Here is a 288,358-nt window from a genome sequence, read left to right as displayed (position 1 = left end):
TCTCACAGAGTTACAGCTTTCCCCTCAAGAAGCCTTTCGCTAAGACAGTTCTTGTGGAATTGGCAAAGTGATATTTGGAAGCCCATAGAGGGCTATGGTGAAAGAGGAAATATCCTCAGAGGAAATCTGGAAAGAAGCTTTCTGAGAAACTGCTTAGGGTTCTGTTAATTCATCTCACAGAGTTACATCTGTATTTCGTGGATCTCTTTGCTAGCCTCATTTCTGTGGAATCTCAGAACAGATATTTCGGATCCCTTTGGAGACTGTAGGGCCAAAGGAAATATCCTCCGTTAACAAAGAGAAAGAAGCTTTTTGAGAAACTTCTTTGTGTTCTGTGAAATCATCTCACAGAGTTACAGCTTTCCCCTCAAGAAGCCTTTCGCTAAGACAGTTCTTGTGGAAATGGCAAAGTGATATTTGGAAGCCCATAGAGGGCTATGGTGAAAAAGGAAATATCCTCAGATGAAATCTGGAAAGAAGCTTTCTGAGAAACTGCTTAGTGTTCTGTTAATTCATCTCACAGAGTTACATCTGTATTTCGTGGATCTCTTTGCTAGCCTTATTTCTGTGGAATCTGAGAACAGATATTTCGGATCCCTTTGAAGACTATGGGGCCAAAGGAAATATCCTCCGATAACAAAGAGAAAGAAGCTTTCTGAGAAACTTCTTTGTGTTCTGTGAAATCATCTCACAGAGTTACAGCATTCCCCTCAAGAAGCCTTTCGCTAAGACAGTTCTTGTGGAATTGGAAAAATGATATTTGGAAGCCCATAGAGGGCTATGTTGAAAAAGGAAATATCCTCAGATGAAATCTGAAAAGAAGCTTTCTGAGAAAATGGTTAGTGTTCTGTTAATTCATCTCACAGAGTTACATCTGTATTTCGTGGATCTCTTTGCTAGCCTTATTTCTGTGGAATCTGAGAACAGATATTTCGGATCCCTTTGAAGACTATAGGGCCAAAGGAAATATCCTCCGATAACAAAGAGAAAGAAGCTTTCTGAGAAACTTCTTTGTGTTCTGTGAAATAATCTCACAGGGTTACAGCTTTCCCCTGAAGAAGCCTTTCGCTAAGACAGTTCTTGTGGAATTGGCAAAGTGATATTTGGACGCCCATAGACGGCGACGGTGAAAAAGGAAATATCCTCAGATGAAATCTGGAAAGAAGCTTTCTGAGAAACTGCTCAGTGTTCTGTTAATTCATCTCACAGAGTTACATCTGTATTTCGTGGATCTCTTTGCTAGACTTATTTCTGTGGAATCTCAGAAAAGATATTTCGGATCCCTTTGAAGACTATAGGGCCAAAGGAAATATCCTCCGATAACAAGAGAAAGAAGCTTTCTCAGAAATTTCTTTGTGTTCTGTGAAATCATCTCACAGAGTTACAGTTTTCCCCTCTAGAAGCCTCTCGCTAAGACAGTTCTTGTGGAATTGGCAAAGTGATATTTGGAAGCCCATAGGGGGCGATGGTGAAAAAGGAAATATCCTCAGATGAAATCTGGAAAGAAGCTTTCTGAGAAACTGCTTAGTGTTCTGTTAATTCATCCCACAGATATACATCTGTATTTCGTGGATCTCTTTGCTACCCTTATTTCTGTGGAATCTGAGAGCAGATATTTCGGAAACCTTAGAAGACTATAGGGACAAAGGAAATATCCTCCGATAACAAAGAGAAAGAAGCTTTCTGAGAAACTTCTTTGTGTTCTGTGAAATCATTTCACAGAGTTACAGCTTTCCCCTCAAGAAGCCTTTCGCTAAGGCAGTTCTTGTGGAATTGGCAAAGTGATATTTGGAAGCCCATAGACGGCTATGGTGAAAAAGGAAATATCCTCAGTGGATATCTGAAAAGAAGCTTTCTGAGAAACTGCTTAGTGTTCTGTTAATTCATCTCACAGAGTTACATCTGTATTTCATGGATCTCTTTGCTAGCCTTATTTCTGTGGAATCTGAGAACAGATATTTCGGATGCCGTTGAAGACTAAAGGGCCAAAGGAAATATCCTCCGATAAAAAAGAGAAAGGAGCTTTCTGAGAAACTTCTTTGTGTTCTGTGAAATCATCCCACAGAGTTAAAGCTTTCCCCTCTAGAAGCCTTTCGCTAAGACAGTTCTTGTGGAATTGGCAAAGTGATATTTGTACGCCCATAGACGGCGACGGTGAAAAAGGAAATATCCTCAGATGAAATCTGGAAAGAAGCTTTCTGAGAAACTGCTTAGTGTTCTGTTAATTCATCTCACAGAGTTACATCTGTATTTCGTGGATCTCTTTGCTAGCCTTATTTCTGTGGAATCTGAGAACAGATATTTCGGATCCCTTTGAAGACTATAGGGCCAAAGGAAATATCCTCCGATAACAAAGAGAAAGAAGCTTTCTGAGAAACTTCTTTGTGTTCTGTGAAATCATCTCACATAGTTGCAGCTTTCCCCTTAAGAAGCCTTTCGCTAAGACAGTTCTTGTGGAATTTGCAAAGTGAGATTTGGAAGCCCATAGAGGGCTATGGTGAAAAAGGAAATATCCTCAGATGAAATCTGGAAAGAAGCTTTCTGAGAAACTGCTTAGTTTTCTGTTAATTCATCTCACAGAGTTACATCTGTATTTCGTGGATCTCTTTGCTAGCCTTATTTCTGTGGAATCTCAGAGCAGATATTTCGGATCCCTTTGAAGACTATATGGCCAAAGGAAATATCCTCCGATAACAAAGAGAAAGAAGCTTTCTGAGAAACTTCTTTGTGTTCTGTGAAATCATCTCACTGAGTTACAGCTTTCCCCTCAAGAAGACTTTCGCTAAGACAGTTCTTGTGGAATTGGCAAAGTGATACTTGGACGCCTATAGAGGGCGATGGTGAAAAAGGAAATATCCTCAGATGAAATCTGGATAGAAGCTTTCTGAGAAACTACTCAGTGTTCTGTTAATTCATCTCACAGAGTTACATCTGTATTTCGTGGATCTCTTTGCTAGCCTTATTTCTGTTTAATCTGAGAACAGATGTTTCGGATCCCTTTGAAGACTATAGGGCCAAAGGAAATATCCTCCGATAACAAAGAGAAAGAAGCTTTCTGAGAAACTTCTTTGTGTTCTGTGAAATCATCTCACAGAGTTACAGCATTCCCCTGAAAAAGCCTTTCGCTAAGACAGTTCTTGTGGAATTGTCAAAGTGATATTTGGAAGCCGATAGAGAGCGATGGTGAAAAAGGAAATATCCTCAGAGGAAATCTGGAAAGAAGCTTTCTGAGAAACTGCTTAGTGTTCTGTTAATTCATCTCACAGAGTTACATCTGTATTTCGTGGATCTCTTTGCTAGCCTTATTTCTGTGGAACCTGAGAACAGATATTTCTGATCCCTTTGGAGACTATAGGGCCAAAGGAAATATCCTCGGATAACAAAGAAAAGAAGCTTTTTGAGAAACTTCTTTGTGTTCTGTGAAATCATCTCACAGAGTTACAGCTTTCCCCTCAAGAAGCCTTTCGCTAAGACAGTTCTTGTGGAATTGGCAAAGTGATATTTGGAAGCCCATAGACGGTTATGGTGAAAAAGGAAATATCCTCAGAGGAAATCTGGAAAGAAGCTTTCTGAGAAACTGCTTAGTGTTCTGTTAATTCATCTCACAGAGTTACATCTGTATTTCGTGGATCTCTTTGCTAGCCTTATTTCTGTGGAATCTGAGAACAGATATTTCGGATCCCTTTGAAGACAATAGGGCCAAAGGAAATATCCTCCGATAACAAAGAGAAAGAAGCTTTCTGAGAAACTTCTTCGTGTTCTGTGAAATCATCTCACAGAGTTACAGCAATCCTCTCAAGAAGCCTTTCGCTAAGACAGTTCTTCTGGAATTGGCAAAGTGATATTTGGAAGCCCATAGAGGGCGATGGTGAAAAAGGAAATATCCTCAGAGGAAATCTGGAAAGAAACTTTCTGAGAAACTGCTTAGTGTTCTGTTAATTCATCTCACAGAGTTACATCTGTATTTCGTGGATCCCTTTGCTAGCCTTATTTCTGTGGAATCTGAGAACAGATATTTCGGATCCCTTTGAAGACTATAGGGCCAAAGGAAATATCCTCCGATAACAAAGAGAAATTAGCTTTCTGAGAAACTTCTTTGTGTTCTGTGAAATCATCTCACAGAGTTACAGCTTTCCTCTCAAGAAGCCTTTCGCTAAGACAGTTCTTGTGGAATTGTCAAAGTGATATTTGGAAGCCCATAGAGGGCGATGGTGAAAAAGGAAATATCCTCAGAGGAAATCTGGAAAGAAGCTTTCTGAGAAACTGCTTAGAGTTCTGTTAATTCATCTCACAGAGTTACATCTGTATTTCGTGGATCTCTTTGCTAGCCTTATTTCTGTGGAATCTGAGAACAGATATTTCAGATCCCTTTGGAGACTATAGGGCCAAAGGAAATATCCTCGGATAACAAAGAAAAGAAGCTTTTTGAGAAACTTCTTTGTGTTCTGTGAAATCATCTCACAGAGTTAAAGCTTTCCCCTCAAGAAGCGTTTCGCTAAGACAGTTCTTGTGGAATTGGCAAAGTGATATTGGGAAGCCCATAGAGGGCTAAGGAGAAAAAGGAAATATCCTCAGATGAAATCTGGAAAGAAGCTTTCTGAGAAACTGCTTAGTGTTCTGTTAATTCATCTCACAGAGTTACATCTGTATTTCGTGGATCTCTTTGCTAACCTTATTTCTGATGAATCTGAGAACAGATATTTCGGCTCCCTGTGAAGACTATAGGGCCAAAGGAAATATCCTCCGATAACAAAGAGAAAGAAGCTTTCTGAGAAACTTCTTTGTGTTCTGTGAAATCATCTCACAGAGTTTCAGCTTTCCCCTGAAGAAGCCTTTCGCTAAGACAGTTCTTGTGGAATTGGCAAAGTGATATTTGGAAGCCCGTAGAGGGCGATGGTGAAAAAGGAAATATCCTCAGAAGAAATCTGAAAAGAAGCTTTCTGAGAAACTGCTTAGTGTTCTGTTAATTCATCTCACAGAGTTACATCTGTATTTCGTGGATCTCTTTGCTAGCCTTATTTCTGTTTAATCTCAGAGCAGATATTTCGGATCCCTTTGAAGACTATAGGGCCAAAGGAAGTATCCTCCGATAACAAAGAGAAAGAAGCTTTCTGAGAAACTTCTTTGTGTTCTGTGAAATCATCTCACAGAGTTACAGCTTTCCCCTAAAGAAGCCTTTCGCTAAGACAGTTCTTGTGGAATTGGCAAAGTGATATTTGGAAGCCCATAGACGGCGATGGTGAAAAAGGAAATATCCTCAGATGAAATCTGGAAAGAAGCTTTCTGAGAAACGCTTAGTGTTCTGTTAATTCATCTCACAGAGTTACATCTGTATTTCGTGGATCTCTTTGCTAGCCTCATTTCTGTGGAATCTGAGAACAGATATTTCGGATCCCTTTGAAGACTATAGGGCCAAAGGAAATATCCTCCGATAACAAAGAGAAAGAAGCTTTCTGAGAAACTTCTTTGTGTTCTGTGAAATCATCTCACAGAGTTACAGCTTTCCCCTCAAGAAGCCTTTCGCTAAGACAGTTCTTGTGGAATTGGCAAAGTGATATTTGGAAGCCAATAGAGGGCTATGGTGAAAAAGGAAATATCCTCAGATGAAATCTGGAAGGAAGCTTTCTGAGAAACTGCTTAGTGTTCTGTTAATTCATCTCCCAGAGTTACATCTGTATTTCGTGGATCTCTTTGCTAGCCTTATTTCTGTGGAATCTGAGAACAGATATTTCGGATCCCTTTGAAGACTATAGGGCCAAAGGAAATATCCTCCGATAACAAAGAGAAAGAAGCTTTCTGAGAAACTTCTTTGAGTTCTGTGAAATCATCTCACAGAGTTACAGCTTTCCCCTCAAGAAGCCTTTCGCTAAGACAGTTCTTGTGGAATTGGCAAAGTGATATTTGGAAGCCCATAGAGGGCGATGGTGAAAAAGGAAATATCCTCAGAGGAAATCTGGAAAGAAGCTTTCTGAGAAACTGCTTAGTGTTCTGTTAATTCATCTCACAGAGTTACATCTGTATTTCGTGGATCTCTTTGCTAGCCTTATTTCTGTGGAATCTGATAACAGATATTTCGGATCCCTTTCGAGACTATAGGGCCAAAGGAAATATCCTCCGATAACAAAGAGAAAGAAGCTTTCTGAGAAACTTCTTTGTGTTCTGTGAAATCATCTCACAGAGTTACAGCTTTCCCTTCAAGAAGCCTTTCGCTAAGACAGTTCTGGTGGAATTGGCAAAGTGATATTTGGACGCCCATAGACGGCGATGGTGAAAAAGGAAATATCCTCAGATGAAATCTGGAAAGAAGCTTTCTGAGAAACTGCTTAGTGTTCTGTTAATTTATCTCCCAGAGTTACATCTGTATTTCGTGGATCTCTTTGCTAGACTGATATCTGTGGAATCTCAGAAGAGATATTTCGGATCCCTTTGAAGACTATAGGGCGAAAGGAAATATCCTCCGATAACAAAGAGAAAGAAGCTTTCTGAGAAACTTCTTTATGTTCTGTGAAATCATCTCACAGAGTTACAGCTTTCCCCTCAAGAAGCCTCTCGCTAAGACAGTTCTTGTGGAATTGGCAAAGTGATATTTGGAAGCCCGTAGAGGGCGATGGTGAAAAAGGAAATATCCTCAGATGAAATCTGGAAGGAAGCTTTCTGAGAAAGTGCTTAGTGTTCTGTTATTTCATCTCACAGAGTTACATCTGTATTTCGTGGTTCTCTTTGCTAGCCTTATTTATGTGGAATCTGAGAACAGATATTTCGGATCCCTTTGAAGACTATAGGGCCAAAGGAAATATCCTCCGATAACAAAGAGAAAGAATCTTTCTGAGAAACTTCTTTGTGTTCTGTGAAATCATCTCACAGAGTTACAGCTTTCCCCTCAAGAAGCCTTTCGCTAAGACAGTTCTTGTGGAATTGGCAAAGTGATATTTGGAAGCCCATAGAGGGCTATGGTGAAAGAGGAAATATCCTCAGAGGAAATCTGGAAAGAAGCTTTCTGAGAAACTGCTTAGGGTTCTGTTAATTCATCTCACAGAGTTACATCTGTATTTCGTGGATCTCTTTGCTAGCCTCATTTCTGTGGAATCTCAGAACAGATATTTCGGATCCCTTTGGAGACTGTAGGGCCAAAGGAAATATCCTCCGTTAACAAAGAGAAAGAAGCTTTTTGAGAAACTTCTTTGTGTTCTGTGAAATCATCTCACAGAGTTACAGCTTTCCCCTCAAGAAGCCTTTCGCTAAGACAGTTCTTGTGGAAATGGCAAAGTGATATTTGGAAGCCCATAGAGGGCTATGGTGAAAAAGGAAATATCCTCAGATGAAATCTGGAAAGAAGCTTTCTGAGAAACTGCTTAGTGTTCTGTTAATTCATCTCACAGAGTTACATCTGTATTTCGTGGATCTCTTTGCTAGCCTTATTTCTGTGGAATCTGAGAACAGATATTTCGGATCCCTTTGAAGACTATGGGGCCAAAGGAAATATCCTCCGATAACAAAGAGAAAGAAGCTTTCTGAGAAACTTCTTTGTGTTCTGTGAAATCATCTCACAGAGTTACAGCATTCCCCTCAAGAAGCCTTTCGCTAAGACAGTTCTTGTGGAATTGGAAAAATGATATTTGGAAGCCCATAGAGGGCTAAGTTGAAAAAGGAAATATCCTCAGATGAAATCTGAAAAGAAGCTTTCTGAGAAAATGGTTAGTGTTCTGTTAATTCATCTCACAGAGTTACATCTGTATTTCGTGGATCTCTTTGCTAGCCTTATTTCTGTGGAATCTGAGAACAGATATTTCGGATCCCTTTGAAGACTATAGGGCCAAAGGAAATATCCTCCGATAACAAAGAGAAAGAAGCTTTCTGAGAAACTTCTTTGTGTTCTGTGAAATAATCTCACAGGGTTACAGCTTTCCCCTGAAGAAGCCTTTCGCTAAGACAGTTCTTGTGGAATTGGCAAAGTGATATTTGGACGCCCATAGACGGCGACGGTGAAAAAGGAAATATCCTCAGATGAAATCTGGAAAGAAGCTTTCTGAGAAACTGCTCAGTGTTCTGTTAATTCATCTCACAGAGTTACATCTGTATTTCGTGGATCTCTTTGCTAGACTTATTTCTGTGGAATCTCAGAAGAGATATTTCGGATCCCTTTGAAGACTATAGGGCCAAAGGAAATATCCTCCGATAACAAGAGAAAGAAGCTTTCTCAGAAATTTCTTTGTGTTCTGTGAAATCATCTCACAGAGTTACAGTTTTCCCCTCTAGAAGCCTCTCGCTAAGACAGTTCTTGTGGAATTGGCAAAGTGATATTTGGAAGCCCATAGGGGGCGATGGTGAAAAAGGAAATATCCTCAGATGAAATCTGGAAAGAAGCTTTCTGAGAAACTGCTTAGTGTTCTGTTAATTCATCCCACAGATATACATCTGTATTTCGTGGATCTCTTTGCTACCCTTATTTCTGTGGAATCTGAGAGCAGATATTTCGGAAACCTTAGAAGACTATAGGGACAAAGGAAATATCCTCCGATAACAAAGAGAAAGAAGCTTTCTGAGAAACTTCTTTGTGTTCTGTGAAATCATTTCACAGAGTTACAGCTTTCCCCTCAAGAAGCCTTTCGCTAAGGCAGTTCTTGTGGAATTGGCAAAGTGATATTTGGAAGCCCATAGACGGCTATGGTGAAAAAGGAAATATCCTCAGTGGATATCTGAAAAGAAGCTTTCTGAGAAACTGCTTAGTGTTCTGTTAATTCATCTCACAGAGTTACATCTGTATTTCATGGATCTCTTTGCTAGCCTTATTTCTGTGGAATCTGAGAACAGATATTTCGGATGCCGTTGAAGACTAAAGGGCCAAAGGAAATATCCTCCGATAAAAAAGAGAAAGGAGCTTTCTGAGAAACTTCTTTGTGTTCTGTGAAATCATCCCACAGAGTTAAAGCTTTCCCCTCTAGAAGCCTTTCGCTAAGACAGTTCTTGTGGAATTGGCAAAGTGATATTTGTACGCCCATAGACGGCGACGGTGAAAAAGGAAATATCCTCAGATGAAATCTGGAAAGAAGCTTTCTGAGAAACTGCTTAGTGTTCTGTTAATTCATCTCACAGAGTTACATCTGTATTTCGTGGATCTCTTTGCTAGCCTTATTTCTGTGGAATCTGAGAACAGATATTTCGGATCCCTTTGAAGACTATAGGGCCAAAGGAAATATCCTCCGATAACAAAGAGAAAGAAGCTTTCTGAGAAACTTCTTTGTGTTCTGTGAAATCATCTCACATAGTTGCAGCTTTCCCCTTAAGAAGCCTTTCGCTAAGACAGTTCTTGTGGAATTTGCAAAGTGAGATTTGGAAGCCCATAGAGGGCTATGGTGAAAAAGGAAATATCCTCAGATGAAATCTGGAAAGAAGCTTTCTGAGAAACTGCTTAGTTTTCTGTTAATTCATCTCACAGAGTTACATCTGTATTTCGTGGATCTCTTTGCTAGCCTTATTTCTGTGGAATCTCAGAGCAGATATTTCGGATCCCTTTGAAGACTATATGGCCAAAGGAAATATCCTCCGATAACAAAGAGAAAGAAGCTTTCTGAGAAACTTCTTTGGGTTCTGTGAAATCATCTCACTGAGTTACAGCTTTCCCCTCAAGAAGACTTTCGCTAAGACAGTTCTTGTGGAATTGGCAAAGTGATACTTGGACGCCTATAGAGGGCGATGGTGAAAAAGGAAATATCCTCAGATGAAATCTGGATAGAAGCTTTCTGAGAAACTACTCAGTGTTCTGTTAATTCATCTCACAGAGTTACATCTGTATTTCGTGGATCTCTTTGCTAGCCTTATTTCTGTTTAATCTGAGAACAGATGTTTCGGATCCCTTTGAAGACTATAGGGCCAAAGGAAATATCCTCCGATAACAAAGAGAAAGAAGCTTTCTGAGAAACTTCTTTGTGTTCTGTGAAATCATCTCACAGAGTTACAGCATTCCCCTGAAAAAGCCTTTCGCTAAGACAGTTCTTGTGGAATTGTCAAAGTGATATTTGGAAGCCGATAGAGAGCGATGGTGAAAAAGGAAATATCCTCAGAGGAAATCTGGAAAGAAGCTTTCTGAGAAACTGCTTAGTGTTCTGTTAATTCATCTCACAGAGTTACATCTGTATTTCGTGGATCTCTTTGCTAGCCTTATTTCTGTGGAACCTGAGAACAGATATTTCTGATCCCTTTGGAGACTATAGGGCCAAAGGAAATATCCTCGGATAACAAAGAAAAGAAGCTTTTTGAGAAACTTCTTTGTGTTCTGTGAAATCATCTCACAGAGTTACAGCTTTCCCCTCAAGAAGCCTTTCGCTAAGACAGTTCTTGTGGAATTGGCAAAGTGATATTTGGAAGCCCATAGAGGGCTATGGTGAAAAAGGAAATATCCTCAGAGGAAATCTGGAAAGAAGCTTTCTGAGAAACTGCTTAGTGTTCTGTTAATTCATCTCACAGAGTTACATCTGTATTTCGTGGATCTCTTTGCTAGCCTTATTTCTGTGGAATCTGAGAACAGATATTTCGGATCCCTTTGAAGACAATAGGGCCAAAGGAAATATCCTCCGATAACAAAGAGAAAGAAGCTTTCTGAGAAACTTCTTTGTGTTCTGTGAAATCATCTCACAGAGTTACAGCAATCCTCTCAAGAAGCCTTTCGCTAAGACAGTTCTTCTGGAATTGGCAAAGTGATATTTGGAAGCCCATAGAGGGCGATGGTGAAAAAGGAAATATCCTCAGAGGAAATCTGGAAAGAAACTTTCTGAGAAACTGCTTAGTGTTCTGTTAATTCATCTCACAGAGTTACATCTGTATTTCGTGGATCTCTTTGCTTGCCTTATTTCTGTGGAATCTGAGAACAGATATTTCGGATCCCTTTGAAGACTATAGGGCCGAAGGAAATATCCTACGATAACAAAGAGAAAGAAGCTTTCTGAGAAACTTCTTTGTGTTCTGTGAAATCATCTCACAGAGTTACAGCTTTCCCCTCAAGAAGCCTTTCGTTAAGACAGTTCTTGTGGAATTGGCAAAGAGATATTTGGAAGCACATAGAGGGCTATGTTCAAAAAGGAAATATCCTCAGAGGAAATCTGGAAAGAAGCTTTCTGAGAAACTGCTTAGTGTTCTGTTAATTCATCTCAAAGAGTTTTATCTGTATTTCGTGGATCTCTTTGCTAGCCTTATTTCTGTGGAATCTGAGAACAGATATTTCGGATCCCTTTGGAGACTATAGGGCCAAAGGAAATATCCTCCGATAAAAAAGAGAAAGAGGCTTTCTGAGAAACTTCTTTGTGTTCTGTGAAATCATCTCACAGAGTTACAGCTTTCCCCTCAAGAAGCCTTTCGCTAAGACAGTTCTTGTGGAATTGGCAAAGTGATATTTGGAAGCCCATAGAGGGCTATGGAGAAAAAGGAAATATCCTCAGATGAAATCTGGAAAGAAGCTTTCTGAGAAACAGCTTAGTGTTCTGTTAATTCATCTCACAGAGTTACAACTGTATTTCGTGGATCTCTTTGCTAGCCTTATTTCTGTGGAATCTGAGAACAGATATTTCGGATCCCTTTGGAGACTATAGGGCCAAAGGAAATATCCTCCGATAACAAAGAGAAAGAAGCTTTCTGAGAATCTTCTTTGTGTTCTGTGAAATCATCTCACAGAGTTACAGCTATCCTCTCAAGAAGCCTTTCGCTAAGACAGTTCTTGTGGAATTGGCAAAGTGATATTTGGAAGCCCATAGAGGGCGATGGTGAAAAAGGAAATATCGTCAGAGGAAATCTGGAAAGAAGCTTTCTGAGAAACTGCCTAGTGTTCTGTTAATTAATCTCAGAGTTTTATCTGTATTTCGTGGATCTCTTTGCTAGCCTTATTTGTGTGGAATCTGAGAACAGATATTTCGGATCCCTTTGGAGACTATATAGCCAAAGGAAATATCCTCCGATAACAAAGAGAAAGAAGCTTTCTGAGAAACTTCTTTGTGTTCTGTGAAATCATCTCACAGAGTTACAGCTTTCCCCTCAAGAAGCCTTTCGCTAAAACAGTTCTTGTGGAATTGGCAAAGTGATATTTGAAGCAAATACAGGGCTATGTTGAAAAAGGAAATATCCTCAGATGAAATCTGAAAAGAAGCTTTCTGAGAAACTGCTTAGTGTTCTGTTAATTCATCTCACAGAGTTACATCTGTATTTCGTGGATCTCTGTGCTAGCCTTATTTCTGTGGAATCTGAGAACAGATATTTCTGATCCCTTTGGAGACTATAGGGCCAAAGGAAATATCCTCCGATAACAAAGAGAAAGAAGCTTTTTGAGAAACTTCTTTATGTTCTGTGAAATCATCTCACAGAGTTACATCTTTCCCCTCAAGAAGCCTTTCGTTAAGACCGTTCTTGGGGAATTGGCCAAGTGATATTTGGAAGCCCATAGAGGGAGATGGTGAAAAAGGAAATATCCTCAGATGAAATCTGGAAAGTAGCTTTCTGAGAAACTGCTTAGTGTTCTGTTAATTCATCTCACAGAGTTACATCTGTATTTCGTGGATCTCTTTGCTAGCCTTATTTCTGTGGAATCTGAGAACAGATATTTCGGATCCCTTTGGAGACTATAGGGCCAAAGGAAATATCCTCCGATAACAAAGAGAAAGAAGCTTTTTGAGAAACTTCTTTGTGTTCTGTGAAATCATCTCACAGAGTTACAGCTTTCCCCTCAAGAAACCTTTCGTTAAGACCGTTCTTGCGGAATTGGCAAAGTGATATTTGGAAGCCCATAGAGGGCTATGGTGAAAAAGGAAATATCCCCAGATGAAATCTGGAAAGTAGCTTTCTGAGAAACTGCTTAGTGTTCCGTTAATTCATCTCACAGAGTTACTTCTGTATTTCGTGGATCTCTTTGCTAACCTTATTTCTGTGGAATCTGAGAACAGATATTTCGGATCCCTTTGAAGACTATAGGGCCAAAGGAAATATCCTCCGATAACAAAGAGAAAGAAGCTTTCTGAGAAACTTCTTTGTGTTCTGTGAAATCATCTCACAGAGTTACAGCAATACTCTAAAGAAGCCTTTCGCTAAGACAGTTCTTGTGGAATTGGCAAAGTGATATTTGGAAGCCCATAGAGGGCGATGGTGAAAAAGGAAATATCCTCAGAGGATATCTGGAAAGAAGCTTTCTGAGAAACTGCTTAGTGTTCTGTTAATTCATCTCACAGAGTTTTATCTGTATTTCGTGGATCTCTTTGCTAGCCTTATTTCTGTGGAATCTGAGAACAGATATTTCTGATCCCTTTGGAGACTATATTGCTAAAGGAAATATTCTCCGGTAAAAAAGAGAAAGAAGCTTTCTGAGAAACTTCTTTGTGTTCTGTGAAATCATCTCACAGAGTTACAGATTTCCCCTCAAGAAGCCTTTCGTTAAGACCGTTCTTGTGGAATTGGCAAAGTGATATTTTGAAGCCCATAGAGTGCTATGGTGAAAAAGGAAATATCCTCAGATGAAATCTGGAAAGTAGCTTTCTGAGAAACTGCGTAGTGTTCTGTTAATTCATCTCACAGAGTTACATCTGTATTTCGTGGATCTCTTTGCTAGCCTTATTTCTGTGGAATCTGAGAACAGATATTTCGGATCCCTTTGAAGACTATAGGGCCAAAGGAAATATCCTCCGATAACAAAGAGAAAGAAGCTATCTGAGAAACTTCTTTGTGTTCTGTGAAATCATCTCACAGAGTTACAGCTTTCCCCTCAAGAAGCCTTTCGCTAAGACAGTTCTTGTGGAATTGTCAAAGTGATATTTGGAAGCCCTTAGAGGGCTATGGTGAGAAAGGAAATATCCTCAGATGAAATCTGGAAAGAAGCTTTCTAAGAAACTGCTTCGTGTTCTCTTAATTCATCTCACAGAGTTACATCTGTATTTCGTGGATCTCTTTGCTAGCCTTATTTCTGTGGAATCTGAGAACAGATATTTCGGATCCCTTTGAAGACTATAGGGCCAAAGGAAATATCCTCCGATAAGAAAGAGAAAGAAGCTTTCTGAGAAACTACTTTGTGTTCTGTGAAATCATCTCACAGAGTTACAGCTTTCCCCTCAAGAAGCCTTTCACTAGGACAGTTCTGCTGGAATTGGCAAAGTGATATTTGGAAGCCCATAGAGGGCTATGGTGAAAAAGGAAATATCCTCAGAGGATGTCTGGAAAGAAGCTTTCTGAGAAACTGCTTAGTGTTCTGTTAATTCATCTCACCGAGTTACATCTGTATTTCGTGGATCTCTTTGCTAGCCTTATTTCTGTGGAATCTGAGAACAGATATTTCGGATCCCTTTGAAGACTATAGGGCCAAAGGAAATATCCTCCGATAACAAAGAGAAAGAAGCTTTCTGAGAAACTTTTTTGTGTTCTGTGAAATAATCTCACAGAGTTACAGCTTTCCCCTCAAGAAGCCTTTCGCTAAGACAGTTCTTGTGGAATTGGCAAAGTTATATTTGGAAGCCCATAGAGGGCGAAGTTGAAAAAGGAAATATCCTCAGAGGAAATCTGAAAAGAAGCTTTCTGAGAAACTGCTTAGTGTTCTGTTAATTCATCGCACAGAGTTACATCTGTATTTCGTGGATCTCTTTGCTAGCCTTATTTCTGTGGAATCTGAGAACAGATATTTCGGATCCCTTTGAAGACTATAGGGCCAAAGGAAATATCCTCCGATAACAAAGAGAAAGAAGCTTTCTGAGAAACTTCTTTGTGTTCTGTGAAATCATCTCACAGAGTTACAGCTCTCCCCTCAAGAAGCCTTTCGCTAAGACAGTTCTTGTGGAATTGGCAAAGAGATATTTGGAAGCACCTAGAGGGCTATGGTGAAAAAGGAAATATCCTCAGAGGAAATCTGGAAAGAAGCTTTCTGAGAAACTGCTTAGTGTTCGGTTAATTCATCTCAAAGAGTTATATCTGTATTTCGTGGATCTCTTTGCTAGCCTTATTTCTGTGAAATCTGAGAACAGATATTTCGGATCCCTTTGGAGACTATAGGGCCAAAGGAAATATCCTCCGATAAAAAAGAGAAAGAAGCTTTCTGAGAAACTTCTTTGTGTTCTGTGAAATCATCTCACAGAGTTACAGCTTTCCCCTCAAGAGGCCTTTCGCTAAAACAGTTCTTGTGGAATTGGCAAAGTGATATTTGGAAGCCCATAGAGGGCTATGGAGAAAAAGGAAATATCCTCAGATGAAATCTGGAAAGAAGCTTTCTGAGAAACTGCTTAGTGTTCTGTTAATTCATCTCACAGAGTTTTACCTGTATTTCGTGGTTCTCTTTGCTAGCCTTATTTCTGTGGAATCTGAGAACAGATATTTCGGATCCCTTTGGAGACTATATTGCCAAAGGAAATATCCTCCGATAAAAAAGAGAAAGAAGCTTTCTGAGAAACTTCTTTGTCTTCTGTGAAATCATCTCACAGAGTTACAGCTTTCCCCTCAAGAAGCCTTTCGCTAAAACAGTTCTTGTGGAATTGGCAATGTGATATTTGGAAGCAAATACAGGGATATGTTGAAAAAGGAAATATCCTCAGATGAAATCTGAAAAGAAGCTTTCTGAGAAACTGCTTAGTGTTCTGTTAATTCATCTCACAGAGTTACATCTGTATTTCGTGGATCTCTTTGCTAGCCTTATTTCTGTGGAATCTGAGAACAGATATTTCGGATCCCTTTGGAGACTATAGGGCCAAAGGAAATATCCTCCGATAACAAAGAGAAAGAAGCTTTTTAGAAAATTCTTCATGTTCTGTGAAATCATCTCACAGAGTTACATCTTTCCCCACAAGAAGCCTTTCGTTAAGACCGTTCTTGTGGAATTGGCAATGTGATATTTGGAAGGCCTTAGAGGGCTATGGTGAAAAAGGAAATATCCTCAGATGAAATCTGGAAAGTAGCTTTCTGAGAAACTGCTTAGTGTTCTGTTAATTCATCTCACAGAGTTACATCTGTATTTCGTGGATCTCTTTCCTAGCCTTATTTTTGTGGAATCTGAGAACAGATATTTCGGATCCCTTTGAAGACTATAGGGCCAAAGGAAATATCCTCCGATAACAAAGAGAAAGAAGCTTTCTGAGAAACTTCTTTGTGTTCTGTGAAATCATCTCACAGAGTTACAGCTTTCCCCTCAAGAAACCTTTCGTGAAGACCGTTCTTGCGGAATTGGCAAAGTGATATTTGGAAGCCCATAGAGGGCTATGGTGAAAAAGGAAATATCCTCAGATGAAATCTGGAAAGTAGCTTTCTGGGAAACTGCTTAGTGTTCTGTTAATTCATCTCACAGAGTTACATCTGTATTTCGTGGATCTCTTTGCTAGCCGTATTTCTGTGGAATCTGAGAACAGATATTTCGGATCCCTTTGAAGACTATAGGGCCAAAGGAAATATCCTGCGATAACAAAGAGAAAGAAGCTTTCTGAGAAACTTCTTTGTGTTCTGTGAAATCATCTCACAGAGTTACAGCTTTCCCCTCAAGAAGCCTTTCGCTAAGACAGTTCTTGTGGAATTGGCAAAGTGATATTTGGACGCCCATAGAGGGCGATGGTGAAAAAGGAAAAATCCTCAGATGAAATCTGGAAGGAAGCTTTCTGAGAAACTGCTTAGTGTTCTGTTAATTCATCTCACAGAGTTACATCTGTATTTCGTGGATCTCTTTGCTAGCCTTATTTCTGTGGAATCTGAGAACAGATATTTCTGATCCTTTGAAGACTGTAGGGCCAAAGGAAATATCCTCCGATAACAAAGAGAAAGAAGCTTTTTGAGAAACTTCTTTATGTTCTGTGAAATCATCTCACTGAGTTACATCTTTCCCCTCAAGAAGCCTTTCGTTAAGACCGTTCTTGTGGAATTGGCAAAGTGATATTTGGAAGCCCTTAGAGGGCTATGGTGAAAAAGGGAATATCCTCAGATGAAATCTGGAAAGTAGCTTTCTGAGAAACTGCTTAGTGTTCCGTTATTTCATCTCACAGAGTTACATCTGTATTTCGTGGATCTCTTTGCTAGCCTTATTTCTGTGGAATCTGAGAACAGATATTTCGGATCCCTTTGAAGACTATGGGGCCAAAGGAAATATCCTCCGATAACAAAGAGAAAGAAGCTTTCTGAGAAACTTCTTTGTGTTCTGTGAAATCATCTCACAGAGTTACAGCATTCCCCTCAAGAAGCCTTTCGCTAAGACAGTTCTTGTGGAATTGGAAAAATGATATTTGGAAGCCCATAGAGGGCTATGTTGAAAAAGGAAATATCCTCAGATGAAATCTGAAAAGAAGCTTTCTGAGAAAATGGTTAGTGTTCTGTTAATTCATCTCACAGAGTTACATCTGTATTTCGTGGATCTCTTTGCTAGCCTTATTTCTGTGGAATCTGAGAACAGATATTTCGGATCCCTTTGAAGACTATAGGGCCAAAGGAAATATCCTCCGATAACAAAGAGAAAGAAGCTTTCTGAGAAACTTCTTTGTGTTCTGTGAAATAATCTCACAGGGTTACAGCTTTCCCCTGAAGAAGCCTTTCGCTAAGACAGTTCTTGTGGAATTGGCAAAGTGATATTTGGACGCCCATAGACGGCGACGGTGAAAAAGGAAATATCCTCAGATGAAATCTGGAAAGAAGCTTTCTGAGAAACTGCTCAGTGTTCTGTTAATTCATCTCACAGAGTTACATCTGTATTTCGTGGATCTCTTTGCTAGACTTATTTCTGTGGAATCTCAGAAGAGATATTTCGGATCCCTTTGAAGACTATAGGGCCAAAGGAAATATCCTCCGATAACAAGAGAAAGAAGCTTTCTCAGAAATTTCTTTGTGTTCTGTGAAATCATCTCACAGAGTTACAGTTTTCCCCTCTAGAAGCCTCTCGCTAAGACAGTTCTTGTGGAATTGGCAAAGTGATATTTGGAAGCCCATAGGGGGCGATGGTGAAAAAGGAAATATCCTCAGATGAAATCTGGAAAGAAGCTTTCTGAGAAACTGCTTAGTGTTCTGTTAATTCATCCCACAGATATACATCTGTATTTCGTGGATCTCTTTGCTACCCTTATTTCTGTGGAATCTGAGAGCAGATATTTCGGAAACCTTAGAAGACTATAGGGACAAAGGAAATATCCTCCGATAACAAAGAGAAAGAAGCTTTCTGAGAAACTTCTTTGTGTTCTGTGAAATCATTTCACAGAGTTACAGCTTTCCCCTCAAGAAGCCTTTCGCTAAGGCAGTTCTTGTGGAATTGGCAAAGTGATATTTGGAAGCCCATAGACGGCTATGGTGAAAAAGGAAATATCCTCAGTGGATATCTGAAAAGAAGCTTTCTGAGAAACTGCTTAGTGTTCTGTTAATTCATCTCACAGAGTTACATCTGTATTTCATGGATCTCTTTGCTAGCCTTATTTCTGTGGAATCTGAGAACAGATATTTCGGATGCCGTTGAAGACTAAAGGGCCAAAGGAAATATCCTCCGATAAAAAAGAGAAAGGAGCTTTCTGAGAAACTTCTTTGTGTTCTGTGAAATCATCCCACAGAGTTAAAGCTTTCCCCTCTAGAAGCCTTTCGCTAAGACAGTTCTTGTGGAATTGGCAAAGTGATATTTGTACGCCCATAGACGGCGACGGTGAAAAAGGAAATATCCTCAGATGAAATCTGGAAAGAAGCTTTCTGAGAAACTGCTTAGTGTTCTGTTAATTCATCTCACAGAGTTACATCTGTATTTCGTGGATCTCTTTGCTAGCCTTATTTCTGTGGAATCTGAGAACAGATATTTCGGATCCCTTTGAAGACTATAGGGCCAAAGGAAATATCCTCCGATAACAAAGAGAAAGAAGCTTTCTGAGAAACTTCTTTGTGTTCTGTGAAATCATCTCACATAGTTGCAGCTTTCCCCTTAAGAAGCCTTTCGCTAAGACAGTTCTTGTGGAATTTGCAAAGTGAGATTTGGAAGCCCATAGAGGGCTATGGTGAAAAAGGAAATATCCTCAGATGAAATCTGGAAAGAAGCTTTCTGAGAAACTGCTTAGTTTTCTGTTAATTCATCTCACAGAGTTACATCTGTATTTCGTGGATCTCTTTGCTAGCCTTATTTCTGTGGAATCTCAGAGCAGATATTTCGGATCCCTTTGAAGACTATATGGCCAAAGGAAATATCCTCCGATAACAAAGAGAAAGAAGCTTTCTGAGAAACTTCTTTGTGTTCTGTGAAATCATCTCACTGAGTTACAGCTTTCCCCTCAAGAAGACTTTCGCTAAGACAGTTCTTGTGGAATTGGCAAAGTGATACTTGGACGCCTATAGAGGGCGATGGTGAAAAAGGAAATATCCTCAGATGAAATCTGGATAGAAGCTTTCTGAGAAACTACTCAGTGTTCTGTTAATTCATCTCACAGAGTTACATCTGTATTTCGTGGATCTCTTTGCTAGCCTTATTTCTGTTTAATCTGAGAACAGATGTTTCGGATCCCTTTGAAGACTATAGGGCCAAAGGAAATATCCTCCGATAACAAAGAGAAAGAAGCTTTCTGAGAAACTTCTTTGTGTTCTGTGAAATCATCTCACAGAGTTACAGCATTCCCCTGAAAAAGCCTTTCGCTAAGACAGTTCTTGTGGAATTGTCAAAGTGATATTTGGAAGCCGATAGAGAGCGATGGTGAAAAAGGAAATATCCTCAGAGGAAATCTGGAAAGAAGCTTTCTGAGAAACTGCTTAGTGTTCTGTTAATTCATCTCACAGAGTTACATCTGTATTTCGTGGATCTCTTTGCTAGCCTTATTTCTGTGGAACCTGAGAACAGATATTTCTGATCCCTTTGGAGACTATAGGGCCAAAGGAAATATCCTCGGATAACAAAGAAAAGAAGCTTTTTGAGAAACTTCTTTGTGTTCTGTGAAATCATCTCACAGAGTTACAGCTTTCCCCTCAAGAAGCCTTTCGCTAAGACAGTTCTTGTGGAATTGGCAAAGTGATATTTGGAAGCCCATAGAGGGCTATGGTGAAAAAGGAAATATCCTCAGAGGAAATCTGGAAAGAAGCTTTCTGAGAAACTGCTTAGTGTTCTGTTAATTCATCTCACAGAGTTACATCTGTATTTCGTGGATCTCTTTGCTAGCCTTATTTCTGTGGAATCTGAGAACAGATATTTCGGATCCCTTTGAAGACAATAGGGCCAAAGGAAATATCCTCCGATAACAAAGAGAAAGAAGCTTTCTGAGAAACTTCTTTGTGTTCTGTGAAATCATCTCACAGAGTTACAGCAATCCTCTCAAGAAGCCTTTCGCTAAGACAGTTCTTCTGGAATTGGCAAAGTGATATTTGGAAGCCCATAGAGGGCGATGGTGAAAAAGGAAATATCCTCAGAGGAAATCTGGAAAGAAACTTTCTGAGAAACTGCTTAGTGTTCTGTTAATTCATCTCACAGAGTTACATCTGTATTTCGTGGATCTCTTTGCTTGCCTTATTTCTGTGGAATCTGAGAACAGATATTTCGGATCCCTTTGAAGACTATAGGGCCGAAGGAAATATCCTACGATAACAAAGAGAAAGAAGCTTTCTGAGAAACTTCTTTGTGTTCTGTGAAATCATCTCACAGAGTTACAGCTTTCCCCTCAAGAAGCCTTTCGCTAAGACAGTTCTTGTGGAATTGGCAAAGAGATATTTGGAAGCACATAGAGGGCTATGTTCAAAAAGGAAATATCCTCAGAGGAAATCTGGAAAGAAGCTTTCTGAGAAACTGCTTAGTGTTCTGTTAATTCATCTCAAAGAGTTTTATCTGTATTTCGTGGATCTCTTTGCTAGCCTTATTTCTGTGGAATCTGAGAACAGATATTTCGGATCCCTTTGGAGACTATAGGGCCAAAGGAAATATCCTCCGATAAAAAAGAGAAAGAGGCTTTCTGAGAAACTTCTTTGTGTTCTGTGAAATCATCTCACAGAGTTACAGCTTTCCCCTCAAGAAGCCTTTCGCTAAGACAGTTCTTGTGGAATTGGCAAAGTGATATTTGGAAGCCCATAGAGGGCTATGGAGAAAAAGGAAATATCCTCAGATGAAATCTGGAAAGAAGCTTTCTGAGAAACAGCTTAGTGTTCTGTTAATTCATCTCACAGAGTTACAACTGTATTTCGTGGATCTCTTTGCTAGCCTTATTTCTGTGGAATCTGAGAACAGATATTTCGGATCCCTTTGGAGACTATAGGGCCAAAGGAAATATCCTCCGATAACAAAGAGAAAGAAGCTTTCTGAGAATCTTCTTTGTGTTCTGTGAAATCATCTCACAGAGTTACAGCTATCCTCTCAAGAAGCCTTTCGCTATGACAGTTCTTGTGGAATTGGCAAAGTGATATTTGGAAGCCCATAGAGGGCGATGGTGAAAAAGGAAATATCGTCAGAGGAAATCTGGAAAGAAGCTTTCTGAGAAACTGCCTAGTGTTCTGTTAATTAATCTCAGAGTTTTATCTGTATTTCGTGGATCTCTTTGCTAGCCTTATTTGTGTGGAATCTGAGAACAGATATTTCGGATCCCTTTGGAGACTATATAGCCAAAGGAAATATCCTCCGATAACAAAGAGAAAGAAGCTTTCTGAGAAACTTCTTTGTGTTCTGTGAAATCATCTCACAGAGTTACAGCTTTCCCCTCAAGAAGCCTTTCGCTAAAACAGTTCTTGTGGAATTGGCAAAGTGATATTTGAAGCAAATACAGGGCTATGTTGAAAAAGGAAATATCCTCAGATGAAATCTGAAAAGAAGCTTTCTGAGAAACTGCTTAGTGTTCTGTTAATTCATCTCACAGAGTTACATCTGTATTTCGTGGATCTCTGTGCTAGCCTTATTTCTGTGGAATCTGAGAACAGATATTTCTGATCCCTTTGGAGACTATAGGGCCAAAGGAAATATCCTCCGATAACAAAGAGAAAGAAGCTTTTTGAGAAACTTCTTTATGTTCTGTGAAATCATCTCACAGAGTTACATCTTTCCCCTCAAGAAGCCTTTCGTTAAGACCGTTCTTGGGGAATTGGCCAAGTGATATTTGGAAGCCCATAGAGGGAGATGGTGAAAAAGGAAATATCCTCAGATGAAATCTGGAAAGTAGCTTTCTGAGAAACTGCTTAGTGTTCTGTTAATTCATCTCACAGAGTTACATCTGTATTTCGTGGATCTCTTTGCTAGCCTTATTTCTGTGGAATCTGAGAACAGATATTTCGGATCCCTTTGGAGACTATAGGGCCAAAGGAAATATCCTCCGATAACAAAGAGAAAGAAGCTTTTTGAGAAACTTCTTTGTGTTCTGTGAAATCATCTCACAGAGTTACAGCTTTCCCCTCAAGAAACCTTTCGTTAAGACCGTTCTTGCGGAATTGGCAAAGTGATATTTGGAAGCCCATAGAGGGCTATGGTGAAAAAGGAAATATCCCCAGATGAAATCTGGAAAGTAGCTTTCTGAGAAACTGCTTAGTGTTCCGTTAATTCATCTCACAGAGTTACTTCTGTATTTCGTGGATCTCTTTGCTAACCTTATTTCTGTGGAATCTGAGAACAGATATTTCGGATCCCTTTGAAGACTATAGGGCCAAAGGAAATATCCTCCGATAACAAAGAGAAAGAAGCTTTCTGAGAAACTTCTTTGTGTTCTGTGAAATCATCTCACAGAGTTACAGCAATACTCTAAAGAAGCCTTTCGCTAAGACAGTTCTTGTGGAATTGGCAAAGTGATATTTGGAAGCCCATAGAGGGCGATGGTGAAAAAGGAAATATCCTCAGAGGATATCTGGAAAGAAGCTTTCTGAGAAACTGCTTAGTGTTCTGTTAATTCATCTCACAGAGTTTTATCTGTATTTCGTGGATCTCTTTGCTAGCCTTATTTCTGTGGAATCTGAGAACAGATATTTCTGATCCCTTTGGAGACTATATTGCTAAAGGAAATATTCTCCGGTAAAAAAGAGAAAGAAGCTTTCTGAGAAACTTCTTTGTGTTCTGTGAAATCATCTCACAGAGTTACAGATTTCCCCTCAAGAAGCCTTTCGTTAAGACCGTTCTTGTGGAATTGGCAAAGTGATATTTTGAAGCCCATAGAGTGCTATGGTGAAAAAGGAAATATCCTCAGATGAAATCTGGAAAGTAGCTTTCTGAGAAACTGCGTAGTGTTCTGTTAATTCATCTCACAGAGTTACATCTGTATTTCGTGGATCTCTTTGCTAGCCTTATTTCTGTGGAATCTGAGAACAGATATTTCGGATCCCTTTGAAGACTATAGGGCCAAAGGAAATATCCTCCGATAACAAAGAGAAAGAAGCTATCTGAGAAACTTCTTTGTGTTCTGTGAAATCATCTCACAGAGTTACAGCTTTCCCCTCAAGAAGCCTTTCGCTAAGACAGTTCTTGTGGAATTGTCAAAGTGATATTTGGAAGCCCTTAGAGGGCTGTGGTGAGAAAGGAAATATCCTCAGATGAAATCTGGAAAGAAGCTTTCTAAGAAACTGCTTCGTGTTCTCTTAATTCATCTCACAGAGTTACATCTGTATTTCGTGGATCTCTTTGCTAGCCTTATTTCTGTGGAATCTGAGAACAGATATTTCGGATCCCTTTGAAGACTATAGGGCCAAAGGAAATATCCTCCGATAAGAAAGAGAAAGAAGCTTTCTGAGAAACTACTTTGTGTTCTGTGAAATCATCTCACAGAGTTACAGCTTTCCCCTCAAGAAGCCTTTCACTAGGACAGTTCTGGTGGAATTGGCAAAGTGATATTTGGAAGCCCATAGAGGGCTATGGTGAAAAAGGAAATATCCTCAGAGGAAATCTGAAAAGAAGCTTTCTGAGAAACTGCTTAGTGTTCTGTTAATTCATCGCACAGAGTTACATCTGTATTTCGTGGATCTCTTTGCTAGCCTTATTTCTGTGGAATCTGAGAACAGATATTTCGGATCCCTTTGAAGACTATAGGGCCAAAGGAAATATCCTCCGATAACAAAGAGAAAGAAGCTTTCTGAGAAACTTCTTTGTGTTCTGTGAAATCATCTCACAGAGTTACAGCTCTCCCCTCAAGAAGCCTTTCGCTAAGACAGTTCTTGTGGAATTGGCAAAGAGATATTTGGAAGCACCTAGAGGGCTATGGTGAAAAAGGAAATATCCTCAGAGGAAATCTGGAAAGAAGCTTTCTGAGAAACTGCTTAGTGTTCGGTTAATTCATCTCAAAGAGTTATATCTGTATTTCGTGGATCTCTTTGCTAGCCTTATTTCTGTGAAATCTGAGAACAGATATTTCGGATCCCTTTGGAGACTATAGGGCCAAAGGAAATATCCTCCGATAAAAAAGAGAAAGAAGCTTTCTGAGAAACTTCTTTGTGTTCTGTGAAATCATCTCACAGAGTTACAGCTTTCCCCTCAAGAGGCCTTTCGCTAAAACAGTTCTTGTGGAATTGGCAAAGTGATATTTGGAAGCCCATAGAGGGCTATGGAGAAAAAGGAAATATCCTCAGATGAAATCTGGAAAGAAGCTTTCTGAGAAACTGCTTAGTGTTCTGTTAATTCATCTCACAGAGTTTTACCTGTATTTCGTGGTTCTCTTTGCTAGCCTTATTTCTGTGGAATCTGAGAACAGATATTTCGGATCCCTTTGGAGACTATATTGCCAAAGGAAATATCCTCCGATAAAAAAGAGAAAGAAGCTTTCTGAGAAACTTCTTTGTCTTCTGTGAAATCATCTCACAGAGTTACAGCTTTCCCCTCAAGAAGCCTTTCGCTAAAACAGTTCTTGTGGAATTGGCAATGTGATATTTGGAAGCAAATACAGGGATATGTTGAAAAAGGAAATATCCTCAGATGAAATCTGAAAAGAAGCTTTCTGAGAAACTGCTTAGTGTTCTGTTAATTCATCTCACAGAGTTACATCTGTATTTCGTGGATCTCTTTGCTAGCCTTATTTCTGTGGAATCTGAGAACAGATATTTCGGATCCCTTTGGAGACTATAGGGCCAAAGGAAATATCCTCCGATAACAAAGAGAAAGAAGCTTTTTAGAAAATTCTTCATGTTCTGTGAAATCATCTCACAGAGTTACATCTTTCCCCACAAGAAGCCTTTCGTTAAGACCGTTCTTGTGGAATTGGCAATGTGATATTTGGAAGGCCTTAGAGGGCTATGGTGAAAAAGGAAATATCCTCAGATGAAATCTGGAAAGTAGCTTTCTGAGAAACTGCTTAGTGTTCTGTTAATTCATCTCACAGAGTTACATCTGTATTTCGTGGATCTCTTTCCTAGCCTTATTTTTGTGGAATCTGAGAACAGATATTTCGGATCCCTTTGAAGACTATAGGGCCAAAGGAAATATCCTCCGATAACAAAGAGAAAGAAGCTTTCTGAGAAACTTCTTTGTGTTCTGTGAAATCATCTCACAGAGTTACAGCTTTCCCCTCAAGAAACCTTTCGTGAAGACCGTTCTTGCGGAATTGGCAAAGTGATATTTGGAAGCCCATAGAGGGCTATGGTGAAAAAGGAAATATCCTCAGATGAAATCTGGAAAGTAGCTTTCTGGGAAACTGCTTAGTGTTCTGTTAATTCATCTCACAGAGTTACATCTGTATTTCGTGGATCTCTTTGCTAGCCTTATTTCTGTGGAATCTGAGAACAGATATTTCGGATCCCTTTGAAGACTATAGGGGCAAAGGAAATATCCTGCGATAACAAAGAGAAAGAAGCTTTCTGAGAAACTTCTTTGTGTTCTGTGAAATCATCTCACAGAGTTACAGCTTTCCCCTCAAGAAGCCTTTCGCTAAGACAGTTCTTGTGGAATTGGCAAAGTGATATTTGGACGCCCATAGAGGGCGATGGTGAAAAAGGAAAAATCCTCAGATGAAATCTGGAAGGAAGCTTTCTGAGAAACTGCTTAGTGTTCTGTTAATTCATCTCACAGAGTTACATCTGTATTTCGTGGATCTCTTTGCTAGCCTTATTTCTGTGGAATCTGAGAACAGATATTTCTGATCCTTTGAAGACTGTAGGGCCAAAGGAAATATCCTCCGATAACAAAGAGAAAGAAGCTTTTTGAGAAACTTCTTTATGTTCTGTGAAATCATCTCACTGAGTTACATCTTTCCCCTCAAGAAGCCTTTCGTTAAGACCGTTCTTGTGGAATTGGCAAAGTGATATTTGGAAGCCCTTAGAGGGCTATGGTGAAAAAGGGAATATCCTCAGATGAAATCTGGAAAGTAGCTTTCTGAGAAACTGCTTAGTGTTCCGTTAATTCATCTCACAGAGTTACATCTGTATTTCGTGGATCTCTTTGCTAGCCTTATTTATGTGGAATCTGAGAACAGATATTTCTGATCCCTTTGGAGACTATAGGGCCAAAGGAAATATCCTCCGATAACAAAGATAAAGAAGCTTTCTGAGAAACTTCTTTATGTTCTGTGAAATCATCTCACAGAGTTACATCGTTCCCCTCAAGAAGCCTTTCGTTAAGACCGTTCTTGTGGAATTGGCAAAGTGATATTTGGAAGCCCATAGAGGGCTATGGTGAAAAAGGAAATATCCTCAGATGAAATCTGGAAAGTAGCTTTCTTAGAATCTGCTTAGTGTTCTGTTAATTCCTCTCACAGAGTTACATCTGTATTTCGTGGATCTCTTTCCTAGCCTTATTTCTGTGGAATCTGAGAACAGATATTTCGGATCCCTTTGAAGACTATAGGGCCAAAGGAAATATCCTCCGGTAACAAAGAGAAAGAAGCTTTTTGAGAAACTTCTTTGTGTTCTGTGAAATCATCTCACAGAGTTACAGCTTCCCCTCAAGAAGCCTTTCGTTAAGACCGTTCTTGCGGAATTGGCAAAGTGATATTTGGAAGCCCATAGAGGGCTAGGGTGAAAAAGGAAATATCCTCAGAAGAAATCTGGAAAGTAGCTTTCTGAGAAACTGCTTAGTGTTCTGTTAATTCATCTCATAGAGTTACATCTGTATTTCGTGGATCTCTTTGCTAGCCTTATTTCTGTGGAATCTGAGAACAGATATTTCGGATCCCTTTGAAGACTATAGGGCCAAAGGAAATATCCTGCGATAACAAGGAGAAAGAAGCTTTCTGAGAAACTTCTCTGTGTTCTGTGAAATCATCTCACAGAGTTACAGCTTTCCCTTCAAGAAGCCTTTCGCTAAGACAGTTCTTGTGGAATTGGCAAAGTGATATTTGGACGCCCATAGAGGGCGATGGTGAAAAAGGAAATATCCTCAGATGAAATCTGGAAAGAAGCTTTCTGAGAAACTGCTTAGTGTTCTGTTAATTCATCTCACAGAGTTACATCTGTATTTCGTGGATCTCTTTGCTAGCCTTATTTCTGTGGAATCTCAGAACAGATATTTCGGATCCCTTTGAAGACTATAGGGCCAAAGGAAATATCCTCCGATAACAAAGAGAAAGAAGCTTTCTGAGAAACTTCTTTGTGTTCTGTGAAATCATCTCACAGAGTTACAGCTATCCTCTCAAGAAGCCTTTCGCTAAGACAGTTCTTGTGGAATTGGCAAAGTGATATTTGGAAGCCCAAAGAGGGCTATGGTGAAAAAGGAAATATCCTCAGAGGAAATCTGAAAAGAAGCTTTCTGAGAAACTGCTTAGTGTTCTGTTAATTCATCTCATAGAGTTACATCTGTATTTCGTGGATCTCTTTGCTAGCCTTATTTCTGTGGAATCTGAGAACAGATATTTCGGATCCCTTTGGAGACTATAGGGCCAAAGGAAATATCCTCCGATAACAAAGAGAAAGAAGCTTTTTGAGAAACTTCTTTGTGTTCTGTGAAATCATCTCACAGAGTTACAGCTTTCCCCTCAAGAAGCCTTTCACTAGGACAGTTCTGGTGGAATTGGCAAAGTGATATTTGGAAGCCCATAGAGGGCTATGGTGAAAAAGGAAATATCCTCAGAGGATATGTGGAAAGAAGCTTTCTGAGAAACTGCTTAGTGTTCTGTTAATTCATCTCACAGAGTTACATCTGTATTTCCTGGTTCTCTTTGCTAGCATTATTTCTGTGGAATCTGAGAACAGATATTTCGTATCCCTTTGAAGACTATAGGGCCAAAGGAAATATCCTCCGATAACAAAGAGAAAGAAGCTTTTTGAGAAACTTCTTTGTGTTCTGTTAAATCATCTCACAGAGTTACAGCTTTCCCCTCAAGAAGCCTTTCCCTAAGACAGTTCTTGTGGAATTGGCAAAGTGATATTTGGACGCCCATAGAGGGCGATGGTGAAAAAGGAAATATCCTCAGATGAAATCTGGAAAGAAGCTTTCTCAGAAACTGCTTAGTGTTCTGTTAATTCATCCCACAGAGTTACATCTGTATTTCGTGGATCTCTTTGCTAGCCTTATTTCTGTGGAATCTGAGAGCAGATATTTCGGAAACCTTTGAAGACTATAGGGCCAAAGGAAATATCCTCCGATAACAAAGAGAAAGAAGCTTTCTGAGAAACTTCTTTGTGTTCTGTGAAATCATTTCACAGAGTTACAGCTTTCCCCTCAAGAAGCCTTTCGCTAAGACAGTTCTTGTGGAATTGGCAAAGTGATATTTGGAAGCCCATAGAGGGCTATTGTGAAAAAGGAAATATCCCCAGAGGAAATCTGGAAAGAAGCTTTCTGAGAAACTGCTTAGTGTTCTGTTAATTCATCTCACAGAGTTACATCTGTATTTCGTGGATCTCTTTGCTAGCCTTATTTCTGTGGAATCTGAGAACAGATATTTCGGATGCCGCTGAAGACTAAAGGGCCAAAGGAAATATCCTCCGATAAAAAAGAGAAAGAAGCTTTCTGAGAAACTTCTTTGTGTTCTGTGAAATCATCTCACAGAATTAAAGCTTTCCCCTCTAGAAGCCTTTCGCTAAGACAGTTCTTGTGGAATTGGCAAAGTGATATTTGTACGCCCATAGACGGCGATGCTGAAAAAGGAAATATCCTCAGATGAAATCTGGATAGAAGCTTTCTGAGAAACTGCTTAGTGTTCTGTTAATTCATCTCACAGAGTTACATCTGTATTTCGTGGATCTCTTTGCTAGCCTTATTTCTGTGGAATCTGAGAACAGATATTTCGGATCCCTTTGGAGACTATAGGGCCAAAGGATATATCCTCAGATAACAAAGAGAAATAAGCTTTTTGAGAAACTTCTTTGTGTTCTGTGAAATTATCTCACAGAGTTACAGCTTTCCCCTCAAGAAACCTTTCGTTAAGACCGTTCTTGCGGAATTGGCAAAGTGATATTTGGAAGCCCATAGAGGGCTATGGTGAAAAAGGAAATATCCCCAGATGAAATCTGGAAAGTAGCTTTCTGAGAAACTGCTTAGTGTTCCGTTAATTCATCTCACAGAGTTACTTCTGTATTTCGTGGATCTCTTTGCTAGCCTTATTTCTGTGGAATCTGAGAACAGATATTTCGGATCCCTTTGAAGACTATAGGGCCAAAGGAAATATCCTCCGATAACAAAGAGAAAGAAGCTTTCTGAGAAACTTCTTTGTGTTCTGTGAAATCATCTCACAGAGTTACAGCTATACTCTCAAGAAGCCTTTCGCTAAGACAGTTCTTGTGGAATTGGCAAAGTGATATTTGGAAGCCCATAGAGGGCGATGGTGAAAAAGGAAATATCCTCAGAGGATATCTGGAAAGAAGCTTTCTGAGAAACTGCTTAGTGTTCTGTTAATTCATCTCACAGAGTTTTATCTGTATTTCGTGGATCTCTTTGCTAGCCTTCTTTCTGTGGAATCTGAGAACAGATATTTCTGATCCCTTTGGAGACTATATTGCTAAAGGAAATATTCTCCGGTAAAAAAGAGAAAGAAGCTTTCTGAGAAACTTCTTTGTGTTCTGTGAAATCATCTCACAGAGTTACAGATTTCCCCTCAAGAAGCCTTTCGTTAAGACCGTTCTTGTGGAATTGGCAAAGTGATATTTTGAAGCCCATAGAGTGCTATGGTGAAAAAGGAAATATCCTCAGATGAAATCTGGAAAGTAGCTTTCTGAGAAACTGCGTAGTGTTCAGTTAATTCATCTCACAGAGTTACATCTGTATTTCGTGGATCTCTTTGCTAGCCTTATTTCTGTGGAATCTGAGAACAGATATTTCGGATCCCTTTGAAGACTATAGGGCCAAAGGAAATATCCTCCGATAACAAAGAGAAAGAAGCTATCTGAGAAACTTCTTTGTGTTCTGTGAAATCATCTCACAGAGTTACAGCTTTCCCCTCAAGAAGCCTTTCGCTAAGACAGTTCTTGTGGAATTGTCAAAGTGATATTTGGAAGCCCTTAGAGGGCTATGGTGAGAAAGGAAATATCCTCAGATGAAATCTGGAAAGAAGCTTTCTAAGAAACTGCTTCGTGTTCTCTTAATTCATCTCACAGAGTTACATCTGTATTTCGTGGATCTCTTTGCTAGCCTTATTTCTGTGGAATCTGAGAACAGATATTTCGGATCCCTTTGAAGACTATAGGGCCAAAGGAAATATCCTCCGATAACAAAGAGAAAGAAGCTTTCTGAGAAACTACTTTGTGTTCTGTGAAATCATCTCACAGAGTTACAGCTTTCCCCTCAAGAAGCCTTTCACTAGGACAGTTCTGGTGGAATTGGCAAAGTGATATTTGGAAGCCCATAGAGGGCTATGGTGAAAAAGGAAATATCCTCAGAGGATGTCTGGAAAGAAGCTTTCTGAGAAACTGCTTAGTGTTCTGTTAATTCATCTCACCGAGTTACATCTGTATTTCGTGGATCTCTTTGCTAGCCTTATTTCTGTGGAATCTGAGAACAGATATTTCGGATCCCTTTGAAGACTATAGGGCCAAAGGAAATATCCTCCGATAACAAAGAGAAAGAAGCTTTCTGAGAAACTTTTTTGTGTTCTGTGAAATAATCTCACAGAGTTACAGCTTTCCCCTCAAGAAGCCTTTCGCTAAGACAGTTCTTGTGGAATTGGCAAAGTTATATTTGGAAGCCCATAGAGGGCGAAGTTGAAAAAGGAAATATCCTCAGAGGAAATCTGAAAAGAAGCTTTCTGAGAAACTGCTTAGTGTTCTGTTAATTCATCGCACAGAGTTACATGTGTATTTCGTGGATCTCTTTGCTAGCCTTATTTCTGTGGAATCTGAGAACAGATATTTCGGATCCCTTTGAAGACTATAGGGCCAAAGGAAATATCCTCCGATAACAAAGAGAAAGAAGCTTTCTGAGAAACTTTTTTGTGTTCTGTGAAATAATCTCACAGAGTTACAGCTTTCCCCTCAAGAAGCCTTTCGCTAAGACAGTTCTTGTGGAATTGGCAAAGTTATATTTGGAAGCCCATAGAGGGCGAAGTTGAAAAAGGAAATATCCTCAGAGGAAATCTGAAAAGAAGCTTTCTGAGAAACTGCTTAGTGTTCTGTTAATTCATCGCACAGAGTTACATCTGTATTTCGTGGATCTCTTTGCTAGCCTTATTTCTGTGGAATCTGAGAACAGATATTTCGGATCCCTTTGAAGACTATAGGGCCAAAGGAAATATCCTCCGATAACAAAGAGAAAGAAGCTTTCTGAGAAACTTCTTTGTGTTCTGTGAAATCATCTCACAGAGTTACAGCTCTCCCCTGAAGAAGCCTTTCGCTAAGACAGTTCTTGTGGAATTGGCAAAGAGATATTTGGAAGCACCTAGAGGGCTATGGTGAAAAAGGAAATATCCTCAGAGGAAATCTGGAAAGAAGCTTTCTGAGAAACTGCTTAGTGTTCTGTTAATTCATCTCAAAGAGTTATATCTGTATTTCGTGGATCTCTTTGCTAGCCTTATTTCTGTGAAATCTGAGAACAGATATTTCGGATCCCTTTGGAGACTATAGGGCCAAAGGAAATATCCTCCGATAAAAAAGAGAAAGAAGCTTTCTGAGAAACTTCTTTGTGTTCTGTGAAATCATCTCACAGAGTTACAGCTTTCCCCTCAAGAGGCCTTTCGCTAAAACAGTTCTTGTGGAATTGGCAAAGTGATATTTGGAAGCCCATAGAGGGCTAGGGAGAAAAAGGAAATATCCTCAGATGAAATCTGGAAAGAAGCTTTCTGAGAAACTGCTTAGTGTTCTGTTAATTCATCTCACAGAGTTTTACCTGTATTTCGTGGTTCTCTTTGCTAGCCTTATTTCTGTGGAATCTGAGAACAGATATTTCGGATCCCTTTGGAGACTATATTGCCAAAGGAAATATCCTCCGATAAAAAAGAGAAAGAAGCTTTCTGAGAAACTTCTTTGTCTTCTGTGAAATCATCTCACAGAGTTACAGCTTTCCCCTCAAGAAGCCTTTCGCTAAAACAGTTCTTGTGGAATTGGCAATGTGATATTTGGAAGCAAATACAGGGATATGTTGAAAAAGGAAATATCCTCAGATGAAATCTGAAAAGAAGCTTTCTGAGAAACTGCTTAGTGTTCTGTTAATTCATCTCACAGAGTTACATCTGTATTTCGTGGATCTCTTTGCTAGCCTTATTTCTGTGGAATCTGAGAACAGATATTTCGGATCCCTTTGGAGACTATAGGGCCAAAGGAAATATCCTCCGATAACAAAGAGAAAGAAGATTTTAGAAAATTCTTCATGTTCTGTGAAATCATCTCACAGAGTTACATCTTTCCCCACAAGAAGCCTTTCGTTAAGACCGTTCTTGTGGAATTGGCAATGTGATATTTGGAAGGCCTTAGAGGGCTATGGTGAAAAAGGAAATATCCTCAGATGAAATCTGGAAAGTAGCTTTCTGAGAAACTGCTTAGTGTTCTGTTAATTCATCTCACAGAGTTACATCTGTATTTCGTGGATCTCTTTCCTAGCCTTATTTTTGTGGAATCTGAGAACAGATATTTCGGATCCCTTTGAAGACTATAGGGCCAAAGGAAATATCCTCCGATAACAAAGAGAAAGAAGCTTTCTGAGAAACTTCTTTGGGTTCTGTGAAATCATCTCACAGAGTTACAGCTTTCCCCTCAAGAAACCTTTCGTGAAGACCGTTCTTGCGGAATTGGCAAAGTGATATTTGGAAGCCCATAGAGGGCTATGGTGAAAAAGGAAATATCCTCAGATGAAATCTGGAAAGTAGCTTTCTGGGAAACTGCTTAGTGTTCTGTTAATTCATCTCACAGAGTTACATCTGTATTTCGTGGATCTCTTTGCTAGCCTTATTTCTGTGGAATCTGAGAACAGATATTTCGGATCCCTTTGAAGACTATAGGGACAAAGGAAATATCCTGCGATAACAAAGAGAAAGAAGCTTTCTGAGAAACTTCTTTGTGTTCTGTGAAATCATCTCACAGAGTTACAGCTTTCCCCTCAAGAAGCCTTTCGCTAAGACAGTTCTTGTGGAATTGGCAAAGTGATATTTGGACGCCCATAGAGGGCGATGGTGAAAAAGGAAAAATCCTCAGATGAAATCTGGAAGGAAGCTTTCTGAGAAACTGCTTAGTGTTCTGTTAATTCATCTCACAGAGTTACATCTGTATTTCGTGGATCTCTTTGCTAGCCTTATTTCTGTGGAATCTGAGAACAGATATTTCTGATCCTTTGAAGACTATAGGGCCAAAGGAAATATCCTCCGATAACAAAGAGAAAGAAGCTTTTTGAGAAACTTCTTTATGTTCTGTGAAATCATCTCACTGAGTTACATCTTTCCCCTCAAGAAGCCTTTCGTTAAGACCGTTCTTGTGGAATTGGCAAAGTGATATTTGGAAGCCCTTAGAGGGCTATGGTGAAAAAGGGAATATCCTCAGATGAAATCTGGAAAGTAGCTTTCTGAGAAACTGCTTAGTGTTCCGTTAATTCATCTCACAGAGTTACATCTGTATTTCGTGGATCTCTTTGCTAGCCTTATTTCTGTGGAATCTGAGAACAGATATATCAGATCCCTTTGAAGACTATAGGGCCAAAGGAAATATCCTCCGATAACAAAGAGAAAGAAGCTTTCTGAGAAACTTCTTTGTGTTCTGTGAAATCATCTCACAGAGTTACAGCTTTCCCCTCAAGAAGCCTTTCGCTAAGACAGTTCTTGTGGAATTGGCAAAGTGATATTTGGAAGCAAATACAGGGCTATGTTGAAAAAGGAAATATCCTCAGATGAAATCTGAAAAGAAGCTTTCTGAGAAACTGCTTAGTGTTCTGTTAATTCATCTCACAGAGTTACATCTGTATTTCGTGGATCTCTTTGCTAGCCTTATTTATGTGGAATCTGAGAACAGATATTTCTGATCCCTTTGGAGACTATAGGGCCAAAGGAAATATCCTCCGATAACAAAGATAAAGAAGCTTTCTGAGAAACTTCTTTATGTTCTGTGAAATCATCTCACAGAGTTACATCGTTCCCCTCAAGAAGCCTTTCGTTAAGACCGTTCTTGTGGAATTGGCAAAGTGATATTTGGAAGCCCATAGAGGGCTATGGTGAAAAAGGAAATATCCTCAGATGAAATCTGGAAAGTAGCTTTCTTAGAATCTGCTTAGTGTTCTGTTAATTCCTCTCACAGAGTTACATCTGTATTTCGTGGATCTCTTTCCTAGCCTTATTTCTGTGGAATCTGAGAACAGATATTTCGGATCCCTTTGAAGACTATAGGGCCAAAGGAAATATCTTCCGGTAACAAAGAGAAAGAAGCTTTTTGAGAAACTTCTTTGTGTTCTGTGAAATCATCTCACAGAGTTACAGCTTCCCCTCAAGAAGCCTTTCGTTAAGACCATTCTTGCGGAATTGGCAAAGTGATATTTGGAAGCCCATAGAGGGCTAGGGTGAAAAAGGAAATATCCTCAGAAGAAATCTGGAAAGTAGCTTTCTGAGAAACTGCTTAGTGTTCTGTTAATTCATCTCATAGAGTTACATCTGTATTTCGTGGATCTCTTTGCTAGCCTTATTTCTGTGGAATCTGAGAACAGATATTTCGGATCCCTTTGAAGACTATAGGGCCAAAGGAAATATCCTGCGATAACAAGGAGAAAGAAGCTTTCTGAGAAACTTCTCTGTGTTCTGTGAAATCATCTCACAGAGTTACAGCTTTCCCCTCAAGAAGCCTTTCGCTAAGACAGTTCTTGTGGAATTGGCAAAGTGATATTTGGACGCCCATAGAGGGCGATGGTGAAAAAGGAAATATCCTCAGATGAAATCTGGAAAGAAGCTTTCTGAGAAACTGCTTAGTGTTCTGTTAATTCATCTCACAGAGTTACATCTGTATTTCGTGGATCTCTTTGCTAGCCTTATTTCTGTGGAATCTCAGAACAGATATTTCGGATCCCTTTGAAGACTATAGGGCCAAAGGAAATATCCTCCGATAACAAAGAGAAAGAAGCTTTCTGAGAAACTTCTTTGTGTTCTGTGAAATCATCTCACAGAGTTACAGCTATCCTCTCAAGAAGCCTTTCGCTAAGACAGTTCTTGTGGAATTGGCAAAGTGATATTTGGAAGCCCAAAGAGGGCTATGGTGAAAAAGGAAATATCCTCAGAGGAAATCTGAAAAGAAGCTTTCTGAGAAACTGCTTAGTGTTCTGTTAATTCATCTCATAGAGTTACATCTGTATTTCGTGGATCTCTTTGCTAGCCTTATTTCTGTGGAATCTGAGAACAGATATTTCGGATCCCTTTGGAGACTATAGGGCCAAAGGAAATATCCTCCGATAACAAAGAGAAAGAAGCTTTCTGAGAAACTTCTTTGTGTTCTGTGAAATCATTTCACAGAGTTACAGCATTCCCCTCAAGAAGCCTTTCGCTAAGACAGTTCTTGTGGAATTGGCAAAGTGATATTTGGAAGCCCATAGAGGGCTATTGTGAAAAAGGAAATATCCCAAGAGGAAATCTGGAAAGAAGCTTTCTGAGAAACTGCTTAGTGTTCTGTTAATTCATCTCACAGAGTTACATCTGTATTTCGTGGATCTCTTTGCTAGCCTTATTTCTGTGGAACCTGAGAACAGATATTTCGGATGCCGTTGAAGACTAAAGGGCCAAAGGAAATATCCTCCGATAAAAAAGAGAAAGAAGCTTTCTGAGAAACTTCTTTGTGTTCTGTGAAATCATCTCACAGAATTAAAGCTTTCCCCTCTAGAAGCCTTTCGCTAAGACAGTTCTTGTGGAATTGGCAAAGTGATATTTGTACGCCCATAGACGGCGATGCTGAAAAAGGAAATATCCTCAGATGAAATCTGGATAGAAGCTTTCTGAGAAACTGCTTAGTGTTCTGTTAATTCATCTCACAGAGTTACATCTGTATTTCGTGGATCTCTTTGCTAGCCTTATTTCTGTGGAATCTCAGAACAGATATTTCGGATCCCTTTGAAGACTATAGGGCCAAAGGAAATATCCTCCGATAACAAAGAGAAAGAAGCTTTCTGAGAAACTTCTTTGTGTTCTGTGAAATCATCTCACATAGTTGCAGCTTTCCCCTCAAGAAGCCTTTCGCTAAGACAGTTCTTGTGGAATTGGCAAAGAGATATTTGGAAGCACATAGAGGGCTATGGTGAAAAAGGAAATATCCTCAGAGGAAATCTGGAAAGAAGCTTTCTGAGAAACTGCTTAGTGTTCTGTTAATTCATCTCATAGAGTTACATCTGTATTTCGTGGATCTCTTTGCTAGCCTTATTTCTGTGGAATCTGAGAACAGATATTTCGGATCCCTTTGGAGACTATAGGGCCAAAGGAAATATCCTCCGATGACAAAGAGAAAGAAGCTTTTTGAGAAACTTCTTTGTGTTCTGTGAAATAATCTCACAGGGTTACAGCTTTCCCCTCAAGAAGCCCTTCGCTAAGATAGTTCTTGTGGAATTGGCAAAGTGATATTTGGACGCACATAGAGGGCTATGGTGAAAGAGGAAATATCCTCAGAGGAAATCTGGAAAGAAGCTTTCTGAGAAACTGCTTAGGGTTCTGTTAATTCATCTCACAGAGTTACATCTGTGTTTCGTGGATCTGTTTGCTAGCCTTATTTCTGTGGAATCTCAGAACAGATATTTCGGATCCCTTTGGAGACTGTAGGGCCAAAGTAAATATCCTCCGTTAACAAAGAGAAAGAAGCTTTTTGAGAAACTTCTTTGTGTTCTGTGAAATCACCTCACAGAGTTACAGCTTTCCCCTCAAGAAGCCTTTCGCTAAGACAGTTCTTGTGGAAATGGCAAAGTGATATTTGGAAGCCCATAGAGGGCTATGGTGAAAAAGGAAATATCCTCAGATGAAATCTGGAAAGAAGCTTTCTGAGAAACTGCTTAGTGTTCTGTTAATTCATCTCACAGAGTTACATCTGTATTTCGTGGATCTCTTTGCTAGCCTTATTTCTGTGGAATCTGAGAACAGATATTTCGGATCCCTTTGAAGACTATGGGGCCAAAGGAAATATCCTCCGATAACAAAGAGAAAGAAGCTTTCTGAGAAACTTCTTTGTGTTCTGTGAAATCATCTCACAGAGTTACAGCATTTCCCTCAAGAAGCCTTTCGCTAAGACAGTTCTTGTGGAATTGGAAAAGTGATATTTGGAAGCCCATAGAGGGCTATGTTGAAAAAGGAAATATCCTCAGATGAAATCTGAAAAGAAGCTTTCTGAGAAAATGGTTAGTGTTCTGTTAATTCATCTCACAGAGTTACATCTGTATTTCGTGGATCTCTTTGCTAGCCTTATTTCTGTGGAATCTGAGAACAGATATTTCGGATCCCTTTGAAGACTATAGGGCCAAAGGAAATATCCTCCGATAACAAAAAGAAAGAAGCTTTCTGAGAAACTTCTTTGTGTTCTGTGAAATAATCTCACAGGGTTACAGCTTTCCCCTCAAGAAGCCTTTCGCTAAGACAGTTCTTGTGGAATTGGCAAAGTGATATTTGGACGCCCATAGAAGGCGACGGTGAAAAAGGAAATATCCTCAGATGAAATCTGGAAAGAAGCTTTCTGAGAAACTGCTTATTGTTCTGTTAATTCATCTCACAGAGTTACATCTGTATTTCGTGGATCTCTTTGCTAGCCTTATTTCTGTGGAATCTCAGAACAGATATTTCGGATCCCTTTGAAGACTATAGGGCCAAAGGAAATATCCTCCGATAAAAAAGAGAAAGAAGCTTTCTGAGAAACTTCTTTGTGTTCTTTGAAATCATCTCACAGAGTTACAGTTTTCCCCTCAAGAAGCCTCTCGCAAAGACAGTTCTTGTGGAATTGGGAAAGTGATATTTGGAAGCCCATAGGGGGGCGATGGTGAAAAAGGAAATATCCTCAGCTGAAATCTGGAAAGAAGCTTTCTGAGAAACTGCTTAGTGTTCTGTTAATTCATCCCACAGAGTTACATCTGTATTTCGTGGATCTCTTTGCTACCCTTATTTCTGTGGAATCGGAGAGCAGATATTTCGGAAACCTTTGAAGACTATAGGGCCAAAGGAAATATCCTCCGATAACAAAGAGAAAGAAGCTTTCTGAGAAACTTCTTTGTGTTCTGTGAAATCATTTCACAGAGTTACAGCTTTCCCCTCAAGAAGCCTTTCGCTAAGACAGTTCTTGTGGAATTGGCAAAGTGATATTTGGAAGCCCATAGAGGGCTATGGTGGAAAAGGAAATATCCACAGAGGAAATCTGGAAAGAAGCTTTCTGAGAAACTGCTTAGTGTTCTGTTAATTCATCTCACAGAGTTACATCTGTATTTCGTGGATCTCTTTGCTAGCCTTATTTCTGTGGAATCTGAGAACAGATATTTCGGATGCCGTTGAAGACTAAAGGGCCAAAGGAAATATCCTCCGATAAAAAAGAGAAAGAAGCTTTCTGAGAAACTTCTTTGTGTTCTGTGAAATCATCTCACAGAGTTAAAGCTTTCCCCTCTAGAAGCCTTTCGCTAAGACAGTTCTTGTGGAATTGGCAAAGTGATATTTGTACGCCCATAGACGGCGATGCTGAAAAAGGAAATATCGTCAGATGAAATCTGGAAAGAAGCTTTCTGAGAAACTGCTTAGTGTTCTGTTAATTCATCTCACAGAGTTACATCTGTATTTCGTGGATCTCTTTGCTAGCCTTATTTCTGTGGAATCTCAGAACAGATATTTCGGATCCCTTTGAAGACTATAGGGCCAAAGGAAATATCCTCCGATAACAAAGAGAAAGAAGCTTTCTGAGAAACTTCTTTGTGTTCTGTGAAATCATCTCACATAGTTGCAGCTTTCCCCTCAAGAAGCCTTTCGCTAAGACAGTTCTTGTGGAATTTGCAAAGTGATATTTGGAAGCCCATAGAGGGCTATGGTGAAAAAGGAAATATCCTCAGAGGAAATCTGGAAAGAAGCTTTCTGAGAAACTGCTTAGTGTTCTGTTAATTCATCTCACAGAGTTACATCTGTATTTCGTGGATCTCTTTGCTAGCCTTATTTCTGTGGACTCTGAGAACAGATATTTCGGATGCCGTTGAAGACTAAAGGGCCAAAGGAAATATCCTCCGATAAAAAAGAGAAAGAAGCTTTCTGAGAAACTTCTTTGTGTTCTGTGAAATCATCTCACAGAGTTAAAGCTTTCCCCTTAAGAAGCCTTTCGCTAAGACAGTTCTTGTGGAATTGGCAAAGTGATATTTGTACGCCCATAGACGGCGATGCTGAAAAAGGAAATATCCTCAGATGTAATCTGGAAAGAAGCTTTCTGAGAAACTGCTTAGTGTTCTGTTAATTCATCTCACAGAGTTACAACTGTATTTCGTGGATCTCTTTGCTAGCCTTATTTCTGTGGAATCTCAGAACAGATATTTCGGATCCCTTTGAAGACTATAGGGCCAAAGGAAATATCCTCCGATAACAAAGAGAAAGAAGCTTTCTGAGAAACTTCTTTGTGTTCTGTGAAATCATCTCACATAGTTGCAGCTTTCCCCTCAAGAAGCCTTTCGCTAAGACAGTTCTTGTGGAATTTGCAAAGTGATATTTGGAAGCCCATAGAGGGCTATGGTGAAAAAAGAAATATCTTCAGAGGAAATCTGGAAAGAAGCTTTCTGAGAAACTGCTTAGTGTTCTGTTAATTCATCTCACAGAGTTACATCTGTATTTCGTGGATCTCTTTGCTAGCCTTATTTCTGTGGAATCTGAGAACAGATATTTCGGATCCCTTTGAAGACTATGGGGCCAAAGGAAATATCCTCCGATAACAAAGAGAAAGAAGCTTTCTGAGAAACTTCTTTGTGTTCTGTGAAATCATCTCACAGAGTTACAGCATTCCCCTCAAGAAGCCTTTCGCTAAGACAGTTCTTGTGGAATTGGAAAAGTGATATTTGGAAGCCCATAGAGGGCTATGTTGAAAAAGGAAATATCCTCAGATGAAATCTGAAAAGAAGCTTTCTGAGAAAATGGTTAGTGTTCTGTTAATTCATCTCACAGAGTTACATCTGTATTTCGTGGATCTCTTTGCTAGCCTTATTTCTGTGGAATCTGAGAACAGATATTTCGGACCCCTTTGAAGACTATAGGGCCAAAGGAAATATCCTCCGATAACAAAAAGAAAGAAGCTTTCTGAGAAACTTCTTTGTGTTCTGTGAAATAATCTCACAGGGTTACAGCTTTCCCCTCAAGAAGCCTTTCGCTAAGACAGTTCTTGTGGAATTGGCAAAGTGATATTTGGACGCCCATAGACGGCGACGGTGAAAAAGGAAATATCCTCAGATGAAATCTGGAAAGAAGCTTTCTGAGAAACTGCTTATTGTTCTGTTAATTCATCTCACAGAGTTACATCTGTATTTCGTGGATCTCTTTGCTAGCCTTATTTCTGTGGAATCTCAGAACAGATATTTCGGATCCCTTTGAAGACTATAGGGCCAAAGGAAATATCCTCCGATAAAAAAGAGAAAGAAGCTTTCTGAGAAACTTCTTTGTGTTCTGTGAAATCATCTCACAGAGTTACAGTTTTCCACTCAAGAAGCCTCTCGCTAAGACAGTTCTTGTGGAATTGGCAAAGTGATATTTGGAAGCCCATAAGGGGGCGATGGTGAAAAAGGAAATATCCTCAGCTGAAATTTGGAAAGAAGCTTTCTGAGAAACTGCTTAGTGTTCTGTTAATTCATCCCCCAGAGTTACATCTGTATTTCGTGGATCTCTTTGCTACCCTTATTTCTGTGGAATCTGAGAGCAGATATTTCGGAAACCTTTGAAGACTATAGGGCCAAAGGAAATATCCTCCGATAACAAAGAGAAAGAAGCTTTCTGAGAAACTTCTTTGTGTTCTGTGAAATCATTTCACAGAATTACAGCTTTCCCCTCAAGAAGCCTTTCGCTAAGACAGTTCTTGTGGAATTGGCAAAGTGATATTTGGAAGCCCATAGAGGGCTATGGTGAAAAAGGAAATATCCACAGAGGAAATCTGGAAAGAAGCTTTCTGAGAAACTGCTTAGTGTTCTGTTAATTCATCTCACAGAGTTACATCTGTATTTCGTGCATCTCTTTGCTAGCCTTATTTCTGTGGAATCTGAGAACAGATATTTCGGATGCCGTTGAAGACTAAAGGGCCAAAGGAAATATCCTCCGATAAAAAAGAGAAAGAAGCTTTCTGAGAAACTTCTTTGTGTTCTGTGAAATCATCTCACAGAGTTAAAGCTTTCCCCTCTAGAAGCCTTTCGCTAAGACAGTTCTTGTGGAATTGGCAAAGTGATATTTGTACGCCCATAAACGGCGATGCTGAAAAAGGAAATATCCTCAGATGAAATCTGGAAAGAAGCTTTCTGAGAAACTGCTTAGTGTTCTGTTAATTCATCTCACAGAGTTACATCTGTATTTCGTGGATCTCTTTGCTAGCCTTATTTCTGTGGAATCTGAGAACAGATATTTCGGATCCCTTTGAAGACTATAGGGCCAAAGGAAATATCCTCCGATAACAAAGAGAAAGAAGCTTTCTGAGAAACTTCTTTGTGTTCTGTGAAATCATCTCACATAGTTGCAGCTTTCCCCTCAAGAAGCCTTTCGCTAAGACAGTTCTTGTGGAATTTGCAAAGTGATATTTGGAAGCCCATAGAGGGCTATGGTGAAAAAGGAAATATCCTCAGAGGAAATCTGGAAAGAAGCTTTCTGAGAAACTGCTTAGTGTTCTGTTAATTCATCTCACAGAGTTACATCTGTATTTCGTGGATCTCTTTGCTAGCCTTATTTCTGTGGAATCTGAGAACAGATATTTCGGATCCCTTTGAAGACTATGGGGCCAAAGGAAATATCCTCCGATAACAAAGAGAAAGAAGCTTTCTGAGAAACTTCTTTGTGTTCTGTGAAATCATCTCACAGAGTTACAGCATTCCCCTCAAGAAGCCTTTCGCTAAGACAGTTCTTGTGGAATTGGAAAAGTGATATTTGGAAGCCCATAGAGGGCTATGTTGAAAAAGGAAATATCCTCAGATGAAATCTGAAAAGAAGCTTTCTGAGAAAATGGTTAGTGTTCTGTTAATTCATCTCACAGAGTTACATCTGTATTTCGTGGATCTCTTTGCTAGCCTTATTTCTGTGGAATCTGAGAACAGATATTTCGGATCCCTTTGAAGACTATAGGGCCAAAGGAAATATCCTCCGATAACAAAAAGAAAGAAGCTTTCTGAGAAACTTCTTTGTGTTCTGTGAAATAATCTCACAGGGTTACAGCTTTCCCCTCAAGAAGCCTTTCGCTAAGACAGTTCTTGTGGAATTGGCAAAGTGATATTTGGACGCCCATAGACGGCGACGGTGAAAAAGGAAATATCCTCAGATGAAATCTGGAAAGAAGCTTTCTGAGAAACTGCTTATTGTTCTGTTAATTCATCTCACAGAGTTACATCTGTATTTCGTGGATCTCTTTGCTAGCCTTATTTCTGTGGAATCTCAGAAGAGATATTTCGGATCCCTTTGAAGACTATAGGGCCAAAGGAAATATCCTCCGATAACAAAGAGAAAGAAGCTTTCTGAGAAACTTCTTTGTGTTCTGTGAAATCATCTCACAGAGTTACAGTTTTCACCTCAAGAAGCCTCTCGCTAAGACAGTTCTTGTGGAATTGGCAAAGTGATATTTGGAAGCCCATAGGGGGCGATGGTGAAAAAGGAAATATCCTCAGATGAAATCTGGAAAGAAGCTTTCTGAGAAACTGCTTAGTGTTCTGTTAATTCATCTCACAGAGTTACATCTGTATTTCGTGGATCTCTTTGCTACCCTTATTTCTGTGGAATCTGAGAGCAGATATTTCGGAAACCTTTGAAGACTATAGGGCCAAAGGAAATATCCTCCGATAACAAAGAGAAAGAAGCTTTCTGAGAAACTTCTTTGTGTTCTGTGAAATCATTTCACAGAGTTATAGATTTCCCCTCAAGAAGCCTTTCGCTAAGGCAGTTCTTGTGGAATTTGCAAAGTGATATTTGGAAGCCCATAGAGGGCTATGGTGAAAAAGGAAATATCCTCAGATGAAATCTGGAAAGAAGCTTTCTGAGAAACTGCTTAGTTTTCTGTTAATTCATCTCACAGAGTTACATCTGTATTTCGTGGATCTCTTTGCTAGCCTTATTTCCGTGGAATCTCAGAGCAGATATTTCGGATCCCTTTGAAGACTATAGGGCCAAAGGAAATATCCTCCGATAACAAAGAGAAAGAAGCTTTCTGAGAAACTTCTTTGTGTTCTGTGAAATCATCTCACTGAGTTACAGCTTTCCCCTCAAGAAGACTTTCGCTAAGACAGTTCTTGTGGAATTGGCAAAGTGATACTTGGACGCCTATAGAGGGCGATGGTGAAAAAGGAAATATCCTCAGATGAAATCTGGATAGAAGCTTTCTGAGAAACTACTCAGTGTTCTGTTAATTCATCTCACAGAGTTACATCTGTATTTCGTGGATCTCTTTGCTAGCCTTATTTCTGTTTAATCTGAGAACAGATGTTTCGGATCCCTTTGAAAACTATAGGGCCAAAGGAAATATCCTCGGATAACAAAGAAAAGAAACTTTTTGAGAAACTTCTTTGTGTTCTGTGAAATCATCTCACAGAGTTACAGCTTTCCCCTCAAGAAGCCTATCGCTAAGACAGTTCTTGTGGAATTGGCAAAGTGATATTTGGAAGCCCATAGAGGGCTATGGTGAAAAAGGAAATATCCTCAGAGGAAATCTGGAAAGAAGCTTTCTGAGAAACTGCTTAGTGTTCTGTTAATTCATCTCACAGAGTTACATCTGTATTTCGTGGATCTCTTTGCTAGCCTTATTTCTGTGGAATCTGAGAACAGATATTTCGGATCCCTTTGAAGACAATAGGGCCAAAGGAAATATCCTCCGATAACAAAGAGAAAGAAGCTTTCTGAGAAACTTCTTTGTGTTCTGTGAAATCATCTCACAGAGTTACAGCAATCCTCTCAAGAAGCGTTTCGCTAAGACAGTTCTTGTGGAATTGGCAAGGTGATATTTGGATGCCCATAGAGGGCGATGGTGAAAAAGGAAATATCCTCAGAGGAAATCTGGAAAGAAACTTTCTGAGAAACTGCTTAGTGTTCTGTTAATTCATCTCACAGAGTTACATCTGTATTTCGTGGATCTCTTTGCTTGCCTTATTTCTGTGGAATCTGATAACAGATATTTCGGATCCCTTTGAAGACTATAGGGCCGAAGGAAATATCCTCCGATAACAAAGAGAAAGAAGCTTTCTGAGAAACTTCTTTGTGTTCTGTGAAATCATCTCACAGAGTTACAGCTTCCCCCTCAAGAAGCCTTTCGCTAAGACAGTTCTTGTGGAATTGGCAAAGAGATATTTGGAAGCACATAGAGGGCTATGTTGAAAAAGGAAATATCCTCAGAGGAAATCTGGAAAGAAGCTTTCTGAGAAACTGCTTAGTGTTCTGTTAATTCATCTCAAAGAGTTTTATCTGTATTTCGTGGATCTCTTTGCTAGCCTTATTTCTGTGGAATCTGAGAACAGATATTTCGGATCCATTTGGAGACTATAGGGCCACAGGAAATATCCTCCGATAAAAAAGAGAAAGAGGCTTTCTGAGAATCTTCTTTGTGTTCTGTGAAATCATCTCACAGAGTTACAGCTTTCCCCTCAAGAAGCCTTTCGTTAAAACAGTTCTTGTGGAATTGGCAAAGTGATATTTGGAAGCCCATAGGGGGCTACGGAGAAAAAGGAAATATCCTCAGATGAAATCTGGAAAGAAGCTTTCTGAGAAACAGCTTAGTGTTCTGTTAATTCATCTCACAGAGTTACAACTGTATTTCGTGGATCTCTCTGCTAGCCTTATTTCTGTGGAATCTGAGAACAGATATTTCTGATCCCTTTGGAGACTATAGGGCCAAAGGAAATATCCTCCGATAACAAAGAGAAAGAAGCTTTCTGAGAAACTTCTTTGTGTTCTGTGAAATCATCTCACAGAGTTACAGCTATCCTCTCAAGAAGCCTTTCGCTAAGACAGTTCTTGTGGAATTGGCAAAGTGATATTTGGAAGCCCATAGAGGGCGATGGTGAAAAAGGAAATATCGTCAGAGGAAATCTGGAAAGAAGCTTTCTGAGAAACTGCCTAGTGTTCTGTTAATTCATCTCACAGCTTTTTATCTGTATTTCGTGGATCTCTTTGCTAGCCTTATTTGTGTGGAATCTGAGAACAGATATTTCGGAACCCTTTGGAGACTATATAGCCAAAGGAAATGTCCTCCGATAACAAAGAGAAAGAAGCTTTCTGAGAAACTTCTTTGTGTTCTGTGAAATCATCTCACAGAGTTATAGCTTTAACCTCAAGAAGCCTTTCGGTAAGACAGTTCTTGTGGAATTGGCAAAGTGATATTTGAAGCAAATACAGGGCTATGTTGAAAAAGGAAATATCCTCAGATGAAATCTGAAAAGAAGGTTTCTGAGAAACTGCTTAGTGTTCTGTTAATTCATGTCACAGAGTTACATCTGTATTTCGTGGATCTCTTTGCTAGCCTTATTTCTGTGGAATCTGAGAACAGATATTTCGGATCCCTTTGAAGACTATAGGGCCAAAGGAAATATCCTCCGATAACAAAGAGAAAGAAGCTTTTTGAGAAACTTCTTTGTGTTCTGTGAAATCATCTCACAGAGTTACAGCTTTCCCCTCAAGAAACCTTTCTTTAAGACCGTTCTTGCGGAATTGGCAAAGTGATATTTGGAAGCCCATAGAGGGCTATGGTGAAAAAGGAAATATCCCCAGATGAAATCTGGAAAGTAGCTTTCTGAGAAACTGCTTAGTGTTCCGTTAATTCATCTCACAGAGTTACTTCTGTATTTCGTGGATCTCTTTGCTAGCCTTATTTCTGTGGAATCTGAGAACAGATATTTCGGATCCCTTTGAAGACTATAGGGCCAAAGGAAATATCCTCCTATAACAAAGAGAAAGAAGCTTTCTGAGAAACTTCTTTGTGTTCTGAGAAATCATCTCACAGAGTTACAGCTATACTCTCAAGAAGCCTTTCGCTAAGACAGTTCTTGTGGAATTGGCAAAGTGATATTTGGAAGTCCATAGAGGGCGATGGTGAAAAAGGAAATATCCTCAGAGGATATCTGGAAAGAAGCTTTCTGAGAAACTGCTTAGTGTTCTGTTAATTCATCTCACAGAGTTTTATCTGTATTTCGTGGATCTCTTTGCTAGCCTTATTTCTGTGGAATCTGAGAACAGATATTTCGGATCCCTTTGGAGACTATATTGCTAAAGGAAATATTCTCCGGTAAAAAAGAGAAAGAAGCTTTCTGAGAAACTTCTTTGTGTTCTGTGAAATCATCTCACAGAGTTACAGATTTCCCCTCAGGAAGCCTTTCGTTAAGACCGTTCTTGTGGAATTGGCAAAGTGATATTTTGAAGCCCGTAGAGGGCTATGGTGAAAAAGGAAATATCCTCAGATGAAATCTGGAAAGTAGCTTTCTGAGAAACTGCGTAGTGTTCTGTTAATTCATCTCATAGAGTTACATCTGTATTTCGTGGATCTCTTTGCTAGCCTTATTTCTGTGGAATCTGAGAACAGATATTTCGGATCCCTTTGGAGACTATAGGGCCAAAGGAAATATCCTCCGATAACAAAGAGAAAGAAGCTTTTTCAGAAACTTCTTCATGTTCTGTGAAATCATCTCACAGAGTTACATCTTTCCCCACAAGTAGCATTTCGTTAAGACCGTTCTTGTGGAATTGGCAAAGTGATATTTGGAAGGCCTTAGAGGGCTATGGTGAAAAAGGAAATATCCTCAGATGAAATCTGGAAAGTAGCTTTCTGAGAAACTGCTTAGTGTTCTGTTAATTCATCTCACAGAGTTACATCTGTATTTCGTGGATCTCTTTCCTAGCCTTATTTCTGTGGAATCTGAGAACAGATATTTCGGATCCCTTTGAAGACTATAGGGCCAAAGGAAATATCCTCCGATAACAAAGAGAAAGAAGCTTTTTGAGAAACTTTTTTGTGTTCTGTGAAATCATCTCACAGAGTTACAGCTTTCCCCTCAAGAAACCTTTCGTTAAGACCGTTCTTGCGGAATTGGCAAAGTGATATTTGGAAGCCCACAGAGGGCTATGGTGAAAGAGGAAATATCCTCAGATGAAATCTGGAAAGTAGCTTTCTGAGAAACTGCTTAGTGTTCTGTTAATTCATCTCACAGAGTTACATCTGTATTTCGTGGATCTCTTTGCTAGCCTTATTTCTGTGGAATCTGAGAACAGATATTTCGGATCCCTTTGAACACTATAGGGCCAAAGGAAATATCCTCCGATAACAAAGAGAAAGAAGCTTTCTGAGAAACTTCTTTGTGTTCTGTGAAATCATCTCACAGAGTTACAGCTTTCCCCTCAAGAAGCCTTTCGCTAAGACAGTTCTTGTGGAATTGGCAAAGTGATATTTGGACGCCCATTGAGGGCGATGGTGAAAAAGGAAATATCCTCGGATGAAATCTGGAAGGAAGCTTTCTGAGAAACTGCTTAGTGTTCTGTTAATTCATCTCACAGAGTTACATCTGTATTTCGTGGATCTCTTTGCTAGCCTTATTTCTGTGGAATCTGAGAACAGATATATCGGATCCCTTTGAAGACTATAGGGCCAAAGGAAATATCCTCCGATAACAAAGAGAAAGAAGCTTTCTGAGAAACTTCTTTGTGTTCTGTGAAATCCTCTCACAGAGTTACAGCTATCCTCTCAAGAAGCCTTTCGCTAAGACAGTTCTTGTGGAATTGGCAAAGTGATATTTGGAAGCCCATAGAGGGCGATGGTGAAAAAGGAAATATAGTCAGAGGAAATCTGGAAAGAAGCTTTCTGAGAAACTGATTAGTGTTCTGTTAATTCATCTCACAGAGTTTTATCTGTATTTCGTGGATCTCTTTGCTAGCCTTATTTCTGTGGAATCTGAGAACAGATATTTCGGATCCCTTTGGAGAATATATTGCCAAAGGAAATATCCTCCGATAAAAAAGAGAAAGAAGCTTTCTGAGAAACTTCTTTGTGTTCTGTGAAATCATCTCACAGAGTTACAGCTTTCCCCTCAAGAAGCCTTTCGCTAAGACAGTTCTTGTGGAATTGGCAAAGTGATATTTGGAAGCAAATACAGGGCTATGTTGAAAAAGGAAATTTCCTCAGATGAAATCTGAAAAGAAGCTTTCTGAGAAACTGCTTAGTGTTCTGTTAATTCATCTCACAGAGTTACATCTGTATTTCGTGGATCTCTTTGCTAGCCTTATTTCTGTGGAATCTGAGAACAGATATTTCTGATCCCTTTGGAGACTATAGGGCCAAAGGAAATATCCTCCGATAACAAAGATAAAGAAGCTTTCTGAGAAACTTCTTTATGTTCTGTGAAATCATCTCACAGAGTTACATCGTTCCCCTCAAGAAGCCTTTCGTTAAGACCGTTCTTGTGGAATTGGCAAAGTGATATTTGGAAGCCCATAGAGGGCGATGGTGAAAAAGGAAATATCCTCAGATGAAATCTGGAAAGTAGCTTTCTTAGAAACTGCTTAGTGTTCTGTTAATTCCTCTCACAGAGTTACATCTGTATTTCGTGGATCTCTTTCCTAGCCTTATTTCTGTGGAATCTGAGAACAGATATTTCGGATCCCTTTGAAGACTATAGGGCCAAAGGAAATATCCTCCGGTAACAAAGAGAAAGAAGCTTTTTGAGAAACTTCTTTGTGTTCTGTGAAATCATCTCACAGAGTTACAGCTTCCCCTCAAGGAGCCTTTCGTTAAGACCGTTCTTGCGGAATTGGCAAAGTGATATTTGGAAGCCCATAGAGGGCTACGGTGAAAAAGGAAATATCCTCAGATGAAATCTGGAAAGTAGCTTTCTGAGAAACTGCTTAGTGTTCTGTTAATTCATCTCACAGAGTTACATCTGTATTTCGTGGATCTCTTTGCTAGCCTTATTTCTGTGGAATCTGAGAACAGATATTTCGGATCGCTTTGAAGACTATAGGGCCAAAGGAAATATCCTGCGATAACAAAGAGAAAGAAGCTTTCTGAGAAACTTCTCTGTGTTCTGTGAAATCATCTCACAGAGTTACAGCTTTCCCCTCAAGAAGCCTTTCGCTAAGACAGTTCTTGAGGAATTGGCAAAGTGATATTTGGACGCCCATAGAGGGCGATGGTGAAAAAGGAAATATCCTCAGATGAAATCTGGAAAGAAGCTTTCTGAGAAACTGCTTAGTGTTCTGTTAATTCATCTCACAGAGTTACATCTGTATTTCGTGGATCTCTTTGCTAGCCTTATTTCTGTGGAATCTGAGAACAGATATTTCGGATCCCTTTGAACACTATAGGGCCAAAGGAAATATCCTCCGATAACAAAGAGAAAGAAGCTTTCTGAGAAACTTCTTTGTGTTCTGTGAAATCATCTCACAGAGTTACAGCTTTCCCCTCAAGAAGCCTTTCGCTAAGACAGTTCTTCTGGAATTGGCAAAGTGATATTTGGAAGCCCATAGAGGGCGATGGTGAAAAAGGAAATATCGTCAGATGAAATCTGGAAAGAAGCTTTCTGAGAAACTGCTTAGTGTTCTGTTAATTCATCCCACAGAGTTACATCTGCATTTCGTGGATCTCTTTGCTAGCCTTATTTCTGTGAAATCTCAGAGCAGATATTTCGGATCCCTTTGAAGACTATAGGGCCAAAGGAAATATCCTCCGATAACAAAGAGAAAGAAGCTTTCTGAGAAACTTCTTTGTGTTCTGTGAAATCATCTCACAGAGTTACAGCTTTCCCCTCAAGAAGCCTTTCACTAAGACAGTTCTTGTGGAATTGGCAAAGTGATATTTGGAAGCCCATAGAGGGCGATGGTGAAAAAGGAAATATCCTCAGAGGAAATCTGGAAAGAAGCTTTCTGAGAAACTGCCTAGTGTTCTGTTAATTCATCTCACAGAGTTAAATCTGTATTTCGTGGATCTCTTTGCTAGCCTTATTTCTGTGGAATCTGAGAACATATATTTCTGATCCCTTTGGAGACTATGGGGCCAAAGGAAATATCCTCTGATAACAAAGAAAAGAAGCTTTTTGAGAAACTTCTTTGTGTTCTGTGAAATCATCTCACAGAGTTACAGCTTTCCCCTCAAGAAGCCTTTCGCTAAGACAGTTCTACTGGAATTGGCAAAGTGATATTTGGAAGCCCATAGAGGGCTATGGTGAAAAAGGAAATATCCTCAGATGAAATCTGGAAAGAAGCATTCTGAGAAACTGAGTAGTGTTCTGTTCATTCATCTCACAGAGTTACATCTGTATTTCTTGGATCTCTTTGCTTGCCTTATTTCTGTGGAATCTGAGAACAGAGATTTCGGATCCCTTTGAAGACTATAGGGCCAAAGGAAATATGCTCCGATAACAAAGAGAAAGAAGCTTTCTGAGAAACTTCTTTCTGTTCTGTGAAATCATCTCACAGAGTTACAGCTTTCCCCTCAAGAAGCCTTTCGCTAAGACAGTTCTTCTGGAATTGGCAAAGTGATATTTGGAAGCCCATAGAGGGCTAGGGTGAAAAAGGAAATATCCTCAGATGAAATCTGGAAAGAAGCATTCTGAGAAACTGAGTAGTGTTCTGTTAATTCATCTCACAGAGTTACATCTGTATTTCGTGGATCTCTTTGCTAGCCTTATTTCTGTGGAATCTGAGAACAGATATTTCGGATCCCTTTGAAGGCTATAGGGCCAAAGGAAATATCCTGCGATAACAAAGAGAAAGAAGCTTTCTGAGAAACTTCTCTGTGTTCTGTGAAATCATCTCACAGAGTTACAGCTTTCCCCTCAAGAAGCCTTTCGCTAAGACAGTTCTTGTGGAATTGGCAAAGTGATATTTGGACGCCCATAGAGGGCGATGGTGAAAAAGGAAATATCCTCAGATGAAATCTGGAAAGAAGCTTTCTGAGAAACTGCTTAGTGTTCTGTTAATTCATCTCACAGAGTTACATCTGTATTTCGTGGATCTCTTTGCTAGCCTTATTTCTGTGGAATCTGAGAACAGATATTTCGGATCCCTTTGAACACTATAGGGCCAAAGGAAATATCCTCCGATAACAAAGAGAAAGAAGCTTTCTGAGAAACTTCTTTGTGTTCTGTGAAATCATCTCACAGAGTTACAGCTATCCTCTCAAGAAGCCTTTCGCTAAGACAGTTCTTGTGGAATTGGCAAAGTGATATTTGGAAGCCCAAAGAGGGCTATGGTGAAAAAGGAAATATCCTCAGAGGAAATCTGAAAAGAAGCTTTCTGAGAAACTGCTTAGTGTTCTGTTAATTCATCTCACAGAGTTACATCTGTATTTCGTGGATCTCTTTGCTAGCCTTATTTCTGTGGAATCTGAGAACAGATATTTCGGATCCCTTTGGAGACTATAGGGCCAAAGGAAATATCCTCCGATAACAAAGAGAAAGAAGCTTTTTGAGAAACTTCTTTGTGTTCTGTGAAATCATCTCACAGAGTTACAGCTTTCCCCTCAAGAAGCCTTTCACTAAGACAGTTCTGGTGGAATTGGCAAAGTGATATTTGGAAGCCCATAGAGGGCTATGGTGAAAAAGGAAATATCCTCGGAGGATATGTGGAAAGAAGCTTTCTGAGAAACTGCTTAGTGTTCTGTTAATTCATCTCACAGAGTTACATCTGTATTTCGTGGTTCTCTTTGCTAGCATTATTTCTGTGGAATCTGAGAACAGATATTTCGGATCCCTTTGAAGACTATAGGGCCAAAGGAAATATCCTCCGATAACAAAGAGAAAGAAGCTTTTTGAGAAACTTCTTTGTGTTCTGTTAAATCATCTCACAGAGTTACAGCTTTCCCCTCAAGAAGCCTTTCCCTAAGACAGTTCTTGTGGAATTGGCAAAGTGATATTTGGACGCCCATAGAGGGCGATGGTGAAAAAGGAAATATCCTCAGATGAAATCTGGAAAGAAGCATTCTGAGAAACTGAGTAGTGTTCTGTTCATTCATCTCACAGAGTTACATCTGTATTTCGTGGATCTCTTTGCTTGCCTTATTTCTGTGGAATCTGAGAACAGAGATTTCGGATCCCTTTGAAGACTATAGGGCCAAAGGAAATATTCTCCGATAACAAAGAGAAAGAAGCTTTCTGAGAAACTTCTTTGTGTTCTGTGAAATCATCTCACAGAGTTACAGCTTTCCCCTCAAGAAGCCTTTCGCTAAGACAGTTCTTCTGGAATTGGCAAGGTGATATTTGGAAGCCCATAGAGGGCGATGGTGAAAAAGGAATTATCGTCAGATGAAATCTGGAAAGAAGCTTTCTGAGAAACTGCTTAGTGTTCTGTTAATTCATCCCACAGAGTTACATCTGCATTTCGTGGATCTCTTTGCTAGCCTTATTTCTGTGAAATCTCAGAGCAGATATTTCGGATCCCTTTGAAGACTATAGGGCCAAAGGAAATATCCTCCGATAACAAAGAGAAAGAAGCTTTCTGAGAAACTTCTTTGTGTTCTGTGAAATCATCTCACAGAGTTACAGCTTTCCCCTCAAGAAGCCTTTCACTAAGACAGTTCTTGTGGAATTGGCAAAGTGATATTTGGAAGCCCATAGAGGGCGATGGTGAAAAAGGAAATATCCTCAGAGGAAATCTGGAAAGAAGCTTTCTGAGAAACTGCTTAGTGTTCTGTTAATTCATCTCACAGAGTTACATCTGTATTTCGTGGATCTCTTTGCTAGCCTTATTTCTGTGGAATCTGAGAACATATATTTCTGATCCCTTTGGAGACTATGGGGCCAAAGGAAATATCCTCTGATAACAAAGAAAAGAAGCTTTTTGAGAAACTTCTTTGTGTTCTGTGAAATCATCTCACAGAGTTACAGCTTTCCCCTCAAGAAGCCTTTCGCTAAGACAGTTCTTCTGGAATTGGCAAAGTGATATTTGGAAGCCCATAGAGGGCTATGGTGAAAAAGGAATTATCTTCAGAGGAAATCTGGAAAGAAGCTTTCTGAGAAACTGCTTAGTGTTCTGTTAATTCATCTCACAGAGTTACATCTGTATTTCGTGGATCTCTTTTCTAGCCTTATTTCTGTGGAATCTGAGAACAGATATTTCGGATCCCTTTGAAGACTATAGGGCCAAAGGAAATATCCTCCGATAACAAAGAGAAAGAAGCTTTCTGAGAAACTTCTTTGTGTTCTGTGAAATCATCTCACAGAGTTACAGCTTTCCCCTCAAGAAGCCTTTCGGTAAGACAGTTCTTGTGGAATTGGCGAAGTGATATTTGGAAGCCCATAGAGGGCGATGGTGAAAAAGAAAATATCCTCAGAGGAAATCTGGAAAGAAGCTTTCTGAGAAACTGCTTAGTGTTCTGTTAATTCATCTCACAGAGTTACATCTCTATTTCGTGGATCTCTTTGCTAGCCTTATTTCTGTGGAATCTGAGAACAGATATTTCGGATCCCTTTGAAGACTATAGGGCCAAAGGAAATATCCTCCGATAACAAAGAGAAAGAAGCTTTCTGAGAAACTTCTTTGTGTTCTGTGAAATCATCTCACAGAGTTACAGCTTTCCCCTCAAGAAGTCTTTCGCTAAGACAGTTCTTGTGGAATTGGCTAAGTGATATTTGGAAGCCCACAGAGGGCGATGGTGAAAAAGGAAATATCCTCAGAGGAAATCTGGAAAGAAGCTTTCTGAGAAACTGCTTAGTGTTCTGTTAATTCATCTCACAGAGTTACATCGGTATTTCGTGGATCTCTTTGCTAGCCTTATTTCTGTGGAATCTGAGAACAGATATTTCGGATTCCTTTGGAGACTATAGGGCCAAAGGAAATATCCTCCGATAACAAAGAGAAAGAAGCATTTTGAGAAACTACTTTGTGTTCTGTGAAATCATCTCACAGAGTTACAGCTTTCCCCTCAAGAAGCCTTTCGTTAATACCGTTCTTGTGGAATTGGCAAAGTGATATTTGGAAGCCCATAGAGGGCTAAGGTGAAAAAGGAAATATCCTCAGAGGAAATCTGGAAAGAAGATTTCTGAGAAACTGCTTAGTGTTTTGTTAATTCATCTCACAGAGTTACATCTGTATTTCGTGGATCTCTTTGCTAGCCTTATTTCTGTGGAATCTCAGAACAGATATTTCGGATCCCTTTGGAGACTATAGGGCCAAAGGAAATATCCTCCAATAACAAAGAGAAAGAAGCTTTCTGAGAAACTTCTTTGTGTTCTGTGAAATCATCTCACAGAGTTACAGCTTTCCGCTCAAGAAGCCTTTCGCTAAGACAGTTCTTGTGGAATTGGCAAAGTGATATTTGGACGCCCATAGAGGGCGATGGTGAAAAAGGAAATATCCTCAGAGGAAATCTAGAAAGAAGGTTTCTGAGAAACTGCTTAGTGTTCTGTTAATTCATCTCACAGAGTTACATCTGTATTTCGTGGATCTCTTTGCTAGCCTTATTTCTGTGGAATCTGAGAACATATATTTCTGATCCCTTTGGAGACTATAGGGCCAAAAAATATCGTCTGAAAACAAAGAAAAGAAGCTTTTTGAGAAACTTCTTTGTGCTCTGTGAAATCATCTCACAGAGTTACAGCTTTCCCCTCAAGAAGCCTTTCGCTAAGACAGTTCTTCTGGAATTGGCAAAGTGATATTTGGAAGCCCATAGAGGGCTATGGTGAAAAAGGAAATATCCTCAGATGAAATCTGGAAAGAAGCATTCTGAGAAACTGCTTAGTGTTCTGTTAATTCATCTCACAGAGTTACATCTGTATTTCGTGGATCTCTTTGCTTGCCTTATTTCTGTGGAATCTGAGAACAGATATTTCGGATCCCTTTGAAGACTATAGGTCCAAAGGAAATATCCTCCGATAACAAAGAGAAAGAAGCTTTCTGAGAAACTTCTTTGTGTTCTGTGAAATCATCTAACAGAGTTACAGCTTTCCCCTCAAGAAGCCTTTCGCTAAGACAGTTCTTGTGGAATTGGCAAAGTGATATTTGGAAGCCCATAGAGGGCTATGGTGAAAAAGGAAATATCCTCAGAGGAAATCTGGAAAGAAGCTTTCTGAGAAACTGCTTAGTGTTCTGTTAATTCATCTCACAGAGTTACATCTGTACTTCGTGGATCTCTTTGCCAGCCTTATTTCTGTGGAATCTGAGAACAGATATTTCGGATCCCTTTGAAGACTATAGGGCCAAAGGAAATATCCTCCGATAACAAAGAGAAAGAAGCTTTCTGAGAAACTTCTTTGTGTTCTGTGAAATCATCTCACAGAGTTACAGCTTTCCCCTCAAGAAGCCTTTCGGTAAGACAGTTCTTGTGGAATTGGCAAAGTGATATTTGGAAGCCCATAGAGGGCGATGGTGAAAAAGAAAATATCCTCAGAGGAAATCTGGAAAGAAGCTTTCTGAGAAACTGCTTAGTGTTCTGTTAATTCATCTCACAGAGTTACATCTGTATTTCGTGGATCTCTTTGCTAGCCTTATTTCTGTGGAATCTGAGAACAGATATTTCTGATCCCTTTGGAGACTATAGGGCCAAAGGAAATATCCTCCGATAACAAAGAGAAAGAAGCTTTTTGAGAAACTTCTTTGTGTTCTGTGAAAACATCTCACAGAGTTACATCTTTCCCCTCAAGAAGCCTTTCGCTAAGACAGTTCTTGTGGAATCGGGAAAGTGATATTTGGAAGCCCATAGAGGGCTATGGTGAAAAAGGTAATATTCTCAGATGAAATCTGGAAAGAAGCTTTCTGAGAAACTGCTTAGTGTTCTGTTAATTCATCTCACAGAGTTACATCTGTATTTCGTGGATCTCTTTGCTAGCCTTATTTCTGTGGAATCTGAGAACCGATATTTCGGATCCCTTTGAAGACTATAGGTCCAAAGGAAATATCCTCCGATAACAAAGAGAAAGAAGCTTTCTGAGAAACTTCTTTGTGTTCTGTGAAATCATCTCACAGAGTTACAGCATTCCCCTCAAGAAGCCTTTCGCTATGACAGTTCTTGTGGAATTGGCAAAGTGATATTTGGAAGCCCATAGAGGGCTGTGGTGAAAAAGGAAATATCCTCAGATGAAATCTGGAAAGAAGCTTTCTGAGAAACTGCTTAGTGTTCTGTTAATTCATCTCACAGAGTTACATCTGTATTTCGTGGATCTCTTTGCTATCCTTATTTCTGTGGAATCTGAGAACAGATATTTCGGATCCCTTTGAAGACTATAGGGCCAAAGGAAATATGCTCCGATAACAAAGAGGAAGAAGCTTTCTGAGAAACTTCTTAGTGTTCTGTGAAATCATCTCACAGAGTTACAGCTTTCCCCTCAAGAAGCCTTTCGCTAATACAGTTCTTGTGGAATTGGCAAAGTGATATATGGAAGCCCATAGAGGGCTATGATGAAAAAGGAAATATCCTCAGAGGAAATCTGGAAAGAAGCTTTCTGAGAAATTGCTTAGTGTTCTGTTAATTCATCTCACAGAGTTACATCTGTATTTCGTGGATCTCTTTGCTAGCCTTATTTCTGTGGAATCTGAGAACAGATATTTCGGATCCCTTTGAAGACTATAGGGCCAAAGAAAATATCCTCCGATACAAAGAGAAAGACACTTTTTGAGAAACTTCTTTGTGTTCTGTGAAATCATCTCACAGAGTTACAGCTTTCCCCTCAAGAAGTCTTTCGTTAAGAAAGTTCTTGTGGAATTGGCAAAGTGATATTTGGAAGCCCATAGAGGGCGATGGTGAAAAACTAAATATCCTCAGATGAAATCTGGAAAGAAGCTTTCTGAGAACCTGCTTAGTGTTCTGTTAATTCATCTCACAGAGTTACATCTGTATTTCGTGGATCTCTTTGCTAGCCTTATTTCTGTGGAATCCGAGAACAGATATTTCGGATCTCTGTGGAGACTATAGGGCCAAAGGAAATATCCTCCGATAACAAAGAGAAAGAAGCTTTTTGAGAAACTTCTTTGTGTTCTGTGAAATCATCTCACAGAGTTACAGCTTTCCCCTCAAGAAGCCTTTCGCTAAGACAGTTCTTGTGGAATTGGCAAAGTGATATTTGGAAGCCCATAGAGGGCTACGGTGAAAAAGGAAATATCCTCAGAAGAAACCTGGAAAGAAGCTTTCTGAGAAACTGCTTAGTGTGCTGTTAATTCATCTGACAGAGTTACATCTGTATTTCGTGGATCTCTTTGCTAGCCTTATTTCTGTGGAATCTGAGAACAGATATTTCGGATCCCTTTGAAGACTATAGGGCCAAAGGAAATATCCACCGATAACATAGACAAAGAAGCTTTCTGAGAAACATCTTTGTGTTCTGTGATATCAACTCACAGAGTTACAGCTTTCCCCTCAAGAAGCCTTTCGCTAAGACAGTTCTTGTGGAATTGGCAAAGTGATATTTGGAAGCCCATAGAGGGCTATGGTGAACAAGGAAATATCCTCAGATGAAATATGGAAAGAAGCTTTTTGAGAAACTGCTTAGTGTTCTGTTAATTCATCTCACAGAGTTACATCTGTATTTCGTGGATCTCTTTGCTAGCCTTATTTCTGTGGAATCTGAGAACAGATATATCGGATCCCTTTGAAGATTTTAGGGCCAAAGGAAATATCCTCCGATAACAAAGAGAAAGAAGCATTCTGAGAAACTTCTTTGTGTTCTTTGAAATCATCTCACAGAGTTACAGCTTTCCCCTCAAGAAGCCTTTCGCTAAGACATTTCTTGTGGAATTGGCAAAGTGATATTTGGAAACCCATAGAGGGCTATGGTGAAAAACGAAATATCCTAAGATGAAATCTGGAAAGAAGCTTTTTGAAAAAATTGGTTAGTGTTCTGTTAATTCCTCCAACAGAGTTACATCTGTATTTCGTGGATCTCTTTGCTTGCCTTATTTCTGTGGTATCTGAGAACAGATATTTCGGATCCCTTTGAAGACTATAGGGCCAAAGGAAATATACTCCGATAACAAAGAGAAAGAAGCTTTCTGAGAAACTTCTTTGTGTTCTGTGAAATAAACTCACAGAGTTACAGCTTTCCCCTCAAGAAGCCTTTCGCTAAGACAGTTCTTGTGGAATTGGAAAAGTGATATTTGGAAGCCCATAGAGGGCTATGGTGAAAAAGGAAATAGCCTCAGAGGAAATCTGGAAAGAAGCTTTCTGAGAAACTGCTTATTGTTCTGTTAATTCATCTTACAGAGTTACATCTGTATTTCGTGGACCTCTTTGCTAGCCTTATTTCTGTGAAATCTGAGAACAGATATTTCGGATCCCTTTGGAGACTATAGTGCCAAAGGAAATATCCTCCGATAACAAAGAGAAAGAAGCTTTTTGAGAAACTTCTTTGTGTTCTTTGAAATCATCTCACAGAGTTACAGCTTTCCCCTCAAGAAGCCTTTCGCTAAGACAGTTCTTATGGAATTGGCAAAGTGATATTTGGACGCCCATAGAGGGCTATGGTGAAAAAGGAAATATCCTCAGATGAAATCTGGATAGAAGCTTTCTGAGAAACTGCTTAGTGTTCTGTTAATTCATCTCACAGAGTTATATCTGTATTTCGTGGATCTCTTTGCTAGCCTTATTTCTGTGGAATCTGAGAACAGATATTTCGGATCCCTTTGGAGACTATAGGGCCAAAGGAAATATCCTCCGATAACAAAGAGAAAGAAGCTTTTTGAGAAACTTCTTTGTGTTCTGTGAAATCATCTCACAGAGTTACAGCTTTCCCCTCAAGAAGCCTTTCGCTAAGACAGTTCTTGTGTAATTGGCAAAGTGATATTTGGAAGCCCAGAGAGGGCTATGGTGAAAGAGGAAATATCCTCAGAGGACATCTGGAAAGAAGCTTTCTGAGAAACTGCTTAGTGTTCTGTTAATTCATCTCACAGAGTTACATCGGTATTTCGTGGACCTCTTTGCTAGCCTTATTTCTGAGGAATCTGAGAACAGATATTTCGGATCCCTTTGGAGACTATAGGGCCAAAGGAAATATCCTCCGATAACAAAGAGAAAGAACCTTTTGAGAAACTTCTTTGTGTTCTTTGAAATCATCTCACAAAGTTACAGCTTTCCCCTCAAGAAGCCTTTCGCTAAGACAGTTCTTGTGGAATTGGCAAAGTGATATTTGGAAGCCCATAGAGGGCGATGGTGAAAAAGGAAATATCCTCAGAGGAAATCTGGAGACAAGCTTTCGAGAAACTGCTTAGTGTTCTGTTAATTCATCTCACAGAGTTACATCTGTATTTCGTAGATTTCTTTGCTAGCCTTATTTCTGTGGAATCTGAGAACAGATAATTCGGATCCCTTTGGAGACTAAAAGGCCAAAGGAAATATCCTCCGATAACAAAGAGAAAGAAGCTTTTTGAGAAACTTCTTTGTGTTCTGTGAAATCATCTCACAGAGTTACAGCTTTCCCCTCAAGAAGCCTTTCGCTAAGACAGTTCTTGTGGAATTAGCAAAGTGATATTTGGAAACCCATAGAGGGCTATGGTGAAAAACGAAATATCCTAAGATGAAATCTGGAAAGAAGCTTTCTGAAAAAATTGGTTAGTGTTCTGTTAATTCCTCCAACAGAGTTACATCTGTATTTCGTGGATCTCTTTGCTTGCCTTATTTCTGTGGTATCTGAGAACAGATATTTCGGATCCCTTTGAAGACTATAGGGCCAAAGGAAATATACTCCGATAACAAAGAGAAAGAAGCTTTCTGAGAAACTTCTTTGTGTTCTGTGAAATAAACTCACAGAGTTACAGCTTTCCCCTCAAGAAGCCTTTCGCTAAGACAGTTCTTGTGGAATTGGAAAAGTGATATTTGGAAGCCCATAGAGGGCTATGGTGAAAAAGGAAATAGCCTCAGAGGAAATCTGGAAAGAAGCTTTCTGAGAAACTGCTTATTGTTCTGTTAATTCATCTTACAGAGTTACATCTGTATTTCGTGGACCTCTTTGCTAGCCTTATTTCTGTGAAATCTGAGAACAGATATTTCGGATCCCTTTGGAGACTATAGTGCCAAAGGAAATATCCTCCGATAACAAAGAGAAAGAAGCTTTTTGAGAAACTTCTTTGTGTTCTTTGAAATCATCTCACAGAGTTACAGCTTTCCCCTCAAGAAGCCTTTCGCTAAGACAGTTCTTATGGAATTGGCAAAGTGATATTTGGACGCCCATAGAGGGCTATGGTGAAAAAGGAAATATCCTCAGATAAAATCTGGATAGAAGCTTTCTGAGAAACTGCTTAGTGTTCTGTTAATTCATCTCACAGAGTTATATCTGTATTTCGTGGATCTCTTTGCTAGCCTTATTTCTGTGGAATCTGAGAACAGATATTTCGGATCCCTTTGGAGACTATAGGGCCAAAGGAAATATCCTCCGATAACAAAGAGAAAGAAGCTTTTTGAGAAACTTCTTTGTGTTCTGTGAAATCATCTCACAGAGTTACAGCTTTCCCCTCAAGAAGCCTTTCGCTAAGACAGTTCTTGTGTAATTGGCAAAGTGATATTTGGAAGCCCAGAGAGGGCTATGGTGAAAAAGGAAATATCCTCAGAGGACATCTGGAAAGAAGCTTTCTGAGAAACTGCTTAGGGTTCTGTTAATTCATCTCACAGAGTTACATCTGTATTTCGTGGATCTCTTTGCTAGCCTTATTTCTGTGGAATCTGAGAACAGATATTTCGGATCCCTTTGGAGACTATAGGGCCAAAGGAAATATCCTCCGATAACAAAGAGAAAGAACCTTTTGAGAAACTTCTTTGTGTTCTTTCAAATCATCTCACAGAGTTACAGCTTTCCCCTCAAGAAGCCTTTCGCTAAGACAGTTCTTGTGGAATTGGCGAAGTGATATTTGGAAGCCCATAGAGGGCTATGGTGAAAAAGGAAATATCCTCAGAGGAAATCTGGAGAGAAGCTTTCTGAGAAACTGCTTAGTGTTCTGTTAATTCATCTCACAGAGTTACATCTGTATTTCGTCGATCTCTTTGCTAGCCTTATTTCTGTGGAATCTGAGAACAGGTATTTCCTATCCCTTTGGAGACTATAGGGCCAAAGGAAATATCCTCCGATAACAAAGAGAAAGAAGCTTTCTGAGAAACTTCTTTGTGTTCTGTGAAATCATCTCACAGAGTTACAGCTTTCCCCTCAAGAAGCCTTTCGCTAAGACAGTTCTTGTGGAATTGGCAAAGTGATATTTGGAAGCCCATAGAGGGCGATGGTGAAAAAGGAAATATCATCAGAGGAAATCTGGAAAGAAGGTTTCTGAGAAACTGCTTAGCGTTCTGTTAATTCATCTCACAGAGTTACATCTGTATTTCGTGGATCTCTTTGCTAGCCTTATTTCTGTGGAATCTGAGAACAGATATTTCGGATCCCTTTGAAGACTATAGGGCCAAAGGAAATATCCTCCGATAACAAAGAGAAAGAAGCTTTTTGAGAAACTTCTTTGTGTTCTTTGAAATCATCTCACAGAGTTACAGCTTTCCCCTCAAGAAGCCTTTCGCTAAGACAGTTCTTATGGAATTGGCAAAGTGATATTTGGACGCCCATAGAGGGCTATGGTGAAAAAGGAAATATCCTCAGATGAAATCTTGATAGAAGCTTTCTGAGAAACTGCTTAGTGTTCTGTTAATTCATCTCACAGAGTTATATCTGTATTTCGTGGATCTCTTTGCTAGCCTTATTTCTGTGGAATCTGAGAACAGATATTTCGGATCCCTTTGGAGACTATAGGGCCAAAGGAAATATCCTCCGATAACAAAGAGAAAGAAGCTTTTTGAGAAACTTCTTTGTGTTCTGTGAAATCATCTCACAGAGTTACAGCTTTCCCCTCAAGAAGCCTTTCGCTAAGACAGTTCTTGTGGAATTGGCAAAGTGATATTTGGAAGCCCAGAGAGGGCTATGGTGAAAAAGGAAATATCCTCAGAGGACATCTGGAAAGAAGCTTTCTGAGAAACTGCTTAGTGTTCTGTTAATTCATCCCACAGAGTTACATCTGTATTTCGTGGATCTCTTTGCTATCCTTATTTCTGTGGAATCTGAGAACAGATATTTCGGATCCCTTCGGAGACTATAGGGCCAAAGGAAATGTCCTCCGATAACAAAGAGAAAGAACCTTTTGAGAAACTTCTTTGTGTTCTTTCAAATCATCTCACAGAGTTACAGCTTTCCCCTCAAGAAGCCTTTCGCTAAGACAGTTCTTGTGGAATTGGCAAAGTGATATTTGGAAGCCCATAGAGGGCTATGGTGAAAAAGGAAATATCGTCAGAGGAAATCTGGAGAGAAGCTTTCTGAGAAACTGCTTAGTGTTCTGTTAATTCATCTCACAGAGTTACATCTGTATTTCGTCGATCTCTTTGCTAGCCTTATTTCTGTGGAATCTGAGAACAGGTATTTCCTATCCCTTTGGAGACTATAGGGCCAAAGGAAATATCCTCCGATAACAAAGAGAAAGAAGCTTTCTGAGAAACTTCTTTGTGTTCTGTGAAATCATCTCACAGAGTTACAGCTTTCCCCTCAAGAAGCCTTTCGCTAAGACAGTTCTTGTGGAATTGGCAAAGTGATATTTGGAAGCCCATAGAGGGCGATGGTGAAAAAGGAAATATCCTCAGAGGAAATCTGGAAAGAAGCTTTCTGAGAAACTGCTTAGTGTTCTGTTAATTCATCTCACAGAGTTACATCTGTATTTCGTAGATTTCTTGGCTAGCCTTATTTCTGTGGAATCTGAGAACAGATAATTCGGATCCCTTTGGAGACTAAAGGGCCAAAGGAAATATCCTCCGATAACAAAGAGAAAGAAGCTTTTTGAGAAACTTCTTTGTGTTCTTTGAAATCATCTCACAGAGTTACAGCTTTCCCCTCAAGAAGCCTTTCGCTAAGACAGTTCTTGTGGAATTGGCAAAGTGATATTTGGACGCCCATAGAGGGCGATGATGAAAAAGGAAATATCCTCAGATGAAATCTGGAAAGAAGGTTTCTGAGAAACTGCTTAGTGTTCTGTTAATTCATCTCATAGAGTTACATCTGTATTTCGTGGATCTCTTTGCTAGCCTTATTTCTGTGGAATCTGAGAACAGATATTTCGGATCCCTTTGAAGACTATAGGGCCAAAGGAAATATCCTCCGATAACAAAGAGAAAGAAGCTTTCTGAGAAACTTCTTTGTGTTCTGTGAAATCATCTCACAGAGTTACAGCCTTCCACTCAAGAAGCCTTTCGCTAAGACAGTTCTTGTGGAATTGGCAAAGTGATATTTGGAAGCCCATAGAGGGCTATGGTGGAAAAGGAAATATCCTCAGATGAAATCTGGAAAGAAGCTTTCTGAGAAACTGCTTAGTGTACTGTTAATTCATCTCCCAGAGTTACATCTGTATTTCGTGTATCTCTTTGCTAGCCTTATTTCTGTGGAATCAGAACAGATATTTCGGATCCCTTTGAAGACTATAGGGCCAAAGGAAATAACCTCCGATAACAAAGAGAAAGAAGCTTTCTGAGAAACTTCTTTGTGTTCTGTGAAATCAACTCACAGAGTTACAGCTTGCCCCTCAAGAGGCCTTTCGCTAAGACAGTTCTTGTGGAACTGGCAAAGTGATATTTGGAAACCCATAGAGGGCTATGGTGAAAAAGGAAATATCCTCAGAGGAAATCTGGAAAGAAGCTTTCTGAGAAACTGCTTAGTGTTTTGTTAATTCATCTCACAGAGTTACATCTGTATTTCGTGGATCTCTTTGCTAGCCTTATTTCTGCGGAATCTGAGAACAGATATTTCGGATCCCTTTGAAGACTATAGGGCCAAAGGAAATAACCTCCGATAACAAAGAGAAAGAAGTTTTCAGAGAAACTTCTTTATGTTCTGTGAAATCATCTCACAGAGATACAGCTTCCTCCTCAAGAAGCCTTTCGCTAAGACAGTTCTTGTGGAATTGTCAAAGTGATATTTGGAAGCCCATAGAGGGCTATGGTGAAAAAGGAAATATCCTCATAGGAAATCTGGAAAGAAGCTTTCTGAGAAACTGCTTCGTGTTCTGTTAATTCATCTCACAGAGTTACATCTGTATTTCGTTGATCTCTTTGCTAGCCTTATTTCTGTGGAACCTGAAGAAAGATATTTCGGATCCCTTTGGAGACTACATTGCCAAAGGAAATATCCTCCGATAACAAAGAGAAAGAAGCTTTCTGAGAAACTTCTTGGTGTTCTGTGAAATCATCTCACAGAGTTACAGCCCTCCCCTGAAGAAGCCTTTCGCTAAGACAGTTCTTGTGGAATTGGCAAAGTGATATTTGGAAGGCCATAGAGGGCTATGGTGAAAAAGGAAATATCCTCAGAGGAAATCTGGAAAGAAGCTTTCTGAGAAACTGCTTAGTGTTCTGTTAATTCATCTCACAGAGTTACATCTGTATTTCGTGGATCTCTTTGCTAGCCTTATTTCTGTGGAAACTGAGAACAGATATTTCGGATCCCTTTGGAGACTATAGGGCCAAAGTAAATATCCTCGGATAACAAAGAGAAAGAAGCTTTCTGAGAAACTTCTTTGTGTTCTGTGAAATCATCTCACTGAGTTACAGCTATCCCCTCAAGAAGCCTTTCGCTAAGACAGTTCTGTGGAATTGGCAATGTGATATTTGGAAGCCCTTAGAGAGCTATGGTGAAAAAGGAAATATCCTCAGAGGAAATCTGGAAAGAAGCTTTCTGAGAAACTGCTTAGTGTTCTGTTAATTCATCTCACAGAGTTACATCTGTATTTCGTGGATCTCTTTGCTAGCCTTATTTCTGTGGAATCTGAGAAGAGATATTTCGGATCCCTTTGGAGACTATAGGGCCAAAGGAAATATCCTCCGATAACAAAGAGAAAGAAGTTTTTAGAGAAACTTCTTTATGTTCTGTGAAATCATCTCACAGAGTTACAGCTTTCCCCTCAAGAAGCCTTTCGCTAAGACAGTTCTTGTGGAATTGGCAAAGTGATATTTGGAAGCCCATCGAGGGCTATGATGAAAAAGGAAATATCCTCAGATGAAATCTGGAAAGAAGACTTTCTGAGAAACTGCTTAGTGTTCTGTTAATTCATCTCACAGAGTTACATCTCTATTTCGTGGATCTCTTTGCTAGCCTTATTTCTGTGGAAACTGAGAACAGATAATTCGGATCCCTTTGGAGACTAAAGGGCCAAAGGAAATATCCTCCGATAAAAAAGAGAAAGAAGCTTTTTGAGAAACTTCTTTGTGTTCTGTGAAATCATCTCACAGAGTTGCAGCTTTCCCCTCAAGAAGCCTTTCGCTAAGACCGTTCTTGTGGAATTGGCAAAGTGATATTTGGAAGCCCATAGAGGACTATGGTGAAAAAGGAAATATCCTCAGATGATATATGGAAAGAAGCTTTCTGAGAAACTGCTTAGTGTTCTGTTAATTCATCTGACAGAGTTACATCTGTATTTCGTGGTTCCTTTGCTAGCCTTATTTCTGTGGAATCTGAGAACAGATATATCGGATCCCTTTGAAGACTATAGGGCCAAAGAAAATATCCTCTGATAACAAAGAGAAAGAAGCTTTCTGAGAAACTTCTTAGTGTTCTTTGAAATCATCTCACAGACTTACAGCTTTCCCCTCAAGAAGCCTTTCGCTAAGACAGTTCTTGTGGAATTGGCAAAGTGATATTTAGACGCCCATAGAGGTCTACGGTGAAAAAGGAAATATCCTCAGATGAAATCTGGAAAGAAGCTTTCTGAGAAACTGCTTAGTGTTCTGTTAATTCATCTCACAGAGTTACATCTGTATTTCGTTGATCTCTTTGCTAGCCTTATTTCTGTGGAATCGGAGAACAGATATTTCGGATCCCTTTGGAGACTATAGGGCCAAAGGAAATATCCTCCGATAACAAAGAGAAAGAAGCTTTTTGAGAAACTTCTTTGTGTTCTGTGAAATCATCTCACAGAGTTACAGCTTTCCCCTCAAGAAGCCTTTCGCTAAGACAGTTCTTGTGGAATTGGCAAAGTGATATTTGGAAGCCCAGAGAGGGCTATGGTGAAAAAGGAAATATACTCAGAGGAAATCTGGAAAGAAGCTTTCTGAGAAACTGCTTAGTGTTCTGTTAATTCATTACACAGAGTTACATCTGTACTTCGTGGACCTCTTTGCTAGCCTTATTTCTCTGGAATCTGAGAACAGATATTTCGGGTCCCTTTGGAGACTATAGGGCCAAAGGAAATATCCTCCGATAACAAAGAGAAAGAAGCTTTTTGAGAAACTTCTTTGTGTTCTGTGAAATCATCTCACAGAGTTACAGCTTTCCCTTCAAGAAGCCTTTCGCTAAGACCGTTCTTGTGGAATTGGCAATGTGATATTTGGAAGCCCATAGAGGGCTATGATGAAAAAGGAAATATCCTCAGATGAAATCTGGAAGGAAGCTTTCTGAGAAACTGCTTAGTGTTCGGTTAATTCATCTCACAGAGTTACATCTGTATTTCGTGGATCTCTTTGCTAGCCTTATTTCTATGGAATCTGAGAACAGATATTTCGGATCCCTTTGGAGACTATAGGGCCAAAGGAAATATCCTCCGATAACAAAGAGAAAGAAGCTTGTTGAGAAACTTCTTTGTGTTCTGTGAAATCATCTCACAGAGGTTACAGCTTTCCCCTCAAGAAGCCTTTCGCTAAGACAGATCTTGTGGAATTGGCAATGTGATATTTGGAAACCCTTAGAGGGCTATGGTGAAAAAGGAAATATCCTCAGAGGAAATCTGGAAAGAAGCTTTCTGAGAAACTGCTTAGTGTTCTGTTAATTCATCTCACAAAGTTACATCTGTATTTCGTGGATCTCTTTGCTAGTCTTATTTCTGTAGAATCTGAGAACAGATAATTCGGATCCCTTTGGAGACTAAAGGGCCAAAGGAAATATCCTCCGATAACAAAGAGAAAGAAGCTTTTTGAGAAACTTCTTTGTGTTCTTTGAAATCATCTCACAGAGTTACAGCTTTCCCCTCAAGAAACCTTTCGCTAAGACCGTTCTTCTGGAATTGGCAAAGTGATATTTGGAATCCCATAGAGGGCTATGGTGAAAAAGGAAATATCCTCAGATGAAATCTGGAAAGAAGCTTTCTGAGAAACTGCTTAGTGTTCTGTTAATTCATCTCACAGAGTTACATCTGTATTTCGTGGATCTCTTTGCTAGCCTTATTTCTGTGGAATCTGAGAACAGATATTTCGGATCCCTTTGGAGACTATAGGGCCAAAGGAAATATCCTCTGAAAACAAAGAGAAAGAAGCTTTCTGAGAAAATTCTTTGTGTTCTGTGAAATCATCTCACAGAGTTACAGCTTTCCCCTCAAGAAGCCTTTCGCTAAGACAGTTCTTGTGGAATTGGAAAAGTGATATTTGGAAGCCCAGAGAGGTCTATGGTGAATAAGGAAATATCCTCAGAGGACATCTGGAAAGAAGCTTTCTGAGAAACTGCTTAGTGTTCTGTTAATTCATCTCACAGAGTTACATCTGTATTTCGTGGACCTCTTTGCTAGCCTTATTTCTGTGGAATCTGAGAACAGATATTTCGGATCCCTTTGGAGACTACAGGGCCAAAGGAAATATCCTCCGATAACAAAGAGAAAGAAGCTTGTTGAGAAACTTCTTTGTGTTCTGTGAAATCATCTCACAGAGTTACAGCTTTCCCCTCAAGAAGCCTTTCGCTAAGACAGTTCTTGTGGTATTGGCAAAGTGATATTTGGAAGCCCATAGAGGGCGATAGTGAAAAAGGAAATATACTCAGAGGAAATCTGGAAAGAAGCTTTCTGAGAAACTGCTTAGTGTTCTGTTAATTCATCTCACAGAGTTACATCTGTATTTCGTTGATCTCTTTGCTAGCCTTATTTCTGTGGAACCTGAGAACAGGTATTTCGGATCCCTTTGGAGACTACATTGCCAAAGGAAATATCCTCCGATAACAAAGAGAAAGAAGCTTTCTGAGAAACTTCTTTGTGTTCTGTGAAATCATCTCACAGAGTTACAACCCTCCCCTGAAGAAGCCTTTCGCTAAGACAGTTCTTGTGGAATTGGTACAGTGATATTTGGAAGGCCTTAGAGGGCTATGGTGAAAAAGGAAATATCCTCAGATGAAATCTGGAAAGAAGCTTTCTGAGAAACTGCTTAGTGTTCTGTTAATTCATCTCACAGAGTTACATCTGTATTTGGTGGATCTCTTTGCTAGCCTTATTTCTGTGGAAACTGAGAACAGATATTTCGGATCCCTTTCAAGACTATAGGGCCAAAGGAAGTATCCTCCGATAACAAAGAGAAAGAAGCTTTCTGAGAAACTTCTTTGTGTTCTGTGAAATCAACTCACAGAGTTACAGCTTTCCCCTCAAGAAGCCTTTCGCTAAGACAGTTCTTGTGGAAATGGCAAAGTGATATTTGGAAGCCCATAGAGGGCGATGGTGAAAAACGAAATATCCTCAGAGGAAATCTGGAAAGAAGCTTTCTGAGAAACTGCTTAGTGTTCTGTTAATTCGTCTCACAGAGTTACATCTGTATTTCGTGGATCTCTTTGCTAGCCTTATTTCTGTGGAATCTGAGAACAGATATTTCGGATCCCTTTGGAGACTATAGGGCCAAAGGAAATATCCTCCGATAACAAAGAGAAAGAAGCTTTCTGAGAAACTCTTTGTGTTCTGTGAAATCATCTCATTGAGTTACAGCTTTCCCCTCAAGAAGCCTTTCGCTAAGAGAGTTCTTGTGGAATTGGCAAAGTGATATTTGGAAGCCCATAGAGGGCTATGGTGAAAAAGGAAATATCCTCAGAGGAAATCTGGAAAGAAGCTTTCTGAGAAACTGCTTAGTGTTCTGTTAATTCATCTCACAGAGTTACATCTGTATTTCGTGGACCTCTTTGCTAGCCTTATTTCTGTGGAATCTGAGAACAGATATTTCGGATCCCTTTGGAGACTACAGGGCCAAAGGAAATATCCTCCGATAACAAAGAGAAAGAAGCTTTCTGAGAAACTTCTTTGTGTTCTGTGAAATCATCTCACAGAGTTACAGCTTTCCCCTCAAGAAGCCTTTCGCTAAGACAGTTCTTGTGGTATTGGCAAAGTGATATTTGGAAGCCCATAGAGGGCGATAGTGAAAAAGGAAATATACTCAGAGGAAATCTGGAAAGAAGCTTTCTGAGAAACTGCTTAGTGTTCTGTTAATTCATCTCACAGAGTTACATCTGTATTTCGTTGATCTCTTTGCTAGCCTTATTTCTGTGGAACCTGAGAACAGGTATTTCGGATCCCTTTGGAGACTACATTGCCAAAGGAAATATCCTCCGATAACAAAGAGAAAGAAGCTTTCTGAGAAACTTCTTTGTGTTCTGTGAAATCATCTCACAGAGTTACAACCCTCCCCTGAAGAAGCCTTTCGCTAAGACAGTTCTTGTGGAATTGGTACAGTGATATTTGGAAGGCCTTAGAGGGCTATGGTGAAAAAGGAAATATCCTCAGATGAAATCTGGAAAGAAGCTTTCTGAGAAACTGCTTAGTGTTCTGTTAATTCATCTCACAGAGTTACATCTGTATTTGGTGGATCTCTTTGCTAGCCTTATTTCTGTGGAAACTGAGAACAGATATTTCGGATCCCTTTCAAGACTATAGGGCCAAAGGAAGTATCCTCCGATAACAAAGAGAAAGAAGCTTTCTGAGAAACTTCTTTGTGTTCTGTGAAATCAACTCACAGAGTTACAGCTTTCCCCTCAAGAAGCCTTTCGCTAAGACAGTTCTTGTGGAAATGGCAAAGTGATATTTGGAAGCCCATAGAGGGCGATGGTGAAAAACGAAATATCCTCAGAGGAAATCTGGAAAGAAGCTTTCTGAGAAACTGCTTAGTGTTCTGTTAATTCGTCTCACAGAGTTACATCTGTATTTCGTGGATCTCTTTGCTAGCCTTATTTCTGTGGAATCTGAGAACAGATATTTCGGATCCCTTTGGAGACTATAGGGCCAAAGGAAATATCCTCCGATAACAAAGAGAAAGAAGCTTTCTGAGAAACTCTTTGTGTTCTGTGAAATCATCTCACAGATTTACAGCTTTCCCTTCAAGAAGCCTTTCGCTAAGACCGTTCTTGTGGAATTGGCAATGTGATATTTGGAAGCCCATAGAGGGCTATGATGAAAAAGGAAATATCCTCAGATGAAATCTGGAAGGAAGCTTTCTGAGAAACTGCTTAGTGTTCGGTTAATTCATCTCACAGAGTTACATCTGTATTTCGTGGATCTCTTTGCTAGCCTTATTTCTATGGAATCTGAGAACAGATATTTCGGATCCCTTTGGAGACTATAGGGCCAAAGGAAATATCCTCCGATAACAAAGAGAAAGAAGCTTGTTGAGAAACTTCTTTGTGTTCTGTGAAATCATCTCACAGAGGTTACAGCTTTCCCCTCAAGAAGCCTTTCGCTAAGACAGATCTTGTGGAATTGGCAATGTGATATTTGGAAGCCCTTAGAGGGCTATGGTGAAAAAGGAAATATCCTCAGAGGAAATCTGGAAAGAAGCTTTCTGAGAAACTGCTTAGTGTTCTGTTAATTCATCTCACAAAGTTACATCTGTATTTCGTGGATCTCTTTGCTAGTCTTATTTCTGTAGAATCTGAGAACAGATAATTCGGATCCCTTTGGAGACTAAAGGGCCAAAGGAAATATCCTCCGATAACAAAGAGAAAGAAGCTTTTTGAGAAACTTCTTTGTGTTCTTTGAAATCATCTCACAGAGTTACAGCTTTCCCCTCAAGAAACCTTTCGCTAAGACCGTTCTTCTGGAATTGGCAAAGTGATATTTGGAATCCCATAGAGGGCTATGGTGAAAAAGGAAATATCCTCAGATGAAATCTGGAAAGAAGCTTTCTGAGAAACTGCTTAGTGTTCTGTTAATTCATCTCACAGAGTTACATCTGTATTTGGTGGATCTCTTTGCTAGCCTTATTTCTGTGGAAACTGAGAACAGATATTTCGGATCCCTTTCAAGACTATAGGGCCAAAGGAAGTATCCTCCGATAACAAAGAGAAAGAAGCTTTCTGAGAAACTTCTTTGTGTTCTGTGAAATCAACTCACAGAGTTACAGCTTTCCCCTCAAGAAGCCTTTCGCTAAGACAGTTCTTGTGGAAATGGCAAAGTGATATTTGGAAGCCCATAGAGGGCGATGGTGAAAAACGAAATATCCTCAGAGGAAATCTGGAAAGAAGCTTTCTGAGAAACTGCTTAGTGTTCTGTTAATTCGTCTCACAGAGTTACATCTGTATTTCGTGGATCTCTTTGCTAGCCTTATTTCTGTGGAATCTGAGAACAGATATTTCGGATCCCTTTGGAGACTATAGGACCAAAGGAAATATCCTCCGATAACAAAGAGAAAGAAGCTTTCTGAGAAACTCTTTGTGTTCTGTGAAATCATCTCATTGAGTTACAGCTTTCCCCTCAAGAAGCCTTTCGCTAAGAGAGTTCTTGTGGAATTGGCAAAGTGATATTTGGAAGCCCATAGAGGGCTATGGTGAAAAAGGAAATATCCTCAGAGGAAATCTGGAAAGAAGCTTTCTGAGAAACTGCTTAGTGTTCTGTTAATTCATCTCACAGAGTTACATCTGTATTTCGTGGATCTCTTTGCTAGCCTTATTTCTGTGGAATCTGACAACAGATATTTCGGATCCCTTTGGGGACTATAGGGCCAAAGGAAATATCCTCCGATAACAAAGAGAAAGAAGCTTTCTGAGAAACTTCTTTGTGTTCTGTGAAATCATCTCACTGAGTTACAGCTATCCCCTCAAGAAGCCTTTCGCTAAGATAGTTCTTGTGGAATTGGCAATGTGATATTTGGAAGCCCTTAGAGGGCTATGGTGAAAAAGGAAATATCCTCAGAGGAAATCTGGAAAGAAGTTTCTGAGAAACTGCTTAGTGTTCTGTTAATTCATCTCACAGAGTTACATCTGTATTTCGTGGATCTCTTTGCTAGCCTTATTTCTGTGGAATCTGAGAACAGATATTTCGGATCCCTTTGGAGACTATAGGGCCAAAGGAAATATCCTCCGATAACAAAGAGAAAGAAGTTTTCAGAGAAACTTCTTTATGTTCTGTGAAATCATCTCACAGAGTTACAGCTTTCCCCTCAAGAAGCCTTTCGCTAAGACAGTTCTTGTGGAATTGGCAAAGTGATATTTGGAAGCCCATAGAGGGCTATGATGAAAAAGGAAATATCCTCAGATGAAATCTGGAAAGAAGCTTTCTGAGAAACTGCTTGGTGTTCTGTTAATTCATCTCACAGAGTTACATCTGTATTTCGTGGATCTCTTTGCTAGCCTTATTTCTGTGGAAACTGAGAACAGATAATTCGGATCCCTTTGGAGACTACATTGCCAAAGGAAATATCCTCCGATAAAAAAGAGAAAGAAGCTTTTTGAGAAACTTCTTTGTGTTCTGTGAAATCATCTCACAGAGTTGCAGCTTTCCCCTCAAGAAGCCTTTCGCTAAGACCGTTCTTGTGGAATTGGCAAAGAGATATTTGGAAGCCCATAGATGACTATGGTGAAAAAGGAAATATCCTCAGATGATATATGGAAAGAAGCTTTCTGAGAAACTGCTTAGTGTTCTGTTAATTCATCTGACAGAGTTCCATCTGTATTTCGTGGTTCCTTTGCTAGCCTTATTTCTGTGTAATCTGAGAACAGATATTTCGGATCCCATTAAAGACTATAGGGCCAAAGGAAATATCCTCTGATAACAAAGAGAAAGAAGCTTTTTGAGAAACTTCTTTGTGTTCTGTGAAATCATCTCACAGATTTACAGCTTTCCCTTCAAGAAGCCTTTCGCTAAGACCGTTCTTGTGGAATTGGCAATGTGATATTTGGAAGCCCATAGAGGGCTATGATGAAAAAGGAAATATCCTCAGATGAAATCTGGAAGGAAGCTTTCTGAGAAACTGCTTAGTGTTCGGTTAATTCATCTCACAGAGTTACATCTGTATTTCGTGGATCTCTTTGCTAGCCTTATTTCTATGGAATCTGAGAACAGATATTTCGGATCCCTTTGGAGACTATAGGGCCAAAGGAAATATCCTCCGATAACAAAGAGAAAGAAGCTTGTTAAGAAACTTCTTTGTGTTCTGTGAAATCATCTCACAGAGGTTACAGCTTTCCCCTCAAGAAGCCTTTCGCTAAGACAGATCTTGTGGAATTGGCAATGTGATATTTGGAAGCCCTTAGAGGGCTATGGTGAAAAAGGAAATATCCTCAGAGGAAATCTGGAAAGAAGCTTTCTGAGAAACTGCTTAGTGTTCTGTTAATTCATCTCACCGAGTTACATCTGTATTTCGTGGATCTCTTTGCTAGCCTTATTTCTGTAGAATCTGAGAACAGATAATTCGGATCCCTTTGGAGACTAAAGGGCCAAAGGAAATATCCTCTGATAACAAAGAGAAAGAAGCTTTTTGAGAAACTTCTTTGTGTTCTTTGAAATCATCTCACAGAGTTACAGCTTTCCCCTCAAGAAACCTTTCGCTAAGACCGTTCTTCTGGAATTGGCAAAGTGATATTTGGAATCCCATAGAGGGCTATGGTGAAAAAGGAAATAACCTCAGATGAAATCTGGAAAGAAGCTTTCTGAGAAACTGCTTAGTGTTCTGTGAATTCATCTCACAGAGTTACATCTGTATTTCGTGGATCTCTTTGCTAACCTTATTTCTGTGGAATCTGAGAACAGATATTTCGGATCCCTTTGGAGACTATAGGGCCAAAGGAAATATCCTCTGAAAACAAAGAGAAAGAAGCTTTCTGAGAAACTTCTTTGTGTTCTGTGAAATCATCTCACAGAGTTACAGCTTTCCCCTCAAGAAGCCTTTCGCTAAGACAGTTCTTGTGGAATTGGCAAAGTGATATTTGGAAGCCCAGAGAGGTCTATGGTGAATAAGGAAATATCCTCAGAGGAAATCTGGAAAGAAGCTTTCTGAGAAACTGCTTAGTGTTCTGTTAATTCATCTCACAGAGTTACATCTGTATTTCGTGGACCTCTTTGCTAGCCTTATTTCTGTGGAATCTGAGAACAGATATTTCGGATCCCTTTGGAGACTACAGGGCCAAAGGAAATATCCTCCGATAACAAAGAGAAAGAAGCTTTCTGAGAAACTTATTTGTGTTCTGTGAAATCATCTCACAGAGTTACAGCTTTCCCCTCAAGAAGCCTTTCGCTAAGACAGTTCTTGTGGTATTGGCAACGTGATATTTGGAAGCCCATAGAGGGCGATGGTGAAAAAGGAAATATCCTCAGAGGAAATCTGGAAAGAAGCTTTCTGAGAAACTGCTTAGTGTTCTGTTAATTCATCTCACAGAGTTACATCTGTATTTCGTTGATCTCTTTGCTAGCCTTATTTCTGTGGAACCTGAGAACAGGTATTTCGGATCCCTTTGGAGACTACATTGCCAAAGGAAATATCCTCCGATAATAAAGAGAAAGAAGCTTTCTGAGAAACTTCTTTGTGTTCTGTGAAATCATCTCACAGAGTTACAGCCCTCCCCTGAAGAAGCCTTTCGCTAAGACAGTTCTTGTGGAATTGGCAAAGTGATATTTGGAAGGCCATAGAGGGCTATGGTGAAAAAGGAAATATCCTCAGATGAAATCTGGAAAGAAGCTTTCTGAGAAACTGCTTAGTGTTCTGTTAATTCATCTCACAGAGTTACATCTGTATTTGGTGGATCTCTTTGCTAGCCTTATTTCTGTGGAAACTGAGAACAGATATTTCGGATCCCTTTCAAGACTATAGGGCCAAAGGAAGTATCCTCCGATAACAAAGAGAAAGAAGCTTTCTGAGAAACTTCTTTGTGTTCTGTGAAATCAACTCACAGAGTTACAGCTTTCCCCTCAAGAAGCCTTTCGCTAAGACAGTTCTTGTGGAATTGGCAAAGTGATATTTGGAAGCCCATTGAGGGCGATGGTGAAAAACGAAATATCCTCAGAGGAAATCTGGAAAGAAGCTTTCTGAGAAACTGCTTAGTGTTCTGTTAATTCGTCTCACAGAGTTACATCTGTATTTCGTGGATCTCTTTGCTAGCCTTATTTCTGTGGAATCTGAGAACAGATATTTCGGATCCCTTTGGAGGCTATAGGGCCAAAGGAAATATCCTCCGATAACAAAGAGAAAGAAGCTTTCTGAGAAACTCTTTGTGTTCAGTGAAATCATCTCATTGAGTTACAGCTTTCCCCTCAAGAAGCCTTTCGCTAAGAGAGTTCTTGTGGAATTGGCAAAGTGATATTTGGAAGCCCATAGAGGGCTATGGTGAAAAAGGAAATATCCTCAGAGGAAATCTGGAAAGAAGCTTTCTGAGAAACTGCTTAGTGTTCTGTTAATTCATCTCCCAGAGTTACATCTGTATTTCGTGGATCTCTTTGCTAGCCTTATTTCTGTGGAATCTGAGAACAGATATTTCGGATCCCTTTGGAGATTATAGGGCCAAAGGAAATATCCTCTGAAAAAAAAGGGAAAGAAGCTTTCTGAGAAACTTCTTTGTGTTCTGTGAAATCATCTCACAGAGTTACTGCTTTCCCTTCAAGAAGCCTTTCGCTAAGACAGTTCTTGTGGAATTGGCAAAGTGATATTTGGAAGCCCATAGAGGGCTATGGTGAAAAAGGAAATATCCTCAGATGAAATCTGGAAAGACGCTTTCTGAGAAACTGCTTAGTGTTCTGTTAATTCATCTCACAGAGTAACATCTGTATTTCGTGGATCTCTTTGCTAGCCTTATTTCTGTGGAATCTGAGAACAGATATTTCCGATCCCTTTGGAGACTATAGGGCCAAAGGAAATATCCTCCGATAACAAAGAGAAAGAAGCTTTCTGAGAAACTTCTTTGTGTTCTGTGAAATCAACTCACAGAGTTACAGCTTTCCCCTCAAGAAGCCTTTCGCTAAGACAGTTCTTGTGGAATTGGCAAAGTGATATTTGGAAGCCCTTAGAGGGCTATGGTGAAAAAGGAAATATCCTCAGAGGAAATCTGGAAAGAAGCTTTCTGAGAAACTGCTTAGTGTTCTGTTAATTCATCTCACAGAGTTACATCTGTATTTCTTGGATCTCTTTGCTAGCCTTATTTCTGTGGAATCTGAGAACAGATATTTCGGATCCCTTTGGAGACTACAGGGCCAAAGGAAATATCCTCCGATAACAAAGAGAAAGAAGCTTTTTGAGAAACTACTTTGTGTTCTGTGAAATTATCTCACAGAGTTACAGCTTTCCCCTCAAGAAGCCTTTCGCTAAGACAGTTCTTGTGGAATTGGCAAAGGGATATTTGGAAGCCCTTAGAGGGCGATGGTGAAAAAGGAAATATCCTCAGATGAAATCTGGAAAGAAGCTTTCTGAGAAACTGCTTAGTGTTCTGTTAATTCATCTCACAGAGTTACATCTGTATTTCGTGGATCTCTTTGCTAGCCTTATTTCTGTAGAATCTGAGAACAGATAATTCGGATCCCTTTGGAGACTAAAGGGCCAAAGGAAATATCCTCCGATAACAAAGAGAAAGAAGCTTTTTGAGAAACTTCTTGGTGTTCTGTGAAATCATCTCACAGAGTTACAGCTTTCCCCTCAAGAAGGCTTTCGCTAAGACCGTTCTTCTAGAATTGGCAAAGTGATATTTGGAGGCCCATAGAGGGCTACGGTGAAAAAGGAAATATCCTCAGATGAAATCTGGAAAGAAGCTTTCTGAGAAACTGCTTAGTGTTCTGTTAATTCATCTCACAGAGTTACATCTGTATTTCGTGGATCTCTTTGCTAGCCTTACTTCTGTGGAATCTGAGAACAGATATTTCGGATCCCGTTGGATACTATAGGGCCAAAGGAAATATCCTCTGAAAACAAAGAGAAAGAAGCTTTCTGAGAAACTTCTTTGTGTTCTGTGAAATCATCTCACAGAGTTACAGCTTTCCCCTGAAGAAGCCTTTCGCTAAGACAGTTCTTGTGGAATTGGCAAAGTGATATTTGGAAGCCCAGAGAGGTCTATGGTGAATAAGGAAATATCCTCAGAGGACATCTGGAAAGAAGCTTTCTGAGAAACTTCTTAGTGTTCTGTTAATTCATCTCACAGAGTTACATCTGTATTTCGTGGACCTCTTTGCTAGCCTTATTTCTGTGGAATCTGAGAACAGATATTTCGGATCCCTTTGAAGACTACAGGGCCAAAGGAAATATCCTCCGATAACAAAGGGAAAGAAGCTTTCTGAGAAACTTCTTTGGGTTCTGTGAAATCATCTCACAGAGTTACAGCTTTCCCCTCAAGAAGCCTTTCGCTAAGACAGTTCTTGTGGTATTGGCAAAGTGATATTTGGAAGCCCATAGAGGGCGATGGTGAAAAAGGAAATATCCTCAGAGGAAATCTGGAAAGAAGCTTTCTGAGAAACTGCTTAGTGTTCTGTTAATTCATCTCACAGAGTTACATCTGTATTTCGTGGATCTCTTTGCTAGCCTTATTTCTGTGGAATCTGAGAACAGATATTTCGGATCAATTTGAAGACTATATGGCCAAAGGAATTATCCTCCGATAACAAAGAGAAAGAAGCTTTCTGAGAAACTTCTTTGTGTTCTGTGATATCAACTCACAGAGTTACAGCTTTCCCCTCAAGAGGCCTTTCGCTAAGACAGTTCTTGTGGAATTGGCAAAGTGATATTTGGAAGCCCATAGAGGGCTATGGTGAAAAAGGAAATAGCCTCAGAGGAAATCTGGAAAGAAGCTTTCTGAGAAACTGCTTAGTGTTCTGTTTGTTCATCTTACAGAGTTACATCTGTATTTCGTGGATCTCTTTGCTAGCCTTATTTCTGTGCAATCTGAGAACAGATATTTCGCATCCCTTTGAAGACTATAGGGCCAAAGGAAATATCCTCCGATAACAAAGAGAGAGAAGCTTTCTGAGAAACTTCATTGTGTTCTGTGAAATGATCTCACTGAATTACACCTTTCCCCTCAAGAAGCCTTTCGCTAAGACCGTTCTTGTGGAATTGGCAAAGTGATATTTGGAAGCCCATAGTGGGCTATGGTGAAAAAGGAAATATCCTCAGAGGAAATCTGGAAAGAAGCTTTCTGAGAAACTGCTTAGTGTTCTGTTAATTCATCTCATAGAGTTACATCTGTATTTCGTGGATCTCTTTGCTAGCCTTATTTCTTTGGAATCTGAGAACAGATATTTCCGATCCCTTTGGAGACTATAGGGCCAAAGGAAATATCCTCCGATAACAAAGAGAAAGAAGCTTGTTGAGTAATTTCTTTGTGTTCTGTGAAATCATCTCACAGAGTTACAGCTTTCCCCTCAAGAAGCCTTTCGCTAAGACAGTTCTTGTGGAATTGGCAAAGTGATATTTGGAAGTCCATAGAGGGCTATGGTGAAAAAGGAAATATCCTGAGATGAAATCTGGAAAGAAGCTTTCTGACAAACTGCTTAGTGTTCTGTTAATTCATCTAACAGAGTTACATCTGTATTTCGTGGATCTCTTTGCTAGCTTTATTTCTGTGGAATCTCAGAACAGATATTTCGGATCCCTTTGAAGACTTTAGGGCCAAAAGAAATATCCTCCGATAACAAAGAGAAAGAAGCTTTCTGAGAAACTTCTTTGTGATATGTGAAATCAACTCACAGAGTTACAGCTTTCCCCTCAAGAAGCCTTTCGCTAAGACAGTTCTTGTGGAATTGGCAAAGTGATATTTGGAAGCCCATAGAGGGCTCTGGTGAAAAAGGAAATATCCTCAGAGGAAATCTGGAAAGAAGCTTTCTGAGAAACTGCTTAGTGTTCTGTTAATTCATTTCACAGAGTTACATCTGTATTTCGTGGATCTCTTTGCTAGCCTTATTTCTGTGGAATCTGAGAACAGATATTTCGGATCCCTTTGAAGACTATAGGGCCAAAGGAAATATCCTCCGATAACAAAGAGAAAGAAGCTTTCTGAGAAACTTCTTTGTGTTCTGTGAAATCAACTCACAGAGTTACAGCTTTCCCCTCAAGAGGCCTTTCGCTAAGACAGTTCTTGTGGAATTGGCAAAGTGATATTTGGAATCCCATAGAGGGCTTTGGTGAAAAAGGAAATATCCTCAGAGGATATCTGGAAAGAAGCTTTCTGAGAAACTGCTTAGTGTTCTGTTAATTCATCTCACAGACTTACATCTGTATTTCGTGGACCTCTTTGCTAGCCTTATTTCTGTGAAATCTGAGAACAGATATTTCGGATCCCTTTGGAGACTATAGGGCCAAAGGAAATATCCTCCGATAACAAAGAGAAAGAAGCTTTTTGAGAAACTTCTTTGTGTTCTTTGAAATCACCTCAAAGAGTTACAACTTTGCCCTCAAGAAGCCTTTGGCTAAGACAGTTCTTGTGGAAATGGCAAAGTGATATTTTGAAGCCCATAGAGGGCTATGGTGAAAAAGGAAATATCCTCAGATGAAATCTGGAAGAAGCTTTCTGAGAAACTGCTTAGTGTTCTGTTAATTCATCTCACAGAGTTACATCTGTATTTCTTGGATCTCTTTGCTAGCCTTATTTCTGAGGAATCTGAGAACAGATATTTCGGATCCCTTTGGAGACTGTAGGGCCAAAGGAAATATCCTCCGATAACAAAGAGAAAGAAGCTTTCTGAGAAACTTCTTTGTGTTCTGTGAAATCATCTCACTGAGTTACAGCTTTCCCCTCAAGAAGCCTTTCGCTAAGACAGTTCTTGTGGAATTGGCAAAGTGATATTTGGAAGCCCATCGAGGGCGACGGTGAAAAAGGAAATATCCTCAGAGGAAATCTGGAAAGAAGCTTTCTGAGAAACTGCTTAGTGTTCTGTTAATTCCTCTCACAGAGTTACATCTGTATTTCGTGGATCTCTTTGCTAGCCTTATTTCTGTGGAATCTGAGAACAGATAATACAGATACCTTTGGAGACTAAAGGGCCAAAGGAAATATCCTCCGATAACAAAGAGAAAGAAGCTTTTTGAGAAACTTCTTTGTGTTCTGTGAAATCATCTCACAGAGTTACAGCTTTCCCCTCAAGAAGCCTTTCGCTAAGACCGTTCTTGTGGAATTGGCAAAGTGATATTTGGAAGTCCATAGAGGGCGATGGTGAAAAAGGAAATATCCTCAGAGGAAATCTGGAAAGAAGCTTTCTGAGAAACTGCTTAGTGTTCTGTTAATTCATCTCACAGAGTTACATCTGTATTTCGTCGTTCCTTTGCTAGCCTTATTTCTGTGGAATCTGAGATCCGATATTTCGGATCCCTTTGAAGACTATATGGCCAAAGGAAATATCCTCCGATAACAAAGAGAAAGAAGCTTTCTGAGAAACTTCTTTGTGTTCTGTGAAATCATCTCACAGAGTTACAGCTTTCCCCTCAATAAGCCTTTCGCTAAGACAGTTCTTGTGGAATTGGAAAAGTGATATTTGGAAGCCCAGAGAGGTCTATGGTGAATAAGGAAATATCCTCAGAGGACATCTGGAAAGAAGCTTTCTGAGAAACTGCTTAGTGTTCTGTTAATTCATCTCACAGAGTTACATCTGTATTTCGTGGACCTCTTTGCTAGCATTATTTCTGTGGAATCTGAGAACAGATATTTCGGATCCCTTTGGAGACTACAGGGCCAAAGGAAATATCCTCCGATAACAAAGAGAAAGAAGCTTTCTGAGAAACTTGTTTGGGTTCTGTGAAATCATCTCACGGAGTTACAGCTTTCCCCTCAAGAAGCCTTTCGCTAAGACAGTTCTTGTGGTATTGGCAAAGTGATATTTGGAAGCCCATAGAGGGCGATGGTGAAAAAGGAAATATCCTCAGATGAAATCTGGAAAGAAGTTTTCTGAGAAACTGCTTAGTGTTCTGTTAATTCATCTCACAGAGTTACATCTGTATTTCGTGGATCTCTTTGATAGCCTTATTTCTGTAGAATCTGAGAACAGATAATTCGGATCCCTTTGGAGACTAAAGGGCCAAAGGAAATATCCTCCGATAACAAAGAGAAAGAATCTTTTTGAGAAACTTCTTTGTGTTCTTTGAAATCATCTCACAGAGTTACAGCTTTCCCCTCAAGAAGCCTTTCGCTAACACAGTTCTTGTGGAATTGGCAAAGTGATATTTGGAAGCCCATAGAGGGCGATGGTGAAAAAGGAAATACCCTCAGATGAAATCTGGAAAGAAGCTTTCTGAGAAACTGCTGAGTGTTCTGTTAATTCATCTCACAGAGTTACATCTGTATTTCATGGATCTCTTTGCTGGCCTTATTTCTGTGGAATCTGAGAACAGATATTTCGGATCCCTTTGAAGACTATAGGGCCAAAGGAAATATCCTCCGATAACAAAGAGAAAGAAGCTTTCTGAGAAACTTCTTTGTGTTCTGTGAAATCATCTCACAGAGTTACAGCCTTCCCCTCAAGAAGCCTTTCGCTAAGACAGTTCTTGTGGAATTGGCAAAGTGATATTTGGAAGCCCATAGAGGGCTATGGTGAAAAAGGAAATATCCTCAGAGGAAATCTGGAAAGAAGCTTTCTGAGAAACTGCTTAGTGTTCTGTTAATTCATGTCACAGAGTTACATCTGTATTTCATGGATCTCTTTGCTAGCCTTATTTCTGTGGAATCTGAGAACAGATATTTTGGATCAATTTGAAGACTATAGGGCCAAAGGAAATATCCTCCGATAACAAAGAGAAAGAAGCTTTCTGAGAAACTTCTTTGTGTTCTGTGAAATCAACTCACAGAGTTACAGCTTTCCCCTCAAGAGGCCTTTCGCTAAGACAGTTCTTGTGGAATTGGCAAAGTGATATTTGGAAGCCCATAAAGGGCTATGGTGAAAAAGGAAATATCCTCAGAGGAAATCTGGAAAGAAGCTTTCTGAGAAACTGCTTAGTGTTCTGTTTCTTCATCTCACAGAGTTACATCTGTATTTCGTGGATCTCTTTGCTAGCCTTATTTCTGTGCAATCTGAGAACAGATATTTCGCATCCCTTTGAAGATTATAGGGCCAAAGGAAATATCCTCCGATAACAAAGAGAAAGAAGCTTTCTGAGAAACTTCATTGTGTTCTGTGAAATGATCTCACTGAGTTACACCTTTCCCCTCAAGAAGCCTTTCACTAAGACCGTTCTTGTGGAATTGGCAAAGTGATATTTGGAAGCCCATAGTGGGCTATGGTGAAAAAGGAAATATCCTCAGATGAAATCTGGAAAGAAGCTTTCTGAGAAACTGCTTAGTGTTCTGTTAATTCATCTCATAGAGTTACATCTGTATTTCGTGGATCTCTTTGCTAGCCTTATTTCTGTGGAATCTGAGAACAGATATTTCCGATCCCCTTGGAGACTATAGGGCCAAAGGAAATATCCTCCGATAACAAAGAGAAAGAAGCTTGTTGAGTAATTTCTTTGTGTTCTGTGAAATCATCTCACAGAGTTACAGCTTTCCCCTCAAGAAGCCTTTCGCTAAGACAGTTCTTGTGGAATTGGCAAAGTGATATTTGGAAGCCCATAGAGGGCTATGGTGAATAAGGAAATATCCTGAGATGAAATCTGGAAAGAAACTTTCTGAGAAACTGCTTAGTGTTCTGTTAATTCATCTAACAGAGTTACATCTGTATTTCGTGGATCTCTTTGCTAGCTTTATTTCTGTGGAATCTCAGAACAGATATTTCGGATCCCTTTGAAGACTATATGGCCAAAGGAAATATCCTCCGATAACAAAGAGAAAGAAGCTTTCTGAGAAACTTCTTTGTGTTCTGTGAAATCAACTCACAGAGTTACAGCTTTCCCCTCAAGAAGCCTTTCGCTAAGACAGTTCTTGTGGAATTGGCAAAGTGATATTTGGAAGCCCATAGAGGGCTACGGTGAAAAAGGAAATATACTCAGAGGAAATCTGGAAAGAAGCTTTCTGAGAAACTGCTTAGTGTTCTGTTAATTCATCTCACAGAGTTACATCTGTATTTCGTGGATCTCTTTGCTAGCCTTATTTCTCTGAAATCTGAGAACAGATATTTCGGATCCCTTTGAAGACTATAGGGCCAAAGGAAATATCCTCCGATAACAAAGAGAAAGAAGCTTTCTGAGAAACTTCTTTGTGTTCTGTGAAATCATCTCACAGAGTTACAGCCTTCCCCTCAAGAAGCCTTTCGCTAAGACAGTTCTTGTGGAATTGGCAAAGTGATATTTGGAAGCCCATAGAGGGCTATGGTGAAAAAGGAAATATCCTCAGAGGAAATCTGGAAAGAAGCTTTCTGAGAAACTGCTTAGTGTTCTGTTAATTCATCTCACAGAGTTACATCTGTATTTCGTGGATCTCTTTGCTAGCCTTACTTCTGTGGAATCTGAGAACAGATATTTCGGATCCCTTTGAAGACTACAGGGCCAAAGGAAATATCCTCCGATAACAAAGAGAAAGAAGCTTTCTGAGAAACTTGTTTGGGTTCTGTGAAATCATCTCACAGAGTTACAGCTTTCCCCTCAAGAAGCCTTTCGCTAAGACAGTTCTTGTGGTATTGGCAAAGTGATATTTGGAAGCCCATAGAGGGCGATGGTGAAAAAGGAAATATCCTCAGATGAAATCTGGAAAGAAGTTTTCTGAGAAACTGCTTAGTGTTCTGTTAATTCATCTCACAGAGTTACATCTGTATTTCGTGGATCTCTTTGCTAGCCTTATTTCTGTAGAATCTGAGAACAGATAATTCGGATCCCTTTGGAGACTAAAGGGCCAAAGGAAATATCCTCCGATAACAAAGAGAAAGAAGCTTTTTGAGAAACTTCTTTGTGTTCTTTGAAATCATCTCACAGAGTTACAGCTTTCCCCTCAAGAAGCCTTTCGCTAAGACAGTTCTTGTGGAATTGGCAAAGTGATATTTGGAAGCCCATAGAGGGCGATGGTGAAAAAGGAAATATCCTCAGATGAAATCTGGAAAGAAGCTTTCTGAGAAACTGCTGAGTGTTCTGTTAATTCATCTCACAGAGTTACATCTGTATTTCGTGGATCTCTTTGCTAGCCTTATTTCTGTGAAATCTGAGAACAGATATTTTGGATCAATTTGAAGACTATAGGGCCAAAGGAAATATCCTCCGATAACAAAGAGAAAGAAGCTTTCTGAGAAACTTCTTTGTGTTCTGTGAAATCAACTCACAGAGTTACTGCTTTCCCCTCAAGAGGCCTTTCGCTAAGACAGTTCTTGTGGAATTGGCAAAGTGATATTTGGAAGCCCATAGAGGGCTACGGTGAAAAAGGAAATATCCTCAGAGGAAATCTGGAAAGAAGCTTTCTGAGAAACTGCTTAGTGTTCTGTTTGTTCATCTCACAGAGTTACATCTGTATTTCGTGGATCTCTTTGCTAGCCTTATTTCTGTGCAATCTGAGAACAGATATTTCGCATCACTTTGAAGATTATAGGGCCAAAGGAAATATCCTCCGATAACAAAGAGAAAGAAGCTTTCTGAGAAACTTCATTGTGTTCTGTGAAATGATCTCACTGAGTTACACCTTTCCCCTCAAGAAGCCTTTCACTAAGACCGTTCTTGTGGAATAGGCAAAGTGATATTTGGAAGCCCATAGTGGGCTATGGTGAAAAAGGAAATATCCTCAGATGAAATCTGGAAAGAAGCTTTCTGAGAAACTGCTTAGTGTTCTGTTAATTCATCTCATAGAGTTACATCTGTATTTCGTGGATCTCTTTGCTAGCCTTATTTCTGTGGAATCTGAGAACAGATATTTCCGATCCCCTTGGAGACTATAGGGCCAAAGGAAATATCCTCCGATAACAAAGAGAAAGAAGCTTGTTGAGTAATTTCTTTGTGTTCTGTGAAATCATCTCACAGAGTTACAGCTTTCCCCTCAAGAAGCCTTTCGCTAAGACAGTTCTTGTGGAATTGGAAAAGTGATATTTGGAAGCCCATAGAGGGCTATGGTGAATAAGGAAATATCCTGAGATGAAATCTGGAAAGAAACTTTCTGAGAAACTGCTTAGTGTTTTGTTAATTCATCTCACAGAGTTACATCTGTATTTCGTGGATCTCTTTGCTAGCTTTATTTCTGTGGAATCTCAGAACAGATATTTCGGATCCCTTTGAAGACTATATGGCCAAAGGAAATATCCTCCGATAACAAAGAGAAAGAAGCTTTCTGAGAAACTTCTTTGTGTTCTGTGAAATCAACTCACAGAGTTACAGCTTTCCCCTCAAGAAGCCTTTGGCTAAGACAGTTCTTGTGGAAATGGCAAAGTGATATTTTGAAGCCCATAGAGGGCTATGGTGAAAAAGGAAATATCCTCAGATGAAATCTGGAAGAAGCTTTCTGAGAAACTGCTTAGTGTTCTGTTAATTCATCTCACAGAGTTACATCTGTATTTCGTGGATCTCTTTGCTAGCCTTATTTCTGTGGAATCTGAGAACAGATATTTCGGATCCCTTTGGAGACTATAGGGTCAAAGGAAATATCCTCCGATAACAAAGAGAAAGAAGCTTTTTGAGAAACTTCTTTGTGTTCTGTGAAATCATCTCACAGAGTTACAGCTTTCCCCTCAAGAAGCCTTTCGCTAAGACAGTTCTTGTGGAATTGGCAAAATGATATTTGGAAGCCAGAGAGGTCTATGGTGAATAAGGAAATATCCTCAGAGGACATATGGAAAGAAGCTTTCTGAGAAACTGCTTAGTGTTCTGTTAATTCATCTCACAGAGTTACATCTGTATTTCGTGGACCTCTTTGTTAGCCTTATTTCTGTGGAATCTGAGAACAGATATTTCGGATCCCTTTGGAGACTACAGGGCCAAAGGAAATATCCTCCGATAACAAAGAGAAAGAAGCTTTCTGAGAAACTTCTTTGGGTTCTGTAAAATCATCTCACAGAGTTACAGCTTTCCCCTCAAGAAGCCTTTCGCTAAGACAGTTCTTGTGGAATTGGCAAAGTGATATTTGGAAGCCCATAGAGGGCGATGGTGAAAAAGGAAATAGCCTCAGAGGAAATCTGGAAAGAAGCTTTCTGAGAAACTGCTTAGTGTTCTGTTAATTCATCTCACAGAGTTATATCTGTATTGCGTGGACCTCTTTGCTAGCCTTATTTCTGTGGAATCTGAGAACAGATATTTCGGATCCCTTTGGAGACTATAGGGCCAAAGGAAATATCCTACGATAGCAAAGAGAAATAAGCTTTCTGAGAAACTTCTTTGTGTTCTGTGAAATCATCTCACAGAGTTACAGCTTTCCCCTCAAGAAGCCTTTCGCTAAGACAGTTCTTGTGGAATTGGCAAAGTGATATTTGGACGCCCATAGAGGGCGATGGTGAAAAAGGAAATATCCTCAGATGAAATCTGGAAAGAAGCTTTCTGAGAAACTGCTGAGTGTTCTGTTAATTCATCTCACAGAGTTACATCTGTATTTCATGGATCTCTTTGCTAGCCTTATTTCTGTGGAATCTGAGAACAGATATTTCGGATCCCTTTGAAGACTATAGGGCCAAAGGCAATATACTCCGATAACAAAGAGAAAGAAGCTTTCTGAGAAACTTCTTTGTGTTCTGTGAAATCATCTCACAGAGTTACAGCCTTCCCCTCAAGAAGCCTTTCACTAAGACAGTTCTTGTGGAATTGGCAATGTGATATTTGGAAGCCCATAGAGGGCTATTGTGAAAAAGGAAATATACACAGAGGAAATCTGGAAAGAAGCTTTCTGAGAAACTGCTTAGTGTTCTGTTAGTTCATCTCACAGAGTTACATCTGTATTTCGTGGAACTCTTTGCTAGCCTTATTACTGTGCAATCTGAGAACAGATATTTCGCATGCCTTTGAAGACTATAGGGCCAAAGGAAATATCCTCCGATAACAAAGAGAAAGAAGCTTTCTGAGAAACTTGTTTGGGTTCTGTGAAATCATCTCACAGAGTTACAGCTTTCCCCTCAAGAAGCCTTTCGCTAAGACAGTTCTTGTGTTATTGGCAAAGTGATATTTGGAAGCCCATAGAGGGCGATGGTGAAAAAGGAAATATCCTCAGATGAAATCTGGAAAGAAGTTTTCTGAGAAACTGCTTAGTGTTCTGTTAATTCATCTCACAGAGTTACATCTGTATTTCGTGGATCTCTTTGCTAGCCTTATTTCTGTGGAATCTGAGAACAGATATTTCCGATCCCCTTGGAGACTATAGGGCCAAAGGAAATATCCTCCGATAACAAAGAGAAAGAAGCTTGTTGAGTAATTTCTTTGTGTTCTGTGAAATCATCTCACAGAGTTACAGCTTTCCCCTCAAGAAGCCTTTCGCTAAGACAGTTCTTGTGGAATTGGAAAAGTGATATTTGGAAGCCCATAGAGGGCTATGGTGAATAAGGAAATATCCTGAGATGAAATCTGGAAAGAAACTTTCTGAGAAACTGCTTAGTGTTCTGTTAATTCATCTAACAGAGTTACATCTGTATTTCGTGGATCTCTTTGCTAGCTTTATTTCTGTGGAATCTCAGAACAGATATTTCGGATCCCTTTGAAGACTATATGGCCAAAGGAAATATCCTCCGATAACAAAGAGAAAGAAGCTTTCTGAGAAACTTCTTTGTGTTCTGTGAAATCAATTCACAGAGTTACAGCTTTCTCCTCAAGAAGCCTTTCGCTAAGACAGTTCTTGTGGAATTGGCAAAGTGATATTTGGAAGCCCATAGAGGGCTACGGTGAAAAAGGAAATATACTCAGAGGAAATCTGGAAAGAAGCTTTCTGAGAAACTGCTTAGTGTTCTGTTAATTCATCTCACAGAGTTACATCTGTATTTCGTGGATCTCTTTGCTAGCCTTATTTCTCTGAAATCTGAGAACAGATATTTCGGATCCCTTTGAAGACTATGGGGCCAAAGGAAATATCCTCCGATAACAAAGAGAAAGAAGCTTTCTGAGAAACTTCTTTGTGTTCTGTGAAATCATCTCACAGAGTTACAGCCTTCCCCTCAAGAAGCCTTTCGCTAAGACAGTTCTTGTGGAATTGGCAAAGTGATATTTGGAAGGCCATAGAGGGCTATGGTGAAAAAGGAAATATCCTCAGAGGAAATCTGGAAAGAAGCTTTCTGAGAAACTGCTTAGTGTTCTGTTAATTCATCTCACAGAGTTACATCTGTATTTCGTGGATCTCTTTGCTAGCCTTACTTCTGTGGAATCTGAGAACAGATATTTCGGATCCCTTTGAAGACTACAGGGCCAAAGGAAATATCCTCCGATAACAAAGAGAAAGAAGCTTTCTGAGAAACTTGTTTGGGTTCTGTGAAATCATCTCACAGAGTTACAGCTTTCCCCTCAAGAAGCCTTTCCCTAAGACAGTTCTTGTGGTATTGGCAAAGTGATATTTGGAAGCCCATAGAGGGCGATGGTGAAAAAGGAAATATCCTCAGATGAAATCTGGAAAGAAGTTTTCTGAGAAACTGCTTAGTGTTCTGTTAATTCATCTCACAGAGTTACATCTGTATTTCGTGGATCTCTTTGCTAGCCTTATTTCTGTGGAATCTGAGAACAGATATTTCCGATCCCCTTGGAGACTATAGGGCCAAAGGAAATATCCTCCGATAACAAAGAGAAAGAAGCTTGTTGAGTAATTTCTTTGTGTTCTGTGAAATCATCTCACAGAGTTACAGCTTTCCCCTCAAGAAGCCTTTCGCTAAGACAGTTCTTGTGGAATTGGAAAAGTGATATTTGGAAGCCCATAGAGGGCTATGGTGAATAAGGAAATATCCTGAGATGAAATCTGGAAAGAAACTTTCTGAGAAACTGCTTAGTGTTCTGTTAATTCATCTAACAGAGTTACATCTGTATTTCGTGGATCTCTTTGCTAGCTTTATTTCTGTGGAATCTCAGAACAGATATTTCGGATCCCTTTGAAGACTATATGGCCAAAGGAAATATCCTCCGATAACAAAGAGAAAGAAGCTTTCTGAGAAACTTCTTTGTGTTCTGTGAAATCAATTCACAGAGTTACAGCTTTCTCCTCAAGAAGCCTTTCGCTAAGACAGTTCTTGTGGAATTGGCAAAGTGATATTTGGAAGCCCATAGAGGGCTACGGTGAAAAAGGAAATATACTCAGAGGAAATCTGGAAAGAAGCTTTCTGAGAAACTGCTTAGTGTTCTGTTAATTCATCTCACAGAGTTACATCTGTATTTCGTGGATCTCTTTGCTAGCCTTATTTCTCTGAAATCTGAGAACAGATATTTCGGATCCCTTTGAAGACTATGGGGCCAAAGGAAATATCCTCCGATAACAAAGAGAAAGAAGCTTTCTGAGAAACTTCTTTGTGTTCTGTGAAATCATCTCACAGAGTTACAGCCTTCCCCTCAAGAAGCCTTTCGCTAAGACAGTTCTTGTGGAATTGGCAAAGTGATATTTGGAAGGCCATAGAGGGCTATGGTGAAAAAGGAAATATCCTCAGAGGAAATCTGGAAAGAAGCTTTCTGAGAAACTGCTTAGTGTTCTGTTAATTCATCTCACAGAGTTACATCTGTATTTCGTGGATCTCTTTGCTAGCCTTACTTCTGTGGAATCTGAGAACAGATATTTCGGATCCCTTTGAAGACTACAGGGCCAAAGGAAATATCCTCCGATAACAAAGAGAAAGAAGCTTTCTGAGAAACTTGTTTGGGTTCTGTGAAATCATCTCACAGAGTTACAGCTTTCCCCTCAAGAAGCCTTTCCCTAAGACAGTTCTTGTGGTATTGGCAAAGTGATATTTGGAAGCCCATAGAGGGCGATGGTGAAAAAGGAAATATCCTCAGATGAAATCTGGAAAGAAGTTTTCTGAGAAACTGCTTAGTGTTCTGTTAATTCATCTCACAGAGTTACATCTGTATTTCATGGATCTCTTTGCTGGCCTTATTTCTGTGGAATCTGAGAACAGATATTTCGGATCCCTTTGAAGACTATAGGGCCAAAGGAAATATCCTCCGATAACAAAGAGAAAGAAGCTTTCTGAGAAACTTCTTTGTGTTCTGTGAAATCATCTCACAGAGTTACAGCCTTCCCCTCAAGAAGCCTTTCGCTAAGACAGTTCTTGTGGAATTGGCAAAGTGATATTTGGAAGCCCATAGAGGGCTAAGGTGAAAAAGGAAGTATTCTCAGAGGAAATCTGGAAAGAAGCTTTCTGAGAAACTGCTTAGTGTTCTGTTAATTCATCTCACAGAGTTACATCTGTATTTCGTGGATCTCTTTGCTAGCCTTATTTCTGTGGAATCTGAGAACAGATATTTTGGATCAATTTGAAGACTATAGGGCCAAAGGAAATATCCTCCGATAACAAAGAGAAAGAAGCTTTCTGAGAAACTTCTTTGTGTTCTGTGAAATCAACTCACAGAGTTACAGCTTTCCCCTCAAGAGGCCTTTCGCTAAGACAGTTCTTGTGGAATTGGCAAAGTGATATTTGGAAGCCCATAGAGGGCTATGGTGAAAAAGGAAATATCCTCAGAGGAAATCTGGAAAGAAGCTTTCTGAGAAACTGCTTAGTGTTCTGTTTGTTCATCTCACAGAGTTACATCTGTATTTCGTGGATCTCTTTGCTAGCCTTATTTCTGTGCAATCTGAGAACAGATATTTCGCATCCCTTTGAAGATTATAGGGCCAAAGGAAATATCCTGCGATAACAAAGAGAAAGAAGCTTGTTGAGTAATTTCTTTGTGTTCTGTGAAATCATCTCACAGAGTTACAGCTTTCCCCTCAAGAAGCCTTTCGCTAAGACAGTTCTTGTGGAATTGGCAAAGTGATATTTGGAAGCCCATAGAGGGCTATGGTGAATAAGGAAATATCCTGAGATGAAATCTGGAAAGAAACTTTCTGAGAAACTGCTTAGTGTTCTGTTAATTCATCTAACAGAGTTACATCTGTATTTCGTGGATCTCTTTGCTAGCTTTATTTCTGTGGAATCTCAGAACAGATATTTCGGATCCCTTTGAAGACTATATGGCCAAAGGAAATATCCTCCGATAACAAAGAGAAAGAAGCTTTCTGAGAAACTTCTTTGTGTTCTGTGAAATCAACTCACAGAGTTACAGCTTTCCCCTCAAGAAGCCTTTGGCTAAGACAGTTCTTGTGGAAATGGCAAAGTGATATTTTGAAGCCCATAGAGGGCTATGGTGAAAAAGGAAATATCCTCAGATGAAATCTGGAAGAAGCTTTCTGAGAAACTGCTTAGTGTTCTGTTAATTCATCTCACAGAGTTCCATCTGTATTTCGTGGATCTCTTTGCTAGCCTTATTTCTGTGGAATCTGAGAACAGATATTTCGGATCCCTTTGGAGACTATAGGGTCAAAGGAAATATCCTCCGATAACAAAGAGAAAGAAGCTTTTTGAGAAACTTCTTTGTGTTCTGTGAAATCATCTCACAGAGTTACAGCTTTCCCCTCAAGAAGCCTTTCGCTAAGACAGTTCTTGTGGAATTGGCAAAGTGATATTTGGAAGCCAGAGAGGTCTATGGTGAATAAGGAAATATCCTCAGAGGACATCTGGAAAGAAGCTTTCTGAGAAACTGCTTAGTGTTCTGTTAATTCATCTCACAGAGTTACATCTGTATTTCGTGGACCTCTTTGTTAGCCTTATTTCTGTGGAATCTGAGAACAGATATTTCGGATCCCTTTGGAGACTACAGGGCCAAAGGAAATATCCTCCGATAACAAAGAGAAAGAAGCTTTCTGAGAAACTTCTTTGGGTTCTGTAAAATCATCTCACAGGGTTACAGCTTTCTCCGCAAGAAGCCTTTCGCTAAGACAGTTCTTGTGGAATTTGCAAAGTGATATTTGGAAGCCCATAGAGGGCGATGGTGAAAAAGGAAATAGCCTCAGAGGAAATCTGGAAAGAAGCTTTCTGAGAAACTGCTTAGTGTTCTGTTAATTCATCTCACAGAGTTATATCTGTATTTCGTGGACCTCTTTGCTAGCCTTATTTCTGTGGAATCTGAGAACAGATATTTCGGATCCCTTTGGAGACTATAGGGCCAAAGGAAATATCGTACGATAGCAAAGAGAAATAAGCTTTCTGAGAAACTTCTTTGTGTTCTGTGAAATCATCTCACAGAGTTACAGCTTTTCCCTCAAGAAGCCTTTCGCTAAGACAGTTCTTGTGGAATTGGCAAAGTGATATTTGGACGCCCATAGAGGGCGATGGTGAAAAAGGAAATATCCTCAGATGAAATCTGGAAAGAAGCTTTCTGAGAAACTGCTGAGTGTTCTGTTAATTCATCTCACAGAGTTACATCTGTATTTCATGGATCTCTTTGCTAGCCTTATTGCTGTGGAATCTGAGAACAGATATTTCGGATCCCTTTGAAGACTATAGGGCCAAAGGCAATATACTCCGATAACAAAGAGAAAGAAGCTTTCTGAGAAACTTCTTTGTGTTCTGTGAAATCATCTCACAGAGTTACAGCCTTCCCCTCAAGAAGCCTTTCACTAAGACAGTTCTTGTGGAATGGCAATGTGATATTTGGAAGCCCATAGAGGGCTATTGTGAAAAAGGAAATATACACAGAGGAAATCTGGAAAGAAGCTTTCTGAGAAACTGCTTAGTGTTCTGTTAGTTCATATCACAGAGTTACATCTGTATTTCGTGGAACTCTTTGCTAGCCTTATTACTGTGCAATCTGAGAACAGATATTTCGCATCCCTTTGAAGACTATAGGGCCAAAGGAAATATCCTCCGATAACAAAGAGAAAGAAGCTTTCTGAGAAACTTCATTGTGTTCTGTGAAATGATCTCACTGAGTTACACCTTTCCCCTCAAGAAGCGTTTCGCTAAGACAGTTCTTGTGGAATTGGCAAAGTGATATTTCGAAGCCCATAGAGGGCGATGGTGAAAAAGGAAATATCCTCAGATGAAATCTGGAAAGAAGCTTTCTGAGAAACTGCTTAGTGTTCTGTTAATTCATCTCACAGAGTTACATCTGTATTTCGTGGATCTCTTTGCTCGCCTTATTTCTGTGGAATCTGAGAACAGATAATTCGGATCACTTTCGAGACTATAGGGCCAAAGGAAATATCCTCCGATAACAAAGAGAAAGAAGCTTTTTGAGGAACTTCTTTGTGTTCTGTGAAATCATCTCACAGAGTTACAGCTTTCCCCTCAAGAAGCCTTTCCCTAAGACCGTTCTTGTGGAATTGGCAAAGTGATATTTGGAAGCCCATAGTGTGCTATGGTGAAAAAGGAAATATCCTCAGATGAAATCTGGAAAGAAGCTTTCTGAGAAACTGCTTAGTGTTCTGTTAATTCATCTCATAGAGTTACATCTGTATTTCGTGGATCTCTTTGCTAGCCTTATTTCTGTGGAATCTGAGAACAGATATTTCCGATCCCCTTGGAGACTATAGGGCCAAAGGAAATATCCTCCTATAACAAAGAGAAAGAAGCTTGTTGAGTAATTTCTTTGTGTTCTGTGAAATCATCTCACAGAGTTACAGCTTTCCCCTCAAGAAGCCTTTCGCTAAGACAGTTCTTGTGGAATTGGCAAAGTGATATTTGGAAGCCCATAGAGGGCTATGGTGAATAAGGAAATATCCTGAGATGAAATCTGGAAAGAAACTTTCTGAGAAACTGCTTAGTGTTCTGTTAATTCATCTAACAGAGTTACATCTGTATTTCGTGGATCTCTTTGCTAGCTTTATTTCTGTGGAATCTCAGAACAGATATTTCGGATCCCTTTGAAGACTATATGGCCAAAGGAAATATCCTCCGATAACAAAGAGAAAGAAGCTTTCTGAGAAACTTCCTTGTGTTCTGTGAAATCAACTCACAGAGTTACAGCTTTCCCCTCAAGAAGCCTTTGGCTAAGACAGTTCTTGTGGAAATGGCAAAGTGATATTTTGAAGCCCATAGAGGGCTATGGTGAAAAAGGAAATATCCTCAGATGAAATCTGGAAGAAGCTTTCTGAGAAACTGCTTAGTGTTCTGTTAATTCATCTCACAGAGTTCCATCTGTATTTCGTGGATCTCTTTGCTAGCCTTATTTCTGTGGAATCTGAGAACAGATATTTCGGATCCCTTTGGAGACTATAGGGTCAAAGGAAATATCCTCCGATAACAAAGAGAAAGAAGCTTTTTGAGAAACTTCTTTGTGTTCTGTGAAATCATCTCACAGAGTTACAGCTTTCCCCTCAAGAAGCCTTTCGCTAAGACAGTTCTTGTGGAATTGGCAAAGTGATATTTGGAAGCCAGAGAGGTCTATGGTGAATAAGGAAATATCCTCAGAGGACATCTGGAAAGAAGCTTTCTGAGAAACTGCTTAGTGTTCTGTTAATTCATCTCACAGAGTTACATCTGTATTTCGTGGACCTCTTTGTTAGCCTTATTTCTGTGGAATCTGAGAACAGATATTTCGGATCCCTTTGGAGACTACAGGGCCAAAGGAAATATCCTCCGATAACAAAGAGAAAGAAGCTTTCTGAGAAACTTCTTTGGGTTCTGTAAAATCATCTCACAGGGCTACAGCTTTCTCCTCAAGAAGCCTTTCGCTAAGACAGTTCTTGTGGAATTGGCAAAGTGATATTTGGAAGCCCATAGAGGGCGATGGTGAAAAAGGAAATAGCCTCAGAGGAAATCTGGAAAGAAGCTTTCTGAGAAACTGCTTAGTGTTCTGTTAATTCATCTCACAGAGTTATATCTGTATTTCGTGGACCTCTTTGCTAGCCTTATTTCTGTGGAATCTGAGAACAGATATTTCGGATCCCTTTGGAGACTATAGGGCCAAAGGAAATATCGTACGATAGCAAAGAGAAATAAGCTTTCTGAGAAACTTCTTTGTGTTCTGTGAAATCATCTCACAGAGTTACAGCTTTTCCCTCAAGAAGCCTTTCGCTAAGACAGTTCTTGTGGAATTGGCAAAGTGATATTTGGACGCCCATAGAGGGCGATGGTGAAAAAGGAAATATCCTCAGATGAAATCTGGAAAGAAGCTTTCTGAGAAACTGCTGAGTGTTCTGTTAATTCCTCTCACAGAGTTACATCTGTATTTCATGGATCTCTTTGCTAGCCTTATTGCTGTGGAATCTGAGAACAGATATTTCGGATCCCTTTGAAGACTATAGGGCCAAAGGCAATATACTCCGATAACAAAGAGAAAGAAGCTTTCTGAGAAACTTCTTTGTGTTCTGTGAAATCATCTCACAGAGTTACAGCCTTCCCCTCAAGAAGCCTTTCACTAAGACAGTTCTTTTGGAATTGGCAATGTGATATTTGGAAGCCCATAGAGGGCTATTGTGAAAAAGGAAATATACACAGAGGAAATCTGGAAAGAAGCTTTCTGAGAAACTGCTTAGTGTTCTGTTAGTTCATATCACAGAGTTACATCTGTATTTCGTGGAACTCTTTGCTAGCCTTATTACTGTGCAATCTGAGAACAGATATTTCGCATCCCTTTGAAGACTATAGGGCCAAAGGAAATATCCTCCGATAACAAAGAGAAAGAAGCTTTCTGAGAAACTTCATTGTGTTCTGTGAAATGATCTCACTGAGTTACACCTTTCCCCTCAAGAAGCGTTTCGCTAAGACAGTTCTTGTGGAATTGGCAAAGTGATATTTCGAAGCCCATAGAGGGCGATGGTGAAAAAGGAAATATCCTCAGATGAAATCTGGAAAGAAGCTTTCTGAGAAACTGCTTAGTGTTCTGTTAATTCATCTCACAGAGTTACATCTGTATTTCGTGGATCTCTTTGCTAGCCTTATTTCTGTGGAATCTGAGAACAGATAATTCGGATCACTTTCGAGACTATAGGGCCAAAGGAAATATCCTCCGATAACAAAGAGAAAGAAGCTTTTTGAGGAACTTCTTTGTGTTCTGTGAAATCATCTCACAGAGTTACAGCTTTCCCCTCAAGAAGCCTTTCCCTAAGACCGTTCTTGTGGAATTGGCAAAGTGATATTTGGAAGCCCATAGTGTGCTATGGTGAAAAAGGAAATATCCTCAGATGAAATCTGGAAAGAAGCTTTCTGAGAAACTGCTTAGTGTTCTGTTAATTCATCTCATAGAGTTACATCTGTATTTCTTTTATCTTTTTGCTAGCCTTATTTCTGTGGAATCTGAGAACAGATATTTCCGATCTCTTTGGAGACTATAGGGCCAAAGGAAATATCCTCCGATAAAAAAGAGAAAGAACCTTGTTGAGGAACTTCTTTGTGTTCTGTGAAATCATCTCACAGAGTTACAGCTTTCCCCTCAAGAAGCCTTTCGCTAAGACAGTTCTTGTGGAATTGGCAAAGTGATATTTGGAAGCCCATAGAGGGCTATGGTGAATAAGGAAATATCCTGAGATGAAATCTGGAAAGAAGCTTTCTGAGAAACTGCTTAGTGTTCTGTTAATTCATCTAACAGAGTTACATCTGTGTTTCGTGGATCTCTTTGCCAGCTTTATTTCTGTGGAATCTCAGAACAGATATTTCGGATCCCTTTGAAGACTATAGGGCCAAAGGAAATATCCTCCGATAACAAAGAGAAAGAAGCTTTCTGAGAAACTTCTTTGTGTTCTGTGAAATCAACTCACAGAGTTACAGCTTTCCCCTCAAGAAGCCTTTCGCTAAGACAGTTCTTGTGGAATTGGCAAAGTGATATTTGGAAGCCCTTAGAGGGCTATGGTGAAAAAGGAAATATCCTCAGAGGAAATCTGGAAAGAAGCTTTCTGAGAAACTGCTTAGTGTTCTGTTAATTCATCTCACAGAGTTACATCTGTATTTCGTGTATCTCTTTGCTAGCCTTATTTCTGTGGAATCTGAGAACAGATATTTCGGATCCCTTTGAAGACTATAGGGCCAAAGGAAATATCCTCCGATAAGAAAGAGAAAGAAGCTTTCTGAGAAACTTCTTTGTGTTCTGTGAAATCATCTCACAGAGTTACAGCTTTCCCCTCAAGAGGCCTTTCGCTAAGACAGTTCTTGTGGAATTGGCAAAGTGATATTTGGAAGCCCATAGACGGCGATGGTGAAAAAGGAAATATCCTCAGATGAAATCTGGAAAGAAGCTTTCTGAGAAACTGCTTAGTGTTCTGTTAATTCATCTCACAGAGTTACATCTGTATTTCGTGGATCTCTTTGCTAGCCTTATTTCTGCGGAATCTGAGAACAGATATTTCGGATCCCTTTGGAGACAATAGGGCCAAAGGAAATATCCTCCGATAACAAAGAGAAAAGCTTTTTGAGAAACTTCTTTGTGTTCTGTGAAATCATCTCACAGAGTTACAGCCCTCCTCTGAAGAAGCCTTTCGCTAAGACAGTTCTTGTGGAATTGGCAAAGTGATATTTGGAAGCCCATAGAGGGCTATGGTGAAAAAGGAAATATCCTCAGAGGAAATCTGGAAAGAAGCTTTCTGAGAAACTGCTTAGTGTTGTGTTAATTCATCTCACAGAGTTTCATCTGTATTTCGTGGATCTCTTTGCTAGCCTTATTTCTGTGGAATCTGAGAACAGATATTTCGGATCCCTTTGGAGACTATAGGGCCAAAGGAAATATCCTCCGATAACAAAGAGAAAGAAGCGTTCTGAGAAAGTTCTTTGTGTTCTGTGAAATCATCTCACAGAGTTACAGCTTTCCTCTCAAGAAGCCTTTCGCTAAGACAGTTCTTGTGGAATTGGCAAAGTGATATTTGGAAGCCCTTAGAGGGCTATGGTGAAAAAGCAAATATCCTCAGAGGAAATCTGGAAAGAAGCTTTCTGAGAAACTGCTTAGTGTTCTGTTAATTCATCTCACAGAGTTACATCTGTATTTCGTGGATCTCTTTGCTAGCCTTATTTCTGTGGAATCTGAGAACAGATATTTCGGATCCCTTTGGAGACTACAGGGCCAAAGGAAATATCCTCCGATAACAAAGAGAAACAAGCTTTTTGAGAAACTTCTTTGTGTTCTGCGAAATCATCTCACAGAGTTACAGGTTTCCCCTCAAGAAGCCTTTCGCTAAGACAGTTCTTGTGGAATTGGCAAAGTGATATTTGGAAGCTCATAGAGGGTTATGGTGAAAAAGGAAATATCCTCAGAGGAAATCTGGAAAGAAGCTTTCTGAGAAACTGCTTAGTGTTCTGTTAATTCATCTCACAGAGTTACATCTGTATTTCGTGGATCTCTTTGCTAGCCTTATTTCTGTGGAATCTGAGAACAGATATTTCGGATCCCTTTGAAGACTATAGGGCCAAAGGAAATATCCTCCGATAACAAAGAGAAAGAAGCTTTCTGAGAAACTTCTTTGTGTCCTGTGAAATCATCTCACAGAGTTACAGCTTTCCCCTCAAGAAGCTTTCGCTAAGACAATTCTTGTGGAATTGGCAAAGTGATATTTGGAAGCCCATAGAGGGCCATGGTGAAAAAGGAAATATCCTCAGATGAAATCTGGAAAGAAGCTTTCTGAGAAACTGCTTGGTGTTCTGTTAATTCATCTCACAGAGTTACATCTGTCTTTCGTGGAACTCTTTGCTAGCCTTATTTCTGGGGAATCTGAGAACAGATATTTCGGATCCTTTTGAAGACTATAGGGCCAATGGAAATATCCTCCGATAACAAAGAGAAAGAAGCGTTCTGAGAAACTTCTTTGTGTTCTCTGAAATCATATCACAGAGTTACAGCTTTCCCCTCAAGAAGCCTTTCGCTAAGACAGTTCTTGTGGAATTGGCAAAGTGATATTTGGAATCCCATAGAGGGCTATGGTGAAAAAGGAAATATCCTCAGAAGAAATCTGGAAAGAAGCTTTCTGAGAAACTGCTTAGTGTTCTGTTAATTCATCTCACAGAGTTACATCTGTATTTCGTGGATCTCTTTGCTGGCCTTATTTCTGTGGAATCTGAGAAGAGATATTTCGGATCCCTTTGGAGACTACAGGGCCAAAGGAAATATCCTCCGATAACAAAGAGAAAGAAGCTTTTTGAGAAACTTCTTTGTGTTCTGTGAAATCATCTCACAGAGTTACAGCATTCCCCTCAAGAAGCCTTTCTCTAAGACAGTTCTTCTGGAATTGGCAAAGTGATATTTGGAAGCCCATAGAGGGCTATGGTGAAAAAGGAAATATCCTTAGATGAAATCTGGAAAGAAGCTTTCTGAGAAACTGCTTAGTGGTCTGTTAATTCATCTCACAGAGTTACATCTGTATTTCGTGGATCTCTTTGCTAGCCTTATTTCTGTGGAATCTGAGAACAGATATTTCTGATCCCTTTGGAGACTATAGGGCCAAAGGAAATATCCTCCGATACCAAAGAGAAAGAAGCTTTCTGTGAAATTTGTTTGTGTTCTGTGCAATCAACTCACAGAGTTACAGCTTTCCCATCAAGAAGCCTTTCGCTAAGAAAGTTCTTGTGGAATTGGCAAAGTGATATTTCGAAGCCCATAGAGGGCTATGGTGAAAAAGGAAATATCCTCATATGAAATCTGGAAAGAAGCTTTCTGAGAAATTGCTTACTGTTCTGTTAATTCATCTCACAGAGTTACATCTGTATTTCGTGGATCTCTTTGCTAGCCTTATTTCTGTGGAATCTGAGAACAGATATTTCGGATCCCTTTGGAGACTACAGGGCCAAAGTAAATATCCTCCGATTACAGAGAGAAAGAAGCTTTTTGAGAAACTTCTTTGTGTTCTGTGAAATCATCTCTGAGAGTTACACCTTTCCCCTCAAGAAGCCTTTCGCTAAGATAGTTCTTGTGCAATTGGCAAAGTGATATTTGGAAGCCCATAGAGGGCGATGGTGCAAAAGGAAATATCCTCAGATGAAATCTGGAAAGAAGATTTCTGAGAAACTTCTTAGTGTTCTGTTACTTCATCTCACAGAGTTACATCTGTATTTCGTGGATCTCTTTGCAAGCCTTATTTCTGTGGAATCTGAGAACAGATATTTCGGATCCTTTTGAAGACTATAGGGCCAAAGGAAATATCCTCCGATAACAAAGAGAAAGAAGCGTTCTGAGAAACTTCTTTGTGTTCTGTGAAATCATATCAGAGAGTTACAGCTTTCCTCTCAAGAAGCCTTTCGCTAAGACAGTTCTTGTGGAATTGGCAAGGTGATATTTGGAAGCCCATAGAGGGCTGTGGTGAAAAAGGAAATATCCTCAGAGGAAATCTGGAAAGAGGCTTTCTGAGAAACTGCTTCATGTTCTGTTAATTCATCTCACAGAATTACATCTGTATTTCGTGGATCTCTTTGCTACCCTTATTTCTGTGGATCCTGATTACAGATATTTCGGATCCCTTTGGAGACTACAGGGCCAAAGGAAATATCCTCCGATATCAAAGAGAAAAGCTTTTTGAGAAACTTCTTTGTGATCTGTGAAATCATCTCACAGAGTTACAGCCCTCCTCTGAAGAAGCCTTTCGCTAAGACAGTTCTTGTGGAATTGGCAAAGTGATATTTGGAAGCCCATAGAGGGCTATGGTGAAAAAGGAAATATCCCAGAGGAAATCTGGAAAGAAGCTTTCTGAGAAACTGGTTAGTGTTGTGTTAATTCATCTCACAGAGTTACATCTGTATTTCGTGGATCTCTTTGCTAGCCTTATTTCTGTGGAATCTGAGAACAGATATTTCGGATCCCTTTGGAGACTATAGGGCCAAAGGAAATATCCTCCGATAACAAAGAGAAAGAAGCTTTCTGAGAAACTTCTTTGTGTTCTGTGAAATCAACTCACAGAGCTACAGCTTCCCCTCAAGATGAATTTCGCTAAGACATTTCTTGTGGAATTGGCAAAGTGATATTTGGAAGCCCATAGAGGGCTATGGTGAAAAAGGAAATATCCTCAGATGAAATCTGGAAAGAAGCTTTCTGAGAAACTGCTTAGTGTTCTGTTAATTCATGTCATAGAGTTACATCTGTATTTCGTGGATCTCTTTGCTAGCCTTATTTCTGTGGAATCTGAGAACAGATATTTCGGATCCCTTTGGAGTCTATAGGGCCAAAGGAAATATCTTCCGATAACAAAGAGAAAGAATCTTTATGAGAAACTTCTTTGTGTTCTGTGAAATCATCTCACTGAGTTTCAGCTTTCCCCTCAAGAAGCCTTTCGCTAAGACAGTTCTTGTGGAATTGGCAAAGTGATATTTGAAAGCCCATAGAGTGCGATGGTGAAAAAGGAAATATCCTCAGAGGAAATCTGGAAAGAAGCTTTCTGAGAAACTGCTTAGTGTTCTGTTAATTCATCTGACAGAGTTACATCTGTATTTCGTGGATCTCTTTGCTAGCCTTATTTCTGTGGAATCTGAGAACAGATATTTCGGATCTCTTTGAAGACTATAGGGCCAAAGGAAATATCCTCCGATAACAAAGAGAAAGAAGCTTTCTGAGAAACTTATTTGTGTTCTGTGAAATCATCTCACATAGTTACAGCTTTCCCCTCAAGAAGCCTTTCGCTAAAACAGTTCTTGTGGAATTGGCAAAGTGATATTTGGAAGCCCATAGAGGGCTATGGTGAAAAAGGAAATATCCTCAGAGGAAGTCTGGAAAGAAGCTTTCTGAGAAACTGCTTAGTGTTCTGTTAATTCATCTCACAGAGTTACATCTGTATTTCGTGGATCTCTTTGCTAGCCTTAATTCTCTGGAATCTAACAACAGATCTTTCAGATCCCCTTGGAGATTATAGGGCCAAAGGAAATATCCTCCGATAACAAAGAGAAAGAAGCGTTCTGAGAAACTTCTTTGTGTTCTGTGAAATCATCTCACAGAGTTACAGCTTTCCTCTCAAGAAGCCTTTCGCTAAGAGAGTTCTGGTGGAATTGGCAAAGTGATATTTGGAAGCCCTTAGAGGGCTATGGTGAAAAAGCAAATATCCTCAGAGGAAATCTGGAAAGAAGCTTTCTGAGAAACTGCTTAGTGTTCTGTTAATTCATCTCACAGAGTTACATCTGTATTTCGTGGATCTCTTTGCTAGCCTTATTTCTGTGGAATCTGAGAACAGATATTTCGGATCCCTTTGGAGACTACAGGGCCAAAGGAAATATCCTCCGATAACAAAGAGAAACAAGCTTTTTGAGAAACTTCTTTGTGTTCTGCGAAATCATCTCACAGAGTTACAGCTTTCCCCTCAAGAAGCCTTTCGCTAAGACAGTTCTTGTGGAATTGGCAAAGTGATATTTGGAAGCTCATAGAGGGTTATGGTGAAAAAGGAAATATCCTCAGAGGAAATCTGGAAAGAAGCTTTCTGAGAAACTGCTTAGTGTTCTGTTAATTCATCTCACAGAGTTACATCTGTATTTCGTGGATCTCTTTGCTAGCCTTATTTCTGTGGAATCTGAGAACTGATATTTCGGATCCCTTTGAAGACTACAGGGCCAAAGGAAATATCCGCCGATAACAAAGAGAAAGAAGCTTTCTGAGAAACTTCTTTGTGTTCTGTGAAATCATCTCATAGAGTTACAGCTTTCCCCTCAAGAAGCTTTCTCTACGACAATTGTTGTGGAATTGGCAAAGTGATATTTGGAAGCCCATAGAGGGCGATGGTGAAAAAGGAAATATCCTCAGATGAAATCTGGAAAGAAGCTTTCTGAGAAACTGCTTGGTGTTCTGTTAATTCATCTCACAGAGTTACATCTGTATTTCGTGGATCTCTTTGCTAGCCTTATTTCTGGGGAATCTGAGAACAGATATTTCGGATCCTTTTGAAGACTATAGGGCCAATGGAAATATCCTCCGATAACAAAGAGAAAGAAGCGTTCTGAGAAACTTCTTTGTGTTCTGTGAAATCATATCAGAGAGTTACAGCTTTCCCCTCAAGAAGCCTTTCGCTAAGACAGTTCTTGTGGAATTGGCAAAGTGATATTTGGAGGCCCATAGAGGGCTGTGGTGAAAATGGAAATATCCTCAGAGGAAATCTGGAAAGAAGCTTTCTGAGAAACTGCTTAGTGTTCTGTTAATTCATCTCACAGAGTTACATCTGTATTTCGTGCATCTCTTTGCTGGCCTTATTTCTGTGGAATCTGAGAACAGATATTTCGGATCCCTTTGGAGACTACAGGGCCAAAGGAAATATCCTCCGATAACAAAGAGAAAGAAGCTTTTTGAGAAACTTCTTTGTGTTCTGTGAAATCATCTCACAGAGTTACAGCATTCCCCTCAAGAAGCCTTTCTCTAAGACAGTTCTTCTGGAATTGGCAAAGTGATATTTGGAAGCCCATAGAGGACTATGGTGAAAAAGGAAATATCCTTAGATGAAATCTGGAAAGAAGCTTTCTGAGAAACTGCTTAGTGGTCTGTTAATTCATCTCACAGAGTTACATCTGTATTTCGTGGATCTCTTTGCTAGCCTTATTTCTGTGGAATCTGAGAACAGATATTTCGGATCCCTTTGAAGACTATAGGGCCAAAGGAAATATCCTCCGATACCAAAGAGAAAGAAGCTTTCTGAGAAACTTGTTTGTGTTCTGTGAAATCATCTCACAGAGTTACAGCTTTCCCATCAAGAAGCCTTTCGCTAAGAAAGTTCTTGTGGAATTGGCAAAGTGATATTTGGAAGCCCATAGAGGGCTATGGTGAAAAAGGAAATATCCTCAGAGGAAATCTGGAAAGAAGCTTTCTGAGAAACTGCTTAGTGTTCTGTTAATTCATCTCACAGAGTTACATTTGTATTTCGTGGATCTCTTTGCTAGCCTTATTTCTGTGGAATCTGAGAACAGATATTTCGGATCCTTTTGAAGACTACAGGGCCAAAGGAAATATCCTCCGATAACAAAGAGAAAGAAACGTTCTGAGAAACTTCTTTGTGTTCTGTGAAATCATATCACAGAGTTACAGCTTTCCTCTCAAGAAGCCTTTCGCTAAGACAGTTCTTGTGGAATTGGCAATGTGATATTTGGAAGCCCATAGAGGGCTATGGTGAAAAAGGAAATATCCTCAGAGGAAATCTGGAAAGAAGCTTTCTGAGAAACTGCTTAGTGTTCTGTTAATTCATGTCACAGAGTTACATCTGTATTTCCTGGATCTCTTTTCTAGCCTTATTTCTGTGGAATCTGAGAACAGATATTTCTGATCCCTTTGTTGACTATAGGGCCAAAGGAAATATCCTCCGATAAGAAAGAGAAAGAAGTTTTCAGAGAAACTTCTTTATGTTCTGTGAAATCATCTAACAGAGTTACAGCTTTCCCCTCAAGAAGCCTTTCGCTAAGACAGTTCTTGGGGAATTGGCAAAGTGATATTTGGAAGCCCATAGAGGGCTATGGTGAAAAAGGAAATATCCTCAGAGGAAATCTGGAAAGAAGCTTTCTGAGAAACTGCTAGGTGTTCTGTTAATTCATCTCACAGAGTTACATCGGTATTTCGTGGATCTCTTTGCTAGCCTTATTTCTGTGGAATCTGAGAACAGATATTTCGGATCCCTTTGGAGACTACAAGGCCAAAGGACATATCCTCCGATAACAAAGAGAAAGAAGCTTTTTGAGAAACTTGTTTGTGTTCTGTGAAATCATCTCACAGAGTTACAGCTTTCCCCTCAGGAAGCCTTTCGCTAAGACAGTTCTTGTGGAATTGGCAAAGTGATATTTGGAAGCCCATAGAGGGCGATGGTGAAAAAGGAAATATCCTCAGAGGAAATCTGGAAAGAAGCTTTCTGAGAAACTGCTTAATGTTCTGTTAATTCATCTCACAGAGTTACATCTGTATTTCGTGGATCTCTTTGCTAGCCTCATTTCTTTGGAATCTGAGAACAGATATTTCGGATCCCTTTGAAGACTATAGGTCCAAAGGAAATACCCTCGATAACAAAGAGAAAGAAGCTTTCTGAGAAACTTCTTTGTGTTCTGTGAAATCATCTCACAGAGTTACAGCTTTCCCCTCAAGAAGCCTTTCGCTAAGACAGTTTTTGTGGAATTGGCAAAGTGATATTTGGAAGCCCATAGAGGGCTATGGTGAAAAAGGAAATATCCTCAGATGAAATCTGGAAAGAAGCTTTCTGAGAAACTTCTTAGTGTTCTGTTAATTCATCTCACAGAGTTACATCTGTATTTCGTGGATATCTTTGCTAGCCTTATTTCTGTGGAATCTGAGAACAGATATTTCGGATCCCTTTGAAGACTATAGGGCCAAAGGAAATATCCTCAGATAACAAAGAGAAAGAAGCTTTCTGAGAAACTTCTTTGTGTTCTATGAAATCACTCACAGAGTTACAGCTTTCCCCTCAAGAATCCTTTCACTAAGACAGTTCTTGTGGAATTGGCAAAGTGATATTTGGAAGCCCATAGAGGGCTATGGTGAAAAAGGAAATATCCTCAGAGGAAATCTGGAAAGAAGCTTTCTGAGAAACTGCTTACTGTTCTGTTGATTCATCTCACAGAGTTACATCTGTATTTCGTGGATCTCTTTGCTAGCCTTATTTCTGTGGAATCTCAGAACGGATATTTCGGTTTCCATTGGAGAGTATAGGACCAAAGGAAATATCCTCCGATAACAAAGAGAAAGAAGCTCTCTGACAAACTTCTTTGTGTTCCGTGAAATCAACTCACAGAGTTACAGCTTTCCCCTCAAGAAGCCTTTCGCTACGACAGTTCTTGTGGAATTGGCAAAGTGATATTTGGAAGCCCGTAGAGGGCTATGGTGAAAAAGGAAATATCCTCAGAGGAAATCTGGAAAGAAGCTTTCTGAGAAACTGCTTAGTGTTCTGTTATTCATCTCACAGAGTTACATCTGTATTTCGTGGATCTCTTTGCTAGCCTTATTTCTTTGGAATCTGAGAACAGATATTTCGGATCCCTTTGAAGACTATAGGGCCAAAGGAAATATCCTCCGATAACAAAGAGAAAGAAACTTTCTGAGAAACTTCTTTGTGTTCTGTGAAATCATCTCACAGAGTTACAGCTTTCCCCTCAAGAAGCTTTCGCTAAGACAATTGTTGTGGAATTGGCAAAGTGATATTTGGAAGCCCATAGAGGGCGATGGTGAAAAAGGAAATATCCTCAGATGAAATCTGGAAAGAAGCTTTCTGAGAAACTGCTTGGTGTTCTGTTAATTCATCTCACAGAGTTACATCTGTATTTCGTGGATCTCTTTGCTAGCCTTATTTCTGGGGAATCTGAGAACAGATATTTCGGATCCTTTTGAAGACTATAGGGCCAATGGAAATATCCTCCGATAACAAAGAGAAAGAAGCGTTCTGAGAAACTTCTTTGTGTTCTGTGAAATCATATCACAGAGTTACAGCTTTCCCCTCAAGAAGCATTTCGCTAAGACAGTTCTTCTGGAATTGGCAAAGTGATATTTGGAAGCCCATAGAGGGCTACGGTGAAAAAGGAAATATCCTTAGATGAAATCTTTAAAGAAGCTTTCTGAGAAACTGCTTAGTGGTCTGTTAATTCATCTCACAGAGTTACATCTGTATTTCGTGGATCTCTTTGCTAGCCTTATTTCTGTGGAATCTGAGAACAGATATTTCGGATCCCTTTGAAGACTATAGGGCCAAAGGAAATATCCTCCGATAACAAAGAGAAAGAAGCTTTCTGAGAAACTTATTTGTGTTCTGTGAAATCATCTCACATAGTTACAGCTTTCCCCTCAAGAAGCCTTTCGCTAAGACAGTTCTTCTGGAATTGGCAAAGTGATATTTGGAAGCCCATAGAGGGCTATGGTGAAAAAGGAAGTATTTTCAGAGGAAATCTGGAAAGAAGATTTCTGAGAAACTGCTTAGTGTTCTGTTAATTCATCTCACAGAGTTACATCTGTATTTCGTGGATCTCTTTGCTAGCCTTATTTCTGTGGAATCTGAGAACAGATATTTCGGATCCCTTTGGAGACTATAGGGCCAAAGGATATATCCTCAGATAACAAAGAGAAAGAAGCTTTTTGAGAAACTTCTTTGTGTTCTGCGAAATCATCTCACAGAGTTACAGCTTTCCCCTCAAGAAGCCTTTCGCTAAGACAGTTCTTGTGGAATTTGCAAAATGATATTTGGAAGCCCATAGAGGGTTATGGTGAAAAAGGAAATATCCTCATATGAAATCTGGAAAGAAGCTTTCTGAGAAACTGCTTAGTGTTCTGTTAATTCATCTCACAGAGTTACATCTGTATTTCGTGGATCTCTTTGCTAGCCTTATTTCTGTGGAATCTGAGAACAGATATTTCGGATCTCTTTGAAGACTATAGGGCCAAAGGAAATATCCTCCGATAACAAAGAGAAAGAAGATTTCTGAGAAACTTATTTGTGTTCTGTGAAATCATCTCACATAGTTACAGCTTTCCCCTCAAGAAGCCTTTCGCTAAAACAGTTCTTGTGGAATTGGCAAAGTGATATTTGGAAGCCCATAGAGGGCTATGGTGAAAAAGGAAATATCCTCAGAGGAAGTCTGGAAAGAAGCTTTCTGAGAAACTGCTTAGTGTTCTGTGAATTCATCTCACAGAGTTACATCTGTATTTCGTGGATCTCTTTGCTAGCCTTAATTCTCTGGAATCTAACAACAGATCTTTCAGATCCCCTTGGAGATTATAGGCCCAAAGGAAATATCCTCCGATAACAAAGAGAAAGAAGCGTTCTGAGAAACTTCTTTGTGTTCTGTGAAATCATCTCACAGAGTTACAGCTTTCCTCTCAAGAAGCCTTTCGCTAAGACAGTTCTTGTGGAATTGGCAAAGTGATATTTGGAAGCCCTTAGAGGGCTATGGTGAAAAAGCAAATATCCTCAGAGGAAATCTGGAAAGAAGCTTTCTGAGAAATTGCTTAGTGTTCTGTTAATTCATCTCACAGAGTTACATCTGTATTTCGTGGATCTCTTTGCTAGCCTTATTTCTGTGGAATCTGAGAACAGATATTTCGGATCCCTTTGGAGACTACAGGGCCAAAGGAAATATCCTCCGATAACAAAGAGAAACAAGCTTTTTGAGAAACTTCTTTGTGTTCTGCGAAATCATCTCACAGAGTTACAGCTTTCCCCTCAAGAAGCCTTTCGCTAAGACAGTTCTTGTGGAATTGGCAAAGTGATATTTGGAAGCTCATAGAGGGTTATGGTGAAAAAGGAAATATCCTCAGAGGAAATCTGGAAAGAAGCTTTCTGAGAAACTGCTTAGTGTTCTGTTAATTCATCTCACAGAGTTACATCTGTATTTCGTGGATCTCTTTGCTAGCCTTATTTCTGTGGAATCTGAGAACTGATATTTCGGATCCCTTTGAAGACTACAGGGCCAAAGGAAATATCCGCCGATAACAAAGAGAAAGAAGCTTTCTGAGAAACTTCTTTGTGTTCTGTGAAATCATCTCATAGAGTTACAGCTTTCCCCTCAAGAAGCTTTCGCTACGACAATTGTTGTGGAATTGGCAAAGTGATATTTGGAAGCCCATAGAGGGCGATGGTGAAAAAGGAAATATCCTCAGATGAAATCTGGAAAGAAGCTTTCTGAGAAACTGCTTGGTGTTCTGTTAATTCATCTCACAGAGTTACATCTGTATTTCGTGGATCTCTTTGCTAGCCTTATTTCTGGGGAATCTGAGAACAGATATTTCGGATCCTTTTGAAGACTATAGGGCCAATGGAAATATCCTCCGATAACAAAGAGAAAGAAGCGTTCTGAGAAACTTCTTTGTGTTCTGTGAAATCATATCAGAGAGTTACAGCTTTCCCCTCAAGAAGCCTTTCGCTAAGACAGTTCTTGTGGAATTGGCAAAGTGATATTTGGAAGCCCATAGAGGGCTGTGGTGAAAATGGAAATATCCTCAGAGGAAATCTGGAAAGAAGCTTTCTGAGAAACTGCTTAGTGTTCTGTTAATTCATCTCACAGAGTTACATCTGTATTTCGTGCATCTCTTTGCTGGCCTTATTTCTGTGGAATCTGAGAACAGATATTTCGGATCCCTTTGGAGACTACAGGGCCAAAGGAAATATCCTCCGATAACAAAGAGAAAGAAGCTTTTTGAGAAACTTCTTTGTGTTCTGTGAAATCATCTCACAGAGTTACAGCATTCCCCTCAAGAAGCCTTTCTCTAAGACAGTTCTTCTGGAATTGGCAAAGTGATATTTGGAAGCCCATAGAGGACTATGGTGAAAAAGGAAATATCCTTAGATGAAATCTGGAAAGAAGCTTTCTGAGAAACTGCTTAGTGGTCTGTTAATTCATCTCACAGAGTTACATCTGTATTTCGTGGATCTCTTTGCTAGCCTTATTTCTGTGGAATCTGAGAACAGATATTTCGGATCCCTTTGAAGACTATAGGGCCAAAGGAAATATCCTCCGATACCAAAGAGAAAGAAGCTTTCTGAGAAACTTGTTTGTGTTCTGTGAAATCATCTCACAGAGTTACAGCTTTCCCATCAAGAAGCCTTTCGCTAAGAAAGTTCTTGTGGAATTGGCAAAGTGATATTTGGAAGCCCATAGAGGGCTATGGTGAAAAAGGAAATATCCTCAGAGGAAATCTGGAAAGAAGCTTTCTGAGAAACTGCTAGGTGTTCTGTTAATTCATCTCACAGAGTTACATTTGTATTTCCTGGATCTCTTTGCTAGCCTTATTTCTGTGGAATCTGAGAACAGATATTTCGGATCCTTTTGAAGACTACAGGGCCAAAGGAAATATCCTCCGATAACAAAGAGAAAGAAACGTTCTGAGAAACTTCTTTGTGTTCTGTGAAATCATATCACAGAGTTACAGCTTTCCTCTCAAGAAGCCTTTCGCTAAGACAGTTCTTGTGGAATTGGCAAAGTGATATTTGGAAGCCCATAGAGGGCGATGGTGAAAAAGGAAATATCCTCAGAGGAAATCTGGAAAGAAGCTTTCTGAGAAACTGCTTAATGTTCTGTTAATTCATCTCACAGAGTTACATCTGTATTTCGTGGATCTCTTTGCTAGCCTTATTTCTTTGGAATCTGAGAACAGATATTTCGGATCCCTTTGAAGACTATAGGTCCAAAGGAAATACCCTCGATAACAAAGAGAAAGAAGCTTTCTGAGAAACTTCTTTGTGTTCTGTGAAATCATCTCACAGAGTTACAGCTTTCCCCTCAAGAAGCCTTTCGCTAAGACAGTTTTTGTGGAATTGGCAAAGTGATATTTGGAAGCCCATAGAGGGCTATGGTGAAAAAGGAAATATCCTCAGATGAAATCTGGAAAGAAGCTTTCTGAGAAACTTCTTAGTGTTCTGTTAATTCATCTCACAGAGTTACATCTGTATTTCGTGGATTTCTTTGCTAGCCTTATTTCTGTGGAATCTGAGAACAGATATTTCGGATCCCTTTGAAGACTATAGGGCCAAAGGAAATATCCTCAGATAACAAAGAGAAAGAAGCTTTCTGAGAAACTTCTTTGTGTTCTATGAAATCACTCACAGAGTTACAGCTTTCCCCTCAAGAATCCTTTCACTAAGACAGTTCTTGTGGAATTGGCAAAGTGATATTTGGAAGCCCATAGAGGGCTATGGTGAAAAAGGAAATATCCTCAGAGAAAATCTGGAAAGAAGCTTTCTGAGAAACTGCTTAGTGTTCTGTTAATTCTTCTCACAGAGTTACATCTGTATTTCGTGGATCTCTTTGCTAGCCTTATTTCTGTGGAATCTGAGAACAGATATTTCGGATCCCTTTGGAGACTACAAGGCCAAAGGACATATCCTCCGATAACAAAGAGAAAGAAGCTTTTTGAGAAACTTGTTTGTGTTCTGTGAAATCATCTCACAGAGTTACAGCTTTCCCCTCAGGAAGCCTTTCGCTAAGACAGTTCTTGTGGAATTGGCAAAGTGATATTTGGAAGCCCATAGAGGGCGATGGTGAAAAAGGAAATATCCTCAGAGGAAATCTGGAAAGAAGCTTTCTGAGAAACTGCTTAATGTTCTGTTAATTCATCTCACAGAGTTACATCTGTATTTCGTGGATCTCTTTGCTAGCCTTATTTCTTTGGAATCTGAGAACAGATATGTCGGATCCCTTTGAAGACTATAGGGCCAAAGGAAATACCCTCGATAACAAAGAGAAAGAAGCTTTCTGAGAAACTTCTTTGTGTTCTGTGAAATCATCTCACAGAGTTACAGCTTTCCCCTCAAGAAGCCTTTCGCTAAGACAGTTTTTGTGGAATTGGCAAAGTGATATTTGGAAGCCCATAGAGGGCTATGGTGAAAAAGGAAATATCCTCAGATGAAATCTGGAAAGAAGCTTTCTGAGAAACTTCTTAGTGTTCTGTTAATTCATCTCACAGAGTTACATCTGTATTTCGTGGATCTCTTTGGTAGCCTTATTTCTGTGGTATCTGAGACCAGATATTTCGGATCCCTTTGAAGAGTATAGGGCCAAAGGAAATATCCTCCGATAACAAAGAGAAAGAAGCGTTCTGAGAAACTTCTTTGTGTTCTGTGAAATCATCTCACAGAGTTACAGCTTTACCATCAAGAAGCCTTTCGCTAAGACAGTTCTTGTGGAATTGGCAAAGTGATATTTGGAAGCCAATAGAGGGCTATGGTGAAAAAGGAAATATCCTCAGAGGAAATCTAGAAAGAAGCTTTCTGAGAAACTGCTTAGTGTTCTGTTAATTCATCTCACAGAGTTACATCTGTATTTCGTGGATCTCTTTGCTAGCCTTATTTCTGTGGAATCTGAGAACAGATATTTCGGATCCCTTTGGAGACTATAGGGCCAAAGGATATATCCTCAGATAACAAAGAGAAAGAAGCTTTTTGAGAAACTTCTTTGTGTTCTGCGAAATCATCTCACAGAGTTACAGCTTTCGCTCAAGAAGCCTTTCGCTAAGACAGTTCTTGTGGAATTGGCAAAGTGATATTTGGAAGCCCATAGAGTGCGATGGTGAAAAAGGAAATATCCTCAGATGAAATCTGGAAAGAAGCATTCTGAGAAACTGCTTAGTGTTCTCTTAATTCATCTCACAGAGTTACATCTGTATTTCGTGGATCTCTTTGCTAGCCTTATTTCTGTGGAATCTGAGAACAGATATTTCGGATCCCTTGGAAGACTATAGGGCCAAAGGAAATATCCTCCGATAACAAAGAGAAAGAAGCTTTCTGAGAAACTTCTTTGTGTTCTGTGAAATCATCTCACAGAGTTACAGCTTTCCCCTCAAGAAGCCTTTCGCTAAGACAGTTCTTGTGGAATTGGCAAAGTGATATTTGGAAGCCCATAGAAGGCGATGGTGAAAAAGGAAATATCCTCAGATGAAATCTGGAAAGAAGGTTTCTGAGAAACTGCTTAGTGTTCTGTTAATTCATCTCACAGAGTTACATCTGTATTTCGTGGATCTCTTTGCTAACCTTATTTCTGTGGTATCTGAGAACAGATATTTCGGATCCCTTTGAAGACTATAGGGCCAAAGGAAATATCCTCCGATAACAAAGAGAAAGAAGCGTTCTGAGAAACTTCTTTGTGTTCTGTGAAATCATATCACATAGTTACAGCTTTACCATCAAGAAGCCTTTCGCTAAGACAGTTCTTGTGAAATTGGCAAAGTGATATTTGGAAGCCCATAGAGGGCTACGGTGAAAAAGGAAATATCCTCAGAGGAAATCTAGAAAGAAGCTTTCTGAGAAACTGCTTAGTGTTCTGTTAATTCATCTCACCAAGTTACATGTGTATTTCGTGGATCTCTTTGCTAGCCTTATTTCTGTGGAATCTGATAACAGATATTTCTGATTCCTTTCGAGACCTTACGGCCAAAGGAAATATCCTCCGATAACAAAGAGAAAGAAGTTTTCAGAGAAACTTCTTTGTGTCCTGGGAAATCATCTCACAGAGTTACAGCTTTCCCCTCAAGAAGCCTTTCGCTAAGACAGTTCTTGTGGAATTGGCAAAGTGATATTTGGAAGCCCATAGAGGTCTAAGGTGAAAAAGGAAATATCCTCAGAGGAAATCTGGAAAGAAGCTTTCTGAGAAACTGCTAGGTGTTCTGTTAATTCATCTCACAGAGTTACATCTGTATTTCGTGGATCTCTTTGCTAGCCTTATTTCTGTGGATTCTGAGAACAGATATTTCGGATCCCTTTGAAGACTATAGGGCCAAAGGAAATATCCTCCGATACCAAAGAGAAAGAAGCTTTCTGAGAGACTTCTTTGAGTTCTGTGAAATCATCTCACAGAGTTACAGCTTTCCCCTCAAGAAACCTTTCGCTAAGACAGTTCTTGTGGAATTGGCAAAGTGATATTTGGAAGCCCATAGAGGGCTATGGTGAAAAAGGAAATATCCTCAGAGGAAATCTGGAAAGAAGCTTTCTGAGAAACTGCTTAGTGTTCTGTTAATTCATCTCACAGAGTTACATCTGTATTTCGTGGATCTCTTTGCTAGCCTTATTTCTGTGGAATCTGAGAACAGATATTTCGGATCCCTTTGAAGACTATAGGGCCAAAGGAAATATCCTCCGATAACAAAGAGAAAGAAGCTTTCTCAGAAACTTCTTTGTGTTCTGTGAAATCATCTCACAGAGTTACAGCTTTCCCCTCAAGAAGCCTTTCGCTAAGACAGTTCTTGTGGAATTGGCAATATGATATTTGGAAGCCCTTAGAGGGCTATGGTGAAAAAGGAAATATCCTCAGAGGAAATCTGGAAAGAAGCTTTCTGAGAAACTGCTTAGTGTTCTGTTAATTCATCTCACAGAGTTACATCTGTATTTCGTGGATCTCCTTGCTAGCCTTATTTCTGTGGAATCTGAGAACAGATATATCGGATCCCTTTGGAGACTATAGGGACAAAGGAAATATCCTCCGATAACAAAGAGAAAGAAGTTTTCAGAGAAACTTCTTTATGTTCTTTGAAATCATCTCACAGACTTACAGCTTTCCCCTCAAGAAGCCTTTCGCTAAAACAGTTCTTCTGGAATTGGCAAAGTGATATTTGGAAGCCCATAGAGGGCTTTGGGGAAAAGGAAATATCCTCAGAGGAAATCTGGAAAGAAGCTTTCTGAGAAACTGCTTAGTGTTCTGTTAATTCATCTCACCAAGTTTCATCTGTATTTCGTGGATCCCTTTGCTAGCCTTATTTCTGTGCAATCTGAGAACAGATATTTCGGATCCCTTTGAAGACTATAGGGCCAAAGGAAATATCCTCCGATAACAAAGAGAAAGAAGCTTTCTGACAAACTTCTCTGTGTTCTGTGAAATCATATCAATGAGTTACAGCTTTCACCTGAAGAAGCCTTTCGCTAAGACAGTTCTTGTGGAATTGGCAAAGTGATATTTGGAAGCCCATAGAGGGCTATGGTGAAAAACGAAATATCCTCAGATGAAATCTGGAAAGAAGCTTTCTGAGAAATTGCTTAATGTTCTGTTAATTCATCTCACAGAGTTACACCTGTATTTCGTGGATCTCATTGCCAGCCTTATTTCTGTGGAATCTGAGAACAGATATTTTGGATCCCTTTGAAGACTATAGGGCCAAAGGAAATATCCTCCGATAACAAAGAGAAAGAAGATTTCTGAGAAACTTCTTTGTGTTCTGTGAAATCATCTCACAGAGTTACAGCTTTCACCTCAAGAAGCCTTTCGCTAAGACAGTTCTTTTGGAATTGGCAAAGTGATATTTGGAAGCCCATAGAGGGCTATGGTGAAAAAGGAAATATCCTCAGAGGAAATCTGGAAAGAAGCTTTCTGAGAATCTGCTTAGTGTTCTGTTAATTCATCTCACAGAGTTACATCTGTATTTCGTGGATCTCTTTGCTAGCCTTATTTCTGTGGAATCTGAGAACAGATATTTCGGATCCCTTTGAAGACTATAGGGCCAAAGGAAATATCCTCCGATAACAAAGAGAAAGAAGCTTTCTGAGAAACTTCTTTGTGCTCTGTGAAATCATCTCACAGAGTTACAGCTTTCCCCTCAAGAAGCCTTTCGCTAAGACAGTTCTTGTGGAATTGGCAAAGTGATATTTGGAAGCCCTTAGAGGGCTATGGTGAAAAAGAAAATATCCTCAGGGGAAATCTGGAAAGAAGCTTTCTGAGAAACTGCTTAGTGTTCTGTTAATTCATCTCACACAGTTACATCTGTATTTCGTGGATCTCTTTGCTAGCCTTATTTCTGTGGAATCTGAGAACAGATATTTCGGATCCCTTTGAAGACTATAGGGCCAAAGGAAATATCCTCCGATAACAAAGAGAAAGAAGCTTTCTGAGAAACTTCTTTGTGTTCTGTGAAATCATCTCACAGAGTTACAGCTTTCCACTCAAGAAGCCTTTCGCTAAGACAGTTCTTGTGGAAATGGCAAAGTGATATTTGGAAGCCCATAGAGGGCTATGGTGAAAAAGGAAATATCCTCAGAGGAAATCTGGAAAGAAGCTTTCTGAGAAACTGCTTAGTGTTCTGTTAATTCATCTCACAGAGTTACATCTGTATTTCGTGGATCTCTTTGCTAGCCTTATTTCTGTGGAATCTCAGAACAGATATTTCGGATCCCTTTGGAGACAATAGGGCCAAAGGAAATATCCTCCGATAACAAAGAGAAAGAAGCTTTCTGAGAAACTTCTTTGTGTTCTGTGAAATCATATCAATGAGTTACAGCTTTCCCCTCAAGAAGCCTTTCGCTAAGACAGTTCTTGAGGAATTGGCAAAGTGATATTTGGAAGCCCATAGAGGGCTATGGTGAAAAAGGAAATATCCTCAGATGAAATCTGGAAAGAAGCTTTCTGAGAAACTGCTTAGTGTTCTGTTAATTCATCTCACAGAGTTACATCTGTATTTCCTGGATCTCTTTGCTAGCCTTATTTCTGTGGAATCTCAGAACAGATATTTCGGATCCCTTTGGAGACTATAGGGCCAAAGGAAATATCCTCCGATAACAAAGAGAAAGAAGCTTTTTGAGAAACTTCTTTGTGTTCTGTGAAATCATCTCACATAGTTACAGCTTTCCCCTCAAGAAGCCTTTCGCTAAGACAGTTCTTGTGGAATTGGCAAAGTGATATTTGGAAGCCCATAGAGGGCTATGGTGAAAAAGGAAATTTCCTCAGATGAAATCTGGAAAGAAGCTTTCTGAGAAACTGCTTAGTGATCTGTTAATTCATCTCACAGAGTTACATCTGTATTTCGTGGATCTCTTTGCTAGCCTTATTTCTGTGCAATCTGAGAACAGATATTTCGGATCCCTTTGGAGACTATAGGGCCAAAGGAAATATCCTCCGATAACAAAGAGAAAGAAGCCTTCTGAGAAACTTCTTTGTGTTCTGTGAAATTATCTCACAGAGTTACAGCCTTCACCTGAAGAAGCCTTTCGCTAAGACAGTTCTTGTGGAATTGGCAAAGTGATATTTGGAAGACCTTAGAGGGCGATGGTGAAAAAGGCAGTATCCTCAGGGGAAATCTGGAAAGAAGCTTTCTGAGAAACTGCTTAGTGTTCTGTTAATTCATCTCACAGAGTTACATCTGTATTTCGTGGAACTCTTTGCTAGCCTTATTTCTGTGGAATCAGAGAACAGATATTTCGGATCCCTTTGAAAACTATAGGGCCAATGGAAATATCCTCCGATAACAAAGAGAAAGAAGCTTTTTGAGAAACTTCTTTGTGTTCTGTGAAATCAATTCTCTGAGTTACAGCTTTCCCCTCAAGAAGCCTTTCGCTAAGACAGTTCTTCTGGAATTGGCAAAGTGATATTTGGAAGCCCATAGAGGGCTATGCTGAAAAAGGAAATATCCTCAGAGGAAATCTGGAAAGAAGCTTTCTGAGAAAGTGCTTAGTGTTCTGTTAGTTCATCTCACAGAGTTATATCTGTATTTCGTGGATCTCTTTGCTAGCCTTATTTCTGTGGAATCTGAGAACAGATATTTCGGATCCCTTTGGAAACTACTGGGCCAAAGGAAATATCCTCCGATAACAAAGAGAAAGAAGCTTTTTGAGAAACTTCTTTGTGTTCTGTGAAATCATCTCACAGAGTTACAGCTTTCACCTCAAGAAGCCATTCGCAAAGACAGTTCTTGTGGAATTGGCAAAGTGATATTTGGAACCCCTACAGGGCTATGGTGAAAAGGGAAATATCCTCAGAGGAAAACTGGAAACAAGGTTTCTGAGAAACTGCTTAGTGTTCTGTTAATTCATCTCACAGAGTTACATCTGTATTTCGTGGATCTCATTGCTAGCCTTATTTCTGTGGTATCTGAGAACAGATATTTCGGATCCCTTTGGAGACTATAGGGCAAAAGGAATTATCCTCCGATAACAAAGAGAAAGAAGCTTTTTGAGAAACTTCTTTGTGTTCTGCGAAATCATCTCACAGAGTTACAGCTTTCCCCTCAAGAAGCCTTTCGCTAAGACAGTTCTTGTGGAATTGGCAAAGTCATATTTGGAAGCCCATAGAGGGCTATGGTGAAAAAGGAAATATCCTCAGAGGAAATCTGGAAAGAAGCTTTCTGAGAAACTGCTTAGTGTTTTGTTAGTTCATCTCACAGAGTTATATCTGTATTTCGTGGATCTCTTTGCTAGCCTTATTTCTGTGGAATCTGAGAACAGATATTTCGGATCCCTTTGGAAACTACTGGGCCAAAGGAAATATCCTCCGATAACAAAGAGAATGAAGCTTTTTGAGAAACTTCTTTGTGTTCTGTGAAATCATCTCACAGAGTTACAGCTTTCCCCTCAAGAAGCCTTTCGCAAAGACAGTTCTTGTGGAATTGGCAAAGTGATATTTGGAACCCCTAGAGGGCTATGGTGAAAAGGGAAATATCCTCAGAGGAAAACTGGAAACAAGGTTTCTGAGAAACTGCTTAGTGTTCTGTTAATTCATCTCACAGAGTTACATCTGTATTTCGTGGATCTCATTGCTAGCCTTATTTCTGTGGTATCTGAGAACAGATATTTCGGATCCCTTTGGAGACTATAGGGCAAAAGGAATTATCCTCCGATAACAAAGAGAAAGAAGCTTTTTGAGAAACTTCTTTGTGTTCTGCGAAATCATCTCACAGAGTTACAGCTTTCCCCTCAAGAAGCCTTTCGCTAAGACAGTTCTTGTGGAATTGGCAAAGTCATATTTGGAAGCCCATAGAGGGCTATGGTGAAAAAGGAAATATCCTCAGAGGAAATCTGGAAAGAAGCTTTCTGAGAAACTGCTTAGTGTTCTGTTAATTCATCTCACAGAGTTACATCTGTATTTCGTGGATCTCTTTGCTAGCCTTATTTCTGTGGAATCTGAGAACAGATATTTCGGATCCCTTTGGAGACTACAGGGCCAAAGGAAATATCCTCCGATAACAAAGAGAAAGAAGCTTTTTGAGAAACTTCTTTGTGTTCTGTGAAATCATCTCACAGAGTTACAGCTTTCCCCTCAAGAAGCCTTTCGCTAAGACAGTTCTTGTGGAATTGGCAAAGTGATATTTGGAAGCCCTTAGAGGGCTATGGTGAAAAAGGAAATATCCTCAGAGGAAATCTGGAAAGAAGCTTTCTGAGAAACTGCTTAGTGTTCTGTTAATTCATCTCACAGAGTTACATCTGTATTTCGTGGATCTCTTTCCTGGCATTATTTCTGTTGAATCTGAGAACAGATATTTCGGATCCCTTCCGAGACTATAGGGCCAAAGGAAATATCCTCCGATAACAAAGAGAAAGAAGTTTTCAGAGAAACTTCTTTATGTTCTTTGAAATCATCTCACAGACTTACAGCTTTCCCCTCAAGAAGCCTTTCGCTAAAACAGTTCTTCTGGAATTGGCAAAGTGATATTTGGAAGCCCATAGAGGGCTTTGGGGAAAAGGAAATATCCTCAGAGGAAATCTGGAAAGAAGCTTTCTGAGAAACTGCTTAGTGTTCTGTTAATTCATCTCACCAAGTTTCATCTGTATTTCGTGGATCCCTTTGCTAGCCTTATTTCTGTGCAATCTGAGAACAGATATTTCGGATCCCTTTGAAGACTATAGGGCCAAAGGAAATATCCTCCGATAACAAAGAGAAAGAAGCTTTCTGACAAACTTCTCTGTGTTCTGTGAAATCATATCAATGAGTTACAGCTTTCACCTGAAGAAGCCTTTCGCTAAGACAGTTCTTGTGGAATTGGCAAAGTGATATTTGGAAGCCCATAGAGGGCTATGGTGAAAAACGAAATATCCTCAGATGAAATCTGGAAAGAAGCTTTCTGAGAAATTGCTTAATGTTCTGTTAATTCATCTCACAGAGTTACACCTGTATTTCGTGGATCTCATTGCCAGCCTTATTTCTGTGGAATCTGAGAACAGATATTTTGGATCCCTTTGAAGACTATAGGGCCAAAGGAAATATCCTCCGATAACAAAGAGAAAGAAGATTTCTGAGAAACTTCTTTGTGTTCTGTGAAATCATCTCACAGAGTTACAGCTTTCACCTCAAGAAGCCTTTCGCTAAGACAGTTCTTTTGGAATTGGCAAAGTGATATTTGGAAGCCCATAGAGGGCTATGGTGAAAAAGGAAATATCCTCAGAGGAAATCTGGAAAGAAGCTTTCTGAGAATCTGCTTAGTGTTCTGTTAATTCATCTCACAGAGTTACATCTGTATTTCGTGGATCTCTTTGCTAGCCTTATTTCTGTGGAATCTGAGAACAGATATTTCGGATCCCTTTGAAGACTATAGGGCCAAAGGAAATATCCTCCGATAACAAAGAGAAAGAAGCTTTCTGAGAAACTTCTTTGTGCTCTGTGAAATCATCTCACAGAGTTACAGCTTTCCCCTCAAGAAGCCTTTCGCTAAGACAGTTCTTGTGGAATTGGCAAAGTGATATTTGGAAGCCCTTAGAGGGCTATGGTGAAAAAGAAAATATCCTCAGGGGAAATCTGGAAAGAAGCTTTCTGAGAAACTGCTTAGTGTTCTGTTAATTCATCTCACACAGTTACATCTGTATTTCGTGGATCTCTTTGCTAGCCTTATTTCTGTGGAATCTGAGAACAGATATTTCGGATCCCTTTGAAGACTATAGGGCCAAAGGAAATATCCTCCGATAACAAAGAGAAAGAAGCCTTCTGAGAAACTTCTTTGTGTTCTGTGAAATTATCTCACAGAGTTACAGCCTTCACCTGAAGAAGCCTTTCGCTAAGACAGTTCTTGTGGAATTGTCAAAGTGATATTTGGAAGACCTTAGAGGGCGATGGTGAAAAAGGCAGTATCCTCAGGGGAAATCTGGAAAGAAGCTTTCTGAGAAACTGCTTAGTGTTCTGTTAATTCATCTCACAGAGTTACATCTGTATTTCGTGGAACTCTTTGCTAGCCTTATTTCTGTGGAATCAGAGAACAGATATTTCGGATCCCTTTGAAAACTATAGGGCCAATGGAAATATCCTCCGATAACAAAGAGAAAGAAGCTTTTTGAGAAACTTCTTTGTGTTCTGTGAAATCAATTCTCTGAGTTACAGCTTTCCCCTCAAGAAGCCTTTCGCTAAGACAGTTCTTCTGGAATTGGCAAAGTGATATTTGGAAGCCCATAGAGGGCTATGCTGAAAAAGGAAATATCCTCAGAGGAAATCTGGAAAGAAGCTTTCTGAGAAACTGCTTATTGTTCTGTTAGTTCACCTCACAGAGTTATATCTGTATTTCGTGGATCTCTTTGCTAGCCTTATTTCTGTGGAATCTGAGAACAGATATTTCGGATCCCTTTGGAAACTACTGGGCCAAAGGAAATATCCTCCGATAACAAAGAGAAAGAAGCTTTTTGAGAAACTTCTTTGTGTTCTGTGAAATCATCTCACAGAGTTACAGCTTTCACCTCAAGAAGCCTTTCGCAAAGACAGTTCTTGTGGAATTGGCAAAGTGATATTTGGAACCCCTACAGGGCTATGGTGAAAAGGGAAATATCCTCAGAGGAAAACTGGAAACAAGGTTTCTGAGAAACTGCTTAGTGTTCTGTTAATTCATCTCACAGAGTTACATCTGTATTTCGTGGATCTCATTGCTAGCCTTATTTCTGTGGTATCTGAGAACAGATATTTCGGATCCCTTTGGAGACTATAGGGCAAAAGGAATTATCCTCCGATAACAAAGAGAAAGAAGCTTTTTGAGAAACTTCTTTGTGTTCTGCGAAATCATCTCACAGAGTTACAGCTTTCCCCTCAAGAAGCCTTTCGCTAAGACAGTTCTTGTGGAATTGGCAAAGTCATATTTGGAAGCCCATAGAGGGCTATGGTGAAAAAGGAAATATCCTCAGAGGAAATCTGGAAAGAAGCTTTCTGAGAAACTGCTTAGTGTTTTGTTAGTTCATCTCACAGAGTTATATCTGTATTTCGTGGATCTCTTTGCTAGCCTTATTTCTGTGGAATCTGAGAACAGATATTTCGGATCCCTTTGGAAACTACTGGGCCAAAGGAAATATCCTCCGATAACAAAGAGAATGAAGCTTTTTGAGAAACTTCTTTGTGTTCTGTGAAATCATCTCACAGAGTTACAGCTTTCCCCTCAAGAAGCCTTTCGCAAAGACAGTTCTTGTGGAATTGGCAAAGTGATATTTGGAACCCCTAGAGGGCTATGGTGAAAAGGGAAATATCCTCAGAGGAAAACTGGAAACAAGGTTTCTGAGAAACTGCTTAGTGTTCTGTTAATTCATCTCACAGAGTTACATCTGTATTTCGTGGATCTCATTGCTAGCCTTATTTCTGTGGTATCTGAGAACAGATATTTCGGATCCCTTTGGAGACTATAGGGCAAAAGGAATTATCCTCCGATAACAAAGAGAAAGAAGCTTTTTGAGAAACTTCTTTGTGTTCTGCGAAATCATCTCACAGAGTTACAGCTTTCCCCTCAAGAAGCCTTTCGCTAAGACAGTTCTTGTGGAATTGGCAAAGTCATATTTGGAAGCCCATAGAGGGCTATGGTGAAAAAGGAAATATCCTCAGAGGAAATCTGGAAAGAAGCTTTCTGAGAAACTGCTTAGTGTTCTGTTAATTCATCTCACAGAGTTACATCTGTATTTCGTGGATCTCTTTGCTAGCCTTATTTCTGTGGAATCTGAGAACAGATATTTCGGATCCCTTTGGAGACTACAGGGCCAAAGGAAATATCCTCCGATAACAAAGAGAAAGAAGCTTTTTGAGAAACTTCTTTGTGTTCTGTGAAATCATCTCACAGAGTTACAGCTTTCCCCTCAAGAAGCCTTTCGCTAAGACAGTTCTTGTGGAATTGGCAAAGTGATATTTGGAAGCCCTTAGAGGGCTATGGTGAAAAAGGAAATATCCTCAGAGGAAATCTGGAAAGAAGCTTTCTGAGAAACTGCTTAGTGTTCTGTTAATTCATCTCACAGAGTTACATCTGTATTTCGTGGATCTCTTTCCTGGCATTATTTCTGTTGAATCTGAGAACAGATATTTCGGATCCCTTCCGAGACTATAGGGCCAAAGGAAATATCCTCCGATAACAAAGAGAAAGAAGTTTTCAGAGAAACTTCTTTATGTTCTGTGAAATCATCTCACAGAGTTACAGCTTTCCCCCCAAGAAGCCTTTCGCTAAGACAGTTCTTTTGGAATTGGCAAAGTGATATTTGGAAGCCCATAGAGGGCTACGGTGAAAAAGGAAATATCCTCAGAGGAAATCTGGAAAGAAGCTTTCTGAGAAACTGCTTAGTGTTCTGTTAATTCATCTCACAGAGTTACATCTGTATTTCGTGGATCTCTTTGCTAGCCTTATTTCTGTGGAATCTGAGAACAGATATTTCGGATCCCTTTGGAGACTGTAGGGCCAAAGGAAATATCCTGTGATAACAAAGAGAAAGAAGCTTTTTGAGAAACTTCTTTGTGTTCTGTGAAATCATCTCACAGAGTTACAGCTTTCCCCTCAAGAAGCCTTTCGCTAAGACAGTTCTTGTGGAATTGGCAAAGTGATATTTGGATGCCCATAGAGGGCTATGGTGAAAAAGGAAATATCCTCAGAGGAAATCTGGAAAGAAGCTTTCTGAGAAACTGTTTAGTGTTCTGTTAAGTCATCTCATAGAGTTACATCTGTATTTCGTGGATCTCTTTGCTAGCCTTATTTCTGTGGAATCTGAGAACAGATATTTCGGATCCCTTTGGAGACTATGGGGCCAAAGGAAATATCCTCCGATAACAAAGAGAAAGAAGCTTCCTGAGAAACTACTTTGTGTTCTGTGATATCATCTCACATAGTTACCGCTTTCCCCTCAAGAAGCCTTTCGCTAAGACAGTTCTTGTGGAATTGGCAAAGTGATATTTGGAAGCCCATAGAGGGCGATGGTGAAAAAGGAAATATCCTCAGATGAAAACTGGAAAGAAGCTTTCTGAGAAACTGCTTAGTGTTCTGTTAATTCATCTCACAGAGTTATATCTGTATTTCGTGTTTCTCTTTGCTAGCCTTATTTCTGTGGAATCTGAGAACAGATATTTCGGATCCCTTTGGAGACTATGGGGCCAAAGGAAATATCCTCCGATAACAAAGAGAAAGAAGCTTTTTGAGAAACTACTTTGTGTTCTGTGAAATCATCTCACATAGTTACAGCTTTCCCCTCAAGAAGCCTTTCGCTAAGACAGTTCTTGTGGAATTGGCAAAGTGATATTTGGAAGCCCATAGAGGGCGATGGTGAAAAAGGAAATATCCTCAGATGAAATCTGGAAAGAAGCTTTCTGAGAAACTGCTTAGTGTTCTGTTAATTCATCTCACAGAGTTCCATCTGTATTTCGTGGATCTCTTTGCTAGCCTTATTTCTGTGGAATCTGAGAATAGATATTTCGGATCCCTTTGAAGACTATAGGGCCAAGGAAATATCCTCCGATAACAAAGAGAAAGAAGCTTTTTGAGAAACTTCTTTGTGTTCTGTGAAATCACCTCACATAGTTGCAGCTTTCCCCTCAAGAAGCCTTTCGCTAAGACAGTTCTTGTGGAATTGGCAAAGTGATATTTGGAAGCCCATAGAGGGCTATGTTGAAAAAGGAAATATCCTCAGAGGAAATCTGGAAAGAAGCTTTCTGAGAAACTGCTTAGTGTTCTGTTAATTCATCTCACACAGTTACATCTGTATTTCGTGGATCTCTTTGCTAGCCTTATTTCTGTGGAATCTGAGAACAGATATTTCGGATCCCTTTGAAGACTATAGGGCAAAAGGAAATATCAACCGATAACAAAGAGAAAGAAGCTTTCTGAGAAACTTCTTTGTGTTCTGTGAAATCATCTCACAGAGTTACAGCTTTCCCCTCAAGAAGCCTTTCGCTAAGACAGTTCTTGTGGAATTGGCAAAGTGATATTTGGAAGCCCATAGAGGGCTATGGTGAAAAAGGAAATATCCTCAGAGGAAATCTGGAAAGAAGCTTTCTGAGAAACTGCTTAGTGTTCTGTTAATTCATCTCACAGAGTTACATCTGTATTTCGTGGATCTCTTTGCTAGCCTTATTTCTGTGGAATCTGAGAACAGATATTTCGGATCCCTTTGGAGACAATAGGGCCAAAGGAAATATCCTCCGATAACATAGAGAAAGAAGCTTTCTGAGAAACTTCTTTGTGTTCTGTGAAATCATATCAATGAGTTACAGCTTTCCCCTCAAGAAGCCTTTCGCTAAGACAGTTCTTGAGGAATTGGCAAAGTGATATTTGGATGCCCATAGAGGACTATGGTGAAAAAGGAAATATCCTCAGATGAAATCTGGAAAGAAGCTTTCTGAGAAACTGCTTAGTGTTCTGTTAATTCATCTCACAGAGTTACATCTGTATTTCGTGGATCTCTTTGCTAGCCTTATTTCTGTGGAATCTCAGAACAGATATTTCGGATCCCTTTGGAGACTATAGGGCCAAAGGAAATATCCTCCGATAACAAAGAGAAATAAGCTTTTAGAGAAACTTCTTTGTGTTCTGTGAAATCATCTCACATAGTTACAGCTTTCCCCTCAAGAAGCCTTTCGCTAAGACAGTTCTTGTGGAATTGGCAAAGTGATATTTGGAAGCCCATAGAGGGCTATGGTGAAAAAGGAAATATCCTCAGATGAAATCTGGAAAGAAGCTTTCTGAGAAACTGCTTAGTGTTCTGTTAATTCATCTCACAGAGTTACATCTGTATCTCGTGGATCTCTTTGCTAGCCTTATTTCTGTGCAATCTGAGAACAGATATTTCGGATCCCTTTGCAGACTATAGGGCCAATGGAAATATCCTCCGATAACAAAGAGAAAGAAGCTTTCTGAGAAACTTCTTTGTGTTCTGTGAAATCATCTCACAGAGTTACAGCCTTCACCTGAAGAAGCCTTTCGCTAAGACAGTTCTTGTGGAATTGGCAAAGTGATATTTGGAAGCCCTTACAGGGCGATGGTGAAAAAGGCAGTATCCTCAGGGGAAATCTGGAAAGAAGCTTTCTGAGAAACTGCTTAGTGTTCTGTTAATTCATCTCACAGAGTTACATCTGTATTTCGTGGAACTCTTTGCTAGCCTTATATCTGTGGAATCAGAGAACAGATATTTCGGATCCCTTTGAACACTATAGGGCCAATGGAAATATCCTCCGATAACAAAGAGAAAGAAGCTTTTTGAGAAACTTCTTTGTGTTCTGTGAAATCAATTCTCTGAGTTACAGCTATGCCCTCAAGAAGCCTTTCGCTAAGACAGTTCTTCTGGAATTGGCAAAGTGATATTTGGAAGCCCATAGAGGGCTATGCTGAAAAAGGAAATATCCTCAGAGGAAATCTGGAAAGAAGCTTTCTGAAAAACTGCTTAGTGTTCTGTTAGTTCATCTCACAGAGTTATATCTGTATTTCGTGGATCTCTTTGCTAGCCTTATTTCTGTGGAATCTGAGAACAGATATTTCTGATCCCTTTGGAAACTACTGGGCCAAAGTAAATATCCTCCGATAACAAAGAGAAAGAAGCTTTTTGAGAAACTTCTTTGTGTTCTGTGAAATCATCTCACAGAGTTACAGCTTTCCCCTCAAGAAGCCTTTCGCTAAGACAGTTCTTGTGGAATTGGCAAAGTGATATTTGGAACCCCTAGAGGGCTATGGTGAAAAGGGAAATATCCTCAGAGAAAAACTGGAAACAAGCTTTCTGAGAAACTGCTTAGTGTTCTGTTAATTCATCTCACAGAGTTACATCTGTATTTCGTGGATCTCTTTGCCAGCCTTATTTCTGTGGAATCTGAGAACAGATATTTCGGATCCCATTGGAGACCATAGGGCCAAAGGAAATATCCTCCGATAACAAAGAGAAAGAAGCTTTTTGAGAAACTTCTTTGTGTTCTTTGAAATCATCTCACATAGTTACAGCTTTCCCCTCAAGAAGCCTTTCGCTAAGACAGTTCTTGTGGAAATGGCAAAGTGATATTTGGAAGCCCATAGCGGGCTATGGTGAAATTGGAAATATCCTCAGATGAAATCTGGAAAGAAACTTTCTGAGAAACTGCTTAGTGTTGTGTTAATTCATCTCACAGTGTTACATCTGTATTTCTTGGATCTCTTTGCTAGCCTTATTTCTGTGGAATCTGAGAACAGATATTTCGTTTCCCTTTGGAGACTATAGGGCCAAAGGAAATATCCTCCGATAACAAAGAGAAAGAAGCTTTTTGAGAAACTTCTTTGTGTTCTGTGAAATCATCTCAGAAAGTTACAGCTTTCCCCTCAAGAAGCCTTTCGCTAAGACAGTTCTTGTGGAAATGGCAAAGTGATATTTGGAAGCCCATAGAGGGCTATGGTGAAAAAGGAAATATCCTCAGAGGAAATCTCGAAAGAAGCTTTCTGAGAAACTGCTTAGTGTTCTGTTAATTCATCTCACAGAATTACATCTGTATTTCGTGGATCTCTTTGCTCGCCTTATTTCTGTGGAATCTGAGAACAGATATTTCGGATCCATTTGGAGACTATGGGGCCAAAGGGAATATCCTCCGAAAACAAAGAGAAAGAAACTTTGGAGAAACTTCTTTGTGTTCTGTGAAATCATCTCACAGAGTTACAGCTTTCCCCTCAAGAAGCCTTTCGCTAAGACAGTTCTTGTGGAATTGGCTTTGTGATATTTGGAAGCCCATGGAGGGCAGTGGTGAAAAAGGAAATATCCTCAGATGAAATCTGCAAAGAAGCTTTCTGAGAAACTGCTCAGTGTTCTCTTAATTCATCTCACAGAGTTATATCTGTATTTCGTGGATCTCTTTGCTAGCCTTATTTCTGTGGAATCTGAGAACAGATATTTTCGGATCCCGTTGGAGACTATAGGGCCAAAGGAAATATCCTCCGATAACAAAGAGAAAGAAGCTTTTTGAGAAACTTCTTTGTGTTCTGTGAAATCATCTCACTGAGGTACAGCTTTCCTCTCAAGAAGCCTTTCGCTAAGACAGTTCTTGAGGAATTGGCAAAGTGATATTTGGAAGCCCACAGAGGGCTATGGTGAAAAAGGAAATATCCTCAGAGGAAATCTCGAAAGAAGCTTTCTGAGAAACTGCTTAGTTTTCTGTTAATTCATCTCACAGTGTTACATCTGTATTTCGTGGATCTCTTTGCTAGCCTTATTTCTGTGGAATCTCAGAACAGATACTTCGGATCCCTTTGGAGACTATAGGGCCAAAGGAAATATCCTCCGATAACAAAGAGAAAGAAGCTTTCTGAGAAACTTCTTTGTGTTCTGTGAAATCATCTCACAGAGTTACAGCCTTCACCTGAAGAAGCCTTTCGCTAAGACAGTTCTTGTGGAATTGGCAAAGTGATATTTGGAAGCCCTTAGAGGGCGATGGTGAAAAAGGCAGTATCCTCAGGGGAAATCTGGAAAGAAGCTTTCTGAGAAACTGCTTAGTGTTCTGTTAATTCATCTCACAGAGTTACATCTGTATTTCGTGGAACTCTTTGCTAGCCTTATATCTGTGGAATTAGAGAACAGATATTTCGGATCCCTTTGAACACTATAGGGCCAATGGAAATATCCTCCGATAACAAAGAGAAAGAAGCTTTTTGAGAAACTTCTTTGTGTTCTGTGAAATCAATTCTCTGAGTTACAGCTATGCCCTCAAGAAGCCTTTCGCTAAGACAGTTCTTCTGGAATTGGCAAAGTGATATTTGGAAGCCCATAGAGGGCTATGCTGAAAAAGGAAATATCCTCAGAGGAAATCTGGAAAGAAGCTTTCTGAGAAACTGCTTAGTGTTCTGTTAGTTCATCTCACAGAGTTATATCTGTATTTCGTGGATCTCTTTGCTAGACTTATTTCTGTGGAATCTGAGAACAGATATTTCTGATCCCTTTGGAAACTACTGGGCCAAAGTAAATATCCTCCGATAACAAAGAGAAAGAAGCTTTCTGAGAAACTTCTTTGTGTTCTGTGAAATCATCTCACAGAGTTACAGCTTTCCCCTCAAGAAGCCTTTCGCTAAGACAGTTCTTGTGGAATTGGCAAAGTGATATTTGGAACCCCTAGAGGGCTATGGTGAAAAGGGAAATATCCTCAGAGAAAAACTGGAAACAAGCTTTCTGAGAAACTGCTTAGTGTTCTGTTAATTCATCTCACAGAGTTACATCTGTATTTCGTGGATCTCTTTGCCAGCCTTATTTCTGTGGAATCTGAGAACAGATATTTCGGATCCCATTGGAGACCATAGGGCCAAAGGAAATATCCTCCGATAACAAAGAGAAAGAAGCTTTTTGAGAAACTTCTTTGTGTTCTTTGAAATCATCTCACATAGTTACAGCTTTCCCCTCAAGAAGCCTTTCGCTAAGACAGTTCTTGTGGAAATGGCAAAGTGATATTTGGAAGCCCATAGCGGGCTATGGTGAAATTGGAAATATCCTCAGATGAAATCTGGAAAGAAGCTTTCTGAGAAACTGCTTAGTGTTGTGTTAATTCATCTCACAGTGTTACATCTGTATTTCTTGGATCTCTTTGCTAGCCTTATTTCTGTGGAATCTGAGAACAGATATTTCGGTTCCCTTTGGAGACTATAGGGCCAAAGGAAATATCCTCCGATAACAAAGAGAAAGAAGCTTTTTGAGAAACTTCTTTGTGTTCTGTGAAATCATCTCAGAAAGTTACAGCTTTCCCCTCAAGAAGCCTTTCGCTAAGACAGTTCTTGTGGAAATGGCAAAGTGATATTTGGAAGCCCATAGAGGGCTATGGTGAAAAAGGAAATATCCTCAGAGGAAATCTCGAAAGAAGCTTTCTGAGAAACTGCTTAGTGTTCTGTTAATTCATCTCACAGAATTACATCTGTATTTCGTGGATCTCTTTGCTCGCCTTATTTCTGTGGAATCTGAGAACAGATATTTCGGATCCATTTGGAGACTATGGGGCCAAAGGGAATATCCTCCGAAAACAAAGAGAAAGAAACTTTGGAGAAACTTCTTTGTGTTCTGTGAAATCATCTCACAGAGTTACAGCTTTCCCCTCAAGAAGCCTTTCGCTAAGACAGTTCTTGTGGAATTGGCTATGTGATATTTGGAAGCCCATGGAGGGCAGTGGTGAAAAAGGAAATATCCTCAGATGAAATCTGCAAAGAAGCTTTCTGAGAAAATGCTCAGTGTTCTGTTAATTCATCTCACAGAGTTACATCTGTATTTCGTGGATCTCTTTGCTAGCCTTATTTCTGTGGAATCTGAGAACAGATATTTCGGATCCCGTTGGAGACTATAGGGCCAAAGGAAATATCCTCCGATAACAAAGAGAAAGAAGCTTTCTGAGAAACTTCTTTGTGTTCTGTGAAATCATCTCACTGAGGTACAGCTTTCCTCTCAAGAAGCCTTTCGCTAAGACAGTTCTTGAGGAATTGGCAAAGTGATATTTGGAAGCCCACAGAGGACTATGGTGAAAAAGGAAATATCCTCAGAGGAAATCTCGAAAGAAGCTTTCTGAGAAACTGCTTAGTTTTCTGTTAATTCATCTCACAGTGTTACATCTGTATTTCGTGGATCTCTTTGCTAGCCTTATTTCTGTGGAATCTCAGAACAGATACTTCGGATCCCTTTGGAGACTATAGGGCCAAAGGAAATATCCTCCGATAACAAAGAGAAAGAAGCTTTTTGAGAAACTTCTTTGTGTTCTGTGAAATCATCTCACAGAGTTACAGCTTTCCCCTCAAGAAGCCTTTCGCTAAGACAGTTCTTGAGGAATTGGCAAAGTGATATTTGGATGCCCCTAGAGGGCTATGGTGAAAAAGGAAATATCCTCAGATGAAACCTGGAAAGAAGCTTTCTGAGAAACTGCTTAGTGTTCTGTTAATTCATCTCACAGAGTTACATCTGTATTTCGTGGATCTCTTTGCTAGCCTTATTTCTGTGGAATCTGAGAACAGATATTTCGGATTCCTTTGGAGACTATAGGGCCAAAGGAAATATCCTCCGATAACAAAGAGAAAGAAGCTTTCTGAGAAACTTCTTTGTGTTCTGTGAAATCATCTCACTGAGTTACAGCTTTCCCCTCAAGAAGCCTTTCGCTAAGACAGTTCTTGTGGAATTGGCAAAGTGATATTTGGAAGCCCATAGAGGGCTATGGTGAAAAAGGAAATATCCTCAGAGGAATTCTGGAAAGAAGCTTTCTGAGAAAATGCTTAGTGTTCTGTTAATTCATCTCACAGAGTTACATCTGTATTTCGTGGATCTCTTTGCTAGCCTTATTTCTGTGGAATCTGAGAACAGATATTTCGGATCCCTTTGAACACTATAGGGCCAAAGGAAACATCCTCCGATAACAAAGAGAAAGAAGCTTTCTGAGAAACTTCTTTGTGTTCTGTGAAATCATCTCTCATAGTTACAGCTTTCCCCTCAAGAAGCCTTTCGCTAAGAAAGTTCTTGTGGAATAGGCAAAGTGATATTTGGAAGCCCTTAGAGGGCTATGGTGAAAAAGGAAATATCCTCAGAGGAAATCTGGAAAGAAGCTTTCTTTGAAACTGCTTAGTGTTCTCTTAATTCATCTCACAGAGTTACATCTGTATTTCGTGGATCTCTTTGCTAGCCTTATTTCTGTGGAATCTGAGAACAGATATTTCGGATTCCTTTGGAGACTATAGGGCCAAAGGAAATATCCTCCGATAACAAAGAGAAAGAAGCTTTCAGAGAAACTTCTTTGTGTTCTGTGAAATCATCTCACATAGTTACAGCTTTCCCCTCAAGAAGCCTTTCGCTAAGACAGTTCTTGTGGAATTGGCAAAGTGATATTTGGAAGCCCATAGAGGGCGATGGTGAAAAAGGAAATATCCTCAGAGGAAATCTGGAAAGAAGCTTTCTGAGAAACTGCTTAGTGTTCCGTTAATTCATCTCACAGAGTTTCATCTGTATTTCGTGGATCTCTTTGCCAGCCTTATTTCTGTGGAATCTGAGAACAGATATTTCGGATCCCTTTGGAGACTATAGGGCCAAAGGAAATATCCTCCGATAACAAAGAGAAAGAAGCTTTCTGAGAAACTTCTTTGTGTTCTGGGAAATCATCTCACATAGTTACAGCTTTCCCCTCAAGAATCCTTTCGCTAAGACAGTTCTTGTGGAATTGGCAAAGTGATATTTGGAAGCCCATAGAGGGCTATGGTGAAAAAGGAAATATCCTCAGAGGAAATCTGGAAAGAAGCTTTCTGAGAAACTGCTTAGTGTTCTGTTAATTCATCTCACAGAGTTACATCTGTATTTCGTGGATCTCTTTGCTAGCCTTATTTCTGTGGAATCTGAGAACAGATATTTCGGATCCCTTTGAACACTACAGGGCCAAAGGAAATATCCTCCGATAACAAAGAGAAAGAAGCTTTCTTAGAAACTTCTTTGTGTTCTGTGCAATCATCTCACATAGTTACAGCTTTCCCCTCAAGAAGCCTTTCGCTAAGACAGTTCTTGTGGAATTGGCAAGTGATATTTGGAAGCCCATAGAGGGCTATGGTGAAAAAGGAAATATCCTAAGAGGAAATCTGGAAAGAAGCTTTCTGAGAAACTGCTTAGTGTTCTGTTAATTCATCTCACAGAGTTACATCTGTATTTCGTGGATCTCTTTGCTAGACTTATTTCTTTGGAATCTGAGAACAGATATTTCGGATCCCTTTGGAGACTACAGGGCCAAAGGAAATATCCTCCGATAACAAAGAGAAAGAAGCTTTTTGAGAAACTTCTTTGTGTTCTGTGAAATCATCTCACAGAGTTACAGCTTTCCCCTCAAGAAGCCTTTCGCTAAGACAGTTCTTGTGGAATTGGCAAAGTGATATTTGGAAGCCCATAGAGGGCTATGGTGAAAAAGGAAATATCCTCAGAGGAAATCTGAAAAGAAGCTTTCTGAGAAACTACTTAGTGTTTTGTTAATTCATCTCACAGAGTTACATCTGTATTTCGTGGATCTCTTTGCTAGCCTTATTTCTGTGGAATCTGAGAACAGATATTTCGGATCCCTTTGAACACTACAGGGCCAAAGGAAATATCCTCCGATAACAAAGAGAAAGAAGCTTTCTTAGAAACTTCTTTGTGTTCTGTGCAATCATCTCACATAGTTACAGCTTTCCCCTCTAGAAGCCTTTCGCTAAGACAGTTCTTGTGGAATTGGCAAAGTGATATTTGGAAGCCCATAGAGGGCTATGGTGAAAAAGGAAATATCCTCAGAGGAAATCTGGAAAGAAGCTTTCTGAGAAACTGCTTAGTGTTCTGTTAATTCATCTCACAGAGTTACATCTGTATTTCGTGGATCTCTTTGCTAGCCTTATTTCTGTCGAATCTGAGAACAGATATTTCGGATCCCTTTGGAGACTACAGGGCCAAAGGAAATATCCTCCGATAACAAAGAGAAAGAAGCTTTTTGAGAAACTTCTTTGTGTTCTGTGAAATCATCTCACAGAGTTACAGCTTTCCCCTCAAGAAGCCTTTCGCTAAGACAGTTCTTGTGGAATTGGCAAAGTGATATTTGGAAGCCCATAGAGGGCTATGGTGAAAAAGGAAATATCCTCAGAGGAAATCTGAAAAGAAGCTTTCTGAGAAACTGCTTAGTGTTCTGTTAATTCATCTCACAGAGTTACATCTGTATTTCGTGGATCTCTTTGCTAGCCTTATTTCTGTGGAATCAGAGAACAGATATTTCGGATCCCTTTGGAGACTATAGGGCCAAAGGAAATATCCTCCGATAACAAAGAGAAAGAAGCTTTCTGAGAAACTTCTTTGTGTTCTGTGAAATCATCTCACTGAGTTACAGCTTTCCCCTCAAGAAGACTTTCGCTACGACAGTTCTTGAGGAATTGGCAAAGTGATATTTGGATGCCCATAGAGGGCTATGGTGAAAAAGGAAATATCCACAGATGAAATCTGGAAAGAAGCTTTCTGAGAAACTGCTTAGTGTTCTGTTAATTCATCTCACAGAGTTACATCTGAATTTCCTGGATCTCTTTGCTAGCCTTTTTTCTGTGGAATCTGAGAACAGATATTTCGGATCCCTTTGGAGACAATAGGGCCAAAGGAAATATCCTCCGATAACAAGGAGAAAGAAGCTTTTTGAGAAACTTCTTAGTGTTCAGTGAAATCATCTCACAGAGTTACAGCTTTCCCCTCAAGAAGCCTTTCGCTAAGACAGTTCTTGTTGAATTGGCAAGTGATATTTGGAAGCCCATAGAGGGCTATGGTGAAAAAGGAAATATCCTCAGAGGAAATCTGGAAAGAAGATTTCTGAGAAACTGCTTAGTGTCCTGTTAATTCATCTCACAGAGTTACATCTGTATTTCGTGGATCTCTTCGCTAGTCTTATTTCTGTGGAATCTGAGAACAGATATTTCGGATCCCTTTGGAGAATATAGGGCCAAAGGAAATATCCCCGATAACAAAGAGAAAGAAGCTTTTTGAGAAACTTCTTTGTGTTCTGTGAAATCATCTCACATAGTTACAGCTTTCCCCTCAAGAAGCCTTTCGCTAAGACAGTTCTTGTGGAATTGGCAAAGTGATGTTTGGAAGCCCATAGAGGGATATGGTGAAAAAGGAAATATCCTCAGATGAAATCTGGAAAGAAGCTCTCTGAGAAACTGCTTAGTGTTCTGTTAATTCATCTCACAGAGTTACATCTGTATTTCGTGGATCTCTTTGCTAGCCTTATTTCTGTGGAATCTGAGAACAGATATTTCGGATCCCTTTGAAGACTCTAGGGCCAAAGGAAATATCCTCCGATAACAAAGAGAAAGAAGCTTTCTGAGAAACTTCTTTGTGTTCTGTGAAATCATCTCACAGAGTTACAGCTTTCCCCTCAAGACGCCTTGCACTAAGACACTTCTTGTGGAATTGGCAAAGTGATATTTGGAAGCCCATAGAGGGCGATGGTGAAAAAGGAAATATCCTCAGAGGAAATCTGGAAAGAAGCTTTCTGAGAAACTGCTTAGTGTTCTGTTAATTCATCTCACAGAGTTACATCTGTATTTCGTGGATCTCTTTACTAGCCTTATTACTGTGGAATCTGAGAACAGATATTTCGGATCCCTTTTTAGAATATAGGGCCAAAGGAAATATCCTCCGATAACAAAGAGAAAGAAACTTTCTGAGAAACTTCTTTGTGTTCTGTGAAATCATCTCACGGAGTTACAGCTTTCCCCTCAAGAAGCCTTTCGCTAAGACAGTTCTTGTGGAATTGGCAAAGTGATATTTGAAAGCCCATAGAGGGCGATGGTGAAAAAAGAAATATCCTCAGATGAAATCTGGAAAGAAGCTTTCTAAGAAACTGCTGAGTGTTCTGTTAATTCATCTCACAGAGTTACATCTGTATTTCGTGGATCTCTTTGCTAGCCTTATTTCTGTGGAATCTGAGAACAGATATTTCGGATCCCTTTGGAGACTACAGGGCCAAAGGAAATATCCTCCGATAACAAAGAGAAAGAAGCTTTCTGAGAAACTTCTTTGTGTTCTGTGAAATCATCTCAATGAGTTACAGTTTTCCCCTCAAGAAGCCTTTCGCTAAGACAGTTCTTGAGGAATTGGCAAAGTGATATTTGGATGCCCCTAGAGGGCTATGGTGAAAAAGGAAATATCCTCAGATGAAACCTGGAAAGAAGCTTTCTGAGAAACTGCTTAGTGTTCTGTTAATTCATCTCACAGAGTTACATCTGTATTTCGTGGATCTCTTTGCTAGCCTTATTTCTGTGGAATCTGAGAACAGATATTTCGGATTCCTTTGGAGACTATAGGGCCAAAGGAAATATCCTCCGATAACAAAGAGAAAGAAGCTTTCTGAGAAACTTCTTTGTGTTCTGTGAAATCATCTCACTGAGTTACAGCTTTCCCCTCAAGAAGCCTTTCGCTAAGACAGTTCTTGTGGAATTGGCAAAGTGATATTTGGAAGCCCATAGAGGGCTATGGTGAAAAAGGAAATATCCTCAGAGGAATTCTGGAAAGAAGCTTTCTGAGAAAATGCTTAGTGTTCTGTTAATTCATCTCACAGAGTTACATCTGTATTTCGTGGATCTCTTTGCTAGCCTTATTTCTGTGGAATCTGAGAACAGATATTTCGGATCCCTTTGAACACTATAGGGCCAAAGGAAACATCCTCCGATAACAAAGAGAAAGAAGCTTTCTGAGAAACTTCTTTGTGTTCTGTGAAATCATCTCTCATAGTTACAGCTTTCCCCTCAAGAAGCCTTTCGCTAAGAAAGTTCTTGTGGAATAGGCAAAGTGATATTTGGAAGCCCTTAGAGGGCTATGGTGAAAAAGGAAATATCCTCAGAGGAAATCTGGAAAGAAGCTTTCTTTGAAACTGCTTAGTGTTCTGTTAATTCATCTCACAGAGTTACATCTGTATTTCGTGGATCTCTTTGCTAGCCTTATTTCTGTGGAATCTGAGAACAGATATTTCGGATTCCTTTGGAGACTATAGGGCCAAAGGAAATATCCTCCGATAACAAAGAGAAAGAAGCTTTCAGAGAAACTTCTTTGTGTTCTGTGAAATCATCTCACATAGTTACAGCTTTCCCCTCAAGAAGCCTTTCGCTAAGACAGTTCTTGTGGAATTGGCAAAGTGATATTTGGAAGCCCATAGAGGGCGATGGTGAAAAAGGAAATATCCTCAGAGGAAATCTGGAAAGAAGCTTTCTGAGAAACTGCTTAGTGTTCCGTTAATTCATCTCACAGAGTTTCATCTGTATTTCGTGGATCTCTTTGCCAGCCTTATTTCTGTGGAATCTGAGAACAGATATTTCGGATCCCTTTGGAGACTATAGGGCCAAAGGAAATATCCTCCGATAACAAAGAGAAAGAAGCTTTCTGAGAAACTTCTTTGTGTTCTGGGAAATCATCTCACATAGTTACAGCTTTCCCCTTAAGAATCCTTTCGCTAAGACAGTTCTTGTGGAATTGGCAAAGTGATATTTGGAAGCCCATAGAGGGCTATGGTGAAAAAGGAAATATCCTCAGAGGAAATCTGGAAAGAAGCTTTCTGAGAAACTGCTTAGTGTTCTGTTAATTCATCTCACAGAGTTACATCTGTATTTCGTGGATCTCTTTGCTAGCCTTATTTCTGTGGAATCTGAGAACAGATATTTCGGATCCCTTTGAACACTACAGGGCCAAAGGAAATATCCTCCGATAACAAAGAGAAAGAAGCTTTCTTAGAAACTTCTTTGTGTTCTGTGCAATCATCTCACATAGTTACAGCTTTCCCCTCAAGAAGCCTTTCGCTAAGACAGTCTTGTGGAATTGGCAAGTGATATTTGGAAGCCCATAGAGGGCTATGGTGAAAAAGGAAATATCCTCAGAGGAAATCTGGAAAGAAGCTTTCTGAGAAACTGCTTAGTGTTCTGTTAATTCATCTCACAGAGTTACATCTGTATTTCGTGGATCTCTTTGCTAGACTTATTTCTTTGGAATCTGAGAACAGATATTTCGGATCCCTTTGGAGACTACAGGGCCAAAGGAAATATCCTCCGATAACAAAGAGAAAGAAGCTTTTTGAGAAACTTCTTTGTGTTCTGTGAAATCATCTCACAGAGTTACAGCTTTCCCCTCAAGAAGCCTTTCGCTAAGACAGTTCTTGTGGAATTGGCAAAGTGATATTTGGAAGCCCATAGAGGGCTATGGTGAAAAAGGAAATATCCTCAGAGGAAATCTGAAAAGAAGCTTTCTGAGAAACTGCTTAGTGTTTTGTTAATTCATCTCACAGAGTTACATCTGTATTTCGTGGATCTCTTTGCTAGCCTTATTTCTGTGGAATCTGAGAACAGATATTTCGGATCCCTTTGAACACTACAGGGCCAAAGGAAATATCCTCCGATAACAAAGAGAAAGAAGCTTTCTTAGAAACTTCTTTGTGTTCTGTGCAATCATCTCACATAGTTACAGCTTTCCCCTCTAGAAGCCTTTCGCTAAGACAGTTCTTGTGGAATTGGCAAAGTGATATTTGGAAGCCCATAGAGGGCTATGGTGAAAAAGGAAATATCCTCAGAGGAAATCTGGAAAGAAGCTTTCTGAGAAACTGCTTAGTGTTCTGTTAATTCATCTCACAGAGTTACATCTGTATTTCGTGGATCTCTTTGCTAGCCTTATTTCTGTCGAATCTGAGAACAGATATTTCGGATCCCTTTGGAGACTACAGGGCCAAAGGAAATATCCTCCGATAACAAAGAGAAAGAAGCTTTTTGAGAAACTTCTTTGTGTTCTGTGAAATCATCTCACAGAGTTACAGCTTTCCCCTCAAGAAGCCTTTCGCTAAGACAGTTCTTGTGGAATTGGCAAAGTGATATTTGGAAGCCCATAGAGGGCTATGGTGAAAAAGGAAATATCCTCAGAGGAAATCTGAAAAGAAGCTTTCTGAGAAACTGCTTAGTGTTCTGTTAATTCATCTCACAGAGTTACATCTGTATTTCGTGGATCTCTTTGCTAGCCTTATTTCTGTGGAATCAGAGAACAGATATTTCGGATCCCTTTGGAGACTATAGGGCCAAAGGAAATATCCTCCGATAACAAAGAGAAAGAAGCTTTCTGAGAAACTTCTTTGTGTTCTGTGAAATCATCTCACTGAGTTACAGCTTTCCCCTCAAGAAGACTTTCGCTACGACAGTTCTTGAGGAATTGGCAAAGTGATATTTGGATGCCCATAGAGGGCTATGGTGAAAAAGGAAATATCCACAGATGAAATCTGGAAAGAAGCTTTCTGAGAAACTGCTTAGTGTTCTGTTAATTCATCTCACAGAGTTACATCTGAATTTCCTGGATCTCTTTGCTAGCCTTTTTTCTGTGGAATCTGAGAACAGATATTTCGGATCCCTTTGGAGACAATAGGGCCAAAGGAAATATCCTCCGATAACAAGGAGAAAGAAGCTTTTTGAGAAACTTCTTAGTGTTCAGTGAAATCATCTCACAGAGTTACAGCTTTCCCCTCAAGAAGCCTTTCGCTAAGACAGTTCTTGTTGAATTGGCAAGTGATATTTGGAAGCCCATAGAGGGCTATGGTGAAAAAGGAAATATCCTCAGAGGAAATCTGGAAAGAAGATTTCTGAGAAACTGCTTAGTGTCCTGTTAATTCATCTCACAGAGTTACATCTGTATTTCGTGGATCTCTTCGCTAGTCTTATTTCTGTGGAATCTGAGAACAGATATTTCGGATCCCTTTGGAGAATATAGGGCCAAAGGAAATATCCCCGATAACAAAGAGAAAGAAGCTTTTTGAGAAACTTCTTTGTGTTCTGTGAAATCATCTCACATAGTTACAGCTTTCCCCTCAAGAAGCCTTTCGCTAAGACAGTTCTTGTGGAATTGGCAAAGTGATGTTTGGAAGCCCATAGAGGGATATGGTGAAAAAGGAAATATCCTCAGATGAAATCTGGAAAGAAGCTCTCTGAGAAACTGCTTAGTGTTCTGTTAATTCATCTCACAGAGTTACATCTGTATTTCGTGGATCTCTTTGCTAGCCTTATTTCTGTGGAATCTGAGAACAGATATTTCGGATCCCTTTGAAGACTCTAGGGCCAAAGGAAATATCCTCCGATAACAAAGAGAAAGAAGCTTTCTGAGAAACTTCTTTGTGTTCTGTGAAATCATCTCACAGAGTTACAGCTTTCCCCTCAAGAAGCCTTGCACTAAGACACTTCTTGTGGAATTGGCAAAGTGATATTTGGAAGCCCATAGAGGGCGATGGTGAAAAAGGAAATATCCTCAGAGGAAATCTGGAAAGAAGCTTTCTGAGAAACTGCTTAGTGTTCTGTTAATTCATCTCACAGAGTTACATCTGTATTTCGTGGATCTCTTTACTAGCCTTATTACTGTGGAATCTGAGAACAGATATTTCGGATCCCTTTTTAGAATATAGGGCCAAAGGAAATATCCTCCGATAACAAAGAGAAAGAAACTTTCTGAGAAACTTCTTTGTGTTCTGTGAAATCATCTCACGGAGTTACAGCTTTCCCCTCAAGAAGCCTTTCGCTAAGACAGTTCTTGTGGAATTGGCAAAGTGATATTTGAAAGCCCATAGAGGGCGATGGTGAAAAAAGAAATATCCTCAGATGAAATCTGGAAAGAAGCTTTCTAAGAAACTGCTGAGTGTTCTGTTAATTCATCTCACAGAGTTACATCTGTATTTCGTGGATCTCTTTGCTAGCCTTATTTCTGTGGAATCTGAGAACAGATATTTCGGATCCCCTAGAACTCTCTAGGGCCAAAGGAAATATCCTCCGATAACAAAGAGAAAGAAGCTTTCTGAGAAACTTCTTTGTGTTCTGTGAAATCATCTCACATAGTTACAGCTTTCCCCTCAAGAAGGCTTTCAATAAGAAAGTTCTTGTGGAATTGGCAAAGTGATATTTGGAAGCCCTTAGAGGGCTATGGTGAAAAAGGAAATATCCTCAGAGGAAATCTGGAATGAAGGTCTCTGAGAAACTGCTTAGTGTTCTGTTAATTCTTCTCACAGAGTTACATCTGGTATTTCGTGGATCTCTTTGCTAGCCTTATTTCTGTGGAATCTGAGAACAGATATTTCGGATCCCTTTGGAGACTATAGGGCCAAAGGAAATATCCTCCTATAACAAAGAGAAAGAAGCTTTCTGAGAAACTTCTTTGTGTTCTGTGAAATCACCTCACTGAGTTACAGCTTTCCCCGCAAGAAGCCTTTCGCTAAGACAGTTCTTGAGGAATTGGCAAAGTGATATTTGGAAGCCCATAGAGGGCTATGGTGAAAAAGGAAATATCCTCAGATGAAATCTGGAAAGAAGCTTTCTGAGAAACTGCTTAGTGTTCTGTTAATTCATCTAACAGAGTTACATCTGTATTTCGTGGATCTCTTTGCCAGCCTTATTTCTGTGGAATCTGAGAACAGATATTTCGGATCCCTTTGGAGACTATGGGACCAAAGGAGATATCATCCGATAACAAAGAGAAAGAAGCTTTCTGAGAAACTTCTTTGTGTTCTGTGAAATCATCTCACTGAGTTACAGCTTTCCCCTCAGGAAGCCTTTCGCTAAGACAGTTCTTGTGGAATTGGCAAAGTGATATTTGGAAGGCCATAGAGGGCTATGGTGAAAAAGGAAATATCCTCAGATGAAATCTGGAAAGAAGATTTCTGAGAAACTGCTTAGCCTTCTGTTAATTCATCTCACAGAGTTTGATCTGTATTTCGTGGACCTCTTTGCTAGCCTTATTTTTGTGGAATCTGAGAACAGATATTTCGGATCCCTTTGCAGACTATAGGGCAAAAGGAAATATCCTCCGACAACAAAGAGAAAGAAGCTTTTTGAGAAACTTCTTTGTGTTCTGTGAAATCATCTCACATAGTTACAGCTTTTCCCTCAAGAAGCCTTTCGCTAAGACAGTTCTTGTGGAATTGGCAAAGTGATATTTGGAAGCCCATAGAGGGCGATGGTGAAAAAGGAAATATCCTCAGAGGAAATATGGAAAGAAGATTTCTGAGAAACTGCTTAGTCTTCTGTTAATTCATCTCACAGAGTTTGATCTGTATTTCGTGGATCTCTTTGCTACCCTTATTTTTGTGGAATCTGAGAACAGATATTTCGGATCCCTTTGCAGAGTATTGGGCCAAAGGAAATATCCTCCGACAACAAAGAGAAAGAAGCTTTTTGGGAAACTTCTTTGTGTTCTGTGAAATCATCTCACATAGTTACAGCTTTTCCCTCAAGAAGCCTTTCGCTAAGACAGTTCTTGTGGAATTGGCAAAGTGATATTTGGAGGCCCATAGAGGGCTATGGTGAAAAAGGAAATATCCTCAGAAGAAAAGTGGAAAGAAGCTTTCTGAGAAACTGCTTAGTGTTCTGTTAATTAATCTCACAGAGTTACATCTGTATTTCGTGGATCTCTTTGCTAGCCTTATTTCTGTGGAATCTGAGAACAGATATTTCGGATCCCTTTGAAGACTCTAGGGCCAAAGGAAATATCCTCCGATAACAAAGAGAAAGAAGCTTTCTGAGAAACTTCTTTGTGTTCTGTGAAATCATCTCACAGAGTTACAGCTTTCCCCCCAAGAAGCCTTGCACTAAGAGAGTTCTTGTGGAATTGGCAAAGTGATATTTGGAAGCCCATAGAGGGCGATGGTGAAAAAGGAAATATCCTCAAATGAAATCTGGAAAGAAGCTTTCTGAGAAACTGCTTAGTGTTCTGTTAATTCATCTCACAGAGTTACATCTGTATTTCGTGGATCTCTTTACTAGCCTTATTACTGTGGAATCTGAGAACAGATACTTCGGATCCCTTTTTAGACTATAGGGCCAAAGGAAATATCCTCCGATAACAAAGAGAAAGAAGCTTTCTGAGAAACTTCTTTGTGTTCTGTGAAATCATCTCACGGAGTTACAGCTTTCCCCTCAAGAAGCTTTTCGGTAAGACAGTTCTTGTGGAATTGGCAAAGTGATATTTGGAAGCCCATAGAGGGCGATGGTGAAAAAGGAAATATCCTCAGATGAAATCTGGAAAGAAGCTTTCTGAGAAACTGCTGAGTGTTCCGTTAATTCATCTCACAGAGTTACATCTGTATTTCGTGGATCTTTTTGCTACCCTTATTTCTGTGGAATCTGAGAACAGATATTTCGGATCCCTTTCAAGACTATAGGGCCAAAGGAAATATCCTCCGACAACAAAGAGAAAGAAGCTTTTTGAGAAAATTCTTTGTGTTCTGTGAAATCATCTCACAGAGTTACATGTGGTATTTCGTGGAACTCTTTGCTAGCCTTATTTCTGTGGAATCTGAGAACAGATATTTCGGATCCCTTTTTAGTCTATACGGCCAAAGGAAATATCCTCCGATAACAAAGAGAAAGAAGCTTTCTGAGAAACTTCTTTGTGTTCTGTGAAATCATCTCACTGAGTTACAGCTTTCCCCTCAAGAAGCCTTTCGCTAAGACAGTTCTTGAGGAATTGGCAAAGTGATATTTGGAAGCCCATAGAGGGCTATGGTGAAAAAGGAAATATCCTCAGATGAAATCTGGAAAGAAGCTTTCTGAGAAACTGCTTAGTGTTCTGTTAATTCATCTCACAGAGTTACATCTGTATTTCGTGGATCTCTTTGCTAGCCTTATTTCTGTGGAATCTGAGAACAGATATTTCGGATCTCTTTGGAGACAATAGGGCCAAAGGAAATATCCTCCGATAACAAAGAGAAAGAAGCTTTTTGAGAAACTTCTTTGTGTTCTGTGAAATCATCTCACATAGTTACAGCTTTCCCCTCAAGAAGCCTTTCGCTAAGACAGTTCTTGAGGAATTGGCAAAGTGATATTTGGAAGCCCATAGAGGGCTATGGTGAAAAAGGAAATATCCTAAGATGAAATCTGGAAAGAAGCTTTCTGAGAAACTGTTAGTGTTCTATTAATTCTTCTCACAGAGTTACATCTGTATTTCGTGGATCTCTTTGCCAGCCTTATTTCTGTGCAATCTGAGAACAGATATTTCGGATCCCTTTGGAGACTATAGGGCCAAAGGAAATATCCTCCGATAAAAAAGAGAAGGAAGCTTTTTGAGAAACTTCTTTGTCTTCTGTGAAATCATCTCACCGAGTTACAGCTTTCCCCTCAAGAAGCCTTTCGCTAAGACAGTTATTGAGGAATTGGCAAAGTGATATTTGGAAGCCCATAGAGGGCTATGGTGAAAAAGGAATTATCCTCAGATGAAATCTGGAAAGAAGCTTTGTGAGAAACTGCTTAGTGTTCTGTTAATTCATCTCACAGAGTTACATCTGTATTTCGTGGATCTCTTTGCTAGCCTTATTTCTTTGGAATCTGAGAACAGTTATTTCGAATCCCTTTGGAGACTATAGGGCCAAAGGAAATATCCTCCGATAACAAAGAGAAAGAAGTTTTCTGAGAAACTTCTTTGTGTTCTGTGAAATCATCTCACTGAGTTACAGCTTTCCGCTCAAGAAGCCTTTCGCTAAGACAGTTCTTGTGGAATTGGCAAAGTGATATTTGGAAGCCCATAGAGGGCGATGGTGAAAAAGGAAATATCCTCAGAGGAAATCTGGAAAGAAGCTCTCTGAGAAACTGCTTAGTGTTCTGTTAATTCATCTCACAGAGTTACATCTGTATTTCGTGGATCTCTTTGCTAGCCTTATTTCTGTGGAATCTGAGAACAGATATTTCGGATCCCTTTGGAGACTATAGGGCCAAAGGAAATATCCTCCGATAACAAAGAGAAAGAAGCTTTCTGAGAAACTGCTTGGTGTTTTATTAATTCATCTCACAGAGTTACATCTGTATTTCGTGGATCTCTTTGCTAGCCTTATTTCTGTGGAATCTGAGAACAGATATTTCGGATCCCTTTGAACACTATAGGGCCAAAGGAAATATCCTCCGATAACAAAGAGAAAGAAGCTTTCTGAGAAACTTCTTTGTGTTCTGTGATATCATCTCACATAGTTACAGCTTTCCCCTCAAGAAGCCTTTCGCTAAGAAAGTTCTTGTGGAATTGGCAAAGTGATATTTGGAAGCCCTTAGAGGGCTATGGTGAAAAAGGAAATATCCTCAGAGGAAATCTGGAAAGAAGCTCTCTGAGAAACTGCTTAGTGTTCTGTTAATTCATCTCACAGAGTTACATCTGTATTTCGTGGATCTCTTTGCTAGCCTTATTTCTGTGGAATCTGAGAACAGATATTTCGGATCCCTTTGTAGACTATAGGGCCAAAGGAAATATCCTCCGATAACAAAGAGAAAGAAACTTTCTGAGAAACTGCTTAGTGTTCTGTTAATTCATCTCACAGAGTTACATCTGGTATTTCGTGGAACTCTTTGCTAGCCTTATTTCTGTGGAATCTGAGAACAGATATTTCGGATCCCTTGGAGACAATAGGGCCAAAGGAAATATCCTCCGATAACAAAGAGAAAGAAGCTTTCTCAGAAACTTCTTTGTGTTCTGTGAAATCATCTCACATAGTTACAGCTTTCCCCTCAAGAAGCCTTTCGCTAAGACAGTTCTTGTGGAATTGGAAAAGTGATAGTTGGAAGACCATAGAGGGCTATGGCGAAAAAGGAAATATCCTCAGATGAAATCTGGAAAGAAGCTTTCTGAGAAACTGCTTAGTGTTCTGTTAATTCATCTCACAGATTTACATCTGTATTTCGTGGATCTCTTTGCTAGCCTTATTTCTGTGGAATCTGAGAACAGATATTTCGGATCCCTTTGGAGACAATAGGGCCAAAGGAAATATCCTCCTATAACAAAGAGAAAGAATCTTTCTGAGAAACTTCTTTGTGTTCTGTGAAGTCATCTCACTGAGTTACAGCTTTCCCCTCAAGAAGCCTTTCGCTAAGACAGTTCTTGAGGAATTGGCAAAGTGATACTTGGAAGCCCATAGAGGGCTATGGTGAAAAAGGAAATATCCTCAGATGAAATCTGGAAAGAAACTTTCTGAGAAACTGCTTAGTGTTCTGTTAATTCATCTCACAGAGTTACGTCTGTATTTCATGGATCTCTTTGCCAGCCTTATTTCGGTGGAATCTGAGAACAGATATTTCGGATCCCTTTGGAGACTATAGGGCCAAAGGAAATATCCTCCGATAACAAAGAGAAAGAAGCTTTCTCAGAAACTTCTTTGTGTTCTGTGAAATCATCTCACGGAGTTACAGCTTTCCTCTCAAGAAGCCTTTCGCTAAGACAGTTCTTGTGGAATTGGTAAAGAGATATTTGGAAGCCCCTAGAGGGCTATGGTGAAAAAGGAAATATCCTCAGAGGAAATCTGGAAAGAAGCTTTCTGAGACACTGCTTAGTGTTCTGTTGATTCATCTCACAGAGTTACATCTGTATTTCGTGGATCTCTTTGCTAGCCTATTTTCTGTGGAATCTGAGATCAGATATTTCCGATCCCTTTGGAGACTATAGGGCCAAAGGAAATATCCTCCGATAACAAAGAGAAAGAAGCTTTCTGAGAAACTTCTTTGTGTTCTTTGAAATCATCTCACAGAGTTACAGCTTTCCCCTCAAGAAGCCTTTCGCTAAGACAGTTCTTGAGGAATTGGCAAAGTGATATTTGGAAGCCCATAGAGGGCTATGGTGAAAAAGGAAATATCCTCAGATGAAATCTGGAAAGAAACTTTCTGAGAAACTGTTAGTGTTCTATTAATTCTTCTCACAGAGTTACATCTGTATTTCGTGGATCTCTTTGCCAGCCTTATTTCTGTGCAATCTGAGAACAGATATTTCGGATCCCTTTGGAGACTATAGGGCCAAAGGAAATATCCTCCGATAAAAAAGAGAAGGAAGCTTTTTGAGAAACTTCTTTGTGTTCTGTGAAATCATCTCACGGAGTTACAGCTTTCCCCGCAAGAAGCCTTTCGCTAAGACAGTTCTTGAGGAATTGGCAAAGTGATACTTGGAAGACCCTAGAGGGCTATGGTGAAAAAGGAAATATCCTCAGATGAAATCTGGAAAGAAGCTTTCTGAGAAACTGCTTAGTGTTCTGTTAATTCATCTCACAGAGTTACATCTGTATTTCATGGATCTCTTTGCCAGCCTTATTTCTGTGGAATCTGAGAACAGATATTTCGGATCCCTTTGGAGACTATAGGGCCAAAGGAAATATCCTCCGATAACAAAGAGAAAGAGGCTTTCTGAGAAACTTCTTTGTGTTCTGTGAAATCATCTCACGGAGTTACAGCTTTCCTCTCAATAAGCCTTTCGCTAAGACAGTTCTTGTGGAATTGGTAAAGAGAAATTTGGAAGCCCATAGTGGGCTATGGTGAAAAAGGAAATATCCTCAGAGGAAATCTGGAAAGAAGCTTTCTGAGACACTGCTTAGTGTTCTGTTGATTCATCTCACAGCGTTACATCTGTATTTCGTGGATCTCTTTGCTAGCCTATTTTCTGTGGAATCTGAGAACAGATATTTCCGATCCCTTTGGAGACTATAGGGCCAAAGGAAATATCCTCCGATAACAAAGAGAAAGAAGCTTTCTGAGAAACTTCTTTGTATTCTTTGAAATCATCTCACAGAGTTACAGCTTTCCCCTCACGAAGCCTTTTGCTAAGACAGTTCTTGTGGAATTGGCAAAGTGATATTTGGAAGCCCATAGAGGGCTATGGTGAAAAAGGAAATATCCTCAGATGAAATCTGGAAAGAAGCTTTCTGAGAAACTGCTTAGTGTTTGTTAATTCATCTCACAGAGTTACATCTGTATTTCTTGGATCTCTTTGCTAGCCTTATTTCTGTGGAATCTGAGAACAGATATTTCGGATCCCTTTGAAGGCTGTAGGGCCAAAGGAAATATCCTCTGTTAACAAAGAGAAAGAAGCTTTCTGAGAAACTTCTTTGTGTTCTGTGAAATCATCTCACAGAGTGACAGCTTTCCCCTCAAGAAGACTTTCGCTAAGACAGTTCTTGAGGAATTGGCAAAGTGATATTTGGAAGCCCATAGAGGGCTATGTTGAAAAAGGAAATATCCTCAGAGGAAATCTGGAAAGAAGCTTTCTGAGAAACTGCTTAGTGTTCTGTTAATTCATCTCACAGAGTTACATCTGTATTTCGTGGATCACTTTGCTAGCCTTATTTCTGTGGAATCTGAGAACAGATATTTCGGATCCCTTGGAAGACTATAGGGCCAAAGGAAATATCCTCCGATAACAAAGAGAAAGAAGCTTTCTCAGAAACTTCTTTGTGTTCTGTGAAATCATCTCACATAGTTACAGCTTTTCCCTCAAGAAGCCTTTCGCTAAGACAGTTCTTGTGGAATTGGCAAAGTGATATTTGGAAGCCCTTAGAGGGCTATAGTGAAAAAGGAAATATCCTCAGAGGACATCTGGAAAGAAGCTTTCTGAGAAACTGCTTAGTGTTCTGTTAATTCATTTCACAGAGTTACATCTGTATTTCGTGGATCTCTTTGCTAGCCTTATTTCTGTGGAATCTGAGAACAGATATTTCGGATCCCTTTGAAGACTATAGGGCCAAAGGAAATATTCTCCGATAACAAAGAGAAAGAAGTTTTTGAGAAACTCCTTTGTGTTCTGTGAAATCATCTCACAGAGTTACAGCTTTCCCTTCAAGAAGCCTTTCGCTAAGACAGTTCTTGTGGAATTGGCAAAGTGATATTTGGAAGCCCATAGAGGGCTATATTGAAAAAGGAAATATCCTCAGATGAAATCTGGAAAGAAGCTTTCTGAGAAACTGCTTAGTGTTCTGTTATTTCATCTCACAGAGTTACATCTGTATTTCGTGGATCTCTTTGCTAGCCTTATTTCTGTGGAATCGGAGAACAGATATTTCGGATCCCTTTGGAGACTAATGGGCCAAAGGAAATATCCTCCGATAACAAAGAGAAAGAAGCTTTCTGAGAAACTGCTTAGTGTTCTGTTAATTCATCTCACACAGTTACATCTGTATTTCGTGGATCTCTTTGCTAGCATTATTTCTGTGGAATCTCAGAACAGATATTTCGGATCCCTTTGGAGACTATAGGGCCAAAGGAAATATCCTCCGATAACAAAGAGAAAGAAGCTTTCTGAGAAACTTCTTTGTGTTCTGTGAAATCATCTCACAGAGTTACAGCTTTCCCCTCAAGAAGCCTTTCGCTAAGACAGTTCTTGTGGAATTGGCAAAGTGATATTTGGAAGCCCATAGAGGGCTATGGTGAAAAAGGAAATATCCTCAGATGAAATCTGGATAGAAGCTTTCTGAGAAACTGCTTAGTGTTCTGTTAATTCATCTCACAGAGTTACATCTGTATTTCGTGGATCTTTGCTAGCCTTATTTCTGTGGAATCTGAGAACAGGTATATCGGATCCCTTTGAAGACTACAGGGCCAAAGGAATTATCCTCCGATAACAGAGAGAAAGAAGCTTTCTGAGAAACTTCTTTGTGTTCTGTGAAATTATCTCACATAGTTACAGCTTTCCCCTCAAGAAGCCTTTCGCTAAGACAGTTCTTGTGGAATTGGCAAAGTGATATTTGGAAGCCCATAGAGGGCTATGGTGAAAAAGGAAATATCCTCAGAGGAAATCTGGAAAGAAGCTTGCTGAGAAACTGCTTAGTGTTCTGTTAATTCATCTCACAGAGTTACATCTGTATTTCGTGGATCTCTTTCTAGCCTTATTTCTGTGGAATCTAAGAACAGATATTTCGGATCCCTTTGGAGACTATAGGGCCAAAGGAAATATCCTCCGATAACAAAGAGAAAGAAGCTTTTTGAGAAACTTCTTTGTGTTCTGTGAAATCATCTCACGGAGTTACAGCTTTCCCCTCAAGAAGCCTTTCGCTAAGACAGTTCTTGTGGAATTGGCAAAGTGATATTTGGAAGCCCATAGAGGGCTATGGTGAAAAAGGAAATATCCTCAGAGGAAATCTGGAAAGAAGCTTTCTGAGAAACTGCTTAGTGTTCTGTTAATTCATCTCACAGAGTTACATCTGTATTTCGTGGATCTCTTTGCTAGCCTTATTTCTGTGGAATCTGAGAACAGATATTTCTGATCTCTTTGGAGACAATAGGGCCAAAGGAAATATCCTCCGATAACAAAGAGAAAGAAACTTTTTGAGAAACTTCTTTGTGTTCTGTGAAATCATCTCACATAGTTACAGGTTTCCCCTCAAGAAGCCTTTCGCTAAGACAGTTCTTGTGGAATTGGCAAAGTGATATTTGGAAGCCCATAGAGGGCTATGGTGAAAAAGGAAATATCCTCAGAGGAAATCTGGAAAGAAGCTTTCTGAGAAACTGCTTAGTGTTCTGTTAATTCATCTCACAGAGTTACATCTGTATTTCGTGGATCTCTTTGCTAGCCTTATTTCTGTGGAATCTGAGAACAGATATTTCGGATCACTCTGGAGACAATAGGGCCAAAGGAAATATCCTCCGATAACAAAGAGAAAGAAGCTTTCTGAGAAACTTCTTTGTGTTCTGGGAAATCATCTCACAGAGTTACAGCTTTCCCCTCAAGAAGCTTTTCACTAAGACAGTTCTTGTGGAATTGGCAAAGTGATATTTGGAAGCCCATAGAGGGCGATGGTGAAAAAGGAAATATCCTCAGAGGAAATCTGGAAAGAAGCTTTCTGAGAAACTGCTTAGTGTTCTGTTAATTCATCTCACAGAGTTTGATCTGTATTTCGTGGATCTCTTTGCTAGCCTTATATCTGTGGAATCTGAGAACAGATATTTCGGATCCCTTTGAAGACTATAGGGCCAAAGGAAATATCCTCCGATAACAAAGAGAAAGAAGCTTTCTGAAAAACATCTTTGTGTTCTGTGAAATCATCTCACTGAGTTACAGCTTTCCCCTCAAGAAGCCTTTCGCTAAGACAGTTCTTGTGGAATTGGCAAAGTGATATTTAGAAGCCCATAGAGGGCTACGGTGAAAATGGAAATATCCTCAGAGGAAATCTGGAAAGAAGCTTTCTGAGAAACTGCTTAGTGTTCTGTTAATTCATCTCACAGAGTTACATCTGTATTTCGTGGATCTCTTTGCTAGCCTTATTTCTGTGGAATATGAGAAGAGATATTTCGGATCCCTTTGGAGACTATAGAGCCAAAGGAAATATCCTCGGATAACAAAGAGAAAGAAGTTTTTGAGAAACTTCTTTGTGTTCTGTGAAATCATCTCACAGAGTTACAGCTTTCCCCTCAAGTAGCCTTTCGCTAAGACAGTTCTTGTGGAATTGGCAAAGTGATATTTGGAAGCCCATAGAGGGCTATGGTGAAAAAGGAAATATCCTCAGATGAAATCTGGAAAGAAGCTTTCTGAGTAACTGCTTAGTGTTGTGTTAATTCATCTCACAGAGTTACATCTGTATTTCGTGGATCTCTTTGCCAGCCTTATTTCTGTGCAATCTGAGAACAGATATTTCGGATCCCTTTGGAGACTATAGGGCCAAAGGAAATATCCTCCGATAAAAAAGAGAAGGAAGCTTTTTGAGAAACTTCTTTGTGTTCTGTGAAATCATCTCACGGAGTTACAGCTTTCCCCTCAAGAAGCCTTTCGCTAAGACAGTTATTGAGGAATTGGCAAAGTGATATTTGGAAGCCCATAGAGGGCTATGGTGAAAAAGGAAATATCCTCAGATGAAATCTGGAAAGAAGCTTTGTGAGAAACTGCTTAGTGTTCTGTTAATTCATCTCACAGAGTTACATCTGTATTTCGTGGATCTCTTTGCTAGCCTTATTTCTGTGGAATCTGAGAACAGTTATTTCGAATCCCTTTGGAGACTATAGGGCCAAAGGAAATATCCTCCGATAACAAAGAGAAAGAAGTTTTCTGAGAAACTTCTTTGTGTTCTGTGAAATCATCTCACTGAGTTACAGCTTTCCGCTCAAGAAGCCTTTCGCTAAGACAGTTCTTGTGGAATTGGCAAAGTGATATTTGGAAGCCCATAGAGGGCGATGGTGAAAAAGGAAATATCCTCAGAGGAAATCTGGAAAGAAGCTCTCTGAGAAACTGCTTAGTGTTTTGTTAATTCATCTCACAGAGTTACATCTGTATTTCGTGGATCTCTTTGCTAGCCTTATTTCTGTGGAATCTGAGAACAGATATTTCGGATCCCTTTGGAGACTATAGGGCCAAAGGAAATATCCTCCGATAACAAAGAGAAAGAAGCTTTCTGAGAAAATGCTTGGTGTTTTATTAATTCATCTCACAGAGTTACATCTGTATTTCGTGGATCTCTTTGCCAGCCTTATTTCTGTGGAATCTGAGAACAGATATTTCGGATCCCTTTGAACACTATAGGGCCAAAGGAAATATCCTCCGATAACAAAGAGAAAGAATCTTTTTGAGAAACTTCTTTGTGTTCTGTGAAATCATCTCACATAGTTACAGCTTTCCCCTCAAGAAGCCTTTCGCTAAGACAGTTCTTGTGGAATTGGCAAAGTGATATTTGGAAGACCATAGAGGGCTATGGTGAAAAAGGAAATATCCTCAGATGAAATCTGGAAAGAAGCTTTCTGAGAAACTGCTTAGTGTTTTGTTAATTCATCTCACAGAGTTACATCTGTATTTCGTGGATCTCTTTGCTAGCCTTATTTCTGTGGAATCTGAGAACAGATATTTCGGATCCCTTTGGAGACTATAGGGAAAAAGGAAATATCCTCCTATAACAAAGAGAAAGAAGCTTTCTGAGAAACTTCTTTGTGTTCTGTGAAGTCATCTCACTGAGTTACAGCTTTCCCCTCAAGAAGCCTTTCGCTAAGACAGTTCTTGAGGAATTGGCAAAGTGATACTTGGAAGCCCCTAGAGGGCTATGGTGAAAAAGGAAATATCCTCAGATGAAATCTGGAAAGAAGCTTTCTGAGAAACTGCTTAGTGTTCTGTTAATTCATCTCACAGAGTTACATCTGTATTTCATGGATCTCTTTGCCAGCCTTATTTCTGTGGAATCTGAGAACAGATATTTCGGATCCCTTTGGAGACTATAGGGCCAAAGGAAATACCCTCCGATAACAAAGAGAAAGAGGCTTTCTGAGAAACTTCTTTGTGTTCTGTGAAATCATCTCACGGAGTTACAGCTTTCCTCTCAATAAGCCTTTCGCTAAGACAGTTCTTGTGGAATTGGTAAAGAGAAATTTGGAAGCCCATAGAGGGCTATGGTGAAAAAGGAAATATCCTCAGAGGAAATCTGGAAAGAAGCTTTCTGAGACACTGCTTAGTGTTCTGTTGATTCATCTCACAGAGTTACATCTGTATTTCGTGGATCTCTTTGCTAGCCTATTTTCTGTGGAATCTGAGAACAGATATTTCCGATCCCTTTGGAGACTATAGGGCCAAAGGAAATATCCTCCGATAACAAAGAGAAAGAAGCTTTCTGAGAAACTTCTTTGTGTTCTTTGAAATCATCTCACAGAGTTACAGCTTTCCCCTCACGAAGCCTTTTGCTAAGACAGTTCTTGTGGAATTGGCAAAGTGATATTTGGAAGCCCATAGAGGGCTATGGTGAAAAAGGAAATATCCTCAGAGGAAATCTGGAAAGAAGCTTTCTGAGAAACTGCTTAGTGTTGTGTTAATTCATCTCACAGAGTTACATCTGTATTTCGTGGATCTCTTTGCTAGCCTTATTTCTGTGGAATCTGAGAACAGATATTTCTGATCTCTTTGGAGACAATAGGGCCAAAGGAAATATCCTCCGATAACAAAGAGAAAGAAACTTTTTGAGAAACTTCTTTGTGTTCTGTGAAATCATCTCACATAGTTACAGGTTTCCCCTCAAGAAGCCTTTCGCTAAGACAGTTCTTGTGGAATTGGCAAAGTGATATTTGGAAGCCCATAGAGGGCTATGGTGAAAAAGGAAATATCCTCAGAGGAAATCTGGAAAGAAGCTTTCTGAGAAACTGCTTAGTGTTGTGTTAATTCATCTCACAGAGTTACATCTGTATTTCGTGGATCTCTTTGCTAGCCTTATTTCTGTGGAATCTGAGAACAGATATTTCGAATCACTCTGGAGACAATAGGGCCAAAGGAAATATCCTCCGATAACAAAGAGAAAGAAGCTTTCTGAGAAACTTCTTTGTGTTCTGGGAAATATTCTCACAGAGTTACAGCTTTCCCCTCAAGAAGCTTTTCACTAAGACAGTTCTTCTGGAATTGGCAAAGTGATATTTGGAAGCCCATAGAGGGCGATGGTGAAAAAGGAAATATCCTCAGAGGAAATCTGGAAAGAAGCTTTCTGAGAAACTGCTTAGTGTTCTGTTAATTCATCTCACAGAGTTTGATCTGTATTTCGTGGATCTCTTTGCTAGCCTTATATCTGTGGAATCTGAGAACAGATATTTCGGATCCCTTTGAAGACTATAGGGCCAAAGGAAATATCCTCCGATAACAAAGAGAAAGAAGCTTTCTGAAAAACATCTTTGTGTTCTGTGAAATCATCTCACTGAGTTACAGCTTTCCCCTCAAGAAGCCTTTCGCTAAGACAGTTCTTGTGGAATTGGCAAAGTGATATTTAGAAGCCCATAGAGGGCTACGGTGAAAATGGAAATATCCTCAGAGGAAATCTGGAAAGAAGCTTTCTGAGAAACTGCTTAGTGTTCTGTTAATTCATCTCACAGAGTTACATCTGTATTTCGTGGATCTCTTTGCTAGCCTTATTTCTGTGGAATATGAGAAGAGATATTTCGGATCCCTTTGGAGACTATAGAGCCAAAGGAAATATCCTCGGATAACAAAGAGAAAGAAGTTTTTGAGAAACTTCTTTGTGTTCTGTGAAATCATCTCACAGAGTTACAGCTTTCCCCTCAAGTAGCCTTTCGCTAAGACAGTTCTTGTGGAATTGGCAAAGTGATATTTGGAAGCCCATAGAGGGCTATGGTGAAAAAGGAAATATCCTCAGAGGAAATCTGGAAAGAAGCTTTCTGAGAAAGTGCTTAGTGTTCTGTTAATTCATCTCACAGAGTTACATCTGTATTTCGTGGATCTCTTTGCTAGCCTTATTTCTGTGGAATCTGAGCACAGATATTTCGGATCCCTTTGGAGACTATAGGGCCAAAGGAAATATCCTCCGATAACAAAGAGAAAGAAGCTTTTTGAGAAACTTCTTTGTGTTCCGTGAAATCATCTCACATAGTTACAGCTTTCTCCTCAAGAAGCCTTTCGCTAAGACCGTTCTTGTGGAATTGGCAAAGTGATATTTGGAAGCCCTTAGAGGGCTATGGTGAAAAAGGAAATATCCTCAGAGGAAATCTGGAAAGAAGCTTTCTGAGAAACTACTTAGTGTTCTGTTAATTCATCTCACAGAGTTACATCTGTATTTCGTGGATCTCTTTGCTAGCCTTATTTCTGTGGAATCTGAGAACAGATATTTCGGATCCCTTTGAAGACTATAGGGCCAAAGGAAATATCCTCCGATAACAAAGAGAAAGAAGCTTTCTCAGAAACTTCTTTGTGTTCTGTGAAATCATCTCACATAGTTACAGCTTTTCCCTCAAGAAGCCTTTCGCTAAGACAGTTCTTGTGGAATTGGCAAAGTGATATTTTGAAGCCCTTAGAGGGCTATAGTGAAAAAGGAAATATCCTCAGAGGACATCTGGAAAGAAGCTTTCTGAGAAACTGCTTAGTGTTCTGTTAATTCATTTCACAGAGTTACATCTGTATTTCGTGGATCTCTTTGCTAGCCTTATTTCTGTGGAATCGGAGAACAGATATTTCGGATCCCTTTGGAGACTAATGGGCCAAAGGAAATATCCTCCGATAACAAAGAGAAAGAAGCTTTCTGAGAAACTGCTTAGTGTTCTGTTAATTCATCTCACAGAGTTACATCTGTATTTCGTGGATCTCTTTGCTAGCCTTATTTCTGTGGAATCTCAGAACAGATATTTCGGATCCCTTTGGAGACTATAGGGCCAAAGGAAATATCCTCCTATAACAAAGAGAAAGAAGCTTTCTGAGAAACTTCTTTGTGTTCTGTGAAATCATCTCACAGAGTTACAGCTTTCCCCTCAAGAAGCCTTTCGCTAAGACAGTTCTTGTGGAATTGGCAAAGTGATATTTGGAAGCCCATAGAGGGCTACCGTGAAAAAGGAAATATCCTCAGATGAAATCTGGATAGAAGCTTTCTGAGAAACTGCTTAGTGTTCTGTTAATTCATCTCACAGAGTTACATCTGTATTTCGTGGATCTTTGCTAGCCTTATTTCTGTGGAATCTGAGAACAGATATATCGGATCCCTTTGAAGACTACAGGGCCAAAGGAAATATCCTGCGATAACAGAGAGAAAGAAGCTTTCTGAGAAACTTCTTTGTGTTCTGTGAAATTATCTCACATAGTTACAGCTTTCCCCTCAAGAAGCCTTTCGCTAAGACAGTTCTTGTGGAATTGGCAAAGTGATATTTGGAAGCCCATAGAGGGCTATGGTGAAAAAGGAAATATCCTCAGAGGAAATCTGGAAAGAAGCTTGCTGAGAAACTGCTTAGTGTTCTGTTAATTCATCTCACAGAGTTACATCTGTATTTCGTGGATCTCTTTCTAGCCTTATTTCTGTGGAATCTAAGAACAGATATTTCGGATCCCTTTGGAGACTATAGGGCCAAAGGAAATATCCTCCGAAAACAAATAGAAAGAAGCTTTCTGAGAAACTTCTTTGTGTTCTGTGAAATCATCTCACTGAGTTACACCTTTTCCCTCAAGAAGCCTTTCGCTAAGACAGTTCTTGTGGAATTGGCAAAGTGATATTTGGAAGCCCATAGAGGGCTATGGTGAAAAAGGAAATATCCTCAGATGAAATCTGGAAAGAAGCTTTCTGAGAAACTGCTTAGTGTTCTGTTAATTCATCTCACAGAGTTACATCTGTATTTCGTGGATCTCTTTGCTAGCCTTATTTCTGTGGAATCTGAGAACAGATATTTCGGATCCCTTTGGAGACAATAGGGCCAAAGGAAATATCCTCCGATAACAAAGAGAAAGAACCTTTCTGAGAAACTTCTTTGTGTTCTGGGAAATCATCTCACAGAGTTACAGCTTTCCCCTCAAGAAGCTTTTCACTAAGACAGTTCTTGTGGAATTGGCAAAGTGATATTTGGAAGCCCATAGAGGGCGATGGTGAAAAAGGAAATATCCTCAGAGGAAATCTGGAAAGAAGATTTTTGAGAAACTGCTTAGTGTTCTGTTAATTCATCTCACAGAGTTTGATCTGTATTTCGTGGATCTCTTTGCTAGCCTTATTTCTGTGGAATATGAGAACAGATATTTCGGATCCCTTTTTAGACTATAGGGCCAAAGGAAATATCCTCCGATAACAAAGAGAAAGAAGCTTTCTGAGAAACTTCTTTCTGTTCTGTGAAATTATCTCACATAGTTACAGCTTTCCCCTCAAGAAGCCTTTCGCTAAGACAGTTCTTGTGGAATTGGCAAAGTGATATTTGGAAGACCATAGAGGGCTATGGTGAAAAAGGAAATATCCTCAGTGGAAATCTGGAAAGAAGCTTTCTGAGAAACTGCTTAGTGTTCTGTTAATTCATCTCACAGAGTTACATCTGTATTTCGTGGATCTCTTTGCTAGCCTTATTTCTGTGGAATCTGAGAACAGATATTTCGCATCCCTTTGGAGACTACAGGGCCAAAGGAAATATCCTCCGATAAGAAAGAGAAAGAAGCTTTTTGAGAAACTTCTTTGTGTTCTGTGAAATTATATCACAGATTTACAGCTTTCCCCTCAAGAAGCCTTTCGCTAAGACAGTTCTTGTGGAATTGGCAAAGTGATATTTGGAAGCCCATAGAGGGCTATGGTGAAAAAGGATATATCCTCAGATGAAATCTGGAAAGAAGCTTTCTGAGAAACTGCTTAGTGTTCTGTTAATTCATCTCACAGAGTTACATCTGTATTTCGTGGATCTCTTTGCTAGCCTTATTTCTGTGGAATCTGAGAACAGATATTTCGGATCCCTTTGGCGACTATAGGGCCAAGGAAATATCCTCCGATAACAAAGAGAAAGAAGCTTTCTGAGAAACTTCTTTGTGTTCTGTGAAATCATCTCACGGAGTTACAGCTTTCCCCTCAAGAAGCCTTTCGCTAAGACACTTCTTGTGGAATAGGCAAAGTGATATTTGGAAGACCATAGAGGGCTATGGTGAAAAAGGAAATATCCTCAGAGGAAATCTGGAAAGAAGCTTTCTGAGAAACTGCTTAGAGTTCTGTTAATTAATCTCACAGAGTTACATCTGTATTTCGTGGATCTCTTTGCTAGCCTTATTTCTGTGGAATCTGAGAACAGATATTTCAGATCCCTTTGAAGACTATACGGCCGAAGGAAATATCCTCCGATAAAAAAGAGAAAGAAGCTCTCTGAGAAACTTCTTTGTGTTCTGTGAAATCATCTCACAGAGTTACAGCTTTCCCCTCAAAAAGCCTTTCGCTAAGACAGTTCTTGTGGAATTGGCAAAGTGATATTTGGAAGCCCTTAGAGGGCTATGGTGAAAAAGGAAATATCCTCAGAGGAAATCTGGAAAGAAGATTTCTTAGAAACTGCTTACTGTTCTGTTAATTCATCTCACAGAGTTACATCTGTATTTCGTGCATCTCTTTGCTAGCCTTATTTCTGTGGAATCTGAGAACAGATATTTCGGATCCCTTTTTAGACTATAGGGCCAAAGGAAATATCCTCCGATAACAAAGAGAAAGAAGCTTTCTGAGAAACTTCTTTGTGTTCTGTGAAATCATCTCACAGAGTTACAGCTTTCCCCTCAAGAAGACTTTCGCTAAGACAGTTCTTGTGGAATTGGCAAAGTGAAATTTGGAAGCCCTTAGAGGGCTATGGTGAAAAAGGAAATATCCTCAGAGGAAATCTGGAAAGAAGCTTTCTGAGAAACTGATTAGTGTTCTGTTAATTCATCTCACAGAGTTACATCTGTATTTCGTGGATCTCTTTGCTAGCCTTATTTCTGTGGAATCTGAGAACAGATATTTCGGATCCCTTTGGAGACTATAGGGCCAAAGGAAATATCCTCCGATAACAAAGAGAAAGAAGCTTTCTGAGAAACTTCTTTGTGTTCTGTGAAATCATCTCACAGAGTTACAGATGTCCCCTCAAGAAGCCTTTCGCTAAGACAGTTCTTGTGGAATTGGCAAAGTGATATTTGGAAGCCCATAGAGGGCTATGGTGAAAAAGGAAATATCCTCAGATGAAATCTGGATAGAAGCTTTCTGAGAAACTGCTTAGTGTTCTGTTAATTCATCTCACAGAGTTACATCTGTATTTCGTGGATCACTTTGCTAGCCTTATTTCTGTGGAATCTGAGAACTGATATATCGGATCCCTTTGAAGACTACAGGGCCAAAGGAAATATCCTCTGATAACAGAGAGAAAGAAGCTTTCTGAGAAACTTCTTTGTGTTCTGTGAAATTATCTCACATAGTTACAGCTTTCCCCTCAAGAAGCCTTTCGCTAAGACAGTTCTTGTGGAATTGGCAAAGTGATATTTGGAAGACCATAGAGGGCTATGGTGAAAAAGGAAATATCCTCAGTGGAAATCTGGAAAGAAGCTTTCTGAGAAACTGCTTAGTGTTCTGTTAATTCATCTCACAGAGTTACATCTGTATTTCGTGGATCTCTTTGCTAGCCTTATTTCTGTGGAATCTGAGAACAGATATTTCGCATCCCTTTGGAGACTACAGGGCCAAAGGAAATATCCTCCGATAAGAAAGAGAAAGAAGCTTTTTGAGAAACTTCTTTGTGTTCTGTGAAATTATATCACAGATTTACAGCTTTCCCCTCAAGAAGCCTTTCGCTAAGACAGTTCTTGTGGAATTGGCAAAGTGATATTTGGAAGCCCATAGAGGACTATGGTGAAAAAGGATATATCCTCAGATGAAATCTGGAAAGAAGCTTTCTGAGAAACTGCTTAGTGTTCTGTTAATTCATCTCACAGAGTTACATCTGTATTTCGTGGATCTCTTTGCTAGCCTTATTTCTGTGGAATCTGAGAACAGATATTTCGGATCCCTTTGGAGACTATAGGGCCAAGGAAATATCCTCCGATAACAAAGAGAAAGAAGCTTTCTGAGAAACTTCTTTGTGTTCTGTGAAATCATCTCACGGAGTTACAGCTTTCCCCTCAAGAAGCCTTTCGCTAAGACACTTCTTGTGGAATAGGCAAAGTGATATTTGGAAGACCATAGAGGGCTATGGTGAAAAAGGAAATATCCTCAGAGGAAATCTGGAAAGAAGCTTTCTGAGAAACTGCTTAGAGTTCTGTTAATTAATCTCACAGAGTTACATCTGTATTTCGTGGATCTCTTTGCTAGCCTTATTTCTGTGGAATCTGAGAACAGATATTTCAGATCCCTTTGAAGACTATACGGCCGAAGGAAATATCCTCCGATAAAAAAGAGAAAGAAGCTCTCTGAGAAACTTCTTTGTGTTCTGTGAAATCATCTCACAGAGTTACAGCTTTCCCCTCAAAAAGCCTTTCGCTAAGACAGTTCTTGTGGAATTGGCAAAGTGATATTTGGAAGCCCTTAGAGGGCTATGGTGAAAAAGGAAATATCCTCAGAGGAAATCTGGAAAGAAGATTTCTTAGAAACTGCTTACTGTTCTGTTAATTCATCTCACAGAGTTACATCTGTATTTCGTGCATCTCTTTGCTAGCCTTATTTCTGTGGAATCTGAGAACAGATATTTCGGATCCCTTTTTAGACTATAGGGCCAAAGGAAATATCCTCCGATAACAAAGAGAAAGAAGCTTTCTGAGAAACTTCTTTGTGTTCTGTGAAATCATCTCACAGAGTTACAGCTTTCCCCTCAAGAAGACTTTCGCTAAGACAGTTCTTGTGGAATTGGCAAAGTGAAATTTGGAAGCCCTTAGAGGGCTATGGTGAAAAAGGAAATATCCTCAGAGGAAATCTGGAAAGAAGCTTTCTGAGAAACTGATTAGTGTTCTGTTAATTCATCTCACAGAGTTACATCTGTATTTCGTGGATCTCTTTGCTAGCCTTATTTCTGTGGAATATGAGAAGAGATATTTCGGATCCCTTTGGAGTCTATAGAGCCAAAGGAAATATCCTCGGATAACAAAGAGAAAGAAGCTTTTTGAGAAACTTCTTTGTGTTCTGTGAAATCATCTCACAGAGTTACAGCTTTCCCCTCAAGTAGCCTTTCGCTAACACAGTTCTTGTGGAATTGGCAAAGTGATATTTGGAAGCCCATAGAGGGCTATGGTGAAAAAGGAAATATCCTCAGAGGAAATCTGGAAAGAAGCTTTCTGAGAAACTACTTAGTGTTCTGTTAATTCATCTCACAGAGTTACATCTGTATTTCGTGGATCTCTTTGCTAGCCTTATTTCTGTGGAATCTGAGAACAGATATTTCGGATCCCTTTGAAGACTATAGGGCCAAAGGAAATATCCTCTGATAACAAAGAGAAAGAAGCTTTCTAAGAAACTTCTTTGTGTTCTGTGAAATCATCTCACATAGTTACAGCTTTCCCCTCAAGAAGCCTTTCGCTAAGACAGTTCTTGTGGAATTGGCAAAGTGATATTTGGAAGCCTATAGAGGGCTATGGTGAAAAAGGAAATATCCTCAGAGGAAATCTGGAAAGAAGCTTTCTGAGAAACTGCTTAGTGTTCTGTTAATTCATCTCACAGAGTTACATCTGTATTTCGTGGATCTCTTTGCTAGCCTTATTTCTGTGGAATCTGAGAACAGATATTTCGCATCCCTTTGGAGACTACAGGGCCAAAGGAAATATCCTCCGATAAGAAAGAGAAAGAAGCTTTTTGAGAAACTTCTTTGTGTTCTGTGAAATTATATCACAGATTTACAGCTTTCCCCGCAAGAAGCCTTTCGCTAAGACAGTTCTTGTGGAATTGGCAAAGTGATATTTGGAAGCCCTTAGAGGGCTATGGTGAAAAAGGAAATATCCTCAGATTAAATCTGGAAAGAAGCTTTCTGAGAAACTGCTTAGTGTTCTGTTAATTCATCTCACAGAGTAACATCTGTATTTCGTGGATCTCTTTGCTAGCCTTATTTCTGTGGAATCTGAGAAGAGATATTTCAGATCCTTTGGAGACTATAGGGCCAAAGGAATTATCCTCCGAAAACAAATAGAAAGAAGCTTTCTGAGAAACTTCTTTGTGTTCTGTGAAATCATCTCACAGAGTTACAGCTTTCCCATCAAGAAGCCTTTCGATAAGACAGTTCTTGTGGAGTTGACAAAGTGATATTTGGAAGCCCATAGAGGGCTATGGTGAAAAAGGAAATATCCTCAGAGGAAATCTGGAAAGAAGCTTTCTGAGAAACTTCTTTGTGTTCTGTGAAATCATCTCACATAGTTACAGCTTTGCCCTCAAGAAGCCTTTCGCTAAGACAGTTCTTGTGGAATTGGCAAAGTGAAATTTGGAAGCCCTTAGAGGGCTATGGTGAAAAAGGAAATATCCTCAGAGGAAATCTGGAAAGAAGCTTTCTGAGAAACTGCTTAGCGTTCTGTTAATTCATCTCACAGAGTTATATCTGTATTTCGTGGATCTCTTTGCTAGCCTTATTTCTGTGGAATCTGAGAACAGATATTTCGCATCCCTTTGGAGACTACAGGGCCAAAGGAAATATCCTCCGATAACAAAGAGAAAGAAGCTTTTTGAGAAACTTCTTTGTATTCTGTGAAATTATCTCACAGATTTACAGCTTTCCATTCAAGAAGTCTTTCGCTAAGACAGTTCTTGTGGAATTGGCAAAGCGATATTTGGAAGCCCATAGAGGGCTATGGTGAAAAAGGAAATATCCTCAGATGAAATCTGGAAAGAAGCTTTCTGAGAAACTGCTTAGTGTTCTGTTAATTCATCTCACAGAGTTACATCTGTATTTCGTGGATATCTTTGCTAGCCTTATTTCTGTGGAATCTGAGAACAGATATTTCGGATCCCTTTGGAGACTATAGGGCCAAAGGAAATATCCTCCGATAACAAAGAGAAAGAAGCTTTGTGAGAAACTTCTATGTGTTCTGTGAAATCATCTCACAGAGTTACAGCTTTCCCCTCAAGAAGCCTTTCGCTAAGACAGTTCTTGTGGAATTGGCAAAGTGATATTTGGAAGCCCATAGAGGGCTATGGTGAAAAAGGAAATATCCTCAGAGGAAATCTGGAAAGAAGCTTTCTGAGAAACTGCTTAGTGTTCTGTTAATTCATCTCACAGAGTTACATCTGTATTTCGTGTATCTCTTTGCTAGCCTTATTTCTGTGGAATCTCAGAACAGATATTTCGGATCCCTTTGGAGACTATAGGGCCAAAGGAAATATCCTCCGATAACAAAGAGAAAGAAGCTTTCTGAGAAACTTCTTTGTGTTCTGTGAAATCATCTCAAAGAGTTACAACTTTCCCCTCAAGAAGCCTTTCGCTAAGACAGTTCTTTGGAATTGGCAAAGTGATATTTGGAAGCCCATAGAGGGCTATGGTGAAAAAGGAAATATCCTCAGAGGAAATCTGGAAAGAAGCTTTCTGAGAAACTGCTTAGTGTCTGTTAATTAATCTCACAGAGTTACATCTGTATTTCGTGGATCTCTTTGCTAGCCTTATTTCTGTGGAATCTGAGAACAGATATTTCGGATCCCTTTGGAGACTATAGGGCCAAAGGAAATATCCTCCGATAACAAAGAGAAAGAAGCTTTCTGAGAAACTTCTATGTGTTCTGTGAAATCATCTCACAGATTTACAGCTTTCCCCTCAAGAAGCCTTTCGCTAAGACAGTTCTTGTGGAATTGGCAAAGTGATATTTGGAAGCCCTTAGAGGGCTATGGTGAAAAAGGAAATATCCTCAGATGAAATATGGAAAGAAGCTTTCTGAGAAACTGCTTAGTGTTCTGTTAATTCATCTCACAGAGTTACATCTGTATTTCGTGGATCTCTTTGCTAGCCTTATTTCTGTGGAATCTTGAGAACAGATATTTCGGATCCCTTTGAAGACTATAGGGCCAAAGGAAATATCCTCCGATAACAAAGAGAAAGAAGCTTTCTCAGAAACTTCTTTGTGTTCTGTGAAATCATCTCACATAGTTACAGCTTTCCCCTCAAGAAGCCTTTCGCTAAGACAGTTCTTGTGGAATTGGCAAAGTGATATTTGGAAGCCCATAGAGGGCGATGGTGAAAAAGGAAATATCCTCAGAGGAAATCTGGAAAGAAGATTTCTGAGAAACTACTTATTGTTCTGTTAATTCATCTCACAGAGTTTCATCTGTATTTCGTGGATCTCTTTGCTAGCCTTATTTCTGTGGAATCTGAGAACAGATATTTCGGATCCCTTTGGAGACTATAGGGCCAAAGGAAATATCCTCCGATAACAAAGAGAAAGAAGCTTTTTGAGAAACTTCTTTGTGTTCTGTGAAATCATCTCACAGAGTTACAGCTTTCCCTTCAAGAAGCCTTTCGATAAGACAGTTCTTGTGGAATTGACAAAGTGATATTTGGAAGCCCATAGAGGGCTATGGTGAAAAAGGAAATATCCTCAGAGGAAATCTGGAAAGAAGCTTTCTGAGAAACTTCTTTGTGTTCTGTGAAATCATCTCACATATTTACAGCTTTCCCCTCAAGAAGCCTTTCGCTAAGACAGTTCTTGTGGAATTTGCAAAGTGATATTTGGAAGCCCATAGAGGGCTATGGTGAAAAAGGAAATATCCTCAGATGAAATCTGGAAAGAAGTTTTCTGAGAAACTGCTTAGTGTTCTGTTAATTCATCTCACAGAGTTACATCTGTATTTCGTGGATCTCTTTGCTAGCCTTATTTCTGTGGAATCTGAGAACAGATATTTCGGATCCCTTTGGAGACTATAGGGCCAAAGGAAATATCCTCCGATAACAAAGAGAAAGAAGCTTTCTGAGAAACTTCATTGTGTTCTGTGAAATCATCTCACAGAGTTACAGCTTTCCCTTCAAGAAGCCTTTCGCTAAGACAGTTCTTGTGGAATTGGCAAAGTGATATTTGGAAGACCATAGAGGGCTATGGTGAAAAAGGAAATATCCTCAGAGGAAATCTGGAAAGAAGCTTTCTGAGAAACTGCTTAGTGTTCTGTTAATTCATCTCACAGAGTTACATCTGTATTTCGTGGATCTCTTTGTTAGCCTTATTTCTGTGGAATCTGAGAACAGATATTTCGGATCCCTTTGAAGACTATAGGGCCAAAGGAAATATCCTCGGATAACAAAGAGAAAGTAGCTTTTTGAGAAACTTCTTTGTGTTCTGTGAAATCATCTCACATAGTTACAGCTTTCCCCTCAAGAAGCCTTTCGCTAAGACAGTTCTTATGGAATTGGCAAAGTGATATTTGGAAGCCCATAGAGGGCTATGATGAAAAAGGAAATATCCTCAGTTGAAATCTGGAAAGAAGCTTTCTGAGAAACTGCTTAGTGTTCTCTTAATTCATCTCACAGAGTTACATCTGTATTTCGTGGATCTCTTTGCTAGCCTTATTTCTGTGGAATCTGAGAACTGATATTTCGGATCCCTTTGAAGACTCTAGGGCCAAAAAAAATATCCTCCGATAACAAAGAGAAAGAAGCTTTCTGAGAAACTTCTTTGTGTTCTGTTAAATCATCTCACATAGTTACAGCTTTCCCCTCAAGAAGCCTTTCACTAAGACAGTTCTTGTGGAATTGGCAAAGTGATATTTGGAAGCCCATAGAGGGCGATGGTGAAAAAGGAAATATCCTCAGAGGAAATCTGGAAAGAAGCTTTCTGAGAAACTTCTTTGTGTTCTGTAAAATCATCTCACATAGTTACAGCTTTCCCCTCAAGAAGCCTTTCGCTAAGACAGTTCTTGTGGAATTGGCAAAGTGATATTTGGAAGCCCATAGAGGGCTATGGTGAAAAAGGAAATATCCTCAGAGGAAATCTGGAAAGAAGCTTTCTGAGAAACTGCTTAGTGTTCTGTTAATTAATCTCACAGAGTTACATCTGTATTTCGTGGATCTCTTTGCTAGCCTTATTTCTGTGGAATCTGAGAACAGATATTTGAATCCCTTTGAAGACTATACGGCCAAAGGAAATATCCTCCGATAACAAAGAGAAAGAAGCTTTGTGAGAAACTTCTTTGTGTTCTGTGAAATCATCTCACAGAGTTACAGCTTTCCCCTCAAGAAGCCTTTCGCTAAGACAGTTCTTGTGGAATTGGCAAAGTGATATTTGGAAGCCCATAGAGGGCGATGGTGAAAAAGGAAATATCCTCAGATGAAATCTGGAAAGAAGCTTTCTGAGAAACTACTTAGTGTTCTGTTAATTCATCTCACAGAGTTACATCTGTATTTCGTGGATCTCTTTGCTAGCCTTATTTCTGTGGAATCTGAGAACAGATATTTCGGATCCCTTTGGAGACTATAGGGCCAAAGGAAATATCCTCCGATAACAAAGAGAAAGAAGCTTTCTGAGAAACTTCTTTGTGTTCTGTGAAATCATCTCACAGAGTTACAGCTTTCCCCTCAAGAAGCCTTTCGCTAAGACAGTTCTTGTGGAATTGGCAAAGTGATATTTGGAAGCCCATAGAGGGCTATGGTGAAAAAGGAAATATCCTCAGATGAAATCTGGAAAGAAGTTTTCTGAGAAACTGCTTAGTGTTCTGTTAATTCATCTCACAGAGTTACATCTGTATTTCGTGGATCTCTTTGCTAGCCTTATTTCTGTGGAATCTGAGAACAGATATTTCGGATCCCTTTGGAGACTATAGGGCCAAAGGAAATATCCTCCGATAACAAAGAGAAAGAAGCTTTCTGAGAAACTTCTTTGTGTTCTGTGAAATCATCTCACGGAGTTACAGCTTTCCCCTCAAGAAGCCTTTCGCTAAGACAGTTCTTTGGAATTGGCAAAGTGATATTTGGAAGCCCATAGAGGGCGATGGTGAAAAAGGAAATATCCTCAGAGGAAATCTGGAAAGAAGCTTTCTGTGAAACTGCTTAGTGTTCTGTTAATTAATCTCACAGAGTTACATCTGTATTTCGTGGATCTCTTTGCTAGCCTTATTTCCGTGGAATCTGAGAACAGATATTTCGGATCCCTTTGGAGACTATAGGGCCAAAGGAAATATCCTCCGATAACAAAGAGAAAGAAGCTTTGTGAGAAACTTCTATGTGTTCTGTGAAATCATCTCACAGAGTTACAGCTTTCCCCTCAAGAAGCCTTTCGCTAAGACAGTTCTTGTGGAATTGGCAAAGTGATATTTGGAAGCCCATAGAGGGCTATGGTGAAAAAGGAAATATCCTCAGATGAAATCTGGAAAGAAGCTTTCTGAGAAACTGCTTAGTGTTCTGTTAATTCATCTCACAGAGTTACATCTGTATTTCGTGGATCTCTTTGCTAGCCTTATTTCTGTGGAATCTGAGAACAGATATTTCGGATCCCTTTGGAGACTATAGGGCCAAAGGAAATATCCTCCGATAACAAAGAGAAAGAAGCTTGCTGAGAATCTTCTTTGTGTTCTTTGAAATCATCTCACGGAGTTGCAGCTTTCCCCTCAAGAAGCCTTTCGCTAAGACAGTTCTTGTGGAATTGGCAAAGTGATATTTGGAAGCCCATAGAGGGCTATGGTGAAAAAGGAAATATCCTCAGAGGAAATCTGGAAAGAAGCTTTCTGAGAAACTGCTTAGTGTTCTGTTAATTAATCTCACAGAGTTACATCTGTATTTCGTGGATCGCTTTGATAGCCTTATTTCTGTGGATTCTGAGAACAGGTATTTCAGATCCCTTTGAAGACTATAGGGCCAAAGGAAATATCCTCCGATAACAAAGAGAAAGAAGCTTTCTGAGAAACTTCTTTGTGTTCTGTGAAATCATCTCACAGAGTTACAGCTTTCCCTTCAAGAAGCCTTTCGCTAAGACAGTTCTTGTGGAATTGGCAAAGTGATATTTGGAAGCCCATAGAGGGCTATGGTGAAAAAGGAAATATCCTCAGAGGAAATCTGGAAAGAAGCTTTCTGAGAAACTGCTTAGTGTTCTGTTAATTCATCTCACAGAGTTACATCTGTATTTCGTGGATCTCTTTGTTAGCCTTATTTCTGTGGAATCTGAGAACAGATATGTCGGATCCCTTTGAAGACTATAGGGCCAAAGGAAATATCCTCGGATAACAAAGAGAAAGTAGCTTTTTAAGAAACTTCTTTGTGTTCTGTGAAATCATCTCACATAGTTACAGCTTTCCCCTCAAGAAGCCTTTCACTAAGACAGTTCTTGTGGAATTGGCAAAGTGATATTTGGAAGCCCATAGAGGGCGATGGTGAAAAAGGAAATTTCCTCAGAGGAAATCTGGAAAGAAGCTTTGTGAGAAACTTCTTTGTGTTCTGTGAAATCATCTCACATAGTTACAGCTTTCCCCTCAAGAAGCCTTTCGCTAAGACAGTTCTTGTGGAATTGGCAAAGTGAAATTTGGAAGCCCTTAGTGGGCTATGGTGAAAAAGGAAATATCCTCAGAGGAAATCTGGAAAGAAGCTTTCTGAGAAACTGCTTAGTGTTCTGTTAATTAATCTCACAGAGTTACAGCTGTATTTCGTGGATCTCTTTGCTCGCCTTATTTCTGTGGAATCTGAGAACAGATATTTGAATCCCTTTGAAGACTATACTGCCAAAGGAAATATCCTCCGATAACAAAGAGAAAGAAGCTTTGTGAGAAACTTCTATGTGTTCTGTGAAATCATCTCACAGAGTTACAGCTTTCCCCTCAAGAAGCCTTTCGCTAAGACAGTTCTTGTGGAATTGGCAAAGTGATATTTGGAAGCCCATAGAGGGCGATGGTGAAAAAGGAAATATCCCCAGATGAAATCTGGAAAGAAGCTTTCTGAGAAACTACTTAGTGTTCTGTTAATTCATCTCACAGAGTTACATCTGTATTTCGTGGATCTCTTTGCTAGCCTTATTTCTGTGTAATCTGAGAACAGATATTTCGGATCCCTTTGAACACTATAGGGCCAAAGGAAATATCCTCCGATAACAAAGAGAAAGAAGCTTTTTGAGAAACTTCTTTGTGTTCTGTGAAATCATCTCACAGAGTTACAGCTTTCCCCTCAAGAAGCCTTTCGCTAAGACAGTTCTTGTGGAATTGGCAAAGTGATATTTGGAAGCCCATAGAGGGCTATGGTGAAAAAGGAAATATCCTCACAGGAAATCTGGAAAGAAGCTTTCTGAGAAACTGCTTAGTGTTCTCTTAATTAATCTCACAGAGTTACATCTGTATTTCGTGGATCTCTTTGCTAGCCTTATTTCTGTGGAATCTGAGAACAGATATTTCGGATCCGTTTGGAGACTATAGGGCCAAAGGAAATATCCGCCGATAACAAAGAGAAAGAAGCTGTCTGAGAAACTTCTTTGTGTTCTGTGAAATCATCTCACGGAGTTACAGCTTTCCCCTCAAGAAGCCTTTCGCTAAGACAGTTCTTGTGGAATTGGCAAAGTGATATTTGGAAGCCCATAGAGGGCTATGGTGAAAAAGGAAATATCCTCAGAGGAAATCTGGAAAGAAGCTTTCTGAGAAACTGCTTAGTGTTCTGTTAATTAATCTCACAGAGTTACATCTGTATTTCGTGGATCTCTTTGCTAGCCTTATTTCTGTGGAATCTGAGAACAGATATTTGAATCCCTTTGAAGACTATACGGCCAAAGGAAATATCCTCCGATAACAAAGAGAAAGAAGCTTTGTGAGAAACTTCTATGTGTTCTGTGAAATCATCTCACAGAGTTACAGCTTTCCCCTCAAGAAGCCTTTCGCTAAGACAGTTCTTGTGGAATTGGCAAAGTGATATTTGGAAGCCCATAGAGGGCGATGGTGAAAAAGGAAATATCCTCAGATGAAATCTGGAAAGAAGCTTTCTGAGAAACTACTTAGTGTTCTGTTAATTCATCTCACAGAGTTACATCTGTATTTCGTGGATCTCTTTGCTAGCCTTATTTCTGTGTAATCTGAGAACAGATATTTCGGATCCCTTTGAACACTATAGGGCCAAAGGAAATATCCTCCGATAACAAAGAGAAAGAAGCTTTTTGAGAAACTTCTTTGTGTTCTGTGAAATCATCTCACAGAGTTACAGCTTTCCCCTCAAGAAGCCTTTCGCTAAGACAGTTCTTGTGGAATTGGCAAAGTGATATTTGGAAGCCCATAGAGGGCTATGGTGAAAAAGGAAATATCCTCAGATGAAATCTGGAAAGAAGTTTTCTGAGAAACTGCTTAGTGTTCTGTTAATTCATCTCACAGAGTTACATCTGTATTTCGTGGATCTCTTTGCTAGCCTTATTTCTGTGGAATCTGAGAACAGATATTTCGGATCCCTTTGGAGACTATAGGACCAAAGGAAATATCCTGCGATAACAAAGAGAAAGAAGCTTTCTGAGAAACTTCTTTGTGTTCTGTGAAATCATCTCACGGAGTTACAGCTTTCCCCTCAAGAAGCCTTTCGGTAAGACAGTTCTTTGGAATTGGCAAAGTGATATTTGGAAGCCCATAGAGGGCGATGGTGAAAAAGGAAATATCCTCAGAGGAAATCTGGAAAGAAGCTTTCTGTGAAACTGCTTAGTGTTCTGTTAATTCATCTCACAGAGTTACATCTGTATTTCGTGGATCTCTTTGCTAGCCTTATTTCTGTGGAATCTGAGAACAGATATTTCAATCCCTTTGAAGACTATACGGCCAAAGGAAATATCCTCCGATAACAAAGAGAAAGAAGCTTTCTGAGAAACTTCTTTGTGTTCTTTGAAATCATCTCACAGAGTTACAGCTTTACCTTCAAGAAGCCTTTCGCTAAGACAGTTCTTGTGGAATTGGCAAAGTGATATTTGGAAGCCCTTAGAGGGCTATGGTGAAAAAGGAAATATCCTCAGAGGATATCTGGAAAGAAGCTTTCTGAGAAACTGCTTAGTGTTCTGTTAATTCATCTCACAGAGTTACATCTGTATTTCGTGGATCTCTTTGCTAGCCTTATTTCCGTGGAATCTGAGAACAGATATTTCGGATCCCTTTGGAGACTATAGGGCCAAAGGAAATATCCTCCGATAACAAAGAGAAAGAAGCTTTGTGAGAAACTTCTATGTGTTCTGTGAAATCATCTCACAGAGTTACAGCTTTCCCCTCAAGAAGCCTTTCGCTAAGACAGTTCTTGTGGAATTGGCAAAGTGATATTTGGAAGCCCATAGAGGGCTATGGTGAAAAAGGAAATATCCTCAGATGAAATCTGGAAAGAAGCTTTCTGAGAAACTGCTTAGTGTTCTGTTAATTCATCTCACAGAGTTACATCTGTATTTCGTGGATCTCTTTGCTAGCCTTATTTCTGTGGAATCTGAGAACAGATATTTCGGATCCCTTTGGAGACTATAGGGCCAAAGGAAATATCCTCCGATAACAAAGAGAAAGAAGCTTGCTGAGAATCTTCTTTGTGTTCTTTGAAATCATCTCACGGAGTTACAGCTTTCCCCTCAAGAAGCCTTTCGCTAAGACAGTTCTTGTGGAATTGGCAAAGTGATATTTGGAAGCCCATAGAGGGCTATGGTGAAAAAGGAAATATCCTCAGAGGAAATCTGGAAAGAAGCTTTCTGAGAAACTGCTTAGTGTTCTGTTAATTAATCTCACAGAGTTACATCTGTATTTCGTGGATCGCTTTGATAGCCTTATTTCTGTGGATTCTGAGAACAGGTATTTCGGATCCCTTTGAAGACTATAGGGCCAAAGGAAATATCCTCGGATAACAAAGAGAAAGTAGCTTTTTGAGAAACTTCTTTGTGTTCTGTGAAATCATCTCACATAGGTACAGCTTTCCCCTCAAGAAGCCTTTCACTAAGACAGTTCTTGTGGAATTGGCAAAGTGATATTTGGATGCCCATAGAGGGCGATGGTGAAAAAGGAAATATCCTCAGAGGAAATCTGGAAAGAAGCTTTGTGAGAAACTTCTTTGTGTTCTGTGAAATCATCTCACATAGTTACAGCTTTCCCCTCAAGAAGCCTTTCGCTAAGACAGTTCTTGTGGAATTGGCAAAGTGAAATTTGGAAGCCCTTAGTGGGCTATGGTGAAAAAGGAAATATCCTCAGAGGAAATCTGGAAAGAAGATTTCTGAGAAACTGCTTAGTGTTCTGTTAATTCATCTCACAGAGTTACATCTGTATTTCGTGGATCTCTTTGCTAGCCTTATTTCTGTGGAATCTGAGAACAGATATTTCGGATCCGTTTGGAGACTATAAGGCCAAAGGAAATATCCGCCGATAACAAAGAGAAAGAAGCTGTCTGAGAAACTTCTTTGTGTTCTGTGAAATCATCTCACGGAGATACAGCTTTCCCCTCAAGAAGCCTTTCGCTAAGACAGTTCTTGTGGAATTGGCAAAGTGATATTTGGAAGCCCATAGAGGGCTATGGTGAAAAAGGAAATATCCTCAGAGGAAATCTGGAAAGAAGCTTTCTGAGAAACTGCTTAGTGTTCTGTTAATTAATCTCACAGAGTTACATCTGTATTTCGTGGATCTCTTTGCTAGCCTTATTTCTGTGGAATCTGAGAACAGATATTTCAATCCCTTTGAAGACTATACGGCCAAAGGAAATATCCTCCGATAACAAAGAGAAAGAAGCTTTGTGAGAAACTTCTATGTGTTCTGTGAAATCATCTCACAGAGTTACAGCTTTCCCCTCAAGAAGCCTTTCGCTAAGACAGTTCTTGTGGAATTGGCAAAGTGATATTTGGAAGCCCATAGAGGGCTACGGTGAAAAAGGAAATATCCTCAGATGAAATCTGGAAAGAAGCTTTCTGAGAAACTGCTTAGTGTTCTGTTAATTCATCTCACAGAGTTACATCTGGATTTCGTGGATCTCTTTGCTAGCCTTATTTCTGTGGAATCTGAGAACAGATATTTCGGATCCCTTTGAACACTATAGGGCCAAAGGAAATATCCTCCGATAACAAAGAGAAAGAAGCTTTTTGAGAAACTTCTTTGTGTTCTGTGAAATCATCTCACAGAGTTACAGCTTTCCCCTCAAGAAGCCTTTCGCTAAGACAGTTCTTGTGGAATTTGCAAAGTGATATTTGGAAGCCCATAGAGGGCTATGGTGAAAAAGGAAATATCCTCAGATGAAATCTGGAAAGAAGTTTTCTGAGAAACTGCTTAGTGTTCTGTTAATTCATCTCACAGAGTTACATCTGTATTTCGTGGATCTCTTTGCTAGCCTTATTTCTGTGGAATCTGAGAACAGATATTTCGGATCCCTTTGGAGACTATAGGGCCAAAGGAAATATCCTCCGATAACAAAGAGAAAGAAGCTTTCTGAGAAACTTCTTTGTGTTCTGTGAAATCATCTCACAGAGTTACAGCTTTCCCTTCAAGAAGCCTTTCGCTAAGACAGTTCTTGTGGAATTGGCAAAGTGATATTTGGAAGCCCATAGAGGGCTATGATGAAAAAGGAAATATCCTCAGAGGAAATCTGGAAAGAAGCTTTCTGAGAAACTGCTTAGTGTTCTGTTAATTCATCTCACAGAGTTACATCTGTATTTCGTGGATCTCTTTGTTAGCCTTATTTCTGTGGAATCTGAGAACAGATATTTCGGATCCCTTTGAAGACTATAGGGCCAAAGGAAATATCCTCGGATAACAAAGAGAAAGTAGCTTTTTGAGAAACTTCTTTGTGTTCTGTGAAATCATCTCACATAGTTACAGCTTTCCCCTCAAGAAGCCTTTCGCTAAGACAGTTCTTATGGAATTGGCAAAGTGATATTTGGAAGCCCATAGAGGGCTATGATGAAAAAGGAAATATCCTCAGTTGAAATTTGGAAAGAAGCTTTCTGAGAAACTGCTTAGTGTTCTCTTAATTCATCTCACAGAGTTACATCTGTATTTCGTGGATCTCTTTGCTAGCCTTATTTATGTGGAATCTGAGAACTGATATTTCGGATCCCTTTGAAGACTCTAGGGCCAAAGAAAATATCCTCCGATAACAAAGAGAAAGAAGCTTTCGGAGAAACTTCTTTGTGTTCTGTTAAATCATCTCACATAGTTACAGCTTTCCCCTCAAGAAGCCTTTCACTAAGACAGTTCTTGTGGAATTGGCAAAGTGATATTTGGAAGCCCATAGAGGGCGATGGTGAAAAAGGAAATATCCTCAGAGGAAATCTGAAAAGAAGCTTTCTGAGAAACTTCTTTGTGTTCTGTGAAATCATCTCACATCGATACAGCTTTCCCCTCAAGAAGCCTTTCGCTAAGACAGTTCTTGTGGAATTGGCAAAGTGAAATTTGGAAGCCCTTAGTGGGCTATGGTGAAAAAGGAAATATCCTCAGAGGAAATCTGGAAAGAAGCTTTCTGAGAAACTGCTTAGTGTTCTGTTAATTCATCTCACGGAGTTACATCTGTATTTCGTGGATCTCTTTGCTAGCCTTATTTCTGTGGAATCTGAGAACAGATGTTTCGCATCCCTTTGGAGACTACAGGGCCAAAGGATATATCCTCCGATAACAAAGAGAAAGAAGCTTTTTGAGAAACTTCTTTGTGTTCTGTGAAATTATCTCACAGAGTTACAGATTTCCCCTCAAGAAGCCTTTCGCTAAGACAGTTCTTGTGGAATTGGCAAAGTGATATTTGGAAGCCCATAGAGGGCTATGGTGAAAAAGGAAATATCCTCAGATGAAATCTGGAAAGAAGATTTCTGAGAAACTGCTTAGTGTTCTGTTAAGTCATCTCACAGAGTTACATCTGTATTTCGTGGATCTCTTTGCTAGCCTTATTTCTGTGGAATCTGAGAACAGATATTTCGGATCCGTTTGGAGACTATAGGGCCAAAGGAAATATCCGCCGATAACAAAGAGAAAGAAGCTGTCTGAGAAACTTCTTTGTGTTCTGTGAAATCATCTCACGGAGTTACAGCTTTCCCCTCAAGAAGCCTTTCGCTAAGACAGTTCTTGTGGAATTGGCAAAGTGATATTTGGAAGCCCATAGAGGGCTATGGTGAAAAAGGAAATATCCTCACAGGAAATCTGGAAAGAAGCTTTCTGAGAAACTGCTTAGTGTTCTCTTAATTAATCTCACAGAGTTACATCTGTATTTCGTGGATCTCTTTGCTAGCCTTATTTCTGTGGAATCTGAGAACAGATATTTCAATCCCTTTGAAGACTATACGGCCAAAGGAAATATCCTCCGATAACAAAGAGAAAGAAGCTTTGTGAGAAACTTCTATGTGTTCTGTGAAATCATCTCACAGAGTTACAGCTTTCCCCTCAAGAAGCCTTTCGCTAAGACAGTTCTTGTGGAATTGGCAAAGTGATATTTGGAAGCCCATAGAGGGCTATGGTGAAAAAGGAAATATCCTCAGATGAAATCTGGAAAGAAGCTTTCTGAGAAACTACTTAGTGTTCTGTTAATTCATCTCACAGAGTTACAGATGTATTTCGTGGATCTCTTTGCTAGCCTATTTTCTGTGGAATCTGAGAACAGATATTTCGGATCCCTTTGGAGACTACAGGGCCAAAGGAAATATCCTCCGATAACAAATAGAAAGAAGCTTTCTGAGAAACTTCTTTGTGTTCTGTGAAATCATCTCACGGAGTTCCAGCTTTCCCCTCAAGAAGCCTTTCGCTAAGACAGTTCTTGTGGAATTGGCAAAGTGATATTTGGAAGCCCAAAGAGGGCGATCGTGAAAAAGGAAATATCCTCAGATGAAATCGGGAAAGAAGCTTTCTGAGAAAGTGCTTAGTGTTCTGTGAATTCATCTCACACAGTTACATCTGTATTTCGTGGATCTCTTTGCTAGCCTTATTTCTGTGGAATCTGAGAACAGATATTTCGGATCCCTTGGAAGACTATAGGGCCAAAGGAAATATCCTCCGATAACAAAGAGAAAGAAGCTTTCTGAGAAACTTCTTTGTGTTCTGTGAAATCATCTCACAGAGTTCGAGCTTTCCCCTCAAGAAGACTTTCGCTAAGACAGTTCTTGTGGAATTGGCAAAGTGATATTTGGAAGCCCATAGAGGGCTATGGTGAAAACGGAAATATCCTCAGATGAAATCTGGAAAGAAGCTTTCTGAGAAACTGCTTAGTGTTCTGTTAATTCATCTCACAGAGTTAACATCTGTATTTCGTGGATCTCTTTGCTAGCCTTATTTCTGTGGAATCTCAGAACAGATATTTCGGATCCCTTTGAAGAGTATAGGGCCAAAGGAAATATCCTCCGATAACAAAGAGAAAGAAGCTTTCTGAGAAACTTCTTTGTGTTCTTTGAAATCATCTCACAGAGTTACAGCTTTCCCCTCAAGAAGCCTTTCGCTAAGACAGTTCTTGTGGAATTGGCAAAGTGATATTTGGAAGCCCATAGAGGGCTATCGTGAAAAAGGAAATATCCTCAGATGAAATCTGGAAAGAAGCTTTCTGAGAAACTGCTTAGTGTTCTGTTAATTCATCTCACAGAGTTACATCTGTATTTCGTGGATCTCTTTGCTAGCCTTATTTCTGTGGAATCTGAGAACGGATATTTCGGATCCCTTTGAAGACTATAGGGCCAAAGGAAATATCCTCCGATAACAAAGAGAAAGAAGCTTTCTGAGAAACTTCTTTGTGTTCTGTGAAATCATCTCACAGAGTTACAGATTTCCCCTCAAGAAGCCTTTGGCTAAGACAGTTCTTGTGGAATTGGCAAAGTGATATTTGGAAGCCCTTAGAGGGTTATGGTGTAAAAGGAAATATCCTCAGATGAAATTTGGAAAGAAGCTTTCTGAGACACTGCTGAGTGTTCTATTAATTCATCTCACAGATTTACATCTGTATTTCGTGGATCTCTTTGCTAGCCTTATTTCTGTGGAATCTGAGAACAGATATTTCGGATCCCTTTGAAGACTGTAGGGCCAAAGGAAATATCCTCCGATAACAAAGAGAAAAAAGCTTTCTGAGAAACTTCTTTGTGTTCTGTGAAATCATCTCGCAGAGTTACAGCTTTCCCCTCAAGAAGCCTTTCGCTAAGACAGTTCTTGTGGAATTGGCAAAGTGATATTTCGTCCCCCATAGAGGGCGATGGTGAAAAAGGAAATATCCTCAGATGAAATCTGGAAAGAAGCTTTCTGAGAAACTGCTTAGTGTTCTGTTAATTCATCTCACAGAGTTACATCTGTATTTCGTGGATCTCTTTGCTAGCCTTATTTCTGTGGAATCTGAGAACAGATATTTCGGATCCCTTTGAAGACTATAGGGCCAAAGGAAATATCCTCCGACAACAAAGAGAAAGAAGCTTTCTGAGAAACTTCTTTGTGTTCTGTGAAATCATCTCACAGAGTTACAGCTTTCCCCTCAAGAAGCCTTTCGCTAAGACAGTTCTTGTGGAATTGGCAAAGTGATATTTGGAAGCCCATAGAGGGCTATCGTGAAAAAGGAAATATCCTCAGATGAAATCTGGAAAGAAGCTTTCTGAGAAACTGCTTAGTGTTATGTTAATTCATCTCAAAGAGTTACATCTCTATTTCGTGGATCTCTTTGCTAGCCTTATTTCTGTGGAATCTGAGAATAGATATTTCGGTTCCCTTTGGAGACCATAGGGCCAAAGGAAATATCCTCCGATAACAAAGAGAAAGAAGCTTTCTGAGAAACTTCTTTGTGTTCTGTGAAATCAACTCACAGAGTTACAGCTTTTCCCTCAAGAAGCCATTCGCTAAGACAGTTCTTGTGGAATTGGCAAAATGATATTTGGAAGCCCAGAGGGCCACGGAGAAAAAGGAAATATCCTCAGATGAAATCTGGAAAGAAGCTTTCTGAGAAACTGCTTAGTGTTCTCTTAATTCATCTCACAGAGTTACATCTGTACTTCGTGGATCTCTTTGCTAGCCTTCTTTCTGTGGAATCTGAGAACAGATATTTCGGATCCCTTTGGAGACTATAGGGCCAAAGGAAGTATCCTCCGATAACAAAGAGAAAGAAGCTTTTTGAGAAACTTCTTTGTGTTCGGTGAAATAATCTCACAGAGTTACAGCTTTCCTCTCAAGAAGCCTTTCGCTAAGACAGTTCTTGTGGAATTGGCAAAGTGATATTTGGAAGCCCAAAGAGGGCGATCGTGAAAACGGAAATATCCTAAGAGGAAATCTGGAAAGAAGCTTTCTGAGAAAGTGCTTAGTGTTCTGTTAATTCATCTCACAGAGTTACATCTGTATTTCGTGGATCTCTTTGCTAGCCTTATTTCTGTGGAATCTGAGAACAGATATTCGGATCCCTTTGTAGACTATAGGGTCAAAGGAAATATCCTCCGATAACAAAGAGAAAGAAGCGTTCTGAGAAACTTCTTTGTGTTCTGTGAAATCATCTCACAGAGTTACAGCTTTCCCCTCAAGAAGCCTTTCGCTAAGACAGTTCTTGTGGAATTGGCAAAGTGATATTTGGAAATCCATAGAGGGCTATGGTGAAAAAGGAAATATCCTCAGATGAAATCTGGAAAGAAGCTTTCTGAGAAACTCCTTAGTCTTCTGTTAATTCATCTCACAGAGTTACATGTGTATTTCGTGGATGTCTTGGCTAGCCTTATTTCTGTGGAATCTGAGAACAGATATTTCGGATCCCTTTGGAGACCATAGGGCCAAAGGAAATATCCTCCGATAACAAAGAGAAAGAAGATTTTTTAGAAACTGCTTAGTGTTCTGTTAATTCATCTCACAGAGTTACATCTGTATTTCGTGGATCTCTTTGCTAGCCTTATTTCTGTGGAATCTGAGAACAGATATTTCGGATCCCTTTGGAGACTATAGGGCCAAAGGAAATATCCTTCGATAACAAAGAGAAAGAAGCTTTCTGAGAAACTTCTTTGTGTTCTGTGAAATCATCTCACAGAGTTACAGCTTTCCCCTCAAGAAGCCTTTCGCTAAGACAGTTCTTGTGGAATTGGCAAAGTGATATTTGGAAGCCCATAGAGGACGATGGTGAAAAAGGAAATATCCTCAGAGGAAATCTGGAAAGAAGCTTTCTGAGTAACTGCTTAGTATTCTGTTAATTCATCTCACAGAGTTTCATCTGTATTTCGTGGATCTCTTTGCTAGCCTTATTTCTGTGGAATCTGAGAACAGATATTTCGGATCCCTTTGGAGACTATAGGGCCAAAGGAAATATCCTCCGATAACACAGAGAAAGAAGCTTTTTGATAAACTTCTTTGTGTTCTATGAAATCATCTCACAGAGTTACAGCATTCCCTTCAAGAAGCCTTTCGATAAGACAGTTCTTGTGGAATTGACAAAGTGATATTTGGAAGCCCATAGATGGCTATGGTGAAAATGGAAATATCCTCACATGAAATCTGGAAAGAAGCTTTCTGAGAAACTGCTTAGTGTTCTGTTAATTCATCTCACAGAGTTACATCTGTATTTCGTGGATCTCTTTGCTAGCCTTATTTCTGTGGAATCTCAGAACAAATATTTCGGATCCCTTTGAAGACTATAGGGCCAAAGGAAATACGCTCCGATAACAAAGAGAAAGAAGATTTCTGAGAAACTTCTTTGTGTTCTGTGAAATCATCTCACACAGTTACAGCTTTCCCCTAAAGAAGCCTTTCCTAAGACAGTTCTTGTGGAATTGGCAAAGAGATATTTGGAAGCCCTTAGAGGGATATGGTGTAAAAGGAAATATCCTCAGATGAAATTTGGAAAGAAGCTTTCTGAGAAACTGCTGAGTGTTCTGTTAATTCATCTCACAGAGTTACATCTGTATTTCGTGGATCTCTTTGCTAGCCTTATTTCTGTGGAATCTGAGAACAGATATTTCGGATCCCTTTGAAGACTATAGGGCCAAAGGAAATATCCTCCGATAACAAAGAGAAAGAAGCTTTCTGAGAAACTTTTTTGGGTTCTGTGAAATCATCTCACAGAGTAACAGCTTTCCCCTCAAGAAGCCTTTCGCTAAGACAGTTCTTGTGGAATTGGCAAAGTGATATTTGGTAGCCCATAGAGGGCTATGGTGAAAAAGGAAATATCCTCAGAGGAAATCTGGAAAGAAACTTTCTGAGAAACTGCTTAGTTTTCTGTTAATTCATCTCATAGAGTTACATCTGTATTTCGTGGATCTCTTTGCTAGCCTATTTTCTGTGGAATCTGAGAACAGATATTTCGGATCCCTTTGGAGACTATAGGGCCAAAGGAAATATCCTCCGATAACAAAGAGAAAGAAGCTTTTTCAGAAACTTCTTTGTGTTCTGTGAAATCATCTCACAGAGTTACAGCTTTCCCCTCAAGAAGCCTTTCGCTAAGACAGTTCTTGTGGAATTGGCAAAGTGATATTTGGAAGCCCATAGAGAGCTATGGTGAAAAAGGAAATGTCCTCAGATGAAATCTGGAAAGAAGCTTTCTGAGAAACTGCTTAGTCTTCTGTTAATTCATCTCACAGAGTTACATCTGTATTTCGTGGATCTCTTTGCTAGCCTTATTTCTGTGGAATCTGAGAACAGATATTTCGGATCCCTTTGAAGACCATAGGGCCAAAGGAAATATCCTCCGATAACAAAGAGAAAGAAGCTTTCTGAGAAACTTCTTTGTGTTCTGTGAAATCATCTCACAGAGTTACTGCTTTCCCCTCAAGAAGCCTTTCGCTAAGACAGTTCTTGTGGAATTGGCAAAGTGATATTTGGAAGCCCATAGAGGGCGATGGTGAAAAAGGAAATATCCTCAGATGAAATCTGGAAAGAAGCTTTCTGAGAAACTGCTTAGTGTTCTGTTAATTCATCTCACAGAGTTACATCTGTATTTCGTGGATCTCTTTGCTAGCCTTATTTCTGTGGAATCTGAGAACAGATATTTCGGATCCTTTTGAAGACTATAGTTCCAAAGGAAATATCCTCCGATAACAAAGAGAAAGAAGCTTTCTGAGAAACTTCTTTGTGTTCTGTGAAATCATCTCACAGAGTTACAGCTTTCCCCTCAAGAAGCCTTTCGCTAAGACAGTTCTTGTGGAATTGTCAAAGTGATATTTGGAAGCCCTTAGAGGGTTATGGTGTAAAAGGAAATATCCTCAGATGAAATTTGGAAAGAAGCTTTCTGAGACACTGCTGAGTGTTCTATTAATTCATCTCACAGAGTTACATCTGTATTTCGTGGATCTCTTTGCTAGCCTTATTTCTGTGGAATCTGAGAACAGATATTTCGGATCCCTTTGAAGACTATAGGGCCAAAGGAAATATCCTCCGATAACAAAGAGAAAGAAGCTTTCTGAGAAACTTCTTTGTGTTCTGTGAAATCATCTCACAGACTTACAGCTTTCCCCTCAAGAAGCCTTTCGCTAAGACAGTTCTTGTGGAATTGGCAAAGTGATATTTGGTCGCCCATAGAGGGCGATGGTGAAAAAGGAAATATCCTCAGATGAAATCTGGAAAGAAGCTTTCTGAGAAACTGCTTAGTGTTCTGTTAATTCATTTCACAGATTTACATCTGTATTTCGTGGATCTCTTTGCTAGCCTTATTTCTGTTTAATTTGAGAACAGATATTTCGGATCCCTTTGAAGACTATAGGGCCAAAGGAAATATCGTCCGATAACAAAGAGAAAGAAGCTTTCTGAGAAACTTCTTTGTGTTCTTTGAAATCATCTCACAGAGTTACAGCTTTCCCCTCAAGAAGCCTTTCGCTAAGACAGTTCTTGTGGAATTGGCAAAGTGATATTTGGAAGCCCATAGAGGGCTATCGTGAAAAAGGAAATATCCTCAGATGAAATCTGGAAAGAAGCTTTCTGAGAAACTGCTTAGTGTTATGTTAATTCATCTCAAAGAGTTACATCTCTATTTCGTGGATCTCTTTGCTAGCCTTATTTCTGTGGAATCTGAGAATAGATATTTCGGATCCCTTTGGAGACCATAGGGCCAAAGGAAATATCCTCCGATAACAAAGAGAAAGAAGCTTTCTGAGAAACTTCTTTGTGTTCTGTGAAATCATCTCACAGAGTTACAGCTTTCCCCTCAAGAAGCCTTTCGCTAAGACAGTTCTTGTGGAATTGGCAAAGTGATATTTGGAAGCCCATAGAGGGCTATCGTGAAAAAGGAAATATCCTCAGATGAAATCTGGAAAGAAGCTTTCTGAGAAACTGCTTAGTGTTCTGTTAATTCATCTCACAGAGTTACATCTGTATTTCGTGGATCTCTTTGCTAGCCTTATTTCTGTGGAATTTGAGAACAGATATTTCGGATCCCTTTGAAGACTATAGGGCCAAAGGAAATATCCTCCGATAACAAAGAGAAAGAAGCTTTCTGAGAAACTTCTTTGTGTTCTGTGAAATCACCTTACAGAGTTACAGCTTTCCCCTCAAGAAGCCTTTCGCTAAGACAGTTCTTGTGGAATTGGCAAAGCGATATTTGGAAGCCTATAGAGGGCGATGGTGAAAAAGGAAATATCCTCAGATGAAATCTGGAAAGAATCTTTCTGAGAAAATGCTTAGTGTTCTGTTAATTCATCTCACAGAGTTACATCTGTATTTCGTGGATTTCTTTGCTAGCCTTATTTCTGTGGAATCTGAAAACAGATATTTCGGATCCCTTTGAGACTATAGGGCCAAAGGAAATATCCTCCGATAACAAAGAGAAAGAAGCTTTCTGAGAAACTTCTTTGTGTTCTGTGAAATCATCTCACAGAGTTACAGCTTTCCCCTGAAGAAGCCTTTCGCTAAGACAGTTCTTGTGGAATTGGCAAAATGGTTTTTGGAAGCCCATAGAGGGCGATGCTGAAAAAGGAAATATCCTCAGATGAAATCTGGAAAGAAGCTTTCTGAGAAACTGCTTAGTGTTCTGTAAATTCATCTCACAGAGTTACATCAGTATTTCGTGGATCCCTTTGCTAGCCTTATTTCTGTGGAATCTGAGAACAGATATTTCGGATCCCTTTGAAGACTATAGGGCCAAAAGAAATATCCTCCGATAACAAAGAGAAAGAAGTTTTCTGAGAAACTTCTTTGTGTTCTTTGAAATCATCTCACAGACTTACAGCTTTCCCCTCAAGAAGCCTTTCGCTAAGACAGTTCTTGTGGAATTGGCAAAGTGATATTTGGAAGCCCATAGAGGACGATGGTGAAAAAGGAAATATCCTCAGAGGAAATCTGGAAAGAAGTTTTCTGAGTAACTGCTTAGTATTCTGTTAATTCATCTCACAGAGTTTCATCTGTATTTCGTGGATCTCTTTGCTAGCCTTATTTCTGTGGAATCTGAGAACAGATATTTCGGATCCCTTTGGAGACTATAGGGCCAAAGGAAATATCCTCCGATAACACAGAGAAAGAAGCTTTTTGATAAACTTCTTTGTGTTCTGTGAAATCATCTCACAGAGTTACAGCATTCCCTTCAAGAAGCCTTTCGATAAGACAGTTCTTGTGGAATTGACAAAGTGATATTTGGAAGCCCATAGATGGCTATGGTGAAAATGGAAATATCCTCACATGAAATCTGGAAAGAAGCTTTCTGAGAAACTGCTTAGTGTTCTGTTAATTCATCTCACAGAGTTACATCTGTATTTCGTGGATCTCTTTGCTAGCCTTATTTCTGTGGAATCTCAGAACAAATATTTTGGATCCCTTTGAAGACTATAGGGCCAAAGGAAATACGCTCCGATAACAAAGAGAAAGAAGCTTTCTGAGAAACTTCTTTGTGTTCTGTGAAATCATCTCACACAGTTACAGCTTTCCCCTAAAGAAGCCTTTCGCTAAGACAGTTCTTGTGGAATTGGCAAAGAGATATTTGGAAGCCCTTAGAGGGATATGGTGTAAAAGGAAATATCCTCAGATGAAATTTGGAAAGAAGCTTTCTGAGAAACTGCTGAGTGTTCTGTTAATTCATCTCACAGAGTTACATCTGTATTTCGTGGATCTCTTTGCTAGCCTTATTTCTGTGGAATCTGAGAACAGATATTTCGGATCCCTTTGAAGACTATAGGGCCAAAGGAAATATCCTCTGATAACAAAGAGAAAGAAGCTTTCTGAGAAACTTTTTTGTGTTCTGTGAAATCATCTCACAGAGTAACAGCTTTCCCCTCAAGAAGCCTTTCGCTAAGACAGTTCTTGTGGAATTGGCAAAGTGATATTTGGAAGCCCATAGAGAGCTATGGTGAAAAAGGAAATGTCCTCAGATGAAATCTGGAAAGAAGCTTTCTGAGAAACTGCTTAGTCTTCTGTTAATTCATCTCACAGAGTTACATCTGTATTTCGTGGATCTCTTTGCTAGCCTTATTTCTGTGGAATCTGAGAACAGATATTTCGGATCCCTTTGAAGACCATAGGGCCAAAAGGAAATATCCTCCGATAACAAAGAGAAAGAAGCTTTCTGAGAAACTTCTTTGTGTTCTGTGAAATCATCTCACAGAGTTACTGCTTTCCCCTCAAGAAGCCTTTCGCTAAGACAGTTCTTGTGGAATTGGCAAAGTGATATTTGGAAGCCCATAGAGGGCGATGGTGAAAAAGGAAATATCCTCAGATGAAATCTGGAAAGAAGCTTTCTGAGAAACTGCTTAGTGTTCTGTTAATTCATCTCACAGAGTTACATCTGTATTTCGTGGATCTCTTTGCTAGCCTTATTTCTGTGGAATCTGAGAACAGATATTTCGGATCCTTTTGAAGACTATAGTTCCAAAGGAAATATCCTCCGATAACAAAGAGAAAGAAGCTTTCTGAGAAACTTCTTTGTGTTCTGTGAAATCATCTCACAGAGTTACAGCTTTCCCCTCAAGAAGCCTTTCGCTAAGACAGTTCTTGTGGAATTGGCAAAGTGATATTTGGAAGCCCTTAGAGGGTTATGGTGTAAAAGGAAATATCCTCAGATGAAATTTGGAAAGAAGCTTTCTGAGACACTGCTGAGTGTTCTATTAATTCATCTCACAGAGTTACATCTGTATTTCGTGGATCTCTTTGCTAGCCTTATTTCTGTGGAATCTGAGAACAGATATTTCGGATCCCTTTGAAGACTATAGGGCCAAAGGAAATATCCTCCGATAACAAAGAGAAAGAAGCTTTCTGAGAAACTTCTTTGTGTTCTGTGAAATCATCTCACAGACTTACAGCTTTCCCCTCAAGAAGCCTTTCGCTAAGACAGTTCTTGTGGAATTGGCAAAGTGATATTTGGTCGCCCATAGAGGGCGATGGTGAAAAAGGAAATATCCTCAGATGAAATCTGGAAAGAAGCTTTCTGAGAAACTGCTTAGTGTTCTGTTAATTCATTTCACAGATTTACATCTGTATTTCGTGGATCTCTTTGCTAGCCTTATTTCTGTTTAATTTGAGAACAGATATTTCGGATCCCTTTGAAGACTATAGGGCCAAAGGAAATATCGTCCGATAACAAAGAGAAAGAAGCTTTCTGAGAAACTTCTTTGTGTTCTTTGAAATCATCTCACAGAGTTACAGCTTTCCCCTCAAGAAGCCTTTCGCTAAGACAGTTCTTGTGGAATTGGCAAAGTGATATTTGGAAGCCCATAGAGGGCTATCGTGAAAAAGGATATATCCTCAGATGAAATCTGGAAAGAAGCTTTCTGAGAAACTGCTTAGTGTTATGTTAATTCATCTCAAAGAGTTACATCTCTATTTCGTGGATCTCTTTGCTAGCCTTATTTCTGTGGAATCTGAGAATAGATATTTCGGATCCCTTTGGAGACCATAGGGCCAAAGGAAATATCCTCCGATAACAAAGAGAAAGAAGCTTTCTGAGAAACTTCTTTGTGTTCTGTGAAATCATCTCACAGAGTTACAGCTTTCCCCTCAAGAAGCCTTTCGCTAAGACAGTTCTTGTGGAATTGGCAAAGTGATATTTGGAAGCCCATAGAGGGCTATCGTGAAAAAGGAAATATCCTCAGATGAAATCTGGAAAGAAGCTTTCTGAGAAACTGCTTAGTGTTCTGTTAATTCATCTCACAGAGTTACATCTGTATTTCGTGGATCTCTTTGCTAGCCTTATTTCTGTGGAATTTGAGAACAGATATTTCGGATCCCTTTGAAGACTATAGGGCCAAAGGAAATATCCTCCGATAACAAAGAGAAAGAAGCTTTCTGAGAAACTTCTTTGTGTTCTGTGAAATCACCTTACAGAGTTACAGCTTTCCCCTCAAGAAGCCTTTCGCTAAGACAGTTCTTGTGGAATTGGCAAAGCGATATTTGGAAGCCTATAGAGGGCGATGGTGAAAAAGGAAATATCCTCAGATGAAATCTGGAAAGAATCTTTCTGAGAAAATGCTTAGTGTTCTGTTAATTCATCTCACAGAGTTACATCTGTATTTCGTGGATTTCTTTGCTAGCCTTATTTCTGTGGAATCTGAAAACAGATATTTCGGATCCCTTTGAGACTATAGGGCCAAAGGAAATATCCTCCGATAACAAAGAGAAAGAAGCTTTCTGAGAAACTTCTTTGTGTTCTGTGAAATCGTCTCACAGAGTTACAGCTTTCCCCTGAAGAAGCCTTTCGCTAAGACAGTTCTTGTGGAATTGGCAAAATGGTTTTTGGAAGCCCATAGAGGGCGATGCTGAAAAAGGAAATATCCTCAGATGAAATCTGGAAAGAAGCTTTCTGAGAAACTGCTTAGTGTTCTGTAAATTCATCTCACAGAGTTACATCAGTATTTCGTGGATCCCTTTGCTAGCCTTATTTCTGTGGAATCTGAGAACAGATATTTCGGATCCCTTTGAAGACTATAGGGCCAAAAGAAATATCCTCCGATAACAAAGAGAAAGAAGTTTTCTGAGAAACTTCTTTGTGTTCTTTGAAATCATCTCACAGACTTACAGCTTTCCCCTCAAGAAGCCTTTCGCTAAGACAGTTCTTGTGGAATTGGCAAAGTGATATTTGGAAGCCCATAGAGGACGATGGTGAAAAAGGAAATATCCTCAGAGGAAATCTGGAAAGAAGCTTTCTGAGTAACTGCTTAGTATTCTGTTAATTCATCTCACAGAGTTTCATCTGTATTTCGTGGATCTCTTTGCTAGCCTTATTTCTGTGGAATCTGAGAACAGATATTTCGGATCCCTTTGGAGACTATAGGGCCAAAGGAAATATCCTCCGATAACACAGAGAAAGAAGCTTTTTGATAAACTTCTTTGTGTTCTGTGAAATCATCTCACAGAGTTACAGCATTCCCTTCAAGAAGCCTTTCGATAAGACAGTTCTTGTGGAATTGACAAAGTGATATTTGGAAGCCCATAGATGGCTATGGTGAAAATGGAAATATCCTCACATGAAATCTGGAAAGAAGCTTTCTGAGAAACTGCTTAGTGTTCTGTTAATTCATCTCACAGAGTTACATCTGTATTTCGTGGATCTTTTTGCTAGCCTTATTTCTGTGGAATCTGAGAACGGATATTTCGGATCCCTTTGAAGACTATAGGGCCAAAGGAAATATCCTCCGATAACAAAGAGAAAGAAGCTTTCTGAGAAAGTTCTTTGTGTTCTGTGAAATCAACTCACAGAGTTACAGCTTTCCCCTCAAGAAGCCTTGCGCTAAGACAGTTCCTGTGGAATTGGCAAAGTGATATTTGGAAGCCCATAGAGGGCTATGGTGAAAAAGGAAATATTCTCAGGTGAAATCTGGAAAGAAGCTTTCTGAGAAACTACTTAGTGCTCTGTTAATTCATCTCACAGAGTTACATCTGTATTTCGTGGATCTCTTTGCTAGCCTTATTTCTGTGGAATCTGAGAGCAGATATTTCGGATCCCTTTGGAGACTATAGGGCCAAAGGAAATATCCTCCGATAACAAAGAGAAAGAATCTTTCTGAGAATCTTCTTTGTGTTCTGTGAAATCATCTCACTGAGTTACAGCTTTCCCCTCAAGAAGCCTTTCGCTAAGACAGTTCTTGTGATATTGGCAAAGAGATATTTGGAAGCCCTTAGAGGGCTATGGTGAAAAAGGAAATATCCTCAGAGGAAATCTGGAAAGAAGCTTTCTGAGAAACTGCTTAGTGTTCTGTTAATTCATCTCACAGAGTTACATCTGTATTTCGTGGATCTCTTTGCTAGCCTATTTTCTGTGGAATCTGAGAACAGATATTTCGGATCCCTTTGGAGACTATAGGGCCAAAGGAAATATCCTCCGATAACAAAGAGAAAGAAGCTTTCTGAGAACCTTCTTTGTGTTCTTTGAAATCATCTCACAGAGTTACAGCTTTCCCCTCACGAAGCCTTTCGCTAAGACAGTTCTTGTGGAATTGGCAAAGTGATATTTGGAAGCCCATAGAGGGTTATGGTGAAAAAGGAAATATCCTCAGAGGAAATCTGGAAAGAAGCTTTCTGAGAAACTGCTTAGTCTTCTGTTAATTCATCTCACAGAGTTACATCTGTATTTCTTGGATCTCTTTGCTAGCCTTATTTCTGTGGAATCTGAGAACAGATATTGCGGATCCCTTTAAAGACTATACGGCCAAAGGAAATATCCTCCGATAACAAAGAGAAAGAAGTTTTCTGAGAAACTTCTTTGTGTTCTGTGAAATCATCTCACAGAGTTACAGCTTTCCCCTCACGAAGCCTTTCGCTAAGACAGTTCTTGTGGAATTGGCAAAGTTATATTTGGAAGCCCATAGAGGGCTATGGTGAAAAAGGAAATATCCTGAGAGGAAATCTGGAAAGAAGCTTTCTGAGAAACTGCTTAGTGTTCTGTTAATTCATCTCACATAGTTACATCTGTATTTCGTGGATCTCTTTGCTAGCCTTATTTCTGTGGAATCTGAGAACAGATATTTCGGATCCCTTTGAAGACTATAGGGCCAAAGGAAATATCCTCCGATAACAAAGAGAAAAAAGCTTTCTCAGAAACTTCTTTGTGTTCTGTGAAATCATCTCACATAGTTACAGCTTTTCCCTCAAGAAGCATTTCGCTAAGACAGTTCTTGTGGAATTGGCAAAGTGATACTTGGAAGCCCTTAGAGGGCAATGGTGAAAAAGGAAATATCCTCAGAGGAAATCTGGAAAGAAGCTTTCTGAGAAACTGCTTAGTGTTCTGTTAATTGATTTCAGAGAGTTACATCTGTATTTCGTGGATCTCTTTGCTAGCCTTATTTCTGTGGAATCTGAGAACAGATATTTCGGATCCCGTTGGAGACTATAGGGCCAAAGGAAATATCCTCCGATAACAAAGAGAAAGAAGCTTTCTGAGAAACTTCTTTGTGTTCTGTGAAATCATCTCACAGAGTTACAGCTTTCCCCTCAAGAAGCCTTTCGCTAAGACAGTTCTTGTGGAATTGGCAAAGTGATATTTGGTCGCCCATAGAGGGCGATGGTAAAAAAGGAAATATCCTCAGATGAAATCTGGAAAGAAGCTTTCTGAGAAACTGCTTAGTGTTCTGTTAATTCATCTCACAGAGTTACATCTGTATTTCGTGGATCTCTTTGCTAGCCTTATTTCTGTGGAATCTGAGAACAGATATTTCGGATCCCTTTGAAGACTATAGGGCCAAAGGAAATATCCTCCGATAAGAAAGAGAAAGAAGCTTTCTGAGAAACTTCTTTGTGTTCTGTGAAATCATCTCACAGAGTTACAGCTTTCCCCTCAAGAAGCCTTTCGCTAAGACAGTTCTTGTGGAATTGGCAAAGTGATATTTGGAAGCCCATAGAGGGCTATGGTGAAAAAGGAAATATCCTCAGATGAAATCTGGAAAGAAGCTTTCTGAGAAACTGCTTAGTGTTATGTTAATTCATCTCAAAGAGTTACATCTCTATTTCGTGGATCTCTTTGCTAGCCTTATTTCTGTGGAATCTGAGAACAGATATTTCGGATCCCTTTGAAGACTATAGGGCCAAAGGAAATATCGTCCGATAACAAAGAGAAAGAAGCTTTCTGAGAAACTTCTTTGTGTTCTGTGAAATCATCTCACAGAGTTACAGCTTTCCCCTCAAGAAGCCTTTCGCTAAGACAGTTCTTGTGGAATTGGCAAAGCGATATTTGGAAGCCTATAGAGGGCGATGGTGAAAAAGGAAATATCCTCAGATGAAATCTGGAAAGAATCTTTCTGAGAAAATGCTTAGTGTTCTGTTAATTCATCTCACAGAGTTACATCTGTATTTCGTGGATTTCTTTGCTAGCCTTATTTCTGTGGAATCTGAGAACAGATATTTCGGATCCCTTTGGAAACTATAGGGCCAAAGGAAATATCCTCCGATAACAAAGAGAAAGAAGCTTTCTGAGAAACTTCCTTGTGTTCTGTGAAATCATCTCACAGAGTTACAGCTTTCCCCTCAAGAAGCCTTTCGCTAAGACAGTTCTTGTGGAATTGGCAAAATGGTATTTGGAAGCCCATAGAGGGCGATGCTGAAAAAGGAAATATCCTCAGAGGAAATCTGGAAAGAAGCTTTCTGAGAAACTGCTTAGTGTTCTGTAAATTCGTCTCACAGAGTTACATCAGTATTTCGTGGATCCCTTTGCTAGCCTTATTTCTGTGGAATCTGAGAACAGATATTTCGGATCCCTTTGAAAACTATAGGGCCAAAAGAAATACCCTCCGATAACAAAGAGAAAGAAGTTTTCTGAGAAACTTCTTTGTGTTCTTTGAAATCATCTCACAGAATTACAGCTTTCCCCTCAAGAAGCCTTTCGCTAAGACAGTTCTTGTGGAATTGGCAAAGTGATATTTGGAAGCCCATAGAGGGCTACGGTGAAAAAGGAAATATCTTCAGATGAAATCTGGAAAGAAGCTTTCTGAGAAACTGCTTAGTCTTCTGTTAATTCATCTCACAGAGTTACATCTGTATTTCGTGGATCTCTTTGCTAGCCTTATTTCTGTGGAATCTGAGAACGGATATTTCGGATCCCTTTGAAGACTATAGGGAAAAAGGAAATATCCTCCGATAACAAAGAGAAAGAAGCTTTCTGAGAAACTTCTTTGTGTTCTGTGAAATCATCTCACAGAGTTACAGCTTTCCCCTCAAGAAGCCTTTGGCTAAGACAGTTCTTGTGGAATTGGCAAAGTGATATTTGGAAGCCCTTAGAGGGTTATGGTGTAAAAGGAAATATCCTCAGATGAAATTTGGAAAGAAGCTTTCTGAGACACTGCTGAGTGTTCTATTAATTCATCTCACAGAGTTCCATCTGTATTTCGTGGATCTCTTTGCTAGCCTTATTTCTGTGGAATCTGAGAACAGATATTTCGGATCCCTTTGAAGACTATAGGGCCAAGGGAAATATCCTCCGATAACAAAGAGAAAGAAGCTTTCTGAGAAACTTCTTTGTGTTCTGTGAAATCATCTCACAGAGTTACAGCTTTCCCCTCAAGAAGCCTTTCGCTAAGACAGTTCTTGTGGAATTGGCAAAGTGATATTTGGAAGCCCATAGAGGGCTACGGTGAAAAAGGAAATATCTTCAGATGATATCTGGAAAGAAGCTTTCTGAGAAACTTCTTAGTCTCCTGTTAATTCATCTCACAGAGTTACATCTGTATTTCGTGGATGTCTTTGCTAGCCTTATTTCTGTGGAATCTGAGAACGGATATTTCGGATCCCTTTGAAGAATATAGGGCCAAAGGAAATATCCTCCGATAACAAAGAGAAAGAAGCTTTCTGAGAAAGTTCTTTGTGTTCTGTGAAATCAACTCACAGAGTTACAGCTTTCCCCTCAAGAAGCCTTTCGCTAAGACAGTTCCTGTGGAATTGGCAAAGTGATATTTGGAAGCCCATAGAGGGCTATGGTGAAAAAGGAAATATTCTCAGGTGAAATCTGGAAAGAAGCTTTCTGACAAACTACTTAGTGCTCTGTTAATTCATCTCACAGAGTTACATCTATATTTCGTGGATCTCTTTGCTAGCCTTATTTCTGTGGAATCTGAGAGCAGATATTTCGGATCCCTTTGGAGACTATAGGGCCAAAGGAAATATCCTCCGATAACAAAGAGAAAGAATCTTTCTGAGAATCTTCTTTGTGTTCTTTGAAATCATCTCACTGAGTTACAGCTTTCCCCTCAAAAAGCCTTTCGCTAAGACAGTTCTTGTGGAATTAGCAAAGAGATATTTGGAAGCCCTTAGAGGGCTATGGTGAAAAAGGAAATATCCTCAGAGGAAATCTGGAAAGAAGCTTTCTGAGAAACTGCTTAGTGTTCTGTTAATTCATCTCACAGAGTTACATCTGTATTTCGTGGATCTCTTTGCTAGCCTATTTTCTGTGGAATCTGAGAACAGATATTTCGGATCCCTTTGGAGACTATAGGGCCAAAGGAAATATCCTCCGATAACAAAGAGAAAGAAGCTTTCTGAGAACCTTCTTTGTGTTCTTTGAAATCATCTCACAGAGTTACAGCTTTCCCCTCACGAAGCCTTTCGCTAAGACAGTTCTTGTGGAATTGGCAAAGTGATATTTGGAAGCCCATAGAGGGCGATGGTGAAAAAGGAAATATCCTCAGAGGAAATCTGGAAAGAAGCTTTCTGAGAAACTGCTTAGTGTTCTGTCAATTCATCTCACAGAGTTACATCTGTATTTCTTGGATCTCTTTGCTAGCCTTATTTCTGTGGAATCTGAGAACAGATATTGCGGATCCCTTTAAAGACTATAGGGCCAAAGGAAATATCCTCCGATAACAAAGAGAAAGAATCTTTCTGAGAATCTTCTTTGTGTTCTTTGAAATCATCTCACTGAGTTACAGCTTTCCCCTCAAAAAGCCTTTCGCTAAGACAGTTCTTGTGGAATTAGCAAAGAGATATTTGGAAGCCCTTAGAGGGCTATGGTGAAAAAGGAAATATCCTCAGAGGAAATCTGGAAAGAAGCTTTCTGAGAAACTGCTTAGTGTTCTGTTAATTCATCTCACAGAGTTACATCTGTATTTCGTGGATCTCTTTGCTAGCCTATTTTCTGTGGAATCTGAGAACAGATATTTCGGATCCCTTTGGAGACTATAGGGCCAAAGGAAATATCCTCCGATAACAAAGAGAAAGAAGCTTTCTGAGAACCTTCTTTGTGTTCTTTGAAATCATCTCACAGAGTTACAGCTTTCCCCTCACGAAGCCTTTCGCTAAGACAGTTCTTGTGGAATTGGCAAAGTGATATTTGGAAGCCCATAGAGGGCGATGGTGAAAAAGGAAATATCCTCAGAGGAAATCTGGAAAGAAGCTTTCTGAGAAACTGCTTAGTGTTCTGTTAATTCATCTCACAGAGTTACATCTCTATTTCATTTTTCTCTTTGCTAGCCTTATGTCTGTGGAATCTGAGAACAGATATTGCGGATCCCTTTGAAGACAATAGGGCCAAAGGAAATATCCTCGGATAACAAAGAGAAAGAAGCTTTCTGAGAAACTGCTTAGTGTTCTGTTAACTCATCTCACAGAGTTACATCTGTATTTCGTGGATCTCTTTGCTAGCCTTATTTCTGTGGAATCTCAGAACAGATATTTCGGATTACTTTGAAGACTATAGGGCCAAAGGAAATACCATCCGATAACAAAGAGAAAGAAGCTTTCTGAGAAACTTCTTTGTGTTCTGTGAAATCATCTCACAGAGTTACAGCTTTCCCCTAAAGAAGCCTTTCGCTAAGACAGTTCTTCTGGAATCGGCAAAGAGATATTTGGAAGCTCTTAGAGGGATATGGTGTAAAAGGAAATATCCTCAGATGAAATTTGGAAAGAAGCTTTCTGAGAAACTGCTGAGTGTTCTGTTAATTCATCTCACAGAGTTACATCTGTATTTCGTGGATCTCTTTGCTAGCCTTATTTCTGTGGATTCTGAGAACAGATATTTCGGATCCCTATGGAGACTATAGGGCCAAAGGAAATATCCTCCGATAACAAAGAGAAAGAAGCTTTCTGAGAAACTTCTTTGTGTTCTGTGAAATCATCTCACAGAGTTACAGCTTTCCCCTCAAGAAGCCTTTCGCTAAGACAGTTCTTGTGGAATTGACAAAGTGATATTTGGAAGCCCATAGAGGGCGATGGTGAAAAAGGAAATATCCTCAGAGGAAATCTGGAAAGAAGCTTTCTGAGAAACTGCTTAGTGTTCTGTTAATTCATCTCACAGAGTTACATCTGTATTTCGTGGATCTCTTTGCTAGCCTTATTTCTGTGGAATCTGAGAACAGATATTTCGGATACCTTTGGAGACTATAGGGCCAAAGGAAATATCCTCTGATAACACAGAGAAAGAAGCTTTTTCAGAAACTTCTTTGTGTTCTGTGAAATCATCTCACCGAGTAACAGCTTTCCCATCAAGAAGCCTTTCGATAAGACAGTTCTTGTGGAATTGACAAAGTGATATTTGGAAGCCCATAGAGGGCTATGGTGAAAATGGAAATATCCTCACATGAAATCTGGAAAGAAGCTTTCTGAGAAACTGCTTAGTGTTCTGTTAACTCATCTCACAGAGTTAGATCTGTATTTCGTGGATCTCTTTGCTAGCCTTATTTCTGTGGAATCTGAGAACAGATATTTCGGATCCCTTTGAAGACTATAGGGCCAAAGGAAATATCCTCCGATAACAAAGAGAAAAAAGCGTTCTGAGAAACTTTTTTGTGTTCTGTGAAATCATCTCACAGAGTTACAGCTTTCCCCTCAAGAAGCCTTTCGCTAAGACAGTTCTTGTGGCATTGGCAAAGTGATATTTGGAAGCCCATAGAGGTCTATGGTGAAAAAGGAAATATCCTCAGAGGAAATCTGGAAAGAAGCTTTCTGAGAAACTCCTTAGTGTTCTGTTAATTCATCTCATAGAGTTACATCGATATTTCGTGGATCTCTTTGCTAGCCTATTTTCTGTGGAATCTGAGAACAGATATTTCGGATCCCTTTGGAGACTATAGGGCCAAAGGAAATATCCTCCGATAACAAACAGAAAGAAGCTTTTTCAGAAACTTCTTTGTGTTCTGTGAAATCATCTCACAGAGTTACAGCTTTCCCCTCAAGAAGCCTTTCGCTAAGACTGTTCTTGTGGAATTGGCAAAGTGATATTTGGAACCCCTAGAGGGCTATGGTGAAAAAGGAAATATCCTCAGATGAAATCTGGAAAGAAGCTTTCTGAGAAACTGCTTATTCTTCTGTTAATTCATCTCACAGAGTTTCATCTGTATTTCGTGGATCTCTTTGCTAGCCTTATTTCTGTGGAATCTGAGAACAGATATTTCGGATCCCTTTGGAGACTATAGGGCCAAAGGAAATATCCTCTGATAACACAGAGAAAGAAGCTTTTTCAGAAACTTCTTTGTGTTCTGTGAAATCATCTCACAGAGTTACAGCTTTGCCATCAAGAAGACTTTCGATAAGACAGTTGTTGTGGAATTCACAAAGTGATATTTGGAAGCCCATAGAGGGCTATGGTGAAAATGGAAATATCCTCACATGAAATCTGGAAAGAAGGTTTCTGAGAAACTGCTTAGTGTTCTGTTAACTCATCTCACAGAGTTAGATCTGTATTTCGTGGATCTCTTTGCTAGCCTTATTTCTGTGGAATCTGAGAACAGATATTTCGGATCCCTTTGAAGACTATAGGGCCAAAGGAAATACCCTCCGATAACAAAGAGAAAGAAGCTTTCTGAGAAACTTCTTTGTGTTCTGTGAAATCATCTCAAAGAGTTACAGCTTTCCCCTAAAGAAGCCTTTCGCTAAGACAGTTCTTCTGGAATTGGCAAAGAGATATTTGGAAGCTCTTAGAGGGATATGGTGTAAAAGGAAATATCCTCAGATGAAATTTGGAAAGAAGCTTTCTGAGAAACTGCTGAGTGTTCTGTTAATTCATCTCACAGAGTTACATCTGTATTTCGTGGATCTCTTTGCTAGCCTTATTTCTGTGGAATCTGAGAACAGATATTTCGGATCCCTTTGAAGACTATAGGGCCAAAGGAAATATCCTCCGATAACAAAGAGAAAGAAGCTTTCTGAGAAACTTTTTTGTGTTCTGTGAAATCATCTCACAGAGTTACAGCTTTCCCCTCAAGAAGCCTTTCGCTAAGACAGTTCTTGTGGAATTGGCAAAGTGATATTTGGAAGCCCATAGAAGGCTATGGTGACAAAGGAAATATCCTCAGAGGAAATATGGAAAGAAGCTTTCTGAGAAACTGCTTAGTGTTCTGTTAATTCATCTCATAGAGTTACATGTATATTTCGTGGATCTCTTTGCTAGCCTATTTTCTGTGGAATCTGAGAACAGATATTTCGGATCCCTTTGGAGACTGTAGGGCCAAAGGAAATATCCTCCGATCACAAACAGAAAGAAGCTTTTTCAGAAGCTTCTTTGTGTTCTGTGAAATCATCTCACAGAGTTACAGCTTTCCCCTCAAGAAGCCTTTCGCTAAGACTGTTCTTGTGGAATTGGCAAAGTGATATTTGGAAGCCCATAGAGGGCTATGGTGAAAAAGGAAATATCCTCAGATGAAATCTGGAAAGAAGCTTTCTGAGAAACTGCTTAGTCTTCTGTTAATTCATCTCACAGAGTTACATCTGTATTTCGTGGATCTCTTTGCTAGCCTTATTACTGTGGAATCTGAGAACAGATATTTCGGATCCCTTTGAAGAATATAGGGCCATAGGAAATATCCTCCGATAACAAAGAGAAAGAAGCGTTCTGAGAAAGTTCTTTGTGTTCTGTGAAATCAACTCACAGAGTTACAGCTTTCCCCTCAAGAAGCCTTTCGCTAAGACAGTTCTTGTGGAATTGGCAAAGTGATATTTGGAAGCCCATAGAGGGCTATGGTGAAAAAGGAAATATTCTCAGGTGAAATCTAGAAAGAAGCTTTCTGAGAAACTACTTAGTGGTCTGTTAATTCATCTCACAGAGTAACATCTGTATTTCGTGGATCTCTTTGCTAGCCTTATTTCTGTGGAATCTGAGAGCAGATATTTCGGATCCCTTTGGAGACTATAGGGCCAAAGGAAATATCCTCCGATAACAAAGAGAAAGAAGCTTTCTGAGAAACTTCTTTGTGTTCTGTGAAATCATCTCACGGAGTTACAGCTTTCCCCTCAGGAAGCCTTTCGCTAAGACAGTTCTTGTGGAATTGGCAAAGAGATATTTTGAAGCACATAGAGGGCTATGGTGAAAAAGGAAATATCCTCAGAGGAAATCTGGAAAGAAGCTTTCTGAGAAAGTGCTTAGTGTTCTGTTAATTCATCTCACAGAGTTACATCTGTATTTCGTGGATCTCTTTGCTAGCCTATTTTCTGTGGAATCTGAGAACAGATATTTCGGATCCCTTTGGAGACTATAGGGCCAAAGGAAATATCCTCCGATAACAAAGAGAAAGAAGCTTTCTGAGAAACTTCTTTGTGTTCTTTGAAATCATCTCACAGAGTTACATCTTTCCCCTCACGGAGCCTTTCGCTAAGACAGTTCTTGTGGAATTGGCAAAGTGATATTTGGAAGCCCATAGAGGGCTATGGTGAAAAAGGAAATATCCTCAGAGGAAATCTGGAAAGAAGCTTTCTGAGAAACTGCTTCGTGTTCTGTTAATTCATCTCACAGAGTTACATCTGTATTTCTTGGATCTCTTTGCTAGCCTTATTTCTGTGGAATCTGAGAACAGATATTGCGGATCCCTTTGAAGACTATAGGGCCAAAGGAAATATCCTCCGATAACAAAGAGAAAGAAGCTTTCTGAGAAACTTCTTTGGGTTCTGTGAAATCATCTCACAGAGTTACAACTTTCCCCTCAAGAAGCCTTTCGCTAAGACAGTTCTTGTGGAATTGGCAATGTGATATTTGGAAGCCCATAGAGGGCTATGGTGAAAAAGGAAATATCCTCAGATGAAATCTGCAAAGAAGCTTTATGAGAAACTGCTTAGTGTTCTGTTAATTCATCTCACAGAGTTACATCTGTATTTCGTGGATCTCTTTGCTAGCCTTATTTCTGTGGAATCTGAGAACAGATATTTCGGATCCCTTTTGAGACTATAGGGCCGAAGGAAATATCCTCCGATAACAAAGAGAAAGAAGCTTTCTGAGAAACTGCTTAGTGTTCTTTTAATTCATCTCACAGAGTTACATCTGTATTTCGTGGATCTCTTTGCTAGCCTTATTTCTGTGGAATCTGAGAACAGATATTTCGGATCCCTTTGGAGACTATAGGGCCAAAGGAAATATCCTCCGAAAACACAGAGAAAGAAGCTTTTTGAGAAACTTCTTTGTGTTCTGTGAAATCATCTCACAGAGTTACAGCTTTCCCATCAAGAAGCCTTTCGATAAGACAGTTCTTGTGGAATTGACAAAGTGATATTTGGAAGCCCATAGAGGGCTATGGTGAAAATGGAAATATCCTCACATGAAATCTGGAAAGAAGCTTTCTGAGAAACTGCTTATTGTTCTGTTAACTCATCTCACAGAGTTACATCTGTATTTCGTGGATCTCTTTGCTAGCCTTATTTCTGTGGAATCTGAGAACAGATATTGCGGATCCCTTTGAAGACTATAGGGCCAAAGGAAATATCCTCCGATAACAAAGAGAAAGAAGCTTTCTGAGAAACTTCTTTGTGTTCTGTGAAATCATCTCACAGAGTTACAGCTTTCCCCTCAAGAAGCCTTTCGCTAAGACAGTTCTTGTGGAATTGGCAAAGTGATATTTGGAAGTCCATAGAGGGCTATGGTGAAAAAGGAAATATCCTCAGAGGAAATCTGGAAAGAAGCTTTCTGAGAAACTGCTTAGTGTTCTGTTAATTCATCTCACAGAGTTACATCTGTATTGCGTGGATCTCTTTGCTAGCCTATTTTCTGTGGAATCTGAGAACAGATACTTCGGATCCCTTTGGAGACTATAGGGCCAAAGGAAATATCCTCCGATAACAAAGAGAAAGAAGCTTTCTGAGAAACTTCTTTGTGTTCTTTGAAATCATCTCACAGAGTTACAGCTTTCCCCTCACGGAGCCTTTCGCTAAGACAGTTCTTGTGGAATTGGCAAAGTGATATTTGGAAGCCCATAGAGGGCTATGGTGAAAAAGGAAATATCCTCAGAGGAAATCTGGAAAGAAGCTTTCTGAGAAACTGCTTAGTCTTCTGTTAATTCATCTCACAGAGTTACATCTGTATTTCGTGGATCTCTTTGCTAGCCTTATTTCTGTGGAATCTGAGAACAGATATTTCGGATCCCTTTGGAGACTATAGGGCCAAAGGAAATATCCTCCGATAACAAAGAGAAAGAAGCTTTCTGAGAAACTTCTTTGTGTTCTGTGAAATCATCTCACAGAGTTACAGCTTTCCCCTCAAGAAGCCTTTCGCTAAGACAGTTCTTGTGGAATTGGCAAAGTGATATTTGGAAGCCCATAGAGGGCGATGGTGAAAAAGGAAATATCCTCAGAGGAAATCTGGAAAGAAGCTTTCTGAGAAACTGCTTAGCGTTCTGTTAATTCATCTCACAGAGTTTCATCTGTATTTCGTGGATCTCTTTGCTAGCCTTATTTCTGTGGAATCTGAGAACAGATATTTCGGATCCCTTTGGAGACTATAGGGCCAAAGGAAATATCCTCCGATAACAAAGAGAAAGAAGCTTTCTGAGAAACTTCTTTGTGTTCTGTGAAATCATCTCACAGAGTTACAGCTTTCCCATCAAGAAGCCTTTCGATAAGACAGTTCTTGTGGAATTGACAAAGTGATATTTGGAAGCCCATAGAGGGCTATGGTGAAAATGGAAATATCCTCACATGAAATCTGGAAAGAAGCTTTCTGAGAAACTGCTTAGTGTTCTGTTAACTCATCTCACAGAGTTAGATCTGTATTTCGTGGATCTCTTTGCTAGCCTTATTTCTGTGGAATCTCAGAACAGATATTTCGGATCCCTTTGAAGACTATAGGGCCAAAGGAAATACCCTCCGATAACAAAGAGAAAGAAGCTTTCTGAGAAACTTCTTTGTGTTCTGTGAAATCATCTCACAGAGTTACAGCTTTCCCCTCAAGAAGCCTTTCGCTAAGACAATTCTTCTGGAATTGGCAAAGAGATATTTGGAAGCTCTTAGAGGGATATGGTGTAAAAGGAAATATCCTCAGATGAAATTTGGAAAGAAGCTTTTTGAGAAACTGCTGAGTGTTCTGTTAATTCATCTCACAGAGTTACATCTGTATTTCGTGGATCTCTTTGCTAGCCTTATTTCTGTGGAATCTGAGAACAGATATTTCGGATCCCTTTGAAGACTATAGGGCCAAAGGAAATATCCTCCGATAACAAAGAGAAAGAAGCTTTCTGAGAAACTTTTTTGTGTTCTGTGAAATCATCTCACAGAGTTACAGCTTTCCCCTCAAGAAGCCTTTCGCTAAGACAGTTCTTGTGGAATTGGCAAAGTGATATTTGGAAGCCCATAGAGGGCTATGGTGAAAAAGGAAATATCCTCAGAGGAAATATGGAAAGAAGCTTTCTGAGAAACTGCTTAGTGTTCTGTTAATTCATCTCATAGAGTTACATCTATATTTCGTGGATCTCTTTGCTAGCCTATTTTCTGTGGAATCTGAGAACAGATATTTCGGATCCCTTTGGAGACTATAGGGCCAAAGGAAATATCCTCCGATAACAAACAGAAAGAAGCTTTTTCAGAAACTTCTTTGTGTTCTGTGAAATCATCTCACAGAGTTACAGCTTTCCCCTCAAGAAGCCTTTCGCTAAGACTGTTCTTGTGGAATTGGCAAAGTGATATTTGGAAGCCCTGAGAGGGCTATGGTCAAAAAGGAAATATCCTCAGATGAAATCTGGAAAGAAGCTTTCTGAGAAACTGCTTAGTCTTCTGTTAATTCATCTCACAGAGTTACATCTGTATTTTGTGGATCTCTTTGCTAGCCTTATTTCTGTGGAATCTGAGAACAGATATTTCGGATCCCTTTGAAGAATATAGGGCCATAGGAAATATCCTCCGATAACAAAGAGAAAGAAGCGTTCTGAGAAAGTTCTTTGTGTTCTGTGAAATCAACTCACAGAGTTACAGCTTTCCCCTCAAGAAGCCTTTCGCTAAGACAGTTCTTGTGGAATTGGCAAAGTGATATTTGGAAGCCCATAGAGGGCTATGGTGAAAAAGGAAATATTCTCAGGTGAAATCTAGAAAGAAGGTTTCTGAGAAACTACTTAGTGGTCTGTTAATTCATCTCACAGAGTTACATCTGTATTTCGTGGATCTCTTTGCTAGCCTTATTTCTGTGGAATCTGAGAGCAGATATTTCGGATCCCTTTGGAGACTATAGGGCCAAAGGAAATATCCTCCGATAACAAAGAGAAAGAAGCTTTCTGAGAAACTTCTTTGTGTTCTGTGAAATCATCTCACGGATGTACAGCTTTCCCCTCAAGAAGCCTTTCGCTAAGACAGTTCTTGTGGAATTGGCAAAGAGATATTTGGAAGCACATAGAGGGCTATGGTGAAAAAGGAAATATCCTCAGAGGAATTCTGGAAAGAAGCTTTCTGAGAAACTGCTTAGTGTTCTGTTAATTCACCTCACAGAGTTACATCTGTATTTCGTGGATCTCTTTGCTAGACTATTTTCTGTGGAATCTGAGAACAGATATTTCGGATCCCTTTGGAGACTATAGGGCCAAAGGAAATATCCTCCGATAACAAAGAGAAAGAAGCTTTCTGAGAAACTTCTTTGTGTTCTTTGAAATCAACTCACAGAGTTACAGCTTTCCCCTCACGGAGCCTTTCGCTAAGACAGTTCTTGTGGAATTGGCAAAGTGATATTTGGAAGCCCATAGAGGGCGATGGTGAAAAAGGAAATATCCTCAGAGGAAATCTGGAAAGAAGCTTTCTGAGAAACTGCTTAGTCTTCTGTTAATTCATCTCACAGAGTTACATCTGTATTTCGTGGATCTCTTTGCTAGCCTTATTTCTGTGGAATCTGAGAACAGATATTTCGGATCCCTTTGGAGACTATAGGGCCAAAGGAAATATCCTCCGATAACAAAGAGAAAGAAGCTTTTTGAGAAACTTCTTTGTGTTCTGTGAAATCATCTCACAGAGTTACAGCTTTCCCCTTAAGAAGCCTTTCGCTAAGACAGTTCTTGTGGAATTGGCAAAGTGATATTTGGAAGCCCATAGAGGGCGATGGTGAAAAAGGAAATATCCTCAGAGGAAATCTGGAAAGAAGCTTTCTGAGAAACTGCTTAGTGTTCTGTTAATTCATCTCACAGAGTTTCATCTGTATTTCGTGGATCTCTTTGCTAGCCTTATTTCTGTGGAATCTGAGAACAGATATTTCGGATCCCTTTGGAGACTATAGGGCCAAAGGAAATATCCTCTGATAACACAGAGAAAGAAGCTTTTTCAGAAACTTCTTTGTGTTCTGTGAAATCATCTCACAGAGTTACAGCTTTCCCATCAAGAAGCCTTTCGATAAGACAGTTCTTGTGGAATTGACAAAGTGATATTTGGAAGCCCATAGAGGGCTATGGTGAAAATGGAAATATCCTCACATGAAATCTGGAAAGAAGCTTTCTGAGAAACTGCTTAGTGTTCTGTTAACTCATCTCACAGAGTTAGATCTGTATTTCGTGGATCTCTTTGCTAGCCTTATTTCTGTGGAATCTCAGAACAGATATTTCGGATCCCTTTGAAGACTATAGGGCCAAAGGAAATACCCTCCGATAACAAAGAGAAAGAAGCTTTCTGAGAAACTTCTTTGTGTTCTGTGAAATCATCTCAAAGAGTTACAGCTTTCCCCTAAAGAAGCCTTTCGCTAAGACAGTTCTTCTGGAATTGGCAAAGAGATATTTGGAAGCTCTTAGAGGGATATGGTGTAAAAGGAAATATCCTCAGATGAAATTTGGAAAGAAGCTTTCTGAGAAACTGCTGAGTGTTCTGTTAATTCATCTCACAGAGTTACATCTGTATTTCGTGGATCTCTTTGCTAGCCTTATTTCTGTGGAATCTGAGAACAGATATTTCGGATCCCTTTGAAGACTATAGGGCCAAAGGAAATATCCTCCGATAACAAAGAGAAAGAAGCTTTCTGAGAAACTTTTTTGTGTTCTGTGAAATCATCTCACAGAGTTACAGCTTTCCCCTCAAGAAGCCTTTCGCTAAGACTGTTCTTGTGGAATTGGCAAAGTGATATTTGGAAGCCCTTAGAGGGCTATGGTGAAAAAGGAAATATCCTCAGATGAAATCTGGAAAGAAGCTTTCTGAGAAACTGCTTAGTCTTCTGTTAATTCATCTCACAGAGTTACATCTGTATTTCGTGGATCTCTTTGCTAGCCTTATTTCTGTGGAATCTGAGAACAGATATTTCGGATCCCTTTGAAGAATATAGGGCCATAGGAAATGTCCTCCGATAACAAAGAGAAAGAAGCGTTCTGAGAAAGTTCTTTGTGTTCTGTGAAATCAACTCACAGAGTTACAGCTTTCCCCTCAAGAAGCCTTTGGCTAAGACAGTTCTTGTGGAATTGGCAAAGTGATATTTGGAAGCCCATAGAGGGCTATGGTGAAAAAGGAAATATTCTCAGGTGAAATCTAGAAAGAAGCTTTCTGAGAAACTACTTAGTGGTCTGTTAATTCATCTCACAGAGTTACATCTGTATTTCGTGCATCTCTTTGCTAGCCTTATTTCTGTGGAATCTGAGAGCAGATATTTCGGATCCCTTTGGAGACTATAGGGCCAAAGGAAATATCCTCCGATAACAAAGAGAAAGAAGCTTTCTGAGAAACTTCTTTGTGTTCTGTGAAATCATCTCACGGATGTACAGCTTTCCCCTCAAGAAGCCTTTCGCTAAGACAGTTCTTGTGGAATTGGCAAAGAGATATTTGGAAGCACATAGAGGGCTATGGTGAAAAAGGAAATATCCTCAGAGGAATTCTGGAAAGAAGCTTTCTGAGAAACTGCTTAGTGTTCTGTTAATTCATCTCACAGAGTTACATCTGTATTTCGTGGATCTCTTTGCTAGACTATTTTCTGTGGAATCTGAGAACAGATATTTCGGATCCCTTTGGAGACTATAGGGCCAAAGGAAATATCCTCCGATAACAAAGAGAAAGAAGCTTTCTGAGAAACTTCTTTGTGTTCTTTGAAATCAACTCACAGAGTTACAGCTTTCCCCTCACGGAGCCTTTCGCTAAGACAGTTCTTGTGGAATTGGCAAAGTGATATTTGGAAGCCCATAGAGGGCTATGGTGAAAAAGTAAATATCCTCAGAGGAAATCTGGAAAGAAGCTTTCTGAGAAACTGCTTAGTCTTCTGTTAATTCATCTCACAGAGTTACATCTGTATTTCGTGGATCTCTTTGCTAGCCTTATTTCTGTGGAATCTGAGAACAGATATTTCGGATCCCTTTGGAGACTATAGGGCCAAAGGAAATATCCTCCGATAACAAAGAGAAAGAAGCTTTTTGAGAAACTTCTTTGTGTTCCGTGAAATCATCTCACAGAGTTACAGCTTTCCCCTTAAGAAGCCTTTCGCTAAGACAGTTCTTGTGGAATTGGCAAAGTGATATTTGGAAGCCCATAGAGGGCGATGGTGAAAAAGGAAATATCCTCAGAGGAAATCTGGAAAGAAGCTTTCTGAGAAACTGCTTAGTGTTCTGTTAATTCATCTCACAGAGTTTCATCTGTATTTCGTGGATCTCTTTGCTAGCCTTATTTCTGTGGAATCTGAGAACAGATATTTCGGATCCCTTTGGAGACTATAGGGCCAAAGGAAATATCCTCTGATAACACAGAGAAAGAAGCTTTTTCAGAAACTTCTTTGTGTTCTGTGAAATCATCTCAGAGAGTTACAGCTTTCCCATCAAGAAGCCTTTCGATAAGACAGTTGTTGTGGAATTGACAAAGTGATATTTGGAAGCCCATAGAGGGCTATGGTGAAAATGGAAATATCCTCACATGAAATCTGGAAAGAAGCTTTCTGAGAAACTGCTTAGTGTTCTGTTAACTCATCTCCCAGAGTTAGATCTGTATTTCGTGGATCTCTTTGCTAGCCTTATTTCTGTGGAATCTCAGAACAGATATTTCGGATCCCTTTGAAGACTATAGGGCCAAAGGAAATACCCTCCGATAACAAAGAGAAAGAAGCTTTCTGAGAAACTTCTTTGTGTTCTGTGAAATCATCTCAAAGAGTTACAGCTTTCCCCTAAAGAAGCCTTTCGCTAAGACAGTTCTTCTGGAATTGGCAAAGAGATATTTGGAAGCTCTTAGAGGGATATGGTGTAAAAGGAAATATCCTCAGATGAAATTTTTAAAGAAGCTTTCTGAGAAACTGCTGAGTGTTCTGTTAATGCATCTCACAGAGTTACATCTGTATTTCGTGGATCTCTTTGCTAGCCTTATTTCTGTGGAATCTGAGAACAGATATTTCGGATCCCTTTGAAGACTATAGGGCCAAAGGAAATATCCTCCGATAACAAAGAGAAGGAAGCTTTCTGAGAAACTTTTTTGTGTTCTGTGAAATCATCTCACAGAGTTACAGCTTTCCCCTCAAGAAGCCTTTCGCTAAGACAGTTCTTGTGGAATTGGCAAAGTGATATTTGGAAGCCCATAGAAGGCTATGGTGAAAAAGGAAATATCCTCAGAGGAAATCTGGAAAGAAGCTTTCTGAGAAACTGCTTCGTGTTCTGTTAATTCATCTCACAGAGTTACATCTGTATTTCTTGGATCTCTTTGCTAGCCTTATTTCTGTGGAATCTGAGAACAGATATTGCGGATCCCTTTGAAGACTATAGGGCCAAAGGAAATATCCTCCGATAACAAAGAGAAAGAAGCTTTCTGAGAAACTTCTTTGTGTTCTGTGAAATCATCTCACAGAGTTACAGCTTTCCCCTCAAGAAGCCTTTCGCTAAGACAGTTCTTGTGGAATTGGCCATGTGATATTTGGAAGCCCATAGAGGGCTATGGTGAAAAAGGAAATATCCTCAGATGAAATCTGGAAAGAAGCTTTCTGAGAAACTGCTTAGTGTTCTGTTAATTCATCTCACAGAGTTACATCTGTATTTCGTGGATCTCTTTGCTAGCCTTATTTCTGTGGAATCTGAGAACAGATATTTCGGATCCCTTTTGAGACTATAGGACCGAAGGAAATATCCTCCGATAACAAAGAGAAAGAAGCTTTCTGAGAAACTGCTTAGTGTTCTGTTAATTCATCTCACAGAGTTACATCTGTATTTCGTGGATCTCTTTGCTAGCCTTATTTCTGTGGAATCTGAGAACAGATATTTCGGATCCCTTTGGAGACTATAGGGCCAAAGGAAATATCCTCCGAAAACACAGAGAAAGAAGCTTTTTGAGAAACTTCTTTGTGTTCTGTGAAATCATCTCACAGAGTTACAGCTTTCCCATCAAGAAGCCTTTCGATAAGACAGTTCTTGTGGAATTGACAAAGTGATATTTGGAAGCCCATAGAGGGCTATGGTGAAAATGGAAATATCCTCACATGAAATCTGGAAAGAAGCTTTCTGAGAAACTGCTTACTGTTCTGTTAACTCATCTCACAGAGTTACATCTGTATTTCTTGGATCTCTTTGCTAGCCTTATTTCTGTGGAATCTGAGAACAGATATTGCGGATCCCTTTGAAGACTATAGGGCCAAAGGAAATATCCTCCGATAACAAAGCGAAAGAAGCTTTCTGAGAAACTTCTTTGTGTTCTGTGAAATCATCTCACAGAGTTACAGCTTTCCCCTCAAGAAGCCTTTCGCTAAGACAGTTCTTGTGGAATTGGCAAAGTGATATTTGGAAGTCCATAGAGGGCTTTGGTGAAAAAGGAAATATCCTCAGAGGAAATCTGGAAAGAAGCTTTCTGAGAAACTGCTTAGTGTTCTGTTAATTCATCTCACAGAGTTACATCTGTATTTCGTGGATCTCTTTGCTAGCCTATTTTCTGTGGAATCTGAGAACAGATATTTCGGATCCCTTTGGAGACTATAGGGCCAAAGGAAATATCCTCCGATAACAAAGAGAAAGAAGCTTTCTGAGAAACTTCTTTGTGTTCTTTGAAATCATCTCACAGAGCTACAGCTTTCCTCTCACGGAGCCTTTCGCTAGGACAGTTCTTGTGGATTTGGCAAAGTGATATTTGGAAGCCCATAGAGGGCTATGGTGAAAAAGGAAATATCCTCAGAGGAAATCTGGAAAGAAGCTTTCTGAGAAACTGCTTAGTCTTCTGTTAATTCATCCCACAGAGTTCATCTGTATTTCGTGGATCTCTTTGCTAGCCTTATTTCTGTGGAATCTGAGAACAGATATTTCGGATCCCTTTGGAGACTATAGGGCCAAAGGAAATATCCTCCGATAACAAAGAGAAAGAAGCTTTCTGAGAAACTTCTTTGTGTTCTGTGAAATCATCTCACAGAGTTACAGCTTTCCCCTCAAGAAGCCTTTCGCTAAGACAGTTCTTGTGGAATTGGCAAAGTGATATTTGGAAGCCCATAGAGGGCGATGGTGAAAAAGGAAATATCCTCAGAGGAAATCTGGAAAGAAGCTTTCTGAGAAACTGCTTAGTGTTCTGTTAATTCATCTCACAGAGTTTCATCTGTATTTCGTGGATCTCTTTGCTAGCCTTATTTCTGTGGAATCTGAGAACAGATATTTCGGATCCCTTTGGAGACTATAGGGCCAAAGGAAATATCCTCTGATAACACAGAGAAAGAAGCTTTTTCCGAAACTTCTTTGTGTTCTGTGAAATCATCTCACAGAGTTACAGCTTTCCCATCAAGAAGCCTTTCGATAAGACAGTTCTTGTGGAATTGACAAAGTGATATTTGGAAGCCCATAGAGGGCTATGGTGAAAATGGAAATATCCTCACATGAAATCTGGAAAGAAGCTTTCTGAGAAACTGCTTAGTGTTCTGTTAACTCATCTCACAGAGTTAGATCTGTATTTCGTGGATCTCTTTGCTAGCCTTATTTCTGTGGAATCTCAGAACAGATATTTCGGATCCCTTTGAAGACTATAGGGCCAAAGGAAATACCCTCCGATAACAAAGAGAAAGAAGCTTTCTGAGAAACTTCTTTGTGTTCTGTGAAATCATCTCACAGAGTTACAGCTTTCCCCTCAAGAAGCCTTTCGCTAAGACAGTTCTTGTGGAATTGGCAAAGTGATATTTGGAAGTCCATAGAGGGCTATGGTGAAAAAGGAAATATCCTCACAGGAAATCTGGAAAGAAGCTTTCTGAGAAACTGCTTAGTGTTCTGTTAATTCATCTCACATAGTTACATCTGTATTTCGTGGATCTCTTTGCTAGCCTTATCTCTGTGGAATCTGAGAACAGATATTTTGGATCCCTTTGAAGACTATAGGCCCAATGGTAATATCCTCTGATAACAAAGAGAAAGAAGCTTTCTCAGAAACTTCTTTGTGTTCTTTGAAATCATCTCACATAGTTACAGCTTTTCCCTCAAGAAGCCTTTCGCTAAGACAGTTCTTGTGGAATTGGCAAAGTGATATTTGGAAGCCCTTAGAGGGCTATGGTGAAAAAGGAAATATCCTCAGAGGAAATCTGGAAAGAAGCTTTCTGAGAAACTGCTTAGTGTTCTGTTAATTCATCTCACATAGTTACATCTGTATTTCGTGGATCTCTTTGCTAGCCTTATTTCTGTGGAATCTGAGAACAGATATTTCGGATCCCCTTGAAGACTATAGGGCCAAAGGTAATATCCTCTGATAACAAAGAGAAAGATGCTTTCTCAGAAACTTCTTTGTGTTCTGTGAAATCATCTCACATAGTTACAGCTTTTCCCTCAAGAAGCCTTTCGCTAAGAGAGTTCTGGTGGAATTGGCAAAGTGATATTTGGAAGCCCTTAGAGGGCTATGGTGAAAAAGGAAATATCCTCAGAGGAAATCTGGAAAGAAGCTTTCTGAGAAACTGCTTAGTGTTCTGTTAATTCATTTCAGAGAGTTACATCTGTATTTCGTGGATCTCTTTTTTAGCCTTATTTCTGTGGAATCTGAGAACAGATATTTCGGATCCCTTTGGAGACTATAGGGCCAAAGGAAATATCCTCCGATAACAAAGAGAAAGAAGTTTTTGAGAAACTTCTTTGTGTTCTGTGAAATCATCTCACAGAGTTACAGCTTTCCCCTCAAGAAGCCTTTCGCTAAGACAGTTCTTGTGGAATTGGCAATGTGATATTTGGAAGCCCATAGAGGGCTATGGTGAAAAAGGAAATATCCTCAGATGAAATCTGGAAAGAAGCTTTCTGAGAAACTGCTTAGTGTTCTGTTAATTCATCTCACAGAGTTACATCTGTATTTCGTGGATCTCTTTGCTAGCCTTATTTCTGTGGAATCTGAGAACAGATATTTCGGATCCCTTTGGAGACTATAGGGCCAAAGGAAATATCCTCCGATAACAAAGAGAAAGAAGCTTTCTGAGAAACTGCTTAGTGTTCTGTTAATTCATCTCACAGAGTTACATCTGTATTTCGTGGATCTCTTTGCTAGCCTTATTTCTGTGGAATCTGAGAACAGATATTTCGGATCCCTTTGGAGACTATAGGGCCAAAGGAAATATCCTCCGATAACACAGAGAAAGAAGCTTTTTGAGAAACTTCTTTGTGTTCTGTGAAATCATCTCACAGAGTTACAGCTTTCCCATCAAGAAGCCTTTCGATAAGACAGTTCTTGTGGAATTGACAAAGTGATATTTGGAAGCCCATAGAGGGCTATGGTGAAAATGGAAATATCCTCACATGAAATCTGGAAAGAAGCTTTCTGAGAAACTGCTTAGTGTTCTGTTAAGTCATCTCACAGAGTTACATCTGTATTTCGTGGATCTCTTTGCTAGCCTTATTTCTGTGGAATCTCAGAACAGATATTTCGGATCCCTTTGAAGACTATAGGGCCAAAGGAAATACCCTCCGATAACAAAGAGAAAGAAGCTTTCTGAGAAACTTCTTTGTGTTCTGTGAAATCATCTCACAGAGTTACAGCTTTCCCCTAAAGAAGCCTTTCGCTAAGACAGTTCTTCTGGAATTGGCAAAGAGATGTTTGGAAGCTCTTAGAGGGATATGGTGTAAAAGGAAATATCCTCAGATGAAATTTGGAAAGAAGCTTTCTGAGAAACTGATGAGTGTTCTGTTAATTCATCTCACAGAGTTACATCTGTATTTCGTGGATCTCTTTGCTAGCCTTATTTCTGTGGAATCTGAGAACAGATATTTCGGATCCCTTTGGAGACTATAGGGCCAAAGGAAATATCCTCCGATAACAAAGAGAAAGAAGCTTTCTGAGAAACTTCTTTGTGTTCTGTGAAATCATCTCACGGAGTTACAGCTTTCCCCTCAAGAAGCCTTTCGCTAAGACAGTTCTTGTGGAATTGGCAAAGAGATATTTGGAAGCACATAGAGGGCTATGGTGAAAAAGGAAATATCCTCAGAGGAAATCTGGAAAGAAGCTTTCAGAGAAACTTCTTAGTGTTCTGTTAATTCATCTCACAGAGTTACATCTGTATTTCGTGGATCTCTTTGCTAGCCTATTTTCTGTGGAATCTGAGAACAGATATTTCGGATCCCTTTGGAGACTATAGGGCCAAAGGAAATATCATCCGATAACAAAGAGAAAGAAGCTTTCTGAGAAACTTCTTTGTGTTCTTTGAAATCATCTCACAGAGTTACAGCTTTCCCCTCACGGAGCCTTTCGCTAAGACAGTTCTTGTGGAATTGGCAAAGTGATATTTGGAAGCCCATAGAGGGCTATGGTGAAAAAGGAAATATCCTCAGAGGAAATCTGGAAAGAAGCTTTCTGAGAAACTGCTTCGTGTTCTGTTAATTCATCTCACAGAGTTACATCTGTATTTCTTGGATCTCTTTGCTAGCCTTATTTCTGTGGAATCTGAGAACAGATATTGCGGATCCCTTTGAAGACTATAGGGCCAAAGGAAATATCCTCCGATAACAAAGAGAAAGAAGCTTTCTGAGAAACTTCTTTGTGTTCTGTGAAATCATCTCACAGAGTTACAGCTTTCCCCTCAAGAAGCCTTTCGCTAAGACAGTTCTTGTGGAATTGGCAAAGTGATATTTGGAAGTCCATAGAGGGCTATGGTGAAAAAGGAAATATCCTCAGAGGAAATCTGGAAAGAAGCTTTCTGAGAAACTGCTTAGTGTTCTGTTAATTCATCTCACATAGTTACATCTGTATTTCGTGGATCTCTTTGCTAGCCTTATTTCTGTGGAATCTGAGAACAGATATTTCGGATCCCTTTGAAGACTATAGGGCCAAAGGTAATATCCTCTGATAACAAAGAGAAAGAAGCTTTCTCAGAAACTTCTTTGTGTTCTGTGAAATCATCTCACATAGTTACAGCTTTTCCCTCAAGAAGCCTTTCGCTAAGACAGTTCTTGTGGAATTGGCAAAGTGATATTTGGAAGCCCATAGAGGGCTATGGTGAAAAAGGAAATATCCTCAGAGGAAATCTGGAAAGAAGCTTTCTGAGAAACTGCTTAGTGCTCTGTTAATTCATTTCAGAGAGTTACATCTGTATTTCGTGGATCTCTTTTTTAGCCTTATTTCTGTGGAATCTGAGAACAGATATTTCGGATCCCTTTGGAGACTATAGGGCCAAAGGAAATATCCTCCGATAACAAAGAGAAAGAAGTTTTTGAGAAACTTCTTTGTGTTCTGTGAAATCATCTCACAGAGTTACAGCTTTCCCCTCAAGAAGCCTTTCGCTAAGACAGTTCTTGTGGAATTGGCAATGTGATATTTGGAAGCCCATAGAGGGCTATGGTGAAAAAGGAAATATCCTCAGATGAAATCTGGAAAGAAGCTTTCTGAGAAACTGCTTAGTGTTCTGTTAATTCATCTCAGAGATTTACATCTGTATTTCGTGGATCTCTTTGCTAGCCTTATTTCTGTGGAATCTGAGAACAGATATTTCGGATCCCTTTGGAGACTATAGGGCCAAAGGAAATATCCTCCGATAACAAAGAGAAAGAAGCTTTCTGAGAAACTGCTTAGTGTTCTGTTAATTCATCTCACAGAGTTACATCTGTATTTCGTGGATCTCTTTGCTAGCCTTATTTCTGTGGAATCTGAGAACAGATATTTCGGATCCCTTTGGAGACTATAGGGCCAAAGGAAATATCCTCCGATAACACAGAGAAAGAAGCTTTTTGAGAAACTTCTTTGTGTTCTGTGAAATCATCTCACAGAGTTACAGCTTTCCCATCAAGAAGCCATTCGATAAGACAGTTCTTGTGGAATTGACAAAGTGATATTTGGAAGCCCATAGAGGGCTATGGTGAAAATGGAAATATCCTCACATGAAATCTGGAAAGAAGCTTTCTGAGAAACTGCTTAGTGTTCTGTTAACTCATCTCACAGAGTTAGATCTGTATTTCGTGGATCTCTTTGCTAGCCTTATTTCTGTGGAATCTCAGAACAGATATTTCGGATCCCTTTGAAGACTATAGGGCCAAAGGAAATACCCTCCGATAACAAAGAGAAAGAAGCTTTCTGAGAAACTTCTTTGTGTTCTGTGAAATCATCTCACAGAGTTACAGCTTTCCCCTCAAGAAGCCTTTCGCTAAGACAGTTCTTGTGGAATTGGCAAAGTGATATTTGGAAGTCCATAGAGGGCTATGGTGAAAAAGGAAATATCCTCACAGGAAATCTGGAAAGAAGCTTTCTGAGAAACTGCTTAGTGTTCTGTTAATTCATCTCACATAGTTACATCTGTATTTCGTGGATCTCTTTGCTAGCCTTATCTCTGTGGAATCTGAGAACAGATATTTTGGATCCCTTTGAAGACTATAGGCCCAATGGTAATATCCTCTGATAACAAAGAGAAAGAAGCTTTCTCAGAAACTTCTTTGTGTTCTTTGAAATCATCTCACATAGTTACAGCTTTTCCCTCAAGAAGCCTTTCGCTAAGACAGTTCTTGTGGAATTGGCAAAGTGATATTTGGAAGCCCTTAGAGGGCTATGGTGAAAAAGGAAATATCCTCAGAGGAAATCTGGAAAGAAGCTTTCTGAGAAACTGCTTAGTGTTCTGTTAATTCATCTCACATAGTTACATCTGTATTTCGTGGATCTCTTTGCTAGCCTTATTTCTGTGGAATCTGAGAACAGATATTTCGGATCCCCTTGAAGACTATAGGGCCAAAGGTAATATCCTCTGATAACAAAGAGAAAGATGCTTTCTCAGAAACTTCTTTGTGTTCTGTGAAATCATCTCACATAGTTACAGCTTTTCCCTCAAGAAGCCTTTCGCTAAGAGAGTTCTGGTGGAATTGGCAAAGTGATATTTGGAAGCCCTTAGAGGGCTATGGTGAAAAAGGAAATATCCTCAGAGGAAATCTGGAAAGAAGCTTTCTGAGAAACTGCTTAGTGTTCTGTTAATTCATTTCAGAGAGTTACATCTGTATTTCGTGGATCTCTTTTTTAGCCTTATTTCTGTGGAATCTGAGAACAGATATTTCGGATCCCTTTGGAGACTATAGGGCCAAAGGAAATATCCTCCGATAACAAAGAGAAAGAAGTTTTTGAGAAACTTCTTTGTGTTCTGTGAAATCATCTCACAGAGTTACAGCTTTCCCCTCAAGAAGCCTTTCGCTAAGACAGTTCTTGTGGAATTGGCAATGTGATATTTGGAAGCCCATAGAGGGCTATGGTGAAAAAGGAAATATCCTCAGATGAAATCTGGAAAGAAGCTTTCTGAGAAACTGCTTAGTGTTCTGTTAATTCATCTCACAGAGTTACATCTGTATTTCGTGGATCTCTTTGCTAGCCTTATTTCTGTGGAATCTGAGAACAGATATTTCGGATCCCTTTGGAGACTATAGGGCCAAAGGAAATATCCTCCGATAACAAAGAGAAAGAAGCTTTCTGAGAAACTGCTTAGTGTTCTGTTAATTCATCTCACAGAGTTACATCTGTATTTCGTGGATCTCTTTGCTAGCCTTATTTCTGTGGAATCTGAGAACAGATATTTCGGATCCCTTTGGAGACTATAGGGCCAAAGGAAATATCCTCCGATAACACAGAGAAAGAAGCTTTTTGAGAAACTTCTTTGTGTTCTGTGAAATCATCTCACAGAGTTACAGCTTTCCCATCAAGAAGCCTTTCGATAAGACAGTTCTTGTGGAATTGACAAAGTGATATTTGGAAGCCCATAGAGGGCTATGGTGAAAATGGAAATATCCTCACATGAAATCTGGAAAGAAGCTTTCTGAGAAACTGCTTAGTGTTCTGTTAAGTCATCTCACAGAGTTACATCTGTATTTCGTGGATCTCTTTGCTAGCCTTATTTCTGTGGAATCTCAGAACAGATATTTCGGATCCCTTTGAAGACTATAGGGCCAAAGGAAATACCCTCCGATAACAAAGAGAAAGAAGCTTTCTGAGAAACTTCTTTGTGTTCTGTGAAATCATCTCACAGAGTTACAGCTTTCCCCTAAAGAAGCCTTTCGCTAAGACAGTTCTTCTGGAATTGGCAAAGAGATGTTTGGAAGCTCTTAGAGGGATATGGTGTAAAAGGAAATATCCTCAGATGAAATTTGGAAAGAAGCTTTCTGAGAAACTGATGAGTGTTCTGTTAATTCATCTCACAGAGTTACATCTGTATTTCGTGGATCTCTTTGCTAGCCTTATTTCTGTGGAATCTGAGAACAGATATTTCGGATCCCTTTGGAGACTATAGGGCCAAAGGAAATATCCTCCGATAACAAAGAGAAAGAAGCTTTCTGAGAAACTTCTTTGTGTTCTGTGAAATCATCTCACGGAGTTACAGCTTTCCCCTCAAGAAGCCTTTCGCTAAGACAGTTCTTGTGGAATTGGCAAAGAGATATTTGGAAGCACATAGAGGGCTATGGTGAAAAAGGAAATATCCTCAGAGGAAATCTGGAAAGAAGCTTTCAGAGAAACTTCTTAGTGTTCTGTTAATTCATCTCACAGAGTTACATCTGTATTTCGTGGATCTCTTTGCTAGCCTATTTTCTGTGGAATCTGAGAACAGATATTTCGGATCCCTTTGGAGACTATAGGGCCAAAGGAAATATCATCCGATAACAAAGAGAAAGAAGCTTTCTGAGAAACTTCTTTGTGTTCTTTGAAATCATCTCACAGAGTTACAGCTTTCCCCTCACGGAGCCTTTCGCTAAGACAGTTCTTGTGGAATTGGCAAAGTGATATTTGGAAGCCCATAGAGGGCTATGGTGAAAAAGGAAATATCCTCAGAGGAAATCTGGAAAGAAGCTTTCTGAGAAACTGCTTCGTGTTCTGTTAATTCATCTCACAGAGTTACATCTGTATTTCTTGGATCTCTTTGCTAGCCTTATTTCTGTGGAATCTGAGAACAGATATTGCGGATCCCTTTGAAGACTATAGGGCCAAAGGAAATATCCTCCGATAACAAAGAGAAAGAAGCTTTCTGAGAAACTTCTTTGTGTTCTGTGAAATCATCTCACAGAGTTACAGCTTTCCCCTCAAGAAGCCTTTCGCTAAGACAGTTCTTGTGGAATTGGCAAAGTGATATTTGGAAGTCCATAGAGGGCTATGGTGAAAAAGGAAATATCCTCAGAGGAAATCTGGAAAGAAGCTTTCTGAGAAACTGCTTAGTGTTCTGTTAATTCATCTCACATAGTTACATCTGTATTTCGTGGATCTCTTTGCTAGCCTTATTTCTGTGGAATCTGAGAACAGATATTTCGGATCCCTTTGAAGACTATAGGGCCAAAGGTAATATCCTCTGATAACAAAGAGAAAGAAGCTTTCTCAGAAACTTCTTTGTGTTCTGTGAAATCATCTCACATAGTTACAGCTTTTCCCTCAAGAAGCCTTTCGCTAAGACAGTTCTTGTGGAATTGGCAAAGTGATATTTGGAAGCCCATAGAGGGCTATGGTGAAAAAGGAAATATCCTCAGAGGAAATCTGGAAAGAAGCTTTCTGAGAAACTGCTTAGTGCTCTGTTAATTCATTTCAGAGAGTTACATCTGTATTTCGTGGATCTCTTTTTTAGCCTTATTTCTGTGGAATCTGAGAACAGATATTTCGGATCCCTTTGGAGACTATAGGGCCAAAGGAAATATCCTCCGATAACAAAGAGAAAGAAGTTTTTGAGAAACTTCTTTGTGTTCTGTGAAATCATCTCACAGAGTTACAGCTTTCCCCTCAAGAAGCCTTTCGCTAAGACAGTTCTTGTGGAATTGGCAATGTGATATTTGGAAGCCCATAGAGGGCTATGGTGAAAAAGGAAATATCCTCAGATGAAATCTGGAAAGAAGCTTTCTGAGAAACTGCTTAGTGTTCTGTTAATTCATCTCAGAGATTTACATCTGTATTTCGTGGATCTCTTTGCTAGCCTTATTTCTGTGGAATCTGAGAACAGATATTTCGGATCCCTTTGGAGACTATAGGGCCAAAGGAAATATCCTCCGATAACAAAGAGAAAGAAGCTTTCTGAGAAACTGCTTAGTGTTCTGTTAATTCATCTCACAGAGTTACATCTGTATTTCGTGGATCTCTTTGCTAGCCTTATTTCTGTGGAATCTGAGAACAGATATTTCGGATCCCTTTGGAGACTATAGGGCCAAAGGAAATATCCTCCGATAACACAGAGAAAGAAGCTTTTTGAGAAACTTCTTTGTGTTCTGTGAAATCATCTCACAGAGTTACAGCTTTCCCATCAAGAAGCCATTCGATAAGACAGTTCTTGTGGAATTGACAAAGTGATATTTGGAAGCCCATAGAGGGCTATGGTGAAAATGGAAATATCCTCACATGAAATCTGGAAAGAAGCTTTCTGAGAAACTGCTTATTGTTCTGTTAACTCATCTCACAGAGTTACATCTGTATTTCGTGGATCTCTTTGCTAGCCTTATTTCTGTGGAATCTCAGAACAGATATTTCGGATCCCTTTGAAGACTATAGGGCCAAAGGAAATACCCTCCGATAACAAAGAGAAAGAAGCTTTCTGAGAATCTTCTTTGTGTTCTGTGAAATCATCTCACAGAGTTACAGCTTTCCCCTAAAGAAGCCTTTCGCTAAGACAGTTCTTCTGGAATTGGCAAGTGATATTTGGAAGCCCATAGAGGGCTATGGTGAAAAAGGAAATATCCTCAGAGGAAATCTGGAAAGAAGCTTTCTGAGAAACTGCTTAGTGTTCTGTTAATTCATCTCACAGAGTTACATCTGTATTTCGTGGATCTCTTTGCTAGCCTTATTTCTGTGGAATCTCAGAACAGATATTTCGGATCCCTTTGAAGACTATAGGGCCAAAGGAAATACCCTCCGATAACAAAGAGAAAGAAGCTTTCTGAGAAACTTCTTTGTGTTCTGTGAAATCATCTCACAGAGTTACAGCTTTCCCCTAAAGAAGCCTTTCACTAAGACAGTTCTTCTGGAATTGGCAAAGAGATATTTGGAAGCTCTTAGAGGGATATGGTGTAAAAGGAAATATCCTCAGATGAAATTTGGAAAGAAGCTTTCTGAGAAACTGCTGAGTGTTCTGTTAATTCATCTCACAGAGTTACATCTGTATTTCGTGGATCTCTTTGCTAGCCTTATTTCTGTGGAATCTGAGAACAGATATTTCGGATCCCTTTGAAGACTATAGGGCCAAAGGAAATATCCTCCGATAACAAAGAGAAAGAAGCTTTCTGAGAAACTTTTTTGTGTTCTGTGAAATCATCTCACAGAGTTACAGCTTTCCCCTCAAGAAGCCTTTCGCTAAGACAGTTCTTGTGGAATTGGCAAAGTGATATTTGGAAGCCCATAGAGGGCTATGGTGAAAAAGGAAATATCCTCAGATGAAATCTGGAAAGAAGCTTTCTGAGAAACTGCTTAGTGTTCTGTTAATTCATCTCACAGAGTTACATCTGTATTTCGTGGATCTCTTTGCTAGCCTTATTTCTGTGGAATCTGAGAACAGATATTTCGGATCCCTTTGGAGACAATAGGGCCAAAGGAAATATCCTCCGATAACAAAGAGAAAGAAGCATTCTGAGAAACTGCTTAGTGTTCTGTTAATTCATCTCACAGAGTTACATCTGTATTTCGTGGATCTCTTTGCTAGCCTTATTTCTGTGGAATCTGAGAACAGATATTTCGGATCCCTTTGGAGACTATAGGGCCAAAGGAAATATCCTCCGATAACAAAGAGAAAGAAGCTTTCTGAGATACTTCTTTGTGTTCTGTGAAATCATCTCACAGAGTTACAGCTTTCCCCTCAAGAAGCCTTTCGCTAAGAGTGTTCTTGTGGAATTGGCAAAGTGATATTTGGAAGCCCATAGAGGGCGATGGTGAAAAAGGAAATATCCTCAGAGGAAATCTGGAAAGAAGCTTTCTGAGAAACTGCTTAGTGTTCTGTTAATTCATCTCACAGAGTTACATCTGTATTTCGTGGATCTCTTTGCTAACCTTATTTCTGTGGAATCTGAGAACAGATATTTCGGATCCCTTTGGAGACTATAGGGCCAAAGGAAATATCCTCCGATAACACAGAGAAAGAAGCTTTTTGAGAAACTTCTTTGTGTTCTGTGAAATCATCTCACAGAGTTACAGCTTTCCCATCAAGAAGCCTTTCGATAAGACAGTTCTTGTGGAATTGACAACGTGATATTTGGAAGCCCATAGAGGGCTATGGTGAAAATGGAAATATCCTCACATGAAATCTGGAAAGAAGCTTTCTGAGAAACTGCTTAGTGTTCTGTTAACTCATCTCACAGAGTTACATCTGTATTTCGTGGATCTCTTTGCTAGCCTTATTTCTGTGGAATCTGAGAACCGATATTTCGGATCCCTTTGAAGACTATAGGGCCAAAGGAAATATCCTCCGATAACAAAGAGAAAGAAGCTTTCTGAGAAAGTTCTTTGGGTTCTGTGAAATCAACTCACAGAGTTACAGCTTTCCCCTCAAGAAGCCTTTCGCTAAGACAGTTCTTGTGGAATTGGCAAAGTGATATTTGGAAGCCCATAGAGGGCTATGGTGAAAAAGGAAATATCCTGAGGTGAAATCTGGAAAGAAGCTTTCTGACAAACTACTTAGTGTTCTGTTAATTCATCTCACAGAGTTACATCTGTATTTCGTGGATCTCTTTGCTTGCCTTATTTCTGTGGAATCTGAGAACAGATATTTCGAATCCCTTTGGAGACTATAGGGCCAAAGGAAATATCATACGATAACAAAGAGAAAGAAGCTTTCTGAGAAACTTCTTTGTGTTATGTGAAATCATCTCACTGAGATACTGCTGTCCCCTCAAGAAGCCTTCCGCTAAGACAGTTCTTGTGGAATTGGCAAAGTGATATTTGGAAGCCCATAGAGGGCGATGGTGAAAAAGGAATTATCTTCAGAAGAAATCTGGAAAGAAGATTTCTGAGAAACTGCTTAGTGTTCTGTTAGTTCATCTCACAGAGTTACATCTGTTTTTCGTGGATCTCTTTACTAGCCTTATTACTGTGGAATTTGAGAACAGATATTTCGGATCCCTTTGGAGTTATAGGGCCAAAGGAAATATACTCCGATAACAAAGTGAAAGAAGCTTTTTGAGAAACTTCTTTGTGTTCTGTGAAATCATCTCACAGAGTTACAGCTTTCCCCTTAAGAAGCCTTTCGCTTAGACAGTTCTTGTGGAAATGGCAAAGTGATATTTGGAAGCCCATAGAGGGCTATGGTGAAAAAGGAAATATCTTCTGAAGAAATCTGGAAAGAAGCTTTCTGAGAAAGCGCTTAGTGTTCTGTTAATTCATCTCACAGAGTTACATCTGTATTTCGTGGATCTCTTTGCTAGCCTTATTTCTGTGGAATCTGAGAACAGATATTTCGGATCCCTTTGAAGACTACAGGGCCAAGGGAAATATCCTCCGATAACAAAGAGAAAGAAGCTTTCTGGGAAAGTTCTTGTGTTCTGTGAAATCAACTCACAGAGTTACAGCTTTCCCCTCAAGAAAGCCTTTCGCTAAGACAGTTCTTCTGGAATTGGCAAAGTGATATTTGGAAGCCCATAGAGGGCTATGATGAAAAAGGAAATATCCTCAGATGAAATCTGGAAAGAAGCTTTCTGAGAAACTGCTTAGTGTTCTGTTAATTGATCTCACAGAGTTACATCTGTATTTCGTGGATCTCTTTGCTAGCCTTATTTCTGTGGAATCTGAGAACAGATATTTCGGATCCCTTTGAAGACTATAGGGCCAAAGGAAATATCCTCCGATAACAAAGAGAAAGAAGCTTTCTGAGAAAGTTCTTTGTGTTCTGTGAAATCAACTCACAGAGTTACAGCTTTCCCCTCAAGAAGCCTTTCGCTAAGACAGTTCTTGTGGAATTGGCAAAGTGATATTTGGAAGCCCATAGAGGGCTGTGGTGAAAAAGGAAATATTCTCAGGTGAAATCTGGAAAGAAGCTTTCTGAGAAACTACTTAGTGGTCTGTTAATTCATCTCACAGAGTTACATCTGTATCACGTGGATCTCTTTGCTAGCCTTATTTCTGTGGAATCTGAGAGCAGATATTTCGGCTCCCTTTGGAGACTATAGGGCCAAAGGAAATATCCTCCGATAACAAAGAGAAAGAAGCTTTCTAAGAAACTTCTTTGTGTTCTGTGAAATCAACTCACAGAGTTACAGCTTTCCCCTCAAGAAGCCTTTCGCTAAGACAGTTCTTGTGGAATTGGCAAAGTGATATTTGGAAGCCCCTAGAGGGCTATGGTGAAAAAGGAAATATCCTCAGAAGAAATCTGGAAAGAAGCTTTCTGAGAAACTGCTTAGTCTTCTGTTAATTCATCTCACAGAGTTCCATCTGTGTTTCGTGGATCTCTTTGCTGGCCTTATTTCTGTGCAATCTGAGAACAGATATTTCTGATCCCTTTGAAGACTATAGGGCCAAAGGAAATATCCTCCGATAACAAAGAGAAAGAAGCTTTCTGAGAAAGTTCTTTGTGCTCTGTGAAATCAACTCACAGAGTTACAGCTTTCCCCTCAAGAAGCCTTTCGCTAAGACAGTTCTTCTGGAATTGGCAAAGAGATATTTGGAAGCTCTTAGAGGGATATGGTGTAAAAGGAAATATCCTCAGATGAAATTTGGAAAGAAGCTTTCTGAGAAACTGCTGAGTGTTCTGTTAATTCATCTCACAGAGTTACATCTGTATTTCGTGGATCTCTTTGCTAGCCTTATTTCTGTGGAATGTGACAACAGATATTTCGGATCCCTTTGAAGACTATACGGCCAAAGGAAATATCCTCCGATAACAAAGAGAAAGAAGCTTTTTGAGAAACTTCTTTGTGTTCTGTGAAATCATCTCACAGAGTTACAGCTTTCCCCTCAAGAAGCCTTTCGCTAAGACAGTTCTTGTGGAATTGGCAAAGTGATATTTGGAAGCCCATAGAGGGCTATGGTGAAAAAGGAAATATCCTCAGAGGAAATCTGGAAAGAAGCTTTCTGAGAAACTGCTTAGTGTTCTGTTAATTCATCTCACAGAGTTACATCTGTATTTCGTGGATCTCTTTGCTAGCCTTATTTCTGTGGAATCTGAGAACAGATATTTCGGATCCCTTTGAAGACTATAGGGCCAAAGGAAATATCCTCCGATAACAAAGAGAAAGAAGCTTTTTGAGAAACTTCTTTGTGTTCTGTGAAATCATCTCACAGAGTTACAGCTTTCCCCTCAAGAAGCCTTTCGCTAAGACAGTTCTTGTGGAATTGGCAAAGTTATATTTGTAAGCCCATAGAGGGTGATGGTGAAAAAGGAAATATCCTCAGATGAAATCTGGAAAGAAGCTTTCTGAGAAACTGTTTAATCTTCTGTTAATTCATCTCACAGAGTTCCATCTGTATTTCGTGGATCTCTTTGCTAGCCTTATTTCTGTGGAATCTGAGAACAGATATTTCGGATCCCTTTGAAGAATATAGGGCCAAAGGAAATATCCTCCGATAACAAAGAGAAAGAAGCTTTATGAGAAACTTCTTTGTGTTCTGTGAAATCATCTCACAGAGTTACAGCTTTACCCTCAAGAAGCCTTTCGCTAAGACAGTTCTTGTGGAATTGGCAAAGTGATATTTGGAAGCCCATAGAGGGCTATGGTGAAAAAGGAAATATCCTCAGAGGAAATCTGGGAAGAAGCTTTCTGAGAAACTGCTTAGTGTTCTGTTAATTCATCTCACAGAGTTACATCTGTGTTTCTTGGATCTCTTTGCTAGACGTATTTCTGTGGAATCTGAGAACAGATATTTCGGATCCCTTTGGAAAATATAGCGGCAAAGGAAATATCCTCCGATAACAAAGAGAAAGAAGCTTTCTGAGAAAGTTCTTTGTGCTCTGTGAAATCAACTCACAGAGTTACAGCTTTCCCCTCAAGAAGCCTTTCGCTAAGACAGTTCTTGTGGAATTGGCAAAGTGATATTTGGAAGCCCATACAGGGTTATGGTGAAAAAGGAAATATTCTCAGGTGAAATCTGGAAAGAAGCTTTCTTAAAAACTACTTAGTGTTCTGTTAATTCATCTCACAGAGTTACATCTGTATTTCGTGGATCTGTTTGCTAGCCTTATTTCTGTGGAATCTGAGAGCAGATATTTCGGATCCCATTGGAGACTATAGGGCCAAAGGAAATATCCTCCGATAACAAAGAGAAAGAAGCTTTCTGAGAAACTTCTTTGTGTTCTGTGAAATCAACTCACAGAGTTACAGCTTTCCCCTCAAGAAGCCTTTCGCTAAGACAGTTCTTGTGGAATTGTCAAAGTGATATTTGGAAGCCCATAGAGGGCTATGGTGAAAAAGGAAATATCCTCAGGTGAAATCTAGAAAGAAGCTTTCTGAGAAACTGCTTAGTGTTCTGTTAATTCATCTCAAAGAGTTACATCTGTTTTTCCTGGATCTCTTGGCTAGCCTATTTTCTGTGGAATCTGAGAACAGATATTTCGGATCCCTTTGGAGACTATAGGGCCAAAGGAAATATCCTCCGATAACAAAGAGAAAGAAGCTTTCTGAGAAACTTCTTTGTGTTCTTTGAAATCATCTCCCAGAGTTACAGCTTTCCCCTCAAGAAGCCTTTCGCTAAGACAGTTCTTGTGGAATTGGCAAAGTTATATTTGGAAGCCCTTAGAGGGCTATGGTGAAAAAGGAAATATCCTCAGAGGAAATCTGGAAAGAAGTTTTCTGAGAAACTGCTTAGTGTTCTGTTAATTCATCTCACAGAGTTACATCTGAATTTCGTGGATCTCTTTGCTAGCCTTATTTCTGTGGAATCTGAGAACAGATATTTCGGATCCCTTTGAAGACTATAGGGCCAAAGGAAATATCCTCCGATAACAAAGAGAAAGAAGCTTTTTGAGAAACTTCTTTGTGTTCTGTGAAATCATCTCACAGAGTTACAGCTTTCCCCTCAAGAAGCCTTTCGCTAAGACAGTTCTTGTGGAATTGGCAAAGTTATATTTGTAAGCCCATAGAGGGTGATGGTGAAAAAGGAAATATCCTCAGATGAAATCTGGAAAGAAGCTTTCTGAGAAACTGTTTACTCTTCTGTTAATTCATCTCACAGAGTTCCATCTGTATTTCGTGGATCTCTTTGCTAGCCTTATTTCTGTGGAATCTGAGAACAGATATTTCGGATCCCTTTGAAGACTATAGGGCCAAAGGAAATATCCTCCGATAACAAAGAGAAAGAAGCTTTTTGAGAAACTTCTTTGTGTTCTGTGAAATCATCTCACAGAGTTACAGCTTTCCCCTCAAGAAGCCTTTCGCTAAGACAGTTCTTGTGGAATTGGCAAAGTTATATTTGTAAGCCCATAGAGGGTGATGGTGAAAAAGGAAATATCCTCAGATGAAATCTGGAAAGAAGCTTTCTGAGAAACTGTTTACTCTTCTGTTAATTCATCTCACAGAGTTCCATCTGTATTTCGTGGATCTCTTTGCTAGCCTTATTTCTGTGGAATCTGAGAACAGATATTTCGGATCCCTTTGAAGAATATAGGGCCAAAGGAAATATCCTCCGATAACAAAGAGAAAGAAGCTTTCTGAGAAACTTCTTTGTGTTCTGTGAAATCATCTCACAGAGTTACAGCTTTACCCTCAAGAAGCCTTTCGCTAAGACAGTTCTTGTGGAATTGGCAAAGTGATATTTGGAAGCCCATAGAGGGCTATGGTGAAAAAGGAAATATCCTCAGAGGAAATCTGGGAAGAAGCTTTCTGAGAAACTGCTTAGTGTTCTGTTAATTCATCTCACAGAGTTACATCTGTGTTTCTTGGATCTCTTTGCTAGACGTATTTCTGTGGAATCTGAGAACAGATATTTCGGATCCCTTTGGAAAATATAGCGCCAAAGGAAATATCCTCCGATAACAAAGAGAAAGAAGCTTTCTGAGAAAGTTCTTTGTGCTCTGTGAAATCAACTCACAGAGTTACAGCTTTCCCCTCAAGAAGCCTTTCGCTAAGACAGTTCTTGTGGAATTGGCAAAGTGATATTTGGAAGCCCATACAGGGTTATGGTGAAAAAGGAAATATTCTCAGGTGAAATCTGGAAAGAAGCTTTCTTAAAAACTACTTAGTGTTCTGTTAATTCATCTCACAGAGTTACATCTGTATTTCGTGGATCTCTTTGCTAGCCTTATTTCTGTGGAATCTGAGAGCAGATATTTCGGATCCCATTGGAGACTATAGGGCCAAAGGAAATATCCTCCGATAACAAAGAGAAAGAAGCTTTCTGAGAAACTTCTTTGTGTTCTGTGAAATCAACTCACAGAGTTACAGCTTTCCCCTCAAGAAGCCTTTCGCTAAGACAGTTCTTGTGGAATTGGCAAAGTGATATTTGGAAGCCCATAGAGGGCTATGGTGAAAAAGGAAATATCCTCAGATGAAATCTGGAAAGAAGCTTTGTGAGAAACTGCTTAGTGTTCTGTTAATTCATCTCACAGAGTTACATCTGTATTTCTTGGATCTCTTTGCTAGCCTTATTTCTGTGGAATCTGAGAGCAGATATTTCGGATCCCTTTGGAGACTATAGGGCCAAAGGATATATCCTCCGATAACAAAGAGAAAGAAGCTTTCTGAGAAACTTCTTTGTGTTCTGTGAAATCAACTCACAGAGTTACAGCTTTCCCCTCAAGAAGCCTTTCGCTAAGACAGTTCTTGTGGAATTGTCAAACTGATATTTGGAAGCCCATAGAGGGCTATGGTGAAAAAGGAAATATCCTCAGGTGAAATCTAGAAAGAAGCTTTCTGAGAAACTGCTTAGTGTTCTGTTAATTCATCTCAAAGAGTTACATCTGTTTTTCCTGGATCTCTTGGCTAGCCTATTTTCTGTGGAATCTGAGAACAGATATTTCGGATCCCTTTGGAGACTATAGGGCCAAAGGAAATATCCTCCGATAACAAAGAGAAAGAAGCTTTCTGAGAAACTTCTTTGTGTTCTTTGAAATCATCTCCCAGAGTTACAGCTTTCCCCTCAAGAAGCCTTTCGCTAAGACAGTTCTTGTGGAATTGGCAAAGTTATATTTGGAAGCCCTTAGAGGGCTATGGTGAAAAAGGAAATATCCTCAGAGGAAATCTGGAAAGAAGTTTTCTGAGAAACTGCTTAGTGTTCTGTTAATTCATTTCACAGAGTTACATCTGTATTTCGTGGATCTCTTTGCTAGCCTTATTTCTGTGGAATCTGAGAACAGATATTTCGGATCCCTTTGAAGACTATAGGGCCAAAGGAAATATCCTCCGATAACAAAGAGAAAGAAGCTTTTTGAGAAACTTCTTTGTGTTCTGTGAAATCATCTCACAGAGTTACAGCTTTCCCCTCAAGAAGCCTTTCGCTAAGACAGTTCTTGTGGAATTGGCAAAGTTATATTTGTAAGCCCATAGAGGGTGATGGTGAAAAAGGAAATATCCTCAGATGAAATCTGGAAAGAAGCTTTCTGAGAAACTGTTTACTCTTCTGTTAATTCATCTCACAGAGTTCCATCTGTATTTCGTGGATCTCTTTGCTAGCCTTATTTCTGTGGAATCTGAGAACAGATATTTCGGATCCCTTTGAAGACTATAGGGAAAAAGGAAATATCCTCCGATAACAAAGAGTAAGAAGCTTTTTGAAAAACTTCTTTGTGTTCTGTGAAATCATCTCATAGAGTTACAGCTTTCCCCTCAAGAAGCCTTTCGCTAAGACAGTTCTTGTGGAATTGGAAAAGTGATATTTGGAAGCCCATAGAGGGCTATGGTGAAAAAGGAAATATCCTCAGATGAAATCTGGAAAGAAGCTTTCTGAGAAACTGCTTAGTGTTCTGTTAATTCATCTCACAGAGTTACCTCTGTATTTCGTGGATCTCTTTACTAGCCTTATTTCTGTGGAATCTGACAACAGATATTTCGGATCCCTTTGAAGACTATACGGCCAAAGGAAATATCCTCCGATAACAAAGAGAAAGAAGCTTTCTGAGAAACTTCTTTGTGTTCTGTGAAATCATCTCACAGAGTTACAGCTTTCCCCTCAAGAAGCCTTTCGCTAAGACAGTTCTTGTGGAATTGGCAAAGTGATATTTGGAAGCCCATAGAGGGCTATGGTGAAAAAAGAAATATCCTCAGAGGAAATCTGGAAAGAAGCTTTCTGAGAAACTGCTTAGTGTTCTGTTAATTCATCTCACAGAGTTACATCTGTATTTCGTGGATCACTTTGCTAGCCTTATTTCTGTGGAATCTGAGAACAGATATTTCGGATCCCTTTAAGACTACAGGGCCAAAGGAAATATCCTCCAATAACAAAGAGAAAGAAGATTTCTGAGAAACTTCTTTGTGTTCTGTGAAATCATCTCACAGAGTTACAGCTTTCCCCTCAAGAAGCCTTTCGCTAAGAGAGTTCTTGTGGAATTGGCAAAGTGATATTTGGAAGCCTATAGAGGGCTATGGTGAAAAAGGAAATATCCTCAGAGGAAATCTGGAAAGAAGCTTTCTGAGAAACTGCTTAGTGTTCTGTTAATTCATCTCACAGAGTTACATCTGTATTTCGTGGATCTCTTTGCTAGCCTTATTTCTGTGGAATCTGAGAACAGATATTTCGGATCCCATTGGAGACTATAGGGCCAAAGGAAATATCCTCCGATAACAAAGAGAAAGAAGCATTCTGAGAAACTTCTTTGTGTTCTGTGAAATCAACTCACAGAGTTACAGCTTTCCCCTCAAGAAGCCTTTCGCTAAGACAGTTCTTGTGGAATTGGCAAAGTGATATTTGGAAGCCCTTAGAGGGCTATGGTGAAAAAGGAAATATCCTCAGATGAAATCTGGAAAGAAGCTTTCTGAGAAACTGCTTAGTGTTCTGTTAATTCATCTCACAGAGTTACATCTGTATTTCGTGGATCTCTTTGCTAGCCTTATTTCTGTGGAATCCGAGAACAGATATTTCGGATCCCTTTGAAGACTATAGGGCCAAAGGAAATATCCTCCGATAACAAAGAGAAAGAAGCTTTTTGAGAAACTTCTTTGTGTTCTGTGAAATCATCTCACAGAGTTACAGCTTTCCCCTCAAGAAACCTTTCGCTAAGACAGTTCTTGTGGAATTGGCAAAGTGATATTTGGAAGCCCATAGAGGGCTATGGTGAAAAAGGAAATATCCTCAGAGGAAATCTGGAAAGAAGCTTTGTGAGAAACTGCTTAGTGTTCTGTTAATTCATCTCACAGAGTTACATCTGTATTTCGTGGATCTCTTTGCTAACCTTATTTCTGTGGAATCTGAGAACAGATATTTCGGATCCCTTTGAAGACTATAGGGCCCAAGGAAATATCCTCCGATAACAAAGAGAAAGAAGCTTTTTGAGAAACTTCTTTGTGTTCTGTGAAATCATCTCACAGAGTTACAGCTTTCCTCTCAAGAAACCTTTCGCTAAGACAGTTCTGGGGAATTGGCAAAGTGATATTTGGAAGCCCATAGAGGGCTATGGTGAAAAAGGAAATATCCTCAGAAGAAATCTGGAAAGAAGCTTTGTGAGAAACTGCTTAGTGTTCTGTTAATTCATCTCACAGAGTTACATCTGTATTTCGTGGATCTCTTTGCTAGCCTTATTTCTGTGGAATCTGAGAACAGATATTTCGGATCCCTTTGGAGACTATAGGGCCAAAGGAAATATCCTCCGATAACAGAGAGAAAGAAGCTTTTTGAGAAACTTCTTTGTGTTCTGTGAAATCATCTCACAGAGTTACAGCTTTCCCATCAAGAAGCCTTTCGATAAGACAGTTCTTGTGGAATTGACAAAGTGATATTTGGAAGCCCATAGAGGGCTATGGTGAAAATGGAAATATCCTCAGAGGAAATCTGGAAAGAAGCTTTCTGAGAAACTGCTTAGTGTTCTGTTAATTCATCTCACAGAGTTACTTCTGTATTTCGTGGATCTCTTTGCTAGCCTTATTTCTGTGGAATCTGAGAACAGATATTTCGGATCCCTTTGAAGACTATAGGGCCAAAGGAAATATCCTCCGATAACAAAGAGAAAGAAGCTTTCTCAAAAACTTCTTTGTGTTCTGTGAAATCATCTCACATAGTTACAGCTTTTCCCTCAAGAAGCCTTTCGCTAAGGCAGTTCTTTTGGAATTGGCAAAGTTATATTTGTAAGCCCATAGAGGGTGATGGTGAAAAAGGAAATATCCTCAGATGAAATCTGGAAAGAAGCTTTCTGAGAAACTGTTTACTCTTCTGTTAATTCATCTCACAGAGTTCCATCTGTATTTCGTGGATCTCTTTGCTAGCCTTATTTCTGTGGAATCTGAGAACAGATATTTCGGATCCCTTTGAAGACTATAGGGCCAAAGGAAATATCCTCCGATAACAAAGAGAAAGAAGCTTTTTGAAACACTTCTTTGTGTTCTGTGAAATCATCTCATAGAGTTACAGCTTTCCCCTCAAGAAGCCTTTCGCTAAGACAGTTCTTGTGGAATTGGCAAAGTGATATTTGGAAGCCCATAGAGGGCTATGGTGAAAAAGGAAATATCCTCAGATGAAATCTGGAAAGAAGCTTTCTGAGAAACTGCTTAGTGTTCTGTTAATTCATCTCACAGAGTTACCTCTGTATTTCGTGGATCTCTTTGCTAGCCTTATTTCTGTGGAATCTGAGAACAGATATTTCGGATCCCTTTGAAGACTATAGGGCCAAAGGAAATATCTTCCGATAACAAAGAGAAAGAAGCTTTTTGAGAAACTTCTTTGTGTTCTGTGAAATCATCTCACAGAGTTACAGCTTTCCCCTCAAGAAAACTTTCGGTAAGACAGTTCTTGTGGAATTGGCAAAGTGATATTTGGAAGCCCATAGAGGGCTATGGTGAAAAAGGAAATATCCTCAGATGAAATCTGGAAAGAAGCTTTGTGAGAAACTGCTTAGTGTTCTGTTAATTCATCTCACAGAGTTACATCTGTATTTCGTGGATCTCTTTGCTAGCCTTATTTCTGTGGAATCTGAGAACAGATATTTCGGATCCCTTTGAAGACTATAGTGCCAAAGGAAATATCCTCCGATAACAAAGAGAAAGAAGCTTTCTCAGAAACTTCTTTGTGTTCTGTGAAATCATCTCACATAGTTACAGCTTTTCCCTCAAGAAGCCTTTCGCTAAGACAGTTCTTGTGGAATTGGCAAAGTGATATTTGGAAGCCCTTAGAGGGCTATGGTGAAAAAGGAAATATCCTCAGAGGAAATCTGGAAAGAAGTTTTCAGAGAAACTGCTTAGTGTTCTGTTAATTCATCTCACAGAGTTACATCTGTATTTCGTGGATCTCTTTGCTAGCCTTATTTCTGTGGAATCTGAGAACAGATATTTCGGATCCCTTTGAAGACTATAGGGCCAAAGGAAATATCCTCCGATAACAAAGAGAAAGAAGCTTTTTGAGAAACTTCTTTGTGTTCTGTGAAATCATCTCACAGAGTTACAGCTTTCCCCTCAAGAAGCCTTTCGCTAAGACAGTTCTTGTGGAATTGGCAAAGTTATATTTGTAAGCCCATAGAGGGTGATGGTGAAAAAGGAAATATCCTCAGATGAAATCTGGAAAGAAGCTTTCTGAGAAACTGTTTACTCATCTGTTAATTCATCTCACAGAGTTCCATCTGTATTTCGTGGATCTCTTTGCTAGCCTTATTTCTGTGGAATCTGAGAACAGATATTTCGGATCCCTTTGAAGACTATAGGGCCAAAGGAAATATCCTCCGATAACAAAGAGAAAGAAGCTTTTTGAAAAACTTCTTTGTGTTCTGTGAAATCATCTCATAGAGTTACAGCTTTCCCCTCAAGAAGCCTTTCGCTAAGACAGTTCTTGTGGAATTGGCAAAGTGATATTTGGAAGCCCATAGAGGGCTATGGTGAAAAAGGAAATATCCTCAGATGAAATCTGGAAAGAAGCTTTCTGAGAAACTGCTTAGTGTTCTGTTAATTCATCTCACAGAGTTACCTCTGTATTTCGTGGATCTCTTTGCTAGCCTTATTTCTGTGGAATCTGACAACAGATATTTCGGATCCCTTTGAAGACTATACGGCCAAAGGAAATATCCTCCGATAACAAAGAGAAAGAAGCTTTCTGAGAAACTTCTTTGTGTTCTGTGAAATCATCTCACAGAGTTACAGCTTTCCCCTCAAGAAGCCTTTCGCTAAGACAGTTCTTGTGGAATTGGCAAAGTGATATTTGGAAGCCCATAGAGGGCCATGGTGAAAAAGGAAATATCCTCAGAGGAAATCTGGAAAGAAGCTTTCTGAGAAACTGCTTAGTGTTCTGTTAATTCATCTCACAGAGTTACATCTGTATTTCGTGGATCACTTTTCTAGCCTTATTTCTGTGGAATCTGAGAACAGATATTTCGGATCCCTTTAAGACTACAGGGCCAAAGGAAATATCCTCCAATAACAAAGAGAAAGAAGATTTCTGAGAAACTTCTTTGTGTTCTGTGAAATCATCTCACAGAGTTACAGCTTTCCCCTCAAGAAGCCTTTCGCTAAGACAGTTCTTGTGGAATTGGCAAAGTGATATTTGGAAGCCCATAGAGGGCTATGGTGAAAAAGGAAATATCCTCAGAGGAAATCTGGAAAGAAGCTTTCTGAGAAACTGCTTAGTGTTCTGTTAATTCATCTCACAGAGTTACATCTGTATTTCGTGGATCTCTTTGCTAGCCTTATTTCTGTGGAATCTGAGAACAGATATTTCGGATCCCTTTGAAGACTATAGGGCCAAAGGAAATATCCTCCGATAACAAAGAGAAAGAAGCTTTTTGAGAAACTTCTTTGTGTTCTGTGAAATCATCTCACAGAGTTACAGCTTTCCCCTCAAGAAGCCTTTCGCTAAGAGAGTTCTTGTGGAATTGGAAAAGTTATATTTGTAAGCCCATAGAGGGTGATGTTGAAAAAGGAAATATCCTCAGATGAAATCTGGAAAGAAGCTTTCTGAGAAACTGTTTACTCTTCTGTTAATTCATCTCACAGAGTTCCATCTGTATTTCGTGGATCTCTTTGCTAGCCTTATTTCTGTGGAATCTGAGAACAGATATTTCGGATCCCTTTGAAGACTATAGGGCCAAAGGAAATATCCTCCGATAACAAAGAGAAAGAAGCTTTTTGAAAAACTTCTTTGTGTTCTGTGAAATCATCTCATAGAGTTACAGCTTTCCCCTCAAGAAGCCTTTCGCTAAGACAGTTCTTGTGGAATTGGCAAAGTGATATTTGGAAGCCCATAGAGGGCTATGGTGAAAAAGGAAATATCCTCAGATGAAATCTGGAAAGAAGCTGTCTGAGAAACTGCTTAGTGTTCTGTTAATTCATCTACAGAGTTACCTCGGTATTTCGTGGATCTCTTTGCTAGCCTTATTTCTGTGGAATCTGACAACAGATATTTCGGATCCCTTTGAAGACTATACGGCCAAAGGAAATATCCTCCGATAACAAAGAGAAAGAAGCTTTCTGAGAAACTTCTTTGTGTTCTGTGAAATCATCTCACAGAGTTACAGCTTTCCCCTCAAGAAGCCTTTCGCTAAGACAGTTCTTGTGGAATTGGCAAAGTGATATTTGGAAGCCCATAGAGGGCCATGGTGAAAAAGGAAATATCCTCAGAGGAAATCTGGAAAGAAGCTTTCTGAGAAACTGCTTAGTGTTCTGTTAATTCATCTCACAGAGTTACATCTGTATTTCGTGGATCACTTTTCTAGCCTTATTTCTGTGGAATCTGAGAACAGATATTTCGGATCCCTTTAAGACTACAGGGCCAAAGGAAATATCCTCCAATAACAAAGAGAAAGAAGATTTCTGAGAAACTTCTTTGTGTTCTGTGAAATCATCTCACAGAGTTACAGCTTTCCCCTCAAGAAGCCTTTCGCTAAGACAGTTCTTGTGGAATTGGCAAAGTGATATTTGGAAGCCCATAGAGGGCTATGGTGAAAAAGGAAATATCCTCAGAGGAAATCTGGAAAGAAGCTTTCTGAGAAACTGCTTAGTGTTCTGTTAATTCATCTCACAGAGTTACATCTGTATTTCGTGGATCTCTTTGCTAGCCTTATTTCTGTGGAATCTGAGAACAGATATTTCGGATCCCTTTGAAGACTATAGGGCCAAAGGAAATATCCTCCGATAACAAAGAGAAAGAAGCTTTCTGAGAAACTTCTTTGTTTTCTGTGAAATCATCTCACAGAGTTACAGCTTTACCCTCAAGAAGCCTTTCTCTAAGACAGTTCTTGTGGAATTGGCAAAGTGATATTTGGAAGCCCAAAGAGGGCTATGGTGAAAAAGGAAATATCCTCAGAGGAAATCTGGGAAGAAGCTTTCTGAGAAACTGCTTAGTGTTCTGTTAATTCATCTCACAGAGTTACATCTGTGTTTCTTGGATCTCTTTGCTAGACGTATTTCTGTGGAATCTGAGAATAGATATTTCGGATCCCTTTGCAAAATATAGCGCCAAAGAAAATATCCTCTGAAAACAAAGAGAAAGAAGCTTTCTGAGAAAGTTCTTTGTGCTCTGTGAAATCAACTCACAGAGTTACAGCTTTCCCCTCAAGAAGCCTTTCGCTAAGACAGTTCTTGTGGAATTGGCAAAGTGATATTTGGAAGCCCATACAGGGTTATGGTGAAAAAGGAAATATTCTCAGGTGAAATCTGGAAATAAGCTTTCTTAAAAACTACTTAGTGTTCTGTTAATTCATCTCACAGAGTTACATCTGTATTTCGTGGATCTCTTTGCTAGCCTTATTTCTGTGGAATCTGAGAGCAGATATTTCGGATCCCTTTGGAGACTATAGGGCCAAAGGAAATATCCTCCGATAACAAAGAGAAAGAAGCTTTCTGAGAAACTTCTTTGTGTTCTGTGAAATCAACTCACAGAGTTACAGCTTTCCCCTCAAGAAGCCTTTCGCTAAGACAGTTCTTGTGGAATTGGCAAAGTGATATTTGGAAGCCCATAGAGGGCTATGGTGAAAAAGGAAATATCCTCTGATGAAATCTGGAAAGAAGCTTTCTGAGAAACTGCTTAGTGTTCTGTTAATTCATCTCACAGAGTTACATCTGTATTTCGTGGATCTCTTTGCTAGCCTTATTTCTGTGGAATCCGAGAACAGATATTTCGGATCCCTTTGAAGACTATAGGGCCAAAGGAAATATCCTCCGATAACAAAGAGAAAGAAGCTTTTTGAGAAACTTCTTTGTGTTCTGTGAAATCATCTCACAGAGTTACAGATTTCCCCTCAAGAAACCTTTCGCTAAGACAGTTCTTGTGGAATTGGCAAAGTGATATTTGGAAGCCCATAGAGGGCTATGGTGAAAAAGGAAATATCCTCAGATGAAATCTGGAAAGAAGGTTTGTGAGAAACTGCTTAGTGTTCTGTTAATTCATTTCAGAGAGTTACATCTGTATTTCGTGGATCTCTTTTTTAGCCTTATTTCTGTGGAATCTGAGAACAGATATTTCGGATCCCTTTGGAGACTATAGGGCCAAAGGAAATATCCTCCGATAACAAAGAGAAAGAAGTTTTTGAGAAACTTCTTTGTGTTCTGTGAAATCATCTCACAGAGTTACAGCTTTCCCATCAAGAAGCCTTTCGCTAAGACAGTTCTTGTGGAATTGGCAAAGTGATATTTGGAAGCCCATAGAGGGCTATGGTGAAAAAAGAAATATCCTCAGATGAAATCTGGAAAGAAGCTTTCTCAGAAACTGCTTAGTGTTCTGTTAATTCATCTCACAGAGTTACATCTGTATTTCGTGGATCTCTTTGCTAGCCTTATTTCTGTGGAATCTGAGAACAGATATTTCGGATCCCTTTGGAGACTATAGGGCCAAAGGAAATATCCTCCGATAACAAAGAGAAAGAAGCTTTCTGAGAAACTGCTTAGTGTTCTGTTAATTCATCTCACAGAGTTACATCTGTATTTCGTGGATCTCTTGGCTAGCCTATTTTCTGTGGAATCTGAGAACAGATATTTCGGATCCCTTTGGAGACTATAGGGCCAAAGGAAATATCCTCCGATAACAAAGAGAAAGAAGCCTTCTGAGAAACTTCTTTGTGTTCTTTGAAATCATCTCCCAGAGTTACAGCTTTCCCCTCAAGAAGCCTTTCGCTAAGACAGTTCTTGTGGAATTGGTAAAGTTATATTTGGAAGCCCTTAGAGGGCTATGGTGAAAAAGGAAATATCCTCAGAGGAAATCTGGAAAGAAGCTTTCTGAGAAACTGCTTAGTGTTCTGTTAATTCATCTCACAGAGTTACATCTGTATTTCGTGGATCTCTTTGCTAGCCTTATTTCTGTGGAATCTGAGAACAGATATTGCGGATCCCTTTGAAGACTATAAGGCCAAAGGAAATATCCTCCGATAACAAAGAGAAAGAAGCTTTTTGAGAAACTTCTTTGTGTTCTGTGAAATCATCTCACAGAGTTACAGCTTTCCCCTCAAGAAGCCTTTCGCTAAGACAGGTCTTGTGGAATTGGCAAAGTTATATTTGTAAGCCCATAGAGGGTGATGGTGAAAAAGGAAATATCCTCAGATGAAATCTGGAAAGAAGCTTTCTGAGAAGCTGTTTACTCTTCTGTTAACTCATCTCACAGAGTTCCATCTGTATTTCGTGGATCTCTTTGCTAGCCTTATTTCTGTGGAATCTGAGAACAGATATTTCGGATCCCTTTGAAGACTATAGGGCCAAAGGAAATATCCTCCGATAACAAAGAGAAAGAAGCTTTTTGAGAAACTTCTTTGTGTTCTGTGAAATCATCTCACAGAGTTACAGCTTTCCCCTCAAGAAGCCTTTCGCTAAGACAGTTCTTGTGGAATTGGCAAAGTGATATTTGGAAGCCCATAGAGGGCTATGGTGAAAAAGGAAATATCCTCAGATGAAATCTGGAAAGAAGCTTTGTGAGAAACTGCTTAGTGTTCTGTTAATTCATCTCACAGAGTTACATCTGTATTTCGTGGATGTCTTTGCTAGCCTTATTTCTGTGGAATCTGAGAACAGATATTTCGGATCCCTTTGAAGACTATAGGGCCAAAGGAAATATCCTCCGATAACAGAGAGAAAGAAGCTTTTTGAGAAACTTCTTTGTGTTCTGTGAAATCATCTCACAGAGTTACAGCTTTCCCATCAAGAAGCCTTTCGATAAGACAGTTCTTGTGGAATTGACAAAGTGATATATGGAAGCCCATAGAGGGCTATGGTGAAAATGGAAATATCCTCAGAGGAAATCTGGAAAGAAGCTTTCTGAGAAACTGCTTAGTGGTCTGTTAATTCATCTCACAGAGTTACATCTGTATTTCGTGGATCTCTTTGCTAGCCTTATTTCTGTGGAATCTGAGAACAGATATTTCGGATCCCTTTGAAGACTATAGGGCCAACGGAAATATCCTCCGATAACAAAGAGAAAGAAGCTTTCTCAGAAACTTCTTTGTGTTCTGTGAAATCATCTCACATAGTTACAGCTTTTCCCTCAAGAAGCCTTTCGCTAAGACAGTTCTTGTGGAATTGGCAAAGTGATATTTGGAAGCCCTTTGAGGGCTACGGTGAAAAAGGAAATATCCTCAGAGGAAATCTGGAAAGAAGCTTTCTGAGAAACTGCTTAGTGTTCTGTTAATTCATTTCAGAGAGTTACATCTGTATTTCGTGGATCTCTTTTTTAGCCTTATTTCTGTGGAATCTGAGAACAGATATTTCGGATCCCTTTGGAGACTATAGGGCCAAAGGAAATATCCTCCGATAACAAAGAGAAAGAAGTTTTTGAGAAACTTCTTTGTGTTCTGTGAAATCATCTCACAGAGTTACAGCTTTCCCCTCAAGAAGCCTTTCGCTAAGACAGTTCTTGTGGAATTGGCAAAGTGATATTTGGAAGCCCATAGAGGGCTATGGTGAAAAAGGAAATATCCTCAGATGAAATCTGGAAAGAAGCTTTCTGAGAAACTGCTTAGTGTTCTGTTAATTCATCTCACAGAGTTACATCTGTATTTCGTGGATCTCTTTGCTAGCCTTATTTCTGTGGAATCTGAGAACAGATATTTCGGATCCCTTTGGAGACTATAGGGCCAAAGGAAATATCATCCGATAACAAAGAGAAAGAAGCTTTCTGAGAAACTGCTTAGTGTTCTGTTAATTCATCTCACAGAGTTACATCTGTATTTCGTGGATCTCTTTGCTAGCCTTATTTCTGTAGAATCTGAGAACAGATATTTCGGATCCCTTTGGAGACTATAGGGCCAAAGGAAATATCCTCCGATAACAAAGAGAAAGAAGCTTTCTGAGAAACTTCTTTGTGTTCTGTGAAATCATCTCACAGAGTTACAGCTTTCCCCTCAAGAAGCCTTTCGCTAAGACAGTTCTTGTGGAATTGGCAAAGTGATATTTGGAAGCCCATAGAGGGCGATGGTGAAAAAGGAAATATCCTCAGATGAAATCTGGAAAGAAGCTTTCTGAGAAACTACTTAGTGTTCTGTTAATTCATCTCACAGAGTTACATCTGTATTTCGTGGATCTCTTTGCTAGCCTTATTTCTGTGGAATCTGAGAACAGATATTTCGGATCCCTTTGGAGACTATAGGGCCAAAGGAAATATCCTCCGATAACACAGAGAAAGAAGCTTTTTGAGAAACTTCTTTGTGTTCTGTGAAATCAACTCACAGAGTTACAGCTTTCCCCTCAACAAGCCTTTCGCTAAGACAGTTCTTGTGGAATTGGCAAAGTTATATTTGGAAGCCCATAGAGGGCTATGGTGAAAAAGGAAATATCCTCAGATGAAATCTGGAAAGAAGCTTTCTGAGAAACTGCTTAGTCTTCTGTTAATTCATCTCACAGAGTTCCATCTGTGTTTCGTGGATCTCTTTGCTAGCCTTATTTCTGTGCAATCTGAGAACAGATATTTCGGATCCCTTTGAAGACTATAGGGCCAAAGGAAATATCCTCCGATAACAAAGAGAAAGAAGCTTTCAGAGAAACTTCTTTGTGTTCTGTGAAATCATCTCACAGAGTTACAGCTTTACCCTCAAGAAGCCTTTCGCTAAGACAGTTCTTGTGGAATTGGCAAAGTGATATTTGGAAGCCCATAGAGGGCTATGGTGAAAAAGGAAATATCCTCAGAGGAAATCTGGAAAGAAGCTTTCTGAGAAACTGCTTAGTGTTCTGTTAATTCATCTCACAGAGTTACATCTGTATTTCTTGGATCTCTTTGCTAGCCTTATTTCTGTGGAATCTGAGAGCAGATATTTCGGATCCCTTTGGAGACTATAGGGCCAAAGGAAATATCCTCCGATAACAAAGAGAAGGAAGCTTTCTGAGAAACTTCTTTGTGTTCTGTGAAATCAACTCACAGAGTTACAGCTTTCCCCTCAAGAAGCCTTTCGCTAAGACAGTTCTTGTGGAATTGGCAAAGTGATATTTGGAAGCCCATAGTGGGCTATGGTGAAAAAGGAAATATCCTCAGATGAAATCTAGAAAGAAGCTTTCTGAGAAACTGCTTAGTGTTCTGTTAATTCATCTCAAAGAGTTACATCTGTATTTCGTGGATCTCTTGGCTAGCCTATTTTCTATGGAATCTGAGAACAGATATTTCGGATCCCTTTGGAGACTATAGGGCCAAAGGAAATATCCTCCGATAACAAAGAGAAAGAAGCCTTCTGAGAAACTTCTTTGTGTTCTTTGAAATCATCTCCCAGAGTTACAGCTTTCCCCTCAAGAAGCCTTTCGCTAAGACAGTTCTTGTGGAATTGGCAAAGTTATATTTGGAAGCCCTTAGAGGGCTATGGTGAAAAAGGAAATATCCTCAGAGGAAATCTGGAAAGAAGCTTTCTGAGAAACTGCTTAGTGTTCTGTTAATTCATCTCACAGAGTTACATCTGTATTTCGTGGATCTCTTTGCTAGCCTTATTTCTGTGGAATCTGAGAACAGATATTGCGGATCCCTTTGAAGACTATAGGGCCAAAGGAAATATCCTCCGATAACAAAGAGAAAGAAGCTTTTTGAGAAACTTCTTTGTGTTCTGTGAAATCATCTCACAGAGTTACAGCTTTCCCCTCAAGAAGCCTTTCGCTAAGACAGGTCTTGTGGAATTGGCAAAGTTATATTTGTAAGCCCATAGAGGGTGATGGTGAAAAAGGAAATATCCTCAGATGAAATCTGGAAAGAAGCTTTCTGAGAAGCTGTTTACTCTTCTGTTAATTCATCTCACAGAGTTCCATCTGTATTTCGTGGATCTCTTTGCTAGCCTTATTTCTGTGGAATCTGAGAACAGATATTTCGGATCCCTTTGAAGACTATAGGGCCAAAGGAAATATCCTCCGATAACAAAGAGAAAGAAGCTTTTTGAGAAACTTCTTTGTGTTCTGTGAAATCATCTCACAGAGTTACAGCTTTCCCCTCAAGAAGCCTTTCGCTAAGACAGTTCTTGTGGAATTGGCAAAGTGATATTTGGAAGCCCATAGAGGGCTATGGTGAAAAAGGAAATATCCTCAGATGAAATCTGGAAAGAAGCTTTGTGAGAAACTGCTTAGTGTTCTGTTAATTCATCTCACAGAGTTACATCTGTATTTCGTGGATGTCTTTGCTCGCCTTATTTCTGTGGAATCTGAGAACAGATATTTCGGATCCCTTTGGAGACTATAGGGCCAAAGGAAATATCCTCCGATAACAGAGAGAAAGAAGCTTTTTGAGAAACTTCTTTGTGTTCTGTGAAATCATCTCACAGAGTTACAGCTTTCCCATCAAGAAGCCTTTCGATAAGACAGTTCTTGTGGAATTGACAAAGTGATATATGGAAGCCCATAGAGGGCTATGGTGAAAATGGAAATATCCTCAGAGGAAATCTGGAAAGAAGCTTTCTGAGAAACTGCTTAGTGTTCTGTTAATTCATCTCACAGAGTTACATCTGTATTTCGTGGATCTCTTTGCTAGCCTTATTTCTGTGGAATCTGAGAACAGATATTTCGGATCCCTTTGAAGACTATAGGGCCAACGGAAATATCCTCCGATAACAAAGAGAAAGAAGCTTTCTCAGAAACTTCTTTGTGTTCTGTGAAATCATCTCACATAGTTACAGCTTTCCCCTCAAGAAGCCTTTCGCTAAGACAGTTCTTGTGGAATTGGCAAAGTGATATTTGGAAGCCCATAGAGGGCGATGGTGAAAAAGGAAATATCCTCAGATGAAATCTGGAAAGAAGCTTTCTGAGAAACTGCTTAGTGTTCTGTTAATTCATCTCACAGAGTTACATCTGTATTTCGTGGATCTCTTTGCTAGCCTTATTTCTGTGTAATCTGAGAACAGATATTTCGGATCCCTTTGGAGACTATAGGGCCAAAGGAAATATCCTCCGATAACACAGAGAAAGAAGCTTTTTGAGAAACTTCTTTGTGTTCTGTGAAATCAACTCACAGAGTTACAGCTTTCCCCTCAACAAGCCTTTCGCTAAGACAGTTCTTGTGGAATTGGCAAAGTTATATTTGGAAGCCCATAGAGGGCTATGGTGAAAAAGGAAATATCCTCAGATGAAATCTGGAAAGAAGCTTTCTGAGAAACTGCTTAGTCTTCTGTTAATTCATCTCACAGAGTTCCATCTGTGTTTCGTGGATCTCTTTGCTAGCCTTATTTCTGTGCAATCTGAGAACAGATATTTCGGATCCCTTTGAAGACTATAGGGCCAAAGGAAATATCCTCCGATAACAAAGAGAAAGAAGCTTTCAGAGAAACTTCTTTGTGTTCTGTGAAATCATCTCACAGAGTTACAGCTTTACCCTCAAGAAGCCTTTCGCTAAGACAGTTCTTGTGGAATTGGCAAAGTGATATTTGGAAGCCCATAGAGGGCTATGGTGAAAAAGGAAATATCCACAGAGGAAATCTGGAAAGAAGCTTTCTGAGAAACTGCTTAGTGTTCTGTTAATTCATCTCACAGAGTTACATCTGTATTTCTTGGATCTCTTTGCTAGCCTTATTTCTGTGGAATCTGAGAGCAGATATTTCGGATCCCTTTGGAGACTATAGGGCCAAAGGAAATATCCTCCGATAACAAAGAGAAAGAAGCTTTCTGAGAAACTTCTTTGTGTTCTGTGAAATCAACTCACAGAGTTACAGCTTTCCCCTCAAGAAGCCTTTCGCTAAGACAGTTCTTGTGGAATTGGCAAAGTGATATTTGGAAGCCCATAGAGGGCTATGGTGAAAAAGGAAATATCCTCAGATGAAATCTAGAAAGAAGCTTTCTGAGAAACTGCTTAGTGTTCTGTTAATTCATCTCACAGAGTTACATCTGTATTTCGTGGATCTCTTGGCTAGCCTATTTTCTGTGGAATCTGAGAACAGATATTTCGGATCCCTTTGGAGACTATAGGGCCAAAGGAAATATCCTCCGATAACAAAGAGAAAGAAGCCTTCTGAGAAACTTCTTTGTGTTCTGTGAAATCATCTCACAGAGTTACAGCTTTCCCCTCAAGAAGCCTTTCGTTAAGACAGTTCTTGTGGAATTGGCAAAGTGATATTTGGAAGCCCATACAGGGCTATGGTGAAAAAGGAAATATCCTCAGATGAAATCTGGAAAGAAGCTTTCTGAGAAACTGCTTAGTGTTCTGTTAATTCATCTCACAGAGTTACATCTGTATTTCGTGGATCTCTTTGCTAGCCTTATTTCTGTGGAATCTGAGAACAGATATTTCGGATCCCTTTAAGACTATAGGGCCAAAGGAAATATCCTCCAATAACAAAGAGACAGAAAATTTCTGAGAAACTTCTTTGTGTTCGGTGAAATCATCTCACAGAGTTACAGCTTTCCCCTCAAGAAGCCTTTCACTAAGACAGTTCTTGTGGAATTGGCAAAGTGATATTTGGAAGCCCATAGAGGGCGATGGTGAAAAAGGAAATATCCTCAGAGGAAATCTGGAAAGAAGCTTTCTGAGAAACTGCTTAGTGTTCTGTTAATTCATCTCACAGAGTTACATCTGTAATTCGTGGATCTCTTTGCTAGCCTTATTTCTGTGGAATCCGAGAACAGATATTTCGGATCCCTTTGAAGACTATAGGGCCAAACGAAATATCCTCCGATAACAAAGAGAAAGAAGCTTTTTGAGAAACTTCTTTGTGTTCTGTGAAATCATCTCACAGAGTTACAGCTTTCCCCTCAAGAAGCCTTTCGCTAAGACAGTTCTTGTGGAATTGGCAAAGTGATATTTGGAAGCCCATAGAGGGCTATGGTGAAAAAGGAAATATCCTCAGATGAAATCTGGAAAGAAGCTTTCTGAGAAACTGCTTAGTGTTCTGTTAATTCATCTCACAGAGTTACATCTGTATTTCGTGGATCTCTTTGCTAGCCTTATTTCTGTGGAATCTGAGAACAGATATTTCGGATCCCTTTGGAGACTATAGGGCCAAAGGAAATATCCTCCGATAACAAAGAGAAAGAAGCTTTCTGAGAAAGTTCTTTGTGTTCTGTGAAATCAACTCACAGAGTTACAGCATTCCCCTCAAGAAGCCTTTCGCTAAGACAGTTCTTGTGGAATTGGCAAAGTGATATTTGGAAGCCCATACAGGGTTATGGTGAAAAAGGAAATATTCTCAGGTGAAATCTGGAAAGAAGCTTTCTGAGAAACTCCTTAGTGTTCTGTTAATTCATCCCACAGAGTTACATCTGTATTTCGTGGATCTCTTTGCTAGCCTTATTTCTGTGGAATCTGAGAGCAGATATTTCGGATCCCTTTGGAGACTATAGGGCCAAAGGAAATATCCTCCGATAACAAAGAGAAAGAAGCTTTCTGAGAAACTTCTTTGTGTTCTGTGAAATCACCTCACAGAGTTACAGCTTTCCCCTCAAGAAGCCTTTCGCTAAGACAGTTCTTGTGGAATTGGCAAAGTGATATTTGGAAGCCCATAGAGGGCTATGGTGAAAAAGGAAATATCCTCAGAGGAAATCTGGAAAGAAGCTTTCTGAGAAACTGCTTAGTGTTCTGTTAATTCATCTCAAAGAGTTACATCCGTTTTTCCTGGATCTCTTTGCTAGCCTATTTTCTGTGGAATCTGAGAACAGATATTTCGGATCCCTTTGGAGACTATAGGGCCAAAGGAAATATCCTCTGATAACAAAGAGAAAGAAGCTTTCTGAGAAACTTCTTTGTGTTCTTTGAAATCATCTCCCAGAGTTACAGCTTTCCCCTCAAGAAGCCTTTCGCTAAGACAGTTCTTGTGGAATTGGCAAAGTTATATTTCTAAGCCCATAGAGGGTGATGGTGAAAAAGGAAATATCCTCAGATGAAATCTGGAAAGAAGCTTTCTGAGAAACTGTTTACTCTTCTGTTAATTCATCTCACAGAGTTCCATCTGTATTTCGTGGATCTCTTTGCTAGCCTTATTTCTGTGGAATCTGAGAACAGATATTTCGGATCCCTTTGAAGACTATAGGGCCAAAGGAAATATCCTCCGATAACAAAGAGAAAGAAGCTTTTTGAGAAACTTCTTTGTGTTCTGTGAAATCATCTCACAGAGTTACAGCTTTCCCCTCAAGAAGCCTTTCGCTAAGACAGTTCTTGTGGAATTGGCAAAGTGATATTTGGAAGCCCATAGAGGGCTATGGTGAAAAAGGAAGTATCCTCAGATGAAATCTGGAAAGAAGCTTTCTGAGAAACTGCTTAGTGTTCTGTTAATTCATCTCACAGAGTTACATCTGTATTTCGTGGATCTCTTTGCTAGCCTTATTTCTGTGGAATCCGAGAACAGATATTTCGGATCCCTTTGAAGACTATAGGGCCCAAGGCAATATCCTCCGATAACAAAGAGAAAGAAGCTTTTTGAGAAACTTCTTTGTGTTCTGTGAAATCATCTCACAGAGTTACAGCTTTCCCCTCAAGAAGCCTTTCGCTAAGACAGTTCTTGTGGAATTGGCAAAGTTATATTTGTAAACCCATAGAGGGTTATGGTGAAAAAGGAAATATCCTCAGATGAAATCTGGAAAGAAGCTTTCTGAGAAACTGATTACTCTTCTGTTAATTCATCTCACAGAGTTCCATCTGCATTTCGTGGATCTCTTTGCTAGCCTTATTTCTGTGGAATCAGACAACAGATATTTCGGATCCCTTTGGAAACTATACGGCCAAAGGAAATATCCTCCGATAACAAAGAGAAAGAAGCTTTCTGAGAAACTTCTTTGTGTTCTGTGAAATCATCTCACAGAGTTACAGCTTTCCCCTCAAGAAGCCTTTCGCTAAGACAGTTCTTGTGGAATTGGCAAAGTGATATTTGGAAGCCCATAGAGGGCTATAGTGAAAAAGGAAATATCCTCAGAGGAAATCTGGAAAGAAGCTTTCTGAGAAACTGCTTAGTGTTCTGTTAATTCATCTCACAGAGTTACATCTGTATTTCGTGGATCACTTTGCTGGCCTTATTTCTGTGGAATCTGAGAACAGATATTTCGGATCCCTTTAAGACTATAGGGCCAATGGAAATATCCTCCAATAAGAAAGAGAAAGAAGATTTCTGAGAAACTTCTTTGTGTTCGGTGAAATCATCTCACAGAGTTACAGCTTTGCCCTCAAGAAGCCTTTCGCTAAGACAGTTCTTGTGGAATTGGCAAAGTGATATTTGGAAGCCCATAGAGGGCTATGGTGAAAAAGGAAATATCCTCAGAGGAAATCTGGAAAGAAGCTTTCTGAGAAACTGCTTAGTGTTCTGTTAATTCATCTCAAAGAGTTACATCTGTTTTTCCTGGGACTCTTTGCTAGCCTATTTTCTGTGGAATCTGAGAACAGATATTTCGGATCCATTTGGAGACTATAGGGCCAAAGGAAATATCCTCCGATAACAAAGAGAAAGAAGCTTTCTGAGAAACTTCTTTGTGTTCTTTGAAATCATCTCCCAGAGTTACAGCTTTCCCCTCAAGAAGCCTTTCGCTAAGACAGTTCTTGTGGAATTGGCACAGTTATATTTGGAAGCCCTTAGAGGGCTATGGTGAAAAAGGAAATATCCTCAGAGGAAATCTGGAAAGAAGCTTTCTGAGAAACTGCTTAGTGTTCTGTTAATTCATCTCACAGAGTTACATCTGTATTTCGTGGATCTCTTTGCTAGCCTTATTTCTGTGGAATCCGAGAACAGATATTTCGGATCCCCTTGAAGACTATAGGGCCAAAGGCAATATCCTCCGATAACAAAGAGAAAGAAGCTTTTTGAGAAACTTCTTTGTGTTCTGTGAAATCATCTCACAGAGTTACAGCTTTCCCCTCAAGAAGCCTTTCGCTAAGACAGTTCTTGTGGAATTGGCAAAGTTATATTTGTAAGCCCATAGAGGGTGATGGTGAAAAAGGAAATATCCTCAGATGAAATCTGGAAAGAAGCTTTCTGAGAAACTGCTTACTCTTCTGTTAATTCATTTCACAGAGTTCCATCTGTATTTCGTGGATCTCTTTGCTATCCTTATTTCTGTGGAATTTGAGAACAGATATTTCGGATCCCTTTGAAGACTATACGGCCAAAGGAAATATCCTCCGATAACAAAGAGAAAGAAGCTTTCTGAGAAACTTCTTTGTGTTCTGTGAAATCATCTCACAGAGTTACAGCTTTCCCCTCAAGAAGCCTTTCGCTAAGTCAGTTCTTGTGGAATTGGCAAAGTGATATTTGGAAGCCCATAGAGGGCGATGGTGAAAAAGGAAATATCCTCAGAGGAAATCTGGAAAGAAGCTTTCTGAGAAACTGCTTAGTGTTCTGTTAATTCATCTCACAGAGTTACATTTGTATTTCGTGGATCACTTTGCTAGCCTTATTTCTGTGGAATCTGAGAACAGATACTTCGGATCCCTTTAAGACTATAGGGCCAAAGGAAATATCCTCCAATAACAAAGAGAAAGAAGATTTCTGAGAAACTTCTTTGTGTTCTGTGAAATCATCTCACAGAGTTACAGCTTTCCCCTCAAGAAGCCTTTCGCTAAGACAGTTCTTGTGGAATTGGCAAAGTGATATTTGGAAGCCCATAGAGGGCTATGGTGAAAAAGGAAATATCCTCAGAGGAAATCTGGAAAGAAGCTTTCTGAGAAACTGCTTAGTGTTCTGTTAATTCATCTCACAGAGTTACATCTGTAATTCGTGGATCTCTTTGCTAGCCTTATTTCTGTGGAATCCGAGAACAGATATTTCGGATCCCTTTGAAGACTATAGGGCCAAAGGAAATATCCTCCGATAACAAAGAGAAAGAAGCTTTCTGAGAAAGTTCTTTGTGTTCTGTGAAATCAACTCACAGAGTTACAGCTTTCCCCTCAAGAAGCCTTTCGCTAAGACAGTTCTTGTGGAATTGGCAAAGTGATATTTGGAAGCCCATAGAGGGCTATGGTGAAAAAGGAAATATTCTCAGGTGAAATCTGGAAAGAAGTTTCTGAGAAACTACTTAGTGCTCTGTTAATTCATCTCACAGAGTTACATCTGTATTTCGTGGATCTCTTTGCTAGCCTTATTTCTGTGGAATCTGTGAGCAGATATTTCGGATCCCTTTGGAGACTATAGGGCCAAAGGAAATATCCTCCGATAACAAAGAGAAAGAAGCTTTCTGAGAATCTTCTTTGTGTTCTGTGAAATCATCTCACTGAGTTACAGCTTTCCCCTCAAGAAGCCTTTCGCTAAGACAGTTCTTGTGGAATTGGCAAAGTGATATTTGGAAGCCCATAGAGGGCTATGGTGAAAAAGGAAATATCCTCAGATGAAATCTGGAAAGAAGCTTTATGAGAAACTGCTTAGTGTTCTGTTAATTCATTTCACAGAGTTACATCTGTATTTCGTGGATCTCTTTGCTAGCCTTATTTCTGTGGAATCTGAGAACAGTTATTTCGGATCCCTTTGGAGACTATAGGGCCAAAGGAAATATCATCCCATAACCAAGAGAAAGAAGCTTTCTGAGAAACTTCTTTGTGTTCTGTGAAATCATCTCACAGAGTTATAGCTTTCCCCTCAAGAAGCCTTTCGCTAAGACAGTTCTTGAGGAATTGGGAAAGTGATATTTGGAAGCCCATAGAGGGCTATGGTGAAAAAGGAAATATCCTCAGATGAAATCTGGAAAGAAGCTTTCTGAGAAACTGCTTAGTGTTCCGTTAATTCATCTCAAAGAGTTACATCTGTGTTTCGTGGATCTCTGTGCTAGCCTTATTTCTTTGGAATCTGAGAACAGATATTTCGGATCCCTTTTTAGACTATAGGGCCAAAGGAAATATCCTCCGATAACAAAGAGAAAGAAGGTTTCTGAGAAACTTCTTTGTGTTCTTTGAAATCATCTCACAGAGTTACAGCTTTCCCCTCAAAAAGTCTTTCGCTAAGACAGTTCCTGTGGAATTGGCAAAGTGATATTTGGAAGCCCATACAGGGTTATGGTGAAAAAGGAAATATTCTCAGGTGAAATCTGGAAAGAAGCTTTCTGAGAAACTACTTAGTGTTCTGTTAATTCATCCCACAGAGTTACATCTATATTTCGTGGATCTCTTTGCTAGCCTTATTTCTGTGGAATCTGAGAGCAGATATGTCGGATCCCTTTGGAGACTATAGGGCCAAAGGAAATATCCTCCGATAACAAAGAGAAAGAAGCTTTCTGAGAAACTTCTTTGTGTTCTGTGAAATCAACTCACAGAGTTACAGCTTTCCCCTCAAGAAGCCTTTCGCTTAGACAGTTCTTGTGGAATTGGCAAAGTGATATTTGGAAGCCCATAGAGGGCTATGGTGAAAAAGGAAATATCCTCAGATGAAATCTGGAAAGAAGCTTTCTGAGAAACTGCTTAGTGTTCTGTTAATTCATCTCAAAGAGTTACATCTGTTTTTCCTGGATCTCTTTGCTAGCCTATTTTCTGTGGAATCTGAGAACAGATATTTCGGATCCCTTTGGAGACTATAGGGCCAAAGGAAATATCCTCCGATAACAAAGAGAAAGAAGCTTTCTGAGAAACTTCTTTGTGTTCTTTGATATCATCTCCCAGAGTTACAGCTTTCCCCTCAAGAAGCCTTTCGCTAAGACAGTTCTTTTGGAATTGGCAAAGTTATATTTGGAAGCCCTTAGAGGGCTATGGTGAAAAAGGAAATATCCTCAGAGGAAATCTGGAAAGAAGCTTTCTGAGAAACTGCTTAGTGTTCTGTTAATTCATCTCACAGAGTTACATCTGTATTTCGTGGATCTCTTTGCTAGCCTTATTTCTGTGGAATCCGAGAACAGATATTTCGGATCCCCTTGAAGACTATAGGGCCAAAGGCAATATCCTCCGATAACAAAGAGAAAGAAGCTTTTTGAGAAACTTCTTTGTGTTCTGTGAAATCATCTCACAGAGTTACAGCTTTCCCCTCAAGAAGCCTTTCGCTAAGACAGTTCTTGTGGAATTGGCAAAGTTATATTTGTAAGCCCATAGAGGGTGATGGTGAAAAAGGAAATATCCTCAGATGAAATCTGGAAAGAAGCTTTCTGAGAAACTGCTTACTCTTCTGTTAATTCATTTCACAGAGTTCCATCTGTATTTCGTGGATCTCTTTGCTATCCTTATTTCTGTGGAATTTGAGAACAGATATTTCGGATCCCTTTGAAGACTATACGGCCAAAGGAAATATCCTCCGATAACAAAGAGAAAGAAGCTTTCTGAGAAACTTCTTTGTGTTCTGTGAAATCATCTCACAGAGTTACAGCTTTCCCCTCAAGAAGCCTTTCGCTAAGTCAGTTCTTGTGGAATTGGCAAAGTGATATTTGGAAGCCCATAGAGGGCGATGGTGAAAAAGGAAATATCCTCAGAGGAAATCTGGAAAGAAGCTTTCTGAGAAACTGCTTAGTGTTCTGTTAATTCATCTCACAGAGTTACATTTGTATTTCGTGGATCACTTTGCTAGCCTTATTTCTGTGGAATCTGAGAACAGATACTTCGGATCCCTTTAAGACTATAGGGCCAAAGGAAATATCCTCCAATAACAAAGAGAAAGAAGATTTCTGAGAAACTTCTTTGTGTTCTGTGAAATCATCTCACAGAGTTACAGCTTTCCCCTCAAGAAGCCTTTCGCTAAGACAGTTCTTGTGGAATTGGCAAAGTGATATTTGGAAGCCCATAGAGGGCTATGGTGAAAAAGGAAATATCCTCAGAGGAAATCTGGAAAGAAGCTTTCTGAGAAACTGCTTAGTGTTCTGTTAATTCATCTCACAGAGTTACATCTGTAATTCGTGGATCTCTTTGCTAGCCTTATTTCTGTGGAATCCGAGAACAGATATTTCGGATCCCTTTGAAGACTATAGGGCCAAAGGAAATATCCTCCGATAACAAAGAGAAAGAAGCTTTCTGAGAAAGTTCTTTGTGTTCTGTGAAATCAACTCACAGAGTTACAGCTTTCCCCTCAAGAAGCCTTTCGCTAAGACAGTTCTTGTGGAATTGGCAAAGTGATATTTGGAAGCCCATAGAGGGCTATGGTGAAAAAGGAAATATTCTCAGGTGAAATCTGGAAAGAAGTTTCTGAGAAACTACTTAGTGCTCTGTTAATTCATCTCACAGAGTTACATCTGTATTTCGTGGATCTCTTTGCTAGCCTTATTTCTGTGGAATCTGTGAGCAGATATTTCGGATCCCTTTGGAGACTATAGGGCCAAAGGAAATATCCTCCGATAACAAAGAGAAAGAAGCTTTCTGAGAATCTTCTTTGTGTTCTGTGAAATCATCTCACTGAGTTACAGCTTTCCCCTCAAGAAGCCTTTCGCTAAGACAGTTCTTGTGGAATTGGCAAAGTGATATTTGGAACCCCTTAGAGGGCTATGGTGAAAAAGGAAATATCCTCAGATGAAATCTGGAAAGAAGCTTTATGAGAAACTGCTTAGTGTTCTGTTAATTCATTTCACAGAGTTACATCTGTATTTCGTGGATCTCTTTGCTAGCCTTATTTCTATGGAATCTGAGAACAGTTATTTCGGATCCCTTTGGAGACTATAGGGCCAAAGGAAATATCATCCCATAACCAAGAGAAAGAAGCTTTCTGAGAAACTTCTTTGTGTTCTGTGAAATCATCTCACAGAGTTATAGCTTTCCCCTCAAGAAGCCTTTCGCTAAGACAGTTCTTGAGGAATTGGGAAAGTGATATTTGGAAGCCCATAGAGGGCTATGGTGAAAAAGGAAATATCCTCAGATGAAATCTGGAAAGAAGCTTTCTGAGAAACTGCTTAGTGTTCCGTTAATTCATCTCAAAGAGTTACATCTGTGTTTCGTGGATCTCTGTGCTAGCCTTATTTCTTTGGAATCTGAGAACAGATATTTCGGATCCCTTTTTAGACTATAGGGCCAAAGGAAATATCCTCCGATAACAAAGAGAAAGAAGGTTTCTGAGAAACTTATTTGTGTTCTTTGAAATCATCTCACAGAGTTACAGCTTTCCCCTCAAAAAGTCTTTCGCTAAGACAGTTCCTGTGGAATTGGCAAAGTGATATTTGGAAGCCCATACAGGGTTATGGTGAAAAAGGAAATATTCTCAGGTGAAATCTGGAAAGAAGCTTTCTGAGAAACTACTTAGTGTTCTGTTAATTCATCCCACAGAGTTACATCTATATTTCGTGGATCTCTTTGCTAGCCTTATTTCTGTGGAATCTGAGAGCAGATATGTCGGATCCCTTTGGAGACTATAGGGCCAAAGGAAATATCCTCCGATAACAAAGAGAAAGAAGCTTTCTGAGAAACTTCTTTGTGTTCTGTGAAATCAACTCACAGAGTTACAGCTTTCCCCTCAAGAAGCCTTTCGCTTAGACAGTTCTTGTGGAATTGGCAAAGTGATATTTGGAAGCCCATAGAGGGCTATGGTGAAAAAGGAAATATCCTCAGATGAAATCTGGAAAGAAGCTTTCTGAGAAACTGCTTAGTGTTCTGTTAATTCATCTCAAAGAGTTACATCTGTTTTTCCTGGATCTCTTTGCTAGCCTATTTTCTGTGGAATCTGAGAACAGATATTTCGGATCCCTTTGGAGACTATAGGGCCAAAGGAAATATCCTCCGATAACAAAGAGAAAGAAGCTTTCTGAGAAACTTCTTTGTGTTCTTTGATATCATCTCCCAGAGTTACAGCTTTCCCCTCAAGAAGCCTTTCGCTAAGACAGTTCTTTTGGAATTGGCAAAGTTATATTTGGAAGCCCTTAGAGGGCTATGGTGAAAAAGGAAATATCCTCAGAGGAAATCTGGAAAGAAGCTTTCTGAGAAACTGCTTAGTGTTCTGTTAATTCATCTCACAGAGTTACATCTGTATTTAGTGGATCTCTTTGCTAGCCTTATTTCTGTGGAATCCGAAAACAGATATTTCGGATCCCTTTGGAGACTATAGGGCCAAAGGAAATATCCTCCGATAACAAAGAGAAAGAAGCTTTTTGAGAAACTTCTTTGTGTTCTATGAAATCATCTCACAGAGTTACAGCTTTACCCTCAAGAAGCCTTTCGCTAAGACAGTTCTTGTGGAATTGGCAAAGTTATATTTGTAAGCCCATAGAGGGTGATGGTGAAAAAGGAAATATCCTCAGATGAAATCTGGAAAGAAGCTTTCTGAGAAACTGCTTACTCTTCTGTTAATTCATTTCACAGAGTTCCATCTGTATTTCGTGGATCTCTTTGCTAGCCTTATTTCTGTGGAATCTGAGAACAGATATTTCGGATCCCTTTGAAGACTATACGGCCAAAGGAAATATCCTCCGATAACAAAGAGAAAGAAGCTTTCTGAGAAACTTCTTTGTGTTCTGTGAAATCATCTCACAGAGTTACAGCTTTCCCCTAAAGAAGCCTTTCGCTAAGTCATTTCTTGTGGAATTGGCAAAGTCATATTTGGAAGCCCATAGAGGGCGATGGTGAAAAAGGAAATATCCTCAGAGGAAATCTGGAAAGAAGCTTTCTGAGAAACTGCTTAGTGTTCTGTTAATTCATCTCACAGAGTTACATCTGTATTTCGTGGATCACTTTGCTAGCCTTATTTCTGTGGAATCTGAGAACAGATACTTCGGATCCCTTTAAGACTATAGGGCCAAAGGAAATATCCTCCAATAACAAAGAGAAAGAAGATTTCTGAGAAACTTCTTTGTGTTCTGTGAAATCATCTCACAGAGTTACAGCTTTCCCCTCAAGAAGCCTTTCGCTAAGACAGTTCTTGTGGAATTGGCAAAGTGATATTTGGAAGCCCATAGAGGGCTATGGTGAAAAAGGAAATATCCTCAGAGGAAATCTGGAAAGAAGCTTTCTGAGAAACTGCTTAGTGTTCTGTTAATTCATCTCACAGAGTTACATCTGTAATTCGTGGATCTCTTTGCTAGCCTTATTTCTGTGGAATCCGAGAACAGATATTTCGGATCCCTTTGAAGACTATAGGGCCAAAGGAAATATCCTCCGATAACAAAGAGAAAGAAGCTTTCTGAGAAAGTTCTTTGTGTTCTGTGAAATCAACTCACAGAGTTACAGCTTTCCCCTCAAGAAGCCTTTCACTAAGACAGTTCTTGTGGAATTGACAAAGTGATATTTGGAAGCCCATAGAGGGCTATGGTGAAAAAGGAAATATTCTCAGGTGAAATCTGGAAAGAAGTTTCTGAGAAACTACTTAGTGCTCTGTTAATTCATCTCACAGAGTTACATCTGTATTTCGTGGATCTCTTTGCTAGCCTTATTTCTGTGGAATCTGTGAGCAGATATTTCGGATCCCTTTGGAGACTATATGGCCAAAGGAAATATCCTCCGATAACAAAGAGAAAGAAGCTTTCTGAGAATCTTCTTTGTGTTCTGTGAAATCATCTCACTGAGTTACAGCTTTCCCCTCAAGAAGCCTTTCGCTAAGACAGTTCTTGTGGAATTGGCAAAGAGATATTTGGAAGCCCATAGAGGGCTATGGTGAAAAAGGAAATATCCTCAGAGGAAATCTGGAAAGAAGCTTTCTGAGAAACTCCTTAGTGTTCTGTTAATTCATCTCACAGAGTTACATCTGTATTTCTTGGATCTCTTTGCTAGCCTTATTTCTGTGGAATCTGAGAACAGATATTTCGGATCCCTTTGGAGACTATAGGGCCAAAGGAAATATCCTCCGATAACAAAGAGAAAGAAGCTTTCTGAGAAACTTCTTTGTGTTCTTTGAAATCATCTCACAGAGTTACAGCTTTCCCCTCACGAAGCCTTTCGCTAAGACAGTTCTTGTGGAATTGGCAATGTGATATTTGGAAGCCCATAGAGGGCTATGGTGAAAAAGGAAATATCCTCAGAGGAAATCTGGAAAGAAGCTTTCTGAGAAACTGCTTATTGTTCTGTTAATTGATCTCACAGAGTTATATCTGTGTTTCGTTGATCTCTTTGCTAGCCTTATTTCTGTGGAATCTGAGAACAGATATTTCGGTTCCCTTTGGAGACTATACGGCCAAAGGAAATATCCTCCGATAACAAAGAGAAAGAAGCTTTCTGAGAAACTTCTTTGTGTTCTGTGAAATCATCTCACAGAGTTACAGCTTTCCCCTCAAGAAGCCTTTCGCTAAGACAGTTCTTGTGGAATTGGCAAAGTGATATTTGGAAGCCCATAGAGGGCTATAGTGAAAAAGGAAATATCCTCAGAGGAAATCTGGTAAGAAGATTTCTGAGAAACTGCTTAGTGTTCTGTTAATTCATCTCACAGAGTTACATCTGTATTTCGTGGATCACTTTGCTAGCCTTATTTCTGTGGAATCTGAGAACAGATATTTCGGATCCCTTTGAAGACTATAGGGCCAAAGGAAATATCCTCCGATAAGAAAGAGAAAGAAGCTTTCTGAGAAACTTCTTTGTGTTCTTTGAAATCATCTCCCAGAGTTACAGCTTTCCCCTCAAGAAGCCTTTCGCTAAGACAGTTCATGTGGAATTGGCAAAGTTATATTTGGAAGCCCTTAGAGGGCTATGGTGAAAAAGGAAATATCCTCAGAGGAAATCTGGAAAGAAGCTTTCTGAGAATCTGCTTAGTGTTCTGTTAATTCATCTCACAGAGTTACATCTATATTTCGTGGATCTCTTTGCTAGCCTTATTTCTGTGGAATCCGAGAACAGATATTTCGGATCCCTTTGAAGACTATAGGGCCAAAGGCAATATCCTCCGATAACAAAGAGAAAGAAGCTTTTTGAGAAACTTCTTTGTGTTCTGTGAAATCATCTCACAGAGTTACAGCTTTCCCCTCAAGAAGCCTTTCGCTAAGACAGTTCTTGTGGAATTGGCAAAGTTATATTTGTAAGCCCATAGAGGGTGATGGTGAAAAAGGAAATATCCTCAGATGAAATCTGGAAAGAAGCTTTCTGAGAAACTGCTTACTCTTCTGTTAATTCATTTCACAGAGTTCCATCTGTATTTCGTGGATCTCTTTGCTAGCCTTATTTCTGTGGAATCTGAGAACAGATATTTCGGAATCCTTTGAAGACTATACGGCCAAAGGAAATATCCTCCGATAACAAAGAGAAAGAAGCTTTCTGAGAAACTTCTTTGTGTTCTGTGAAATCATCTCACAGAGTTACAGCTTTCCCCTCAAGAAGCCTTTCGCTAAGTCAGTTCTTGTGGAATTGGCAAAGTGATATTTGGAAGCCCATAGAGGGCGATGGTGAAAAAGGAAATATCCTCAGAGGAAATCTGGAAAGAAGCTTTCTGAGAAACTGCTTAGTGTTCTGTTAATTCATCTCACAGAGTTACATTTGTATTTCGTGGATCTCTTTGCTAGCCTTATTTCTGTGGAATCTGAGAACAGATACTTCGGATCCCTTTAAGACTATAGGGCCAAAGGAAATATCCTCCAATAACAAAGAGAAAGAAGATTTCTGAGAAACTTCTTTGTGTTCTGTGAAATCATCTCACAGAGTTACAGCTTTCCCCTCAAGAAGCCTTTCGCTAAGACAGTTCTTGTGGAATTGGCAAAGTGATATTTGGAAGCCCATAGAGGGCTATGGTGAAAAAGGAAATATCCTCAGAGGAAATCTGGAAAGAAGCTTTCTGAGAAACTGCTTAGTGTTCTGTTAATTCATCTCACAGAGTTACATCTGTAATTCGTGGATCTCTTTGCTAGCCTTATTTCTGTGGAATCCGAGAACAGATATTTCGGATCCCTTTGAAGTCTATAGGGCCAAAGGAAATATCCTCCGATAACAAAGAGAAAGAAGCTTTCTGAGAAAGTTCTTTGTGTTCTGTGAAATCAACTCACAGAGTTACAGCTTTCCCCTCAAGAAGCCTTTCGCTAAGACAGTTCTTGTGGAATTGGCAAAGTGATATTTGGAAGCCCATAGAGGGCTATGGTGAAAAAGGAAATATCCTCAGATGAAATCTGGAAAGAAGTTTTCTGAGAAACTGCTTAGTGTTCTGTTAATTCATCACACAGAGTTACATCTGTATTTCGTGGATCTCTTTGCTAGCCTTATTTCTGTGGAATCTGAGAACAGATATTTCGGATCCCTTTGAAGACTATAGGGCCAAAGGCAATATCCTCCGATAACAAAGAGAAAGAAGCTTTTTGAGAAACTTCTTTGTGTTCTGTGAAATCATCTCACAGAGTTACAGCTTTCCCCTCAAGAAGCCTTTCGCTAAGACAGTTCTTGTGGAATTGGCAAAGTTATATTTGTAAGCCCATAGAGGGTGATGGTGAAAAAGGAAATATACTCAGATGAAATCTGGAAAGAAGCTTTATGAGAAACTGCTTAGTGTTCTGTTAATTCATTTCACAGAGTTACATCTGTATTTCGTGGATCTCTTTGCTAGCCTTATTTCTGTGGAATCTGAGAACAGTTATTTCGGATCCCTTTGGAGACTATAGGGCCAAAGGAAATATCATCCCATAACCAAGAGAAAGAAGCTTTCTGAGAAACTTCTTTGTGTTCTGTGAAATCATCTCACAGAGTTATAGCTTTCCCCTCAAGAAGCCTTTCGCTAAGACAGTTCTTGAGGAATTGGCAAAGTGATATTTGGAAGCCCATAGAGGGCTATGGTGAAAAAGGAAATATCCTCAGATGAAATCTGGAAAGAAGCTTTCTGAGAAACTGCTTAGTGTTCCGTTAATTCATCTCAAAGAGTTACATCTGTATTTCGTGGATCTCTGTGCTAGCCTTATTTCTGTGGAATCTGAGAACAGATATTTCGGATCCCTTTTTAGACTATAGGGCCAAAGGAAATATCCTCCGATAACAAAGAGAAAGAAGGTTTCTGAGAAACTTCTTTGTGTTCTTTGAAATCACCTCACAGAGTTACAGCTTTCCCCTCAAAAAGCCTTTCGCTAAGACAGTTCCTGTGGAATTGGCAAAGTGATATTTGGAAGCCCATACAGGGTTATGGTGAAAAAGGAAATATTCTCAGGTGAAATCTGGAAAGAAGCTTTCTGAGAAACTACTTAGTGTTCTGTTAATTCATCCCACAGAGTTACATCTGTATTTCGTGGATCTCTTTGCTAGCCTTATTTCTGTGGAATCTGAGAGCACATATTTCGGATCCCTTTGGAGACTATAGGGGCAAAGGAAATATCCTCCGATAACAAAGAGAAAGAAGCTTTCTGAGAAACTTCTTTGTGTTCTGTGAAATCAACTCACAGAGTTACAGCTTTCCCCTCCAGAAGCCTTTCGCTTAGACAGTTCTTGTGGAATTGGCAAAGTGATATTTGGAAGCCCATAGAGGGCTATGGTGAAAAAGGAAATATCCTCAGATGAAATCTGGAAAGAAGCTTTCTGAGAAACTGCTTAGTGTTCTGTTAATTCATCTCAAAGAGTTACATCTGTTTTTCCTGGATCTCTTTGGTAGCCTATTTTCTGTGGAATCTGAGAACAGATATTTCGGATCCCTTTGGAGACTATAGGGCCAAAGGAAATATCCTCCGATAACAAAGAGAAAGAAGCTTTCTGAGAAACTTCTTTGTGTTCTTTGAAATCATCTCCCAGAGTTAAAGCTTTCCTCTCAAGAAGCCTTTCGCTAAGACAGTTCTTGTGGAATTGGCAAAGTTATATTTGGAAGCCCTTAGAGGGCTATGGTGAAAAAGGAAATATCCTCAGAGGAAATCTGGAAAGAAGCTTTCTGAGAAACTGCTTAGTGTTCTGTTAATTCATCTCACAGAGTTACATCTATATATCGTGGATCTCTTTGCTAGCCTTATTTCTGTGGAATCTGAGAAAAGATATTTCGGATCCCTTTGAAGAATATAGGGCCAAAGGAAATATCCTCCGATAACAAAGAGAAAGAAGCTTTTTGAGAAACTTCTTTGTGTTCTGTGAAATTATCTCACAGAGTTACAGCTTTCCCCTCAAGAAGCCTTTCGCTAAGACAGTTCTTGTGGAATTGGCAAAGTTATATTTGTAAGCCCATAGAGGGTGATGGTGAAAAAGGAAATATCCTCAGATGAAATCTGGAAAGAAGCTTTCTGAGAAACTGTTTACTCTTCTGTTAATTCATCTCACAGAGTTCCATCTGTATTTCGTGGATCTCTTTGCTAGCCTTATTTCTGTGGAATCTGAGAACAGATATTTCGGATCCCTTTGAAGACTATAGGGCCAAAGGCAATATCCTCCGATAACAAAGAGAAAGAAGCTTTTTGAGAAACTTCTTTGTGTTCTGTGAAATCATCTCACAGAGTTACAGCTTTCCCTCAAGAAGCCTTTCGCTAAGACAGTTCTTGTGGAATTGGCAAAGTGATATTTGGAAGCCCATAGAGGACTATGGTGAAAAAGGAAATATCCTCAGATGAAATCTGGAAAGAAGCTTTCTGAGAAACTGCTTAGTGTTCTGTTAATTGATCTCACAGAGTTACATCTGTATTTCGTTGATCTCTTTGCTAGCCTTATTTCTGTGGAATCTGAGAACAGATATTTCGGATCCCTTTGGAGACTATAGGGCCAAAGGAAATATCCTCCGATAACAAAGAGAAAGAAGTTTCTGAGAAATTTCTTTGTGTCTGTGAAATCAGCTCACGGAGTTACAGCTTTCCCCTGAAGAAGCTTTTCGCTAAGACAGTTCTTGTGGAATTGGCAAAGTGATATTTGGAAGCCCTTAGAGGGCTATGGTGAAAAAGGAAATATCCTCAGATGAAATCTGGAAAGAAGCTTTATGAGAAACTGCTTAGTGTTCTGTTAATTCATTTCACAGAGTTACATCTGTATTTCGTGGATCTCTTTGCTAGCCTTATTTCTGTGGAATCTGAGAACAGTTATTTCGGATCCCTTTGGAGACTATAGGGCCAAAGGAAATATCATCCCATAACCAAGAGAAAGAAGCTTTCTGAGAAACTTCTTTGTGTTCTGTGAAATCATCTCACAGAGTTATAGCTTTCCCCTCAAGAAGCCTTTCGCTAAGACAGTTCTTGTGGAATTGGCAAAGTGATATTTGGAAGCCCATAGAGGGCTATGGTGAAAAAGGAAATATCCTCAGATGAAATCTGGAAAGAAGCTTTCTGAGAAACTGCTTAGTGTTCCGTTAATTCATCTCAAAGAGTTACATCTGTATTTCGTGGATCTCTGTGCCAGCCTTATTTCTGTGGAATCTGAGAACAGATATTTCGGTTCCCTTTTTAGACTATAGTGCCAAAGGAAATATCCTCCGATAACAAAGAGAAAGAAGGTTTCTGAGAAACTTCTTTGTGTTCTTTGAAATCATCTCACAGAGTTACAGCTTTCCCCTCAAAAAGCCTTTCGCTAAGACAGTTCCTGTGGAATTGGCAAAGTGATATTTGGAAGCCCATAGAGGGCTATGGTGAAAAAGGAAATATCATCAGAGGAAATTTGAAAAGCAGCTTTCTGAGAAACTGCTTAGTGTTCTGTTAATTCATCTCACAGAGTTACATCTGTATTTCGTGGATGTCTTTGCTAGCCTTCTTTCTGTGGAATCTGAGAATAGATATTTCGGATCCCTTTGAAGACTATAGGGCCAACGGAAATATCCTCCGATAACAAAGAGAAAGAAGTTTTCTGAGAAACTTCTTTGTGTTCTTTGAAATCATCTCACAGAGTTACAGCTTTCCCTTCAAGAAGCCTTTCGCTGAGACAGTTCTTGTGGAATTGGCAAAGTGATATTTGGAAGCCCATAGAGGGCTATGGTGAAAAAGGAAATATCCTCAGAGGAAATCTGGAAAGAAGCTTTCTGAGAAACTGCTTAGTATTCTGATAATTCATCTCACAGAATTACATCTGTATTTCGTGGATCTCTTTGCTAGCCTTATTTCTGTGAAATCTGAGAACAGATATTTCGGATCCCTTTGGAGACTATAGGGCCAAAGGAAATATCCTCCGATAACAAAGAGAAAGAAGCTTTTTGAGAAACTTCTTTGTGTTCTGTGAAATCATCTCACAGAGTTACAGCTTTGCCCTCAAGAAGCCTTTCGCTAAGACAGTTCTTGTGGAATTGGCAAAGTGATATTTGGAAGCCCGTAGAGGGCTATGGTGAAAAAGGAAATATCCTCAGAGGAAATCTGGAAAGAAGCTTTCTGAGAAACTGCTTAGTGTTCTGTTAATTCATCTCACAGAGTTACATCTGTATTTCGTGGATCTCTTTGCTAGCCTTATTTCTGTGGAATCTGAGAACAGATATTTCGGATGCTTTGAACACTATAGGGCCAAAGGAAATATCCTCCAATAACAAAGAGAAAGAAGCTTTCTGAGAAACTTCTTTGTGTTCTGTGAAATCATCTCACATAGTTACAGCTTTCCCTTCAAGCAGCCTTTCGCTAAGACAGTTCTTGTGGAATTGGCAAAGTGATATTTGGAAGCCCTTAGAGGGCTATGGTGAAAAAGGAAATATCCTCAGAGGAAATCTGGAAAGAAGCTTTCTGAGAAACTGCTTAGTGTTCTGTTAATTCATCTCACAGAGTTACATCTGTATTTCGTGGATCTCTTTGCTAGCCTTATTTTTGTGGAATCTGAGAACAGATATTTCGGATCCCTTTGAAGACTATAGGGCCAAAGGAAATATCCTCCGATAACAAAGAGAAAGAAGCTTTCTGAGAAAGTTGTTTGTGTTCTGTGAAATCATCTCACAGAGTTACAGCTTTACCCTCAAGAAGCCTTTCGCTAAGACAGTTCTTGTGGAATTGGCAAAGTGTTATTAGAAAGCCCTTAGAGGGCTATGGTGAAAAAGGAAATATCCTCAGAGGAAATCTGGAAAGAAGCTTTCTGAGAAACTGCTTAGTGTTCTGTTAATTGATCTCACAGAGTTACATCTGTATTTCCTGGATCTCTTTGCTAGCGTTATATTTGTGGAATCTGAGAACAGATATTTCGGATCCCTTTGGAAACTAGAGGGCCATAGGAAATATCCTCCGATAACAAAGAGAAAGAAGCTTTTTGAGAAACTTCTTTGTGTTCTGTGAAATCATCTCAGAGAGTTACAGCTTTCCCCTCAAGAATTCTTTCGCTAAGACAGTTCTTGTGGAATTGGCAAAGTGATATTTGGAAGCCCATAGAGGGCTATGGTGAAAAAGGAAATATCCTCAGATGAAATCTGGAAAGAAGCTTTCTGAGAAACTGCTTAGTCTTCTGTTAATTCATCTCACAGAGTTACATCTGTATTTCGTGGATCTCTTTTTTAGCCTTATTTCTGTGGAATCTGAGAACAGATATTTCGGATCCCTTTGAAGAATATAGGGCCAAAGGAAATATCCTCCGATAACAAAGAGAAAGAAGCTTTCTGAGAAAGTTCTTTGTGTTCTGTGAAATCAACTCACAGAGTTACAGCTTTCCCCTCAAGAAGCCTTTCGCTAAGACAGTTCTTGTGGAATTGGCAAAGTGATATTTGGAAGCCCATAGAGGGCTATTGTGAAAAAGGAAATATTCTCAGGTGAAATCTGGAAAGAAGCTTTCTGAGAAACTACTTAGTGCTCTGTTAATTCATCTCACAGAGTTACATCTGTATTTCGTGGATCTCTTTGCTAGCCTTATTTCTGTGGAATCTGTGAGCAGATATTTCGGATCCCTTTGGAGACTATAGGGCCAAAGGAAATATCCTCCGATAACAAAGAGAAAGAAGCTTTCTGAGAATCTTCTTTGTGTTCTGTGAAATCATCTCACTGAGTTACAGCTTACCCCTCAAGAAGCCTTTCGCTAAGACAGTTCTTGTGGGATTGGCAAAGAGATATTTGGAAGCCCATAGAGGGCTATGGTGAAAAAGGAAATATCCTCTGAGGAAATCTGGAAAGAAGCTTTCTGAGAAACTGCTTAGTGTTCTGTTAATTCATCTCACAGAGTTACATCTGTATTTCGTGGATCTCTTTGCTAGCCTATTTTCTGTGGAATCTGAGAACAGATATTTCGGATCCCTTTGGAGACTATAGGGCCAAAGGAAATATCCTCCGATAACAAAGAGAAAGAAGCTTTCTGAGAAACTTCTTTGTGTTCTTTGAAAACATCTCACAGAGTTACAGCTTTCCCCTCACGAAGCCTTTCGCTAAGACAGTTCTTGTGGAATTGGCAAAGTGATATTTGGAAGCCCATAGAGGGCTATGGTGAAAAAGGAAATATCCTCAGAGGAAATCTGGAAAGAAGCTTTCTGAGAAACTGCTTAGTGTTCTGTTAATTCATCTCACAGAGTTACATCTGTATTTCCTGGATCTCTTTGCTAGCCTTATTTCTGTGGAATCTGAGAACAGATATTGCGGATCCCTTTAAAGACTATAGGGCCAAAGGAAATATCCTCCGATAACAAAGAGAAAGAAGCTTTCTGAAAAACTTTTTTGTGTTCTCTGAAATCATCTCACAGAGTTACAGCTTTCCCCTCAAGAAGCCTTTCGCTAAGACAGTTCTTGTGGAATTGGCAAAGTGATATTTGGAAGCCCATAGAGGGCTATGGTGAAAAAGGAAATATCCTCAGATGAAATCTGGAAAGAAGCTTTCTGAGAAACTGCTTAGTGTTCTGTTAATTCATCTCACAGAGTTACATCTGTATTTCGTGGATCTCTTTGCTAGCCTTATTTCTGTGGAATCTGAGAACAGATATTTCGGATCCCTTTTGAAGACTATAGGGCCAAAGGAAATATCCTCCGATAACAAAGAGAAAGAAGCTTTTTGAGAAACTTCTTTGTGTTCTGTGAAATCATCTCACAGAGTTACAGCTTTCCCCTCAAGAAGCCTTTCGCTAAGACAGTTCTTGTGGAATTGGCAAAGTTATATTTGTAAGCCCATAGAGGGTGATGGTGAAAAAGGAAATATCCTCAGATGAAATCTGGAAAGAAGCTTTCTGAGAAACTGTTTACTCTTCTGTTAATTCATCTCACAGAGTTCCATCTGTATTTCGTGGATCTCTTTGCTAGCCTTATTTCTGTGGAATCTGAGAACAGATATTTCGGATCCCTTTGAAGACTATAGGGCCAAAGGAAATATCCTCCGATAACAAAGAGAAAGAAGCTTTTTGAGAAACTTCTTTGTGTTCTGTGAAATCATCTCACAGAGTTACAGCTTTCCCCTCAAGAAGCCTTTCGCTAAGACAGTTCTTGTGGAATTGGCAAAGTGATATTTGGAAGCCCATAGAGGGCTATGGTGAAAAAGGAAATATCCTCAGATGAAATCTGGAAAGAAGCTTTCTGAGAAACTGCTTAGTGTTCTGTTAATTCATCTCACAGAGTTACATCTGTATTTCGAGGATCTCTTTGCTAGCCTTATTTCTGTGGAATCTGACAACAGATATGTCGGATCCCTTTGAAGACTATACGGCCAAAGGAAATATCCTCCGATAACAAAGAGAAAGAAGCTTTCTGAGAAACTTCTTTGTGTTCTGTGAAATCATCTCACAGAGTTACAGCTTTCCCCTCAAGAAGCCTTTCGCTAAGACAGTTCTTGTGGAATTGGCAAAGTGATATTTGGAAGCCCATAGAGGGCTATGGTGAAAAAGGAAATATCCTCAGATGAAATCTGGAAAGAAGCTTTCTGAGAAACTGCTTAGTCTTCTGTTAATTCATCTCACAGAGTTACATCTGTATTTCGTGGATCTCTTTGCTAGCCTTATTTCTGTGGAATCTGACAACAGATATTTCTGATCCCTTTGAAGAGTATAGGGCCAAAGGAAAAATCCTCCGATAACAAAGAGAAAGAAGCTTTCTGAGAAAGTTCTTTGTGTTCTGTGAAATCAACTCACAGAGTTACAGCTTTCCCCTCAAGAAGCCTTTCGCTAAGACAGTTCTTGTGGAATTGGCAAAGTGATATTTGGAAGCCCATAGAGGGCTATGGTGAAAAAGGAAATATTCTCAGGTGAAACCTGGAAAGAAGTTTCTGAGAAACTACTTAGTGCTCTGTTAATTCATCTCACAGAGTTACATCTGTATTTCGTGGATCTCTTTGCTAGCCTTATTTCTGTGGAATCTGTGAGCAGATATTTCGGATCCCTTTGGAGACTATAGGGCCAAAGGAAATATCCTCCGATAACAAAGAGAAAGAAGCTTTCTGAGAATCTTCTTTGTGTTCTGTGAAATCATCTCACTGAGTTACAGCTTTCCCCTCAAGAAGCCTTTCGCTAAGACAGTTCTTGTGGAATTGGCAAAGAGATATTTGGAAGCCCATAGAGGGCTATGGTGAAAAAGGAAATATCCTCAGAGGAAATCTGGAAAGAAGCTTTCTGAGAAACTCCTTAGTGTTCTGTTAATTCATCTCACAGAGTTACATCTGTATTTCGTGGATCTCTTTGCTAGCCTATTTTCTGTGGAATCTGAGAACAGATATTTCGGATTCCTTTGGAGACTATAGGGCCAAAGGAAATATCCTCCGATAACAAAGAGAAAGAAGCTTTCTGAGAAACTTCTTTGTGTTCTTTGAAATCATCTCACAGAGTTACAGCTTTCCCCTCACGAAGCCTTTCGCTAAGACAGTTCTTGTGGAATTGGCAAAGTGATATTTGGAAGCCCATAGAGGGCTATGGTGAAAAAGGAAATATCCTCAGAGGAAATCTGGAAAGAAGCTTTCTGAGAAACTGCTTAGTGTTCTGTTAATTCATCTCACAGAGTTACATCTGTATTTCTTGGATCTCTTTGCTAGCCTTATTTCTGTGGAATCTGAGAACAGATATTGCGGATCCCTTTAAAGACTATAGGGCCAAAGGAAATATCCTCCGATAACAAAGAGAAAGAAGCTTTCTGAGAAACTTTTTTGTGTTCTCTGAAATCATCTCACAGAGTTACAGCTTTCCCCTCAAGAAGCCTTTCGCTAAGACAGTTCTTGTGGAATTGGCAAAGTGATATTTGGAAGCCCATAGAGGGCTATGGTGAAAAAGGAAATATCCTCAGAGGAAATCTGGAAAGAAGCTTTCTGAGAAACTGCTTAGTGTTCTGTTAATTCATCTCACATAGTTACATCTGTATTTCGTGAATCTCTTTGCTAGCCTTATTTCTGTGGAATCTGAGAACAGATATTTCGGATCCCTTTGAAGACTATAGGGCCAAAGGAAATATCCTCCGATAACAAAGAGAAAAAAGCTTTCTCAGAAACTTCTTTGTGTTCTTTGAAATCATCTCCCAGAGTTACAGCTTTCCCCTCAAGAAGCCTTTCGCTAAGACAGTTCTTGTGGAATTGGCAAAGTTATATTTGGAAGCCCTTAGAGGGCTATGGTGAAAAAGGAAATATCCTCAGAGGAAATCTGGAAAGACGCTTTCTGAGAAACTCCTTAGTGTTCTGTTAATTCATCTCACAGAGTTACATCTGTATTTCTTGGATCTCTTTGCTAGCCTTATTTCTGTGGAATCCGAGAACAGATATTTCGGATCCCTTTGAAGACTATAGGGCCAAAGGCAATATCCTCCGATAACAAAGAGAAAGAAGCTTTTTGAGAAACTTCTTTGTGTTCTGTGAAATCATCTCACAGAGTTACAGCTTTCCCCTCAAGAAGCCTTTCGCTAAGACAGTTCTTGTGGAATTGGCAAAGTTATATTTGTAAGCCCATAGAGGGTGATGGTGAAAAAGGAAATATCCTCAGAGGAAATCTGGAAAGAAGCTTTCTGAGAAACTGCTTAGTGTTCTGTTAATTCATCCCACAGAGTTACATCTGTATTTCGTGGATCTCTTTGCTAGCCTTATTTCTGTGGAATCTGACAGCAGATATTTCGGATCCCTTTGGAGACTATAGGGCCAAAGGAAATATCCTCCGATAACAAAGAGAAAGAAGCTATCTGAGAAACTTCTTTGTGTTCTTTGAAATCATCTCCCAGAGTTACAGCTTTCCCCTCAAGAAGCCTTTCGCTAAGACAGTTCTTGTGGAATTGGCAAAGTTATATTTGGAAGCCCTTAGTGGGCTATGGTGAAAAAGGAAATATCCTCAGAGGAAATCTGGAAAGAAGCTTTCTGAGAAACTGCTTAGTGTTCTGTTAATTCATCTCACAGAGTTCCATCTGTATTTCGTGGATCTCTTTGCTAGCCTTATTTCTGTGGAATCTCAGAACAGATATTTCGGATCCCTTTGAAGACTATAGGGCCAAAGGAAATATCCTCCGATAACAAAGAGAAAGAAGCTTTTTGGGAAACTTCTTTGTGTTCTGTGAAATTATCTCACAGAGTTACAGCTTTCCCCTCAAGAAGCCTTTCGCTAAGACAGTTCTTGTGGAATTGGCAAAGTTATATTTGTAAGCCCTTAGAGGGTGATGGTGAAAAAGGAAATATCTTCAGATGAAATCTGGAAAGAAGCTTTCTGAGAAACTCTTTACTCTTCTGTTAATTCATCTCACAGAGTTCCATCTGTATTTCGTGGATCTCTTTGCTAGCCTTATTTCTGTGGAATCTGAGAACAGATATTTCGGATCCCTTTGAAGACTATAGGGCCAAAGGAAATATGCTCCGATAACAAAGAGAAAGAAGCTTTTTGAGAAACTTCTTTGTGTTCTGTGAAATCATCTCACAGAGTTACAGCTTTCCCCTCAAGAAGCCTTTCGCTAAGACAGTTCTTGTGGAATTGGCAAAGTGATATTTGGAAGCCCATAGAGGGCGATGGTGAAAAAGGAAATATCCTCAGAGGAAATCTGGAAAGAAGCTTTCTGAGAAACTGCTTAGTGTTCTGTTAATTCATCTCACAGAGTTACATCTGTATTTCGAGGATCACTTTGCTAGCCTTATTTCTGTGGAATCTGAGAACAGATACTTCGGATCCCTTTAAGACGATAGGGCCAAAGGAAATATCCTCCAATAACAAAGAGAAAGAAGATTTCTGAGAAACTTCTTTGTGTTCTGTGAAATCATCTCACAGAGTTACAGCTTTCCCCTCAAGAAGCCTTTCGCTAAGACAGTTCTTGTGGAATTGGCAAAGTGATATTTGGTAGCCCATAGAGGGCTATGGTGAAAAAGGAAATATCCTCAGAGGAAATCTGGAAAGAAGCTTTCTGAGAAACTGCTTAGTGTTCTGTTAATTCATCTCACAGAGTTACATCTGTAATTCGTGGAGCTCTTTGCTAGCCTTATTTCTGTGGAATCCGAGAACAGATATTTCGGATCCCTTTGAAGACTATAGGGCCAAAGGAAATATCCTCCGATAACAAAGAGAAAGAAGCTTTTTGAGAAACTTCTTTGTGTTCTGTGAAATCATCTCACAGAGTTACAGCTTTCCCCTCAAGAAGCCTTTCGCTAAGACAGTTCTTGTGGAATTGGCAAAGTGATATTTGGAAGCCCATAGAGGGCTATGGTGAAAAAGGAAATATCCTCAGATGAAATCTGGAAAGAAGCTTTCTGAGAAACTGCTTAGTCTTCTGTTAATTCATCTCACAGAGTTACATCTGTATTTCGTGGATCTCTTTGCTAGCCTTATTTCTGTGGAATCTGACAACAGATATTTCTGATCCCTTTGAAGAGTATAGGGCCAAAGGAAAAATCCTCCGATAACAAAGAGAAAGAAGCTTTCTGAGAAAGTTCTTTGTGTTCTGTGAAATCAACTCACAGAGTTACAGCTTTCCCCTCAAGAAGCCTTTCGCTAAGACAGTTCTTGTGGAATTGGCAAAGTGATATTTGGAAGCCCATAGAGGGCTATGGTGAAAAAGGAAATATTCTCAGGTGAAACCTGGAAAGAAGTTTCTGAGAAACTACTTAGTGCTCTGTTAATTCATCTCACAGAGTTACATCTGTATTTCGTGGATCTCTTTGCTAGCCTTATTTCTGTGGAATCTGTGAGCAGATATTTCGGATCCCTTTGGAGACTATAGGGCCAAAGGAAATATCCTCCGATAACAAAGAGAAAGAAGCTTTCTGAGAATCTTCTTTGTGTTCTGTGAAATCATCTCACTGAGTTACAGCTTTCCCCTCAAGAAGCCTTTCGCTAAGACAGTTCTTGTGGAATTGGCAAAGAGATATTTGGAAGCCCATAGAGGGCTATGGTGAAAAAGGAAATATCCTCAGAGGAAATCTGGAAAGAAGCTTTCTGAGAAACTCCTTAGTGTTCTGTTAATTCATCTCACAGAGTTACATCTGTATTTCGTGGATCTCTTTGCTAGCCTATTTTCTGTGGAATCTGAGAACAGATATTTCGGATTCCTTTGGAGACTATAGGGCCAAAGGAAATATCCTCCGATAACAAAGAGAAAGAAGCTTTCTGAGAAACTTCTTTGTGTTCTTTGAAATCATCTCACAGAGTTACAGCTTTCCCCTCACGAAGCCTTTCGCTAAGACAGTTCTTGTGGAATTGGCAAAGTGATATTTGGAAGCCCATAGAGGGCTATGGTGAAAAAGGAAATATCCTCAGAGGAAATCTGGAAAGAAGCTTTCTGAGAAACTGCTTAGTGTTCTGTTAATTCATCTCACAGAGTTACATCTGTATTTCTTGGATCTCTTTGCTAGCCTTATTTCTGTGGAATCTGAGAACAGATATTGCGGATCCCTTTAAAGACTATAGGGCCAAAGGAAATATCCTCCGATAACAAAGAGAAAGAAGCTTTCTGAGAAACTTTTTTGTGTTCTCTGAAATCATCTCACAGAGTTACAGCTTTCCCCTCAAGAAGCCTTTCGCTAAGACAGTTCTTGTGGAATTGGCAAAGTGATATTTGGAAGCCCATAGAGGGCTATGGTGAAAAAGGAAATATCCTCAGAGGAAATCTGGAAAGAAGCTTTCTGAGAAACTGCTTAGTGTTCTGTTAATTCATCTCACATAGTTACATCTGTATTTCGTGAATCTCTTTGCTAGCCTTATTTCTGTGGAATCTGAGAACAGATATTTCGGATCCCTTTGAAGACTATAGGGCCAAAGGAAATATCCTCCGATAACAAAGAGAAAAAAGCTTTCTCAGAAACTTCTTTGTGTTCTGTGAAATCATCTCACATAGTTACAGCTTTTCCCTCAAGAAGCCTTTCGCTAAGACAGGTCTTGTGGAATTGGCAAAGTGATATTTGGAAGCCCTTAGAGGGCTATGGTGAAAAAGGAAATATCCTGAGAGGAAATCTGGAAAGAAGTTTCTGAGAAACTGCTTAGTGTTCTGTTAATTCATCTCACAGAGTTACATCTGTATTTCGTGGATCTCTTTGCTAGCCTTATTTCTGTGGAATCTGACAGCAGATATTTCGGATAGCTTTGGAGACTATAGGGCCAAAGGAAATATCCTCCGATAACAAAGAGAAAGAAGCTATCTGAGAAACTTCTTTGTGTTCTTTGAAATCATCTCCCAGAGTTACAGCTTTCCCCTCAAGAAGCCTTTCGCTAAGACAGTTCTTGTGGAATTGGCAAAGTTATATTTGGAAGCCCTTAGAGGGCTATGGTGAAAAAGGAAATATCCTCAGAGGAAATCTGGAAAGACGCTTTCTGAGAAACTCCTTAGTGTTCTGTTAATTCATCTCACAGAGTTACATCTGTATTTCTTGGATCTCTTTGCTAGCCTTATTTCTGTGGAATCTGAGAACAGATATTGCGGATCCCTTTAAAGACTATAGGGCCAAAGGAAATATCCTCCGATAACAAAGAGAAAGAAGCTTTCTGAGAAACTTTTTTGTGTTCTCTGAAATCATCTCACAGAGTTACAGCTTTCCCCTCAAGAAGCCTTTCGCTAAGACAGTTCTTGTGGAATTGGCAAAGTGATATTTGGAAGCCCATAGAGGGCTATGGTGAAAAAGGAAATATCCTCAGAGGAAATCTGGAAAGAAGCTTTCTGAGAAACTGCTTAGTGTTCTGTTAATTCATCTCACATAGTTACATCTGTATTTCGTGAATCCCTTTGCTAGCCTTATTTCTGTGGAATCTGAGAACAGATATTTCGGATCCCTTTGAAGACTATAGGGCCAAAGGAAATATCCTCCGATAACAAAGAGAAAAAAGCTTTCTCAGAAACTTCTTTGTGTTCTGTGAAATCATCTCACATAGTTACAGCTTTCCCCTCAAGAAGCCTTTCGCTAAGACAGTTCTTGTGGAATTGGCAAAGTTATATTTGTAAGCCCTTAGAGGGTGATGGTGAAAAAGGAAATATCCTCAGATGAAATCTGGAAAGAAGCTTTCTGAGAAACTCTTTACTCTTCTGTTAATTCATCTCACAGAGTTCCATCTGTATTTCGTGGATCTCTTTGCTAGCCTTATTTCTGTGGAATCTGAGAACAGATATTTCGGATCCCTTTGAAGACTATAGGGCCAAAGGAAATATGCTCCGATAACAAAGAGAAAGAATCTTTTTGAGAAACTTCTTTGTGTTCTGTGAAATCATCTCACAGAGTTACAGCTTTCCCCTCAAGAAGCCTTTCGCTAAGACAGTTCTTGTGGAATTGGCAAAGTGATATTTGGAAGCCCATAGAGGGCGATGGTGAAAAAGGAAATATCCTCAGAGGAAATCTGGAAAGAAGCTTTCTGAGAAACTGCTTAGTGTTCTGTTAATTCATCTCACAGAGTTACATCTGTATTTCGTGGATCACTTTGCTAGCCTTATTTCTGTGGAATCTGAGAACAGATACTTCGGATCCCTTTAAGACTATAGGGCCAAAGGAAATATCCTCCAATAACAAAGAGAAAGAAGATTTCTGAGAAACTTCTTTGTGTTCTGTGAAATCATCTCACAGAGTTACAGCTTTCCCCTCAAGAAGCCTTTCGCTAAGACAGTTCTTGTGGAATTGGCAAAGTGATATTTGGTAGCCCATAGAGGGCTATGGTGAAAAAGGAAATATCCTCAGAGGAAATCTGGAAAGAAGCTTTCTGAGAAACTGCTTAGTGTTCTGTTAATTCATCTCACAGAGTTACATCTGTAATTCGTGGATCTCTTTGCTAGCCTTATTTCTGTGGAATCCGAGAACAGATATTTCGGATCCCTTTGAAGACTATAGGGCCAAAGGAAATATCCTCCGATAACAAAGAGAAAGAAGCTTTTTGAGAAACTTCTTTGTGTTCTGTGAAATCATCTCACAGAGTTACAGCTTTCCCCTCAAGAAGCCTTTCGCTAAGACAGTTCTTGTGGAATTGGCAAAGTGATATTTGGAAGCCCATAGAGGGCTATGGTGAAAAAGGAAATATCCTCAGATGAAATCTGGAAAGAAGCTTTCTGAGAAACTGCTTAGCCTTCTGTTAATTCATCTCACAGAGTTACATCTGTATTTCGTGGATCTCTTTGCTCGCCTTATTTCTGTGGAATCTGACAACAGATATTTCTGATCCCTTTGAAGAGTATAGGGCCAAAGGAAATATCCTCCGATAACAAAGAGAAAGAAGCTTTCTGAGAAAGTTCTTTGTGTTCTGTGAAATCAACTCACAGAGTTACAGCTTTCCCCTCAAGAAGCCTTTCGCTAAGACAGTTCTTGTGGAATTGGCAAAGTGATATTTGGAAGCCCATAGAGGGCTATGGTGAAAAAGGAAATATTCTCAGGTGAAACCTGGAAAGAAGTTTCTGAGAAACTACTTAGTGCTCTGTTAATTCATCTCACAGAGTTACATCTGTATTTCGTGGATCTCTTTGCTAGCCTTATTTCTGTGAAATCTGTGAGCAGATATTTCGGATCCCTTTGGAGACTATAGGGCCAAAGGAAATATCCTCCGATAACAAAGAGAAAGAAGCTTTCTGAGAATCTTCTTTGTGTTCTGTGAAATCATCTCACTGAGTTACAGCTTTCCCCTCAAGAAGCCTTTCGCTAAGACAGTTCTTGTGGAATTGGCAAAGAGATATTTGGAAGCCCATAGAGGGCTATGGTGAAAAAGGAAATATCCTCAGAGGAAATCTGGAAAGAAGCTTTCTGAGAAACTCCTTAGTGTTCTGTTAATTCATCTCACAGAGTTACATCTGTATTTCGTGGATCTCTTTGCTAGCCTATTTTCTGTGGAATCTGAGAACAGATATTTCGGATCCCTTTGGAGACTATAGGGCCAAAGGAAATATCCTCCATAACAAAGAGAAAGAAGATTTCTGAGAAACTTCTTTGTGTTCTGTGAAATCATCTCACAGAGTTACAGCTTTCCCCTCAAGAAGCCTTTCGCTAAGACAGTTCTTGTGGAATTGGCAAAGTGATATTTGGTAGCCCATAGAGGGCTATGGTGAAAAAGGAAATATCCTCGGAGGAAATCTGGAAAGAAGCTTTCTGAGAAACTGCTTAGTGTTCTGTTAATTCATCTCACAGAGTTACATCTGTAATTCGTGGATCTCTTTGCTAGCCTTATTTCTGTGGAATCCGAGAACAGATATTTCGGATCCCTTTGAAGACTATAGGGCCAAAGGAAATATCCTCCGATAACAAAGAGAAAGAAGCTTTTTGAGAAACTTCTTTGTGTTCTGTGAAATCATCTCACAGAGTTACAGCTTTCCCCTCAAGAAGCCTTTCGCTAAGACAGTTCTTGTGGAATTGGCAAAGTGATATTTGGAAGCCCATAGAGGGCTATGGTGAAAAAGGAAATATTCTCAGGTGAAACCTGGAAAGAAGTTTCTGAGAAACTACTTAGTGCTCTGTTAATTCATCTCACAGAGTTACATCTGTATTTCGTGGATCTCTTTGCTAGCCTTATTTCTGTGAAATCTGTGAGCAGATATTTCGGATCCCTTTGGAGACTATAGGGCCAAAGGAAATATCCTCCGATAACAAAGAGAAAGAAGCTTTCTGAGAATCTTCTTTGTGTTCTGTGAAATCATCTCACTGAGTTACAGCTTTCCCCTCAAGAAGCCTTTCGCTAAGACAGTTCTTGTGGAATTGGCAAAGAGATATTTGGAAGCCCATAGAGGGCTATGGTGAAAAAGGAAATATCCTCAGAGGAAATCTGGAAAGAAGCTTTCTGAGAAACTCCTTAGTGTTCTGTTAATTCATCTCACAGAGTTACATCTGTATTTCGTGGATCTCTTTGCTAGCCTATTTTCTGTGGAATCTGAGAACAGATATTTCGGATCCCTTTGGAGACTATAGGGCCAAAGGAAATATCCTCCGATAACAAAGAGAAAGAAGCTTTCTGAGAAACTTCTTTGTGTTCTTTGAAATCATCTCACAGAGTTACAGCTTTCCCCTCACGAAGCCTTTCGCTAAGACAGTTCTTGTGGAATTGGCAAAGTGATATTTGGAAGCCCTTAGAGGGTGATGGTGAAAAAGGAAATATCCTCAGATGAAATCTGGAAAGAAGCTTTCTGAGAAACTCTTTACTCTTCTGTTAATTCATCTCACAGAGTTCCATCTGTATTTCGTGGATCTCTTTGCTAGCCTTATTTCTGTGGAATCTGAGAACAGATATTTCGGATCCCTTTGAAGACTATAGGGCCAAAGGAAATATGCTCCGATAACAAAGAGAATCTTTTTGAGAAACTTCTTTGTGTTCTGTGAAATCATCTCACAGAGTTACAGCTTTCCCCTCAAGAAGCCTTTCGCTAAGAGAGTTCTTGTGGAATTGGCAAAGTGATATTTGGAAGCCCATAGAGGGCGATGGTGAAAAAGGAAATATCCTCAGAGGAAATCTGGAAAGAAGCTTTCTGAGAAACTGCTTAGTGTTCTGTTAATTCATCTCACAGAGTTACATCTGTATTTCGTGGATCACTTTGCTAGCCTTATTTCTGTGGAATCTGAGAACAGATACTTCGGATCCCTTTAAGACGATAGGGCCAAAGGAAATATCCTCCAATAACAAAGAGAAAGAAGATTTCTGAGAAACTTCTTTGTGTTCTGTGAAATCATCTCACAGAGTTACAGCTTTCCCCTCAAGAAGCCTTTCGCTAAGACAGTTCTTGTGGAATTGGCAAAGTGATATTTGGTAGCCCATAGAGGGCTATGGTGAAAAAGGAAATATCCTCAGAGGAAATCTGGAAAGAAGCTTTCTGAGAAACTGCTTAGTGTTCTGTTAATTCATCTCACAGAGTTACATCTGTAATTCGTGGATCTCTTTGCTAGCCTCATTTCTGTGGAATCCGAGAACAGATATTTCGGATCCCTTTGAAGACTATAGGGCCAAAGGAAATATCCTCCGATAACAAAGAGAAAGAAGCTTTTTGAGAAACTTCTTTGTGTTCTGTGAAATCATCTCACAGAGTTACAGCTTTCCCCTCAAGAAGCCTTTCGCTAAGACAGTTCTTGTGGAATTGGCAAAGTGATATTTGGAAGCCCATAGAGGGCTATGGTGAAAAAGGAAATATCCCCAGATGAAATCTGGAAAGAAGCTTTCTGAGAAACTGCTTAGTCTTCTGTTAATTCATCTCACAGAGTTACATCTGTATTTCGTGGATCTCTTTGCTAGCCTTATTTCTGTGGAATCTGACAACAGATATTTCTGATCCCTTTGAAGAGTATAGGGCCTAAGGAAATATCCTCCGATAACAAAGAGAAAGAAGCTTTCTGAGAAAGTTCTTTGTGTTCTGTGAAATCAACTCACAGAGTTACAGCTTTCCCCTCAAGAAGCCTTTCGCTAAGACAGTTCTTTTGGAATTGGCAAAGTGATATTTGGAAGCCCATAGAGGGCTATGGTGAAAAAGGAAATATTCTCAGGTGAAACCTGGAAAGAAGTTTCTGAGAAACTACTTAGTGCTCCGTTAATTCATCTCACAGAGTTACATCTGTATTTCGTGGATCTCTTTGCTAGCCTTATTTCTGTGAAATCTGTGAGCAGATATTTCGGATCCCTTTGGAGACTATAGGGCCAAAGGAAATATCCTCCGATAACAAAGAGAAAGAAGCTTTCTGAGAATCTTCTTTGTGTTCTGTGAAATCATCTCACTGAGTTACAGCTTTCCCCTCAAGAAGCCTTTCGCTAAGACAGTTCTTGTGGAATTGGCAAAGAGATATTTGGAAGCCCATAGAGGGCTATGGTGAAAAAGGAAATATCCTCAGAGGAAATCTGGAAAGAAGCTTTCTGAGAAACTCCTTAGTGTTCTGTTAATTCATCTCACAGAGTTACATCTGTATTTCGTGGATCTCTTTGCTAGCCTATTTTCTGTGGAATCTGAGAGCAGATATTTCGGATCCCTTTGGAGACTATAGGGCCAAAGGAAATATCCTCCGATAACAAAGAGAAAGAAGCTTTCTGAGAAACTTCTTTGTGTTCTTTGAAATCATCTCACAGAGTTACAGCTTTCCCCTCACGAAGCCTTTCGCTAAGACAGTTCTTGTGGAATTGGCAAAGTGATATTTGGAAGCCCATAGAGGGCGATGGTGAAAAAGGAAATATCCTCAGAGGAAATCTGGAAAGAAGCTTTCTGAGAAACTGCTTAGTGTTCTGTTAATTCATCTCACAGAGTTACATCTGTATTTCCTGGATCTCTTTGCTAGCCTTATTTCTGTGGAATCTGAGAACAGATATTGCGGATCCCTTTGAAGACTATAGGGCCAAAGGAAATATCCTCCGATAACAAAGAGAAAGGAGCTTTCTGAGAAAGTTCTTTGTGTTCTGTGAAATCATCTCACAGAGTTACAGCTTTCCCCTCAAGAAGCCTTTCGCTAAGACAGTTCTTGTGGAATTGGCAAAGTGATATTTGGAAGCCTATAGAGGGCTATGGTGAAAAAGGAAATATCCTCAGAGGAAATCTGGAAAGAAGCTTTCTGAGAAACTGCTTAGTGTTCTGTTAATTCATCTCACAGAGTTACATCTGTATTTCGTGGATCTCTTTGCTAGCCTTATTTCTGTGGAATCTGAGAACAGATATTTCGGATGCTTTGAACACTATAGGGCCAAAGGAAATATCCTCCAATAACAAAGAGAAAGAAGCTTTCTGAGAAACTTCTTTGTGTTCTGTGAAATCATCTCACAGAGTTATAGCTTTCCCTCAAGAATTCTTTCGCTTAGACAGTTCTTGTGGAATTGGCAAAGTGATATTTGGAAGCCCATAGAGGGCTATGGTGAAAAAGGAAATATCCTCAGATGAAATCTGGAAAGAAGCTTTCTGAGAAACTCCTTAGTGTTCTGTTAATTCATCTCACAGAGTTACATCTGTATTTCGTGGATCTCTTTGCTAGCCTTATTTCTGTGGAATCTGAGAACAGATATTTCAGATCCCTTTGAAGACTATAGGGCCAAAGGAAATATCCTCCGATAACAAAGAGAAAGAAGCTTTCTGAGAAACTTCTTTGTGTTCTGTGAAATCATCTCACAGAGTTACAGCTTTCCCCTCAAGAAGCCTTTCGCTAAGAAAGTTCTTGTGGAATTGGCAAAGTGATATTTGGAAGCCCATAGAGGGCTATGGTGAAAAAGGAAATATCCTCAGAGGAAATCTGGAAAGAAGCTTTCTGAGAAACTGCTTAGTGGTCTGTTAATTCATCTCACAGAGTTACATCTGTATTTCGTGGATCTCTTTGCTAGCCTTAATTCTGTGGAATCTGAGAACAGATATTTCGGATCCCTTTGAAGACTATAGGGCCAAAGGAAATATCCTCCGATAACAAAGGGAAAGAAGCTTTCTGAGAAACTTCTTTGTGTTCTGTGAAATCATCTCACAGAGTTACAGCTTTCCCCTCAAGAAGCCTTTCGCTAAGACAGTTCTTGTGGAATTGGCAAAGTGATATTTGGAAGCCCATAGAGGGTTATGGTGAAAAAGGAAATATCCTCAGAGGAAATCTGGAAAGAATCTTTCTGAGAAAATGCTTAGTGTTCTGTTAATTCATCTCAGAGAGTTACATCTGTATTTCGTGGATCTGTTTGCTAGCCTTATTTCTGTGGAATCTGATAACAGATATTTTGGATCCCTTTGAAGACTATAGGGCCAAAGGAAATATCCTCCCATAACAAAGAGAAAGAAGCTTTCTGAGAAACTTCTTTGTGTTCTGTGAAATCATCTCACAGAGTTACAGCTTCCTCCTCAAGAAGCCTATCGCTAAGACAGTTCTTGTGGAATTGGCAAAGTGATATTTGGAAGCCCATAGAGGTCGATGGTGAAAAAGGAAATATCCTCAGAGGAAATCTGGAAAGAAGCTTTCTGAGAAACTGCTTAGTGTTCTGTTAATTCATCTCACAGAGTTACATCTGTATTTCGTGGATCTCTTTGCTAGCCTTATTTCTGTGGAATCTGAGAAAAGATATTTCGGATCCGTTTGGAGACTATAGGGCCAAAGGAAATATCCTCCGATAACAAAGAGAAAGAAGCTTTCTGAGAAACTTCTTTGTGTTCTCTGAAATCATCTCACTGAGTTACAGCTTTCCCCTGAAGAAGCCTTTCGCTAAGACTGTTCTTGTGGAATTGGCAATGTGATATTTGGAAGCCCATAGAGGGCGATGGTGAAAAAGGAAATATCCTCAGAGGAAATCTGGAAAGAAGCTTTCTGAGAAACTGCTTAGTGGTCTGTTAATTCATCTCACAGAGTTACATCTGTATTTCGTGGATCTCTTTGCTAGCCTTATTTCTGTGGAATCTGAGAACAGATATTTCGGATCCCTTTGAAGACTATAGGGCCAAAGGAAATATCCTCCAATAATAAAGAGAAAGAAGCTTTCTGAGAAACTTCTTTGTGTTCTGTGAAATCATCTCACAGAGTTAGAGCTTTCCCCTCAAGAAGCCTTTCGCTAACACAGTTCTGGGGAATTGGCAAAGTGATATTTGGAAGCCCATAGAGGGCTATGGTGAAAAAGGAAATATCCTCAGAGGAAATCTGGAAAGCAGCTTTCTGAGAAACTGCTTAGTGTTCTGTTAATTCATCTCACAGAGTTACATCTGTATTTCGTGGATCTCTTTGCTAGCCTTATTTCTGTGGAATCTGAGAACAGATATTTCGGATCCCATTGAAGACTATAGGGCCAAAGGAAATATCCTCCGATAACAAAGAGAAAGAAGCTTTCTGAGAAACTGCTTTGTGTTCTGTGAAATCATCTCACAGAGTTACAGCTTTCTCCTCAAGAAGCCTTTCGCTAAGACAGTTCTTGTGGAATTGGCAATGTGATATTTGGAAGCCCATAGAGGGCTATGGTGAAAAAGGAAATATCCTCAGAGGAAATCTGGAAAGAAGCTTTCTGAGAAACTACTTAGTGTTCTGTTAATTCATCTCACAGAGTTACATCTGTATTTCGTGGATCTCTTTGCTAGCCTTATTTCTGTGGAATCTGAGAAGAGATATTTCGGATCCCTTTGAAGACTATAGGTCCAAAGGAAATATCCTCCGATAACAAAGAGAAAGAAGCTTTCTGAGAAACTTCTTTGTGTTCTGTGAAATCATCTCACAGAGTTACAGCTTTCCCCTCAAGAAGCCTTTCACTAAGACAGTTCTTGTGGAATTGGCAAAGTGATATTTGGAAGCCCATAGAGGGCGATGGTGAAAAAGGAAATATCCTCAGATGAAATCTGGAAAGAAGCTTTCTGAGAAACTGCTTGGTGTTCTGTTAATTCATCTCACAGAGTTACATCTGTTTTTCGTGGATCTCTTTACTAGCCTTATTACTGTGGAATCTGAGAACAGATATTTCGGATCCCTTTTTAGACTATAGGGCCAAAGGAAATATCCTCCGATAACAAAGAGAAAGAAGCTTTCTGAGAAACTTCTTTGTGTTCTGTGAAATCATCTCACAGAGTTACAGCTTCGCCCTGAAGAAGCCTTTCGCTAGGACAGTTCTTGTGGAATTGGCAAAGTGATATTTGGAAGCCCATAGAGGGCTATGGTGAAAAAGGAAATATCCTCAGAGGAAATCTGGAAAGAAGCTTTCTGAGAAACTGCTTAGTGTTCTGTTAATTCATCTCAGAGAGTTACATCTGTATTTCGTGGATCTCTTTGCTAGCCTTATTTCTGTGGAATCTGAGAACAGATATTTCGGATCCCTTTGGAGACTATAGGGCCAAAGGAAATATCCTCCGATAAGAAAGAGAAAGAAGCTTTTTGAGAAACTTCTTTGTGTTCTGTGAAATCATCTCACATAGTTACAGCTTTCCCCTCAAGAATCCTTTCGCTAAGACAGCTTTTGTGGAATTGGCAAAGTGATATTTGGAAGCCCATAGAGGGCTATGGTGAAAAAGGAAATATCCTCAGAGGAAATCTGGAAAGAAGCTTTCTGAGAAACTGCTTAGTGTTCTGTTAATTCATCTCACAGAGTTACATCTGTATTTTGTGGATCTCTTTGCTAGCCTTATTTCTGTGGAATCTGAGAACAGATATTTCGGATCTCTTTGGAGACTATAAGGCCAAAGGAAATATCCTCCGATAACAAAGAGAAAGAAGGTTTCTGAGAAACTTCTTTGTGTTCTGTGAAATCATCTCACAGAGTTACAGCTTTCCCCTCAAGAAGCCTTTCGCTAAGACAGTTCTTTTGGAATTCGCAAAGTGATATTTGGAAGCCTAGAGAGGGCTATGGTGAAAAAGGAAATATCCTCAGGTGAAATCTGGAAAGAAGCTTTCTGAGAAACTGCTTAGTGTTCTGTTAATTCATCTCACAGAGTTACATCTGTATTTCGTGGATCTCTTTGCTAGCCTTATTTCTGTGGAATCTGAGAACAGATATTTCGGATCCCTTTGGAGACTATAGGGCCAAAGGAAATATCCTCCGATAACAAAGAGAAAGAAGCTTTCTGAGAAACTTTTTTGTGTTCTCTGAAATCATCTCACAGAGTTACAGCTTTCCCCTCAAGAAGCCTTTCGCTAAGACAGTTCTTGTGGAATTGGCAAAGTGATATTTGGAAGCCCATAGAGGGCTATGGTGAAAAAGGAAATATCCTCAGAGGAAATCTGGAAAGAAGCTTTCTGAGAAACTGCTTAGTGTTCTGTTAATTCATCTCACAGAGTTCCATCTGTATTTCGTGAATCTCTTTGCTAGCCTTATTTCTGTGGAATCTGAGAACAGATATTTCGGATCCCTTTGAAGACTATAGGGCCAAAGGAAATATCCTCCGATAACAAAGAGAAAAAAGCTTTCTCAGAAACTTCTTTGTGTTCTGTGAAATCATCTCACATAGTTACAGCTTTTCCCTCAAGAAGCCTTTCGCTAACACAGTTCTTGTGGAATTGGCAAAGTGATATTTGGAAGCCCTTAGAGGGCTATGGTGAAAAAGGAAATATCCTCAGAGGAATTCTGGAAAGAAGCTTTCTGAGAAACTGCTTATTGTTCTGTTAATTGATCTCACAGAGTTACATCTGTATTTCGTTGATCTCTTTGCTAGCCTTATTTCTGTGGAATCTGAGAGCAGATATTTCGGATCCCTTTGGAGACTATAGGGCCAAAGGAAATATCCTCCGATAACAAAGAGAAAGAAGCTTTCTGAGAAATTTCTTTGTGTCTGTGAAATCAGCTCACGGAGTTACAGCTTTCCCCTGAAGAAGCCTTTCGCTAAGACAGTTCTTGTGGAATTGGCAAAGTGATATTTGGAAGCCCTTAGAGGGCTGTGGTGAAAAAGGAAATATCCTCAGATGAAATCTGGAAAGAAGCTTTATGAGAAACTGCTTAGTGTTCTGTTAATTCATTTCACAGAGTTACATCTGTATTTCGTGGATCTCTTTGCTAGCCTTATTTCTGTGGAATCTGAGAACAGTTATTTCGGATCCCTTTGGAGACTATAGGGCCAAAGGAAATATCATCACCTAACCAAGAGAAAGAAGCTTTCTGAGAAACTTCTTTGTGTTCTGTGAAATTATCTCACAGAGTTATAGCTTTCCCCTCAAGAAGCCTTTCGCTCAGACAGTTCTTGTGGAATTGGCAAAGTGATATTTGGAAGCCCATAGAGGGCTAAGGTGAAAAAGGAAATATCCTCAGATGAAATCTGGAAAGAAGCTTTCTGAGAAACTGCTTAGTGTTCCGTTAATTCATCTCAAAGAGTTACATCTGTATTTCGTGGATCTCTTTGCTAGCCTTATTTCTGTGGAATCTGAGAACAGATATTTCGGATCCCTTTTTAGACTATAGGGCCAAAGGAAATATCCTCCGATAACAAAGAGAAAGAAGGTTTCTGAGAAACTTCTTTGTGTTCTTTGAAATCATATCACAGAGTTACAGCTTTCCCCTCAAAAAGCCTTTCGCTAAGACAGTTCCTGTGGAATTGGCAAAGTGATATTTGGAAGCCCATAGAGGGCTATGGTGAAAAAGGAAATATCATCAGAGGAAATCTGAAAAGCAGCTTTCTGAGAAACTGCTTAGTGTTCTGTTAATTCATCTCACAGAGTTACATCTGTATTTCGTGGATGTCTTTGCTAGCCTTATTTCTGTGGAATCTGAGAATAGATATTTCGGATCCCTTTGAAGACTATAGGGCCAACGGAAATATCCTCCGATAACAAAGAGAAAGAAGTTTTCTGAGAAACTTCTTTGTGTTCTTTGAAATCATCTCACAGAGTTACAGCTTTCCCCTCAAGAAGCCTTTCGCTAAGACAGTTCATGTGGAATTGGCAAAGTGATATTTGGAAGCCCATAGAGGGCTATGGTGAAAAAGGAAATATCCTCAGAGGAAATCTGGAAAGAAGCTTTCTGAGAAACTGCTTAGTATTCTGATAATTCATCTCACAGAATTACATCTGTATTTCGTGGATCTCTTTGCTAGCCTTATTTCTGTGAAATCTGAGAACAGATATTTCGGATCCCTTTGGAGACTATAGGGCCAAAGGAAACATCCTCCGATAACAAAGAGAAAGAAGCTTTTTGAGAAACTTCTTTGTCTTCTGTGAAATCATCTCACAGAGTTACAGCTTTCCCCTCAAGAAGCCTTTCGCTAAGACAGTTCTTGTGGAATTGGCAAAGTGATATTTGGAAGCCCGTAGAGGGCTATGGTGAAAAAAGAAATATCCTCAGAGGAAATCTGGAAAGAAGCTTTGTGAGAAACTGCTTAGTGTTCTGTTAATTCATCTCACAGAGTTACATCTGTATTTCGTGGATCTCTTTGCTAGCCTTATTTCTGTGGAATCTGAGAACAGATATTTCGGATCCCTCTGAAGACTATAGGGCCAAAGGAAATATCCTCCGATAACAAAGAGAAAGAAGCTTTTTGAGAAACTTCTTTGTGTTCTTTGAAATCATCTCACAGAATTACAGCTTTCCCCTCAAGAAACCTTTTGCTAAGACAGTTCTTGCGGAATTGGCAAAGTTATATTTGTAAGCCCATAGAGGGCTATGTTTAAAAAGGAATTATCCTCAGATGAAATCTGGAAAGATGCTTTCTGAGAAACTGCTTAGTGTTCTGTTAATTCATCTCACAGAGTTCCATCTGTATTTCGTGGATCTCTTTGCTAGCCTTATTTCTGTGGAATCTGAGAACAGATATTTCGGATCCCTTTGAAGACTATAGGGCCAAAGGAAATATCCTCCGATAACAAAGAGAAAGGAGCTTTCTGAGAAAGTTCTTTGTGTTCTGTGAAATCATCTCACAGAGTTACAGCTTTCCCCTCAAGAAGCCTTTCGCTAAGACAGTTCTTGTGGAATTGGCAAAGTGATATTTGGAAGCCTATAGAGGGCTATGGTGAAAAAGGAAATATCCTCAGAGGAAATCTGGAAAGAAGCTTTCTGAGAAACTGCTTAGTGTTCTGTTAATTCATCTCACAGAGTTACATCTGTATTTCGTGGATCTCTTTGCTAGCCTTATTTCTGTGGAATCTGAGAACAGATATTTCGGATGCTTTGAACACTATAGGGCCAAAGGAAATATCCTCCAATAACAAAGAGAAAGAAGCTTTCTGAGAAACTTCTTTGTGTTCTGTGAAATCATCTCACAGAGTTATAGCTTTCCCTCAAGAATTCTTTCGCTTAGACAGTTCTTGTGGAATTGGCAAAGTGATATTTGGAAGCCCATAGAGGGCTATGGTGAAAAAGGAAATATCCTCAGATGAAATCTGGAAAGAAGCTTTCTGAGAAACTCCTTAGTGTTCTGTTAATTCATCTCACAGAGTTACATCTGTATTTCGTGGATCTCTTTGCTAGCCTTATTTCTGTGGAATCTGAGAACAGATATTTCAGATCCCTTTGAAGACTATAGGGCCAAAGGAAATATCCTCCGATAACAAAGAGAAAGAAGCTTTCTGAGAAACTTCTTTGTGTTCTGTGAAATCATCTCACAGAGTTACAGCTTTCCCCTCAAGAAGCCTTTCGCTAAGAAAGTTCTTGTGGAATTGGCAAAGTGATATTTGGAAGCCCATAGAGGGCTATGGTGAAAAAGGAAATATCCTCAGAGGAAATCTGGAAAGAAGCTTTCTGAGAAACTGCTTAGTGGTCTGTTAATTCATCTCACAGAGTTACATCTGTATTTCGTGGATCTCTTTGCTAGCCTTAATTCTGTGGAATCTGAGAACAGATATTTCGGATCCCTTTGAAGACTATAGGGCCAAAGGAAATATCCTCCGATAACAAAGGGAAAGAAGCTTTCTGAGAAACTTCTTTGTGTTCTGTGAAATCATCTCACAGAGTTACAGCTTTCCCCTCAAGAAGCCTTTCGCTAAGACAGTTCTTGTGGAATTGGCAAAGTGATATTTGGAAGCCCATAGAGGGTTATGGTGAAAAAGGAAATATCCTCAGAGGAAATCTGGAAAGAATCTTTCTGAGAAAATGCTTAGTGTTCTGTTAATTCATCTCAGAGAGTTACATCTGTATTTCGTGGATCTGTTTGCTAGCCTTATTTCTGTGGAATCTGATAACAGATATTTTGGATCCCTTTGAAGACTATAGGGCCAAAGGAAATATCCTCCCATAACAAAGAGAAAGAAGCTTTCTGAGAAACTTCTTTGTGTTCTGTGAAATCATCTCACAGAGTTACAGCTTCCTCCTCAAGAAGCCTATCGCTAAGACAGTTCTTGTGGAATTGGCAAAGTGATATTTGGAAGCCCATAGAGGTCGATGGTGAAAAAGGAAATATCCTCAGAGGAAATCTGGAAAGAAGCTTTCTGAGAAACTGCTTAGTGTTCTGTTAATTCATCTCACAGAGTTACATCTGTATTTCGTGGATCTCTTTGCTAGCCTTATTTCTGTGGAATCTGAGAAAAGATATTTCGGATCCGTTTGGAGACTATAGGGCCAAAGGAAATATCCTCCGATAACAAAGAGAAAGAAGCTTTCTGAGAAACTTCTTTGTGTTCTCTGAAATCATCTCACTGAGTTACAGCTTTCCCCTGAAGAAGCCTTTCGCTAAGACTGTTCTTGTGGAATTGGCAATGTGATATTTGGAAGCCCATAGAGGGCGATGGTGAAAAAGGAAATATCCTCAGAGGAAATCTGGAAAGAAGCTTTCTGAGAAACTGCTTAGTGGTCTGTTAATTCATCTCACAGAGTTACATCTGTATTTCGTGGATCTCTTTGCTAGCCTTATTTCTGTGGAATCTGAGAACAGATATTTCGGATCCCTTTGAAGACTATAGGGCCAAAGGAAATATCCTCCAATAATAAAGAGAAAGAAGCTTTCTGAGAAACTTCTTTGTGTTCTGTGAAATCATCTCACAGAGTTAGAGCTTTCCCCTCAAGAAGCCTTTCGCTAACACAGTTCTGGGGAATTGGCAAAGTGATATTTGGAAGCCCATAGAGGGCTATGGTGAAAAAGGAAATATCCTCAGAGGAAATCTGGAAAGCAGCTTTCTGAGAAACTGCTTAGTGTTCTGTTAATTCATCTCACAGAGTTACATCTGTATTTCGTGGATCTCTTTGCTAGCCTTATTTCTGTGGAATCTGAGAACAGATATTTCGGATCCCATTGAAGACTATAGGGCCAAAGGAAATATCCTCCGATAACAAAGAGAAAGAAGCTTTCTGAGAAACTGCTTTGTGTTCTGTGAAATCATCTCACAGAGTTACAGCTTTCTCCTCAAGAAGCCTTTCGCTAAGACAGTTCTTGTGGAATTGGCAATGTGATATTTGGAAGCCCATAGAGGGCTATGGTGAAAAAGGAAATATCCTCAGAGGAAATCTGGAAAGAAGCTTTCTGAGAAACTACTTAGTGTTCTGTTAATTCATCTCACAGAGTTACATCTGTATTTCGTGGATCTCTTTGCTAGCCTTATTTCTGTGGAATCTGAGAAGAGATATTTCGGATCCCTTTGAAGACTATAGGTCCAAAGGAAATATCCTCCGATAACAAAGAGAAAGAAGCTTTCTGAGAAACTTCTTTGTGTTCTGTGAAATCATCTCACAGAGTTACAGCTTTCCCCTCAAGAAGCCTTTCACTAAGACAGTTCTTGTGGAATTGGCAAAGTGATATTTGGAAGCCCATAGAGGGCGATGGTGAAAAAGGAAATATCCTCAGATGAAATCTGGAAAGAAGCTTTCTGAGAAACTGCTTGGTGTTCTGTTAATTCATCTCACAGAGTTACATCTGTTTTTCGTGGATCTCTTTACTAGCCTTATTACTGTGGAATCTGAGAACAGATATTTCGGATCCCTTTTTAGACTATAGGGCCAAAGGAAATATCCTCCGATAACAAAGAGAAAGAAGCTTTCTGAGAAACTTCTTTGTGTTCTGTGAAATCATCTCACAGAGTTACAGCTTTGCCCTGAAGAAGCCTTTCGCTAGGACAGTTCTTGTGGAATTGGCAAAGTGATATTTGGAAGCCCATAGAGGGCTATGGTGAAAAAGGAAATATCCTCAGAGGAAATCTGGAAAGAAGCTTTCTGAGAAACTGCTTAGTGTTCTGTTAATTCATCTCACAGAGTTACATCTGTATTTCGTGGATCTCTTTGCTAGCCTTATTTCTGTGGAATCTGAGAACAGATATTTCGGATCCCTTTGGAGACTATAGGGCCAAAGGAAATATCCTCCGATAAGAAAGAGAAAGAAGCTTTTTGAGAAACTTCTTTGTGTTCTGTGAAATCATCTCACATAGTTACAGCTTTCCCTTCAAGAATCCTTTCGCTAAGACAGCTTTTGTGGAATTGGCAAAGTGATATTTGGAAGCCCATAGAGGGCTATGGTGAAAAAGGAAATATCCTCAGAGGAAATCTGGAAAGAAGCTTTCTGAGAAACTGCTTAGTGTTCTGTTAATTCATCTCACAGAGTTACATCTGTATTTTGTGGATCTCTTTGCTAGCCTTATTTCTGTGGAATCTGAGAACAGATATTTCGGATCTCTTTGGAGACTATAAGGCCAAAGGAAATATCCTCCGATAACAAAGAGAAAGAAGGTTTCTGAGAAACTTCTTTGTGTTCTGTGAAATCATCTCACAGAGTTACAGCTTTCCCCTCAAGAAGCCTTTCGCTAAGACAGTTCTTTTGGAATTCGCAAAGTGATATTTGGAAGCCTAGAGAGGGCTATGGTGAAAAAGGAAATATCCTCAGGTGAAATCTGGAAAGAAGCTTTCTGAGAAACTGCTTAGTGTTCTGTTAATTCATCTCACAGAGTTACATCTGTATTTCGTGGATCTCTTTGCTAGCCTTATTTCTGTGGAATCTGAGAACAGATATTTCGGATCCCTTTGGAGACTATAGGGCCAAAGGAAATATCCTCCGATAACAAAGAGAAAGAATCTTTCTGAGAAACTTCTTTGTGTTCTGTGAAATCATCTCACTGAGTTACAGCTTTCCCCTGAAGAAGCCTTTCGCTAAGACTGCTCTTGTGGAATTGGCAATGTGATATTTGGAAGCCCATAGAGGGCGATGGTGAAAAAGGAAATATCCTCAGAGGAAATCTGGAAAGAAGCTTTCTGAGAAACTGCTTAGTGGTCTGTTAATTCATCTCACAGAGTTACATCTGTATTTCGTGGATCTCTTTGCTAGCCTTATTTCTGTGGAATCTGAGAACAGATATTTCGGATCCCTTTGAAGACTATAGGGCCAAAGGAAATATCCTCCGATAACAAAGAGAAAGAAGCTTTCTGAGAAACTTCTTTGTGTTCTGTGAAATCATCTCACAGAGTTAGAGCTTTCCCCTCAAGAAGCCTTTCGCTAACACAGTTCTTGTGGAATTGGCAAAGTGATATTTGGAAGCCCATAGAGGGCTATGGTGAAAAAAGAAATATCCTCAGAGGAAATCTGGAAAGCAGCTTTCTGAGAAACTGCTTAGTGTTCTGTTAATTCATCTCACAGAGTTACATCTGTATTTCGTGGATCTCTTTGCTAGCCTTATTTCTGTGGAATCTGAGAACAGATATTTCGGATCCCATTGAAGACTATAGGGCCAAAGGAAATATCCTCCGATAACAAAGAGAAAGAAGCTTTCTGAGAAACTGCTTTGTGTTCTGTGAAATCATCTCACAGAGTTACAGCTTTCTCCTCAAGAAGCCTTTCGCTAAGACAGTTCTTGTGGAATTGGCAATGTGATATTTGGAAGCCCATAGAGGGCTATGGTGAAAAAGGAAATATCCTCAGAGGAAATCTGGAAAGAAGCTTTCTGAGAAACTACTTAGTGTTCTGTTAATTCATCTCACAGAGTTACATCTGTATTTCGTGGATCTCTTTGCTAGCGTTATTTCTGTGGAATCTGAAAAGAGATATTTCGGATCCCTTTGAAGACTATAGGGCCAAAGGAAATATCCTCCGATAACAAAGAGAAAGAAGCTTTCTGAGAAACTTCTTTGTGTTCTGTGAAATCATCTCACAGAGTTACAGCTTTCCCCTCAAGAAGCCTTTCACTAAGACAGTTCTTGCGGAATTGGCAAAGTGATATTTGGAAGCCCATAGAGGGCGATGGTGAAAAAGGAAATATCCTCAGATGAAATCTGGAAAGAAGCTTTCTGAGAAACTGCTTGGTGTTCTGTTAATTCATCTCACAGAGTTACATCTGTTTTTCGTGGATCTCTTTACTAGCCTTATTACTGTGGAATCTGAGAACAGATATTTCGGATCCCTTTTTAGAGTATAGGGCCAAAGGAAATATCCTCCGATAACAAAGAGAAAGAAGCTTTCTGAGAAACTTCTTTGTGTTCTTTGAAATCATCTCACAGAGTTACAGCTTTCCCCTCAAGAAGCCTTTCGCTAAGACAGTTCTTGTGGAATTGGCAAAGTGATATTTGGAAGCCCATATAGGGCTATGGTGAAAAAGGAAATATCCTCAGAGGAAATCTGGAAAGAAGCTTTCTGAGAAACTGCTTAGTGGTCTGTTAATTCATCTCAGAGAGTTACATCTGTATTTCGTGGATCTCTTTGCTAGCCTTATTTCTGTGGAATCTGAGAACAGATATTTCGGATCTCTTTGGAGACTATAGGGCAAAAGGAAATATCCTCCGATAACAAAGAGAAAGAAGCTTTCTGAGAAACTTCTTTGTGTTCTGTGAAATCATCTCACAGAGTTACAACTTTCCCCTCAAGAAGCCTTTCGCTAAGACAGTTCTTGTGGAATTGGCAAAGTGATATGTGGAAGCCCATAGAGGGCGATGGTGAAAAAGGAAATATCCTCAGAGGAAATCTGGAAAGAAGCTTTCTGAGAAACTGCTTAGTGTTCTGTTAATTCATCTCACGGAGTTACATCTGTATTTCGTGGATCTCTTTGCTAGCCTTATTTCTGTGGAATCTGAGCACAGATATTTCGGATCCCTTTGGAGTCTATAGGGCCAAAGGAATTATCCTCGGATTACAAAGAGAAAGAAGCTTTTTGAGAAACGTCTTTGTGTTCTGTGAAATCATCTCTCAGAGTTACAGCTTTCCCCTCAAGAAGCCTTTCGCTAAGACAGTTCTTGTGGAATTGGCAAAGTGATATTTGGAAGCCCATAGAGGGCCATGGTGAAAAAGGAAATATCCTCAGAGGAAATCTGGAAAGAAGCTTTCTGAGAAACTGCTTAGTGTTCTGTTAATTCATCTCACAGAGTTACATCTGTATTTAGTGGATCTCTTTGCTAGCCTTATTTCTGTGGAATCTGAGAACAGATATTTCGTATCTCTTTGGAGACTATAGGGCAAAAGGAAATATCCTCCGAAAACAAAGAGAAAGAAGCTTTCTGAGAAACTTCTTTGTGTTCTGTGAAATCAACTCACAGAGTTACAGCTTTCCCCTCAAGAAGCCTTTCGCTAAGACAGTTGTTGTGGAATTGGCAAAGTGATATTTGGAAGCCCATAGACGGCTATGGTGAAAAAGGAAATATCCTCAGAGGAAATCTGGAAAGAAGCTTTCTGAGAAACTGCTTAGTGTTCTCTTAATTCATCTCACAGAGTTACATCTGTATTTCGTGGATCTCTTTGCTAGCCTTATTTCTGTGGAATCTGAGAACAGATATTTCGGATCCCGTTGAAGACTATAGGGCCAAAGGAAATATCCTCCGATAACAAAGAGAAAGAAGCTTTCTGAGAAACTGCTTTGTGTTCTGTGAAATCATCTCACAGAGTTACAGCTTTCTCCTCAAGAAGCCTTTCGCTAAGACAGTTCTTGTGGAATTGGCAATGTGATATTGGAAGCCCATAGAGGGCTATGGTGAAAAAGGAAATATCCTCAGAGGAAATCTGGAAAGAAGCTTTCTGAGAAACTACTTAGTGTTCTGTTAATTCATCTCACAGAGTTACATCTGTATTTCGTGGATCTCTTTGCTAGCCTTATTTCTGTGGAATCTGAGAAGAGATATTTCGGATCCCTTTGAAGACTATAGGGCCAAAGGAAATATCCTCCGATAACAAAGAGAAAGAAGCTTTCTGAGAAACTTCTTTGTGTTCTGTGAAATCATCTCACAGAGTTACAGCTTTCCCCTCAAGAAGCCTTTCACTAAGACAGTTCTTGTGGAATTGGCAAAGTGATATTTGGAAGCCCATAGAGGGCGATGGTGAAAAAGGAAATATCCTCAGAGGAAATCTGGAAAGAAGCTTTCTGAGAAACTGCTTGGTGTTCTGTTAATTCATCTCACAGAGTTACATCTGTTTTTCGTGGATCTCTTTACTAGCCTTATTACTGTGGAATCTGAGAACAGATATTTCGGATCCCTTTTTACACTATAGGGCCAAAGGAAATATCCTCCGATAACAAAGAGAAAGAAGCTTTCTGAGAAACTTCTTTGTGTTCTGTGAAATCATCTCACAGAGTTACAGCTTTGCCCTGAAGAAGCCTTTCGCTAGGACAGTTCTTGTGGAATTGGCAAAGTGATATTTGGAAGCCCATAGAGGGCTATGGTGAAAAAGGAAATATCCTCAGAGGAAATCTGGAAAGAAGCTTTCTGAGAAACTTCTTAGTGTTCTGTTAATTCATCTCACAGAGTTACATCTGTATTTCGTGGATCTCTTTGCTAGCCTTATTTCTGTGGAATCTGAGAACAGATATTTCGGATCCCTTTGGAGACTATAGGGCCAAAGGAAATATCCTCCGATAACAAAGAGAAAGAAGCTTTCTGAGAAACTTCTTTGTGTTCTGTGAAATCATCTCACAGAGTTACAACTTTCCCCTCAAGAAGCCTTTCGCTAAGACAGTTCTTGTGGAATTGGCAAAGTGATATGTGGAAGCCCATAGAGGGCGATGGTGAAAAAGGAAATATCCTCAGAGGAAATCTGGAAAGAAGCTTTCTGAGAAACTGCTTAGTGTTCTGTTAATTCATCTCACGGAGTTACATCTGTATTTCGTGGATCTCTTTGCTAGCCTTATTTCTGTGGAATCTGAGCACAGATATTTCGGATCCCTTTGGAGACTATAGGGCCAAAGGAAATATCCTCCGATAACAAAGAGAAAGAAGCTTTTTGAGAAACTTCTTTGTGTTCTGTGAAATCATCTCACATAGTTACAGCTTTCCCCTCAAGAAGCCTTTCGCTAAGACAGTTTTTGTGGAATTGGCAAAGTGATATTTGGAAGCCCATAGAGGGCTATGGTGAAAAAGGAAATATCCTCAGAGGAAATCTGGAAAGAAGCTTTCTGAGAAACTGCTTAGTGTTCTGTTAATTCATCTCACAGAGTTACATCTGTATTTTGTGGATCTCTTTGCTAGCCTTATTTCTGTGGAATCTGAGAACAGATATTTCGGATCTCTTTGGAGACTATAAGGCCAAAGGAAATATCCTCCGATAACAAAGAGAAAGAAGGTTTCTGAGAAACTTCTTTGTGTTCTGTGAAATCATCTCACAGAGTTACAGCTTTCCCCTCAAGAAGCCTTTCGCTAAGACAGTTCTTTTGGAATTCGCAAAGTGATATTTGGAAGCCTAGAGAGGGCTATGGTGAAAAAGGAAATATCCTCAGGTGAAATCTGGAAAGAAGCTTTCTGAGAAACTACTTAGTGTTCTGTTAATTCATCTCACAGAGTTATATCTGTATTTCGTGGATCTCTTTGCTAGCCTTATTTCTGTGGAATCTGAGAACAGATATCTCGGATCCCTTTGGAGACTATAGGGCCAAAGGAAATATCCTCCGATAACAAAGAGAAAGAACCTTTCTGAGAAACTTCTTTGTGTTCTGTGAAATCATCTCACAGAGTTACAGCTTTCCCCTCAAGAAGCCTTTCACTAAGACAGTTCTTGTGGAATTGGCAAAGTGATATTTGGAAGCCCATAGAGAGCGATGTTGAAAAAGGAAATATCCTCAGATGAAATCTGGAAAGAAGCTTTCTGAGAAACTGCTTAGTGTTCTGTTAATTCATCTAACAGAGTTACATCTGTATTTCGTGGATCTGTTTGCTAGCCTTATTTCTGTGG

This window comes from Macaca mulatta, chromosome 7 (genome assembly GCF_049350105.2).
Source record: "Macaca mulatta isolate MMU2019108-1 chromosome 7, T2T-MMU8v2.0, whole genome shotgun sequence".
In the NCBI taxonomy this organism is placed as follows: Eukaryota; Metazoa; Chordata; class Mammalia; order Primates; family Cercopithecidae; genus Macaca; species Macaca mulatta.
This window is presented reverse-complemented; position numbering follows the sequence as displayed.